Source organism: Canis lupus, chromosome 32 (assembly GCF_011100685.1).
Source record: "Canis lupus familiaris isolate Mischka breed German Shepherd chromosome 32, alternate assembly UU_Cfam_GSD_1.0, whole genome shotgun sequence".
NCBI classification, from domain to species: Eukaryota; Metazoa; Chordata; class Mammalia; order Carnivora; family Canidae; genus Canis; species Canis lupus.
Genome location: NC_049253.1, coordinates 22,400,122 through 22,688,479, shown reverse-complemented (window position 1 = coordinate 22,688,479; position 288,358 = coordinate 22,400,122). Strand labels below are relative to the sequence as shown.

The 288,358-nt window shown below is 36.0% G+C and overlaps 1 protein-coding gene and 1 pseudogene across 19 annotated transcripts; one reads left to right on the top strand and one right to left on the bottom strand.

Moving 5' to 3' along the window:
• The first annotated feature begins 55,832 nt into the window (after positions 1–55,832).
• Positions 55,833–273,498, top strand: PDLIM5 (PDZ and LIM domain 5). 19 transcript variants are annotated; one of them, XM_038582108.1, is made up of 18 exons: positions 55,833–55,962; positions 59,506–59,643; positions 135,806–135,957; positions 186,188–186,230; positions 191,476–191,492; positions 195,089–195,103; positions 197,706–197,723; positions 198,004–198,176; positions 198,543–198,579; positions 216,529–216,645; positions 218,672–218,809; positions 219,585–219,716; positions 223,021–223,208; positions 250,601–250,775; positions 263,016–263,196; positions 265,632–265,752; positions 268,612–268,727; positions 270,286–273,498. In XM_038582108.1, exons 2-18 carry the CDS (start codon positions 59,548–59,550, stop codon positions 270,373–270,375), a joined length of 1,809 nt encoding a protein of 602 aa, XP_038438036.1. In that variant the 5' UTR covers positions 55,833–55,962; positions 59,506–59,547; the 3' UTR covers positions 270,376–273,498. The 19 variants fall into 19 exon arrangements, with proteins under 19 accessions (XP_038438036.1, XP_038438032.1, XP_038438030.1 ...); XM_038582104.1 differs by lacking the exon at positions 191,476–191,492 and adding an exon at positions 188,157–188,248 and having other exon boundaries at positions 218,675–218,809; XM_038582102.1 differs by lacking the exon at positions 191,476–191,492 and adding an exon at positions 188,157–188,248.
• LOC119867217 lies at positions 164,144–180,798 on the bottom strand (annotated as a pseudogene).
• Positions 273,499–288,358: the final 14,860 nt, after the last annotated feature.

Sequence of the window (288,358 nt, the reverse complement as noted above, 5' to 3'; positions counted from 1 at the left end):
CTTATACAATATAAAGAAATATCATAATTGAATTTATAGAAATGCTGACTTAACATTGATATTAGAAAAAAAAGTTAGTTGAGAGTTAGCAGGCCTTAGTTCTAATGAAAGTTTCTCTCTAGTTTCATAAGATTGGACAGGTCACTTAACATTTCTGAATTTGTATCCTCTCCTGAAAAATAGAGCTTCCAATATACCACCTGCTTGTATCGATAGAATTGTTGTTAAAATCAAAGCACAAAAATTGATTTGCAAACTCTAAATGGAGCGTAATATAATATAAGGCATTAAGAAGAAAAGCAGTGCTACCATGCATTTTCACAAACATATGTCTTTAGGATGTTAAAAGCTGCTTAACTAGTAGAAAAAGATGAAATATAAATTCATTTTAATTAACAAGTTAAAAATGAAGAGAAGAAAGAATTCAAGGAAGGAAAATATAAACAGACCTAAAATACTAGAAATTGTTTAAATTATCACCTATTTACCTAGGACTTATTACCTAGGATTTATTCAGCAAATATATATGGAGCAGCAACTATTTCAAAACTCTAATGATTTGAAGTTTGTAGCCTGCTTGTCATAGTCACTAACAGAAGTCTTTTATGTACATAGTTAAAGAAACATATTACAACCATGTGGCTGCATGGAATCCAAAGTCTAACCCTTATAAAACTATAAAATGCTTTTGTTAAATGTGTTACCTTAGTTATTCAGCCCTGTAGCTTGCAATTGGTAACAAAATAACTATAAATCAGTATTCATCAGACTCCTGCACTTCCAGCTGTTTGGATCAGTGTGATGCTTATAGCTGGCATCACATGAAATCCCTTCGGTGTTACTAGTTTCATGCTATGCTTCATTATGAGACACTAAACCCTTCTATTCTTAAACTTAGGTTTGGAAAAAATTCCTCTATGATGTCTAAATTTCCAAATATTATCTATATGTCAACTAAGATTTAATTATCTCTGACTTGTCATATGTATACATATGCACACAAATGTGTGAACACATACACACAAGTAATATATTTCAACTCAATGACATTCATTATGACATTATGCTCAAAATAGCTGAATTATTTTGACTGAACTTAGTATACTTCTAAGGAATATAAAAATAGATACAGAGTTTAATTTGTTTCTCTGCCATTTGAAATGTAATGTCATAAAAATATTCAAGTGGTTATATTTTCTATAACTGTAAAGATGGAGCTGACATCTTCTGATCCTTACCTGGCATACCCAATATTACATGTAATATTTTGAATAGAAAAGGTAGAAATAAAATTTCTTCATATTTCAGCCACTAACTTTTTCCTTTAATGAAGATCTTTGTGTTCCTAAAAGTGAGGCTTGTTGAGGAGATATGCAGGTTTAGCTATCTCTGGTATGTCCCTTGCCATTTGTTCTACGACTATGGTGACTCATTCTGGTCATCTAGCTTAATGTTGGCAAATGGACATGATTACTCTTTTGGATAGAGCAGGGCTTTTGTAAAGAATATTCTCTTCAGTCATTGTCTTGGAATCAAAGAAGATGCAGCTGTTTTAAGTATTCCTTTAAGTAGATTTATTTTTTCAAGACACTGAATTATATTCTTTCGAGGAGTTTTCTCACTAAACAAAATCATGAACCCTCTTTCTATTTTTAAAACAAGGGTTATATTTCCAAGAAGGCAGTGTTCAATAACATTTTTTTAATCTAAGTTGAAGTAATAGCATATTCTCTAATTCTTTCAAAGTTAATAGCTTGATTTTTCCTTCAAAGTTAAACCTTTTGCAGAAAGTCTAATCAAAGAGAATGGCAGGGGATCCCTGGGTGGCGCAGTGGTTTAGCGCCTGCCTTTGGCCCAGGGTGCAATCCTGGAGACCCAGGATCGAGTCCCACATCAGGCTCCCAGTGCATGGAGCCTGCTTCTCCCTGTGTCTCTGCCTTTCTCTCTCTCTCTCTGTGACTATCATAAATAAATAAAAAATTAAAAAAAAAAGAGAATGGCAGCAAAAATTTTGAAAGGATTACCAAAATAGCAAAAGGATGATACAAACTCTACATGGTGAATTCTTTGTAGAATAAGGTAAGCGTGAATAAGACACTAGAAGGGCTACACATTTGCTAAATTAACGTATGCTACAAAGATAGTAATTTTTATTTCTTTCTGCCATATTTATAGGAAAAGTCACTCATTATTTTTCATATATTTTTATTTTGAAATGTGGAAAGTCTGCTAGTAGAATATTATTTAATGTTAAGAAGTTTACAGGCTGATAAAAATACCTTAAAAATTAAAATCACATGAAAAGCATTCTTTTTTAAGATTTTATTTATTTATTCATGAGAGACTAGAGAGAGGCAGAGAGAGAGGCAGAGGGAGAAGCAGGCTCCATGCAAAGAGTCCGATATTGGACTCAATCCCCGGACTCCAGGATCACGCCCTGAGCCGAAGGCAGATGCTCAACCACTGAGCCCCCCAGGCATCCCACATGAAAAGTATTTATTATATGAAGACTCCTTGAAAATATATACTAAATTCAAACAAAAATACTGAAGATTGTTATTGAAATAATTGTTAATATATATTGTTTTTCAAGAAGTGATCAATTTTCAGAACTTCTATTCTCACAGATTGTAAAATTAGTGCATGTTTATTGCAGAAAATTTAGCAAAAAAACAAAATAAAAATCTACCACAATATCTACCTCACCCTCAGAGATGATTAATATTTTGGCATTTCTTTCTAGTCCTTTTTAATATCTGTGTCCATGTGTGTGTCTATGTGTGTCTCTGTGTGTATATATATATACATACAAAAAAGGAAACATTTTGCATTTAGTTTTATTTCTTGCTTTCTTCACTGTATATTATACAGTGAGATTTTTTTTCCAGAATATTAAGGAGTGTCTAAACATGGTGAATAAATGCTCAATAATATCTCATGGAATTTTTGGTTACTGTACTTGTCTATAAAGAATTTTAAAGCTGGTTTTAACCCTGGAAACTTATGCTGAAATGAAATGAAGGAAGGAAGGAAGGAAGGAAGGAAGGAAGGAAGGAAGGAAGGAAATCTATAAAGGGAAGCTATTATGTTTGGAGGAGATGAATATCTTTCCACCCTAATGTTTCCCTCCAGGCAGCTTCTGCCGCACTTCCTTGAAACACGGTTTGAAAATCATTTAATATGCTATCCTTTATCAAACAAATACAAATTAGCCTCATAACCCACATAGCTGTGTTCAAACTGCAGTGTCAATCACGGATCTTCCATCAACAGCAATGCAAACGGCAGAACTTCCACCGGCATCAAAAATTGATGAGGAGGGAGGAGGGGCGGGATGGCGGAAGAGTAGGGTCCCCAAGTCACCTGTCCCCACCAAATTACCTAGATAACCTTCAAATCATCCTGAAAATCTACGAATTCGGCGTGAGATTTAAAGAGAGAACAGGTGGAATGCTACAGGGAGAAGAGTTCGCGCTTCTATCAAGGTAGGAAGACGGGGAAAAAGAAATAAAGACACAAAAGGCCTCCAAGGGGGAGGGGCCCCGCGAGGAGCCGGGCTGAGGCCGGGGCGAGTGTCCCCAGGACAGGAGAGCCCCGTCCCGGAGACGCAGGAGCTGCACCGACCATCCCGGGGGGAAAGGGGCTCGCAGGGAGCTGGAGCAGGACCCAGGAGGGCGGGGATGCCCTCGGGCTCCCGGGGACACTAACAGACACCTGCGCCCCGGGAGATGTGCCGAGCTCCCTAAGGGCTGCAGCGCGCACGGCGGGACCCGGAGCAGCTCGGGGGGCTCGGGGGCGGCTCCGCGGAGGGGGCTGCGGGGCGGGAGCAGCTGGGGGGGCTCGGGCGGCGGCTCCGCGGAGGGGGCTGCGGGGCGGGAGCAGCTCGGGGGGGCTCGGGGGCGGCTCCGCGGAGGGGGCTGCGGGGCGGGAGCGCGAATCCAGCAGCGCAAGCCCCGGAGCACAGGGCGCCCGTACACAGCCCAGGATCCGGCCTCCCTCGGGACAGGCAGAGGCCGGGAGGGCCCAGGACAGCAAGGACGCTCCTGCCCCAGCTGAGCAGATCAGCGGCCCCGCCCCGAGCCTCCAGGCCCTGCAGACGGAGAGCTCCGGAGCTACTGCGGGGGCTGACTCCAGGGCTCCAGAGCTGGCCCTGCCACTGCGGTTGTTCCTCTTGGGGCCTCACGGGGTGAACAACCCCCACTGAGCCCTGCACCAGGCAGGGGCACAGCAGCTCCCCCAAGTGCTAACACCTGAAAATCAGCACAACAGGCCGCACCCCCAGAAGACCAGCGAGACGGACAAGTTCCAGGGGGAAGTCAAGGGACTTAAAGTATACAGAATCAGAAGATACTCCCCTGTGTTTTGTTTTTTTTTTTCTTTTTGATTTCTGTTTGCTTCCCCCAACCTTTTTTTTTTCCTTTCTTTTTCTTTTTCTTTTTTTCTTCCTTTTTCCTTTTTTTTTCTCTTTTCTTTCCTTCTTTCTCTCCTCTCTTTTTCTCCTTTTCCCAATACAACTTGTTTTTGGCCACTCTGCACTGAGTAAAATGACTAGAAGGAAAACCTCACCTCAAAAGAAAGAATCAGAAACAGTCCTCTCTCCCACAGAGTTACAAAATCTGGATTACAAGTCAATGTCAGAAAGCCAATTCAGAAGCACTATTATACAGCTACTGGTGGCTCTAGAAAAAAGCATAAAGGACTCAGCAGACTTCATGACTGCAGAATTTAGATCCAATCAGGCAGAAATTAAAAATCAATTGAATGAGATGCAATCCAAACTAGAGGTCCTAATGACGAAGGTTAACGAGGTGGAAGAACGAGTGAGTGACATAGAAGACAAGTTGATGGCAAAGAGGGAAACCGAGGAAAAAAGAGACAAACAATTAAAAGACCATGAAGATAGATTAAGGGAAATAAACGACAGCCTGAGGAAGAAAAACCTACATTTAATTGGGGTTCCCGAGGGCACCGAAAGGACCAGAGGGCCAGAATATGTATTTGAACAAATCCTCGCTGAAAACTTTCCTAATCTGGGAAGGGAAACAGGCATTCAGATCCAGGAAATAGAGAGATCTCCCCCTAAAATCAATAAAAACCGTTCAACACCTCGATATTTAATAGTTAAGCTTGCAAATTCCAAAGATAAAGAGAAGATCCTTAAAGCAGCAAGAGACAAGAAATCCCTGACTTTTATGGGGAGGAGTATTAGGGTAACAGCAGACCTCTCCACAGAGACCTGGCAGGCCAGAAAGGGCTGGCAGGATATATTCAGGGTCCTAAATGAGAAGAACATGCAACCAAGAATACTTTATCCAGCAAGGCTCTCATTCAGAATGGAAGGAGAGATAAAGAGCTTCCAAGACAGGCAGGAACTGAAAGAATATGTGACCTCCAAACCAGCTCTGCAAGAAATTTTAAGGGGAACTCTTAAAACTCCCCTTTAAGAAGAAGTTCAGTGGAACAATCCACAAAAACAAGGACTGAATAGGTATCATGATGACACTAAACTCATATCTTTCAATAGTAACTCTGAACATGAACGGGCTTAATGACCCCATCAAAAGGCGCAGCGTTTCAGACTGGATAAAAAAGCAGGACCCATCTATTTGCTGTCTACAAGAGACTCATTTTAGACAGAAGGACACCTACAGCCTGAACATAAAAGGTTGGAGAACCATTTACCATTTGAATGGTCCTCAAAAGAAAGCAGGCGTAGCCATCCTTATATCAGATAAACTAAAATTTACCCCAAAGGCTGCAGTGAGACATGAAGAGGGACGCTGTATCATACTTAAAGGATCTATCCAACAAGAGGACTTAACAATCCTCAATATATATGCTCTGAATGTGGGAGCTGCCAAATATATCAATCAATTAATAACCAAAGTGAAGAAATACTTAGATAATAATACACTTATACTTGGTGACTTCAATCTAGCTCTTTCTATGCTGAGTGAAGTAAGTCAATCGGAGAAGGACAAACATCATATGTTCTCATTCATTTGGGGAATATAAATAATAGTGAAAGGGAATTTAAGGGAAGGGAGAGGAAATGTGTGGGAAATACAGAAAGGGAGACAGAACATAAAGACTCCTAATTCTGGGAAATGAACTAGAGGTGGTGGAAGGGGAGGAGGGCGGGGGGTGGGGTTGAATGGGTGATGGGCACTGAAGGGGGCACTTGACGGGATGAGCACTGGATGTTATTCTGTATGTTGGTAAATTGAACACCAATAAAAAATAAATTTATATAAAAAAATTGATGAGGAGCTAGCAAGCACCTAAGAATCAGAACCCAACCAGTATTTTTAACAAACATGCTTATATCCACTTATCGTTTAGTTTTAGTGATGTTGAATCTGCTATTTTAGTGCTAACATTATTGTTTCACAAATTGAACTGTTTTATCAAAAATGATGAATAGAGATAAAGGTATAGATTCTTTAGAACAGCATCTTGTTTATAGCTTACAAAGCCCCTTAAATAATTACAATTTTTTAAATTCCCTGATTTCAGCCATACCTGTATTCATTCTGTAATTAAGCATGTGCAAATGTAGAGCTCCCGGCTGGCTCAGTCAAAAGAGCATGCAACTCTTGATCTCAGGGTCGTGAGTTCAAGCCCCACGTTGATGTGAGATTACTTAAATAAATAACAACTTAAAAAAAAAGAATATGTAATTAAAAGGAGAAGGATATTAATATTAGCAGTAACAACTTAAAGTATATGAGTATGAGGCCTTTAATATTTCTGTCAAATGTTCATATACTTTTTTAAAAGATTTATTTATTTATTTGAGAGAGAGATTCAGCAGGGATGGGGGAGGAGCAGAGGGGGAGGGAAGGGAGGGAGAGAGTCTCAAGCAGACTCCCCACTGAGCACAGAGCCTTTTGTGGGGCTCAGTCTCATGACCTGAGATCATATAAGACCTGAGCCGAAATCAGGAGTCAGATGCTTAACTAATTGAGCCTCCCAGGAGCCCCTTAAACACCATTTTAAAAGAGTGTATTTGTGAAGATGCTAAAATATGATAAAATTCTATTTGAGGTAACTATCAGAGCAAAATGCTAAGAATAAATTTGCAGGGGCATCTGGGTGGCTTATTGGGTTGAGTGGCAGACTCTTGGTTTTGTCTCAGGTCATGATCTCAGGGTCATGGAGTCAGCCCCAGTGGGGCTCCATGCTCAACAGAGAGCCTTGAAATTCTCTCTCCCTTTCCCTTTGCCCCTCTCCTTCTCGTGCTCTCTCTGTAATAAAAAATAAATAAAATATTTTTTAAAAGAAAAGAATAACTTTGCAAGAACGACTCTATGAACCTGTTCATTTATATACTTATAAATGTATCTGATTTCTGTAATGCATTTCAAAGTAAGTTGTGAACATCAGAGTAATATTTTTTGGACGTTTTTCATTTATTTGTGTATTTTTCACATAAAAACTGTATATATTTAAGGTGTACAAAATGATGATTTGATGTACATGTAAAATGATTACTATAATCAAGTTAACATATCATCTCCCTCACATAGTTATCGTTTTCTGTGTGATGAGTTCACCTGAAATCTAACTCTCTCAGCATATTTTCAGTGTTTAATGTAGTATTATTAAGTATAGTCACCATGCCTGGACATTAATCTCTAGACTTATTTATCCCACATAACTGCAACTTTTTGTACCCTTTGGCCAACATCTCTCCATTGCCCAGACCTCTTTCCCTATCCCCCAGACATTGGTAACTACCATTCTACTCCACTTCTATGAGTTCAATTTTTTTCTTTTTTACTTTCCACATAAAAGTGAAATCATACAGCATCTGCCTTCTCTGTCCATTTCATTTAGCATAATATCCTTCAGGTTCATCCATAATTTCCCAAAAGACAGTAATTCATTCTTTCTCATGGTAGAATAATCTTCTGTTGTATTTATATATCACATCTTCTTTATCTATTCATCCACTGATGGACACTTGGGTTGTTTCCATATTTTGCTCTTGTGAATAGTGCTGCAATGAACATAAAAGAGTGCAGATATCTTTTTGAAATCCCGATTTCATTTCTTTTGGGTATATACCCAGAAGTGAGATTGCCAGATCATATACTAGTTATACTTTTAGTTTTCTGAGGAATTTTCATACTATTTTCCATAATGATTGCATTTACATTCCCACCAACAGTATACAGGGATTCCCTTTTCTCCACATTCTTGCCAGCAATTACTATCTCTTGTATTTTGATCACAGGCATACTAACATATGTGAGGTAATGTCTCATTGTGGTGTTGATTTACATTTCCCTACAGATTAGTGATGTTGAGTACTTTTCATATATCTCTTGGCCATTAGTATATCTTCTTTTCAGAAATGTCTATTCATGTCCTTTGCCCATTATTATTTGGGTTGTTTGTTTTCTTGCTATTGAGTTGAGTTCTTTATGTATTTTGGATATTAACTCTTTATCAGATATATGGCTTGCAAGTATTTTCTCCCATTCCTTAGATTTTCTCTTCACCCTGTTGATTGTTTTCTTTGTTTTGCAGAAGATATTTTTAGTTTGATACAATCTTACTTGTCTATTTTTGCCTTTGGTGACTATAACTTTGAGATCATATCTGAAATATCATTACCCAGACTAATGTTAAGAAGCTTTTCCCCCTATGTTTTCTTCTAATAGTTTCATGGTTTCAGGTCTTATATATATGTATTTAAGTCTTTTATTCCATTTTGGGTTGATTTTTGTATAAGGAGTGAGATAAGGGCCCAATTTAATTCTTCTGCATGTGGAAAACCAATTTTCCCCAAAGCATTTATTGAAGAGACTTGTCTTTTCCCCATTGTGTGTCCTTGGCATCTTTGTCAAAGATCAACTGACCATAGTAAATGAATTTATTTCTGGGCTTTCTCTTTTCCATTGATCTTATGTCTTATTTTATGCTAGTCACATGCTGTTTTTATTACTATAATTTTCTTATTTTTATTACTATATTTAATACTATATTATTATAGTAATATAAACTATAGTAATGTAATCCATTTGCTATAGTTATGCTATTTTGAAATTAGGAAGTGTGATGCCTTCAACTTTGTTTCTTTTGCTCATGATTGCTTTTGCTATTCATATCTTTTGTGGTTCTCTCTCTATTTTTTTTTTTCTATTTTCAAATTTTTACTTAAATTCCAGTTAGTTAACATGTAGAATAATATTAATTTCAAGAATGGAATTTAGTGACTTATCACTTGCATATTAACATCCAGTGCTCATCATAAGTGCTCTCCTTAATATCTGTCACCCATTTAACACATCCCCACTCCTCCAGCAACCTCAGTTTGTTCTCTATAGTTAAGACTCTGTTTTATGGTTTGCCTTTCCTCCCCTATGTTCAACTGCTTTGTTTCTTAAATCCTACATATGAGTGAAATCATAAGGTATTTGTCTTTCTTGGACTGACTTAGCTCCATCCATGTCATTGCAAATGGCAAGATTTCATTCTTTTTGATAGCTGAGTAATATTCCTGTGTGTGTGTGTGTGTGTGCGTGTGCGTGTGTGTGTACCACATCTTCTTTATCCATTCATCAGTTAATGGGCATTTGGACTCTCCATAATTTGGCTATTGTTGAAAATGCTGCTTTAAACATTGGGGCACATGTATCCCTTCAAATTATTATTTTGTATCCTTTGCATAATATCTAGGAGTGCAATGCTGGATTGTCGTTCTATTTTAACTTTTTGAGAAGCTCCATTATTGTTTTCCAGAGTGGCTGTATCAGTTTTCATTCCAATCAATGCAACCATTTGACTCTATGAATTTCCCTATTAATCTGGTTTTGCTTCATCCTATAAGTTTTGTAATGTTGTGTTTCTCTTTTCATTTGTCTCAAGATATTTTTGATTTCCCTTTTGATTTTTTTTGATCCGTTGGTTATTGAGAAGTGTGTTGCTTACTTTCCATATATTTATACATTTTTCACTTTTCTTCCTGCTATTGATTTCCAGTTTCATACCATTGTGGTCAGAAAAAAAATATTTGAAGGTGCCTAGGGGGCTCAGTCAGTTAAGCATCCCACTCTTGATTTCAGCTCAGGTAATGATCTCAGGGTTGTGAGATCAATCTGCATAATGGGCTCTGTGCTAGGTGTGGAGTCTACTTAAGATTCTCTTCCCCCTCTCCCTCTGTCCCTCCCCCTATTCTGTCTTTCCTTCTCTAAAAAAAAAAAGAAAAGAAAAGAAAAAATATTTGGTATTTCAATCTTTTAAAATTTGTTAAGACTTGTGGCCTAACATATAATATATAATCTATCCTACTGAATGTTACATGTGCACTTGAAAAGAATATGTACTCTGTTGCTGTTGAATGGAATGTTGTTTATGTGTCCATTAGGTTCCTTTGGTCTATAGTGGTGTTCAAATTTGGTATTTCCTCATGGATTTTCATACTAATATTTATGCAGTTCTTATGAAACACAATCAGCAGAGCAAAAGTTGCCAGATTATTTGCTATTTAGTTCAAGTGGTTGTAATGTGCTAATGAGTCCAATGATATTTAGAACTATTTAATGTATTAATCACTTTACACAAATTATCATATTTAATTTTTACAAAAACACTTAAAGATACATATCATTATTATCTCCAATTTTTAGGTGAGGAAACCTAAGCTTGAAAAGTTAAGATATTTATTCAATGTTACATAACTGCTAAATGGTAGAAATATATAGAAATATATTTTTAATTTTTTATTTATATCAATCTAATTAACATATAGTGTATTATTGGTTTCTGGGGTAGAATTTAATGATTCATTGGTTGCATGTAATACCCGGTGCTCATTACATCAAGTGCCCTCCTTAATGCCCATCACCCAGTTACCCCAACCCCCCCAGCAACCCTTAGTTTGTTCCTTATTGTTAAGGGTCTCTTATGGTTTGACTCTCTGTTTTTATCTTATTTTATTTTTCCCTTCCTCTATATTCATCTTTTTGTTTCTTAAATTTCACATATGAATGAAATCATATGTAATTGTCTTTCTCTGACTGACCTATTTTGCTTAGCATAATACCTTCTAGTTCCATCCATGTTATTGTAAATGGCAAGATCTCATTCCTTTTAATGGCTGAGTAATATTTCATTGTACATATATGCCACCTCTTCTTTATTCATTCATCTGTTGGTGGACAACAGATGGGGCTCCTTTCATAGTTTGGCTATTGTGGACATTGCTACTATAAACACTGGAGTGCATGTGCCCCTTCCAATCACTATTTTTGTATCCTTTGGATAAATACCTAGTAGTGCAATTGATGGGTCATAGTGTAGTTCTATTTTTGACTTTTTGAGAAACCTCCATACTATTTTCCAGGGTGGCTGCACCAATTTGCATTCTCAACAACAGTGTAAGAGGGTTCTCCTTTCTCCACATCCTTACCAACATCTGCTGTTTCCTGAGTTGTTAATTTTAGCCATTCTGACCAGTTTGAGGTGATATCTCACTGTGGTTTTGATTTTTTTTAAATTTATTCATGAGAGACACAGAGAGAAAGAGGCAGAGACAAAGGCAGAGGGAGAAGCAGGCTCCCCGCGGGAAGCCCAATGTGGAACTCGATCCTGGAACCCCGGTATCATGACTGAAACCAAAGGCATAGGCTCAACCACTAAGCCACCCAGGTGCCCCATTGTGGTTTTGATTTGTATTTCCCTGATGCCAAGATATGTTGAGTATTTTTTCATGTGGCTGTTATCCATTTGTATGTTTTCTTTGGAGAAATGTCTGTTCATATCTTTTGTCCGTTTCATGATTGGGTTTTTGGGTTTTCTGGGTATTTAGCTTGATAAATTCTTTATAGATTTTGATACTAGCCCTTTATGTGATATGTCATTTGTGAATATCCTCACCCATTCCATAGGTTGCTACTTAGTTTTGTTGATTGTTTCCTTTGCTGTGCAAAAGTTTTTTATCTTGATGAAGTCCCAATAGTTCATTTTTGCTTTTGTTTCCCTTGCCTTTGGATATGTGTCTAGCAAAAAGTTGCAGCAGCTGATGTCAAAGAGATTTCTGCCTGTGTCCTCTTCTAGAAGTTTGATGGATTCCTGTCTCACATTTAGGTCTTTCATCCATTTTGAATTTCTTTTTGTGAAAGCAGCATTTTCAAGGCATAAACTATTAATAAGCACGAAGATACTCTTTTGTGTTCAAATTACTTAAATCCATATGATATTGACATTGGTGATAATGGCTTCTATTGACCCCCTTGGTACCAAGGACTCTAGGTTTTCCTCATGTTTCTCGGGCATTCCATCTCAGTTTGTGTTGCAGGTTTATCCTGTTTAACTCACTCTTTTCATGTTGATCACCTTCATGGTGATGTTCAGGCCTCTTCTTTTCACCCACCCATAAACCCGATGGTTTCATGCATGTTCTGGGTTTTAATTACAATCCATTTGTTGATGACTTTCAAATCTTTGTCTGGAAACTGAATTTCTCTCTTGTGCTCTATATCACATATATAACTATTAATGTTTCCACCATCCATCAGTTGCCTTGGCAAAAATCGTAAGCACCATTTTTTATTCTCTCTCTCTTTCTCTTTAAATAATTAACAAGTTTTTTAGAATCTACTTTCTAAATCTCTCCCAAACTTGTTAACTTCTCTTTATCCTTTGGTTTAAATCTCTATCATTCTTTCTGGGATCATTGCAACAGCTTCTAAACTGTATTCCTCTTTTTTTTTTAATATTTTATTTATTTATTCCTGAGAGACACAGAGAGAAAGAGGCGGAGACACAGAGGCAGAGGCAGGTTCCATGCAGGGAGGCTGATGTGGGATTCAATCCCAGGACTCCAGGATCACACCCTGAGCTAACAGCAGATGCTCAAACGCCAAGCCACCCAGGCGTCCCTAAACTGTATTCCTAACAGTATTTTCCTGCTATGATCCATTTCCAAATGCAGACAGAGTAATTTTTATATTGTCCGCCCCCTGCCTTAAAAATCTACAATGACTACTCATGGCCTGTAGGATAGAGTTCAAAATCCTAAAAAGGGTGGGAATTGCCTTAAATACTTAACATTGTCAACCTTATCTCTTTTCTAGGTTCACATCATGCTCTCTGTAAATTTTAGGTCTTAAACATGCTGATACCTCCCACTGAAATACTTTTTTTTCCCCCCTTACATCCCTTTTCCTTCCTCTACTTCTGATCTTCAGCTCCCTATTCCAACATGGCCTTCAGTTCTTAGCTCAGATAATATTTTCTAAGGAAAAGGGCCCAGTACCAAAGATTAAGTTGTATGGCTCTTCTACATGCTTTCATAGCACCTTGTACTTACTCTCACCCTACAACTTGTACTTCTTTACCACACTATGTTATAATAATCTACATGCTTGGTTTTTATTCTATACAAGATATCAAACCCGTAAGAGTGAAGACTATGTCTTCTTTACTGTTACATCTCCAGTAAACGCCTGGCACATGGCACATACTTACTAAATATTTGTTACATGAATGAGTGAATGAATGAATGAATGAATAGCATAATCTAGAGACCAATTTGACCTTTCTACAATTTATAATTGAGGTGAATAGAACTTGTAGTCTTTCATTTAGAGGACAGTATTCTAAGCCAAGTAGAGTATGAATAGGATAATGGATTGCCTCTTTCTTAAGCAAATATAAGATATTAAAACAACAATTAACTAATCAGGCTCCATGAGGAAAAATAGCTCCTTGAATAAGAGATATAAGGATATACTAAGCTTCATTTATTTAGAGGTTTACAATTATTTAGAAGTTCCTATTTAGTAGGTAAGAGATAATAACTAGCCTTTGCCAATTCCTAAGTGTACATATTAATAGAAATTACAATTAATAGAAATTGAATAGCAAAGGAGAAGACAAAGTTAATAAAGACCCCACTCCTCATTCTTTAAATTCACACACAAGCCTAGAGCTTAAGACTTTTACTTAAACTCTAACTAATATAAGCCCTATCTGTCATTTCTGGTCATCACCTCTGTTCTATAAATAGGAAGAAACCAGGACATACCTCATCATTACCAAATGGTGACAGGATGGAGTGCTAAGGAATGGAGCTGACCAGGGACAGTCAAGTGTGTGGCGCCTGGGCTCAGTTAGAAAGGGTAAAATGTATTTTAAGATAACAAGCTTTTTGACCCAAGTCATCTCATTTATACAAGGAGAAAAATCACAAAAACATAAAAGAGAAACCAGATTTTTTAGCATTTCAAGAGAAGCGTTTTTTCCTCTCCACCCCCAGTTCAAATTATAGGGTAAATATTTTAAAAATCCAAGTGGGAAACTTTTATTTATTTATTTTTAAGAGAGCTTTACTTTTTATGTGCTTTGTTTGTTCTGTTATTCTTTGAACTTGTCTATGTTAAGAGGGTTCTCATGCAAGCAGTGTTCCCATTTTGATTTTGCTAACTGATGCTAAGTAACAATTTCAACACTTTAAAAAAAATTTAAATTCAGTTAGCTGGCATATAGTATATCATTAGTCTTAGATGTAGTGTTCAATAATTTATCAGTTGCATATAACACCCAGGGTTTATCACATCACATGCCCTCCTTAATCCCCATCATTCAGTTACTCCATCCCCACCCCCCACTTATCTCCTTTCCAGCAACCCTCAGTTGTTGTTTTTTTTTTTCTTATAGTTAAGAGTTTCTCATGGCTTTTCTCCCTCTCTGATGATTTCTCATTTAGTTTTTCCTCCCTTACCCTATGATTCTCTGCGCTGTTTCTTATATTCCACATATGAGTGAAACCATATGGTAAGTGTCTTTCTCACTCAACATAATGGCAAGGGAAACAAAAGCAAAAATGAACTATTGGGACTTTATCAATTTCAACACTTTTGGGGCCCTTGGCCATTGCACTTAGCACACTACATAGATAGAGAAGAAACAGAAAGATTTTATCTTATCTGTGGCCATATTTCTCATCAGCAATGAAAAGCATAGCATGCTTTTTAAAGAAAGTTCTATTTCAGCCACAATTTTCTCTTTGATCTTTCCTTAAATAATAATTTTGTTACTGGAACATGTGTTTATCTCTTATCCCCAAATATTGTCAATTGAAGCAAAGCTGAACATTTCTGTCTTTGAATTCCGTGCTTTTATTTAAGAATAGCTAGAAACAGGTCACTATTTTTTAGTTCCATCTATCATAAGCATAAAATTAGTTTATCTTTTTTAGTAATACTTTTTTTTTTAATTTTTATTTATTTATGATAGTCACACAGAGAGAGAGAGAGAGAGAGAGAGAGAGAGAGGCAGAGACATAGGTAGAAGGAGAAGCAGGCTCCATGCACCGGGAGCCCGACGTGGGATTCGATCCCGGGTCTCCAGGATCGCGCCCTGGGCCAAAGGCAGGCGCCAAACCGCTGCGCCACCCAGGGATCCCATCTTTTTTAGTAATACTTCTTAACAAAGTCAATACTTTTAAAAAACTGTTAAAATCAATACCTAAAACTTGCTGTCTTACAGCATTTGGAATTAAGCACTCAGAGCTTAATTTCAGGCTGTTTTGCTTGTTTTGTAGTAGTTGTATATTTAAATAAAACAGTACCTTTAACATCTTATAATTAAAGAGTAGAGTTCCTACCTTAAAAAAATTTCCTGAAATAGTCAATATCTCAAATTAGTCTGTAGCATTCCAAAATTTTTCCAGAAAATGTTGGTTTTTCCTATTTGTACATGTGTACAATAATTTTTTAAAAGGTAAGAAATTTAAGATAAAGTTTAAGTGAGGTCACTGTGCTAAATTTCTAAGGATCCCATAGCTCAGTCTACAGAGAAAAGTATTCTGAATATTCAAGAATTCATTGACTGTTTTAAGTTTCAGTTCTGGGTCTCCTACCCAAAGAAAAATACTACAATGCAATCTCTCTCTTCTCTTTTATTATTTATAAATTGCAAAGTAAATAGTTCTCCACTGCAGTGAGATATGCTTTTAGAGTGGAATAGTAGGTCAGGGCTACCCTATTTCTGGGATTAGTGTTTGTTCTTAGAATCTATTTGTGAAGTTTGCATATATTAGAATATCTGGTTAGCCTGAAGATTTCCAAGTTTATTTCTGGCCACTGAATTTATAGCATTCATTGAACATTTTCTGCTTTTCCTTCCCAAATCCTTCATCATGACTTAAAGAACAAATTCCTTGAGATCACAAATGATGACAGTAGAATTGATTAAATAGCTGCTCATTCTTAGTATTTAACAGATCTTCCATTTTAAATAACAGTGATCTACCTCTTTTATTTATTTTTATTTTAAAAAAAATTTATTTATTTATTCATGAGACACAGAGAGAGGCAGAGACACAAGCAGAGGGAGAAGCAGGCTCCATGCAGGAAGCCCGACATGGGACTTGATCCCAGGTCTCCAGGATCACGCCTGAGCCAAAGGCAGAGGCTCAACCCCTGAGCCACCCAGGTGCCCTGACCTACCTCTTTTTTTTTTTTTTTTTAAGATTTTATGTATTTATTTATTCATGACAGACACACACACACACACACAGAGGCAGACACAGGCAGAGGTAGAAACAGTCTCCACGCAGGGAGCCTGATGTGAGACTGGATCCTGGGTCTCCAGGATCACACCCCGGGTTGAAGGCGGCGCTAAACCACTGGGCCACCGGGGCTGCCCCCGACCTACCTCTTTTATAAATTAAAATGTTTAAAGCACTTAGTAGTATTTCTGACCTCTTTTTTCTTACTTTTTATTTTGAAAAAAATTCCGAATATATCAAAACGGTACAAGAATGGTATAATGACTCTCTCTCTCTCTCTGTCTCTCTCTCTCTCTTTTGAAGTATAGTTGACACAAAATGTTACATTATATATATATATATATATATCAGGTGTATGATATAGTAACTTGACAAGTCTATACATATGCTATGCTTATCACAAGTGTAGCCACCATCTGTCACCATAAAACACTATTATAACACCATTGACTATGTTCCTTACACTGTGCCTTTTATTTCATGACTTACTCATTCTGTAACTAGAAGCCTGTATTTCCCACTCTCTGTCACCTATTTTGCCCATTTCCCTACCCTCTTCCCTCTGACCACTAACAGTTTATTCTCTATTTATGGGTCTGTTTCTGCTTCCTGTTTGTTTATTATTATGTTTTGTTTTTTAGATTTCACTTATAAAAGAACTTATACAGTATTTGTCTTTTTCTGTCTGATTTATCTCACTCAGCATAATAGCCTCTAGCATGATAGCCTCAACATTGTTGATCTGATCCTTTTTTATGGCTGAGTAATATTCCATTATATATATATATATATATATATATATATATATATATATATCCTTTATCCATTCATCTGTTGACAGATTCCATTCCCACCAAGAGGGCATAAGGGTTCCTTTTTCTCCACACCCTCACCAACATTTGTTATTTATTGTGTTTTTTGTTTTAGCCATTCTGACAGGTATAAAAATGATATGTCATTGTGGTTTTGATACATTTCCTTGATGAATGGTGATGTTGAGCATCTTCTCATGTGTCCATTGGCCTTCTGTATGTCTTCTTTGGAAAAATGTCTATTCAGGCCCTCTGCTCATTTTAAAATTATTATTTGGGCTTTGGGGTATTAAGTTGTATATTTTGGATTTAATCACTTGTCAGATATATTATTTGCAAATATCTTCTCTAATTCAATAGGTTGCCTTTTTGTTTTGTTGAGGGTTTTCTTTGCTGCACAAAGGCTTTTTATTTTGGTGTGATTCCCATAGTTTATCTTTGTCTTTCTTTCCCTTGCCTGAGGAGACATACCTAGAAACATGTTGTGAAAGTTGATATAATGACTCATTTTTAAACATTCACCAGATTCTTAGCATTTTGCCAGATCCTATTCTCTTCATATCTCTCTCTCTCTCTCTCTCTCTCTCTATATATATATATATATATCTTAGTAGTAGTAAATTTATTGCTAGTAATTTATATATATACACTTAGTAGAGTGAACTTTTGCTGATTAGTATCTTTTGCTGACTCATTTTCTTAATAACCATAATATAATTATAAAATCTAGGAAACTTTACATTGATAAATTAATATTACCAAATATATAGTTCACATTTAGATACTGCCAATTGTCTCAGTATTATTCTTTCTAGCATTTAAAAAAAAATTAAGATCCAATCCAGGATTACACATATCATGAACTCTGTGTTTAAGAGAAAAAACTACATCCTACCTAAAATTAGATGATACAGGTAGTGTCATTGTATCTAAAGACCATTATCTCATCCCTGTGGTACCAACAAAGCAATATTAAAGTTATTAGTGGAAAATTTTTTTTTTACTTTATTAGTGGAAAATTTTAATCAAATTCTATATGCAGTGTCAATTATGCATCTATTTAAAATCCTGAAGATTTTAGAAAATATTCCATGGTTCTTGCTCTCAAATAACTCACAGTACAGATGGGGAGGCAGAGCTAATACCCAACTAACAACTGGCTAATAAGTAGCTGTTTTATCTGTTAGCTTTTGCTGCAAAACAAGCCATTCTTAAATATAGTGACTTAAGGCAACAATTATTTTTTTAGCTAGCAATTCTGTGAGTTGATAATATCAGCTAGCAATGTCAGTTGGCCAGATCTTCTGTTGGTTTCACCTGGGCTCAGTCATGCAATTGCATTATGTTGGTTGGGTTGGCTGGGGCTAGTGGTTCTAGGTGAGCTCCACTCATATGTTGGCAGCTGATACTGGCTGTTGGTTGGTACTGACCCTGAATTAGGAAAGAAGGATGGCTAAGGCATGTGACTTCATCAGGATAGTCTAAGCTCTATCACCTGGGTGGTCTCAGGATTCCCAGAAGCAGCAAGAGAAAGGCAAGCCCCAGAGTGCAACATTTTTCAAGTTTCTTTTTGCATTGCATTGCTTATTGTCTTTTGGCCCAATTATGTCAAGTGACCATGTCCAGAGTTATTATAGAAGAGTCTACCCACAGGCATAGATAGTCAGGGTCATCACAGCAGCAATCTATCCAATTTAAAACTTGACTAGAATAACATTGATGTGCAATATCATGGAAACTGTACCTTTAAAAAATACAAATAGTAAAGGATAGTCAATATATGCTATAGGAATTCTGCCCCAAATTTTGGCTACAATAGTGTAAGAAGAGCCTAAAGAAAAGAATGGCACATATAATGGCTCCTAAAGAATAGATAGGACTTGGATTTGTAAGGACAAATTTATGGACAGAGGATTAGGAATGGGTAAATGAGGGATATAACTTAAGAAAGGCATGAACTGACAAAAAACATGACATATATGGGATAATGAAGAAACTTAAGGTGAATAGATGGCCATTTGGAACAGTAGCAAACAAGATTAAATAGGTAAAATCAGCATGAATTATGAACGGAAGCATTTACAATATAGTCTTCCAAATATTTGAAAAGAGCTAAAATATCAGCAATCGCCCAGTTTATTTAGCTGTTCTCCAAATAGCTTCAAACATTTCCTGCGTATGACTACTCTGTGATTTGTTGATGTCATTAAATTCTGATGCCAGAATAGAGCACAGTATCTCATACGTGCCTGACCAGCACAGAGTATAGTATTAATCTGAATATCATACTTACATCAATGCAGTCAATGTCTACATTAGCTATTTTTCTTGTAATATCACGTGATCAGTTCATATTTATCCTATAAAACATACTAAGTTTCTTAGCAGTTCAAAATACATGAGAGCATTCAAAATAAAATATTTATACCTATTAAAATTTAAAAGAGTCATTCAAGACATGAGCCAACTCTGTTAAATCTTTGGGGATATTTCAAAATATGTAACAGTGTCCTTTTCAGGATTATCTGATGCCAGTACACAGTCCTGCAGTGTGTGGGTTCACAATCAAATGCAATATTTAGGAACATTTTATTATTTTACTTGCATGACAAGAATTTACTGAACATGGTTATAGAAATAATTCTGAAACATCTATCCCTGTTTTTGACATAAAACTATCTCTAGAGACCAAGAAATCTGAGATCAGGAGGTATAAGTTCACTGGGAAGACAGTATGCTCCCAACTAAATGTGGTATTATAATAATGATTAGTTCTGTGATGTCTTTTTAATTACCTGGAAAAGGAATGAAAATAATCAGTGATGGCTTATCATCCTTTCATCTTCTTATAAGAAAGGCAATAGGTAAATATGACAGGTTAAGAACAGCTGTAAATAAGGGACCCAGCTAAGTCAGGACACACTTCTCCCTCTCTGCCCTCCCGGGTCACACATACATATGGCAATTTTATTTAACATCATAATTCTTCTAGTATTAGGATTTTCTTCTCAAAAAGTTAGCTAAACACTAGAAGAATTAGGGTCATCTTCTTAAAAAATTAGCTAAACACTGAAAATTGTCTCATCTGAATGACAAGTGAGTCAAGCATGTAAGATCAGAGAATTGGTTTTCTAGCAAATAAAACATCAGTACCACAAATTTTATGTTTGTACATACACTCACCTATATTAAAACTTTCTTTAGTGGTAAGAACAATCTTGTACTTATTTTGTAAATAGTTGTATATAGGTGGATTCATAATAGATATTTAACAAGTATTTTTTTGTTAAATGTAAAAAACCTATGATTGCAACAAATAAAACCCACTAATATATGAAAGTATATAGAAGTGTGTGCCTTTCAAATAAGGTGATGAAGGTTTTGGAGATGAAGATTAGATTGGAGATATATATATTTTTTTTTTTTTTTTTTAAATGGTGCTCTGAATAGAAGGAAACGTCCCAGGAAAAGGTCTAAGGCCTTTGAGGTGTAAGAGAGGTGTAAGGCACCACTAGAGGGCAGTAGCCGCAAACATGCTACAACTAAAACTTCACCGAAGTATAACTCCCTGTACCTAGAGCTGTTTAATATTTCTTGTAGCTAATACTTGATAATTTTTTCCTTTCACAGAAGTATCTCATGTAGTTTCATTAACTCCAAAATACCAGTAATTTAGAGGTATAATACCTGAGAGTGTGAGATGGAATAAAACATTTAGAATCTGCTGTTTCTATTGTTTGTTGGTTGATGTTGGTCCAATAACTCAGAGGCAAGGTGATACCTTGGATCTGGGAGAAAAATCATTTTTAACACCAAGCACAATTCTTACAGGTAGTCTGTGACCAGTGGAATCCTGGTTATAACTGCTTCTTCCCAAGGCACACTTTGCCCTTTATCCTAGCATGTAGGCAGCTGCAATAAGACTGCCAAAAATAGCCCGTCACTCTACCTGAAATCCATTAAGACACTAGTTCCCAGCTTTTTCAAAGTGAGGACTCAAAAAAAGTTTCTCAGAATCCTATGTAATCATTCTTGAACTCATCATATCAAATATATGTATGTATCTCACATTAAAAAGATATATCAAAAAATAAAATAAAAATATATCAGTAACACATTTTAATGAATTAATTTTGTATTAGCCACAATAACATACATTTAAAGAATAACAGTACAGATATGCAAAATATATTATTTTAGTGAGTCAACAGTTTAGGCTTTTAATAAACTAAAAGGTTTTTAGTTTTTAGTAAAACCCATAGGGTACCCCTTGTCTACAGCAGAAGGTCTGGGGTCTGAAAGAAGGGAATCGTTGAATTTATGTATCATCTCACCAAACTTCCAGTTTTAAGATGGAAACATCATATTTTTCTGGTTAGATTAAAAAAAAAACTTACCAACTCTTAGAAATGAAAAATGTGTATCTTTCTGCATACAATTAAGAAATGTCACAGTTCCTGACGTTCATAAATTAACATATCTGACATAAGGTTGTATGTAGTTCCCTACACATGTTCTTCCCGTGAAGACTTACCAATGTTAAAATGTTTAGGATATCAGTGGAAATTTGGTTTCTCAAAGACATCAATTCCAAATACAGTTTGTCTGTATGACCTGAGCAACTTTCTTTGGTGTCCTACTGAGTACGTAACATGCATTCTTAGCACAAATGTCCTGAGAGTTTTGACATCATAGATAAAATATTTCCTGGCATGATTAAAAGAGTATCTGGCATCATGTAGCTCTACAGAAAGCCAAGATTCCATAGTTCATGTTAGCTGATGGCGAAACTCCACCACTCATGCCTGGGGAAAGTCAAAGTTCATCTTTTATGAAAGTAACTTGTTGTACACTCTGCGCCTCCTTCTCTTTGGAATTTATCAACTGAAGTACAATATTTTAATTGAATCAAATTAATAGATACACACACACATATATATATATCCTTCCTTGTTTAATCATTATCAGAGAAGATACCAAATATAATAAAGATGATATATAATGCTAAATTGAAGAAAACAAACTTACTCAAAAGGCAGCATTAAGAAGCCATCATATATCATGGAAGAAATTTTAATCGATTATATTTTTCTGTACCTCAAGTTTATTTTATTGTAGAGTAGAAGTGATTATTCTTACTCTTGTCAAATATTCTTACTCTTGTCTGTAGAAGAGGGGTCTATGAGTCAAGAGCCAACAGAGAGAGATGGAAGTTTTTCCATAACCTATACCAGTGATTCTTGCCTTTTTCAAAAGTCCTCTTTGGAACATCATAATACTACAATCTTTCACACGTCTTCGTAGTACTCAGTCACACAGTTCTGAGTCACATATGCTTTTGTGGGACCTTGGCAATAGGTAGGATGCTCTGGAATCACAGGTTAAGAAACACTAATCTGGGCTAACCTTCATTTTCTGCAGTCCAAAGAGATTAAGCAATCTGTACAAAATTACTAGGGTCACCTAGAACTAAAATACAAGTCTTCTCAATCTTTGTCTCCTTACAGTTCCACCATCTTAGAATTATACGTGAAAATACATAGTGTCATTGAAAGAAGAGTCCTCTGCTAATTCAAAGAACTATATTTTCAGGCAAATCTATCAGCTAAGTGCCAAGAGCACTACTATAGTTTATATCTGGAAACTCAGAAGGGTGCTCAGTTAATTTATAAATAGAATGGTTACAACTGGTTTGATGTCAATCTAAAGACATAAATAATGTTTAGCAGGTGTCAAACCAAGGCCTGATCCTATTTGATATTTTCATCAGTGACCTAGATAAGACACTGGCAACCTCGAGAGCCAAAATCTCTCAAAAGAATTTGCATTTTAGGAAGCTTGCTAGTGTCTCCTGCCCACAAATTACCATTCCTTCTCTTCCTCCATAATCAAGTTCCAGAAGCACAATTGATCCTACCTCTTAATAGATTACTTAACTAATTACTACCAAACTATGAGTAAATGAGTGACTAATAATACCAGCTCTTCCAAATGTCTTAGAGACATTTAATTAAAAAAAAAAAAAAAGTGTGGGGACGCCTAGGTGGCTCAGCAGTGGAGCGCCTGACATCGGCCTAGGTCGTGATCCCGGAGTCCCAAAATCCAGTATCGCATGGGGCTCTCTGCATGGAGCCTGCTTCTCTCTCCGCCTGTCTCTGCCTCTCTCTGTGTGTCTCTCTCATGAATGAATAAATAAAATCTTTAAAATAAAATAAAATAAAAATAAGAAAGTTTATTTGAAAAAATACTATTTAGTGGACAGAGATGAATCTCTGCGCTGCTTACTGATCAGAATGTTTCTTCTTGTCAAATATAACCTTAAATCCTCTAAATTCATTAATATTTTTGAAAACAATCTTAAGCTTTCAAAAATCACAGCTCTCTTTCTTGACATACCTGAACTAAACCTCTGAACCTTTCTCTATATGATTCTCCAGCAGCCACTAAGAATTGATCAATGAGAACTGGCCAGCCTGTGTAAGGAAATTTACTTTCCATCTCTGGTCTATGTGATGAGTGCATTCCTGTTTGGAGGTAAGGGATGGTATTCTATAACCTCACAAAGACACTCCTCCCGCATAACTTATCTTATACAAAAGTAAAGGTTATATTTCTTTTTTTGTTGTTGTTGTTTTGTTTTGTTTTTTGTTTCTTGGGGTTTTGTTTTTTTTTGTTTGTTTTGTTTTGTTTTGTTTTGTTTTGCTGTTATGTATAAACTGTGCTGAGGCTTGAAGAAAAAAAAAACCATAGCAGCAGCTTGGGTTTGTACCAAAGAGAAAGGAAATCATCTTTCAGGATCACTTAGATCTAAAAACTTCTTCTGGAAGTAACCAAAATGCCTGCAGTGGCATGAAATTATGTAAAGTGAAGTTTTAGCCATATGTGGTGTATCCTTAATGACTACACTACTACATTTTTTTTCAAATAAAATGACGCCAAGTGGGGGAAGAAAAACCACAGGCAAGGACCTACAAATGAGGCTACTTAGAAGCAGCCACAAGTATCTGACAGGTCAAGAAAGTAGACTGTCTCATACAGACTCCGCTGTTAAAAATACTCCAGTGATGTATTTTTATAGGCAGGCGAGGGAAAATATCTGTAAATAGCTTTAGGAAGTTTGGCCAAAAACCTAAGTTGCCAGTAAAAATATTAAATTGACCATCATTAGAAATATTTCAAATTTAGTCAGAACAGGCAAAAATATGAAGAAACTGAATTCTCACAATATTTAAATTTGTAGAATTATTTTGTTGGTTTTCTTGTGTATTTTTCCATTCTTTCTTCCACCATTTTCATATCCTGTGATTTTCTTCATCCCAAATTATATGTGTTAATCGTTGATCTAAATATTTTATTTTATTTTCTGTTCCAAAGTGGATTTTTTTAACCTTATTCCGGAAACTTTCCCTTCTGCGTTTCCAATCTTCACTGCCAGTCAATTCCTTTTTAAGGAAAAAATATTTAAATGGAATTTGGTGGGTTGGGAAGGAGCCCTTCACCTTTCTGACACCGGCAATCCACATCAATAAGATGTTTTGCATTCTGATATAGGCTTCCCTGAGTGCCAACTGTCGGCACTCGACCATGAACTATGACGTGGCAGCTAGGCTCTCTAATCCTAACTCAGGTTTGTGAAGTTTCACAATTTTTTCCCTTGAGAACAGCCAGTGCTCAGCTGGCACAACACCACCAAGCACAGATCTTTGAAGAGCGCTCTACTCAAGTCTATATAAGGAATATGGTACTTGGCCATGGCAGCTCTTCCTAATAAAAGGGCCACCGTGGTAGGGAGGAGGAGACTCTGCAATCTCTCTCTGATCACCTTCCCCCACATTGGTTTGAGAAAGAGCTAAAAAGAGACTTCAGTTGACATTTCAGAATGACCATCTGATTCATAATGACTTCTAACCTATTAAAAAAGATAAATATTTATGCCTGGGAAAACCCAAAAATTCACTGGGCAGTAACTTAACTTGTAAATTTTTAAATTGAAAAGCTTCTTAATCAAAGTCTGACATGCTTCAACTTCCCTGATGAATTTAGGAGAATCACTTTAGCCCTTCATTTATGCCTGATTCGGGAAGGAAGCAAGGAGCAGGAAGAGGAACAGGGCCACTGTTCAGAAGCAGGACCGAGTCTCAGCCTGAATCATCGTTCTAGTGTTTTTGATTTTTGGAAGCTACCTCATTATATTTTCCTTAGACACAGACAATATTCTCCTGTCTTAAAGTGTACATTTTTGTCTTAAAGTGTACATTTTTGTCCTCAGTAAAAGAATGCCTAATTCTCTGAAATGTGCCAGCTCTCTCTCACATTCCAGTTGTCCTTATGCCTCGGTGCTCACAGTTCTCCCCGTAACTACGACAGAGGGAATTGTAGCTAGCAATTTTAGAGACTACACTGAATTTTAATGTAAAATCACCCCTCAAAATTCTTCCAAAAGCCACCCATGTCATTTTTTCTGATGCTCTGCTACTGACAGCTACAAAAGAGGTTAGAGGTCACCATAGGCCCCCTTTCCTGTTTTCGTCACAGCTATTGGAGTTTCAAATTCTTACTGGGAATCTCAATGTAAACAAGAGTTTGCTGTGACTCTTCATAACATGTTCCTTGAAACCTTTGAGCCTCATAAACATCTCTAGGGTTATGTAGAGGTATGTAGAATGATCACAGCTGGATTTAATTTATTCTCTCCCCCCCCCCCCCCCCTTTTTTTTTTTTTGCCTAACTTAACAAGATTGAGGTTTGGGGATGTGGAAAATTCACCTTAGGATTTGAAAACGCTGCTCAACTAACAACTACTCAGTTGAAGAGGATTATTTTACGACTCACTGCCAATTATTTTGGAACACATTGGATAACTAAGAGTGAGCTATATTAGTCTTCAAAACAAGTAAGGAAAAATTACTGGTTTGCTTTTGGCAAAGTGTATTCATTCTATGCAGATGACAAGAGGGAAAACAGTGAGATTCTTCGGTGTGGCTTATGTTCTTTATATTTGCCTTTGGCAAGTATACCAAAGGTTAATAAAGCCCTTTGGAATTTTAATTTTCCAAACACTGTCACATAGAAACTTAAATGCTCTACCAGTTGATTAGAAAATGGTATTGCCGGGTGTGAACGCTGCTAGTTTCACACGCAAAATGTTTCTAGCAAACAATGATGGGAACTGAGCCAAGAAATGTCATTTCTCTCACTTCATACTTCCATAATAAGTCTCCATCCCCAAAAGCTTTCCCCTGCTCCATCCTCTGACTAATCCACCCACTCCAAATCTTTCCTGTTTACACTGTAAAAGAATGGTATTTAAAAAAAAACTTTACCCCTTAGCAAAAGTACCCAACAGAAAGCCTTGCACCCGGGATCTGTCATAAATGTCATTTTGAAAATCTTTTAAAATCGATATCCTTTTATGAATCTCATAGCTCATGAAAAGAAAGAACTTAAAACTAGACCCAACACCGACTCTCCACCATGGTAGTAGCAGTGTCAGAGAGCACTGGAGCCGGAGTGCAAGATGTAAACGCTCACAGATTTACCTGATTTCACACTCTGGTTATTCAGTCACTAAGGCTCTGAATCAGTATCAGCATTTCAGAAAGCTTAGTCCTGGCTTGGCAGAACCTTTGATTCTTCTTATTTTGTGAAATTGCTCCTGCCCTTGATTATTGAACTTTTAAGAGACTTCACTAGGTATCAACACAAATTTATTTCTGAAGCCTGAATAAAAAATAAACACAGCAGGTGACGATTTGTGGTCCTTTCCCTTCTGTCAACAAACTGCCCTCCACGAAGAAGTCCAGAAACATCTTTAAGCAACAGTACCTGCAGAAAGTCAATGTAGAGTTTATTTTACTGTCTTCTCACTGTCGGAATTTTAGAAACCATCATATCATTTTGAAAAAGTCTTCATGTAGCTCTTCATAAATTAAGAATTGTTTGTCTCTTTAGAGGCATGGCAATGATGCAATTAATTTTTTTTCATTTTCTCTCCACTGAGGCAGTGATTCTCATTCTGTGGTTTCAGCAAATGTTTAGAGAGATATTCAAATCCATCTTGTCCTGTTTTCTATCTCTAGCCACCCTAGCTCTGCAGGGTACTGCCGTCATTGCATTAAGCTGACCATGGCGAGCACAAACTCTGTTGTATCAGTTTTGGTTCCTATGAATTCACTCCAGCCATCACATTTGCAGGTTTTGTCTGTCAGTGTCCTGCCATTAGCCATTATAAAACCATAAAGTGCCTGTTGACTGCCCCCCCCCCCCCCCCCCCCCCCGTTATATTTTGCCTCCCTTCCCTTTGTGGTTACAAGAGCTTGCTGGTTCTCCTTACAGGCATCTCCTTGATGGTACACCGATTTCCATTCAGAGCAGTCCCTTTACCAGCCTTTGTAATTACCACTTGACTATGATGATCGTTTGCTCTTTTGGCTTCTCTTCCCCTTAATCATCCTAAGTGTTATTTGTTTTACAGTAATATACATTAAAAAAAAACAATTATAACAGTAGCCACAGTTAACAATAAATGTAAGGTATCATTATAGTACAACCTTATATAGTAATTAACATCAACCCACCTTTGTTCTTATTGTCTAACACCGAACACACCAGGAGTCAGGGCTTATAACGGGAGGTTTGGGCACCCAATCATAAGAAGAAAGAACATTTCTAGGGTCTGAAATGATTCACTCAATAACACAAATCAGTAATCATGTTGAGCCAGGAGGGAGTCCAGTCATGAGTCTGCTCAAAAAAATGGGAGGGCAAACACAAGTAGAACATAGCATCAAAGTCTGAGCTCAGGCTTCAGCAAAATCGAAGAGGAGAATAAAGCAAAAGTTGAACTACAGCACAGGAAAAAGATGGGATGAAGTGTAAGCAAACACCATGAGCCTACCCATATTGATACATTCTACTTTGTAGCTCTACTAGATCTTTATTTCACCACCACCCACTCATCCTGGACACTCAAATCCAAGAATTTTGTTTCCCCAACCTCCTATCTTCCTCTCTTTCTCCCCTCATTATGTTGATCCATCATCTTGTCTGTGTTTTTTTTTTTTTTTTTTTTTAACTTTCTATTTGCTTTACCCATCCTCCTGGCAAAACCTCTAATCCAGTTTTGCAAATCTGTAGCTCTTCTTGAGGGGAGGGAGAAGGATGGGAATCCTTGGTCCTCTAGAGCACGGTGGGAATTCTGGTCGTCATTGTACTTTAATAATGTCTTGAATAATTTCCTAATTTTTTCAAGTCTTATATATTAATTTATTTCCAATTTATCAGTTGGACTACAGAGTTTTTGGAGAAAAAGTAACGTGTCTTACTCTTCTTACTTTTCTTTGTAATCTGTTGACAAATAGCCACTCAACGTTTGTTGATCAAAGTAATCATAAAGTATGTTTGTGTTATGAATATGTCAATACATTTTAGAAGAGTTTTATTATATGTGCTACTGAATACTTAGGAGGAAAGACTTTTGGAGAGAGTGAAAAATTATGGGCTTATAGATGAAATTTTAAAAATCAAGTGTAGAAGAAAGGAAAATACAAAAAGCAATGATTTTTAAAAAGAATTTTATTTCAATGAATTTTTAAAAATATTTTATTTAGGGGATCCCTGGGTGGCTCAGCAATTTGGCGCCTGCCTTCGGTCCAGGCATGATCCTGGAGTCCTGGGATTGAGTCCCACATCAGGCTCCCTGCATGGAGCCTGCTTCTCTCTCTCTCTCTCTCTCTCTCTCTCTCTCTGTCTATCATGAATAAATAAATAAAATCTTTAAAAAATATATTTTCTTTAAATTCAATTTGCCAACATATAGTATAACACCCAATGCTCATCCTATCAAGTGCTTTCCTTAGTGCCCTTCACCCAGTCACCCCATTTCCCCCACCCACCTCCCCTCTGCAACCCTTTGTTTCCCAGAGTTAGGAGTCTGTCATGGTTTGCCTTCCTCTCTAATTTTTCCCACTTAGTTTCCTTCCTTTCTCTTACAGTCCCTTTCACTATTTCTTTTTTTTTTTAATGTTTTTTTTTTTTAATTTTTTTTATTTATTTATGATAGTCACAGAGAGAGAGAGAGAGGCAGAGACACAGGCAGAGGGAGAAGCAGGCTCCATGCACCGGGAGCCTGACGTGGGATTCAATCCCGGGTCTCCAGGATCGCACCCTGGGCCAAAGGCAGGCGCCAAACCGCTGCGCCACCCAGGGATCCCCCTTTCACTATTTCTTATATTCCATGTATGAGTAAAACCATAGATAATTGTGAATTTTGTATAATATAGTGCATTGTTGGGGGATTCCTACTATATGTCAGGTTTTCTTCTAGGTGCTTTGCATGGAATATCTCATTTATTCTTCACAACAATAATAGCAGTGTAAAATAGGAACTGTTATCATCCTTAATTTACTTACTAATCAAGAATCAGAAACACACAGCTGTCACTTTTCTAAAGTCACCTTGGGATTAAATTATGGAAACAATATTCTAATACAGGCATTTTGACACTTAACCCATGTTATAAAGTCCCCATTCTGCTACCATTTCAATTTCAATGCAGAGGACATTTAAATGGAGAAAGTGTAATCAACAACTCCAGTTATCATGCTTTTGTTGGTTAATTTTATGTGTCAACCTGACTGGGCCAAGGGCTGCCCAGATATTTGCTAAAACATTACTCTAGGTATTTCTGTGAGGATATTTTTAGATAAAGTTAACATTTAAATAGAATAAAGCAGGGCAGCCCTGGTGGCTCAGCGGTTTGGCGCCACCTTTGGCCCAGGGCCTGATCCTGGAGACCCAGGATGAAGTCCCACGTTGGGCTCCCTGCATGGAGCCTGCTTCTCCCTCTGTCTGTGTCTGTGCCTCTCTTTCTCTCTCTCTCTTTCTCTCTCTCTCTCTCTCTGCGTGTGTTTCTCATAAATAAAATCTTTAAAAAAATAAATAGAATAAAGCAGAATTCCCTCACTAAGGTGGATGGGCCCCATTGCATTCTGTGAAGACCTGAAAAGAACAAAAAAGCTGACCCTCCCCTAATAAGAAAATTCCTCCTGCCTGACTAGGAACATCAGCTCTTTCTGGGTCTTCCACCCATTGCCTCCAGATTGGAACTACACCATCTGCTCTTCTGAGTCCCTAGCTTACCAACTCACCCTACAGATCTTGGGACTTAAGTCTCCATAATAATGTGAGCCAATTCCTTATAATACACACACACACACACACACACACACACACACATACACACTACACACACATACTAACACACACACATCTCCTATTGGTTCTGTTTCTCTGGAGCATCTTGACTAATACAGTACTTCATCTATATGCTTCCAATGGGAACTGAGGTTATTTTTTGAGATCTTGGGTTTTCTCATGAGAAAATGAAACTGTTTCATTATTACTCCTTTAAATGTAAAGACATTATTTACATTATTTTATTTTGTAACTTAGTGCTTGAGATTAAAATTCTTAGATGTTCACATGAACAATGACTTTGAACCTCAATTTTCAAGTGATAACATACTTAAGCTCAGAAACAGATATTCACATCTCAGTTTAGTTATATACTAAACACTCTAGATATCCGATTTTAGTACTTACCTATTACAACTTAAGTCTAGTAAAATGTGAAATAACTTAGGATTTTTAGCTGTCAATTTGTAGCAGTACATTTTCAGAAAAAAAAAAGTTCTTTTTTTTTTTTTTACTATGTTTTACCTCTAAAATACTCAATCTATTTGTACCTTGACTTTGTTCTTATCTCAAATGGAAATACTGCATTCAATTTTTCCTTCATAAGCAAGTCTCAACTACTCCCACATACTTTGTGGATTTTATTTGTAGGTTTGGTTGTCACATGAGCTTTTGTAGCTTATTTCTCAAATTAGAAAACTTACACTTGGGAGATGCGCATTCATGCAGATAATTGATCAAATATATAATCTCACATTGAAATAGCATCTCCAATTTCAACAATCTGTGATTTAGTTCCTTAAAGTTATTTCAAGATAATCAGTTCCTCCAATTGATAAGCATGTTTTGACATGAATCTTATTTTTCATGGTTAGCAAACTAAAGTTCAATTAGGTAAAAGAGCAGTAATTTCCTTTATTTTATGGCCTCTTAAAAATTGCTATTCGAAAAAATAAAATTTGCTATTTGGAACATGAAGACTAGGTAAATGCCAATCAAAAAATTAAAATGGAACTCCCCAGGAATATAAACGGTTTATGGCTTTCTAAAGCTTTTATTTCTCTAATACAATATATTTATAAACTGGAAGCTTCATTAGCTCTGATTAATCTTGTCTTTGTATTTCTTAAATTAAATTAAAGTAAAGCCTGTCTTCTTAGATTTTGAAACCTTCCCTCCTAACACAAGGAGTTCAAAGCAAAGGAATTGCTTGACAGTATAAAGTGGATGTTAATACGAGAGTCAGACAGCAGAATTGTTTTAACATCTTAATGTCTGAAAAAGTAGAAAGAAAAAAAATCCTGTTTCTTTACTAAATAGCAATATTCTCAACAGTAGGTTGGACCAATCTGGATTTGTGAGTTTTTAAATCTTAGACTCACCTTTCTGAACTACCTTATAAAATTATAAGCACATATTACTGATTAACTGACAGTTAAATACAGACGAGATCTAGATTTTAAAACTGCAATTATTAAAATTAAAATGTCTCCTGCTTAACTGATTATTTATCTGAATGATTCCCTACTTATTTGGAAGGAGGGATATCTAAATAAATTACATTACGGGGGTAGCCTGGGTGGCTTGGCGGTTTAGCCCTGCCTTTGGCCCAGGGCCTGATCCTGGACACCCTGGATCAAGTCCCACATCAGGCTCCCTGCATGGAGCTTGCTTCTCCCTCTGCCTGTGTCTCTACCTCTCTCTCTCTCTCTGTATCTCATGAATAAATAAATAAAATCTTTTTAAAAAAATTACATTAGGGATGCCTGAATGGCTCAGCGGTTGAGCATCTGCCTGCAGCTCGACATGATCTGGGAGTTCCGGGATTGAGTCCTGCATCAGGCTCCTGCATGAAGCCTGTTTCTCTCTCTGCCTCTATCATGAATAAATAAATAGAAGCTTTAAAATAATAAATAAATAAATAAATAAATAAATAAATAAATAAATAAATAAATAAAAACATTAGACCCTTACTTAGTGTGGCTAATTATTTTGTACTGCAAAGGAATCCAAATTAAATAATTTTCAATTGTTACTGGTTGCTTTACTGTAATATTTCAGTCTCTCCAAATGGGAATCATAGGAAATTGTGGCTCAATGTTGAGGATACAGTCTTCATTGTGTTCTAATGTTCTTTCAGTCATAGATTTTCAAGATGTGATTCTTTTATAATTCATTCATATTCTCTCTCCCTTTCTTCCCCAATCTCCCCCAATGCCCCCAACCCCCTCCTCCACTTTCCCCATCCAACCCCCCAGCAAAAAAAGCTACATCCTGAATTTTCCCTTTTCTTCGGAGATATCTTTTCAAATCAGCATTTTCTTTCTGGTATGCTTGTTTACTTTACAACCTATGTAACTAAGCTGTTTTTCATTTGCAAGTCCCAAGTAATAGCTGGATAAAAACTCTATAGCAAAATTGTATTTATTTATGTATTTATTTATTTTTTTAGATTTTATTTATTTATTCATGAGACACAGAGAGAGAGAGACAGAGGCAGAGACACAGGCAGAGAGAGAAGCAGGCTCCATGCAGGGAGCCCAACGTGGGACTCGATGTGGGACTTGATCCCGGGACTCCAGGATCATGCCCTGGGCGGAAGGCAGGCGCTAAACTTCTGAGCCACCCAGGGATGATCTATAACAACATTTTAAAACATTTCTGTGCATGTATGACTGTGCTAAGGATACAACTATAATTTTTCTTCTAAGTTGCTTTGTGCGGTATTCAGTATAAATAGGAGAGCAATTTAAATAACTGCCCTAGTCCAGTACCTTGAAACTAGATGCCTCCTCAAGTCACAGAGGAATGGATCCAGGATAGGAAATGAAACTAGCATTTTACTGTGTGATGAATACAAACAGAATGATATACTTGATTATTAAAAAAGTGTGTTTCTTTCTTTTTTTTTTTTTTTTCTAATGTAGGAATAGAGGCCCAGACTCAGAGGTAATAGAGCTCAACCAGAGAGATAGTTGGGGGAAATATCAGAACAGCTTAACCATAATCTAGTTTGCAAAAATTCCCTAGGACTTTAATTTTAAAAACTAGGAAATTTGGCAGACAATGTGTAAGATCAGAGCCATTAGTAGTGTTATAATTTAAAGGTGAAGGTACAGAAAGTATTTACTCACTCTGGTTATCTCCTTTCTGACAAGATTAGGCGGGCCTTTGGGGCTTAAATGATCCTCTGCACTGAACTATAAGTCAGATTGCAAACCACAGGATGATGAATACATCTGAACTTTCCTCTTTATTTCAAAGTTGATAATACCTAGGCATTTTTATGGAAGGGAGATGTTTATTTATTTATTTTTGAGTCATCTAAAATGAGTTCTGTTATAATCTGTGTAAAGAATATTCTGGTATATCTTCAGGAAGAAATAATGAATAAAAAAAATTAAACTACAGTTACTTTCAGTGATGGCATATCTGAGTTACAACAGAACACTTTCTAAATTATTAAATAGATAACACCAACAACATACAGAAGTTGGAATAGTCGTATTTGCTACTCTTCTTTCTTACTGTGTCAGGCACAGAGCAAAGCATTCTGTAGATAGTATCTTATGTAAGCTTTACAAAAATCTCTAAGGAAGAATTAATATTCCAATCATACAGATGAGAAAACTATAACGCAGTCACATAGTTAGTACATGGTTGTTGAGGGACTTAAGCCTTGGTATGACTGACTTCCAGGTACTTTACCCAGCATAGCCTTAACACACTCCATGTTCTCAACATCAGTCTTGAGACACATACATAACAGAAAACACAAATCTTTGTGTCATTTGAAATATATCTCATTTGTTGGCAAGTGGCTGAAAAAGAATGAGGGAAGAGGGAAGGACAATATATTAAGGAAGTACTGGCCTATGTGCCAGACAAATGCCTTCAAGTCAGTGCCTTTAACATAATAGTTTTTGCATTTATTTTCTTGTTCACACGAAGTCAAAACAGGGATTCCTGATAAATAGAGAGCTTTCCTACAAGAAATAATGCAGCTCCTTCTCTTTTCAAGGCTTTGCCATTTTCTTATATGTTTATTTATTTATTCATTTTTATTCATGAGAAACACACAGAGAGAGGCAGAGACATAGGCAGAGGGAGAAGCAGACTCCCTGCAGGGGAGCCCAATGCTGGACTCGATCCCAAGACCCCAGGATCATGACCTGAGCCAAAGGCAGACACTCAAATAACTGAGCTGAGGTGTCCCAAAGCTTTGCCATTTTCAATATGTGACTTGTCAGGGCACCCGGATAAATGGAAAAGCACAGTCAGTTGTGGAGCTGGAGCTATATATGGTCCAGGCCTAGTAGTGGCATGTGTCTCTTCTCTTCATTTCCTATCAGCAAAAATTCAGTCACATTGTTACACGTAACTCCAAGGCAGGCTGAGAAATGGTCTAGGTATGTGACTGGAAAAAAGAAAAGAGAAACCAAGTTTGGTGTTCTGGCTTCCTGTCTAGACTTTAGCACCACAGAAGGATGAGTAGCAATCTGGTAGTGGTAAAGAAAAACTATTGACCTTTTGTATAGTTAAGCCACTATTATCTTTGTTTCCCTTTTCTTTACTTTTTCTTGTTAATGTTTTCCTCTTTTCCAGCCTTTAATTTTTGTTTTTAGGTTTGAGAGGGAGCCAGAACAGCTTAAAAATAACCAACTTGCCAACCTGGGATTGATACTCAGTGAAAATCTCTTTCAAAAATGAAGGTGAAATTGGGGTGTCTGGGTGGCTCAGTTGGCTGAGTGACTGACTCTAATTTCAGCTCAGGTCATGATCCCAAGGTCCTGGGATCAAGCCCCACATCAGGCTCATTGCTCAGTGAGGAGTCTGCTTCTCTCTCACTCTCTCTCTCTCTCTCTCCCCCCCCCCTTCTCCTCAAGCACGATCTCTCTCAAATAAATAAATAAATCTTTAAAAAAAATGAACATGAAATAAATACATAACACACATAGTAAGATGGTAGATTTAAACCCAAATCAGCAATCCTACTTCTTGATATTTACTCAAATGAAATAAAATATATGTCCACACAAAAACTTGTAAGCAAATTGGCACATTTTTTATATTTATATATTATAAGCAACTCAAATATCTATCAACTTGTGAATGGGTGAATAAAATACAGTATATCCATACAATAAAATGTAGCAATAAGCAACAAACTACTTATACATGGTAAGATGTGGATGAATTTCAAAAATATTATGCTAAGGGAAATAAGCCATCCACAGGAAACTATATGCTATGTAATTTCATTTATATGAAGTTCTAGAAAGGGCAAAACAGCAGCAACAGAAAGCAGTGGTTGTCAGAAGCTGAAGGGACAGGAAGAGAATTGACTACAAAGAGATAATAAAGGAACTTTTGGAAAGTGATCGAATCGTTCTATATTGTGTGTATGGTTACAAAACTGTATTTGTCAAGACTCATTGAATTGTACATTTAAAATTGTCACTCAATAAAGCTGGCATTAAAATTAATCAATAATTTGACAATCATATCTTTAAAAACAAGTTGACATTATAAATGAGCCAGTGAATACCCTTGAAATAAGACCTGACATAGGGAGAAGGGTAACTCATTGAGAGGATATCGAGGGGAGAAGATCAGTAGAATAACCTGTGTTCCAGAAATCCTGGGACTGAGCATATTAATAGAGGCCCTAATCCTCTCTCTATAGGAGTCTGTTAAAATGTCCCTGAGAGTTTTGGCTACTCTCTTACCTAAACAGAAAAAGTGACTTCATGACAGCAAGTATGCTAACTGATTTCATGGTGAAGGCATCAGGTAATATGGCAAGTTGGAATAGTCTTGTGTTTGCTACCTAGTTCCAAAGAGCAAACAAACAGGCCTCATTTAGCTAATTGAGGCCAACTGGTTTGGGTCTTAAGCAGTCACTGGATTAGAACAGATGACAAATGCTTTGAGATAGATGTGTATAAACCATTTTAGAGCCTGAGGCAGAACATATCATACTACAAGTGGAGCAGCATAAGGCATAGCTAGGGAAAGAAAGCAAACTTTAAACTAAGGAATAAGTTGATGTTAATGCCAGATGTAAAGTTAGAAGAGGGAGCTGAAGATGCACCTGTCCACTTCTAAGACTCATTAAAGGGTGTAGAAGCTGGATAGTTTTAAAACCTCTCTAAGCAGGTAAATGCAATTGATTTTTCTATCTGCTTACTCTATAATCTCTCACTTAACTGCTTGACTTTTATTAATGTATTATTGGCATATTAAAATTTTTTAAGTGAGAGTAATATATAAATTTATAAGATTTGAGCAAGCACAGAAATGTATAAAAAAGAAAACTGAAAACATCTTTTCCCAATGCCCATACCTATTGCCCTCTAGAAACATAATTAATGGTAAAGTGTCTTCATTTTTGTATAAATGTGATCTTTATGCTGTAACACCTAAGATTTTGAGATTTCTTTCTTTTTTTTTTAATATTTTATTTATTTATGAGAGAGAGAGTGTGGGCATGCAAACAAAGGGAGGGAGAGGGACAAGCAGATTCTGTACTGAGCGTGGAGCTCTATATGGGGCCTTAATCCCACCACCCTGAGATCATGACCTGAGCCGAAATCAAGAGTTGGCCATTCAACCAACTGAGCCACCCAGATGCTCCGAGGTTTATTTCTAATTCTTATACATATTTATATTACCCAGCATCACTCTGATTTTTTTCTTTAAAAGCTCTGCTTTCCTATTTGCCTTGACCCTCTCCATATCTCAGTAAGAGGCATCTCATTCATGAGCAAGCTCAAGGCAAACTGTTAGGGTCATTCTTGATTCCTTTATTTTTTCAAAATTATACTCCATAAACCATCAGCAAATATCTTCAGATCTGCTCTCAAAATATTTGCAGTGCTCCACAACTTCTTATCATATCTACTACTATCACACCTAGAGTAAAGCTACCATCTCTCTCCTAACTGCTCTCCTTGATTCCACTTCTACCTTTTAAAGTCTGTGTTCATGCAATTATGTCCTACCCCCACTAAAAACCCTCCAATGACTTTCTGGAGACTGGACTTAAATCCAGACTTCATGGCCTACAGAGCCTGATATTTGGCCTTTGGCTACTTCTCTAATCTCATATTGGACTTCTCTCCCTCTAGTTTTCTCCTTGCTGTTCTGAAAATAAATTTGATGCATTTCCTTCTGAAGATCTTTTTTGTTTGTTTTTTGCTTTTTATTCTATCTGAAATGTTTTTCTTCAAATATTTGTATGGCTCACTCTTTTATATCACTCAGCAATCTGCTTGAATGTCACCTCTACAAAAAGTTCTTGCCCTAAAATATCACTCCATCCTATCACAACATTAATCCCCTTATTGTACTTACTGGTCTTTCTAGCATTTACCACCACCTGAAAATAATGTATATACCTATTTTATTGTCTATCAGACACACAAATGTTTACTCCATGAGGGCATGGACTTAGTTTATTAATTATAATACTTACATCCCTAGAAGAGTGCCTATTATAGAATAAGCACTAAATAATATTTTTTGAATGAATGAATAAACCTTCAGCATGTCTAGCTATTTAGGTAGTTTAATTAGAAGCTGTCTACTTATTGAACTGTTATCATTGTGATTGCCAAGCACAGATCAATTGGAGATTTCTGTTGTTTTTTCTTTATGAGAGTTGGGCAGAGCTAACCAAAAATAAGTGTACTAAGTCCAGCACTAGTTTTTAATATATTATCAATAATGTAACACACTAGACTGGGTGATTAATTATGTGTTAGCATCTTTGCCTCAAAGTAGATAAAGAAGAAAATAGTGTTGGTGTTTGTATATTTCAGAGACTGTTCTATTCTTCTTATATATACAATCTCATTTCTCAGGAAATTTTGACAAATATCTCTCTGTGGAAGGTTAGGTCCATCAGTGTCAGTCACACATTCATTTGCTGCAGACGCCGTATTGGCTTTCACAACTCTCCAGAGCTGCAGGGTTCTATATTAAGCTAGTTCTTCAACACTGCCAAAGCTATGGACATCTTCAAAGGCCTTTTTTAAATTGCAGGGTGGAACTGTATTTTGAGGGTTTGTTTGTCTTCTTCATGATGTAGACAATGATCCTTCTAAACTTTGGACAGCATTGGTAATAGATAGTTTCATCTATTTATATGAGCAAGAACATGTGATATAACTAAGAAGGGAAAAGTTTAATCATTTTTTACATTCCCCAATTTAAACAAATGAGATACTAAATTCAAAAGCACTCTCAAGATCCTTCCTCTCTCCCAAGATATGTAACAGTTAAAGCCATTACTCTGGTCCTGTCATTCACGTGGCAAGATGATATCTAGTAATCGAGTAAAACAGCCAATTAAGGGAAAAGTTTAACTCTGTTCATTTGTTGCTAGTGAGATTAGATGTTTTTTTAGGGGGTGGTGGGTGCAAGGATAGAGGGAGAAGGAAAGAGAGAATCCCAAGTGGGCTCCATGCCCAGTGTGGAGCTAGATGTGGGCTATGTCTCACAACCCTGAGATCATGACCTTAGCCAAAATCAAGAGTTGGATGCTTAACTGACTGAGCTACCCAGTCATCCCAAAATATAGATCTTTTTAAGGTAAATTCAGTACTTAAGTCCAAACTATCTCCAAGGCTGCATTAACGAAAAGATGTCTTCACTGGATATTGCTTGCAGGTTTCACACACTCAAGTGGTCCTCACTTTAAAGAAAACAATATAGGGACGCCTGGGTGGCTCAGTGGTTGAGCATCTGACTTTGGCTTAGGGTATGATCCCGGAGTCTGGGACCAAGTCTTGCATGCTCCCTGCAGGGAGCCTGCTTTTTTTTTTTTTTTTTTTTTTAGAGATTTTATTTATTTATTCATGGGGGGGAGCAGGGAGCAGAGACATAAGCAGAGGAAGAAGCAGGCTCTATGCAGTGAGCCCAATGTGGGACTCAATCCAAGGACTCCAGGATCACACCCTGAGCCAAAGGCCGACGTTCAAACACTGAGCCACCCAGGTGCCCCAGCGAGCCTGCTTCTCTCTCTGCCTCTCAAGAATAAATAAATAAAATCTTAAAAAAAAAGAAAACAATATAAATCTCAAACATACTAGTAATTTAATCTAGTAATTAGATATTGATACGATATATAATATATTGACGTGCCTGGATAGGAAGGGACTAGGACAGGAAGAATGGACTTACTAAAAGCTGGGCTGTAAACTTTTGTCTAATGTTTACAATATAATGCAATCTGTCTGAAGTAGCAATGGTGATGGGTACCAATGGGAAGAAAGTGTGATGGGAGAATTTGTGGGGATTACTCACCATAAGCTTAAAAGTCAGTTTTTTTTAAAAAGACTATTTTCTGGATAAAGTTGTTATATTTGTGGAATTGTCAGCTGAGTCACATAAGAAAAAATCCATGTAATCAAGCTAGATTCTATCTTACTCATTCATTCCTCTTACTTAGTGTGAAGTCAGCTCAGATGTCCTCTTAAATCCATCCTTTTAATGGTAATGGCCTATGTAGACTGTTCTTTAAACTGAAACATGTTCTGGGATTTTGATGAAACTGTGTAAGAAAACTAGGGGCTTCCTCTTGAGCTTGGCACATGATAGGCACTCAATATATCCCATTTTCTTTGTCTTATATGTCATGTCTAATTTCTGAAGTGATGTTGCATTCAAGCTTGGATTCTTTTTATTTTTTTAAAGATTTAATTTATTTAGTTATTAAAGACACACACACACACACACACACACACAGAGAGAGAGAGAGAGAGAGAGGCAGAGATATAGGCAGATGGAGAAACAGGCTCCATGCAGGGATCCCAATGTGGTACTCAATCTCAGGACTCTGGGATCATATCCTGAGCCAGATGCTTCAACCGCTGAGCCACCCAGGCGCCCTTCAAGTTTGGATTCTATATCATATTGTCTTATAGGTGATAGAGAGAGCCATGAAATAAACAGAATACACAGAAAAGCTTTTATCCTTGAGTATCTCTGTTACCACATATACAGCTTTTATTAAGACCTTGCTTATGGAGTGCCTGGCTGACTTAGTTGGCAGAGCATATGACTCTTGATCTCAGGGTTGTGAGTTTGAGCCCCCTGCCAGGTGTGAAGACTACTTTTGAAGGAAATAAAAAGAAAAATTAGTCTATGCGTAGTGGAGTTTTAGAGTTAAAATGAAGATTCTTGAATGTTATTTTGAAGAACAGAAATATTCCATACTAACAACTCCTCAAACTTGGCCAATTAAATAGCTATTTTTCCACCATGTAACATATAACCTCTTTTTCAACAAGGTTCTATTGTTCTTCTTATCTCACAGTTTATAGAGATCAAGTAGTCAGTACACTTGAAATTCTAGGATAGGCCTCAAAAGAAGGAACCACGAATCAGTGTGAAGGAAAAAGGAAAGTTTGGGTTAGTTGATCCATTTTTTTTTTTTTTTTTTTTTTTTGCTGTTTATTAAAGGACATATGGATAAATGTGAAAAGGACTTCTTCCTCTATATGGGTAAATGTAGTTGTACTATAATTTTATAAACCAATGCCTATTGAGCTTTGAAAAAAATTCATTACTAAATCATATTCAACATAGAGATTTTTAAATTAAAATCAATACACATTTATTGAGCAACTACTATGTGGCAGATACCCTTTCTAAATTTTCTAAACTCCAGTGTCTTCATCTGTAAGTGCTATTAAAAACTGTAGCTCACAGGGTTATTAACAGAATATGCATCTAAAACACCTAACCTAGTGCATTGCACACAGTAGACACATAATAAAGAGGGTCATTATTGTTATTCTTCTTAAATGCCTTAAAATAGATTCCACAAACAAAAGGGATAAATGATATAAAAGTCCTAGATTTTATTGCAGGCTGTGATAGTTGTGATAGTTGTGATAAAGGGTCCCCTTAAGCTGGATATACAAAAACTTATGTGGTTACACTAAGAAACACATCCACTCACTTATTAAATATTTAATGAACACTTACAATGCGCCAATCACTGTGATAAGTGCTAGGGATATATTCGTGAACAAGATAAACAAATTCTGTCCTCCTGGTGCTTATGGCCTAGAAGGCAACAGTGATATTAAACAATAATCACTCAGATGCTCTGTAATTACTATATAGCAAGAGCTTTGAAGGAAAAGTCCAGGTGCTATAAAAGTCTAAATACAAGGTGATGGTGGTGGCATAATTTAGCCGGAATAGTCAGAGAAGGCTGCCCCAGGGAAATGACATTTAAGCTGAGATCTAGAGTCAATAAGACAGATTTGTAGAGGTAGTATTGATAGAACATAACAAAGTTATTCAAATGTATGAATAAAACCACAAAAAAGATCTCACTTCAGCTAAAGATGTTTTTACTTTAAAATAATAGAAGAACATTTTCTAGGGGTCCTTATAGTTTAAAACTATTATTATAAGGGATTACTAGGTTATTAATCTCAATATAAAAATTAAGAATATATTATTTAGCAAAACACACTTAAATGGATCCATCTGTTACAAATTCAGGTGTTTTGTGTATAAAAAGCTAGAATTACAAAATGGGTCTTACTAAACTCTGGGCTTCGGAGGTATGAGGTAAACAGAAGTGGATAAGGTTTTATTTGCTTTAGGGAGTTTTTTATTTGTTTGTATTTTTAGGCATCGTTAAGTGGAAAGAACATTGAATCTGACGTCAGGAGGTCTGGGTTCTATTTCTGACTCACTGGGGTTCTATTCACTCACTGGGGAGCCATAGGCAAGGCCTTTAAACTACAGCTTCCACTTTTGTAAAAGGAGGTATTGCTTACAAAAGCCCTGCATTACAGAAGCTTAGCAGAGGAGCTCTGTTAGCTCAGGAGATGGCCTGATGGTATGGATGGGGGTCAGAGAATTCTTGAAATTTTTTTTCTTTCACCTAAACATTTGTTTGCTCCTCTGTTCTGGCTTTATGACAGTACATGATCAAGTATCTCATTACCTTAAGATTGGAAGGAAAGAAAGAGAGAAAAGAAAAGATCAGCAGCTTTTGGTAACAGCAATGGAACAAATAACTAATAGGAGCAAAAGTTAACTTGAAAGTGAAAAGGAGGGACGCCTGGATGGCTCAGCGGTGGAGCCTCTGCCTTTGGCTCAGGGTGGCAGTGATCCTGGAGTCCTGCATCCGGCTCCCCAAGGGGAGCCTGCTTCTCCCTCTGCCTAGGTGTCTGCCTCTCTCTCTCTCTGTCTCTCACGAATAAATAAATACAATCTTGAAAAAGAAAGTGAAGAGAATAGTATGGGAAGTGGATATTTATCACCTCACTTACGTGAGTCTTTTTTCTTCTGACTGGTGCTTGGGGTCCTGTTGCTAGAAATACTGACACTGTGAGAACCAACCAGACCGTTCTTACTCACTCAATTTCTCCTTCCACATCTTGCCTTTCTCCCTAAGGGACTTTCTGTTTTCTCCCAACCCATTCTCCTTTCTTTTTTGGCTTCCTTGTCTCTTCACTTGTTTCCCCTGCCATTCTTTATCCTTGTTCCTTTCACTTTCTCTTTATTGCTTTATGCCAAAAGACACAATCATTAATTAAAACCCTTAATAACCAAAGCAAAAGTATATTTTAAGGGTGCCTGGCTGGCTCAGTTGGTGGAGCATGAGACTTGATCTCAGGGTTGTAAGTTCAAGCCCCACACTGGATGTAAAGATTACTAAAAAATAAAATATTTTTTGAAAATGTCTTTTAATAAAAGTCTTAAAAATTATAATCAGTTATTATAACTACATAGAACAAAGTAAATTTGTCGACAATAACATCACTGCTCATGTCAACCAGTCCTATCTGCAAGATTTCCATTTGCAATAGTTTAAGTACCACTTACATAGTGGTACTTAAACGTTTTTGAGGGAAAAAAAATGTGAAGAATAGGACGCATTGTATGTACATTCTGTGTATATACCACTTAGCTAAAAATATCATGCTCTGATATTGTCAGATAATCTTATTGTCATTTTGCAGGTGGGCTCTTCATACTTGTCAATCCATAATATAAATATATAGATAAGAAAATAAACACGGGTAAATAAATCTTAGGGGGAAAAACAGAAGATTGCCTTAGATTTTGTGTAATTAACCAGGGAATTTTTTAACTTGAAAACTAAAAAGTGAATTGTTTTTGGTGAAATTATTTATGCCCAATATTATTTTATATTTGTATAGAAGATAACCAAACATCATTATTTCTTATTTTTTTATTTTTGAAGGTTTTTATTCATTTACTTGAGAGAGTGAGAGAGAGAGCATGAGCAGGGTGGAGGTGCAGGGGGAGAGAGAGAAGCAGACTCCTTGCTGAGCAGGGAACCTGACATGGGGCTCCATCCCAGGACCCTGGGATCATGACGGAAGGCAGGTGCTTAACCAACTGAGCCACCCAGGTGCCCAAACATCATTCTTTACTGATACCTAAATGCTACAGCAAGGAAATTCCTCAGCATCCCCTCTATTTTGTCACTACATGGTCCACTAGCCAACCACTGCCTAGTCTACTACATGGTCTACTAGCCAACCTCTGCAATAGACCAGCAGAGGAGGAAACTGCTCTTCTCAAAAGCCAGAATAACAATGTGTTGGCAATTCATGAAATTAAAATGAAATGCTCTCCAATTTCATTCTTTTGGTTGGAACTGATTTTTAAGAATTCCTATCATTAGTAGGCTTGTTGGTCAAGCCCAATTATTATGGATTGGGTTGGGTTAGAATGGAAGTCACTCAGAACAAATGAAGTCATGAAACCTCTGACCCTGTGGACTTCTTACGACTCTTTTGTTACTTCATATGCAAGAGAGCTAATGAAACAGAAATTCTTTTTTTTAAAGATTTTTTTTTTATTTATTCATTCATGAGAGAGAGACACACACACACACACACACACAGACAGAGACAGAGCAGAGACATAGGCAGAGGGATAAGCAGGCTCCATGCAGGGAGCCTGACATGGGACTCGACCCCAGGACTCCAGGATCACACCCTGGACCGAAGGCAGGGGCTAAACCGCTGAGCCACCCAGGGATCCCTGAAACAGAAATTCTAATTAGATAATCCGAGAACTGGGATCCCTGGGTGGCGCAGCGGTTTGGCGCCTACCTTTGGCCCAGGGCGCTATCCTGGAGACCCGGGATCGAATCCCACATCAGGCTCCCGGTGCATGGAGCCTGCTTCTCCCTCTGCCTGTGTCTCTGCCTCTCTCTCTCTCTCTCTCTGTGACTATCATAAATAAATAAAAATTAAAAAAAAAATAAAGATGGATACATTTAAAAAAGAAAAAAAAGATAATCCGAGAACTCTCGAAATGGTTTCACATCTCAATTCCTTGCTAAAGAAAAAATAATACAGCAATAAATTGGTAGCATGTGCATGCACAAGAGAGAAACAAATCAGTTTTGTTAATTTTATAAACAATAGAATCAACAAGTCTGGAAAAGGAAGAAAACATTTTTTGCTGGTGTTCAGGTTGGAAATTTAAGCAAGAACTTTTATTCTTTAGGAAAGCATCCCATAGAGTTTAGGTAATAGGCTAGTCTCTCTTTTAACAATCTCAGAAAAAAAAGAAAAGAAACCGAGTCCTTTTTCTGAAATCTGCAAAAATGGAACAAAAAATTGAATTTTGTGTTTTGGCAGTATTCCAGTCTAAATGATCTGAGGGATGATAGATAGCATACCTAGGAGTCCATGCTTTCTAAGTAGATTTCTTCCAAAATGTCAGCAAGGGGCCTGGGAGTTTCTCTCAAAAAGGAAGACATTAATTTAAAAGCTACTTAGGAAGGTAAACTACAATCTTAGAAATTGGATTATCTTCATAGTGGAGTGTTTTAGTAATAGGGAAAAAATGAAATTAGGAGCTTTAACAAGGAAGACTTTGAAACTAAGCTCTGGTTAGTGTTCTCCACCTGCGGCCTGGGGACAGTGTGTTATGAGCATTCTATATCACCTACTGAAGTGATCACCCAATGATTATCTGGTTATCCCAACTAGGAGGAGGTTCTCCTTAACTTCTTCCACCTCTTTTTACTCTGATTCTACTGCAGATAAGCAAACTTCTAATTTAAATTTTATTTTCAATTGGGCTTTCCTCAAAGTAAAATGATCTGAATATTCCAGATTGCCGCACAAGTATCCTTTTTCTAATTTACAATAAACTTCTGGGTTTCTCATCAACTTCTAGTGAGCTTTATTTTTTGCACGAACGAGTCCCTGAGAGTCTGCCTCAGGGCAGACTCTGTAGTTGTACCAATAAAAATAAATTTCTGAATATATTTGGTTTTGATTGATAGAGACTTTATAAAGATTTATTTGCCCTAAGAATTTCTTTTTTTTTTAAAATTTTATTTATTTATTCATGAGAGACACGCAGAGAGAGAAAAAGGTAGAGACACAGGCAGAGGGAGAAGCAGACTCCATGCAGGAAGCCTGACATGGGACTCGATCCCAGGTCTCCCCGACCACGACCTGGGCTGAAGCCGGCACTAAACTGCTGAGCCACTCGGGCTGCCCGCTTTAAGAGTTTCAATCTGAAAAAGTCCTGCCTAGTGTTCTCTTTCTAACCAACTCTTCAAGTGCAGCATGACATAACTGAAAACCAGTCTGTTATCTAAACTGAGTAATAGTTTGTGAAATCTTGTCATACATAAAATGTTTCTGTTTAAAGCTATGTATAAAACTTTAAGGTTATATATTAATGATGGCAATTGTTGAGGCTTGATAATGGATACATTGGGAGTTCGTTATAATATTCTTTCTGTAATAACAAGTGTATGTTTGAGGGGCCTGGGTGGGTCAGTCAGTTAAGCATCTGCCTTGGGCTCAGGTCACATTGGTTAGGCCCCACATTGGGCTCCCTGCTCAGCAGGGGAGCCTGCTTCTCTCTTTGCTCCTCCCCCTCTTTTGCTCTTTTCTTTTTTTTTCTCTCTCTCTCAAATAAATAAAATCTTCCAAAAAAAGTGTATGTTTGAAATTTCTTGATAAAAAGTAAAGCAAAAAATATCAGGAGATTTCAAATCCATCTTCAAAGAACATTCTAAAATTGAGGTAATGTGATTTGTTCTCTGCCTGGATTTTCAGTGTTATTTGTCTCCACAACAAGCAAAACTTTAGCTCAAGTTACTCAGGCAATGCTATCAGGTGTCCACCAGCTCTGCCTCTTGCTGGGGGCTGTTTCTTTGCCAGGAGGCGCTATATTTGGATCTACATGTAACAGTTGATACTTTGGCTCAAGTTATAAGAACCAACTCATTTCTTTTCTAGGAGGGGTTAATACTTGTTTGTCCCTGCTTATCATATTGAAATATCTGTGAAATGGATAAGATCTTTACTTTCCTAGTGGTATTTCTGCCCTTTTGATTAAAAAACCTACTAAAAGTTCTCCTTGAACTCCAAGGCTGCTTGCTGTCTCCTTGTATGCACTAGGATCCCTCAGTCAAAAATTTTATGTTTTGGGGTCAGAAATATTTCAGTGTTACAGAGACTAAGTTCTGAAATGACAACACATTGATTTAACTGTTATATAAGTATATATTTAATAATATAAAATTTAAACTATTATACATTTAATAAATAGTACAACGTCAATAATATGAAATTCTATTAAATGTAAAAAAGTCTATAAGAATTTTGTCAAGGAATCTGACTAGATAAATACAAAGAAAACAAGAAATGTCTTCATTTTTTTCTCCTAAAGATTAAATCCTACATAGACTTATTGGCCTAATAAATTCCATTAAACAAAATGTTCAATTAATTTTTTTTTTTAAAGAGGAGAGTTGGGTTTTTTTTTTTTTTTTTAAATTTTTAATTTATTTATGATAGTCACAGAGAGAGAGAGAGAGAGAGAGAGAGGCAGAGACACAGGCAGAGGGAGAAGTAGGCTCCATGCACTGGGAGCCCGACGTGGGATTCGATCCCAGGTCTCCAGGATCGCGCCCTGGGCCAAAGGCAGGCGCCAAACCGCTGCGCCACCCAGGGATCCCTCAATTAATGTTAATTTGGAAAACTTGCCTCATTTACCTCACTGTGGTATTTGTTTTGGTCATATTTATCACAGCACTTTTTGTTACTTTAACTGTTGTGTTGAATGTATTTGTTTACAGATTTATCAAAATTATCTTTTAATGTCTAACTTTGATTAAAGCCACCCTATTAAAATTAAGGTGTATCTATATCAAGTAACCCGGGTTAAATTAAAAAATAAAATAAAATCTAGGACAAATTTGAATACTGTATTTTTCAGATTTAATTTGGATATTTGTATTTTTTTAAAGATTTTATTTACTAAAAAGAACAAAAGATTTTATTTTCTTATTAGACAGAGAGAGAGAGGGAGAGAAAGCATGAGCGGCAGGTGGGAGGGGACAGAGGAAGAGGGAGAAAGAAGCAGGTTCCCCACTGAACATGGAGCCTGATGCCGGGGGCTCTGTTCCAGGACCCTGAGATCATGACCTGAGCTGAAAGCAGTTGCTTAACTGCCTGAGTCACCCAAGTGTCCCTTGACTTTGTATTGATGAAACAACCATATATATGTTCTCAAATTTTCCTTCCTAGGAGAAATTCATAGAGAAAACCAAATATTCTGTGGAGATTATAATTTGATCTTTTCACTCTTCTTCACATATTAAAAAATAAGTTACTATAATCAGGAGGTCTCATTCTGTAGGGGAGGCTATGAATCTTAATAGAAATAACAGTTTCAGCTTAAAATATTAGAAGAAAATATTCTTTACTATCAGGTTTAGAGATTTATCTCTTAATCCTGAAATTTATTATGATCAATCTTTTTACCTTATTGTCATTTACCTAATATTCCTTGTCAGTTATATAAAACATGAAAATAGTCAAGGAAGTTTACATCTAGAATTAGAACCACATTGGGCTGAATCTGACTTGAATGAAAAGAAAACTTCAGAGATATAAACTTCCATAATATATTCTGTAAAAGCAGCCACATTTCAGTTATGTACGTGTACTCAATAGTCATGTTTCAAAACCTGGTTCTGCCTATAATAGACAGCTGTACAAATGTAAGTTATATTAACTCTGTTCTTTCATTTCCTTATCTGAAAATAAGAGTATGTAGCTCCTATGGTTGCTAGAAGAATGAAGTAAGTCAATACATATAAAGAATTCAGAAGATTATCCAGCTAGTAATGGCTATTTCCATTTGTTCCAAAGATATTTGTTACGTGTATATGCAAATTTCTATAACAATATATGTGTGTATAACAGTGTTGTGAATGTGCTAAAAATGTTGCTCCTGATTTTCACTTCATTATAAAAGTAAAATGTTTTTAGAAAATTTGAGTACAAAAAAGCAAATAGAAGCATAATAAAATTATATCAAATTTAACCATCCAGAGGCAACCATCCATAGGTATTTATAGCTAAACTTTCTCCATGAATTTTTAGATGTAAGTTTTAGTGTCTGAAGTAATAATATTTAAGTAGAAAGATGGATTTGTTATTTACACAGAGCACACTGCAGTTACTTTGTTAAAGCTTTTAAATTCTAGGAAGAAGCAGGCATCAAACTTTTGGCTAACGTATGGTTTAAGAATATTTTGTCATGTGAAATAATCAGATTATGAAAATATTGAAAAATTCCAGATTTCACATCTCATAGATTTTTAAAAATGCCTGCTTACTTTTTTCATTAGTTTACCGTTACACAACTGGCAGAAAGTGGCTTTGAGGAATTTCCCAGAATAGTTTTATTCTGAAATTAAATGCCAGTAGGTATATGCATATTATACAGATTGGCAGAATTTGATATGATGTGTAAACTGGATATTATTAGTGGAATTCAGTATAGTTTTTGTATATGTTATTTATACATATTTATGCCTTCATATTATTCCTTATCTTAAAAACAATTCTATGCTTTAATTAGATTCTTGATGAGTTGATTGGTCATTCTTATTACTACATCCCTTTACATTTTTGCCAGAAATGGCATGCTTTACTGCATTCCACTGTGACTGCACATGTGGATACCTTCCAATGAAAATATTAGTTTCCTTGCTTTTCCCAGAGTATGTAAACGGGTTTTAAAAACACTTAGCAGAGGTACTGTCTTTTGGGTGGAGAGATTTTGCTGTAAATAAAGCATGTTAAGATTAGATTTCCCCAAGGATCTTTCCAATCCAAAATACCACTTGTCTAAATAATCTTATTTGTACACTAGCATTGTTAATAATTGTGTCTTCATAGCTCCACTTTAATGGAGAGACACAAGGAAAGCATGAGAAATTCTAAACCCAGACAATGTGAAAGACTACCTAAAGGATCAGAAGAGATTACATCAGTAGTTTGGGACAAAACCATAAATTAAATAGAGTTTTAAAAAGCAATTAATGTAAAATTAATTTGGGGCTATTAAAAATTTAAATTATATAGCATATTATATAATTTATATTATCATGAAGTTAGTCAATTCATGTGGTTTTAAAAAAAGTCTGTGTTGTTTTATTCTTATTATAGGTGTGATAAATATTCTCTACAATTTGAAATGTAGAAAATTATAAAGTAAAAAATTAACAGTTTTGGGATCCCTGGGTGGCGCAGCGGTTTGGCGCCTGCCTTTGGCCCAGGGCGTGATCCTGGAGACCTGGGATCGAATCCCATGTCGGGCTCCCGGTGCATGGAGCCTGCTTCTCCCTCTGCCTATGTCTCTGCTCTCTCTCTCTCTCTCTCTGTGTGTGTGTGACTATCATAAATAAATAAAAATTTAAAAAAATAACAGTTTCATAATCCTACTTCCCAAAGATAACTCTGTTTACCCTATATGCATAGACAAAATCTAGATTTAAGATATATTTTGTGATTCAGAATAATCACCTTTGCTACTAGCTCTTTTAAAAATTGATTAAAAGTTGACAATATAGAGGCACTTGCTTCCAGATTTTAAGTGATGGTGGGTCACACCACAGTGTAATCTAATGGAAATGCTTCTAAAAATCCTAAAATGAGAAATCCTAAAATGAGGGATGGCTGGGTGGCTCAGCGGTTGAGCATCTGCCTTTGGCCCAGTGTGTGATCCTGGGATCTGAGATCGAGTCCCACATCAGGCTCCTTGCAGGGAGCCTACTTCTTCCTCAGCCTATGTCTCTGCCTCTCTCTCTTGCTGTGTCTCTCATGAATAAATAAATAAAAATCTTAAAAAAAAAAATCCTAAAATGACTAATTTAAAAAGTCATCAATTAAAAAAAATCTCAAAAGCAAAAATCACAATATTTTTACAAAAAGTGAATTTACTTTTAAAATCACATATCAACAGAGTTGATATTGATGCTCAATAAATAAGTGTGCATAACATTCTAATGATTTATGTGATGATATTACGACAAAAAGAATCACTAATTATTTACCAGTCAGGGTTCTGAGAGGAAACAGATGGTACTCTTGGTGGTGTATAATTGATATGCAAAGGCCTATTAGTATCAGGTGTAAAGCAAAGTGACCAATATTGAAAATGTTTTAATAAAGCAACACTGCACAGGGGTGTGGGCAGATCTTTCTAAACAGCTCTTACAGCATACATCTAAATCTTCTCTCTTCACAATGTCCTTAGTTCATTTAGCTCAAATGTACAAGATATCCTGATCATTCTGATTGAAAGCCGGCAGGTTTGTTTGTTGGTTTGTTCGTTTTCATTTGTCTCCTCTTGGTTTCCTCTTCTACTTTTTACATCAAGGCAAACTTCTTTAGAAACCAAGGAAAATGGATAAGCCTTCCCAGCCTGTGCCTCCCAGGCTGAGGAGATTAATTTCTTGGCATAACTAACTAATTGAGAAGTTGTGCCTCAGGTCTATTTCTCATTTTCTTGACTTTCTTCAGATAACATTTTTCTTCATATACCAAGCTTTTTCAATTATTGACCTACAGATTTCATTTCTATCTCCTCTCCAAAATCACATACTCTCTATTATTTGGATCACCAACCAGATGCCTCAAAGAAGTAACTTTGTGTAAAACATCAGACTAGCTAAACCTTGGTCTTATGAGGAATATTCTCCTTTCTGAAATCTGAAACTTGGAGCTTCCTGGTACTTTTTTCAGTGCTCTTACTCTTACTCTTTTTACTCATACCCCTCACTTGCTTTTTTTTTTCTTTTGCTTACTAGAAACTGCCAGGAAAATGTATCGTCCCTTCAAAAATTACTCCTCTTTCTTCATAGTAGTTATATTCAACTCCCAAAAGCCAGACTTATAATCTTGAAGCAATTTTAAAAAGTTTAAACTTTTCCACTTTTCCCTCTATCACATACTTACTCAATTACGAAGGCTTAATGGATCTGCTCAGAGAGCCTTTCCCATCCATTTACTTCTTTCCACTCTCTCTACGCTGCTTTATGCTTGCCCCTCTTCCTAGCATTCTCTCAATACTGGATTTTATTTTATTTTATTTTATTTTGGTGGAGGGCAGAGAAAGAGGGGGAGAGAGAGAGAGAGAGGGAGAGAGAGAGAGAGAGGGAAACTTAAGCAGGCTCCACGCCCAGTCTAGAGCCCAATGCGAGCTTCATCTCATGACCCAGAAATTGTGACCTGAGCCAAAATCAAGAATCCGATGCTTAACCAACTGAGCCACCGAGGCCCCCCACCATTCTGTATTATAAACATTAAATATTCATACCTGTGAGTGGTTTATTTGCCTTTCAGGATTAGGACTTAAAAAATAAATTGACTTAGAGTAATGTAGGAACTTTTTAAAGACTGGCACTTTACAGTTTATTGGGTGCAACTGTAAGAACTTGTCACAGCCATGCCATCTTGTAATTAAAAGTTTCTGTTATTTTTGAAGTACGGCAAGAGGATTCTGAGTCATACATTGGATAATAAAATGTAGAGCAAACATTTATTCACTTGGGTAAATACTGCTTAGATGGAATATTCTTTTTTTTTTTTTTAAAGATTGTACTTATTTATTCATGAGAGGCACACAGAGAGAGAGAGGCAGAGACATAGGCAGAGGGAGAAGCAGGCTCCATGCAGGGAGCCCAATGTAATACTTGATCCTGGATCCTGGGATCATGCCCTGAGCTTCTGAAGGTAGGGGTTCAACCGCTGAGCCACCCAGGCATTCCCATAGATGGAATATTCTTGAAAATTCTTCCTGCTAAATTAATCTTTTGGTCTATTTTTTTCTCTTGTATGTTCTCTCTTATGCATTGGTTATGACAAATTGAAATTTTAAATATAGTTTCCTTTGTGGTGAATTCCTTTGCTTAGCCCAGAAAGTTAACAAGGCTAAGGACACTGGTCTGATTTCCCAATGGATCAGTTATCATCATGCTAGTAGTCTGTAGTCACAGACTGTCCTTCAAATCACGGCCAACCATTTCATAGATGTTAGTCATGAACGAGACAGAAGAGTGGAGTCAGAATGGCTTGGGAGCAATTCATTCTCTCTCTTTTTTTAAAATTAATTAATTAATTAATTTATGATAGTCACAGAGAGAGAGGCAGAGACATAGGCAGAGGGAGAAGCAGACTCCATGCACCAGGAGCCTGATGTGGGATTCAATCCCGGGTCTTCAGGATTGCGCCCTGGGCCAAAGGCAGGCGCCAAACTGCTGCGCCACCCAGGGATCCCTGGGAGCAATTCATTCTCAAACAAGTTAAGGCATATGCTCTACCAGAAATGGTTCAGGAAGTTTGTCCCATTTCATATACAAGTAACATACATACTCATAATAATATACAAGTATTTAATTTCCATAATTTGTTGCAGATTGCATTTCTCTGGCTCTCAACAGCGTTAGCTGCTATAGTTTTCCATCTTCTTTCTCTGGTCTTTAAATTGGATGGCTTATTGAATTTACATCAATTTGTTTTTTTTACTATTACCCCACTTTAAACTGCGAGAGGAGGAGGAGGATTCAGAGGCAGGCTAGCAACTACAGGCTAACATTTGAACTTGCTAAGTAAGCAACACTCCTCTACTCTCCACTCTTCAAGATGTTTACCCTCTGGTGACATCTCCATATACTACCTGCAATTCTTGATGTCTTTATCAACCTTGTTGATTTTAACTGTATCAGCAGCAAACATGAAGAGGAGCAGAGATGGCACTCTTACAGGGCAACTCTTAGCCATTGCCCTATTGAAGTGTCGCAAACTATAATTTCTTGCAAACTCAAATTTCTGAACTATAAATGAGGATGACATTTGTCTACAGTTATTGTAAGGATTGCCACACTGTTTGGCACATGGGGTGTTTGTAAACGTCACTGTTATTATTTATTTAATTTTGAGGTGAAGTGTCAAACATGATAACATATTAAAGTGCTCCAGGGACGCCTGGCTAACTCAAGATTGTGGAGGGCAGGACCCTCTATCTTGGGTTGTGGGTTCCTGCCCACATTGGATGCAGAGATTACTTAAAAAAATAAAATCTTAAAAAAAAATAAAGTACTCCTTAAACCAGCTTTCACACTAGGAAACCTTTCCTTCCAACATAATCTTGAGGGGGAATGTTATGAGCACTATGGAGCAGTGCCATCCAATGAAAATACAGTGCTAGTCACATAGGTAACTTTAAGTATCTTAGTAAGCACATAAAAAAGAAAACAGATGGGGGATCCCTGGGTGGCTCTGCGGTTTGGGCCTGCCTTTGGCCCGGGGTGTGATCCTGGGGTCTCGGGATCGAGTCCCGCGTCGGGCTCCTGGTGTGGAGCCTGCTTCTCCGTCCTCCTGTGTCTCTGCCTCTCTCTTTCTCTCTCTACATCTATCATGAATAAATAAATAAATAAATCTTAAAAAAAAAAGAAAACGGATGAAGTTAATTTTAATATTATATTTTATTCAAATATAAAAATCTTATTCTAAAATGTAATCAATATAAAATTATTAATGAGGCATTTTTACATTAAAATTTTCAAACTAAGACTTTGAAATTCAGCGTGTTTTTTTTTGAACTATAGTATCTCAACTTGGGTACTAAGTTTTCAATGGTGAAGTGAAATGTAGTTCTACTCAAAGTTTTGTTGAACACAAATGTTACCCTGCTTCGGCTTGTAAATGTTAATTAAAATGATACAAAAAATTCAGTGCCTTAGTCACATATTTCAAATGTTCCATAGCCATATGTGGCTAGTGGCTACCATTTTGGTCAGGGCAGTATTGGACCTTCTCTAGAAGGCTGTTGTACATTTAGGAGATTCATGGAGTTCATTCTTGCTTTACATGACCCTTGGTTAAAAACTGTCCTTTTCACTTTCTAGAACCCAATTACTTGGGTTGCTCATTGGTTGAATGTCTGCTCTTGGCTAAGGTGGTGATCCTGGAGTCCTTGGGATCAAGTCCTGCATCAGGCTCCTGCTGCTCCCTCTGCCTGTGTCTCTGCCCCCCCCCCCCCCCCCCCGTGTCTCTCATGAATAAACAAAATCTTTAAAAAAAAGTCAACAGGGATCCCTGGGTGGCGCAGCGGTTTGGCGCCTGCCTTTGGCCCAGGGCGCGATCCTGGAGACCCGGGATCGAATCCCACATCGGGCTCCCGGTGCATGGAGCCTGCTTCTCCCTCTGCCTGTGTCTCTGCCTCTCTCTCTCTCTCTGTGACTATCATGAATAAATAAAAATTAAAAAAAAAATTTAAAAAAAGTCAACAGGTTACTTTCTGTATATTCACTGCACATTAAGTTTGCTTATGAATAAATTCCTTGGGATAAATCCAACAACTTTATAGAAACTGAAAAGTGGGCTACTGATTTGTCGGACTTCGAAAAAAAAAAAAATAATGAGGATATGCTGGTTAAACGGCTTTTGGCCCTTGCTCTCTATCCCTGTATTCTGGTATGATCACAGAATTTAGCTTCTAGATATTACGGGTTACCGGTTTCCACCTTCCTGACACGTAAACTTCAGGGTCTGCACCTTTTAGGGCATGTAAAGCTCTCTCCAAAAACCAGGCAGTAGCCGCTGAACTTGCATAGCTAGGGATTTATCCAAAGCCCCCTTCTATTTTTAGCCGGAACAACTGCTTGCCAACTCATTTCTGGAGAGAGAAAAGCATCCGTTACAAAACAGACACGCGGAGCGTACCTTTGCCAGGTACTGCTCGGAATCCCCTGACTACTCCCACCGAAACTCGGTAGCTCGATTGTTCTCCGGCGCCGGCTGCAGCGCGCCTCGGCACGCCCGCGCGCCCGACTCCGCCCGCCCCGGGCAGCCCTGCACCGCCGCTGCAGCCCTGCACCGCCGGGGCGGGGCCCGGAGCGCGGGGGGCGTGTCCCCGCCTGGGGGCGGGGCCGGGAGCGCGGGGGGGCGTGTCCTCCCTGGGGGCGGGGCCGGGGAGTGCGAGAGGGCGGAAGTCCCCGGGGGCGGTGGGGCCGGCGCGCGCACCCCGAGTCACTTGTCAGCGCTCGTCTGAGGCGGAGGCTGCGGAGGCTGCGGCGGCGCTGCGGGCTCGAGGTGAGTGGCCGCCGGGCGGGGATGCGGACCCGGAGGGAGGAGGGCGCGAAGCGGTCTCCCTGCGCCCGGGACGCGGGGGGCCGCGCGGCTGTGGAGGAGGAGGAGGGGGCGCGCCTCGCGCGGGGCCGGCTCCTCAGGTGCCTGCCGGAGCGGTTGAGGTGAGAGCCGCGTGGGAAGACGAGCTCCGGGGCAGGGCGGCGCGGGAGCGGCCGCAGGGCCAGAGCGCGAGCGCTGCGAGTTCCCGGAGCCCGGGTGGTCCGGCACGAGCGCGGCGGCGGCGGCGGCGGCGGCGGCGGGGACCCGCCGGGACCCCTGGGCGCACCCACGTCAAGCACGAACCTCGTGGCGTGTGGGGAGCGGGGCTCCACGCGAAAGGCGCGTTATTTTTATTTGTTTGCTTTCTCGCTCCTGAGACGTGTTTATTTCCCCTCAGATATTAAAAAATTGAGTACTCGTGTGGGCAGACTGCCGTGCGACCTGAAAGAAAGCTTTTTTAAAAAAAAAAAATCTGTGGTAATCTCCAGATTTGTTGATACTCGAGTACTTGTTGGGACTTCTGTTGAGGCTGTGCCTTCGGTGCGTTCGATGACAGAAGTGGATAAAGGAAGGGGGGAAAGAGGAGCGAAAATTCGTGGCCGCGTTGGGCAGGGCAGGGCAGGGCAGGGCAGGGCAGGTCCGGGGTGTGATCGCCAGCTCCCCTCCCAAGGCCGCCTTCCTGACCGTGAGGGCGTCGGACCTGCCCGCCGCGGAAACGGCCCGCTCCGGAGCCTTATTTGGCCAACGGGGCTAGGCGTGAACCTCTTCTGGAAAACTGCCTGGTCGACTCCTCTCCTAGTGTGCGCGCCCGTAGCTTGGGTTCTTCAGCTCCGTCTCCGTTTTCTCCCTCAGTTTGGGAAAAGAGAATCGCAAGATACTGCTTGTTCTTCAGACCGTTCCTGTCACTGTGAGTTGCCCTTTCCGCCTTCCCGCTCACCGAAGAGGCGAAGAAGCCGGGGGTGGGGGGTGGGGGGGTGGGGGGTGGTTAGAAGTGTGGGAATTACCAAGCTTCCTTCCCAAGTGAGAGAGCGAAGACATTGTTTAGACTTTGCCCCAAAGAAAATTCCCAAGCTGTGTAGAGAAGGTCCAACATTTCCTTCGTGTTCGAAAGCAGAATGGGCTGCTCGCTCTTTCCTGCCTGCTTAGTATTTCAGGAGGAGTTTTGGGCACTAATAACCAGACGGAGGAGATCTGGAAAAGGACAGCGAGGATATTACCATTGCTTGGGGATCAGAATGTTTTTTAAGGCAAGTGAAGCTAGCCGAGGGGGAATACTAGAAGTGAAATGACATGGTTCTGTAGTGCGGCTATGACCTTGCCAGGGCTAGCAATTCTAATAAACGAGGTAGGTCAGGAAGGGAGTTCCCAAGTAAAGGGAAGTTGTATGTACATGGTTTGATATATAAATTACATACATTCTCTTGTAGGGAATAATGGGGACGGAAGAAGTTGAGCCTAACTTCCACATTCTTCTCTTGATACAAGTTAAAGATTAAAAAAGGAGGGGGCAAGCTGCCTGTGAAATATCTGTCGGCTCTACACACTTCTGATATGTATCCTAGAATTCCAGTGTCAGGGCGGTCTTTATTAGTTCTATGAAAATCTTTTATTACGGCAGGAAAGCAATTAAATTATGTATGGCTCTTTAATTTTTCTACTTATTTGTTCATATGTATCTACCAGTTTGACTTCTGGAATGGCCAGTGGGTCTTTTAGGGCCCTGTGCATATTACATCAGTCCTGAATTTGTCCTGCCATGCCAGTGTAAAAGCTCATTTCTTTTCTGGTTAGATGCAGTGTAGATTTTTATTGGTTTAATTTTTCTTTAAGAGCCAGACTTGAAAGTTTTGCCTCATTTCCCCCTTATTAGAGGATGTAATCTGTTTGTTTTTATTATACACAGTAGTTCGATATGTACATTTGCCAATATTAATTTGGTGTAATGGGATCAAAGATTTGAATGGGTTAAAAAAATGGAAAAATGTTTTAATGTAAGTAATATAAGGTGATGATTTAGTCCAACAGCACAGATTGTCCAAGCAAGTGTGCCTTCAATGGTTTTAAGATTATTAAATTATACATCTGTTGTATTTTCAATATTTTTATTTTTTTAAGGTTTTATTTATTTATTCATGAGAGACACACACGGGGGCGGGGCGGGGGAGTGGGAGCAGAGACACAGGCAGAGGGAGAAGCAGGCTCCATGCAGGGAACCCATGTGGGACTCAATGTGGGACTCGATCCTGGGTCTCCAGGATCACACCCTGGGCTGAAGGCGGCGCTAAACTGCTAAGCCACCAGGGCTGCCCGTTAATATTTTTGAAGAGAGAAATGTTTCATAGCATTACATTTTAGAAAATATCCATTTCTTCCAATTTCTCCCACCACACATAAACATCACATCAACCAATACCAAACTCAAAGTCACACTTTTTTTTTTTTTTTAAGATTTTATTTATTTATTCATGAGAGACACAGAGAGAGAAGCAGGCTCCATGCAGGGAGCCTGACATGGGACTCGATCTGGGACTCCAGGATCAAGCCCTGGGCTGAAGGCAGGCGCTCAATTGCTGAGCCACCTAGGCGTCCCCACACTTCTTTTAATTATATAAAAGTCCAACCATGAGAGTCATTGTGGGTGTACTTACAGCAAAACAAAAAAGACAGCACTGAAGTGCTGCTTTTTTTCTAAAGCTCCAGTTCCCTTTCATGCATTAAGATTAACCTTAAATTCCTACCCTATTTAGTCAGTCTCATTCACTGGTTAATGCTTTTTCTTTACTTTGCCTGATGTGGTGTGTATGTAAAACAAGAAGCGGGTTCTCATTGAAATACTAGAATATTGCCTATCATTGCCTGTCTAAAGGAAAAGTAAATATTGCTCTAAGTGTGGAAAATATCATGTTCCTATAAGAGGAAATACAAGTTGTAATTTATGATTGGAGAGAATAGTTTTGTGCATTAAGAAACAACTTACTTTATAGAATTTTGTATGTGGAAAGCATGAATAAGAATCTATGGATTTGCAGTCCTTTTCATATGTGAGAGTAGCTTAGAATTTAAGGATTCTTGCCAGCTGCAGGCTAAAGAGTGCATGAGGTAGAAGGGAGGGGAAAAAAATTTTGAGTTAAGCCTGAAATAAAATCTTCTTTCTCCTCTGTATAATGAAGTGTTGTAAAGTACTTTAAGTTAAAGTTTGTATGCAGAAAGCCACAAATTGTACTGTAGCAAGTTGTAAAACTGATCAAGTGTCTAGAAATAGATTCTGATATGGAATTTTTAGACTATGGAAATTGGCGTCAGTTTAGAATTTGTATATTAGCTCATAGATTCCTTTTTCTGAAAAGACTGAAGTGAGAACTTAATATAGACTTAAACCTCTATATTTTCTCATCCCCCAAAACAGAATATTGAACATAATTTAGTTGAGTTTATATTAAATACATTTAAATATGTAATAGGATTTCAAATAAACATTTTTGTTAACCATCAAATTTTCTTTCACAGGTTCTTTCATTTTTTGGAATTGGACTTTGAGCTGGTAGAGCCATGAGCAACTACAGTGTGTCCTTGGTTGGCCCAGCTCCTTGGGGTTTCCGGCTGCAAGGTGGCAAGGATTTCAACATGCCTCTGACAATCTCTAGTGTAAGCAAACTTCACAGATTTTATTACAGATGTTCATTCAATGCTTAGTCTTGGAAACCTCAGGGCTGAGTTGTTGAATTCTCTGGATAACCTGTACTCATTACAATTGCTTATGGGATTTGATCTCAGCAAACTTAGTTATGTATAATAAAGGATGTGGAGGGGAGGGAATTTAGCAAGGATAACTGATTTCAGTTAAGCTTATTTTCAGTTTCCCTCATCTTATTACTGGGAAATGGAAAGTATTTGGAGGACAAACTTCAAATCTTTAAACTGTCACTAATTTGGGGAATTCTCTGGACTTCATATGTAATATTAAAAGATTGCCCTATGGGATTTTCATCGTTCCTTTCAACTCCAAAGGCTGTTAATTAAAAAAGTGTTGATCAATATCAAATAAAATGACTGTTTTTAGTGTTATTTCCTCAACTCCCTTTTGGTGAAGATGACAGTCAACAGTAAAATTGCCAAAGGCTACTTACCTTTGAAGAAGAATCTAGGGCTTGGATCTCCTGGATAATGGGCTTATAAATAATTGAGATTTGGTTGTTTACCTCATTACAGATTTAGTTTGAATGTATTCTGTGCATACAATTTAAGGATATGTTTTCATGGATGATGGTATTTTTTTGAGGCTTGACTATGTGTCAAGCACTGTTTTACTTTCTTCTTGCTATCAATTACTTGTATAATGTTACAGAGGGCTTTTTTATTTTTTCCACAGACAAATAAATATGAATATCCACTCCCCTTTTACATATATGGTAACATGTTATACACACTGTTTCATGTCTTTTGTTTTTCCTCAACAACTTACCACAGAGAACTTTCCCTAGAGGTTTTGTTTTTAAACAACTGTATAGAATTCTCTCTTAGGGAAGTAGCATTTATTTAGCCAGTCCTCCATGAAGGACTGGCATGTGTATTGTTTCCAGTATTGCTATTACAAACAGTGCTGTAGTAGATACCATATAAACATAATTTTTACACATATAGTTGACCCTTGAGCAACACAGATTTGGATTGTGGAGGTCCACTTACGTGGGGATTTTTTTCCGACAACTATATATGCAATTCTGTAAATGTATTTTCTCTTCCTTATGATTTTCTTTTTTTAAAAAAAGATTTATTTATTTATTTGAGAGAGAGAATTTGTGTGAGTGCAGGGGGTGGGGCAGAGGGAGAGGGAGAGAATCTCAAGCAGAGACTGCTAATTATGGAGTGCTGTGCACACCTTGCTCTCAAGTCCTTCAGATCATGACCTGAGCCAAAGTCAAGAGTTGGATGCTTAACCGACTGAGCCACCCAGGTACCCCCTTATGATTTTCTTTCTTTCTTTTTTTTTTTTTTTTTAATATTCATGAGAGATACAGAGAGAGAGGCAGAGACACAGGTGGAGGGAGAAGCAGGCTCCCTGCATGGAGCCTGATGTGGGACTCAGTCACAGAACTCCAGGATCACGCCCTGAGCAGAAGGCAGACGCTCAACTGCTGAGCCACCTAGGTGTCCCTCCTTTATGATTTTCTCAATATTTTCTTTTTTCTAGTTTACAGTATTGTAAAAATACAATATATACAAAATATGTTTTAATTGACTGTTTATGTTATCGGTAAGGCTTTCAATAAATAGTAGGCTACTAGTAAAGTTTTGAGTGAGTCAAAAGTTGTATGTGGATTTTCAACTGTATGGGAGGAGTCAGTGCCCCAAATCCCATGCTGTTCAAGGGCCAGCTGTGTATGTGTGTGTGTAGTGTATGTGTGTGTGTATACGTATATACATATGTATGTATATATGGACAAATACATATACAATTTTAGTAGGTTGTGCCAATTTATACTTTTGTGCAATGAACAAAAATACCTCCTATTCCACCCCCTGACAGCCTTGGCAGGAAACTTGGATTTTTGCCAGATGTTTTATGTGCATCATCTCATTTAATTCTCATGTCAACCTGTGAAATAGTGGTATTATGCCCATTGTACAAAACTGTTATGAGCTCACATGGCTGGTATGGAAGAGCTGGCTTTCAAGCAATTATGCTATCCTGCTTCCCTAATAATAAATTTTATCTATAGATTGTTTCTTTAATTAGATTGTTTCTCTAATCAGGTATTTAGGAGTCTGTTGTTTTGTTTATTTATGTGTATAAATATATGTACATATACTGCTTCTTACAATATACATACAACTTAATTTTAAAAGAAAAATGTTTGTAACACTCGAAAATTTCTGCTAAAATACTGCTAATCCCTGTTTACTAATGGAGATTTCCTTGTTTCTTGGCCATGGATTTTTAAAACAATTTATTTTATTTTTTAAAGGTTAATTTTAATTTAGCACCAACTTCTGTCTTGATTCCAGTTAATCAGAGTTTATAAGGAAATACATATATGTAATCCAGCCTCTAAGTTTTAGGACTTCATGGTTGGATGAGATTTTAAATGGAGAGCATCCATGTGAAAATATGTCTTATGATTTATTCCTGTTTGAGCAAGGCAATTTTTTTTTTCTCTTACTGAAGATCTCTTATGAGGGAAGGAATGATATTTGAATATGTCTTATTTTTATGTTCTATTAACATTTTTTATATTAAGTTTGAATATCTTTATAGATAATAGACTATAGAAAGTTATTGTTTAGTTTAAAATGCACCATTTTTGCTGGAAAAAAAAGTCAAACAAATTGACATCTAGTGAAACAAACTAAATAATCAGTTTGTTGTTTGGTAACAAATGCAAATATAATGTGTAAATTTTGTGATACCATGCCTTTAAAAAAGTTTTCTGTGCTTCAGTTCCCTGGCAGACAGTTTGAGGCCTAGCTCCATGTTGAGATGCTGATACAACAGAACACTGTGTACATACATATGTGCCCTCCCCTGGCACAGAAGAAATGCTTTCCTTGTGTAGACAGAGTGCTAATTAAAGGATTTTGAACATACTGATTAAAAGAGACTACGGTAACAAAGCTGCTGAGTTATTTCTGTTCTCTTACAAAAGTCTCTGCCATCTCCTGTGACCTTTTTGGGCCTTGTGCAGTGGGGCATGCAATTCATTCTGGACTGGAGAGGATGGGAAGGGGAGGGGAGGAGTGGAGGGAATGTTGGCTCAACTGTGCTGCTAGGCTGTTGGCTTTCATTGTAGTTACTTTTAACCCCTTGTGTGGTTCAGTTCAAACATGCCTAGTAGTAACATTGCCTAATAAAGATGCATGCCTAATAACTAATTTATATTGTTGTAGTAGGATTAGTAACATTATACCTCATCTTACTTAGTTCCCTAGTTGTATTTAGTTTGCCTTAATTACGTAAAATTATTGGGATGTATTTCTGTGGTCACTGGATTGTTTAATAGTGTCAAGAAGTAATTAAACCTTTTTTTTTCTTTTTAAAGATTTTATTTATTCAGAGAGATATATCACAAACAGGGGGGTGGGATAGATGGAGAGGCAGAGCTGGATGTGGATTCTGTCTCAGGAGCAGAAGGCAAATTCTTAGCCTATTGAGCCACCCATGTGCCTAAGAAGTAATTAAAACTTGACAGCATGCTTTAAAAACATATAATTTAGTGATTCTCTTATTATTTTAATAATATGTATGAAATTCTTAGGGTCTGGCACATGGTATTCTCTTAGTTATAATTACCATAATATTATTACATTGTAATATTATTAATATTATAAAATTAGAAAGAAAAAAAATTTAGTCTTGAAATATCAAATGCCCCATAATTGTGGGTAATGTAGTCTATTTTTTTTTTTTACTTAGAGTCTACTGGAATTGAAAACGGAAAAAAATCACAAGTTTGTGCTTAGCTAGGAACCTCCATGTTTATGTTTAGAGTTTAGAAGCATGCTCTGGTCATGTAATGCCATGTTGAACTCCACAGGGCTATTTATGTTCCCTATAACATTGGAACTCTGTGACAGGGAATGTTTTTGTGATAAGTAGGCCATTGGCTGGGACTTAAGCATTGTTTTCTTGAGATTTTGTTGTTACTAGCATGATAGCATGCTATTTTGTTCAAACAAGTGTATGAATATGCTGGATATGACTTTGTGCATTAAAATATGCAAACCATACAGGTTTTTTGCAAACTATACAATTTTAACATTTTGTACGGATTTGCCTATTATCTATAATGCATAATTTTTGCATTCTTTTTTAGGAGGTAGGTTTCTAAGATGAGATTGGTAATTCCTGCAAACTTTAAAAAAGATCCTCAGATTACTGTAACTATATAATCACATGTCATTCTCTTCAGTTTCCTATTCTTAAAATGTAGTGCTGGCTACAGGAGTTTATAGGCTGCCTTTTTATGACCCTGTATTTATGGAAATGCCTTGAAGCCATGGAATGTGGGGATGGGTTTCATTGGAGCAGTGTGGGTTATTGGTCTTTGCCAGTATATTTTATAAGAAGAAATAGGAGACTTCTTGCACAATTCAAGGCCATATTTTGGCAAGTTGACTTTCCTCATGATGGAAATACAGGAAGGATTATATATTTGTGAATAACATGTCTTAAGTATGGCATCCTAAAGTTGCAAAACTCTGCTGTGTGTTGTTTTCTGATTTATGATGTTAGAGTTTTTTCCCTAAAATGTCCTTATTTGGATTTCCTGAAGATGATCTCCTAATTCTCCACAAACACATCTAGATTGTTTCTTTAATAGTTAAAAATGAGGCCAGGTATTTTAATACAAATTAGTATTAATACAAAGAATGATTTTGATTCTCAAGAGTTAGAAGAGGATTCGTTGTTACCATCTCAGACAAGATTTTAGTTGGATTTGAAAGGAGAAAGAAACTTACTGTTTTCTGGAGTATGGAGTTTGACTTGGGAGTATAAGACAGAACAGAGAAAAGACAGCTGTGAAACATTTTGCCGAGAATTCATTCATGCAGCAGTTATAGGAGTGCTTCCTAGAAACCATTTAAGAAGATACAAAGTATTGGGGTGCACAAAGGTTGCAGAGAAAAGAAATAAGTACAGTACTATTACATGGTCGTAAGACCTGTCACAAGACATAAGACCTGTCACATCATATTTGATGAAATTATGAAGTTACAGTAAGTGTTTCTCAGTTTCAGTGGGCATATATCTTTTGTATTTGTGGGTTCAGCTTCCTACAGGAGAAATTAATTGAAATGATCCTTAAAGGAAATTTGAACACTTCAGAGTCAACAATTCTATGTGATGGTTTTCAGTGCAAAGTGAAGATGAAGACTTTCTTGCCATTGTGGACTCTGAGCAAAGGACTCTGAGCAAAGTTATGAATATAGTTGAGTGATTCTCCAGACAGGCCAGCTGCGGAGTTTACCTCCTAGAGGAGGATAGAAAGAGACTTTCAGTCCTCTCAAGCTGAAATGAGAGAACCATCCTACCTTGAATAAATGGGCCCATTGTTAATTTTAAGCTGTTGAGTATTTTCTTTTACATTCCCTTCCAACTACCCTGTCATTATGCCAAGTTGGAAAGTTAATGATTTAGTTTGTAAAACTATATAATGTATATTTCATATGTATGTTCATCTTCTGCTTTTAAAATATTAATTACCTTTTGTTTGGGGCACAGAGACCAATTTTTTCCTAAGTGGCGATTTTCTATCATTGTGGTCATAAGGGTAAGGAATTTCAAAATATTTCTGAAAATGTTTTTCTGGCTTATTATTAGTAAATAAATGAAAGATCTTATCAGTGTGTTTTGTTGTAAATTAGTAGTTTTAGAAAAGGGGAGCTTGATTTTTCAGAATTTAATTAATGTTGGGCATTTTGGAAAGTTATTTGTTAAAATAAGAGGGATTTTACTGGTCTGTAGGCCTTCTGTATCTGATAGAGGAAATAATATTGGAGATTGGGTGAAGTAAGAATAACACTTGATTTTATTTTTTAGAGAGAGAGAGAGTGTAAAAGCAGGGGGTGGGGGTGAGGCATTGAAGGGGCAGAGGGAGAAAGAAAATCTTAAGCAGGCTCCACACCACACCCAGCCCAGTGCAGAGCCAGATTCCGGGCTCGATCTCAGGACCCTGAGATCATGACCTGAGGCAGAATCGAGAGTTGGCCACTTAACTGACTGAGCCACCCAGGCACCCCAAGAATAACACTTTAAACCTAAGTAAAGGAGATTTTCACATAACTTTTTTATGTACTCATGAATTAGGTAGAACATTTACTTAAACTGAAGATATTGAAGACTGTAGACTTATTTTCAGTAATTTTTGAGAACTTTGAAGACAGAGCTTTTCTTTACGATAGTTTTTGGTTAACTATGCAGTTAACCAGTTGTCTTTGTCCAAAATATCTTCTTTTCAGTAGTTCTTACCCAGATTCTCATATACCATGAGACTAGCCATAGCCTTTCCCCCAGTTACAACCACATGGAGGAAAAACTCTGATAGGAATTAGTTAATCTAGAAGCAAATATTGGTCTGGACAAAAAAGGGGTGGTTTCTTTGGTGCCTTATAAGGGATAATTATGTTTCAGTTTTAGTTGGTGAGATTCTAGGTATTTTATTTAAATTTTGAGATACAGAAATATTAATATAAAATGTGACAGAACAAGACCCTGGCATGTGAATTATTAATATATGTATACATTTGCAAATAAATGACATGAAGGAATGAAAAGAGACAAAATCAGTTTTTTTTTTTTTAAAGATTTTATTTATTTGAGAGAGAGAGAGAGCAAGCACAAGGGGGCGAAGGGCAAAGGGAGAGGGAGAAGCAGGCTCCCCGCTGAGCAGGGAGTCCAATGTAGAGTTTGATCCCAGGACCCCTCCTGGGATCGCAGGATCGTGACCTGAGCTGAAGACAGACACTTAACTGATTGAGTCACCCAGCTGCCCTGAAAAAATGAGTTTAAGCAATTAATAAGTAGTGACCATGGTGACCATTAATTTAGGTATTCTAGGTGCAGAGCTACTCTGTAGCCTTCTTGGGAATGCAGGTTTGGTTTTGAAATTACAAAGTGGGAAAATCACTTTTCTAGCATGGGAACCCTGTTTTTATTAAGTTTTTTGGTTGTTTTTTTTTAGGTAATACTTATGAAAAGACAGAGCAGACAGTATTGAATGAGTGTTTAAGGATAGGTCTGGAAGAATTTTTTATAGTATTGTAAAATCATATGTTCACTTCCCTGTCTTTCCCCATGTTTTTTTTTTTTTTTTTCCCCTTGTTTTATGTTAAGTGGAATTATCTATTGTAAATAACTCATTTCTTTTACAGCTGATGTTGATGCTCATTTTCTATGATGATTACTGGAACAAAGTCCATCGACCTCTTTGGCGTTTAGTACTCCCAGCAGGACTAGATAGTTTTAACACATGACCTGATAGGCCTCCATGGAGGAGAGTAAAATGGACTGGGAAAGCTAACAGGAGGGAATTTAGATGGAAAGAGAAAAGAGGAAATTTTAAAAAGGCCACAGTGGGAGCACTTATTCCCTGGGTCACATTTGGTACCCAAGCATTCTTCTTAACCCTTCACTCTTTCCTCCTTTAAGGTTTGGTTAATTTATGCTTCTTTTTAGGTAATACATTCATATGTTTTGAAATTCCAAAGATACAATAACATATAAAGGAGAGCCTCCTGTTGTCCTGCTGTTCATTTCCTCTTCTGGAAGCAGCCAGGGTTAACAGTTTCTTGTGCATACTTTCAGAGATGATCTATATAGAAAAATGTATATATATGTGTATCCCTCCCGCCCCTCTTCAACACAAACATTATCCTTAAAAACTATACTTTTTTTTTGTGTTTTGTTTTCTTCATGTAATGACGAATGAGTAAGTATATCTTTATTCTTTTTGTGTCGCTGCACCATTTGGATTTATCATAATTTATTCAACTAGTTTTACTGGCACTGAAGTGTAGTTTTTGCATTTATATATATTGCATATACATGAACATATCTGCCAGATAAATTCCTAGAAATGGAATTGCTGAGTCAAAGAATTATATACATTTCTAATTTTAATTGATATTGCCAAATATCTCTGTAGAGATACTCCTACCCACAATATAAGAAAGCTGGTTTCCTTATACCCGTGCTAGCACACATTTCAACAGACTTTGATCTTTTCTAATCAGATGGGCCTATTTCCACTTTTCTCCTTTTTTATAGGGCTTAATCACAGGTAGTCTAATGGAGGATTTTCTGTTTTTAAGTGGTTCATTCTTTCCAATTTTGCATGAGAACATATGAAATAAAAATATACTGCTCTTCTATAAATAATACCATTAATTTCTAGGGATGATGTTCTTCGAATTTTTTTGTTCAGAGTTTTGATTAATAATTACCTCTATCATTTGTTTCTTAATTCTTTTTAAAAATTTATTTCCTGTCTTTAAGCAGATTTCCTCTCAATGTTAATATATTACTTCCAATTACACGTGAAAGATTTTGTTTGTTTTTTGTTGAACAGTGTTTGGCATATTGCCCTCTCATAGACTTTCAGAAAAATTTGAGCAAATCACATTGAATAGATTCAAGGTTGTTACTTTTGGAGTTTCTCCTGGAGCTTGATATATTGTGGGATTTCAAATCCCACTCTTTTCTAGCTCACTTTAAATGATATGACAAGGAGATTGACTATTATGAGCTGTTCATTATGGCTTTGGGACATAGTAAAATTCACCCCCAGGAGACTCACTGTGTTTTCTTATCAACCTTTATTAGCCAGCGGAGCTTAACTGAAGTATTAAGTGTTGTATAACATAGTGAGTGAGACATTGTGAAGGCATACTAATGTGTGGCACAGTGTATTTCTTCATTTTACCCTGGTTTGAGCAGCAGAGTGTGTGTGTTGGTTACCTTGGTGACAAAAAGAGTAAGGATACCAGCCATGTTTGTATTTTATGTGGTTAAGGGGGAATGTGACATTTCCTTTTAAATGTGATAGAGGGATGCCTAGCTCACTCATTCAGTAGAGCATGTGACTCTTGATCTTGGGGTTGTGGGTTTGAGCCCCATGTTGGGTATAGAGATTACTTAAAAATAAAATCTTAAAATACATATGATGAAAAGAGTTTGGAACTAGGTGAGAATCTGTACTATTTGTTGTTTGAATTCTGTGACTTGTTAAACATTTTTTTTTTTTTCCAGAATCCAAACATTGATTCAGTAATGGCTATTGTTCTTCACGATAAATGTCTTGAGTAAATTTTGATTTACTAAAATTTTATTTTGATGACATTAACAACTAAATACCATTTACCATTAGTTCTATCAGGGATTTAAGTGTGATTCGGTTCTCTTGAGGATCCAGTTATAAGCCTAGTATTTCACTAATGATTTCTGAGGTTTTAACTTTTATAGATGGTAAAATAAAAAAATTTAGTAGTGTGGTATAATGCTAGCCAGAGGACGTTGTGGATATGTTCTGAAAGTATTTATTTTCTTGAGGAAAGGTAGTGGAGGACAAATGTCCTTTAGAAAACAAATGCTTTATCCCTTAACCAGGAACCCTTAGAAATGATCTGGAGAAAGAATTTTGTGTGTATGTATATATATACACACACACACACACACACACACAAGTATTACTACATATGTAATTTTCATGATTCTGGACATTCTCTTGAAGTATTTCTATGCTACTACTCAATATTCTACAAATAGTTCTTCTGGTCTTTTTATAGTAGACATTTTGCTTAAGTGTACCTGTATCCATTCTGGAACTTTCTAGTTACTGGTATCCAATTCTCAGAGTGATACTTTTGATAAACTTTGTCAGTCTGCATATAAATGGGCCCAGTTAATACAACTTAATTTATGGTCCAAATTTAGGGTCCATTTTGAACCCTAAAGTCCTTGTTGATCTCTTAACTTTTTGTGCTTACTACCTTTGTTTATTCTTCCTTTTAATTCTGTACCCATCCTTCAAGGCACATTCATACCAACTGTTCTTTCAAATTTTGACTACTCTAACTTGCTTGGGTTTCCTTTCTTTCCTGTATTAAATAATAATAATAGTAATGTAAATATGCTAACATTTATCGAGCCCTTGTTATTGTCTAGGTTCTGCTCTAAACATTTTGCACATGTTCCATTATTTAATTCTCACTGATGATCCTCTGAGGAAGTATGATTTTAAAAGGGAGAGAGAGGGCAGCCCGGGTGGCTCAGCGGTTTAGCGCCACCTTCAGCCCAGGGCCTGATCCTGGAGACCCAGGATCGAGTCCCATGTCAGGCTCCCTGCATGTAGCCTGCTTCTCCCTCTGCCTGTGTCTCTGCCTCTCTCTCTCTCTCTCTGTGTGTCTCTCATAAATAAATAAATAAAATCTTAAAAAAAATAAAAGGGAGAGAGAAGTTAAATTACATGGCCAGAGTTACACAGCTAATAATTGATTAGGCTAATGATACGAAACAAGTTAAACTGAGTAGTAATAATGCTTTTAACCAGGATATTCTATTTTCTGGAAATAGATGACAGTTTTCACTACTAACAGCTAAGTTTGTGTATTTTTCTTTCCTTTCCTTTCTCCTTTTCTCTTTCCCCTTTCCTTTCTGTTTTTAAGTAATCTTTGCACCCAATTTGGGAACTCACAACCCCAGATAAAGAGTCACATGCTACACTGACATTGAGCCAGCCAGCTGCCCCTGTGTGTGTATTTCTTAAAGAGAGGATACATGCTATAGAATAAAAGACATGTATAGATGGAAATAACAGATTATTAAGAAAAAATATGACAAGTTCCCAAAGGAAGTATCAGAATCATCTAAGAGATTTTTAAAACGTAGGCTCCATGCTGTAGACATTGAATTCAGGATGTTTAGAGATACATGCTGTCTGGATATTTCTCATCTGCCATTTGTGTTCCATTTTGTAAACAAATATTTGGGAATCATATATGGCTTTGCTTTTTTAAAAAAACATTTTTATTATGGATCTTTTGTAACTTAGATCATTTCAGCAAAATACTAAGGCTTAATTCATGGGAACTGTCATTAAATAATGTGACAGATCTATTTTTCCCCAACCACCAATCCTTTCCCATTTTTCAGAGTTCAGTTACCATAGGTCAAATCCTTTTTGTAAATAAATGACAATCAGGGTTTAATTCTCTATATAATGTTGTTAAATATCTTTGTGACAAAGATTTAAAGGACTGTAGTTGGCATACTACTTAAAATATTTAAGACTTTATTAATTTATTTGAGAGAGAGAGAAAGAGTAAGTGTTTGCTCAGGAGAAGGGGCAGAGGGAGAAGCAGACTCCCCATTAAGCAGGAATCCTGACTTAGGGCTAGATCTCAGGACAAGGCCTGAGCCTAAGGCAGACGCTTAACTGACTGAACCACCCAGGTACCCCTACTACTTATGATATTTTAATACTGTAAAATTTAATAATGTTGAATTTATCAAAGACTTCTTTTGGAATCTTTGACGATACTTGATTTTACTTTATACCTCATTGCAAAACCAGATGGTAATATGTTAAAAAGAACTAATTTTTTTTTTTTAATCCCATGAACCAGAGAAAACTATAGATTTTTGGTCTTCATATTAGGTTTCATAGGAGTACAGTTAAGTACGCATAAGTAGATCATATACTTTGTGAAATTGTGAATCTCTCTCACCAGGGGAAAAAGAACCCCTCTACACTGTGGGTCAAGATGATGCTATAATTCCCAGTTTGTGTTCAATAGACTGATAATCATAATGATAATAGAAGACAAAGGGGAGGCTAGGTTGTAATTGCAATGAGGTTTCCTCTAGATTTGTTTTGTTAATATACATAATTGATAGAATTAACTGATGAAACATTTTGGTTTCTTTGTTTTTAATTCTAGTCAGGTTTTAAGTTTCTAGAAAATGTCCCGGAGGTTACAACATATAATAACCACCTGCCTCCCAAGGTATAGTCTTCTTGTGTGTCAGTCAGAATTTGTTTTCTGTAAATTTCTAACAGTTCTACTTCTGTCTTTTAGTGTCATGCACAGCAAAGGATAACCCTTTCTTACTTAGCCTTTAAGATAAGTGACTGAGTTGTATTTCCTTTTTAGTCTTGTAAATACTCTTAGGAAGCCATTTCTTCAAATGTTTCTCTCATGACAGTTTGCCTCTCTTTACACTCTTGGGCATATGCTTTTAATATGTGTGACTCTCAGAACTGAAGCTCAGATATATTAAGATCAATGCAAAAGTATAGTTATTATGTCAGGAAACTGATTTTTGTGCGACTGGATAGTTCAGGGTTTAGGTGCTACTCTGGGCAGTAGGCTTGATGGAACTGTGTTTCCTCTGTATACTTTTGTACTGTTGGAAATTTTTACAATATGTATATCTTTTGTTTAAAAAGAGAAAGTAGACTAAAACTGGCCTATACTTTGTACATGTGCAAATTCAGGCTTGTTTGGACATATCTAAAGGTTAGGAGAGCCTAAGAGGGGCAAGTGTTTGTTTATGGGTGTGTGCTGTTTGCATGAAAGATCAAGAAACCTCATGGGAAGGAATTCAGGAAACAGATAATTGAGTGTATTCATGCAAAGTCCCTGGAGATTTCATTATTATTTGTTACTGTTATATTTTATGAGAGATGGGTAAATTCTTGGTAGAGCAGGGTCTGTCCTCTTGGTATCCTTTTCTGGTGCTGCCCTTCTCCTGAATGACCTGTGCCAGAGCCCTGAAATGATAAGGTGAGTCAGCACATATTTATTGATCTCTTACTGTGTACTAGACCTTGAGCATATGGGGTGGTTCTCTATTTTCCGACATAAAGGTGCATGGAATATGATATGAAATATAGGTGCTTAGAAGTAGAAGAGGACATATATGTAATCAGATCTAGGAAAATAGCACTGTAATGTGCATTGACCATATAACCTGTGTCAGGATAGCAGGGAGCTTCTAGACTAGGATCTGTAGAATCCATGGAGGAGATGCGAAGTGGCAGTGGCAGGCAGAATTTGCCTATACCCACATCTGGGCATAGAGTCATTTGTTCATTATCATTATTGAGCACCTATGTGTGCTCAGTATTGGCCTAAGTACTAAAACTACAGAGCTAAACAAAAGAAAGTCCTTTGTGTTGTGGATCTAATATTCTAGTAAATGGGACTGATAGTTCAAAGTATATCAATAAATAAGCAGTGTAATTTAATAAGGTGATGTGCTAGGGAATAATTGGGGGAAGAGGATGAGTGTCTGGGGATAAGGTCTTTACCTTTAAATTGGGTCCTTAAGAAGAGCCCTTCTGACCGAGGAGGCAACATTTATTTAAGAGTAAGAAGCCAGTGATGGGAAGAGCCAGGAGAACAGCATTGCAGGCACAGAGAATGGTAAGTGCAAAAGCCTTCAGACAGGAAAGAGCTTGGTGTGTTCAAAGAATAGAAAGGCGGCCAGTGTGGCAATGATGCTATGAGCAAGAAAGGAAAGCAGAGTGAAATGAGGTAGATCTAGTGTCAGAACTCTGAGAGATGAGGTTCAAGTTACTGAGGAGGATAACATTGGGAATAATCATGAAACATTTCCTGGGGATTTAAGAGGGATTCCGATTCCTTTGGATTAGACCTGAGCTAGAGAGAGCGGGTCAATATTATTGTGATCCTTCTACAAACTGGTGTTTTTTTGTAAATTGGTTTTGGTAAAAGTTTCTGGGAAAGAATTCAAAACATTTTTTGAGCAAAGAAATAAGTATATAGCCTTCCAAAGTGGCTATTTGGAAGTAAAATATTCCTTTTAATATATGTTTGTTTTGAAAAGTTATTTATAGTTATAACATGATACATTATTATTTTTTCATTGTTCTTTGCACACTGGTTACATTTTTTTGGCTTTGTTTTGTGTTCTTTTAAATTTTATATGTAACTCTTAAGAAGTAGCTTGTTGCCCAGATGGCTTCTGTTTTCATTTCCTTGTGATGTTATGACCTTTTCTACTTTAATAAAGAAATACTGCATTACACTGAGGAGTTGTTTACAAATTATGTTGGTAACACTTTTGTTAGAGTATGCCTCAAAGATAAAGTGAGTGTTGGGATGTTTATTCTAGGTCTGATAGTTGAGCTGAAAAAGGTTTTAAAATGTATCTATTTTTAAAAAGAATGCTTTAAAAGCCTCTTGGTTGGTTAGCGCCCCCAATGCCAAAGGTTATGTTTTGTGACCTTTTTATTATCTTAACTGGAGGGAGTTTATAAGATTTAATGTTTTTCATTTCTGAATCTTTCATAGAGGTCACTTTGGTACTCCTAACATCTAATAGGAGAAGCTGCCCATTGATACTTTAGTAAACTCAGATTTTTATGCTTTAAACACATAGGTAATGGATAAAGATGTCATCACTATCATATAGGTGTAAGTCTACAGTAATAAATCATAAAGCCTTGGTAAATGTAACTTCATGCTTCATATTTAGGTCAGCTTTTTATTTTTTTTTTTTTTTTTTTTTCTCCACTAAATATTTATTACAGTGTTAACATCTCAAGTATGAAAGTTGCTGGCTATCGTGTAATTTCAAAATTTGTGTCCATTTTTACTCCACTGTGTTTTCTTTTTTTTTTTTTTTTTTTTTTTTTTTTTTTTTTTTTTTTTTTTAATTTTCTTTATTTATTTATTTTTTTTATTTTTTTATTTTTTTATTTTTTTATTTTTTATTGGTGTTCAATTTACTAACATACAGAATAACACCCAGTGCCCGTCACCCATTCACTCCCACCCCCCGCCCTCCTCCCCTTCCACCACCCCTAGTTCGTTTCCCAGAGTTAGCAGTCTTTATGTTCTGTCTCCCTTTCTGATATTTCCCACACATTTCTTCTCCCTTCCCTTATTTTCCCTTTCACTATTATTTATATTCCCCAAATGAATGAGAACATATAATGTTTGTCCTTCTCCGACTGACTTACTTCACTCAGCATAATACCCTCCAGTTCCATCCACGTTGAAGCAAATGGTGGGTATTTGTCATTTCTAATAGCTGAGTAATATTCCATTGTATACATAAACCACATCTTCTTTATCCATTCATCTTTCGTTGGACACCGAGGCTCCTTCCACAGTTTGGCTATCGTGGCCATTGCTGCTAGAAACATCGGGGTGCAGGTGTCCCAGCGTTTCATTGCATTTGTATCTTTGGGGTAAATCCCCAACAGTGCAATTGCTGGGTCGTAGGGCAGGTATATTTTTAACTGTTTGAGGAACCTCCACACAGTTTTCCACAGTGGCTGCACCAGTTCACATTCCCACCAACAGTGTAAGAGGGTTCCCTTTTCTCCACATCCTCTCCAACATTTGTTGTTTCCTGCCTTGTTAATTTTTCCCATTCTCACTGGTGTGAGGTGGTATCTCATTGTGGTTTTGATTTGTATTTCCCTGATGGCAAGTGATGCAGAGCATTTTCTCATGTGCATGTTGGCCATGTCTATGTCTTCTTCTGTGAGATTTCTGTTCATGTCTTTTGCCCATTTCATGATTGGATTGTTTGTTTCTTTGGTGTTGAGTTTAATAAGTTCTTTATAGATCTTGGAAACTAGCCCTTTATCTGATATGTCATTTGCAAATATCTTCTCCCATTCTGTAGGTTGTCTTTGAGTTTTGTTGACTGTATCCTTTGCTGTGCAAAAGCTTCTTATCTTGATGAAGTCCCAATAGTTCATTTTTGCTTTTGTTTCTTTTGCCTTCGTGGATGTATCTTGCAAGAAGTTACTATGGCCGAGTTCAAAAAGGGTGTTGCCTGTGTTCTTCTCTAGGATTTTGATGGAATCTTGTCTCACATTTAGATCTTTCATCCATTTTGAGTTTATCTTTGTGTATGGTGAAAGAGAGTGGTCTAGTTTCATTCTTCTGCATGTGGATGTCCAATTTTCCCAGCACCATTTATTGAAGAGACTGTCTTTCTTCCAATGGATAGTCTTTCCTCCTTTATCGAATATTAGTTGCCCATAAAGTTCAGGGTCCACTTCTGGATTCTCTATTCTGTTCCACTGATCTATGTGTCTGTTTTTGTGCCAGTACCACACTGTCTTGATGACCACAGCTTTGTAGTACAACCTGAAATCTGGCATTGTGATGCCCCCAGATATGGTTTTCTTTTTTAAAATTCCCCTGGCTATTCGGGGTCTTTTCTGATTCCACACAAATCTTAAAATAATTTGTTCTAACTCTCTGAAGAAAGTCCATGGTATTTTGATAGGGATTGCATTAAATGTGTATATTGCCCTGGGTAACATTGACATTTTCACAATATTAATTCTGCCAATCCATGAGCATGGAATATTTTTCCATCTCTTTGTGTCTTCCTCAATTTCTTTCAGAAGTGTTCTATAGTTTTGAGGGTATAGATCCTTTACATCTTTGGTGAGGTTTATTCCTAGGTATCTTATGCTTTTGGGTGCAATTGTAAATGGGATTGACTCCTTAATTTCTCTTTCTTCAGTCTCATTGTTAGTGTATAGAAATGCCACTGACTTCTGGGCATTGATTTTGTATCCTGCCACGCTACCGAATTGCTGTATGAGTTCTAGCAATCTTGGGGTGGAGACTTTTGGGTTTTCTATGTAGAGTATCATGTCATCGGCGAAGAGGGAGAGTTTGACTTCTTCTTTGCCAATTTGAATGCCTTTAATGTCTTTTTGTTGTCTGATTGCTGAGGCTAGGACTTCCAGTACTATGTTGAATAGCAGTGGTGAGAGTGGACATCCCTGTCTTGTTCCTGATCTTAGGGGAAAGGCTCCCAGTGCTTCCCCATTGAGAATGATATTTGCTGTGGGCTTTTCATAGATGGCTTTTAAGATGTCGAGGAATGTTCCCTCTATCCCTACACTCTGAAGAGTTTTGATCAGGAATGGATGCTGTATTTTGTCAAATGCTTTCTCTGCATCCAATGAGAGGATCATATGGTTCTTGGTTTTTCTCTTGCTGATATGATGAATCACATTGATTGTTTTACGGGTGTTGAACCAGCCTTGTGTCCCAGGGATAAATCCTACTTGGTCATGGTGAATAATTTTCTTAATGTACTGTTGGATCCTATTGGCCAGTATCTTGTTGAGAATTTTTGCATCCATGTTCATCAGGGATATTGGTCTGTAATTCTCCTTTTTGGCGGGGTCTTTGTCTGGCTTTGGAATTAAGGTGATGCTGGCTTCATAGAACGAATTTGGAAGTACTCCATCTCTTTCTATCTTTCCAAACAGCTTTAGGAGAATAGGTATGATTTCTTCTTTAAACGTTTGATAAAATTCTCCTGGGAAGCCATCTGGCCCTGGACTCTTGTGTCTTGGGAGGTTTTTGATGACTGCTTCAATTTCCTCCCTGGTTATTGGCCTGTTCAGGTTTTCTATTTCTTCCTGTTCCAGTTTTGGTAGTTTGTGGCTTTCCAGGAATGCGTCCATTTCTTCTAGATTGCCTAATTTATTGGCGTATAGCTGTTCATAATAGGTTTTTAAAATCGTTTGTATTTCCTTGGTGTTGGTAGTGATCTCTCCTTTCTCATTCATGATTTTATTAATTGGAGTCTTCTCTCTCTTCTTTTTAATAAGGCTGGCTAATGGTTTATCTATCTTATTAATTCTTTCAAAGAACCAACTCCTGGTTCTGTTGATCTGTTCCACAGTTCTTCTGGTCTCGATTTCGTTGAGTTCTGCTCGAATCTTTATTAGCTCCCTTCTTCTCTTGGGTGTAGGATCTATTTGCTGTTTTTTCTCTAGCTCCTTTATGTGTAAGGTTAGCTTTTGTATTTGAGTTCTTTCCAGTTTTTGAATGGATGCTTGTATTGCGATGTATTTCCCCCTTAGGACTGCTTTTGCTGCATCCCAAAGATTTTGAACGGTTGTATCTTCATTCTCATTAGTTTCCATGAATCTTTTTAATTCTTCCTTAATTTCCTGGTTGACCCTTTTATCTTTTAGCAGGATGGTCCTTAACCTCCATGTGTTTGAGGTCCTTCCAAACTTCTTGTTGTGATTTAGTTCTAATTTCAAGGCATTATGGTCCGAGAATATGCAGGGGACAATCCCAATCTTTTGGTATCGGTTCAGACCCGATTTGTGACCCAATATGTGGTCTATTCTGGAGAAAGTTCCATGTGCGCTTGAGAAGAATGTGTATTCAGTTGAGTTTGGATGTAAAGTTCTGTAGATATCTGTGAAATCCATCTGGTCCAGTGTATCATTTAAAGCTCTCGTTTCTTTGGAGATGTTTTGCTTAGAAGACCTATCGAGTATAGAAAGAGCTAGATTGAAGTCACCAAGTATAAGTGTATTATTATCTAAGTATTTCTTCACTTTGGTTAATAATTGATTTATATATTTGGCAGCTCCCACATTTGGAGCATATATATTGAGGATTGTTAAGTCCTCTTGTTGAATAGATCCTTTAAGTATGATATAGTGTCCCTCTTCATCTCTCACTACAGTCTTTGGGGTAAATTTTAGTTTATCTGATATAAGGATGGCTACCCCTGCTTTCTTTTGAGGACCATTCGAATGGTAAATGGTTCTCCAACCTTTTATTTTCAGGCTGTAGGTGTCCTTCTGTCTAAAATGAGTCTCTTGTAGACAGCAAATAGATGGGTCCTGCTTTTTTATCCAGTCTGAAACCCTGCGCCTTTTGATGGGGTCATTAAGCCCGTTCACATTCAGAGTTACTATTGAGAGATATGAGTTTAGTGTCATCATGATATCTATTCAGTCTTTGTCTTTGTGGACTGTTCCACTGAACTTCTTCTTAAAGGGGAATTTTAAGAGGCCCCCTTAAAATTTCTTGCAGAGCTGGTTTGGAGGTCACATATTCTTTTAGTTGCTGCCTGTCTTGGAAGCTCTTTATCTCTCCTTCCATTTTGAATGAGAGCCTTGCTGGATAAAGTATTCTTGGTTGCATGTTCTTTTCATTTAGGACCCTGAATATATCCTGCCAGCCCTTTCTGGCCTGCCAGGTCTCTGTGGAGAGGTCTGCTGTTACCCTAATACTCCTCCCCATAAAAGTCAGGGATTTCTTGTCTCTTGCTGCTTTAAGGATCTTCTCCTTATCTTTGGAATTTGCAAGCTTCACAATTAAATGTCGAGGTGTTGAACGGTTTTTATTGATTTTAGGGGGGGATCTCTCTATTTCCTGGATCTGAATGCCTGTTTCCCTTCCCAGATTAGGAAAGTTTTCAGCTAGAATTTGTTCAAATACATATTCTGGCCCTCTGTCCCTTTCGGCGCCCTCGGGAACCCCAATTAAACGTAGGTTTTTCTTCCTCAGGCTGTCGTTTATTTCCCTTAATCTATCTTCATGGTCTTTTAATTGTTTGTCTCTTTTTTCCTCAGTTTCCCTCTTTGCTGTCAACTTGTCTTCTAGGTCACTCACTCGTTCTTCCACCTCGTTAACCCTCGTCGTTAGGACTTCTAGTTTGGATTGCATCTCATTCAATTGGTTTTTAATTTCTGCCTGATTAGCTCTAAATTCTGCAGTCATGAAGTCTCTTGAGTCCTTTATACTTTTTTCTAGAGCCACCAGTAGCTGTATAATAGTGCTTCTGAATTGGCTTTCTGACATTGAATTGTAATCCAGATTTTGTAACTCTGTGGGAGAGAGGACTGTTTCTGATTCTTTCTTTTGAGGTGAGGTTTTCCTTCTAGTCATTTTGCTCAGTGCAGAGTGGCCAAAAGCAAGTTGTATTGGGAAAAAGAGAAAAAGAGAGGAGAGAAAGAAGGAAAGAAAAGAGAAAGAGAAAAAAAAGGGAAGAAAAAGAAAAAAAAAACGAAAAAAAAAAAAAAAAAAGAAGAAGAAAAAGAGAAAGAAAAAGAAAGGAGAAAAAAAGGGGGTGGGGGAAGGAAACAGATCAAAAAGCAAAACAAAACAAAAACAAAAACAAAAACAAACAAACAAAAAAAGAACCACCGGGGAGTATCTTCTGATTCTGTGTACTTTAAGTCCCTTGGCTTCTCCTGGAAGTTGTCCGTCTAGCTGGTGTTCTGGGGGAGGGGCCTGTTGTGCTGATTTTCAGGTGTTAGCAGTTGGGGGAGCTGCTGTGCCCCTGCCTGGTGCAGGGCTCGGTGGGGGTTGTTTACCCCGTGAGGCCGCAGGAGGAACAGCCCCAGTGGCGGGGCAGCTCTGGAAACCTGGATTCAGCTCCGGCAGGAACTCCGGAGCTCTCTGTCTGCAGGGCCTGGAGGCTCCGGGCGGGGCCGCTGATCTGCTCAGCTCCGGGCAGGAGCGTCCTCGCTGTCCTGGGCCCTCCCGGCCTCTGCCTGTCCCGGGGGAGGCCGGATCCTGGGCTGTGTCCCGGCGCCCTGTGTCCCGGCGCCTGCGCTGGTGGATTCGCGCTCCCGGGCCGCGCAACCCCCTCCGCGGAGCCGCCGCCCGAGCCCCTCCGAGCTGCTCCTGGAACCGCGCAGCCCCCTCCGCACGGAGCCTCTTCCTCTGCCCGAGCCCCTCCGAGCTGCTCCTGGAACCGCGCAGCCCCCTCCGCACGGAGCCTCTTCTTCTGCCCGAGCCCCTCCGAGCTGCTCCCGGGGCCGCGCAGCCCCCTCCGCGGAGCCGCCGCCCGAGCCCCTTCAGCTGCTCCGGGTCCCGCCGGGTCCCGCCGTGCGCGCTGCAGCCCTTAGGGAGCTCGGCGCACTCTCCTGGGCGCGCAGTTGCTCTGTTAGTGTCCCCGGGAGCCCGAGGGCCTCCTCGCCCTCCTGGTCCTGCTCCAACTCCCCACGAGCCCCTTTCCCCCGGGAAGGTCGGTGCAGCTCCTGCGTCTCCGGGACGGGGCTCTCCTGTCCTGGGGACACTCCCCCGGCCTCAGCCCGGCTCCTCGCGGGCCCCTCCCCCTCGGAGGCCTTTGTTCCTTTATTTCTTTTTCCCCGTCTTCCTACCTTGATAGAAGCGCGAACTCTTCTCACTGTAGCATTCCAGCTGGTCTCTCTTTAAATCTCAGGCCGAATTCATAGATTTTCAGGATAATTTGAAGGTTTTCTAGGTAGTTTGGTGGAGACAGGTGATTTGGAGACCCTACTCCTCCGCCATCTTGCTCCTCCCCCCCTAGGTCAGCTTTTTATAAATTCAGAGCAAGAAATGACTTTTCCTGTGAGTTTTGGGTTATATTTACAAAATAATGCTTTACAAGCAACTTAGGAATTATCAGTAGTACCTTAATGTGATGGAATAATACACTAGTCTGAAGCAAATTTTATTTATTTGTATATTTTTTAAAAGATTTATTTATTTTATAGAGAGCATGCATACTTGGTTGGGGAGAGGTAGAGGAAGAGGGAGTGAGAATCCCAAACAGATTCCATGTTACATACGGGGCTTGATCCCATGACCTTGAGATCATGACTTGAGCTGTAAGTAAGAGTTGGACGCTTAACCAACTGAACCACCCAGGGGCCTCTAAAACAAATTTTAGATATAGTTTTCTTGATTTTATCTTAATATTTAAAATAACCTAATAATAATTAATTTCTAGCTTTAAAAAACACGTTAGGCAATTTTCATTACATAATAATGAATGGTCAAACATCTGTGAATATTTTATTACCAAAGCTAATATACTAGTCTTGTATTTTTTTTATTGACCTTTTTTACGGTGTTTTTTTTTAGGGTTTATATTTTCTCCAACATATTTTAAGATTATATTTTTAGTGGACAGTATTCTGCATGCTGTTTATTGTAGTTACTGTGAGTACAAGCTCTGAAGCACAATGCCTGCATATGAGTCCTGGCTCTGAAATTTACCAGATATATATATTTGGGCAGATTATTTAACTGTATACTGTCGAATGGGGGTAAGGTATTTACATCTTAGCATTGTCAAATTGAATAAATTAATACATGTAACATGTCTGGCACATAGTAAATACTTAGTGAGAATTACCTGATAATAATAAACATTATCTTATAATGGAGTGTCTGGTTGGCTCAGTTGGTGGAACGTGCGACTTTTGATCTCGGGTTGTTAAGTTTGAGCTCCATGTTGGTGGTAGAGATTCTTTAAAAATAATAAAATCTTTAAAGAGAGGGAGGGTAAACCAGAAAACAGACTCTTACCTGTAGAGAACAAGCTGAGGGTTGCTGGAGGGAAGATGGGTGGGAGATGGCGATTGGTATTAAGGAGGACACTCGTGATGAGCATTGGGTGTTATATGTAAGTGATAAATCACTAAATTCTACTCCTAAAACTAATAGTACACTAGATATTAGCTAAGTAGAATTTATTTATTTATTTATTTATTTATTTATTTATTTATTTATTTATTTAACTTATTTATTTATGAAAGACACAGAGAGAGAGAGAGAGAGAGAGAGAGAGGCAGAGAGACACAGGAAGAGGGAGAAGCAGGCTCCATGCCAGGAACCCGACGCGGGACCCGACCCCGGGACCCCAGGATCACACCCCCGGGCCAAAGGCAGGTGCCAAACCGCGGAGCCACCCAGGGATCCCCAACTAAGTAGAATTTAAATAAGACCTAGAAGAATAAAAAAATATGGAAAAAAACAAAAAATAAAATTTTTAATAAAAAAGTTACCTTATAGTAATACCAGTAATATCTAGTTGAAGCAGTTTTGCCACTATTTTTGAAATAATATTTCTACATCTATCACTTTGATAATGTCACCTTCAAAATTCAATTTTGCTTTTCTTTTTTGAAGAAGTTTTATATTTTTTAGGTTTTTATATAGAATTTTTAAGAAACCCCTTTCTCCACACACACACATATGTACACCCTGTGGTTTGAATTATTTCTTAAAGTATCTTATAAAAGTTACATAATATTTGTTGAATGAATAGGTCATTTCCTTCTTCCATCTGTCAGATTTTCCATAAACTCTCAAAGAGATCTAAAAAGAGGGTAGATACTAGTAATACCTCCAATCAGGTATCCTTTCTATTGTGATTATAATTCACTATGGCTTTTTGTGTTTTTTTTTTTTTTATTTTTGGCTTTTTGTTTTTTAAAATTCTTTTTATTTGTTAAATTTATTTAATTTTATTAATTTATTTTTTAAAAAAGATTTATTAGAGAGAGCGGGAGAGAGAAAACACAAGCAGGGAGGAGGGGCAGAGGGAGAGGGAGAAGCAGACTCCTTGCCCAGCAGGGGCAGGAAGCCCAACTTGTAACTCTGTCCCACAATCCTGGGATTAAGGCTCCTGCAGAAGGCAGATGCTTAACTGACTGAACTACCCAGGAACTCTTCTTTTTTTAAATTCTTTTTTTAAAATTCTTCTAAAGTGTATTGCTGGTGAGAGGCAGCTGCTGTTGGGGACATTTTTTTTTTTCTCCAATGAGGGATAAATTTGATTATTAGAGAATATACAGGTGAAATGTAGACTAGACAAGCTAAGAAATGTGTCTGCCATTTGTACTATCTGTTTCCAGGAGTTTTTGCAATTTAGCAGCCTTTGTATGTAGAGCTCTGTGCTGTTTACCTTGCCATCTTACTTTTCTGGTCATAACCAACTGGACCTGGGATGGGTGCCTCTGCCAAATGTAGCCAGCCTGTCTGTAGAAGAAGTTAGGAGATCTGAATGTGATCATACTATTTACAAGCTCTATGCATTTTATGAAATATAAGATCTAACTACTATGAACTTTCACTGTACAAATGAATGTAAATCATTGCTGCTCATTCATTAGTTTGCTTATTACTTACTCCTTAAATATTTATTGAACATCTCCTGTCTGCCAGGCACTGTACTAGACACTGAAAATACAGCAGTGGGAAAAAAAATTAAAGTCTCTGCTCTCTCAGATCTGTATTTTAGAAGAGTAAAGAAGAGACAATAAACAAAAATAGTTGATAAATCATTTGGAGCAAGACAAAGGAGTCTAGGGAAAGGAAGTGGTTGTTGAATAGGGGTTATTAATTTATAGAAGGTGAATAAATAAGGCCTCACAGATGAGATGACACGTAACAGAGACTTGGATGAAGTGCTTTTGGGGAAGAGCCTTTTGGGCAGATTAAAGACCCTGAGATGAGTGTTGGCTTGGCATGTTTGAGGAGCAGCAAGACTTGAGTGGCTGGAAGGAGTGGCTGCAGGAGGGAGAGTAGTAGAAGATGATTGTAGAGAGTTGAGAGTAGTTATTTCCTGAGATTAATTGTATTAAAATCTATAGCAGTTTAGTTGATAGGACAGAAGCATTTTGTCTTGTTAAATAAGACCTTGTTAACATAGAGTTTTTGTTTGGGTTTGGAACACAGTACACAGTACTGTGATATGTAGTAAAAAATTTGTTCAGTAAGAAAGTCTGCCGATTGCAATGTTATTTTATTCAGGACTGATGTTAAGTTTTAATAGTATTTGAGGTTTAAAAGGTTGTAAATACTGATATTTGTATTCTTAGTATTGTTTAGTATTGTAGCAAGAGTAAAGGATTATAAATGAGAAGTGGGGTCAGATTACATATATATAGTTCAGTGATAATTTTTATGGAGTGAGGACTAATTGCCATCACCCTTAGAATAATATTCACTTTGAAAGGTAAAGTGAAACAAAAAGTTATTTTTGTCTTTATTCCACGATTTTGTCTTTACCCTTATTTTTCAGCTTCATAAAGGAGATTGAGAAATTTTAGTATCTTTTGGGTAATCATTAAAATAACAAGATTATTAAAGGCATATTAATATTGAAAATGATTCAGTCTATTTTGGGAAATATTTGAAATTGCCTTTTAAGTTTTACTTTCAGAAACATTTCCTGGGAAGTTTTGGTTTCATTACAGTGCATGATCATGAAGGGCGCCTAGCTGGCTCAATCTGTAGAGGATTGAGGGTCATGAGTTCAACCTCCATGTTGGGTGGGGAGCCTACTTAAAAACAAATATAAAATAATGGATGATCATGAAAATGTTTCATTTATACCCGACAAGAGTGACCTTTTTAAAGTCTGCTAACTTCTCAGGTAAATTGGTGACCATAGTCTAGTTGTCTTGGGTTTTGTTCTAGTCAACGAGATTGTAATTTTAAGTAAAAATAGCTAAATATTTTCTTTGAGGGAACAGTTTCCCCAAAGAGTTTTCTTTTTTATTATCATCATTAAACCTTCATTCTTTAGCTAGACAGTTATCTAAGTTATCCCAATTAAAAGTTTCATAATAAAAAAAATTTCATAATCAGCCATATGATCTTTGCATCAGTGAAACCCTACTCTTTTATTTATTTGGCAAGAAACATTAGAAACTTTCTCAGTAAAGGGACTGTTTTGTAAAGGACAAATTTATTCTAATGGAGAACTACTTTATAAATTCAATCTAATGGTAAAACTCTGATGTAATACAGATGATTCCCTTCTCTACAATTGGTAAAAATTTTAAAACTTATTTTTCAATGATTTTGTGAAACAAGTATTTTCTTCAGTAGAATTTGGAAGTTGATTTATTAGGTTGCTTAGATGAGGTTTTTGTGCTTATTTCATTTGTGATGATGTAGGTTTTTGTAAGTGCAGCATCCTTGAGTTTCTTGGTCAAATTTGGCTTCCACCAGAAATGATGATGATTATTTGCATTGAGTTTAATTTTTTTCATCTTATAAAGTCATAATCTTTTAAAAAGGAAAATAAAAACTAAAAACCAGTAGGAGAAAGTAAAATGATAGTGACCAGGGTTGGAGGGAGAGGGAAATGAGTTTTTTAATGGGTATAAAGTTTCAGTTTTGCAATTTGAAAAAATTCTGAACCCTGTTGCACAACACTGTGAATGTATTTGCCACTACTGAACTATCACTTAAAAATGATTAAGATGATTTTTTAAAAAGGAGAAAAAATAGCAGTATATTGAACTGCTGGATTTTTAAAAATTCATTACATAAATGGCACATGCAGTACTGTAGAAATTGATGTGACTTTCATTTGATCAGAAAAATGATTTGTTTATAAACTTGTTATTTCTTATAGGTATTATAAATGCATATTTTTTAAAAAGACTTTTTTCCCTTGAAGTTGCCAGAGAAATTTTAATAGCATTTAGACAGGAATGAGTAGACAGCAGATTATTACAGGCTTTTACTTGAAATTGTGGAAACTAAAATTTAACTTTAGGGATTGGTGTAGTTATGGTAACGTGATTTCTTAACTAAACTAAAGATTTACCAGGAAATAGCCTGTATTTAAAGACAGTGAAATGTTTGTCAGATTTGGCAAACTACCTCTTAGTTCAGTAATTCTGAGGCATTATAATGTGCCTTCTCATTAAAAGCAATACATCCCACAAAAACATGATATATATTGCTCCTAGGTATTTAAACTGTTAGGTAGTTCTTAAAGTTGTACATAATATCTAAACTAAAAGCAAAGTGTCATAAATATGCCTACATATTTCTCGGTATGAAGTATGAATGTACTTGACAATAGTATTAACAGGTTAACACTCTGAAGATTGGTTCTTCACATATTGGTGATCAACATGTGTACATAGCATACACATACATGAGGAAGCCAGTGTTGTGTTTTACTTTGGAATCAGCTTCCCTGTTTTCCTTTATAGTTTTGTAACACATTATTTCTAATTGGATAGTATTTGCAGATCCTCTATTTTGAATGTTTTAACTTGGGTGGGTAAGAGTCACTATTTTTCAGGTAACCCAATTCTCTCTTCCCATTCTTTTTAATATAAGTAAGTGAATTTTGGCACACAGTCTAGCCTGGAGATGCACTCTGTAAACTTACTGAACATTTCTTAATTTGTGTGTTTAAACATTCTTAAAGCATTAAAAGTGGTCTGTGTTATTTGAGAGATACTTCCTTTTTTGTAATTGGCCTTTTTTTTTTTTTTTTTTTTAAGATTTATTTATTCATTCAGAGAGAGCGAGAGAGAGGCAGAGACACAGGCAGAGAGAGAGCAGGCTCCATGCAGGAAGCCCGATGTGGGACTCCATCCCGGGTCTCCAGGATCACACCCAGGGCTGTAGGCGGCGCTAAACGGCTGCGCCACCGGGGCTGCCCTGTAATTGGCCTTTTTGACTTTTTCATGTTTATAGGGTATTTTTAAGTTGGAATTTGAAGGAAAAGAGTGAAGCTATGACTTTTAGTTTTCATTTTAAAATGGTTTTTAAAAGTGGCCTGGAATAGATGAAATATAGTGAAAAAAAAAAAAAACCCTAAGGTTTGGCTTGTGGTTACATATATTTGTAAAATTTTACTTTAGTATAGCTGTCTATGGACTTCCTTAAAATCACTGAAAAGTTATTAATCAAATGAATCTGTCTTGTCAGAACTTCATTTTGTGATAAGTATACATTATTCCACTTTTGATAGCAAGTCAGCAAATAAGTTAAAGATTACTGTGCCCAGTAGAATATGGTTTAGTGTAGTATTACATCTATACGAGGTCATAGTGAACTCAGTCTGGCTGGAAGTGTTAGGCTATGAGCAGGACTATTAGGCCAGTGGTTGAAATTCATTGTATCATTGATTTCTAGAGACACTGGTGTCTTTAATTTTGTAAAATACACCCAAACCACTAACTATTTCAGTACACTTTTTTTTTTTTCATTTTTCTTAATCAATTTCTTTCTCATTATTGATTGTTGAGAATGACCCTTTAAGGAAGTTTGATAGGGGATCTTTGTATATGGATTCTTTTCAAGACAAACCATGATGAGAAGCTAAATCATTCTTAAATTATTCCATTTTATATTAGATATGGATAACATAGATGAAATATTGTCATATCTTGTGATGCTTTTCACATACAACCTTTTTATCTAATCTTATTCATTGTCATCATTTTAGGCTATTTGTCTTTGCTTTGATTCTGATTTTTTAGTCTTGGCAGAAATATTCTGGCAGAAGTTGTTGTAAGAAGCTATTTTTTAAGCTTCTGAATAAAAGTTTCCACTGCCTTTCACCAACTTTTGAATTTTTCTTGTTTCTGTAGAAAATGCCACTAGGAGAAGGGGAAAGAAGGGAAAAAGTTAACAGTTTGAGAGGAGGCTAGAGCTAAAGTAGGTTTATAGTAGGTAACTAAATTAGCAGCTATGTTTTTATTGATTTCTTTAAAAACATTTATTTATTTATTTATTTAAAAAACTTTTTAAGAATATTTTTATTTATTACCATGATGATTTTTTAGATAAATGTGGGCCATAGAGCATATATATTAGTGTTAAGTAATACTAATTAACTATTAGTAGTTAATAGTATTATTAGTAATAGTAAGATCCTGGATAATTCACATATCAATTTTCGCTGTTTTGATGTCCATCCCCACCAAACATAAGTTTCAATAAACATTGCTTTGAATTACCAGCTTCTTCTATTAAAATCTCCTATTAACTCCCTGATTTGAGGAACTAAATGAATTAGGGCCTAATTAGGAAAACATCTAGAGTGTTTTAAATAGGAAATTTGAGTACAAGGAATTTGTAAACAGGTTTTAGTTGAGAAGAGAAGCCCAACAGGGTCTAACAGGGTATTTTAGGAATGAGCAACCACAGGAGATTGCCATCTTTAGGACCAAGCGAGATAATGCAAAGATGTGGTGTTACCAGTGCGAGAGTGTGGGCCTTGTGTGGTAGGAGTAAAAAACACAGAGAGCATAATTCAGAGCTGGGACCATGAAGCCATGGGCACTGACTAACCAGAGGTGGAACCACAGAGAAGATGTAGAAAGGGGACAAATATCAAGGCTTCTCTCCTAACCCTCAGGCTCTGACATTGCCTGTCTTATTGGTGAGACCAGTTCAGAAGCCAGAGCAAAGAGCAAGGGAGCCTGGGGAATGTACTTTCTTACTGTAGAGAGAGGGGCAAAGAAGGGTAGGGGATTGATCTGAGAGCAAATTGACAAAAAGACCAGCATAGACAATACAAAAATGCTGATTTTTTTTTACCTTGGAAACAGCTAATATCAGTGCTTTCATGTTCTAAGACACTCCTTGACTCATGGCTCAGTATCCTTATATAAGGTAGAAATAATTACGATATTTATTGTTTCAGTTTCCAGGAACCCTTTATATTTAGTGGCATTAAACTATAACTACATTTGCTGCATATATTTCTGCCAGTTTTTCTTCATTTTTGTTGTTTATATGTTTTTGACACACAGAAATTTATCGTTTTCATTTGTTCACATTTTTAATGTTTTTATTGTACTTAACAATACAAGTTAAGTATTTGGCAACATATAGTGTTTGCCAACATACAGTGTAACACCCAAAACTCATTCCATCAAGTGCCCTCCTCAGTGCTGTTCACATTTTTTTCTTTTTTTTTGGTCCATGTGTCTTTAAAGATTAGAAAGTCAGTTCCCTTAAAAAAAAAAAAAAAAGAGTCCGTTCCCTTGAGATTCATTTTTTTTTAATTTTTAAAATTTTAAATTTTTTGTGTATTTTTTTATTGGAGTTCCATATGCCAACATATAGTATAACACCCAGTGCTCATCCCGCCAAGTGCCCCCCTCAGTGCTCATCACCCAGTCACCCCATCCTCCCGCCCACCTCCCTTTCCACCATCCCCCTTGTTCGTTTCCCAGAGTTAGGAGTCTCTCATGTTCTGTCACCCTCTGTGATATTTCCCACTCCATTTCTCTCCTTTCCCCTTTAATCCCTTTCACTATTTTTTATATTCCCCGAATGAATGAAACCATATAATGTTTCTCCTTCTCCGATTGACTTCCTTCACTCAGCATACTACCCTCCAGTTCCATCCACATTGAAGCAAATGGTGGGTATTCGTCATTTGGCGGTCCAATTTTCCCAACACCAACGCTTATTGAAGAGACTTTCTTTTTTCCAGTGGATAGTCTTTCCTGCTTTGTTGTATATTAGTTGACTATAGAGTTGAGGGCCCATTTCTGGATTCTCTATTCTGTTCCATTGATCTATGTGTCTGTTTTTGTGCCAGTACCACGCTATCTTGATGATCACAGCTTTGTAGTACAGCTTGAAATCTGGCATTGTGATGCCCCTGGCTCTGGTTTTCTTTTTCAATATTCCCCTGGCTATTCAGAGTCTTTTCTGATTCCACACAAATCTTAGGATTATTTGTTCCAACTCTCTGAAGAAAGTCCATTTTATTTTGATAGGGATTGCATTGAATGTATAAATTGCCCTGAGTAGCATTGACATTTTCACAATATTAATTCTTCTAATCCATGAGCATGGAATATTTTTCCATCTCTTTGTATCTTCCTCAATTTCTTTTCCATCTCTTTGTATCTTCCTCAATTTCTTTGTATCTTCCTCAATTTCTTTTAGAAGTGTTCTGTAGTTTTAGGGTATAGATCCTTTACCTCTTGGGTTAGGTTTATTCCTAGGTATTTTATGCTTTTGGGTGCAATTGTAAATGGGATTGATTCCTTAATTTCTCTTTCTTCAGTCTCATTGTTAGTGTATAGAAATGCCACTGATTTCTGGGTGTTGATTTTGTATTCTGCCACATTGCTGAATTGCTGTATGAGTTCTAGCAATCTTGGGGTAGAGTCTTTGGGGTTTGCTATGTACAGTATCAAGTCATCTGTGAAGAGGGAGCGTTTGACTTTTTCTTTGCCAATTTGAATGCCTTTTATTTCTTTTTGTTGTCTGATTGCTGAGGCTAGGACTTCTAGTACTATGTTGAATAGCAGTGGTGAGAGTGGACAACCCTGTCTTGTTCCTGATCTTAGGGGAAAGGCTCCTAGTGTTTCCCCATTTGGAATGATATTTGCTGTGGGTTTTTCATAGATGGCTTTTAAGATGCTGAGGAATGTTCCCTCTATCCCTACCCTCTGAAGAGTTTTGATCAGGAATGGATGCTATATTTTGTCCACTGCTTTCTCTGCATCCTTTGAGAGGATCATATGGTTCTTGTTTTTTCTCTTGCTGATATGATCTATCACGTTGATTGTTTTATGAGTGTTGAACCAGCCTTTCATCCCAGGGATAAATCCCACTTGGCCATGGTGAATAATCTTCTTAATGTACTGTTGGATCCCGTTGGCTAGTATCTTGTTGATAATTTTTGCATCTGTGTTCATCAGAGATATTGGTCTATAATTCTCCTTTTTGGTGGAGTCTTTGTCTGGTTTTGGAATTAAGGTGATGCTGGTCTCATAAAGTGAGTTTGGAAATATTCTGTCCCTTTCTATCTTTTGGAACATCTTTAGTAGAATAGGCATTGTTTCTTCTTCAAACGTTTGATAGAGTTCCCCTGGGAAGCCATCTGGCCCTGGACTTTTGTGTTTTGGGAGGTTTTTGATGACTGCTTCAGTTTCCTCCAGGTTATTGGCCTGTTCAGGTTTTCTATTTTTTCCTGTTCCAGTTTTGGTAGTTTGTGGTTTTCCAGAAATGCATCCATTTCTTCTAGATTGCCTAATTTATTGGTGTATAGTTGCTCATAATACGTTTTTAAATCATTTGTATTTCCTTGGTATTGGTTGTGATCTCTCCTCTTTCATTCATGACTTTATTAATTTGAGTCTTTTTTCTTTTTAATAAGGCTGGCTAATGGTTTATCTATCTTATTAATTCTTTCAAAGAACCAACTCCTGGTTTTGTTCTACAGTTCTTCTGGTCTCTATTTCATTGAGTTCTGCTCGAATCTTTATTAACTCTATTCTTCTGCTTGGTGTAGGTTTTATTCTTTCTCCAGTTCCTTTAGGTGTGAGGTTAGCTTGTGTATTTGATTTTTTTCCAGTTTTTTGAGGGATGCTTGTATTGCAATGTATTTCGCTCTTAGGACTGCTTTTGCTGTATCCCAAAGATTTTGAATGGCTGTATCTTCATTTTCATTAGTTTCCATGAATCTTTTTAATTCTTCTCTGATTTCCTGGTTGACCCACATTCATCTTTTAGCAGGATGCTCTTAAACCTCCATGTGTTTGAGTTTCTTCCAAATTTCTTCTTGTGATTGAGTACTAGTTTCAAACCATTATGGTTGAAAATATGCAGGGGACAATCCCAATCTTTTGTTATCAGTTAAGACCTGACTTGTGACCCAGTATGTGGTCTACTCTGGAGAAAGTTCCATGTGCACTTGAGAAGAATATGTATTCAGTTGCGTTTGGATGTAAAGTTCTGCAAATATCTGTGAAATCCATCTGGTCCAGTGTATCATTTAAAGCTCTCATTTCTTTGGAGATGTGCTTATATCTGTCATTTGTAGAAAGCGCTGTGTTAAAGTCTCCTAGTGTAAGTGTATTATCTAAGTATGTCTTCACTTTGGTTATTGAGTGATTTATATACTTGGCAGCTCCCACATTTGGGGCATAAAATTCATGATTGTTAGGTCCTCTTGTTGGATAGATTCTTTAAGTATGATATACTGTCCCTATTCATCTCTTACTACAGTCTTTGGGATAAATGTTAATTTATCTGATATGGCGATTGCTACCCCAGCTTTCTTTTGAGGACCGTTTGAATGGTAAATGGTTCTCCAACCTTTCATTATCAGGCTGTAGGTCTAAAATGAGTCTCTTGTAGACAGCAAATAGATGGGTCTTGCTTTTTTATTCCGTCTGAAACCCTATGTCTTTTGATGGGATCATTTAGCCCATTCACGTTCAGAGTTACTATTGAAAGATATGAATTTAGTGTCCTCAAAATACCTATTCAGTCCCTGTTTTTGTGGATTATTTCTTTGGGCTTTCCCTCCCTCTCTCCCTCCCTCCCTCCCTCCCTCCCTCCCTTCCTTCCTTCCTTCCTTCCTTCCTTCCTTCCTTCCTTCCTTCCTTCCTTCCTTCCTTTTTAAAGATTTATTTATTTATTTATGATAAACATAGGCAGAGACACAGGAGGGGAGAGAAGCAGGCTCCATGCCAGGAGCCCGACGTGGGACTCGATCCCAGGACTCCAGGATCGCGCCCTGGGCCAAAGGCAGGCACCAAACCGCTGAGCCACCCAGGGATCCCCGGGCTTCCTCTTTCTTTTACAGGGTCCTGCTTAATATTTCTTGCAGAGCTGGTTTGGTGGTCACATATTCTTTCAGTTTCTGCCTATCTTGGAAGCTCTTTATCTCTCCTATTCTGAATGAGAGCCTTGCTGGATAAAGTATTCTTGGCTGCATGTTCTTCACATTTAGGACCCTGAATATATCCTGCCAGCCGTTTCTGGCCTGCCAGGTCTCTGTGGAGAGGTCTGCTGTTAATCCAATAGTTCTCCTCATATAAGTTAGGGATCTCTTGTCTCTTGCTGCTTTAAGGATTTTCTCTTTCTCTTTGGAATTTGCAAGTTTCACTATTAAATGTCGAGGTGTTGAATGGTTTTTATTGATTTTTTGGTTGGGGGGGGGTGAACCTCTCCATCTCCTGGATCTGAATGCTTGTTTCCCTCCTGAAATTAGGGAAGTTCTCAGCTATGATTTGTTCAAATATGGTTTATGGCCCTCTGTCCCTCTCGGTGCTCTCTGGAACCCCAATTATACATAGATTTTTCCTTCTGAGGCTATCATTTATTTCCCTTAACCTTTCCTCATGGTCTTTTAATTGTTTTTCTCTTTTTTCCTCAGGTTCCTTCCTTGCCATCATCTTGTCTTCTATGTCACTCACTCTTTCTTCTACCTCATTAACCCTCATCGTTAGGACCTCTAGTTTAGATTGCATCTCATTTAATTGATTTTTAATTTTGGCCTGATTATATCTAAATTCCACAGTCATGAAGTCTCTTGAATCCTTTATGCTTTTTTCCAGAGCTATCAGTAGCTTTATAATCATGCTTCTGAATTGGCTTTCTGACATCGAATTATAATCCAAATTCTATAACTCTGTGGCAGAGAGTACTGTTTCTGATTCTTTCTTTTGTGGTGAGGTCCTCTTTCTAGACAATTTGCTCAGTGCAGAGTGGCTGTATGAGTGGTTTGAGTCCAGAATATCAACTATGACCTAAGTAAATTTTACCCTAGATGATTCTTGTTAGAAGTGAAAACCCTTTTCTCTGTAGCATTCCAGCTGTTCTCTCTTTAAATCTCAGGTTGAATTCATAGGTTTTCAGGATGGTTTCAGTTATCTAGGTAAGTTGGTGGAGCCAGGTGAGTTGAGGACCCCTACTCCTCCACCATCTTGCCCTGCCCCCACCCTTGAGATTCTCAGTAATGATTTTATCCTGTCATTTGCTTTGTATAAGTTTTCAACAGTTTTAACTCTAATCCATCTGGAACTATTTTTAGTGTGGAGTGATGTATTTTAATGCCAATTAAGATAGTTTATTCCTTTTTTTAAAGATTTATTATTTATGAGAGAGAGAGTGGAAGTGTGTGAGGCAGGGGTGGAGAAGGAACAGATGGAGAGGGAGAGAATCCCAAGCAGACCTCCCCACCAAGCGCAGTGGCAGATGAAGGGCTCAATCTCACAACCCTGAGATCTTGATCTGAGCCAAAACCAAGAATTAGATGCTATATTGACTGAGCTACCCAGGTGCCCTGTAGTTTATTCCTTTTTAAAGATTATCTGTGCCTTGAGGGTCTTGCTCTTTTCTTTTAATTTTTTTTTAATTGCCTTATCTATGCTGGATTTCTTTAAATTTGGTAGATATTGACCTATAGTAATATTCCAAATTCTATTTGAAGTATTGTTCTTGCTAATTCCTTGATTTATTGACTAAACCATATTTCTGTTTTTTTTTTTTTTTTTTTTTTTAAGATTTCATTCATTTATTCATGAGAGACACAGAGAGAAAGAGGCAGAGACATAGGTAGAGGGAGAAGCAGGCTCCATGCAGGCAGCATGATGTGGGGCTCGATCCCAGGTCTCCAGGATCAGGCCCTGGGCTGAAGGTGGCGCTAAACCGCTGAGCCACCCGGGGCTGCCCAATCTATTTCTGTTTTTAAACATTCGAAGTGACTGTCCAAAGACATTTAACCTCCTATTATTTATTTTCTTGAGATTTTATTTTTAAGTAGTCTCTACATCAAATGTGGGATTTGAACTTTCATTACCAAGATCAAATGTTACCTGCTCTACAGACTGAGCCAGCCAGGTGCACTTCAACTCCTTTTTTTTTTTTTTTTTTTAAATTAAAGTCTCAGATGACATGTTGTGATTTAGGTTAATGTTAAGACTGTTTAATATTAACTAACAAATACCTGTAAATTTAATATTGATGCGTGTGCCTCTATTAATTGCTTTTTTTATGTGCAGGTCCACAAATGGCTATCACGGTTTTTATTTTTTAGTTTAATTGTGGGGGGTAGGATGACTGTGTCGGGTCATGAGTGTCTAATGTGTTTTGAACTTGGCCTTTTAAATCAGTTACCATCATTATATTAATCTGCTAATCATGGTGTGGAACACTATCTAAATTTAGTAGGGAAGTAAAAGTGTGTCAAAAGAAAGGAAAGGTTGATAACTTATTAACTCCTTTTCTCTTGATGAGTTTATTGACTTGTGATGAAGGTGTTGGAACTCTGAAAATAAGTAGAGAGGGCATCACTTTTTATTGTATCTGCCTATGAAGTATGTGCTATTATGACATATTTGTGAAGTGTATGTTACTACAACATATTTGTGTAGTAACAGAATGGTAACTTAGCATTTTTTAAAAAATTGAATTGTAAGGAAGGGTGGTTGAGGAAAGATGTATTTATTTATTTATTTTTAATTTAATTTTTTTTTAAAGCTTTTATTTTATTTTATTTTATTTTTTAAAAGATTTTATTTACTTATACATGATAGTCACACAGAGAGAGACAGAGAGGCAGAGACACAGGCAGAGGGAGGAGCAGGCTCCATGCAGGGAGCCCGAAGTGGGATTCGATCCCAGGTCTCCAGGATCGCGCCCTGGGCCAAAGGCAGATGCCAAACCGCTGCGCCACCCAGGGATCCCGGAAAGATGTATTTAAAATGCATTATTTATCAGAAAAGATTCTGAAAACTAGCCCATCATTTTTAGTTTGGGAGTAAGAGAGTTATTTTCAGTTTTCACTTCCTTTCTAGTTACAATTTTAAATTTCGGTGTAACATAATAATTTAAAACATTAATACAAATTAAAATTTTTCAGTGTGGAAGTTTTCAACATAGAAGTAGAATAATGAGCCCAATGTATTGATCCCTGAGGTTCAACTATGTAGTCATTTTCATTTTATCTGTACTTTCATTGGCTTCTGCCTTTACTTCTGGATTCTTTTGAAGCAAATTCTAGCTATTATATTATTTCATCCAAATATTCTAGAATGTATCTCAAAAAGTAAGAATTCTTTTTTTTTTTTTTAATTAAAAAATGTTTTTTAAAGTAATCTCTATACCCAACATAGGGCTCAAACTCACAACCCTGAGATCCAAGAATCATATGTTCCACCAAGGCAGGCACTGTAGTAAGAACTCTTTTTGAGAACCTAACTACCTTTATCACCCCTGAAATGTTGACAATAATTTCCTAATATCAGCTATTCAAAGTTCCTATTTTCCTGATTGTCATCCGTAAGTATGTATTTGTGTTATAAGAATAATTATTTTTAACAATCTGTTTGAATAAGGGTCCAGGTAAAGTCCATTGTTTAGGTTTAGAATTGGTTTAGAAATTTCTCAAATCCATTTTAATCTATAGCTTCTTTTATAGTTTGTTTTTTATTACAATTTTTTATTGCAGTAATTATGCTATTTGTGTCATATAAACATTTTTTTTGAGGGATAAATTTATTATAGAAAAATAGTGTTGGGTCAACAGAAGTGCTTTTCGGATTAGTCTTTTCTTTTTTTTAAGATTTTATTTATTCACTTTATTCACGACAGGAAAAGAAAGAGAGAGAGGCAGAGACACAGGCAGAGGGAGAAGCAGGCTCCATGCAAGGAGACCAATGTGGGACTCAATCCCCCCAGGATCACACCCGAGTTGAAGGCAGATGCTCAACCGTTGAGCCACCCAGGCATCCCTAGATTAGTCTTTTGTTTAACATGTTCATGATTTTTGTCATATTCTCAACTTGTTATTTGTTTACTGTTTTCATACCTCTTGCCCTTTTTTTTTTTTTTTTTTTTTTTTTTTGAGAGAGAGAGGGAATGAGAGAGAAAGCATGAGGAGGGGTAGGGGCAGAGGGAGAAGCAGACTGCCTACTGAGCAGGGAGCCTGATGTGGGGCTTGATCCAGGGACTCTGGGAATATGACCTCAGCTGAAGGCAGACACTTAATTGAGCCACCCAAATGCCCCTCTTGCCATGTTTTGAAACCAGAATTCATACTTTATTCTCATTCTGGTCATGCACATTTATGGAACCATGGTTTTGATTTCTTCATTATATTTTAAAATACCAATTAAGATGGATATAATAACTATTAAGATAAAAACTCTTCATGTGTGTACCATCTAAAATCATCTTTAACACCACACATTAGGAAGCACTGCTTTAAGATTAATGCCTCTTCACCTTATTCCCTATATTTACCTCCTGTGTTGAAATCTAATCAGTGACCCCAAGAGGGACCAATTTGAAACCTTAGATACATTTCCTGCATGTCTCCCAAAACAAGGTACATTCTGTACGAAGTATGGTTTTATTAGCAAGCTGCTAGTGAGGTATGTTACCAATCTGAGATTATGGTCCAGCCAGCTCAGCATTTCTGTCTTCAGGTTCAAATTCCATTATGTGTGACATGTAATTTTACAGAGGAAGGAAAAAAAAGCAGGAAACTGCTTCTGGATTATAGTAAAATCCTTTGTTTCTTGTTGATATATGGAGTTAAGTGATGGCTGAAAACATTTTTCTTTTTGTTATTTTTCTTTTGGGGAAAGTTTAATTTGAAGAGTATAAATTAAGAAAACTTCTTCTGATAATTTAGGTTCTAAAAATTTGTGGAGAAAGCACAGCAAAATAACTTGTTTGAATATATGAACTTCAGGGAAAAAAGTCACTAATTTACTTTGTGTGGATCAATATATTTACTAGGTTTTATATCTAAGGATTATCTTGTTTATATATCAAAATAAATATGCTGTGAATAACTTACAAAGCTCTTTGACACATTTTTCATCATACCTCATGTTATCCTACAGGGAGTTAGTGTCCTCATTTTACAAACGAGGACACTGAGGGAAGCCAGAGAAATTGTGTGACTTGCCTAGAGACACATACCTAGTTGGAAAAGATACTGAGAACTAGGTAGAGATCTGTCTTATACCATAGTGAAAAAAGCAGTGATTTGAAATCAGATGTTCTGGGTCTAGTGCTATTTATTAGCTAGGGTGTATCCACTTAGATAATTTATTTCAAATCACTAAGTAACAAACATTCTCCTTGTAAATTGGGATAAGTTGCTACAGAACTTTCTTGAGAATGAAATTAGATAATATGTAAGTGAAAGCAATATAAAATTGAAAAATTACAATATAAAATTTTTGCAAGTTCATATTAATGTTTTAATCATCTTAGTAATAAAATATTTAATAAATACTTAGAAATAAGTATTCATTGCCTTTTAAAAAAGTTTTTGTAGAAGTCTAAGTAATAAGACAAGTCATTCCTGTATATTTTCTAACACAGGGTCTCTTTTCTTTTCTTTTTTTTTTTTTTTTTAAGATTTTATTGATTTATTCATGAGAGACCCAGAAAGAGAGGCAGAGACTTAGGCTGAGGGAGAAGCCTAAGGGAGCCTGACATGGGACTTGATCCCAGGACTCCAGGATCATGCCCTGGGCTGAAGGCAGGTGTTAAACCGCTGAGCCACCTAGGCTGCCCTATAATTGGGAAATTCAATGTACATTTCATTCATTTGGTGATTTTGCTCTGGGGATACAAAAATGAATAAGATATATTTCCTTTTCTTGAAAAGATCATAGTCATGTGAGGGATATTGACTTAAAAACAAGTGAATCAGCAGAGTGTGGGGATATTTTTTTAGAGGATGGAAGAGTGAAAGTTTTGGGGAGAAATCGTTTACAATTGGGTAATGTCATATATAGGACAAGACTCATATTCCTAATATTTGCCTAGGCATGGGGAGGTTATGCCCATATTGGAGCTCTTGGACAATTAGTTGTCATGAGTGGTTTTGTAAAGCCTCACATGATTCATCAGATGACTAGATGAAGGAAGTGTAACTGAGGGCAAGGAGACATTCCCCTACCAGATGTATCTCTACTCTTAAGAGGAGGGAGGTGTCATGAAGGAAATGAGTGGAAGGAAAAGAAATTAATGTTTTGAGAACAGAGTCACAAGGTGAATACCTGCCTAATGGACATCTGTTATTTGATAGAAGAACCAGAAGAAAGTACAAATCTCTATTTTTGTCTTTTTGACACTAGCCAAATTGTATTTCTCTCCTGTTCATCTACTGTTTCCAAGTTTGTTTCTCTTAGGCTTACCCATTTAGTTATGTTAGCACTCTATGATTCTGAATACAATGTCTCTCCCTTTGGTTATATATTATTGTGCTAGTGCTATGTTGTCAAGTGATGTGATAAAGTACTCAATAAATAAAAGCATTTGTTTCATACACTGTATGACTAATGTAATATATATATATGTATATATGTTATATAGTTGAGAAATTATGTGGTTGAAGTGAGTGAACTAGTGTAGATACCTTATGCTTAAGGAATAGTGTCACCTCTAATGGCTTTTCTGTCTGTTAAGAACATAAATTATGTGATACTTGTGTGGTGAAAGGCCAGTAGGTTATGAATCTGCACTCGGATTCAATAGGAAGTATCATAGGCTTCCTTAGGCTCAGGAAGGCAGAACTGGGAATCAGTGTGCTATTGAGATCCTTTAGATTCAACCTCTCAGATAAATCCTGTACATCTAAGTTCTGCCACTTTGGTAGTAGTTATATTTCTTCTACTCCAAGAAATAGAACTGTAGGTTACTATCTGTAGATACCTAGGTTAGTATTAGCATTTCTTTTCTTAAAATAGTCTACATTTTTTTTTGTATTTGGAAATATAACCAAGTAATAAAGGATACTATTAGGTAAGAATCAGTTAGCTTTTGATAAATTAGATGAGGTTTTATATGTGGCCTCTAAATAAAAACACTAAAGTATAGTGTTAAGGCTCTAGGAGATCAGAGAAAGATCTTTAATGAGTAGATTATGCTGATATATTAGACCTCATTATAAGCTCTCTAGACCAAAACCTCACTCTAGATGAAAATTCTGTGATGACTTTTATTAATAAGAAATTTTGGGGTGATAGTCATTGCAGTTTGCTTCTCCATTGCTTTTCATCCTCTCTTTACTACAAGTACCCTGTTTTCTTTAGGGTGGCACTGTGCCCAGCTAAGTGATTTGTCTTTGTAGACTCATTGCAATGCAGTGTAAGAGGATGTCTGCTAGATTATATTTGTTTCCCTGAGTCAGGTGCTTCTATTCCCTATTGATTACCTTCTCCTTGGCAGGAAGCTTAACATAGTGCTTGGACTTTCTACCATTTGTGACAATTAAAAAGTAGGTGAAATCTATATATATATGGGTAGCTGAGGAGAAAGAATGAAAGAACCTGGGGCAGTGATACCATTGTGGAGCTGCCTTGGATTGTCCACCTTTGCCTTTCCCTTTACATGAAGAAAATAATTTCTTTTTTATTAAAACCACTGTAGAGGGGCGTCTGGGTGGCTGAGTCAGTTAAACATCTGCCTTTGGCTCAGGTCATGGTCTCTGGGTCCTGGAATCCAGCACTATATTGGGCTCCCTGCTCAGTGGGGAGTCTGTGCTCACCCCCCCCCCCCACTGTGTGCTCTCTCTCTCCATCTCTCTCTCTTTCTCACAAATAAATAAAATCTTAAAAAAAATAAAACCACCCAAGGATTTTCTGGTATGTGCAGCTGATTATAATCCTAACTTCACTACATAAGAAACATTTTGCCTCACACCAGAGCCTTCCTTACTGAAAGCTGTTAGTACCTACCAGTATACATTTTGTTAATGAACTTCAGCCTTTGTAGAACTTGACCAGCTGGGATGGAGAGGTGATCAGAAAACAGCATAATTTCAATGTAATTTGAATATGATTTATCATCAAGAATCATGTGGCTCCCTTCCTGAACAGTAAGTTGAAGAAAACTGTGGATCCAGATAAATTCTTGCAGTTTGTTTTCTGTGTATTGCTTGCAGCTTTCTTACTTCTTGCAGCCTGGCCATTCATTCTTTAAAACATATAGCCAGTAAAACATGACATGTGGCACATATCCAAAAAGTCAGTTTCTCCTTGCTGATTTTAGCCTGCCTGTGCTCCCTTAAAAAATTCATTAGGAATGGAAACTCTGTCCTGTTTACTGCAAATGTTCAAGAATTGCTTTATTGACTGTGCTTAATGTGGGGGTCATTCTTATAGTGGGGTGGGAGTATTAGGCTTTCTTTTGGTTGCTTTGCGGATGGGCTGTGTATGCTTCACTAAAAAACTTAATGTGGTGTAGGGGACTCTCTGAAACAGTGTTTCTTGGTCTACCTGTATCAGAATTATTTGGCACTCTCAATTAAAAGACACATTCCAGTGCCTCACTCAATACTTAAGTGAATTAGAATCTCTACGGTAGAAAGTGGATTTTCTGTTTTTAATTGGTGACACAAGTGATGCAAGAACACATATACTTGAGAAATAGAACTTTTGAGCCTTCTTAGATTCCTCGAGCCTTCCTAGATTCCTCCACTCTTCTGCATAAGTTCTTCAAGTTGGGTGGTTTGTATTAAGATGCTGAATTAACTTGTTCTTTTTGGTGAGTGCATCCTTCACTACAGGCGTTTGTTGTTGATGCAGATACATTTTAGCTTGCTGAATGGTGGTTCTGTGTGTGAAATCAACTTTTAGATTGTTTAATGTTTGATAAAAGTACATTGTCTTGGAGTAATTGACATTCTTGGAACTTTTTTTTTTTAACCTTCAAATAGTCAGGGAGCTGTTTTTCCATTAATGGTGCTTATCTGACTTGCAAAGATTCATACTCATTCAGGTTTTCAGAAATTTCTGTTATCTTCATTTTATTGGGGAAAGCTTTTTTCTTTCCTTTTTTAGTCATTCTTTCCTGAAGTCCTTTAGAAATGGAAATATAATTTCCTCCCCCTTGTCCTTTCTGTACCACCCCCCTCCCCAGAGGAAGAAATGTTTATTTTGCCATTTAAGCATGGGAAATATAGTTTTTAAAATACAAAAAAAAAAAAAATTAAGTGCTATCCTTAAATTAACTTCCTTTTTACCTTTAAGTAGTTTTGAAAAATGTAGTGTCACTTCTAAATCATATCTTTGCATACTCTCAGCAGTCTTAAATATCTCTCGTTATTTTTTTGGTACAAAAATTTCACTTCCAAGTGAAATACACAAGCAAACAAACCTTTTTATAACCCTAATCTATACATCTTTGAAATAGAATACTTACACATTTTAAAGTATTCATACTTTTGGAGTCAGTTTTTCAGCAATGCCAGTGTCAATTTAGTTAGTACTTGTTTTTGAGGCCTCCTAGTTGAGCATGTGTCACCACTTCCTTTATTGGGCTGTTTTAGTTGTCATAAAATGCCTTGCCCTTTACTAAAACAAATGCCATAAAGCATTTGCCTTAAGGGCATTATTTCTCTATGAGTTAAGGTGGAGTAAAAGTACAAAGGAAGTGAAGTAAACAGTACAGCTCATCTCCTTTTATGGAAAAGTAATTTTGTAAGAAGAATTAGTTTGTGTACCACCCATTGAGCGGCATCTCAGAAGATGTCCCGTTTGGAATGGTCATAAAGGTGTGTTTTCTTCTGTTGATGAAATACAAGTAGCCCTCGAAGATTTGGCAGTCCTTCACACTCAGTATGTGGACTCTTTCGTCATTAGAGAATAGAATAGACGATTGAGACAAGTTATGCTAGCAGCTGTGAACCAGGCATAAGTTAGTCTGGGACGCTTTGTCCCTGGTTCTAGAACTTTACAGTCTGAGAATATTTGATCATCTTAAATTACACTACATGCAGTTGCTGTGAATGCATGCACATGTATATTATACATACTTCAGGTAGATACTTATATATGGGTGATAAATATCATAAATGAGGAAGTCATTCTAGAGTTTGACTATCAGGTAGTTAAGATTTGTTGCTTTTGTGGCTTTGGTCATAATCTAATCCTTCCTAATTAGATGTAGAATTCGAGAATACTGACTAGTATCATCTTTTAAAACAAATACATATTTTTATCTAAAAATTAAGGTTTAATGCTTGTAAAATATTCAAATAATATAAAAGTACACAAAATTTAAAGTACAATTTCTTCAACCTCTTCCAGCCTCCCTTCTCAGATGTAATCTTTCCAGCTTTTTTACTCATCATTTCTATGCTCTGATGTGTACCACTGTCCTCTACATATACATGTTATTCTGAACTTTCCTTTTCTTCTTTATACATATATTATGGTCATCTTTCTGAGTCAGTATGTTTAGGGATTTATTATCAATGTACAAAATTGATGTTATTGGCTTTATAATTATTCTTTATATCTAGAGGGTTTTTTAAAAATTAATGTCTGTAAAGTATAAAGTATAAAATAAAAAAATGAATGCTTATTTTTTTTTGACCGATACATACCTTTATATGGCTGTTTTTTTTTTTTTTAATTTCATTTATTAATTCGTGAGAGACACACAGAGAGAGAGGCAGAGACACAGGCAGAGGGAGAGGCAGGCTCCATGCAGGGAGCCCGATGTGGGACTGGATCCAGGAACTCCAGGATCATGCCCTGAACCAAAGGTAGAGACGCTCAACTGCTGAGCCACCCAGGCATCCCTTATGTGGCACTTAATAACAAAAAAATCAAATATAAAGTGTGGGTAGTTTTATTAATGAATGTTATATATGCAAATTTTAATAAAATCAATAAACAATTTGAAAATTACTAAACATCTCTTAAGTGACTAAATTATTATAAACTTTATGAATATTTTATATATACTTGATTCTGTGTAAAATAATATTCAAATTATTTTAGATTATATTTTAAATCTTTGAAACCTTGACATTTGCAATTATGCTTTAAAATTAGTTTTTCTCAAAATAACCTCGACAAAAAGAATATTTATTTAAAGATTTTTAAGTAAAATAGCTCCAATTATAATCTCATAGGCTGTATTTATTCATAGTACGTAAACTTTTTTTTTTTTTAAAGAGAGGCAGGTAAGGGCAGAGAGAGAAAGAGAATCTTAGGCAGGTTCGATGCCCAGCATGGAGCTGACACAGGGCTCCATTCCACCACCCTGAGATCATGACCAGAGCTGAAATCGAGTCAGATGCTTACTGACTGAGTTATATATGTGCCCCCTTAAAATACAACAGTGGATAAAGTATTGCTGAGATAACTCAAAGGAATAAATGGTCAAAATTAATTTATTTTGCATATTGCATGTTTTATCTTTCTAAAATTTCTCTTTAATTTGATATTTATAATTTTCCATAGGTTGATATTAAAATAAGTTAGTGTTTCTAATAATTATGCAAATGGTAAGTGGCAGGAGACACTAATTTAGGATTTAAAAAATGTGGCTAGTCAGCTAATCATGATTCAAGAAGGTAAATGATTCTTTAGACTACTGTTTTAATAAATAGCAATGTTGCAGTGTTAAGTAATTCAATAAAGTAATTTGAGTTCTACCCAGAAGAAGGTAGGAGTGGGTTCTCAATATACATTTCAGTTCTATGACTCTTTTTTACTATATGTGAATATGGATTTTTTACTACAATATTAAATTACTGTGTGCCATTGCTTTATCCATCAGAAGTTTTTTATTCTCCATTTCTGTTACAAAGCACCATTTATCTATTCCCAGTGGGAATTTTTACATGCTGGTGTGAACCTTGTCTGTGTTGACTAACAGAGATCCTTAATATTTTGATGTCTGTGTTGACTAACAGAGATCCCCACTCAGGGATCCCCTGCAGCAGGCTCTTGACTTATTTGTGTATTTGATTAAATAATTTTCCTTGCATGACTTATGAACTCTGATATTGATTATTTTTATCTGCTTTTTAAGAGTTAATATGATCATGTTATAGAAACTTTTACTGTTGCTAGTTCATATTTAAATTTTGGAATAATTTCCTTTTCTTCTTGGACTGAAAACAAATTGAATATTGAATAATCTCTTTGGAATGTATCTTCAGTGTCTGGCTGACTTGCTGAATACATCGCTTGCATATTATATTGCTTTTTTTTATGCCTTCAGAAGTTTTCAAGTGACAGCTAAGGTTCATAACCTTTACAACTGAGACATGTAAACTGTGCCTTATTTTTTTTTTATAGCATCAGTGAGATGAATCCATTTCACATCTTCTCTATCTCATTTAAGTTAGAGGTTTCTTGTGCCAGAATCATATGAAGGAAGGAATATCATTTTTATAATATGATGGAAATCTTTAATCTCCTTTTAAAATAATTACATAATTGTCAGTAATGATACACTTTTTTTCAGCTAAGTTCCAGAAGAGCTACTTAGTTTAAGAATTACTTTTTTCTAATTTGACATTGGTTAAGAGATAATAGAGCCAAATTAAATTTATAAAGCAGAAACTTAGGTGTGTATATTCTAACTTGAAAAAATGATTTATTTATGATTTGTTATTAAAAATAACCAATGTCAGAGTTCAGAAGTTATGCAAGGAAAATTGTTTAATCAAATACCTGAATAACTCAAGAGCTCAGAAGACGGTAAAGTTTGTTTCAAGGTGCAAATGCTAAATGCCAATTAAATCAGTGCTGCAAACATTCATGTACAAGTTTTTGCATGTAAGTATGTTTTTACTGCTTTGGGCAAGTATCTGTGAATAGAATTAGTGGATAATATGGTAATTTTAATTTTACGGTAAACATTTGAGGATCTGGTGAGACTGTTTTCCAAAGTGGTTGTATCATTTTAATTCCCATCAGCAGTGTTTTGTTTTTGTTTGTTTTTAAAATAATAAATTTATTTTTTATTGGTGTTCAATTTGCCAACATACAGAATAACACCCAGTGCTCATCTGGTCAAGTGCCCACCTCAGCAGTGTTAACAAGGGTTCTGCTTTCTTCACATTCTTGCAACACTTGTTATTGTTGGAGTCATCGTAGTGAATATGAAGTAGTATTGTTGTTTTGGTTTGCATTTTCCTGATGGCTACTCATATTGAGCATCATTTTATATGATTATTAGATACTTGTATTTCTTCTTTGGAGGAATGTCTCTTCAGATCCTTTACTAATTTTTATTTATTTATTTATTTTGAGATTTTATTTATTCATGAGAGATAACACAGAGGCAGAGACACAGGCAGAGGGAGAAGCAGGCCCCATGCAGGAAGCCGGATGTGGGACTTGATCCCAGGACGCCAGGATCACATCCTGAGCCAAAGGCAGATGTTCAACCACTGAGCCACCCAGGTGCCCCAAAAGTTTTTAATTTTGATGAAGTTCAGTGTAATCTGTTTTTCCCTTTTATTGCTTATGTTTTACGTGTCACATCTAAAAAGGTTTTGCCAAACTCAAAGTCTTCAAGATTTACTCCCATGTTTTCTTGTAAGAGCTTTATAGTTGTAGCTAGTACATTTAAATTTATTCATTTTGGTTAATTTTTGTGCATAGTGTGAGGAAAAGGACCAATTTCCTTCTTTTTTATGTGGCTATCCAGCTGTAGAAAACCACCCTTCACTTTAATTTCCCTTATGCCTAATGAAAGACATTGAGCATCTTCCTCAGTCAAAATTTTTTTCCAACTTTACTGAGGAATAATTGACATAATATTTATAAGACATGCATCATATATTAAGTATTCACATATATATTGTGAAAGGATCACCACAATAAAATTAGTTAACTTCACATAATTATTTTTGTGCAAGTGTGGTAAAAACATTTAAGATCTATTTTCTTAGCAAATTTTAAGTATACAATATAGTATTGTTAACTGTAGTCATTATGGAGTATTTAGATCCCTAGAACCTATTCATCTTACAGTTGGATTGAGCATCTTGCCATTTTGCTGTGTATTTTCTTTAGTGATGTGTTGTTTTCTGCTTTTTTATTTAGTATTACATGGACTCAAATTTGAGTCTATATAACTGTCTAGGAAATTTTAAAAACTTAGAATCTTTTGAATGTTAATTGAAATTATTAAGTAAAAGTATAATGTGCTTTGTTGGTAAAAATGGGAATGACTATTCTGTTGCCAGTAATTGAGTTCTTATGGAAATGTTACTGAATTGATGAATATGTAAGAGGACATTTTTATGAAAATCAGTACAAGCTGTTTTCTAAGTAAAGTCTGGGGAAATAGTTTATTTTTGCAACCTGAACAGTACTAATGCAGCACGTTGAATTACTCTGGGGCTGCTTTGGCCAGTACACTGATAACCAGAACATGTCTGGACTGATAGCTTGCCAGATGCACATTTGACCTAATGAAGGAGAAACGAGCCACTCATTGCCAATTTCAGGTTCCATTTGGCTTAGTCCTAAAAACTAGAGCAAAAATAGATATCAGCCTACAAATTCAATTCCAGAAAAATCAGATTTATCTAAAATTATATGCCTTGGGGTACATGGGTGACTCAGTTAAGCGTCTGCTTTCAGCTCAGGTCATGATCTCAGGTCCTGGGATAGAGTCCTGCTTTGGGCTCTCTCCTCAGCAGGAAGTCAGCTTCCCTTCTCCTCTGTGTACACTTTTTCTGTTTCAGATAAATAAATAAAATCTTGCAAAAAATAAAATTAAATGTCTCCTTATAATGTAGTTCCTCATTAAATTTTCGTTGGTGGTAGTAAATATAAAGGCATTACGTATGAGTCTTTCTGATTTCAGAAGATTTATTTCCAGCAGGTGTGACACTTTCAAGCTCACACCAAATGAGTAATTGTGACTTAAGAATTGTGTAAGACAGGGGTGCCTGGGTGGCTTAGTGGTTGAGCATCTGCCTTTGGCTCAGGTCGTAATCCTGGGATCCTGGGGTCGAGTCCCACATCAGGCTACCTACATGGAGCCTGCTTCTCCCTCTGCCTATGTCTCTGCCTCTCTCTCTTGTGTCTCTCATGAATAAATAAATAAAATCTTAAAAAAAAAATTGCGTAAGACTATACATTGGTTTAGGTTTCTTTTTTCCCCCAAAGACTGCTTTATGTATGATTCCTTATCATATGCATTATTTCTCTCAAAGAAAGCCATTGTGCTTAGATTAAATGAATTAACACTTTCTTGTGATATTTTCGTATTTTTAATAATACTGCTGAGAATTATGAGGGCGTGTATTAACAGTAATTTATTTACTGCCAAATCTTTCTGCTTAGTATTTTAAAATTGAGAAGATAATTGATATTTTTATACTACTAGTAATTACCTTTTATTTAAAGAAGTGAAAATAATAATTCAGATACTATCAGTATTCTAATAGAGGTAAAAAAAAAGTAGAGGAACAACTTCTATGCAAGGAGCTGTGTACAACATGATATGATCATGATAGAAATATAGTTACCAGTTTATGAAGCAAAATTCATTTTGGAAAGATAAGTTGACTGTGCTCATCTCTAATGTTCCAATTAGAAAATATCTTAATGAATTATTTTGGAGTTTAGGCCTAAAGTTTATTTGTAATGTGGCTTGTCTATATATCATCACAAAGATTTATATAGAGATCATGAAAGAGCTTAATTTAATAAAATGGGAATCTGTTTTGTGTTAACTGTTGCAACATTAGAACAATGTATATCTAGTGTGCTATTCTCCAGTTTCAAATCATAAGGTTTTTTTGTTTGTTTTCAAGATTTTTATTTATTTGAAACAGCATGAGAAGGGGGATGGTCAAAGGGAAAAACAGACTCCCCACTGAGCAAGGAGCCTGATCTGGGACTCTGGGGTCATGACCTGAGCCAAAGGGAGACACTTAACTTACTGAGCCACCCAGGTACCCTCAAAACATAGTAAGGTTTTGGACCACTGTTAGCCATCAGCACTTATTTCTTTGAGATTGCCAGATTGCAGTTTAGCCTCATGCTGGGAGGGAGATATAACTTGGTCAGTTAGCCTGAGAGGAATAACTACATTGTTATATCTGTTATTTGAGAATCCTTCTTGGAGAACTAAGAGTTATTTTGCTATTGCTTAGCTAAACCTGGATGTTCAGCCAGTAATCCAAATGAAGAGTGACCTGGGCTTTGAGGTCAGGCCTAAGCCTTGAAAAACCAAATGTGTGCTTTATTTATTTTTTTTCAAATGTGTGCTTTAAAAAGCAGGCTCATTTGGATTGTACCTGCAGAAAGATATTAGCATTACATTTATTTCTTACTCAAATTCAGTGGCTAAATTTAAAATTAGGGCACCTCCAGGAATCCTTTGCTCATGGCTAAATATGAAAATGAAATACGTGTAACAGAGATGCTTTTGTGTTTTCATCTATTTCCTTGACTTTTATATGTATTTTGCTATTGTAGATGTATTCCTAGCTCAGGATCTTCATATTACTGATCTTTGGAAATTCTCTCTGTTTGGCTAACACTTAGACTTTCTGAGTCACCTGGTTGACTCCTAGACTCGGTAAGATCCCTGTATTTTTTACACATTGTACCTTGCATTAACAAAAGGTAGTATATTTAATTATACTAATAATTATATTTAAGTACTGTCTGTCCACTTTCTAGACTGACAGAAGCAGAGCCCACATTTTTCTTGTTCACTGTGTATTGCCTATTTCTCATTGCCTTCTTGGCATTTAAAAGATAGGCACAGAATGAATGAGTATATGCATGCATCCAATATAAGAAGAGGAAGGGAAAACTAGAGTAAGAAGGAAGATATCTGATTAATATGTAACATTTTGAGGTTTCTTTCCTTTTTCAACTCTGTTTGGAAGTAGATTTTTCAATCCATAATGTGTGACTCTTCACAAAGTGATTATGTTTTTGATTAAAGATATTTTCACTTCATTATGTGACTTCATAATTATAACTGACATTTTATTCTCCTTTAGCAGACAACTCAAATGATAGGTATGAGCTGTTAATGGTATAAATATAGGGAGAAGAAACTTTCCCTATACTTGTTTTTTTTTTTCTAAAACAACTTATTGAAACTTAAAAAAAAGAAAATAATTCATCCATTTCTCCAACCCCCTTCCCCACCTCTGACGATCACCAAACTATCCTCTATATATGAGCTTGCTTGTTTTGTTTGTTTGTTTTTTGTTCATTTGTTTTTTCATTTTAGATTCCACATATAAGAGAGCTCATATATATGGTATTTCTTTTTCTGTGTCCGACTTTTTATTTCATTTAACATAATACCCTGCAGGTTCCATCTTGCTGTTGCAAATGGCAAGATTTCTTTCTTTATTATGGCTGAATAATAGTACATTTTACAACTGATCCTTGAACAAGGCAAGTTTGAAGTACACAGGTCCATTTATATGTGGATTTTTTTTTAAAGATTTTATTTATTTATTCATGAGAGACACAGAGAGAGAGAGAGGCAGAGATACAGGCAGAGGGAGAAGCAGGCCCCACGCAGAGAGGCCATACGGAACTCGATCCCGGGACTCCAGCATCGCGCCCTGGGCCGAAGGCAGGCGCTAAACTGCTGAGCCACCCAGGGATCCCCCTATATGTGGATTTTTTACAGTACACTACTGTAGATGTATTTTCTCTTATGGTTTTCTTAATATTTTATTTTCTCTAGCTTAGTTTGTTGGACAAATACAGTATGTAACACATATGGCATACAAAATATATGTTAATCCACTTTATTATCAGCAAGACTTTTGATCAGTAGTAGGCTTATTAATAGTTAAGGTTTTCGAGAATCAAAAGTTAATTGTAGATTTTCAGCTGTGCAGGGGGCCAGCATTCCTAACCCTAGTATTGTTCAAGGGTCAACTTGAACAACTGGTATATATATATTTGTATATAAGTATATAATACAATTTCTTGTCCATTCACTCATTGACCAACACTTAGGTTTTTTCTATATCTTGGCTATTGTAAATAATGCTTCAGTGAACATGGGGTACATATATCTTTTAGAGTTAGTGTTTTTGTCTTTTTCAGATAAATATTCAGAAGTGGAATTGGTGTATCATATGGTAGTTTTATTTTTAATTTTTTAAAGAACCTTCATGCTGTTTTCCACAGTGGCTTCACGAGTTTACATTTCCACTAATGGTCAGTGCATGAGGGTTCCTTTTTTCTCCACATCCTTGTTAACACTTTTTATCTTTTTGTTAATAGCCATTCTAAACAGGTGTGAGGTGATAATCTCATTGTAGTTTTGTGTTTTGTACAAATCTCATTGTAGATTTGTATTTTCCTATGATTAATGATGTTGAACATCTTTTCATGTACCTGCTGGCCATCTGTATGTATTCTTTGGAAAACGGCCATTCAGATCATCTGCTATGATTTTAATTGGAATTTTTTTTTTTTTTTTGCTGTTTAGTTGTAGGAGTTCTTTATATATTAGCACCTTATATGATTTGCAAATATTTTCTCCCACTTATTAGGTTACCTTTTATTTTATTAATAGTTTCCTTTGCTATACAGAAGCTCTTTAGTATGGTATAGTCTCATTTTTGCTTCTGTTGCTTTTGGTGTTAATTTTAAAATTATCACTAAGGCCTGTGTTAAGGAGTTTATTGCCTATGTTTTTCTCTAGGAGTTTTATGGTTTTAAGTCACATATTCAAGTCCTTAATTCATTTTGAGTAGTCAAATTTTATTCTTGTAGGTGGCTATCCAGTATTCCCAATACTGTTTATTGAGGAGACTGCCCTCTTTTCCCATTGTGTAATTTTTGGCTCCTTTGTCATAAGTTAATTGGCCATATATATGTGGGTTTATTTTTGGACTCTCTGTTCTGTTCCATTAACTTATGTGTCTGTTTTTAATGCCAGTAACCATACTGTTTTAATTACTGTAGCTTTGTAATATAGTTGGAAATCAGGGAGTATGATGCCTCCAGCTTTATTCTTCTTTATAAGGATTGCTTTGGTTATTTATTTTTTGTGTATGTGGTTCCATACAAATTTAGGATTAGTTTTTTCGGATGATTTCTTTGAAAAATGTCATTAGAATTTTTGTAGGGATTGCATTGAATTGATATTTGTTGATATCAGAATATCTTTCCATTTATGTTTTCTTTTTCAATTTCTTTCATCAGTGTCTTATAGTTTTCATCTTACAGGTCTTTCACCAATACTTGGTTAAATTTATTCCTATATGTATTTTATTCATTTTGGTATTATTTGGTATTATACATTTGGTATTAAACATATTTGGTATAAATGGAATTACTTTCTTTATATCTCTTTCTGGTTCATTATTTGTGTATAGAAGTGCATCAGATATTTGTGCATTGATTTTGTATTCTGCAACTTTACAGAATTCTTGTATTCTAACACTTTTTTTGATGGTATCTCTAATATTTTCTAATATATAATGTCATCTGTAAATAGTGATGGTTTGATTGCTTTCATTCCAATTTGGATGCCGTTTATCTATCTCGCCTAATTGGTCCGGTTAGGACTTCCAATACTATGTTGAATAAAAGTGATGAGAATGGGCATCCTTGTGTTCTGATTTTAGAGGAAAGGTTTTCAGCTTTTTATCATTGAGTGTAATGTTAGCGGTAGGCTTGTGATAGATGGCTCTTATTACGTTGAGGTATGTTTCCTCCATACTTTTTTGAGAGTTGTCATAAATGGATGTTCAGTTTCGTCAAATGCTTTTTCTGCATCTATTGTTATGATCCTGTGATTTTTGCTCTACATTTTGTTAATGTAGTATATCACACTGATTTGCAAATATTGAACTAACCTTGCATTCCTGGAATAAATCTTTACTTGATCATGGTGTATGATCCTTTTAATATGTTGTGTTTGGCTTTCTAATATTTTGCTGAGGATTTTTGCATCTGTGTTCATCGGGTATATTAGCCTATACGTTTTTTTTCTTGTGGCATCTTTGTTTGGTTTTGGTATCCGGGTAATGCCAGCCTCATGAAATGGGTTGGGAAGTGTTCCCTACTCTTTAATTTTTTGGGGAAGCATTTGAAAAAGATTGGTATCACTTTTTTTTTTTTTAACGTTTGGTAGATTTTTTTATCAGTGAAGCTATCTGGTTTTGGATTTTATTTGTTTGGAGGTTTTGGATTATTGATTTGATCTCCTTACTGGTAATTGGTTTATTCAGATTTCCTATTTCATCATGATTCAGTCTTGGTAGGTTGTATGTTTTTAGGAATTTACCATTTTTTCTAGCTTATGCAATTAGCTGGCATATGATTGTCCATAGTAGTCTCTTATGATCCTTTGTTTTCTCTGTGGTATCTTTTAACATGTCCTTTTTCATTTCTGATTTTATTTGAGCCCATAGGTTTTCATTGCAAATTATTTTATGGAATTCTTTAGGGCTAGGTATTGTGTTCTATTTTTAGTAGGTAAAGGATTCTACTCATGAGAACTTGGATACTTTAAAAATAATTTGAGATACGATTGTTTAAACCAGATTTCACCAGAATTTACTTTGTGTTGATAGATATTTCAGAAAAACTGAAATCTTCTCTGTAGAAGACGTATATGGTCAAGAGGCATATAAATAATTATCTGTTTCTACTGCTGTGGTAGCTATTTATTCAATTATTGGACTTGAAATAGGAAATTGAGGAAAAAAAGGAATCCTTTATATTTTCCTCTTTCTTGAGAGTAAACAAACTTTAATTCATTTTGTTTATCTATTGAATACATTTATAAGTTCAAGTAAGAAACAATGTAATAAACATGTATGGTAATCTCTATGTTATCTTACATGTTGTGCTCATTTTCAAATGAGTAACCTTTTACCTGTGTCTCTTGTGTGCCCAGCTTCAGTATCAGTGACCATAGTTAATAATTTTTTGAGTATCCTTTCAGAAATTTTTTATGCATAAGAGTCAGATGTGAACTTATGCTTATTTTTCCCCTTTCTTACACAAATGGCAGCATTTTGTGCATACTCTTTTGTGTCTTGCTTTTTCTTTTTTAACTTAATCAGTGCTTATATTTAGACCTTGCCTTGTCATTACTTAGAAGTTTTGTTGTTGTTTTCTTTTTTTAGCTTTATTGAGGTATAATCGTCAATTCCTCAATTTTTTTTTAACAATTGCCAAGAATTTTATTGTTTAGATCTCTCATACTGACAGAGCTACATACAATGAGTTCTGGTATTATGTTTGTTTTGAATATGTGAATTTGTGCCAATACAATTGATATTTCAGGGAACAATTTGAATATGGATTTTGTATTTGCTTATGTGTGATTTAGTCTGAGAGAAAAACCAGGAGAACATAGAATACTGAACCCAGCTGAACTGAACTGCTTAGGGGGAATACACAAAACACACATACCTCAAACATCTGCTTAGTTCACTGAATGTGTTATGAGCCACTTCTATCCACGTCTGATGTTATAACTTGCTTTTCGATTTCAGACAACTCTCCTTCCATTATGTCACAATAACCAGCTTTTATGGCAGCTATAGCCCATTTCTAGCAAACTTCTGGTCTTTTTCAAGGTAAAGTCCCAGAGTGTTGTGTCTTTAATTCTATTTTTCCCTTAAGCCATATTTTCTCCATAAACTGTATTTTTTCCATGAGGTTCTCATGGCATAATGTTGCATAGCACAGAGATTTTTAGGGACACATATGTTGTATTGCAGCAGAATTGCTTGTACATGATTTTACCCATGTGTGAAGATATTTGTAGGATAATTCCTGGAAGTAGATTTGCTGCATCAAAAATACATATACTTTTGTTATTTTAATATATATTGCAAATTACCCACCAATAATGTATGAAGGTGTCTGTTTCCCTACACTCTGGCAACATGCAGTTATCCTATTTATAGTTTAGTTTTTTGATATGTGAAAAATAATCTTACTGTTTACATACTTTTCAGAACTATATGTATTTCCTTTGTGGGGCAAACTTTTAATATAAAAACTTTGTATATAGTAGAGAATCTAAAAATGATACTTCTTTGACAGTGGTCACTATTCATACCTAAATAACTCAAAGTATAATTTTTTTTTCTGAATAAGTTACTGTGCCTCACAGCAAAAGCAGCTTCTTTCAGAGCATCTAAAACCTTGTAAGAGTGTTTGCATAGTTGTGAATTTTATTGATATCTGTGAATTCTTTCATTAATTTTTAATCAAAAGGACATGTGTAAACACAGTAAACATTTTAATGTTTTAATAGATCTTCCAAACTAGGGGATCAATACTCATAATACCCACCCTCAGGAAATTTTACATAAATTCTGCTTACTTTTTTTTTTTTTACACTGGGGAATTGAAGGCTGTGTAAAGAAAGGAAGGAGAATATAAGAAATATACAAAGATAAAAAGGCAGAAGAGATGTTTTGAGTATTCAGACATTTATATGCCAGAAGATAAGCTATAGCAATTGAAATATTTGCTTTTAAAAAATTTTATTTACTTCTACTAACTTTTATTTATTTATTTTTAAATATTTTAATTTATTTATTCATGAGAGACACACACACACACACAGAGGCAGAAGCAGACTCCATGCAGGGACCCCGACATGGGACTCGATCCTGGGTCTCCAGGTCACGCCCTGGGTCGAAGGTGGCACTAAACTGCTGAGCCACCTGGGCTGCCCTACTTCTATGAATTTTTAAAATATGAAGTATAAGGAAGAAAATTTTAAAAGTTGTCCATAAGTGGGACGCCTAGGTGGCTTAGTGGTTGAGTATCTGCGTTTGGCCCAGGGCATGATCCTGGAGACCCAGGATCGAGTCCCACATTGGGCGTCCTGTATAGAGCCTGCTTCTCCTTTTGCCTATGTCTCTGCCTCTCTCTCTGTGTCTCTTAATAAATAAATAAAATCTTAAAAAAAAAAGAAAAGTTGTCCATAATTGCATTGTCTTATTCCTTCTGGTAATTCCTGTTGATATTTAGAAAAAAAATTTTTTTTCTGAATTAAAAAATATTTTAAAATTTATTTTAGAGAGTGAGAGAGAGCCAGCCAGCATGTGCACACAAGTGGGAGGAGAGGCAGAGGGAAAAGGAGAAAGAGAATTCTAAATAGATTCCCTGCTAAACAGGGAGCCTGATGTGGGTGGGCCTCAATCCCACAATCCATGAGATCATGACCTGAGCAGAAATCATGGGTCAGAACCTTAACCAACTGAGCTGTCCAGGTGCCCATATTTTTCTGAATTTCTAAAAGTTTTTTTTAGCTCTTTCAAATATGATCTTTAGGGCACAGAAAGAAGTCTTTGATGTTCTAATACGGTGTTTTTCAAAGTGTTGTCAGTTTCTGATACTGTATGTTAGAAATTGAGAATAAGTATTTAGTTTTTTTTTTTTTTGAAGTATTTAGAAATTCTTATATCAGTTTGGCCCAATAATTTCAAGTCTCTTGATTCTTTTTTTTAAAATTTTTATTTATTTATGATAGTCACACACACACACACACACACACACACACACAGAGGTAGAGACATAGACATAGGCAGAGGGAGAGGCAGGCTCCATGCACTGGGAGCCCGACGTGGGATTCGATCCCGGGTCTCCAGGATTGGCCCTGGGCCAAAGGCAGGCGCTAAACCGCTGTGCCACCCAGGGATCCCAAGTCTCTTGATTCTAATAAAATTGGGGGCTTGTCTTTTATATACTTTTAAAATTAATTTTTCTGATAATATTTTTGTTGTATTTTTGTTAGCAGCATTTGTCTGAAACAGATTGGAGATTTAAAAAGATTAGTTCTTTTTTTTTTAAGATTTTATTTATTTATTCATGAGCGACACAGAGAGAAAGAAAGAGAGAGAGAGAGAGAGAGGCAGAGACCCACAGGCAGAGAGAGATACAGGCTCCATGCAGGGACCCCGATGTGGGACTTGATCCCAGGTCTCCAGGATCACGCCCTGGACCAAAGGCGGTGCCAAACCACTGAGCTCCCCAGGCTGCCTAAAAAGATTAGTTCTTTACAGATACTTTGAGCAGCTGTGCTCTTTGTTATTTCATCGATCAGTCCTATTTGAGCTGGTCATATTCTTCCCTACACAGTCTTCCCAGAGAGGGCTTCTATCCTTATTCATCAAGAGTGTACCAGGGGGGAAAAAAAAAAAAAAAAGAGTGTACCAGGGAAGATCCTCCCACCAAATTAAAAATGTTGGGAGGAAAGAGGATAATACCCCATCTTGGAAGGTAGAAACTGGGGAGGGTGACCCTCTTTACTCCCCAGATGAGCCTAGGAGTCGTATTTTGGAGTAAGACTAATTCATTAGGAGAAATACAGGGATTTTAAAATGAAGAAAGGGGATTTAGGGGGTTTTGTCCTCTGCCACTTTCCTTTTCTTCCTTTAGTTCTTTTTCCCTTTTTGTCCTTCCTCCTCTCTCTTCTCCTTCTGTTTTTCTCTCTTTTTCTTTTTAGTCTGGATGGTTAGAAAGTTTGACTAAGGAATTTTTAAAAAATTAATGTGATACTTGGTATCTTTGTTTCTCCTGGAAGGTAGACAAGATTGAGAGAGTTAATTAGGGTGGCAATTGAGAGTTGAGCTTTAGAGGAGAGTGATTTCCCTCCTGTTTTATCCAGTCTTGTTTATCTAAGGAGGAGGAACAGATAGATGGGATTTAAGGAATAAACTGTTCAGGAATAAAACGTGTATTTGGCTGGAGAGTGCAGTATGTTATCTCAGGGGAGAGAGTGGCAGATGATGTGCCAGTGGGAGGGCAGCCCAGCTTGTGGTCACAAGATGGACTTTGGAATCATACTACCTATGTTCTAGTCTCATTGCTGTAACCTCCTATCTCTGACCTTAGACTAGTAACTGAAGCTGTCTGTGTCTTAATTTTCTCACTGATAAATTGGGATTGCTAGTACTTTGCAGTGTTTCCATGAGGTTAAATGAGTTAATACATGTAAAACATCTAATTCCAATCTTGTGTTTGGTTTTTCCTCCTCTATTATTAGCATCAAGCCTGTACTGGTAGCAGGTTGAAGTTCTTTGTATGAAAATTCCTTAACCGGATTCCTTAACCTCTTTTAGACCAATAAAAGTTCAGATTGAGTAATAGGGGTATTTTTCACTGACCTCTCCCAAAAATAATAGTTTCAGAATAGCCTTTTATTATGTAGGAGGAAGATGTTTTTGGTGGTGCACCTTTACATTGGCACAAAAATAGCAGTAACATTGTCCAGGTCATAAGTGAGTTCATTTTAGAAATCTGCCAGGTTTTTACTTGTAGGTGTTTATACCTGTCACTTTTGTTACCAATTAAACTACCCAATCTTTGATAATAGTCCTATTTTAAAAGGCTGAGACATCTAATTACCTGTACCAACTTAGATACCTGAGACTAGCTTTTTTATCTATCAAACATATAAGAAAAGTCATTTGAGCATCCAACTCTAGACCAAATGAGTTCTACACTATTCATATTCTCACTTTGTTTTGCTGGTTTATGATAACTCGATGTAACATTAAGTTACTTAACAAGTTTTATATAATAAATGCAGAATGCTAGAGAAATTATGTTTATTTAGCTCACACAACATCTTTTATTCCAATTTGGGGTGATTACTATTACATCTTTATGGGACAAGTTAGATATCCTATGTAGAGGTGATTTACAGTACCGTGAATAATCAGAATTCTGTGTGGCCCGAGAGTCCTCCTCCTCTCTTCTTTCTTACATTTACCAGTATCATCACAGTTTAACAGAAAGTTTAGTACTGTCTCTTGAAGCTAAGTTTATTATTTATTTAACAATAAAAATCTAGGTTCTCTGGACTCTAGCTAGATGGAAACTTCTATTTCATTTTATGGCATTTGCCTCAGTAAAAAGATGTTTGCAGTCTAACTGAAATGACTATGATGTGTAATGAAAATCAGAACTTCATGGTTATATTCTCATGGAGAAGGAGCATTTACTGTGTGTAACTAAAATTGTATAACGGTGTTCTTGTGTCTGGGGGTTTACTCAGCAATAAATTATTGAGTACTTTACTCTTTTTCATTTTCAGATTCATATATCCTCTATATACCCATGGCATGTGGCTGTCTGCCTTCTGCTTAGACATTTACCCAGAAATAGTAATCTTATTACTTCGCAAGAAAACCATTTTGTTTCTGGAATGTTCTGAATGTTTTTAAGCCCTTAACTGTGCTGAGAAAAGAAATCTTTCTTTGTGGAACTTGTACCCATTCATCTTAGTTTCTGCCCAGAAGATTATTAGAATTCTGGGTCCTCACTAAGACTTTCTAAATCAGCATCTCTTGTAATCAGTCTCCATAGTCTCTGTACTTCTAAAAAGTATCCAAAGAGATTGTGATCAGCCAAGTGTGGGAATCACTGCTAGTAAAACAGTAATTCTGGTCTACTATTGTATACTCAGTCTTTCCAGCACCATCCGTTTTTATTTAGTAGTTGCTTGTATGATATAACTTCTGGGTCTTTTACTATTCTAATTGTGGTTGTTTTTCTGGTACTAAATTATACAGTATTCCTGATATGGACTAAACATATAGAATAGAATACAATGGAAATAACACTTCCCTTAATGTGCTTTTTTTTTTTAATGTAGCCTAAGACTAAAAAAGAAAAAAAAAAAGTAGCCTAAGACTATATTACTACTTAAAAATAATTTAAAAGCCCAAAGACTGCCACACTGTTAACTTATAGAGATGACATAGCCTTCTAAAACCACCCTGACTTTATTTTTATAAGTAAAAAAAATTTTTAAGTTTTCTTTAAGTAATTTCTATAGTTATTGTAGGGCTAGAACTCATAACCTTTTTTTTTAAATTTTTTTTATTTATTTATGATAGTCACAGAGAGAGAGAGAGAGAGAGGCAGAGACACAGTCAGAGGGAGAAGCAGGCTCCATGCACCGAGAGCCCGATGTGGGATTCAGTCCCGGGTCTCCAGGATCGCGCCCTGGGCCAAAGGCAGGCGCCAAACCGCTGCGCCACCCAGGGATCCCTGGAACTCATAACCTTGAGATCAAGAGTTGCATGCTCTTTTGACTAGGCCAGCCAAGCACCTCACCCTGATTTTACTTTTGTGGACTCCTTGTCAAACCTTCTAAATTCCATTGAATTTGAATTTCTCCTTGAATTTTTTGCTTTTGAATCTAAATACTGGGTTGTAGATTTATTCCGGAATATTATGTGTATCTTCAAGTCAGTGAAAAGCTTCTAAATCCTTTTCCCACGGCCCAAAATACCATTCTTTTTTATACACTGTTTTTTTGGTATACCTCTTAAGTCTGTAAAAAGTTGTTGGAAACAAATATTGAATCAGTTGCAAGAAGTGGAACTTGTGTTAATGCTTTTTATGATTGCAGAATAATTATCAAGTGAAAATTAAGAGATTTTGTGCATTTCATGAAATGCCTAAATACAGTTTCAGATTTGGGAGCAAAGAAAATATACTGAAAAATCCATTTTAATTGGGGCTGGATAATGTCTACTAATTTTTTGTTTTTGTTTTTGTTTTCTTTTACATTGCTTCAAGGAGAAAAGTTTTTTGCTTTTACCAAATCATTTTGGTAGAGCAATAAGCCTAAGGTCCCTCCTCTTCTTGTTTCTTTCCTTTTTTTTTTTTTTTTAAGATTTTATTTATTTGAGAGAGAGGAAGACAGAGCGCGTGAGCAGGGAAGGGCAGAAGGAGAGGGAGGAAGAAACTGAAGCAGACTCCTCACTGAGTATAGAGCCCAGCTTGGGGCTCAGTCCCACCACTGCAAGATCATGACCTGAGCCAAAACCAAGAGTTAGACACTTAACCCAACTGAGCCACCTAGGTGCCCTTGAAAAAATCTTTACTCCTAAAGCTTGCTATAGCTCTTCAGAGAATTCTCAGTAAAAATTTATGTTTCTATTACCTTGGTTTTGTGCTAGAACAATTTTTAGTCCATGAGGTATTGCTGTGATTGAAGAATCTGTTGTAAGGAATGTTTCTTACCTCAGTGTTTCTGACCTATTAGGTATTACATGTGAGCACACTGGTCTCTAGTTTTTGTTTCTGTTGAACAGTGTAGCTGGAGAACTCATGGACTAGTTAGAGGGTTTTGTTCCTGAAAAGAAGTTTTCCAACTGAAATAATATTCTAATATTGTTTGGAAGTTGAGGAAATGGCCAGCAGAGAATAATAATGAAGCTAACTTAGTTAATAATAGTAATAATAACTAAGCTAACCAGGTGATTACCAGATAGATTTTCTTGGAAATATATTCTTAATGTTTAACATTTTGAATAGATATTTGCATATTTTGAAGTAATGTTAATATAAAATATTAACCTTTGTTATTTGTTATCTGATCTTTGTTATTTTACATGTAGAAATGGAAGGTTTTGTAAAAGGTAGTGTTATAAATGTTATCTGCTAATTACACATACTTTTAACAATCAAAAAAGATAACTTCATGTTATCTTCCATTCCTGCCCCACCATATACACACGTACCAACACAGAGAGTCTGTCTGTCTGTCTGTCTCTCTCTCTCACACACACACATACACACATACAGACACTACATCATGCACTGGTATATATCATGTATTCATTAACTGTTTCCTGAAAGAATTGAACCTGTGTCAACTACTCTAACATAATTCAAAAGATTTTGAAGTACATTGGTCTCTCATTCAATAGTGTCCAACATTTGGTAGTGATAATTTTTGATGCATACAAGAAAAGCTCTATGTATATCCTAGATTTACCTGTGATTTTTGCTAAGAAATTTGTGTCTTCTCTAACAATAATGGCTTTAGTCTTATCGCTATATTTGAATGATTCTGAAGGGAATCATTATTCTGGGCCCTTATTCTGAAGGGAAGAGGTGGTTTCATTTATCAAAGTGAGAAACAAGGTGAAGATGAAACAGCAGACAAATATGCTTCAAGCATATGCTACCAGGCATACAAAAATCTTGGCCCCCTCCATTCCTTCACTTCTACCCCTGCAGACTTTATACAACTGGGAGCAGTAACATTGCTTAATAAACTTTCCCTAACTGCTGTCAGCAGCCTATCCCCTGCCAAATCCAGTGTTACCCAAAGCTCAGAAACATATGGTGCACCAACTGCACCAAAACAATAATCATTCAGTGTAGCTCCAGTCTCTTTTACTCTTAGTTTAAAAAAGGAAAAAAATACTGGCATTGATGTAAGAACATTTCCTTTTCATTTCTAGCTCTCTCTGTGATCATGTGTGTGCTTTCTGTGGAGGAAGTGAAACATCTAAAGTAAATCAGTGTTTTGTGACTTAGAGACCAGAGTGTTAGACATGATCTACCAACATTTGGTGCTATCTTGATGAGAGCCAACTGTTCAAGCCATTTTATTGGTCTAGAAAAATAGACCTGGGACTGCAGGAGAAGGCACCAGAGACCTAGTAGGGGTATTGGTGGTAGTTTTGACCTAAACAAAGAGCTGGAAAGGAAAGGAACCTTAGGGTTTTGTTTTTTTTTTTTTCTCTCAACAAATTCTAAGCAGAGTGAATAAAATAATCCTAAATATGGAAACATTAACTTCTTTCGTCTATCTCTTGATGGATCTTGGTTCTAGAAGCCTACAGAGTACAAAGGAAGCTGAGGCCACATTTCCTAATACAGGAATGGAGTGAAGACTTTCCCATGTTCTTTATAGGATGAGAGAAAGTGCACAGTAGAGAAGCACTGAAAGGGAATCAGGGGGTGACAAGCCTGGATTTCCTGGAAACAATAAAGCATCTAGTAGTTACAGTTGTATATGTAAGCAATCTGTTCTAAGCTATGATATTTTTAAGGAGACCATAGTAGTTGAGTGGAAGCAACTTGTAAATTTAGATTCTTTACAAGTTATTTATTGTCACATACAATGCCCCCCCCCCCTTTTTTTTAATGCCTTTGGCAACCCAGCCAGCCTGGGCTTAGTTTCCTTGTCACTTTCTCCCTAGAATATAAATACCTTTAACTACTTGTCATTCCCTGGAAATGGTAGTGCTTTCATATCATTAGGTCTTTCATGTGGTTTTTGTTTTTGCTTTTAGCACATACATCTCTCCCATTTTGTTTCTGTAAATTTCAACTCATGTTTTAACTTATATTTAACTCAAATTTTAAAATCACAACTCATATTTGTGATTATTTCTGAGAAACCTTCATGTCATCAAGATATATTAGTCATTCCAGTAATTTATGTTGATAACTTTCTTTTTAAGAAATGGGGAGAGAGAGAGAGAGGGATAGATGGGGGCAGAGGGGCAGAGGGAGAGAATTTTAATCAGGCTGCATGTCTAGCATGGAGCCCAAAATAGTGCTTGATCTTACAACCCCAAGATCATGACCTGAGCCGAAATCAAGAGTCAGATGTTTAACTGACAGCTACCCAGGCTCCCCTATGTTGATAACTTTTATACATTTCTTTATTAGACTGTAATGTCCCAGAGTATCCTTTACTTCTGATTGTCCCTTTGCCTAGAATGCATTCCCTCTAGATCTCTGCATGGCTCTCTTCCTTCCTTCTGGTTTCTGTTCAAATGTCACTACCCCAGGAAGTCTTCTCTGACTACCTTATCATGACAGACAGAGCATCTCTACTTTCTGTCCCCTTTCTCTGTTGTATTTTCCTAATATAATACTTATTTTTGACATTTTATTTATCTGCATATATATTTGTTGATTGTCTCTTTCCCCCTGACTGAATTTAAGTTCTATGAGGCCAAGGACCTCATTTTGTTCATTGTTGTATCCCCATGCCTAGAACAACTTGGCACAAAATAAGACGCTTGGCAAGTATTTGTTAAAAGATGGAATAAATGAATACTTGGCTTCCCCATTTGCCTTATAATTCATTCTTATAGTTATTAGCATCTGGTTCATATGTAATCACTCAGTAAATGTATGATAAATGAATGTATAATTCAACATTAAATGCTGAAGGGCTCAGCTCTTAACCAGTAGAAAGGAGATTCTTGTTCTTTAGAATTAAATATTCTAGAATTAAATATATAATCGTATTAATATTCATTCTAAAAGAAAAAATCATGTGGGATCTGAAAATGAAGATAAGCTAGATTCTCTTCTCTCCTAATTAGCTCTGAAACCTAGCCTTTGGAGTTTCTTTTTTTTTGCCTTTAGAATTTCTAAGGTTGTTACAGTTTCAGGTTTTTGAAAGGTAGTTATGTTTGCCATTTTAATGTGTTGTAATAGAGAAATAATAGTATATATGAAGCAATTAGAAATAATACAAAAATTATTTTAATGCCAAATCGAGTAATGGATACTAATCGTAATGACTGTTTAGACTAATGAGAGATGGTAGCCTGTGTCAATATTTATTATGGTTTAGAGTTGAAAGAGACCCTAGGACATTTGGTCCAGCTGTTCCATATAGCTGAGTGGAATGAGGCTGGAGATATGAATGGTTTGCCCAAGGTCACAGGATTTATTCGTGGTAGAGTTAAAGTTACCCTCAGGTTTCTTTTGTAATACTAAGAGTTGTAAGAGTATGGATAACACATATTCATGCATAGTTTGCAGAATTATAAATAGTTGCAAATTTTCTTGCTGGCATTCTAGTGTCATGGATCAAAAATTTAAATGTACATACCTTTTTAGGAACAATTCCTAAAGAAAAAGTCAGATCTTTATGTCAAAATAAATTGATAATATTATTCATCGTTTTATGTTTAACATAAAAGCAAAGAAAATTGGAAATAAAATAAATTACTAAACAATAGTCTGTTGGCTAAATGCCATTTATTTCCAGTATGATAACTCATTAAATGTTTATTGTGTGTTATTTTTATTTTTTATTTTTATTTTTTTAAATATTTATTTATTTATTTATTTAGAGAGAGAGTGAGGCAGAGACACAGGCAGAGGAAGAAGCAGGCTCCATGCAGGAAGCCCGATGTGGGACTCGATCCCAGGTCTCCAGGATCACACCCCAGGCTGCAGGCAGCGCTAAACCGCTGTGCCACTGGGGCTGCCCTATTGTGTGTTATTTTTAAGTCCTGTATGATAGATTTAAAGAGACATTAAAGATACAGTCATTGCCTAGAAGAAAATCCTTCTGGTCTGCAGACCAGCAAACTGTTGGTTACAGATTGAGATGAAATAAGGACGGAAATGAACAATAAGTATTTAGAAACTTTTGTAGTTTGACAGTAATTTTATAGTTTGTCTATTGAATCTGATAAGAAATTTGGTTTTATATTTTGCATGGTTTCTTTACATTTTGTTTTCCAGTAATATGTTTTTATTATAGATTACAGAAAAATTGGTATAAGGCAGATTGAGGGAAAACGTTTTCCTCAAAGATAGTGTCTTTCACCACAGATCATTTGAGGAGTACCACTTTATGGAAAGTTACATACACATGTGACAAGTTAAATAGTAGATGAGGGGTAGAGCTATTCCAGTTCTTTATACCTTTCTCTGAATTTAGTATCAAATGCAGTGCCTTAATGGAATAGGCCCTTATTAAATAATTAGTGATTTACATTATGAAGATTATAGGAATTTTAAAAAAGTGAGTCCTTGCTTTAATACTTACCTGCCATTAGCATGTGAAGTCATAATTTTGTACCACATTAAGTAAATATTAACTCTACTTTGAATTCTTTTTCTTTCTGCTTTGAATTCTTAAGTTTTCATGATGCTAATGCATTTTGTTTTGTTTTGAAACATCTTTAGCTTGTGGGTTTTGAAGGGCTGGTGAATTTTTTCCCTCTCATAAAAGTATGCTACCACTGGTAGTTTAGGAACCACACTTTGAGAAACACTGTTCTAAGATTTCATTAAATAATTCATTCTTAACATTTTTTTTTGTCATAGATGCCTTTGAGAATTTGGGGAAAGCTATGAACTTACTTAATGGAAAATACATGTATAGTTGTATACAATTTGCATATAATTTTAGGGAAATCATCTCATACTAGTAAGGAGGGAAGGTTGAATTTCAGCGTTAATCTGTTCTTAGGTAAACTAGAGTTGACCAATTCATTTTTAACCTTTATAGTTACCTGTGACATTTATTACCATTTTCCTTATTATTAAAAAGTGGACTATATAGAAACACAAATTTCTCTGTAATTAACAAATTTGTTTGATTTAGAGATGTTTGTATGTGTGTTTTTTTTTTAAATTAAACCACCATACTTTCACATTATTGGTAGAATTAATTATATTCACACATTAACTACAAAGCACATTAAATATCTGGGCTTAAACATGTATGGATTAGCTATAAAATAAAACTGTTATGTGGTGTTTTAATAGTGAATTACAATTTAAGGAGGCATGTTTCTATTTTATTAGGATGCTGATAAAGAAGAATAAAGACAAAGACGTTGTTTCAGTAAAGGAGGACTCATCATGGAAAAGAGATTTAGAGTCTAGAACAAACAACTTTTGTTTTTTTTTTTTTTAGATTTTATTATTTATTTGAGAGAGACAGAGATAGCTAGTGAGAAAGCACAAGCAGGGAGGACAGGGTGAAGCAGGCTTCCTGCTGAGCAGGTTGCCCAATTCGGGGCTCCATCCCAGGACCCCAAACCACAACCTGAGTCGAAGGCAGACACTTAACTGACTGAGCCATCCAGGTGCCCCTAGAACAAACAGTATTAACAAGCCTTGTGTTTGAACTAGGTAGCTCAGAGGCTACATAAGGAAAGAGAAGGCATAATCACCCTCTTATTTTGCTTTGGTTTTGTGAGGCATAATGACACATACTTTGAGGTATTCTCTTCATTGCTACCATATAAGGTGTATTCTCAGACTTTTGGGTAAAATTGATTACAGTTTGAACCATAGTTAAAATAAGGCCCATAGTTAAAGTAACCACTACTCACATTGGTCAGGAGTTTACATATTTACTCACGGAGAGACATCAGTGATTGTTTTATGTTACCATTCTAATATACAAAAGCCAGATCATTTTTTTCCCCACAGGAAAGAGTATTAAAATGAATCCAAAGTAGCCTCAAATTTTAAAGGGGCATACATGTTCACATTAAACATCCAAGACAGAGATTAGCTTTTTTATATGTAGTTGAGTAGTATCTACAGGCTGATTGAAGTGCCAACACTATCTAAGAATAGATAATTCATGACAAAACAACTTTAAAGTTTTGAGTGTAATATTATAAGGCAGATTAACAAGTACTGGAGTGATGGTAAATATATTAGGATTTGATAAAAAGACTTAAAGGATACGTTTGAGAAAAATTTAGTACTTTTCAAATATTCTTTACTTCTCACTTTAATGGTTAAAAACTCTGCTACTTTTGTTTATTTGTGATATTTGGTTGATGATTAAGTAATACTCATTGTCAGGAAAACAAGTTCTGTGAGTTCCCTATTTTGGGATAATTCTCATACATTCTTATGTTTTTTTGAGGGGTAGCAGTGCAAAAGCCACATCCGTGGTATTCTGGGAAGTATGTGAGAGATAAATACCTGGAGACTTGCAACCAGAGACTCGTAAGCCTGGATTTAAATGTTTTAACCTACAATAGGTACTAGAAAGTATGTTTTTAAAGCAAAATTAAAGATTGCCCAATACTTAGGAGTTTTTCAAAATAAGACTTTCCTTAGTGCTTTTCTCTGCTTCCAGAAAATCCTATTGGTTAGATTGATACAATTTTATTAGTATATTTATCCAAATTTTGGTAAATCACTGTTAGAAAAATAGCATCTTTTATTTTCCCATGGTTTAGTTCCCAGGGTTTTTGGACATGGGAAATTTCTGGTAGTGTTTCTTTCTATAGCTGTCATATTTATATATTCCTTTTTTACATTTAATAAGTCTGAGGGCATTCTTGTCATACCCATGGTGTTAGGGTCATACATTTCCAAGCATTCCATATTTGTTGAAAATATGCAGAGGTTGAAAACTTGCATGTTGGTTGTGGTGCATGATATAGGTACCTGTCTCCTACTTGTTGCCCATAAAATATAACAGGATAATTACCAAAGTAATTTTTTGAACCAGCATAAGTTGTTCATAATAAACATCTGATTATTGAAATGGTGTTATCTATTTTATAAAGTGATCTCTGTAATATACTTGGTCATATATATCTTCAGTAAATCATTGCTATTGTTGACATCTATTTTCTGAGGTTTGTAACTGCTGGCTTATTTCCAAGGAAAGGCTCATGTAGGTTTTTGTATGTATATTGGGAATTCCCAGTGATTTGGAAGGATATGTTTCATTAGAGAATTCTAAGACAGTGTTGCAGTCACTGCTGTGGTTAGACATTTTGCCTCTTTTTGAGAAAGCTTAGGGCAATATAGTAGCTATATTAAATGCTCTTTTTTTTTTTTTTAAAGAGATAGAGAGGGTGAGGTGAGGCAGAGGAAGGTGGAGAGAGAGAGAGAGAGAGAGAGAGAGAGAGAGAATCCTAACCAGCTCCATGCCCAGTGCAGAGCCCAAAGCAGGGCTCAGTTTTAAAACTCTGAGATCATGACTTGACCGAAATCAAGAATTGGCCACATAACCAACTAAGCCACCCCAGTGCCCCTAAATGCTCATTTTTAAGAGAAATCTTAGGCAGTTAAATTTATTTAAATGATATCCACCATATTGGATTTTAATTTTTAAAAGTGAGAGCTCTATAATGATTTCATTGATTTTGGTTTTTTGCTATGCGTTCTGTGATTATTTTGTTTCTGTGATATGCTTGCTTTCAAGAGGTAATAGCTACAGGAAAAGGTTAGTTTAACAGGTGTATCTCTAACTTCTGACGAATCCCAAATAGCATACTTCTTTGTAGGTTAAGATAAGTGTTCTATTTAGTGCATTTTTTGAGATTTTTGTTTAAGTGGCATGCTCTGAGATACTTATATTTTTAATGCAATTTTATAAAGATGTAGTGCTACTTTTCTCTCATGTTAAAAAGTTTTAAGAAGAGGGGTGCTTGGTGGCTCAGTTGATTAAGTGTCTGACTTCAATTCAGAGTCCTGGGATTGAGCCCTATGTCAGGCTGCTTGTCCCTCTGTCCCTCCCCACACTTGTGCATGTGCTCCCTCTCTCAAATAAAATGTATATATATATATTTTAAAAAAATTTTAAGAAGAAATGCTTTGGAACCACACATTTGCATGGAGGCTAAGCATTTGGGAGAAGTTTAGTTATAAATTTTATTTGAGTACAATAAAGTTAATGACATGTTTAATGATGCACATTAGTATTACTGTGAGTTAATTGGCTCTAAATCATAGTTATTAATAGTTTAGGTTATTTTATTCAACTCAAAGTATAAAATCTCCCATAATTAATTCTTATTTTGATGTTCTGTTCATTTTAAATATTATCTTATGCATGTGCCCCTGGATGTACAATAGACTCAGAGATAAGGCCTAGATATAGTTTACCAAACCTCAGATACTTCATGGCCCTTTCTTCTCTCATAATCGTGGTTTCCTATTCTACTCTCTGTGCCAGTGCCCTTTTTCGTTCCTTTTGCTGTGTGTTTTCTCTCCTTCCTGTCATTTGTTAACCCCCATTCCAAGGCTTCTTCCCCAATATTATCTTATTGATTCTTATTCTTTGTCCTCTTGGTACAATGGCAACACCTGACCTGGGAAGCGGTCATGTGAGATCACCATCCTCTGAGAATGGAGTTTGGAAAATTCAGAATTTGATAGTGGTAAGCAGAGAAAGAGAACATGGCAAGCTGGTTCTGATCCTGTGATGTATCTAGCTCTCTTGCTGTATAAAGGAAAACTTTAGGCTTAGAGAAGCTAAAGGAATAGAGTGAATGAAGAAAGGATATTTTGTCTTTACTTATGGAGGGAAAGAGAAGCCAGAAGGTCTGACTGATCAGTTTGAAAAGCTGTCTTCTCTGCCCTGTATGTCCTTGAAACAGGCGTCCAGCCTATGTAAATTGGTGGCATGGTATAATAATGATAATAGTGAACATTTATCTTGCATTGTGCGGTATGTACTATGCTAGTGTTTTATTATCTGCTTGAATGTTCTGTGAGGCAGGTGGAATTGTAGTCTTCATTTTAATGAGAGATAAACGAAGCTTACAGAGGTCTAATAAATTCATGTCACATAACCAATAAATGGCCGAACATGAATATGAACTCATGTTTGCCTGATAACAAAGCCTGTGCTCTATACTGTGTTCTTATTTGCTGTATGGACATAGGCAGTCCCTTTGAAGCTCCCTTTTTCTACTGTAACATGGACTAAAACTACCTGATAATGGCTAAGAAAGATAAAGGGTATCTCATAGTTGCTTGTTTACTATTGTTGCTCAGTAAATAGTCCTAATTACTTTTTCTGGGTCATTTGTTTCTCAGGATAGAAAAATACATGAGAAGAGCTTCTCCTCTAAAATGAGTGAAGATACTTTACCTAGTATTTCCTGGTTAAAGTAAGATGGAGGATGCCCAGGCTGGTGGTGCCTTTCATCTTTTCCCATAACTATACACTATACACACACACACACACACACACACACACACACACAGTCTACCCATCTGCTTACTGAAGACTGGACTTCCTTTTCAAGAGAAAACTTCCTGTCATCTGTAATTGCAGATAAAGGGTTAAAATGAATCCATAGAGATTTTAGTCCAAGTATAGGTGATTGATTGTAGAGCCTGTTTCATCTTGATTAATAGGGAGGCTCAGTAGAGATACCATTCTCTTGAAGAGGATATAGTTGTCCTGATTTACCTTCATTTCTGCATCTGTAAACAGAAGCTCAGAAGTAGTTCCAACATGTACAGCCACGTATGCTTGCATCTTGAGACCGCAAAGCAGTGTTTTATTTTTTTATTTTTATTTTTATTTTTTGAAAGTAGTGTTTTTAAAGAAACATTATAGCTACAATTAAGTTTGAGGAATATTGGACAACAGTAATAAAAAGTACATCTCAGGATCAAAGGGGAAGCATTTGCTTGTGATTAGTTTGATTTATGCTGAGCTTGATACAGGAGCCTCCCACTACTGCTTTCTTCTTACACATTGTACATTTATGAAATACACATACACTTATGACTGTCATATAATATGTACAAGATTTACTGATGACAGAAAGATTACTCTTTCAAATGAATGCAAGCTATTCAGACTTGGAAAAACAAAGAAAAAATGAACTGTGCAAATAATGAGTGACCTTGTAGTTTTTCCTTAGCTGCTAACAATTCATAATAATGTGACATCCTCCCCAATTTAAGGGGGAAGAAAAACATTTATCTTTCTAATGAGTGGATGGCTTGAGGAGGCGGTTCTGGGGTAAATGAAGCTCATAGGATTTAACAAGTCTTAAATTTGTTTCTGTGCATTGGGCCTTTCCCACTATACATATTATACATACAGCATTAGTTCAGGCTCTTCATGGTCTTTAAATTGTGTGAATAGAAAAACCTAAGTATCACATACTAAAGATGGTTAGAGATTTAGAAAAGATGTTAATATTAAAAACGCAAGATGATTAATATTACTGTCCTCAAAAAACTATAGACAAAAAGGAATTTGTTTGACAGTTTAAATAATATGAAAGATTGGATAGATGGTGATGGACATTTGTTTCCATTTCTTTTTTTTTTTTTTTTTAAGACTTTATTTATTCACAAGAGACACAGAGAGAGGCAGAGACACAAGCAGAGGGAGAAGTAGGCTCCATGCAGGGAGCCCGACGTGGGACTCGATCCTGGGTCTCCAGGATCACGGCCTGGGCTGAAGGCGGTGCCAAACCACTGAGCCACCCGGGCTGCCCTCCATTTCTGATCATTGAGAAAAAGTTGTGATTAATAAATACAATTAAGCTCTTTATTTATTTATGATAGAGAGAGAGAACGAGCTAGGGGCAGAGTGGGGCAGGGGGATAGAGAGAGAATCTTAAACAGGTCCATGGTCCAGAATTGAAATCAAGAGTTCGATGCTGAACTGACTGAGCCACCCAGCTGCCCCATAATCAAGTTCTTCCTAACACTTGTTAGATAAAGATATCAAGAAGATTGTGATATTTCTTTGAAGATCCTGGGAAAGATATATCACTAACTATTATCCAAAATGAATTTACTTTGTTCTATTAGAAATGTGGTTTGAGTTTTGACCTTACTTAGATCAGTTCAGCCTAATTCATCAAAGATTCTCATATTCAGATTAGATCCATTTTTCTCTTTGGTGAATTAAATATATTCTACTAGAATTTAGCATAGTAAACTGATGTGTGATATATTGATTTCTTATTTACTATAGTTTAAATAGATATTTTTCTAATACCTACAATATTCAAGGCTCTTGGAGAAGAACAAATTCTAAAACATGATCTCTGACTGTAACAAGTTATAGATGATTCATAATTCAGGCTTTAGCTTTTTTCTAAATTGTAGGAAGCAAGAAGATATTTGAAGTTTTTTCACCCTCTTTTATAAATAGTTGACATGATTGGGACTCTCCAGTATGAAGTGGTAATAAGGCCACCATTATGGAAATGTGAAGATTGAGGAAAAGGGGAGGAATATGAAGAGTTTGATGGTAGGGAGGTCTTTAGGAAACTCTTGTAGGTAGTAGGCAAAGTCAAGGTGACAGATGTTCAGAGTTTGGACAAGCATGGGAAAGGAATGGAAGGATAGGCACAATTTGGTAATTTCCCTAGATGGTAGAAGCAGAATTCACAGGGGCTATAGGGTTTCTATGCTCCACCATTTAAAAATAAGGGTGGCAGTTAGAGTAAAAGCATTCCAAAAGGGATAGATACTTCTAAGAAGTTGGATTTGAACATCTTGAGATCATGGGATTTTAGAATCTAGTAGGCAGCTGGAACATAGGAGTAAGAAAAGTTTTACCTAGTTGTGACATTGGATTTGATCAGATTGTTTTCTTTCTACATTGTTCATTATCTTTATATTACTACTGGTTGAGAGTATTTAAATTGCTTTTGTTGAGTACATTTAGAGGAAATGTGCATAGGTTTCAGTGTTTCTATTTTAAGGCTACCTTATGTGAGAAATTGTGAGGTAATTCAGCTGTGTTCTATTTCTGGTTGTCTCTGTCTATCTATCTATCTCTATTTATTTTAGTGCTTGACTTCCTTTCTTGGCTAAAATAAAACCTAGGATAAATTATTTGATAGCTTCTCTCATTATCAGGATTCAAATTTCAATTCATTTGCTCAGTTTGGAAGGGAATAGATTTTCCTTTGCTCAACCAATGAAATCGTTCAAACTTAACTCTTCTTTTAGGATTAGATCTATACCTTTGTGCAGATAGCTCATAGGTAAACTTTTATTTTTTAAAGATTTATTTATTTGAGAGAGAAAGCGAGCAGGGGGAGGGGCAGAGGGAGACTCTCAAACAGACTCCCCACTGAGAATGGACCCTGGCAGGGGGCTCAATCCCAGGACCTGGGGATCAGGACCTGAGCTGAAACCAAAGAGTTGAATGCTCAACTGACTGAGCTACACAGGTACCCCAGATAGATAAACTTTTAAAACTGGAAGGGACCTTTAAGATAATTTAGTATAGCCTGTACATTTCTCAGGTTAATAATCTGAAGTCAAGGAAATAATAGTTAATGTCTATTGAGCTCTTATCTCACATAATCATTATAACAACCTTATAAATAAGTCCCATTTATAAAACCCAGCACTGCTGGATTTTAGGAACAGTTCTCTGTAAATATCCTTCACAATTTTAACAGTTTAATTTGGTGCATTTGGGAAGGACAGTTCATATTCTGCTATTAAGTGGTTTCTTTATATTTAAAGTCATAAAAAGAAATACTGCTTATTAAAAGACAGTTCACCTATTACTTAATGTAGTAAAACTGTATCCCCTAATGTAGTTATACTGTTTTTAAAGACTTTTTCCCTACCCCCCACAGCTTTCATATTTTAATAAATATTTCTGCCTTTATAGTATTTTAAAATATGCTTAATAAAGTTTTATCTTATTTTTTCTTCATCCTGTGATTCTGAAATCTAGTCCATTTAATTTTTGTTGAATTTTGGAACTACTTTGTCAATCATATGATATATAATAAAAGGTGTATATATGAGTACATGTATGCATATATGATATAACTATATTGATAAGTTTGCCATGAGTTAAATTTTGATTTGTTTTGTTACTCTGGAAATTTTGTTTAGTGTCAACATTCTAATTTTTTTACTCTTAAATCTCTTGGCAGCAGCTGAGAGGATTATTTCTATTAGTGTAAAGATGAAAACAAAATCATGATACACTATGTATGTGATAGAGAATACTTCATTTGAACGTTTTAGAATCTTTTTTAACACTTCATGTCTGTGAGGTTTTATATAGCTTTGTTCAAGTATTTTTTCTTACTAATTTCAAGAATTTAGTCACTTGATAGTTGTGTTTTAAAATGGAATAAATTTCTAATTATGTAAAATTTTAGTTTTTCCTAATATCACAATTTATTTTATTTAATTAATTTATTTTTTAATGAAGTAAGCTCCATACCCAGCATGGGGCTCGAACTCACAACCCTGAGATCAAGAGTTGCATGCTCTACCGACTGAGCCAGCTAGGTGCCCCCCCCCCAATTTCATAATTTAAAACAAACCATTGCCACTATTAAATAATAAATACATGGGATGCCTGGATGGCTCAGTGGTTGAGTATCTGTCTTTGGCTCAGGGTGTGATCCTGGAGTTCTGGGATCAAGTCCCAGGTTGGGCTCCCTGCATGGAGCCTGCTTCTCCCTCTGCCTGTGTGTCTGCTTCTCTCTCTGTGTCTCTCATGAATAAATAAATGAAATCTTTAAATAATAATAATAATAATAATAATGATAATAATAAATATGTGGCATTCATTCTTTCAGTATATATTCCATGAAGGTCTGTAGTATGCTAGGCACACTTGTAGCATTAGGATAAAGTGGAGAGGAACACAGACATGGGCCCTTTCTCAATGAATCTAACCTTCACTACTATTTTCTTGATTTTAGATCCAGATACTTGTTCTCATATACTAATATTGGTCTGCCTCGATCATTATTTTTAAGGAGAGGGTTTGACAGCTGATGATAATCAAAACCTAACCTAAGTGAACATATGCTATTTTATTTATTGCTTTGCTTCCAAGTTGTGAATTCCAGTACTTGGTTCTTGTTTAGTTTGCTGAGGGATATAATCAGGAAGTAATTTTAGCACAATGTTCTCTAAAATATTTAGGGTTTTTTTTTCATTTTTTTAAAGATTTTTTTATTTATTCATGAGAGACGAGAGAGAGAGAGAGAGAGAGAGAGAGAGAGAGAGGCAGAGACACAGGCAGAGGGAGAAGCGAAGCAGGCTCCCTGTGGGGAGCCTGATGTGGGACTCGATCCCAGGACTCCAGGATCACGCCCTGGGCCGAAGGCAGACACCCAACTGCTGAGCCACTCAGGCATCCCTTTTTTTTTCATTTTTTTAAAAAATTGTGGTAATCATAAAAGTTAATCATTTTAACCACTTTTAAGTGTACAATTCACTTGCAATAAGTATAGTTACAGTGTTGTACAACCATCACTGCTGTCCACTTCCAGAATTTTTTCATCATTCCAAAGAGAAACAGTATAAAATCTTTTAGTTTTAAGTATTTGAGGAATATTGGTTATTTTCTTTCTTTCTTTTTTTTTTGGGTGAAATCTCACCTGTGTTCCAACAATCCAATATTCAGTGTTACCTACTTGTACTTACTGAATTCCTAGCTTATCATTTGAATTAGAATGGTTTCTTTTGATTTGTACTTTTTCCGTGTTTCTAGGTATGTGTTAAAATTACATCATCTTTCATTTTACTGTTATTTTATATTTGCTTTTTTTGGAGCAATGAAATAGATACACATGAACTTTTAAGGAGATCAAACTAAGTTACGTGAACACATAGAAAAGTTTTTAGAGAAGAGAAGAAAGATTGGAGATTGTGATACACAAAAAAGTCTGACAGTCTCAGACACAACTGTCTTCCTTTCTCTCCTACTAAATGTCTTGAGCAGGAAGCACATCTAATGTAAAATATGTTTGGGCCTGTGATCTAAAGGAATTCAGGACCCCAAACACTTGGTAGAAATTGGACTTAACAGGAAGGATTGTTCAATAGATCCTCTGTAATATTCTTTGTGCTAAAACAAAAATACAGTTGTTTAAAGAATTTTACAGATGCTAAAATGTAATTTCCTTGGTTACTTCTCTTCCTCATTCATAACAATCTCACGCTACTGTTACACAACAAAAAAATGGAGAAATTACCAGGGAACTTTTTCAGAAAATTCTTTTAGTTTTTAAGAGAGCAAATAAGAATTTAAGGAAATAAACATGAAAGTCACTTGCATTTTGACTTTACTTGTTAAACCAAGATGACTTTTTATTATTTTGTCTAAAAGTATATTATACACTTTTGATACAGCAGAAGCATAATTTTCATCTGTGTTTGTTATTCTCTGTTTTTTAAAGAGTGACACTCCTAATGAAATGTATTTATTACAGCTGAAAGATGGCGGCAAAGCATCCCAGGCAAATGTAAGAATAGGCGATGTGGTTCTCAGCATTGATGGAATAAGCGCACATGGAATGACTCATCTTGAAGCCCAGAACAAGATTAAGGGTTGTACAGGCTCTTTGAATATGACTCTGCAAAGGTAATTTGCATTTTGTTTGCCTCTGAGAGAGAAACAATGCTGAGGAGTGTGTTTTTATGTATCTGATTTGTCTTGTTAATTAAGAAGTTTCTACTACCATTGTTTCAGGTAGATAAATAAAAAATGAAATGGCTTTTAAATGGAGTAATTGAGCACTATATGAAAAACTGGTGAAACCTTTGGATTATTTCCGCATAAAAAGACATGCATTCATGTACTCATACAAATTATATATATAATTTTAGAAAAATCTAAGAATTCCTGAGATGTCTCAATACAGTGCAGGCTAAAAATTCTTATAATAGGGTAAAACTCTTGGCTTTAATATTCTGGGTAGTATATTAGAGGGTATTCTTTTAAGATACATTTTGGCTTTTCTTAGTATGTCTTTTGCCCTTTTTTTTCCTGGATTGAAAAATGTAATTTTAATATACTCATTTGAAACACAGATTTTCTGAATTTACTGTTTTTGTTTTTTAAAGTTACTCTAGCCTCAGTTATAGCATAGCTAATCATCTCATTGACTATACTGTATCAGGCATTTTGAGCATTTCAGCATTTCACTTGCCGTGAAATCATTTGGATTATTGCTTGCTAAAAATACTGATAGAAATCAAAAGTTATCTGAAAGGACCAAGAAGTATATTTTAGTAAGTTCCCTATGATTATTATGAATTATAATGTTATAATTACTGCAGTATCTTGGACCAAGGGGGGAAGGGAGGTGAAAGGGAGTGGGGAGAGGGTGTCTCACTGATAGCTCTCAACCTTTAAGGTTTATAGGGCAAGTATCTATCATTTAACAGTATGGAAGGCTTTAAATAAGTCTTGTTTTTGATGATTACAAAAGTGTTCTATTTCTATAAAATTTGGAAAACACCATTCCCCCCCCCCCCCCAAAATATCTTGGAGGCTTCTGTAAGTTATTGTGTATTTTGTTAATTTTTAAGAGGGGGATAACATATGTAGTACCAAATGTATTTGGCTATGGAACCTTTTTTTTTTTTCTTGGAGCCTCTCCTGGGACTATTTAAAAGATATATACAGGGTAAGCTATATGTACTTGTCTGGAAGAGTGTCAATTTGGTCTTAAAATGGAGTAGGAGAAAGTTTTATGAACTTAGACTTACAGAATTACTTTGATGTAAGCAGCCCCTCCCATCCCTCCCCCTTTTTTTTGTGTGGGAGAAATTCCTGTCAGTGAGACTGTTTGTTCAAAGGTTATTTGTATTTAAATTTTGATAGCTGTTAGATGTACATTTTAATGCATATAAAGTAGTCAATAAGAAAAAAAATAACCTTACTAAAAAGTTCTGTTTTTTTAAATGTCCATTATGTTCTAAGTACTGAGACATTTAACACAAAATTATTTTTACTAACTAAATGAAAAGTAGTCATTTTTATTTATAGTCGTTTTTACTAAATATGAATTTTGAAAGGGTACCATGAAGTCAAGAAGCGTAATTTGAGATATTAACAAAATAAAATAAATATAGATGATGATGATGGGCTGTTTCTCAAATTCTAAAGTTGAGAGTTTATTTAAAGTATAAGCTCTTTTCCTGGGTTGTGTATCATTTCTTTCATATCAGCATACCTATTTTCACATTGTGCTGCACATGTTATGACCCAGGACCCAGTATCTTATTTTCTTTTGAAAATACTTCTGGGTCCCATAAGAACAGATGAAAACCAGATGTTACCTTGTTTGCATGCATTTCCAATTTAAGTAATCTTTTACTCACCTTCATAAAGATTCTTTTAAGCTACCTGACTATGGGATTTAACAAACGAAGTCATTTTATATATTTGGAGATACTGCTTAATCTTCAGTATTTCTGAATATAGATATTCAGGGCCCAAAACATGAGAACAAATTTTAGAGTTGTTATTATTGTTGTTATTCATTGTAATTCTCAACTTTTGAATACTTCTTGTGTTAAATAATGTCAACCTGAAAAGAGATTTGTGTTTATTTATTTTAATTTCTTTTAAAAGATTTTATTTATTCATGAGAGACACAAGAGAGAGAGGCAGAGACATAGGCCAAGGGAAAAGCAGGCTCCCCATGGGGAGACCAATGTGGGACTCGATCCCAGGACCCCAGGATCACGACCTGAGCCAAAGGCAGATGCTCAACTACTGAGCCACCCAGGTGCCCCTGAGATTTGTATTTAAAAGAATTTATGGTATAACATTGACAGTCACTACTGGGGCACCTAGGTGGCTTAGTCCATTAAGCATCCGATTCTTGATTTCAGCTCAGGTCATGATCTTAAGGTCATGAGATCAGACCCCTCATCTTATTCCAGTCCTGTATTGTAGTCTGCTGTGTGTGGAGCCTGCTTAAGATTCTGTCCTTCCCTTTACCTCTTGTCTCCCCTGCTTGCTCACGCATTCTCTCTCTCTCTCAAAACAAACAAAACAAAACAAAACAAAACAAAAAACCCAAAACATTAACAGTACTATTGAAGAAATATTTTTTGCCTTTCAAGGAAAGAACAAAATTGTGAAGAGTTAGCTTCAATCTTTCCCTATACTAAGTCCCTTCTTTTCCTAAGTTGTAATATCAAAGCAAATATTTTTTTCCACTGATTTCTAAATTTGACAACAGCATCCTTAATTGATTTCCTGTCTCCTTACCCTCTTTATTCCATCTGTTACCAACCAGACTGTTTTGTATTCTCCTTCCAAACTGAATGACCTACAACAGTACTTGTGCTATGTAACTCTTTTCTTCATAAACATGTACTTTTCTTTGTGAATATGTAGTACTTTCCTTTACAGACTTGTCATAGTCCAGTTTCCTTAGAAACAGAACCTGAGGTAGAAATCATGTACAAGTAATATATCAAGAGAGGTCTTTGAAATGTTACAATGAAGTGGGTGAAGGAGGATTAAGAAGAAGCAACTGAGATGAGCAAGGATGTGGTTTCAGGGGTTATCTAGCCTCAGCTTGATCCAGGAGGTAACTTGGGGACAAAATTGTGCCATAGAGTCTGTCTTGCCTTGAGGCAAGGGAACAAGGCTTTTTCCCCCTCTCTCTTGGATATGTTAGTCATTGGCCACCAGTTTTCCTGGAAATGGATGTGTGTGGGTGTGTGTGCGTGTGCATGCAGGGTGGGGGGTAGGAAATGGTTTCTCTTGTTTACACAGAAAGTTGCTGGTGTGAACCGTTAGCATTTCATAAGTTGGCTGTACCAAACTGGTAGAAGGGTTCCAGGGCACTCAGACTGGGTACAGCATGTGCTATGAGATTCCATCCAGACTTGAGTCCATTTGCTCAGAGGATTAGGTTCTTTGTGATCTAGACTCAAATTGTCTTCCCCAGATCAGACTACTCACAGTGAGTAACATCATTTTGCTTAAGATAGGTTTCTTACTGTCCCTCACCTGCCTGGCTGTCCTCTTATAAAATTCACTTCATCTGACATGCCAGCTTACCTCTTCACTGCTGACCCATGCCTCTATATCCACAAAGCCCATGTTGAGCCTCTGTATCCACAAAGCCCATGTTGAACCTCATCATCTACCCATAGTCCTTTCTTACTTTTGCAATACATTCATTTTTTTTTCTTCTCTGAACTCGTATGACAAGTTTATACCATTTGATTCAGCATTTAATTATATGCTAGGTGTATAACCAGGAATAACAAGGCACATTCCATGAATCATACAAATAAACCTAATTAGTTAATAGTCATACTTAATATTGTCTATGTATTTAAGTAATTACTCCATGTATATTAGTTCTGCTTCTCCAGCTAGAATACTTGAAAGCAAAGACCATGTTTTTTGTACCATCTGTATTTAACAACATCTTGCATAGTTTTGTGTTCTTAATGTTTGATTAATCTTTGATAGATACCAGAATTAATTCCTAAACTTGGAATCATTTATTTATTCCATAAGTAATTTTTGAGCCTTTACTATATGCCAAGTACTGTTAGAGATGCTGGAGACATGCAGTGAGCAAAACAGACCAAAATCTCTGCCTCACAGCACTGACCTTTTAGTGAGCAGAGATAGACAATAAAGAAGTAAGTAAAAGCATATATTATATCACATGATGGTTAAGTGTTACTGGGGAAAAATAGAGCATGTAAGGGAGATAGGGAGTGCAAGGGTGGGGAATTGCAAGTTAAAATAGAGTGGTTAGGAAAGCTTCAGTAAGAAAGTTATTGGATGTGTAAGTCATGTGTGTCCTAGGCAAAGGGAAGAAATGGTACAGCGGCCTTGTCAGGGAGTCTAGTATGCCAGAAGCAGAGGGAATGAAGGCAGTGTCTGTGAGGGTAAGAGGTGGGATCGGAGAGGCAGCAGGAAGTGGCTTGAGATGGGCCTTGTGGGTCACTGTAATGTTTGTAACCAAATTTAAGTTTTCCTGGACCTAAAAAAATTGTGAGAAAGACTTAAAGAGTTGTAGCTGCCTGGCCAGATCTACAGCAGGTTCTGGGAGAGAAACAACTTCATTATTGAAAGGTTGGGCTAGAAGGAGGAGCAGACCAAGCTTCTCCTCAAAAAGGACTGCCTTTTCCTTCTGGCACTGTCAGAAACACCAGATGGTTGCCACCTTTGCAAAGGTTTGCTCACTTCCACCCAAGAATCTCCAGGGGGAGAATATAAGAGAAAAGTCATTTTTGTTTTTAAAATGAAAGTTGCCAGCAATTTTGCTTTGTGAATATTTTTTGTACTAAGTATTAATGATATGTATCAATTCATTAAATAAATATATAATATATACTCTTACTTGATTTCTTTGGACCTAACCTCAATTTCTGAAAATAGGATTTAGATAAGAAAAAGCAAGATAAAGATAGTTGCTTATGATTAAGGTTGCTTTGTAGCTTTTTTTCTATCTAGTCTAATTTGAAGGCATTTAATAAAGCAAATATATTATCTCTTTGTGATATTTTTAAAAAATAAGAGTTGATTCACTGTGTTTTGGTTATCTGAATATGAAGTGTGGAAAATTTCATTTTAATTTGTCTTTTATTCTTAGAAAAGGATTGGAAGTTTTTTTTTTTATTGCCCTCCTGCAACTGGAACTGATTCTGAGTACAACTAGACAATGAAAAATTCTATTTGAAATTATTTTTCCTCTTGGGGAAGTTAGGCAAATAGCAGTTTGTTTTTTTTTTTTCATTTTTAAGTATCAAGTACATTTTGCCTATACTTTTATGCAACTCAAAGTGGATCATTTTAAAAATTCTATTTCAGCCAACAAAACATTACTTCCTGAAGCTTCCATGTCAAATAACTGTTAACTAACTTCTGGTACTTAATTTTCTTGACTATAAAATGAGGTCATGGGTGATTTCTAAGTTCCCTTAAATTCTGATTCTTGTTCTGATTTTTCAGTTGTAAATGGATATGTTTCCTAGAGCTTGCTGTTAGATCAAACTAACTTAGGTTTGCTTATTTTGGCTGAGAGAATCAGGAAATTGGATTTTCTTCATTGGACTTATCTTAAACTGTGCCAGGTTAACAAAGTGACTTGTACTATTCTGTTGACTTAAAGGTGAAAGGTAGGTCAGATAGATATTCAAACAACATTTAATTATAAAAAGTATTATCTTTGTCCTTACTTTATATTTTTAAATTAATCCTCTCAGAATCACAGAGAATATATATATGTATAGCTTTTTAAATCTTCCTTGTTTTTTATATTACTGGTAGTGACAGATCTATGATTTGTTTTGTTTTTTTTTTTTTGCTCCTTAGGCTTCATTTAGTGTATAGCTTATTATGATTGGAAGTGAAAGATCTAGAAGGATTGAGTTTTGAAAAATACTGATGTACGCTGTTTCTGCCTCCCCCATCTTCCTCATCTTTCAAACAACAAAGAAAATTGTCAGAGGTCCAGTAACTACTACTAGTGAATGACAGATTGGAATAATTTAATAGGCTAACTGAATTATAAGAAAAAAGGAAAAAGTAGTTGCTCTACCAGATCGAAGCTATTAGCCATCTTTTGTTTCATTTTAACAGATTGCTTAACATTTTATTACTGTTAGCTTTATGGGTTCCTCTCTGCTCTTTCAATAATAGCATAGAGGCAGGATTTTAGAAAAAAAATTTTTAGTCAAAATTTTCAGTTCTTGGGGCAGCCCTGGTGGCGCAGCAGTTTAGCGCCGCCTGCAGCCCAGCGCCTGATCCTGGAGACCCGGGATGGAGTCCCATGTCAGACTCCCTAAACGGAGCCTGTTTCTCCCTTTGCCTGTGTCTCTGCCTCTCTCTCTCTCTCTGTCTCTCTCTCTCTCTGTCTGAATAAACAAAATATTAATTTTTTTTTTCAGTTCTCTATTGGGATATTTGAATTTCTGTGAATTAGAAGACATTTAATTGGATTATTTTTTAATTAGAGCTGCACAGGGACGCCTGGGTGGCTTGGCGGTTAAGTGCCTGCCTTCTGCCCAGGGTGGGATCCTGGAGTCCTGGGATCGAGTCCCATGTCAGGCTCCCTGCATGGAGCCTGCTTCTCTCTTGCCTATGTCTCTGCCTCTCTCTGTGTGTCTCTCATGAATAAATAAATAAAATCTTAAAAAAATTTTTCACTATGAAAAAGAATTGGAGGGATGCCTGGGTGGCTCAGCAGTTAAATGTCTGCCTTCTGCCCAAGGCCTGATCCTGGAGTCCCAGGATCAAGTCCCACATCGGGCTCCCTGCATAGAGCTGGCTTCTTTCTCTGTTTCTCTGCCTCTCTCTCTCTCTCTCTGTCTCATGAATAAATAAATCTTAAAAAAAAAAAAAGGAAAAATTTTAATATGTAGAATTGTTTGTATTTGCAGATTTTTTTTTTTAAAGGTCATAAACAGAAGAGAAAGGGGAATGGTAATAACACTGGCTTTGAAATTAGGCAGACTTGGGGCAAACCTTAGTTTTACCACTTTCAAGGTATGTAATCTTAGGCAAGTTAATGTGCATGAATTTCAGTTAGCCATTTGTTATGGGCATAATAATAACTGCCTTCTGGGGACTTTTATAAAGGTTAAATGAATTAGCATATGTAAAGAACTAAGGGCACAGTAGAGGTAAGTTTTCTTTCTTCCTCCTCCTTTCCTCATGATATAGTATCTATCCTATAGATACTTCTTGGAGACCATATTTATTTTGTTTCTTAGCAACTAAATGGGTGTGACTGGAGGGAAATGGAGAAAATGAGAGGGCAGTCTGGTAGGTAGTTCTGTGAGAAAGAAAGATAATCTTACAAGTTAGAAGAAAGCCTTTTTTAGTCAAGTGAGTGATTTTTGATCTTACAGTTATGATTAAAACTTTTTAAAACAGTGCAGTATAGGGGATCCCTGGGTGGCTCAGCGGTTTAGCGCCTGCCTTTGGCCCAGGGCACGATCCTGGAGTCCTGGGATCGAGTCCCACATCAGGCTCCCGGCATGGAGCCTGCTTCTCCCTCTGCCTGTGTCTCTGCCTCTCTCTCTCTCTCTGTGTCTATCATGAATAAATAAATAAATCTTTAAAAAAAAAAAACACAGTGCAGTATATACAAACATGCTTACTGCCAGCTGACAACTGCTTCGGTTCAAAATTATTGCCTTAACCAATAATTGATGGCAGCAAAGAGAAACCAGTGCACACCTAGTTTTATTTATTCTGCTAATTCCTCTTATTCTCCTTAGAGGAGCAGTGTAGATATAATTCTTTTCACTGTGACTTAAGTCGGAAAGACACAAAAACTGAATTTTTAAAATCCCTCTCTTCCATCCAAACTCAGGATACTCTGTAATTTCCTGAGTAACATTAAAATCAAGTTAAATTACTAACTTTTGGACCATTTTTTAACGTTACTTTTAGAAATCATTTTTTATAACTTTTTGTTAACACAAATGTTAATTAAGTTCAGATGAAAAATCTCATAATGTTCCAGATTTTAAAAATTTGGACTTTTCCTCCAGGTTTGCATTATGAGGTGCAGCCATAAAGTGTAGATATAAAGAGAGTGACTTATGATTTTTGCTGTTAAGGAATTTGTATCTATTCATTGGTATAAGAAGAAACAGGAAGTGGTACAGAACTATAGGCATCCCATTCAAAGCTGAAACTTGGGCTAGACTTTCAAGATAGGAGGGTGTGTCAGCTAGAGGAATACTCTCTGAGGTAGTTTGAAGGCAGCCACTCCTCAGGCATCTATTGAGATGAGCATGTTGACCAGTTGGAAATAAGAGATACAAATAAAAGGAAAAGTAGATGAGAATAGTGCTTTGCAGTGTCCTAGACACAAAATTAAAAAATTTGACCCCAAAAGTGACATTTTCAGAGTAATATTTAGTGAGACTGCTTGGAAGAAGGTGGAGACACACAGACAGGGAGACTGGTCAGGCAAGTATTGCAGTAACTTGGCTACATGAAGGCTTGAAATGTAAAACAGGACAAATGAGAGAAATTAGAACTTAGAGAGTCATTTTAAAAGTCACAGTAGTGGTGTAATATGAGGAAAGAGGGAAGAGCTGCTTATGGTCCAGATTGTTAGTCTGCTGGACCCATGCTTTGTTCTCCTTTCACCTTCCCCCTGCTCTTCAGTTTACTGGAGCCTATGTTCTGCTTCTGTCACATCACTCACTGAAAGTACTTCACACTTGGATGTCTCACAGATTCCGCACACTTTTTAACATAGTCAGAACTGATCTTACACCAATTTGAATTGCCTGCTGCACTGATCTTGGCGTAAGGCCCACCATCAACCCTGTTACCAGGATCAGAAAGACTCATTCCTTGCCTGAACCTCCCACATGCTTCTCAGTCACCTATTGAATCACATTTGTGAATATCTCAAGACAAACTGTGAATAGTGTAGAGTAAATTAGCATGGCCCCAGGGTATGGTGGTGGCAGAGGCATAGCACCTAGTCTTAAGGCCTAGATCTTAGATGGAAATGTTTAAGATCCATTTGTTTAGCATAGACTAATGGAACACTTGCTGTGCTGATCTCGAGGATAAAAAGGAAGCCCTCATACCTGCCCTCAAGGAGCGCACTGTGTGGGGATCTGGTTTCTAACCTTAAATAAGGACTTTTTTTAAATATATATTTTTTAAGATTTTATTTATTTATTCATGAGACACACACACACACACGGAGAGAGAGAGAGGGAGAGAGAGAGGCAGAGACACAGGCAGAGGGAGAAGTAGACTCCTTGCAGGGAGCCCGATATGGACTCAATCCTGGGATTCCACGATCATGCCCTGAGCAGAAGGCAGACACTCCACTGCTGAGCCACCCAGGTGTCCCAGGACTTTTAGTTTTAATGTCAGATATTTTATGGGCGATGTTTCCTCTGTCACATTATGAAATAATTATATACTTAGTAACTGAAGATTTTGTATTACATTACAGTTTTAAATGAAAAGATTTTCTATATATATGTACAAGAATGTACATTTATTTAAAAATCAAAATATATACAAGACTTAGGCCAACTTTAAGTTTAGTGCTTAGTTACACTGATGAATTCATGTCTCACTTGTGAAGACTTACACCTGGGTGCCAGTTACCTCCATCTGCTTCGAGTGTGATTCATAGACTGGAAACCAGTGGCCAAAACAAAACGTTTTTAGCTATCTAAAAGTAGAGCTAGAGTCCTGAGCAGAGACATCCAGGGAGTGTGAGGGGAGATAGCATGAGGATGGGGAGGGAAACAGAGACAGAAAGACATGCACAGTAGAACAGTTGATGGAGCAGAGTAACCTGAAAAGATTCTCCTGGTCACATGAGCTTATTAGCAGATGAGGATAATGATTCTACCACATTGGATCCTACCAAATTAAGCTTCATTATCATTTTAAGAAAGAAATTAGCTTGATTTCAGAGTTTTAAAGTGAGAAATTTTCATACAATATTTCTTTGTATGAAAAGAAATTGCTAAGATATTATGTGTATACTGATTAAGTGGCAAGAAGATCACACCCAACTCTTGAAGGACAGAGATGAAATTCTGTTTATTACATACTCCAGTACCTAACCACAGTGTGGCGACTTAGAAGATACTCAAAAAATATTTATTGCCTTTCATTGTAGAGAATGCTGCTTTTAAAGTTACAGTAATTTTTGCTACTTTCGCCTGATAAATTTAGGAATAATTCTTAAGCTGTTAGTGAGATAGAGTGACAATCTGGTCATTCTTGTATATTTAATGGCAGCAGTCTCCTTGGGGTTCCAAATAAACATTTTTGTCCATAGCATCAAGGGCTTTTGAAAGGATTGAAATTCAAGTCATTCCCAACTGTTTCCAGTGGCTGTTGTTGCTATTAAGGTCTCAAAGACTGAAATAGCTTGGGCTGTATGTGAGTTGAAAAGTAAACCAGAGTGATTGTGCAAAACACATATGTGGCAGATTACTTATACTGTCAAACTTTGCACCCTAGTTTTTCTTTAATGTATTTTAAAGCTTGCATTTTCACAGTAAACCAGCTTTATACACAGGTTCTTTTTTTTTTTTTTTGTTCATTGTTTTTTTTTTGAGAGAGAGAGTTAGGAGAAAAGGTGGGCGGGGGGCACAGAGAGAAGGAGAGAGAGAATCTTAAGTAGGCTCCATGCCCAGGGTAGAGCCCACTGCAGGGCTCTATCTCACAAGCCTGAGATCATGTCCTGAGCCGAAATCAAGAGTTGAATGCTTAAGTAACTAAGGCACCCAGGTACCCTGATCCACAGGTTTTTAAATGTTACTAGTCCTAATAATTTTTTTAAACCATCCACGATCTCTTATTAACACTCTTTCTGTGCAACTTAAATGCATAAGAAGAATAGTCCTTCATTCATCTATTTTTGTGTATGTATGAATTTTAATTTCTCAAGTAATACAGCAAGAGTTTATTTTTGTCTTATACTAAAAATCCATAGATGATAATCCTGAATTCAGTAACCTCTCTTACAATTGAGTCTGCCTTATTTGACTTTTTTGGCTGAAGTTGAATAGCAGTCTTTTCCTGTGTAATTCATACTGTTACAATGAATATGAGGGACTTTCCAGATTCTTTTGTTTTACTGGAATTATGTTATATAGACTCTGCTTTGAAATAGTGGATTATTTATTATTCCAGAATGTTTTTGTTATCCTGAGAATATGTCTGGTTACCAAATTATTCTGAAAACTAAGAACAGTATTTTTGTATTTGAAAGATAAGCTAGTTAATTACCTCTTTCAAAATAGAATTTTAATTTCTTTGACACACTGAAATATACAGTCATCACTTTCCCAGATTTTTCCGATTCTATAATATTCATGTAGATTTCATTTTCATATGAGAAGCCTGTTTGCTCTGAGTGAGCCTAAGAATTACCTCCAGGGATCAAAGCAAATTGCTACTTTATTGAAACTTGGGTGTGCTGTTTTTTATTTTTTTGCATGTAATTTCTATTGCTATATAATATTTACAGTTGAAGTTATTTTAGTATTACACAGAAGATAGTTTCTTTCTTATCTGTTCCTTAAAAGAAGCTTAATAGGTTATAACAATTTTCATGTTTCCAAGAACTTTAGATAATAGTTTTTTTTTTCAAGGTTGCTAGGGAAGCAGTTTCAGTCTTGTTTCTTAGCACGCAGTGGGAATTTGGTAAGTAAAATATATTAAAGAAGCTAGCATTTTATTCTGTTTATTTATTTTTAAAGATTTTTATTTATTTGCGAGAGAGAGCAGGAGCAGGGGGAGGAGGAGGAGTAGTGACAGAGGGAAAAAAAAGAAGCCGACTCCCTACTGAGCAGGGAGTTCAAGGTGGTGCTCTGATCCCAGGACCCTGAGATCATGACCTGACCCAAGTCAGATGCTTAACATGAGTCACCCAGGCTCCCCTAAAGAAGCTGACATTTTAAATTCTTAACTTTACAAGTTACTGAGCTAGGAGCTTAATATATTTTAGTCATTTAATCTTCATAGCAATTATTGTGACAGATATTATCACCCCACTATATAGAGAGGTTAAGCTCTGTACTTCAAATTCATACAATTTATATGTAAATAAACCAGAATTCAAGCTCAGGTCTGTTTCCCTCCTAATATGATTGTTCTACAATATCACACTGTCCCTTTAAATAAAGGAATTAAGAAAATATTCTTACTATATAGTTATTATAATACCTGTTGTCTAAATGTGCATTTTATTCTCCCAAATACACCACAATAAGAATTTTTGAGTTTGCTTCATATGAGGCAGAGAAAGAGGCATTTATGGAGACATTTGTTTGATATTCCAGTAATTTCAAATTCCATGGAAAATATTAACAAGAAGTCAGTGCTCTAAAAAATTTGCTTTTTTAGAAGCTCACAAAATATTCTGGCAGTAATATTACCTCATTCATTCCTTTAGCAGCTCCAACATATGCATTCTCTGGATTTATTAAAGCAGCTTTAATAATATCTCTATCTGTAAAATAGTTTTTCAGTTAAATTAAAATGCATGGCCAAGTTCATGTATAGAGAACAGACTTCCTAGATTTGTAGCATTTTAGAGTGATGCAGCTCCAGCTGTCAACCATAAAACTCTTAGTCCACATTTACCATTTATCTCTATGAATGCTTCGGGGTTTCTTTTTGATCGGTTTTCAAAATACCTGCAGTGACAACTCTGTGACAGCGGTGACACTGGGATTACAGTTGTGTAGCAGAGGAAAAAAAGGAGACAGATATTAGCCCATGGGCTCAGCTTAATCACTCCATGTGCCTGTTTACCCTGCTCTACTCTGTTCTTCCATCTGTTTGGTGCTTTGATTACAGTGTTTTTTTAGGTGTCCTATCAGTATCTTATGCTGTGTGTGAGAAATACGCTCGATTTAGTAATAAATTGGTTTTACCAAATGCCATCACTTTTTTTTTTAATGCTATCACTTTTAAAGTAGCCAGCATGCTTCCTGTTTTCTCTAACTTTTTCTACTACTTCCTTCAAGGTGTTCATTTTCCTGCATTTCTTTCCTTCTTTAAAGCCTTAAAATCCCTCCTTTTCTCTCTAAAGTGTCAAAATCACTAATTACATGCTCTGGAGGTTGAGTGAACCATATGTATATTAAAGAAATAGGAAAAACATTGTTAGTTTCAGTGGACATAGAGACCTTAAAAATATTGAGGTATAGCCCCTTTCATCCCCAACACACACACACACACACACACACACGCACAAGTGCATGAATGATGATGGCAGAAAGGAACAGAGTAGCATTGTTCAGTCACTACAAGTTTGAATTTCTGAAAATGAAGGAATTTTTAGATTTAGAGCAGTGAGAAAGTTTGCTGGGATCCTAGAGACAAGAGATCTTACCTGAGAGTAATTCCATGATTAACATACAGGGCAAGTTACAGGTCAGTGCCAAAAGAGTGGGAGAGGATTAGAAGGTTAAAGGGTTCAGATTATTATAAGAATCTCAGCTGCCATAAGTAAAATTTTGAATTTTGGTTCTTGGTTAATGGGAAATTATTGAAGAATTGTTTTGAAATACAATAATAATAGATTTAATAATAGTAATAATAATAGTATTTTTTGAGCAGGTACTCTATGTTAGGCATTCTTTTAAATGCTTCACATATAATTTATTTAATCCTTTGGAGAATTTTGTGAGGTATGGATGTTATTATTATTCTCCTCTTAAAGATAAGGAAATGGAGGAAAACAATGCCTGGGGTCACCTGCCAGGATTACAGACTATTCTGGCATGTTGATGGGGAAGGAAGGGAGACCAGTTGGGAGATTATTTCACAAGAGTGGGTGGGAAGGAATGGAGGCCTGGGTGTGAAGAGAGTTTGGGGGAGGAGTGAGAGCCTTGATGGTGAGGGCTGGAAGTTCCAAACTGGTTGAGGAACTTTCTGAGGAGCAGCTGTCCTGATCCATGTCTCGCTGCCTCCTTTCTGTTGTTTATCTTCCATTTTAAACTTTGTTCCTTTTGCTTAGTTTTTCTTTCTTCTCCTCTCAAGTTAGTAAAACTGATGTACTCATTCTTTTAATGACTATTTGTTAGGTTTTTAGTTGGAGTGAGTCTTCATTAATTCCTGTACAGTTTACAGGGGAAAAAAAAAAAAAAAGACATAGTCCCGGCCATAAAGGGACATTTGATGCAGTGTGACAGGTAAGATAAATACAGAACCTGTAATTCAAGTTAGTGTGAGCAGAACGATAAAAACTTCTGGGAGAGCCAGTTTCATTTGACTGTATACTTCATCTTCCATTTTTAGTTCTAGAGCCATTCGAGATAACATTTATCAGAGCTGGTGAGGTCTACAGCTCCCTGGTTTCCTTAAATATCAGAGCTGGGCCCCTTGTGGAGCTCATATACATTCTATATTTAAGGGTATAGAACACTTAATGTTCCCTAAAACATACACATGTGTTCCCCTTCCAAATTTTCCAACATTTTGGTTTTAAGAGGGAAAAAATCTCATTAGTGAATATAAAATCTCATTTACATCTGCTACTGGACTATAAGTTCCTAAGGGCAAAGGCCTCACCGGTCTTGTTTATAGAAGTGTGTTCTCGTCTTTCCCATAGACTTGCTCATGGTTTGTGCTAAAACATTTGTTGAACTGAATACTGCATATGAGGGTGAAAATTTCCTAAAAATGTTTTTACTGTAAGAATTAGGAGATGAAAGCAAACAATAGTGCAGAAATGAGTGAGACTAATGAGTGCAAGTTTGTGATTCTAAATAAAACTATACTGAGTTGTAGCCACAGAATGGCAAGAACAGTTTTATGTAGCAGCCCCCCATGGTATATTCCTCTCTGGGGAGCTATAACTTTAATGTGTACATTTTTAGATCTTGATTATAAATCCAGCCCCCTTCTTTTGTCCGCTACCAGTTAGGGAGTGAGGTAATTCATTCTCCTTTTTACTGCTTCTGCCCATAGTGAGAATAGAACATCCACATACATCTTTTCTGCCTACTTGGAATGGGAGCTGATGGAGCATACAAATTCTGTCCATTTGGTTCAACTCCTCTCCTGGAAGTTAGAGTTGGTGCCTGATTGCTCTAGCTTGATACTCATTGGGCCACATTACGAATGAGTTACATAAACTGTGCCATTACAGGGTCATAGTCTCCAAGTTCCAGTTCTTCACCTTCTGTCCTCATACGTGGCAGGTGCCCTGGTGAGGGGAGAGACCTGCCATTCTCTCTTACTTCCTGTTTTATCTCCTGTTTTGGTAAATGAATAGAGTCAGAGATGGAATTTAAAATGAGAGTCTCCTCTTTGCTTGAACACAAATTAGAAACCCTGCATTTTGGGCCTTAAAGGGAGCTTGTATTTAGAAAGTGTTTATATTTATTTCTCATTTGCCTACCAGTATTTGGTAGGCAGTAGTCCTGTAGAGAAGGAGGTGGGAGGTTTCAATGATATATCTAACCTTTTGGGTAAGAGGAGGTTTGGCGGTGCACCTGGTCAGTATACATGTACTGCTTAAGTGGCTCATTCCTTGGATTAGAAAAATTCATTGTGCTTTGTAGCTACACCCTGACTGAAGCAGTGTTTGGTCATTGAGTCTTTTTCCTTTTTTTTTTTTTTTGTTAAACCATTCACCCTATTTTTATAATTCTAACTATTTCCAATGATCTGAGAAACCTATTTAATCTATTTAAAAGGTTAGTAATGAATGATACTTTCCCAAGGCTATTAGTATATTTAGCTTTAACCTAAAATAGTGAAGTGAGAAGAGCATTAAAAAGAAAATCATTTGTCCTTCCTAGAAACAAAGCTTAATGGTTACAGTTGCTAATTTTTAAGATAAATTTAGTAGAGTACAAAGTATATTTTAGTAATTCATTTCACAGTGAAGAAAGAAATATGTGACATTTTCTAATTTTCTACCCTGGAAAAATGCAAAAGTGGATGTCTGCACGTAGAATGTGTAGAATGGCTGCCCCTCATATATATTAATTCACTAATAGTAATTGCTAATATTTATTGTATACTTATATTAAAGATCAGGGGTACTTTGAATACACTAGAAGTCTGTAATCAAGATGGTGGAGGGCTATACTCTCTTTGGAAGCTCTGGGGGAAAATTCTTCCTTGCTGCTTTCATCTTCAAGTGGCTGTCAGTGTTCCTGATGGCTGCCTTACTTCCATCTCTGCCTTCATCATCACCTTACCTCCTCCTTTGTATGTCTATGTCTTCTTCTCTTCTGTCTCTTACAAGGAGATCTGTCACTGGATTGAGGGGTCTGTTCAGGTAATCTAAGATGTCTCCTCTCAAGATCTTTAACTTATTTTATCTGCAAGACCCCTTTTCCAAATAGGTAACATTCACAGGTTCTGGGTATTAGGACATGGATATATCTTTTTGGGGACCACCATTCAACAGACTACGGGTACATACTTTTATTTTTTATTTTATTTTTTTTAAGATTTTATTTATTCATGAGAGACACACAGAGAGAGAAAGAGAGAGACAGAGGCAGAGACACAGGCAGAGGGAGGAGCTGGCCCCATTCAGGGAACCCTATGTGAGACTTGATCCCTGGACTCCAGGATCACGCCCTGGGCCAAAGGCAGGCGCTAAACCGCTGAGCCACCCAGGGATCCCCTAGGTGCATACTATTAGTATCACCATTTCTCAGGGAGATATTGAGTGAGTAGTGAATTTGTTTTGACTATGAGCTGTCTTCTTTACCATCACACTGTGATGCCATACTGATCTATTCTGCTCAGTTTGTAGATGATCTGTTTTGAGGCATTGCCTGTATGATATCTAGTCCTTTATTTAATTAGGAATGATTTCACACCTGGTACATTTTTTCTCCTTGTTGCTTAGTGTCTGTTTGGGAAATGTATGCATAAGACTCATTGAAGAATTTTCTCGATGCAAAGACTGGAGTTACCTTGCTGTGGTTACTCCAGCAGGAGAAAAGGCAACTCACTACTTTGACAGCAGCAAAAACTTGTTTTTCTGGTTTAGTGAGACCAATCTGAAACATCAGAGTTCTAATTCTGACTTCATCACTTACTAGCTCTAGGATTATGAGCATTGTTACTTTAGTTTTTAGAACTTCAGTTTATTTACCCATAAATTAGGAATCCCTATTTTATAGAGTAGTTACCTTAGTTGAAAAAGTTAAACCTGGGCATTTAATAAGTAGTTTGCTCAAATTAAGCATGCAGATATTTTAGAAAATGTAATTCCAATGTCTTTGAATTTCTTCATGCTTATTTAAGGCCTCTTTAATTAGTAATAAAAGTTACATTTTTTAAAACAGTTTATATCACAAATGATGGCGCTTGCTCTTTTAAATTAAAAAAATTTTAATACATCAGTATCCTTTATTATCCATGTACATATATGGTATCATTTTAAAAACTCAAGTAATATTTGTTTTGCCTTTTTGTGGTATCTTCCTCAGCACAGTTTGGTTTTGTTGTTTATGCATTTTTTTAAAGGATCATTCTTCTTACCCAGTGCCTGACACACATACCAAAAAGGGAAAAATTGTAAGAAAGAATGTTGCTTAGATCACATCATCCAATTATTGCACTTTCAGCATTCTGTGAGTGATGGCTCCTTCCTAAGGGGACATTCTTGTTAAGGTTGGGGGTCATTGTTTCTTTTTAAGAGCACTATTACTCCAATTCTGAATAATATTTTCTAGACAGGAAACATGACCATCTTTCATTTCGTCGTCCTTTTTAGTAGATGTTTGTTGAGAATACTGGATGCTGGATAAAACAAATTGCCCCAGTAATTCTTATTATTGTTTATTTTTCCACAGTTGTGTAAGCCTATTTGATAAGGTCATGGTGGTCAGATAGATAGATTTTTCATCTGTTTCTTGATGAAAGGATTGCTTGTGTGTGTTTTTTTTTTTAAGATTTTATGTATTTATTCATGAGAGACACAGAGAGAGAGAGAGAGAGAGAGGCAGAGGCACTGGCAGAGGGAGAAGCAGGCTCCATGCAGGGAGCCCGACGCGGGACTCGATCCCAGGACTTCAGGATCCCGCCCTGGGTCAAAGGCAGGTGCTAAACCGCTGAGCCACCCAGGGATCCCTTGTGTTGTCAATATTGTCTTGTCTTCCTAAGTTACTGACAAGTGAAAAAATTTCAAAGCATATGTTTTAGAAAACAGTATTTTTTAAAAAATATGTCTTATTTCTTGGAATTTTATAAAAACTCTAAAACTATAGTCTTAAAGTAATCTCTTAAATGGAACTGTTGATAACGTAATGCAAAAGCCTAGGAAATTGTAAGCCCAACTGAGTTGGAAATACTTGTTTTCTATTTCTGTGTAGATAATTTGGCTGATGGATGCAAAATTTGTTTTCACCATTAGCATTTATTATGCTTGCTTCAGGAGGAGTATATTGTCATAGAACTGAATATAGTGATGGATTTTTAACAATATCTTGACCCAGATGATACTGTATTACTAATACTGCCCCTGTTATTAATTTCCTCCTGAAGTAGAAAATTGTTTGTTTCTACCATACCTATCTAAACACCCACCCTCATACACATCCATGTGCACACACCCACATTTCTATTCAAAGCAGCATTGTTTCACGTTGAAAGTAACCATATAGAAAAAGAGGATACATGTCACTTAGAGAAATATATGTAAATACTATTTTTCCTCTTTGCATTTACTTTTTAAATTCATACTATATGAAAGCATTTGGAAATCTTTGGAATTTACTCTAAAGAGGTTCCAGACATGTTCATTTTGCTAATGTTCTTACTTTTTAGAGAAATACATTAAAGTGTTTAATTGTTAATCTGATATTAAATATTAACACATTTTCTGTTATCAGAAGATGTTTTAAAACATATGGAGGTGTTACTGATTTTATAACATCCCATCTATAATTTTTTTTCCCATCTATAATTTGAAGTAGCTTTTTTTTTTTTAATTTTTTTTTTATTTATTTATGATAGTCACAGAGAGAGAGAGAGAGAGAGAGGCAGAGACATAGGCAGAGGGAGAAGCAGGCTCCATGCACCGGGAGCCTGATGTGGGATTCGATCCCGGGTCTCCAGGATCGCGCCCTGGGCCAAAGGCAGGCACCAAAACGCTGCACCACCCAGGGATCCCGAAGTAGCTTTTTTTTTTTTTTTTATTGGAGTTCGATTTGCCAACATATAGTGTAACACCCAGTGTTCATCCCGTCAAGTGCCCCCCTCAGTGCCTGTCACCCAGTCACCCCATCCCCCCGCCCACCTCCCTTTTCCACTACCCCTGTTCATTTCACAGAGTTAGGAGTCTCTCATGTTCTGTCACCCTCTCTGATATTTTCCAATCATAATTTGAAGTAGCTTTTAAAATCTAAAACTACACTTAATCTTTAAGAGGCATTGAAAACAGGGATATCAAAATTTTATTTAATTTTATTTTTTATTTTTATTTTTTTGGGGGATATCAAAATTTTAGACTTTAATGTTTTAGTATATATAATGCTTAGAGTTTTTACTTAATATATCCAATGCTAGCATTCCTTTTGGAAACAGGGGCATTCCTTTTTCAAAACTAAATATTTAATGGATTTAAGATATTAGAAATTTCATCTGGTTAATATTGTGGTTATATCTCAGTATCGTAACGTCTAGGTTTACAGTTACTGTTAGTGATTTTTAGACGTAAGGGAAAAAGCATTTATCTAAAGTTAGTGGTAAAACTTCAGTTACCTCTAAAACCTCAGGGCATGGCTAATTCTGAATAACTGGATTTTCTAGATAAATTGACATTAAATACCTCAATTCTTTAAAAACATTTCATAAAAGTCTTTAAAAGTTTAATTCTTCGTGTATTAGTTTCCTAATGCTATGTAACAAAATACTGCAAGTTTAGTGGCAGAAAAAAAAATCCCCACAAATTTATTATCTTACAGTTATAGAGGTCAAAAGACCAAAATGGGTCTCAGTGAGCTAAAATTAAGGTGTTGACAGGCTGTGTTTTCTTTCTGGAAGCTTTAGGAGAGAATCTGTCCTTTTGCCTTTTCCAGCTTCTAGAGGCTGCTTGCTTTCTTTGGCTCCCATTCTTTTCATCTTCAAAGGCATTAAAGGCTACGGAGTCTCTCACATCATATCATTTTGATGCTGACTCTTTGGCCTCCCCCTTCCACAGGTAAGGATCCCTCGTTGTTACATTGGGCCTACTGGATAATCTAGGATAATCTTCCCATTTTAAAGTCATCTGATTAGCAGTTTTAATTCCAGTTAAAAAAATTAGCAGTTTTAATTAGCAGTTTTAATTAAAGTTTAAGGAAACTTTAATTCTTCACTGCCATGTTATTTAACATTATTTACAGGTTCTCAAGATTAGGACAGGGACATTGTGGGAAAGCCATTATTCTGCCTACCATCTTGCCTTCTTAAAGTGTTGAATTATGTGTACCGAATTGACTGTAACTGTGAGGATTGCATGAGGTATGAAGCCTGAATGATTTATTTTATCATCTGTTTCTCCGAAGTGACATTGAAGTCTCTTCCAGGCTTCACGTCAGCTTGGTTGATGGGTCTTCTTTGTGGCTCACTAGTACTGTTTGTAGGGGACCTCACTTCTAGCAACAGAAAAAATTTCTATGCTGGAGTCATTGGGGACCACTATTGGGAGGATATAAATGGGTGTTTGACACCCCTTCTCAGTCCTGGGAAGTACAGTGCTATTCAATAATCTTTTAGTTGTTCACTTTCTATAAAAAAAATTTCTGTTCCCATCCTTATCATTATGTTTCTCACCATTACCATATATAGTATGTCAAACTTCTGGCCACTTAGAGTGCCATTTTTTTGAGATGTCTAATTTTTGTCAGATTCTAGTTGTGTCCTGGTCTTTTCTGTCTTCTGTACCATTTGTTCTTTTGCATTTTGTATGTGGGTACAAGAGTACTTTCTTTCTTTCTTTTTAAAGATCAAGAAATGAAAGTTGAATAACTTACACAAGCATGAACATCAATGGGTGTATCAGTGTTTGAACCCAGATTTGTATTCCAGGAGAGCCCATGTTTACCACTCGACTGAATTCCTAGCCAACATTCAGTCCAAACTCTGAACTTTACTTTTGAAATCCATTTGTCACAAAATTTTAAGTAAGAGGTCTTTGCAATTAGAAGGTCATTGCAATTATGTTATATTGAACATAAATTTATTTATTACTGGGAGGATAGGAGTAAGATGGAATGATATTTTCACTCTGCCTTACCCTTTGGAAGACAAAAACAGGGGTCTGAGAGATAGTGCCTATGTTTTAGTAGATCATTAGGAAGAGTTTGTATACACCCAGTTTTCAATTTAGGAGGAGTAAGGAACTGGGCTGTTTTTGTGACATTCTTTTAAGGGAAGATAAGAGAGGAAAGAAAGGGGTGAACTGAAAGACATCAGATATAAAGTGCCTGTTTACTCTCTGTGAGTCACTCACATTCTGCTTCAAAAACATGTTAGGAATTCATCTAATCTTCCTCAGGGCACACCCACTTCCCTCTAAGCCTAGTATAGTTCACAGATAAATTGGTCTTTCTCATTTCACCACTTTTGCTGTGCAGTCACCTTGCCCAGGGGTGATTTGATGTTCTATGGCTGGCCAGACTTTTCTTATTTTGTCTCACTGTCTTCCTTATATAAATGAGTACCTGACTTACAAATATATTACCTAGTCCTAAACTTTTCCTTTTCTTGATAATATTTCATGGCTTGAAAAAGACATCTAAGGCACTAAGTACATAATGATGGTCACTTTGTTTTTTAATTCATATTTTGCTTTAATTCTCTAAGTTTCCTACATTCTTGGTTTCCACAAATGATCATTTCTAGAAAAGATCCGTTTTATGCATATTTGCTCTAACCTAAAGGTTAAGACATTGTATGCAATGTATATAATTGACCTTCATTTGCATGGTGGTACTTTGAAACAGTAGAATGCTTGCAAGCTTTATTCTTCTGTACAGTGAGGAGATTTTTACAGAGTATATGATTACTTATTAAATGACCTTTGTGTTCTTTCTTTATCTCTATTTTAATATATGCATTCTCATTTTCTAGTTAGAGTGCCAGTTTATAATTATTTCTGGAAAAGGCCATGGATGGACATGAGCTCTGACAATAGGAACTTATATCTATATGTATTTATATTTCTTTAGTTTTGAATTTTTCTTTTTGTGGAGAAGAATGCATAAAAAGTATTCTGTAGAAATCAGGATTCATAATTGGAGACTATTCTAGAAACAGGGATTTGCATGCTTCACCTGTATTGTCAACATTTTCATAAAGATCAAGAAATCTTTTATGCCTCATTGATGAAACCATAAGGATGATTGAAGTCACTTAAAGGGATTTAGCATATCTAGATAGTCTAAAATATTTAAATGAAGGAAAAGGGTTTTGAAAATCTACACACACACACACACATATATATATAATTATTATATATATAATAATTTGGAGCTGGGAAATGCAGTTAAATTCTGAAAAAAATCTTGGCTATAGCAAATGATTACTGTCTGAATCTCCTGGTTAGATGCATTTTTCTGTTTAGCTGAAGGAGACTACCTGGTACAATGGAAAGCACGTGGGCTTCAGTATCAGACAGAACTGAGTGTATATCCTGGTAACATTTTATTTCTGTATTAGAATGTGTATTATTTAACATTTCTGAAAATTCTTTTTGGGTAACATTTATTACAAGGTGCCAAAGATGCAGTTTATATGTGGCACCATGGTATAATGAAAAAAGTCTTGATTTGGGTGTTAGTCTAAGATTCAGGTCTCTTCTATTTACTAGCCATTGGGAGGGCATTAGGCAAAATTCTTTTCTTCTTTTTTTTTTTTAAATTAAATTTTGTTTATTTTTTGAATGAGTTATATATTCATATTGCTTGAAATCTAAATTTTGCAATGAAAATTCTTTTTCCTCCCTCCTGTCTCTCGTCAGCTAATTCTCTTTCATATATTGAGACATTATGCTGCTATATTTTTACAGAGGTATATTATGCACGTAAGAGCAAGATATATGTACATATTTGTCTCTTTTTCCTACAAATGGTAGATACTGTGCATACTGTCTTGTATCTTTCCGTTTTAACTTAACATTTTAAAATTTAGCTTATCTTGAGGATCTTTTTTTCTTTTTCTTTTTTTTTAAGATTGTTTTTATTTATTCATGTGACACACACACACACACACAGAGGCAGAGACACAGGCAGAGGGAGAAGCAGGCTCCAGGCAAGGAGCCTGATGTGAGACTTGAACCCTGGGAATCTGGGATCATGCCCTGAGCCTAAGGCAGAAGCTCAACCGCTGAGCCACCCAGGCATCCCTTGAGGATCTTTCTATATCAGTAATAACAACTTGCTCATTTTAAAAATAGGTACATAACATTCCATTACACTAATATACCAAAATATATTGAACCCATTTCCTATGGATGGTCAGTTAGTGTGCTCTTAACAATGTTATAATGGTTTACTTTAAATATGCTTCATTTTATACATGTGAGAGTAGATCTGTGGGATAAATATCCAGAAATGGAATTGATAGTATCAGGGGTATGTCCATTCTTCATCTTTAGAGGGGAGCAAACCTTCTGATGTCAGAGGGCTGTTTGGATAAAGTGTTGTGTGTACACTCAATTAACATTGTTTCTCTTTTGTTCCTCCTGTAGCACATATGGATATTGGAGGGCATGGGTCAGCAGAATGCATCTTGAGTCCAGCTTTTGAGTCCAGCTGTTATGAATATCAGCATTATTGTTGTTTCTTTTAATTTGCCTGTGCCCATAAAGATAGAATGAGCCATTTGGATGTCGTTACGTGGATACCCTTCTCTAGAAGTAGTTTGTGGTTTGGAAATGAAGACATTTCCAAAATATCTTTCTTTTTCTTCAAAAAGTCTAATTCTTCACAATTACTTTGTGTCTTTGACATGTCATCAAGTTAGGCCAAGATTGAAAACACTATCTTTGATTTAAAAAACAAAACAAAACACTAGCAGAGTGGAAAATAGGCACTTTTTTTGTCATCCTACTCTTCTGTCTCACAGTGTAAGTTTTCATGAAGAGTAAGAGATAGTCCTTGATGAGCATAAGAATTTAAACTGACCTTTATTTATTCCAGTGCTTGCAAGTTTTCATTGGGCTTCTTATGTTTCGGACATATGACCATGTCAGAAAAATCTTGAAAGTTTTTCTTTAAAAATTTTCTTTTAGTTTGAACTGAATTTTAAACACTTAGACCCACTGGCATTCATAATAGTCTCGAGAGTTTTGTATTTTATCTGTATGGTAGATCAGTTCTTGAATAAACTTTTCTTATAATATTCGTTCTTATAATATTGCCACTGGATGCATGGGAAGATGGTGAAAATGAGGACAAGAACCATGTACTAGAACATCTGTCACATAATTAATAATAGCTTAATCGGGGCACCTGGGTGGCTCAGTTGGTTAAGCGTCCGACTCTTGATTTCAGCTCAGGTCATGATCTCAGAGTCCTTAGTTCAAGCCCCATGTAAGGTCTATGCTGAGCAGGGCACCTGCTTGAGATTCTTACCCTGTGCTCCCCCCTCACCCCCGCTTACATGTGCTCTAGTAAATAAATAAATCTTTAAAAAATAATAGCTAAATCATTGTCCTGATTTATTTTTATCAACTCATATAATACTCATAGCATCTTCCCTGTGAAGTAAATGATGTTATTCATCATTTATACAGCAAAGTAAAAAACAATCTTTTCTTTCACAAAAGAAAGATTAGATAGCTTGCCTGAAGTCACCCCTTTAGTAAAACCGCAGCTCTTTATTTTGAACCTGGCCTGGCTCTAGAGTCCATAATTTCTATGGTACCGTACCCTTAGTTTGACACATGCCTCTTTAGTGTGGTATTTTGATGCTCTTAGGGACTATTGAAATCTAAATGACAGGCAGCCTGGGTGGCTCAGCGGTTTAGCGCCGCCTTCAGCCCAGGGTGATCCTGGAAACCTGGGATTGAGTCCCGCATCGGGCTCCCAGCATGGAACCTGCTTCTCCCTCTGCCTGTGTCTCTGTCTCTCTCTCTCTCTCACTCTCTCTCTCTGTGTCTCTCATGAATAAATAAATAAAATATTTAAAAAAAAAGAAATGAGCTCTAAATGACTTGTCAGTTTAGTTCCCTTTTACTGCCTATTTCTGACTGCCCCTTCCTTCACACCATACAAACATAAACACACATACCTTGCATAAATGCCCTATGGTCAAACTGCTATTGTAGTATTAAATTTAAATGTAGATTAAATTTAGTATAAATGTAGTATTAATTAATTAAATTTTAAGTAAATTTAGTATTTTGATTCACTTTTGTGTTTTCTGGTTCTTTTCTCTGAAGTCTGTGCCTGTTTTTTGCCACCTTGCTCTTTTTCTTTTATCACTGCCAACAGAGCTTATTACCCTCTAGTATTGCTCTATTTCATTTTGGAATCTTTTTCATCCTTGTCACCTGTTACTTATCAGCATTGCATAGAAGCTGTAAAGCTATTAAAGCACCCTTCTCTTTTGGTAAATTAAGAGTCACTTTTCTCAGCTATGTTTTATTTGCTCTGGTTGTCAGAGGTGGCTTCTTTATTATTGAAGAAGGGCTTTTTGCCAGCTACTTTTTACTCATGCATTTTTAAACATTTAGTAAGCATCCCTGGGCCAAGTTCTATACAACTCCTAGGAAAACTGAGATTGGTAAATTGTAGCATGATCTGAAGGCTTGGAGTCTGCAGAGGTCTTATCCATATCATGACTCTAAAACTTTTCAGTAAATCTTCAGAATCCTACATCTTTGGTGAAATGATAATGATATAAACACCTTGTATTTGTATAAGGGTTTGCAGAATATAAAGCTTCTATTCATATGCTTCTCTGCTGGAATCAGTGATAAAATATCCCTCATATACACAATACACACATACTAAATATATGAAAATTATACAGTGTAATATTACATAATTATATAATAATTCAACAGAATTATTACCTGAATACAGTTTCTTACTTTATTTCAGAAGGTTTGATTCAAGACCTCTTTGTGATTTTAAATATCATTCTTATTCTAAGCTATGATTGCATATAAATTATTTTTCTATATAAAATACATTGTATTTTCATTTATTTGGAATCAAAATTAAAACATTTCAGAAAGGCTTATGCATTATCTATTTAGTAGAAACATTTCAATTCTAATTTGTGAAAACTTTGAATCATGGAAGATGAGAAATTTAAAAGACCTGTTAATAAGCCTTTAACATGTGCAATTGTCCTTGCAAAATTATTTTGAGCTCTGTCTGCTGTCACACACTGAAAGATGTAAGGAAACAATGTGGCTTTGGCTAGAGCTTATCACTTCTCAGAATAACTTTGGGGTATTATCTTTAGTGGTGTTTTAGCTTAGTTGGCCCACTTCAAAATATCCATCACAGAGATACCACAGATTGACTTAAACTTTGATGACTTGCAGTTCCATAATTGTCTAATTTTGGAACTATAAAAGTTTGGAATTCTGTAACTCTCATTTTCAAATTCTATAGTATCCAACAGTAGTTCTCTGTTCTTGAGGGGTAAATGAGAATAGTTCTGATATTTGTAATTAATGATTTTTTAATGCATACTTTTTAAAAATTATATTAAATCAGGCAATGGTCTGACAATAAAAAGGCTGCTTATGGAATACTGTTATGTTCAACTTTACTTACAGGATGTTAAATCCTTAGAACTAAGGTATCCCCCAGAAAAAGATTAATGGAAACATCGATTGCTTTTCAGACTTGATAGTTGCTGCTTCAAAAGGTGTTTTACACAAACACTAAATTAAAAACAACAACAACAACAACAACAAAAAACCCTGAGAACACAATGAATTGCTTTTATTTTGGTATGCATCAACATCTCAGCATTTAGTGGTCCTGAACAGTAAAGTAGAAAACCACAGCAATTTGCCAGGAAGTCAAGCCCACCAATTTCGGGGATCTGCTATGCACACCAAGTTCTTTCTCGATCCCTGTTGAGGACCATGAGATGCAGCGGCACCAAAACCAAAGTATGCACCGAATCCAAGGTTCTTTTTGTTCCAGTTATCAGATTCCAACCTAGACCCAAATGGATTGTAAGATGACCACATGAGAACCCTGTTTTAAACTTCTTCAATTGTTAAAAGCAAAAGCAATTACAGGAAAAGAAAACAATTCATTCAGAGGGATCGTGTGGTGTGCTTACAAGTGTCTTCTGTGGCCTTTCTCCAAGTTTTACCACCGAGCACTTTGAGAAATGGCAGGTCTGAGTACCCCTGGTGACTTCTTTTCACTTTATCAAAACCTGAGCTAAAAAATGGCATCAGCTGACAATGACAGCAGAGGGTGGCAGGGCTGAGGACCCAATATTCATTCCCAGGCTGGTGGAGAATGAAGAGTAAATGTGGTTCCAAACTAAACGAGGGAAGTCAGACTTTTTCCAACCTTACCTAATGGCTTCTGGACAAAGCAAGGAAGTATTGGGTGGTGATGGTGCAAAAAAGGGACTTGAGGAGGAAGGAAAAAGCAACACCTCTCTATTAAAGTGGGAAAGAAGATATGGGGAAAGCCCTGAATTCCTCACCAAAGGCCAATTTCAGAGGGTAACAGAGGGGGTTACAATCTATGCTTCAGCCGAGGGTGGTCATGGGAAGTGGAGAAAGGATGATGGCTTGGAGGGGGGAGGGCATCATTTAAGACTTAAAAAATGAAACCGGGGGTGCAGCTGGAGCACCCCTGCACACCCAGCAGTAGTCCCACAGGCTGCAACCTGAAACCTTGATGCCTATTCTAGCAAGCCACCCCAAGCTGGAGGGCTGTTTCAGGGACAAAGGGGTGGGGGGAGGGAGAGAGGGAGGGAGCCAGCAGGAGGAGAAGGGAAGAAGGCAGAGACCCCAGGCCATGTAATCACCAGCAAGGTGATTGTGTGATGTGTCTTTTCACAGTTGAGTTAGATGTGCCCCACCCATTATGATGGGAATCTATTTAAATATACTTTCTTGATCCCAGAAGTTGAACTATGTGGACAGTGGTTACACTTGACAGGAATGATTTGTTATAGCACAACTTATATATTTCAAATGGACAAAAAATTACTATCATTTACAGTATCTTAAGATAGATGGCCTTTGAATGGGAGCTTCCTTTCCAGTACTTTTGAGGTCTACAAGACATGTCTAGAAAATGTACTACTGTGGAAAATGACTGCTTAAATCAAATTGGTGGGGGGAAGGGGAGGGCCTGTGGTTTCTCTTTGATTAATTGCTGTAACACTGTCCTTCGGGCCACCGAGGGAGTTTCATGTTTCCTTTAGACATCATTAGGTGCCAGAGCTCTTGCAGGACAACTTTGATGGTATATGAATTCTGCCATTTTGCTAGCACTGATATGGCTCTCGGGGTCCATCACTCCATTAGAACTATTAATTCCATTTATATTAATTTTTGTTACAAATCTTACAAAGGGGGGGTGCTTCTAGGTATTTAGGTCCAAATTCTATTTTAAGGTTGTATATTCGGTTTTCATAAATTGTTCTTGGAGGCCCAGTTATCATCCCTGTCTATCATGTGAGTGTCATGTCTTCGTCATCTTCTAGACCCCAGCTAACTGTGCCATCTCCTACTACTTTCTGGCCTTCCAGTTCTTTGAATAGTTGAAAATTGCGAGGGACTTTTACTCCTGAGCCCGTGGTGGCTGCTATCTTGTGTCACTGTCTATTGTAATTAATGATTTTTTAAATGTATCTTATTAAAAATTATCCATCATAATGTTTTGAGTACTTACTTGCACAAACATTTTTAGAAAGAAACTTATAAAAATAGTGTATAACCTTTCTTGGGAATACACTCTACCTGAGCTGTGAGGTTGAGGTCCTTATTGGAATAAAATTAAATAGATACAGAAAGAACTAAGAGAATAAGAAATGCAAAACAAACAAACAAAAAAAACCCAGATAAAAATAATAAAAGCTTGAACTTGACATGCTAATTTAAAAATTCAGATGAAAGTAAACACTCCAGAAGAGTTTAGAAAATTTTGAAGAATAAAGCCAATGGATCACACCCTACTTGCTTTACAATGTAAAGCATGTATCCTATGTATCACAATGTAAAGTTAAGGGCAGTGTAACATGGGTGGTTTGAGACTGCAAAATCATTTTAGTGTTTCTGCTAGAAAAGATCATTTTCATCTCAGTTTTCAAGCTAGTTTGTGTCCAGCTCAGTTTAATCCAGCACTTTTTTGTTTTTCAGTGAAACTATTTAATTTATTAACATTTATTTATTAAACTTAGGCTTCCTTTATTTTGTTTTTTATACCAACTATTCTGCCAAATGCTACAGATAGAAAAATTAGTACTCTGGATAAAGACTGTGAATTTACTGTTTGCAAGGAGCCTCATAAATTACTTGTTCCAAAGGTGGATCCTAATGAATTTATGTGTAGTCAATCAAAGGGCAATATCCCTGAGGTCCTCCAAAATTAAGGCCCTGAAACTTTATTGAATTTAAGAAGCTTGAAGCAGAGTACAGGGTTCTATACCCAGAGATTTTGACTTTAGAGTCCAGTCTTTGTCACTCTACAGCCCATAAGTTCAACCACTGGCCCTTAGTGCCTGTTTATTCCATCTCCCCAGATAAATGTTAAGAAATCTTATTCAGTTATGTGGTATTTCCTACAAAACTCAGAGCAGAGTCATACCACACAAGAGATGCTAAAATATACATAAAGGAGTAAATATACATGAGGAGTTAAATCCGGACAACATTAACAGTTACTGAACTAGCCCCTGTGTCCACTATACAGCCCATAAAAGATACAAGTGATAGCAACTGATGTCAGCATGAAACAAAAGTTCCTGTGTCGCTTAGTATAAATTGTTCTCTTAGAGGAAATTGGGAGAGTAGAAGAACTTCCCTTTCTTTACACTTTAGGAAATATGTCATTCATTCTCTGTAGAAGGACTGGTTAACTTTTTTCCATTCTGTGAACTAATTATTTCTTACATGTTAAATAGGCAAAGATGTTGCTTAGTTAGAGTGAGATTTTGACTCTGCCTGATGATTATAATGCCAGGCTAATTATTGTTCTGAGGAGCTACCTAATGCCCAATAAGAGTGTGCTTCTCTACCTGAGATGACCTGTGGATATGGACATGTGTTTTATTGCAATTATAAAACATACTTTGATGATTATTTTTTGTGTATCATCACAATTACCTGTTCTCAGAATCTGAGGAGCCTAATCTCCTTTATAAGTCTTATATTTCATTTAGTGACAACTGTTCTTGAAGGTGTAATATATACTCTAGTATAATTTTAAAATATCCACAAGTTGTCAGGTTGAGTGGCTGAGAGATTTGTTTAAAGAAATGTGGGCAGGGACGCCTGGGTGGCTCAGTGGTTTGGTGCCTCCCTTTGGCCCAGGGCGTGATCCTGGAGTCTTGGGATCGAGTCCCAAATCAGGCTCCCTGCATGGAGCCTGCTTCTCTCTCTGCCTTTGTCTCTGCCCCTCTCTCTCTCTCTTTCTCTCTTTCTCTGTCTCTCATGAATAAATAAATAAAATCTTAAAAAAAATGTGGGCAACACTTTTATGATTGGACAAAAAAGGGAGAAAATGAAAATATTGTGTGAAAGATGTTTTAAAAGCTTGAATTATGAAATGGATTATATCTGAGACTTAGAGTCTGCTTAATTTAATTTTATTTTTTTTAAAGATTTTATTTATTTATTCATGAGAGAGAGAGGGAGAGAGAGAGGCAGAGACACAGACAGACAGAGGGCAAAGCAGGCTCCATGCAGGGAGCTCAACATGGGACTGGATCCTGGGTCTCCAGGAAAATGCCCTGGGCTGAAGGTGGTGCTAAACTGCTGAGCCCCCTGGGCTGCCCAAGTCTGCATAATTTTAAAAACAAAATAAGAACAGACTAAATTCTAACTCTTTAAATATTGTCTAAACAGGAGTCACTTAAAGAGATAGTAAAATTAATTTAGTAGTATGCGTTCTGTGATCTCAGTAGAGCATTTATAGACTAATTGAATGAAAATGGATATAAATATCTCTTAAATATAAGAAAATTTACTTAGGCAAAATCTCATTTTAATATATAATATTATATATAGATATATATATAACTTTATATATCAGAATATGAAAGGAAAAAACAAAGAAAGACTAGAATCTTAGAGAAAGATCTTTTCCTCTTAAATTTTGCTTCATAAAATAGTGATATTTGATATTGACTAAAAAAAAGATTGGTATTATACCATGGAAATGGAGAAAAAGGCACTCTGGGAACATCAGGCCACATCTATGACGTAGTCATAGAGCTTGGAAAGGGTAGGGCAAGATTGGGTCACTTTAGGTCACCTGCTTTGATTAGTATACCTGGAGCAGACGGAGAGGAGCTAGAAATGTAGCGAGTGTATGTATGTTGTTGGTAGATATGTACATTTTTGTAGGCTTCCTTTATTTTGTTTTTTGTAAAGATTTTATTTTTAAGTAGTCTCCATAGTCAGTGTGGGGCTGGAACTTACATCCCCAAGATCAAGAGTTACATGCTGTACCAACTGAGTCAACCAGGTGACCCTGTTTTGTTTTTCAGTAAATCATTTTCTTATGTGATATTTGAAATTATTAGCCATGCATTCTTTTAATATGTATCACTAATGTTACTGCCTTATTTTGAATCACCAAATGTACTTCTTAGGTTAATTTTATTTTATCAAAATATTTTATGCAAATAGTAAAGGAAATATAAAGGCTTATATACAGAAAACTGAGCAGTTCCATTTTTAACCCTTCCTTTACTTGATCAGAGCAACAATTATTTCTCATGGTATTTACCTTTGTAATTTCTAAATAATAATCATCTTCTAACTCTTGAATCTTCGGTCTTAGTTATATTTACTGACTTATGGTAGGTGAGACTTTTACTTTACAGCTCTACTGCTCTTGCCAGCTTGTCAATATCATCATTTTGGAAAGATTATTTAACAATATATTTTTAAAAACCATTTTCAGTCTTTAAATTCTTACAGCAATATAAATATTCTGTGTGAGCCAAAGTTTGGGAGAATTCTGTATATTGGGATTCAGTAAGAGAGTCGACAGACACCCATAGAGAGCACTTGCTGGTAAAGTGGGCCCTAAAGGCCTGTGTGAGCCACTGCCCCTCTCCCTGCATGGATTTGCTAAGCACACTGCATCAGGGAACCTGGAGCACTTCTCTCCTTGCCAAATTACACAGCTCTTCATGTGTTGTGTTTTTATCTGCATGTTTGAAATCCAATTCTTCTATATAGAAGGAAATTAAGCATTTCAAACTATATATAGACATAGCACTGGGGGATGAATGGCCTAAGTAAGCTTGTGGGAAATGTGAAAGTATTTTTGAAAATATATTTCTTTAAAAAAAAATCTCTTCTTTCACATTCCTCAAATATTTACTTATATTGTGCCACAGTACAGGTTTTCTGCACAGATAATGTCTTTGTAATCACTTTGTCTTTGCTAGGAATGAAACACTCATCTTCCTTTTGTTATTGGCCTTATTATCTTTCTGTCATCTTTATACAGTTTTTATCATTTTATTATTTAAACCAGTTAATTGTTTTTCTTTGTGTTCCTTTTCCAGAGTATATGCTGTAATTCTTTTAGAGGCCATCTTCCATCAATAGATTACAAATTCATTTGAATTTAAGTGGCTTTCAAATTAATGCTGTTTTCCTTTTGTCTATTACCTTTTATTTCAAGTACTTTTCTGCCTAAGGAAATATTTAGTGGCTACTGTCTGTTTGTAAAACAATTACACATATAATGAAGACCATTGGGAAGATACAGAAAATAAGAAACTCATGCCATCTAGGGAAAACAAGCATCCTCATATATGTTCTTCTGTCTGACTGTATATATACACAGATTATACATCCTTCCAATGTATACTTCAGGAAGCAGAGTTGAACTAGTGATACCTGCTGTCATGAAACTGCTACACCAGCTAATAAAGGGGATAGTCCGCATAATCATATAATTATTTAATTATAATTTTGACAAATGCATATGGTATAAGAGTACAAACAGTTTTTTTTTTTTTTTAAGATTGTATTTATTTATTCATGAGAGTCAGAGAGTGAAGCAGAGACATAGGCTGAGGAAGAAGCAGGCTCCCTGTGGGGAGCCAGATCTGGGACTTGATCTCAGGACCTGGCATCATGACCTGAGCCAAAGGCAGACCCTCAACCACTGAGCCACCCAGATGCCCCAAGAATACAAACTTTTAAGGAAGGGGAATAGCATTATCAAGTTTGTGAGCGGATTTCATCTATTTAAAAAATTGACAAAACAAAAATTGGTTTCTAAATTTTTTTTTTAATTTTTATTTATTTATGATAGTCACAGAGAGAGAGAGAGGCGCAGAGACACAGGCAGAGGGAGAAGCAGGCTCCATGCACCGGGAGCCCGATGTGGGATTCGATCCCGGGTCTCCAGGATCGCGCCCTGGGCCAAAGGCAGGCACCAAACCGCTGCGCCACCCAGGGATCCCCAAAAATTGGTTTCAAATGTTATTTTTCTTTAGATGATATAGAATTGTGGTCTAGTAGAATTGAACACTAATGTGAAGAATCCTGTTTTTAACTTTAGTATGTAAACTTTTCCATTTGACTTTACTTCAGCTACTACTAAAGTGCGAAATTAGTGACATAAACTGCTTATAATGAATTTGTCTATGATAGTACCATATGATGGTTACAATGTTAAGTAGATTAAGAAAAAAAAAGATGTAAGTCTTGGTTTCAAATAAAATTCATGCTTTTAATTTCCTTGATATTATGCTCTCTCTTCATAAAGCAGATGAGTAGAAAATATACCCATTTATCAAATGAAAAAATGGAGGCATAGGAAAGACTCAGATTTCAAGTATGGTAGAAAGGACAATGAAGTGGTAGTCAACCTTTTCTTTCTGAACTTCATTTTTCCTGTTTATATATAAAGAAGATTCATCTTTATCAAATTCTATCATAAGTGTACTATGGTTGGTGGTATCACATGGCCAGTGAAATGCATTCAGAGTTTTCTGCCTATACTTGTACTTCAACAAGAGAAGCTGTGCTTTTGTTTTGTATATCGGGCCTTGAAATACATTCAAGTATAACACCAGGGGTTATAATACTGACCTACTTTGGGAATAAAAATTTGGGCTTTCAGCATGGATTCATTGCTTTACTTTTATTCTAGGTGAGGTCATAAATCACTGCTCTATTATGTTTTTCTGTAAAATGAAGTGTCAGGGTCTCTTTTTTTTCTAGTATAATAATGTAATGAGAATTAAGTTATGTAAGTGTATATTTATCTTGAAGAGTGTTTTTAATAAAACCATGTGTTTGGTTTCTGCAAGTGGTTATGATGAAATTTTTTGTCTAAAGCATTTCAGCTGTAGCAATATTTGAGTCTATGTGTAGATAGTTATGCTTAGTATTTTTGGTAAACTAAAAATTTTATATTATACAGTGAGGAATTTTGAATAGACTAGTAGGAAATTGTGATAGTTTAACATAAACCAGGTTATTATTTATCTATCAGGAAACCTAAAGAATAAAAAAGATTTTATTAATGATTTTAATGTTGATAATATATAAAGCCAGTTTAGATGATCTTTTAAGATCTATGTAATTTTTTGGTTTCTCAAGACTTTACTAAGGATTTTGTCCAATTTCAGGCACCATCCTGGTTTTCTTAGTGTCTAGTTTTATCAAACATAGACTACAGCAAATCTTTAGGTTATAGCAAACATTTTTCGTGATTCTGAAATGGTAAACTATAATTATCTGAACCTGACCTTCTATCTAGTGCTATTTTTACAAGACTGCTTTACTTCTACAAATATTCCTTCTAAATAACTTTTTTTTAATAGCCATACTCATCAATATTCCAGCACATTTTAACTGCTAGTCTCTTCAGAACTCACAGAAGACACATAATTCAGCAAGAAGAACAGTGAGTCATGTCACATCTTGTTTTCATAGGAACAGCAAAGCATAAGCATATGTCAGTGTTTGCTCTGGGGTAGGTTTCCCTAGAAAACAGATCAGTGAGATGCTAAATTGCAATTTTATGTGATAGACAGCTGAAAACAAGGCCATGTGTGAAAGTAGTCGAACTCTTAGATGTTGTGCATGTCAAAACGGGAACAAAAATTATAATGCAAGTTTAATTTCCTTATGTGATTCTCAACATTAATTGAGGTATGCAGCTCACCCACAGCCTTGGGTGTGGCCCATGAACATAGCTGCTAATTCTGATGTATAATTTTTATATTTTATTGCCATATATGACTGGGTTTTTAGATTGTAACCACTGATGAAAATGAGAGAGGAAATGTGTTGGCTATACCATGACATACATGTTTTTGGCTTTGACTATTTGTGTCATAACTTTTTTTTGTTTATAGAACTTCAGTACTTGGCAATACTTTTGGAGAAAGTTTTAATATGCTGGATTTCTTCTTGGGATTGGGAACAGAGCTTGTTCTCTGGACAGCCTGTGATATAGTTTCTTATCTACATAGACTTCCTTGCCAGTGACTGTGATGGTTTCAGAGGCATCCAAGGGCCACACTTATCCCCCAGATGTTACCTCTGAGGGCAAGTACACAATACCATGGTGAGCCTACCTGTTGCCTTTGTACCTTGGGTTCAGTAAAATGCCTGAGGGTAATTTAGAAGAAGAGAGTCATTGACTTTCCCTTGGTAATTCGATGACTTTCTCCTTCAATTAACTTTTCAGAAGCAAATGTAGCCCACCTAGCCTAGGATTGTTGCTAGTTGAAAGAACTGTTTTATTTTTTTTTTTTAAGATTTTATTTATTTATTCATGAGAGACACAGAGAGAGAGAGAGAGGCAGAGACATAGAGAGAGAAGCAAACTCCATTCAGGGAGCCTGATGTGTGACTGGATTCTGGGACTCCAGGGCTACACCCTGGGCCAAAGGCAGATGCTTAACCACTGAGCCAAAGAAGTGTTTAGAAGAAAAGAAGACTTTAGTTTCACTCTGGGGACTTAGGGATGAATGATTTGGAATGGGGTTATCTATCCCATTTCCCATTATCCCTAGTACATCCTCATTCTTATGGTAGCCAAGAACTGACATTTTCTGAAATTAGACTGGTGAGGTGGCTTTCAGAAAACAATATTGTGTGTAATGTTAAATTCTTCTCTCATAAAAGCCTGGAGCCTGGAAGAAGATGATAGTTGTCATTTATGTTCAGTTTTCATGTCATAAGAAATATTAAATACCATAACTGACACTATAATAGTGTCCATGTGGCAAGCATTGCTCTAAACACCTTACAGGCATTTTTTCATTGAGTTTTCATAATTACCCTTGATAAGAGAGATAAGTATTGTTACTGTTCTTATTTTACAAGTGAGGAAATAGAGAGCTTAAGTAACATACGCTTACTTTGTAATTTAATGTGTTTAGCCTAGCTTTTAACTTACTAGTAAGTTAAACAACTAGTAAATGGAGGAACTAGGATTAGAATCTAGGCGATCTGCTCTTAACTCTGGGAGGTACTGGACATTCTAAAGACTACACTATTTATCAAAGTGACCACACTATCTTAGATGAATTTTATTTTATTTATTTTATTTTATTTTTTTATTTCTTTATGATAGTCACACAGAGAGAGAGAGAGAGAGGCAGAGACATAGGCAGAGGGAGAAGCAGGCTCCATGCACTGGGAGCCTGACGTGGGACTCCATCCCGGGTCTCCAGGATCGTGCCCTGGGCCAAAGGCAGGCGCCAAACCACTGTGCCACCCAGGGATCCCTTAGATGAATTTTAAAATCTTTGAGGCCAGTGTTAGTGTTGGATTTATTTGCCAGTCTTTTCTGTGTCTCTTCCACCTTGTCATAGGTAATAATACATTCCCTAGGAGAAATAAAAGAATTAGCTAATATAGCCAGTCAATTTGGCCTTCTCCTAGGAAAGAACCCTGAAACAATGATACAGCTCCTGTGTGAACATCACCAAACAGCCCATTCCAGTTAGACAGCTCTAATTAAGTGAAAGTCCTTTTAATTAAAATCTCACTGTTGGTGTTCAGTTAGAACATTTTAGAAAAGCAGCCCAAAGAGTTAAATATCAGAATAGTTATGGAAGAAAAGAATCATTGTTATCTTAAAAGGAATCAGGAACTGTGATGCCAAAGCTATATAAGTAGTTTTCCATTTATTGTAAATAGTTTGCATTTTTTTAAGATCACAATATTGAGTACATTGTGTGTTTTTCTATTGACTGATTTCTGATCCTTTATGAGGTCCCAGGTCCTTCTGTGAATCTAATAAAAAGAGGAAGTAAATATAGGAATCACCAATTCCTGTTCTTTAGAGATCTTTCAGCACCAACATAAGAGAGATATCAGATGAGACAATGTGTTTTTCTTTCACTAAAGAGCCTAATATATTTCACATTATTTGTCTTATGACTTAGGTATTAGTGTTTGGCTTTTCTAAGTTTTCACACATTTTCAAATAGGGAAAATCTCCACCAATTTATAGTAAGTACTTGCTAGAGGATGTCATTGTTGGAAAGTTACATATAGTAACCTATGGTTAGCATTTCTGTTCTTCTCAGTGATTATAAATTTGTCAAAAGCAAATTTAGTGAGATTGAACTCTACAGACATACCCTAGCCAAAGCCTGTGTTAATTATTGTTATTGTTATGTCTGTTCATTTTGTTCCTTTGAGGATATAATTGGATGCAGTGTTTTTCAAAAGTTAAAACTAGTTTAATATTGTTTCATGAATGGGCTGTTTCAGTTCTGTGAACCACTATTTGTGTGATAGCCATTGTGTTTATTATATCACCTGCCAACCTTCCAGACCTTTCTGTGCTCTCTGCCTTTGAGTAAAGATTAGTGTTTCTCAAACTGAAGTTTATTATGCATTTAGTTTTTTGAGTCAGGACCAGCATTTCCCCTCCCTACTTTTTTTGTTTTTTTAAATGAAACAGACTAGAACAGAATATATTTTAACAAATTGCACATGAAAATATGTTTTATTGGTTCATATTTGTACTAGGTAGGTCATGATATAAAATATATTTCTGACTGTGTATTGTGATTAAATGGTTTACAGTGGTGGTCTACACCACTTCTACTCACTTGGCAGTCCCTGGACACTGGTGTCAGTTTTAACTATTTGCTCCTGGTCTACAATAAGGTAAGTGCTGAAACTGAGAATAAGCATTTAGAAATTTTTGAAGCAATTTGACATTTGATCAGTGGATTTGTCCCATGGAAAGCTGTAGATCAATTTGGGTATTGCTGAACTTACATTATGAGTCAACTATGTTGTGAGTTGTGTGCTGTTATGAAGCAGTATTCAAGGGTCATGTTCTAATATATTAGATTCAAACAGTGGTGGAGGGAATTCTCTCAGGACAATAAGCTTGCCTTTTGGTAAAATAGGTAAAATGTGTTGTTAATTTGCTACAGTTTTGGATTTTCTTCCTTCCATATCAGAGGTATTAGGATAGAGAATATAATTTGTAAGATTTTATATCATCCCTTTGTTAAAAGTAATACTTTAACATTGGGAATTCTAATGTAGCCTAAATTTCACAACAAAGTCCATTATATAATTAATCAGAAATAGAAGCAATACTGTTTTACCTTACAGACAAAATTCAGTATCTATAAACAAAACTAAAGTTTCTTAATAAATGTTAGTAAATTGAACACCAATAAAAAATAAATTAAAAAAAAAGTTTCTTAATAAAGGAAAAATTGAATGCATTTCAGCCCTTTCTATGTGATAGTCTATTGTGGTAGTTATATGCTAATCACAAATAATAAAAGAATGAACAAATTCATTTATTCATTTTATTTATTTATTTATTTGTTTACTTACTTATGATTTTATTTATTTATTTGTGAGAGACAGAGAGAGAGAGAGGCAGAGACATACATAGGCAGAGAGAGAAGCAGGCTCCCTGTGGGGGGCCTGATGCGGAACTTGATCCCAGGACCCCAGGATCACAACCTGAGCCTAAGATAGACACTCAACCACTGAACCACCCAGGTGCCCCTATTTTATTTTTAAGTAGGCTCCACACCCAGCCTGGAACTTAGTGTGGGGCTTGAACTCATGACCCTGAGATCAAGACCTGCGCTGAGATCAAGAGTTGGATGCTTAACTAACTGAGCCACTCAGGCACTCCAAAATGAACAAATATTTTAATGTTTTCTGGCTTTAAATTTTCCTTTTTTGATTTAGATATTATATTGAATACTTTGACCTAATTTAACGAGATTCAATGATGATGATATTGGACAGGATTCTACAGTGAACTGATAAGTGTGAAATTAGAGTCTCATCTTAATTGAATAAGGATAGACTGATTTATCTATGGCTAAAATAGTCGCATTTGATCATTAATTTTTAAATTCCTGGACTCTGAGTAACTACCTCCAGATTTTTAAAAGACCTAAACATATCCCAAATTATTTTTTGAGGGTTAAATAAGTGGAAAAACATAAGTTGAGACTATAAAGAATGAAAAGTTTTCATTCCTGTGCTCTCCACAGACAGCAGACTGACTTTGTTTTCCTAATAAGGCTGCGCTAAATACTGGAATGCTTGTCCTTTTGAATTTTATTGAAATACCTAAAAATACCCACTTTACAAAAAAAGTTTGTAATTTAATGTGTTTAGCCTAGACAAAAATAGAAAAAGAGATGTATCTGGAAAAAGTTACTGGCAAAATTGTGCCTCTGATATTAGTATAGGACAGAGAGCATATAAATGTGAACTTCAAAAAACATTCTCTTACACTTTGGATGTATGAAGAACAAATTAGGTATTTTGCTATCTTCTATTTGTGTTTTATCTCAATATATTTAAGATTTTAGGCAAGTTTCAGTCCCTCTTCCCCTTCTTTTATGGTTAGTAAGTAGGCTTATATGGTTCAAACATATATACAGGGTAATTTATTGCTCAACACTGTATTTAGATTTAATCTTCTTTAATTTCAGATGTGGATTTAACTTTCTTACAAAAATGAAGTGCTGTGATTAAGGATACTTGTTCCTCTCACTTAGAGTATAAGACCAGGTTCTTATATTGGCATAAAGTAGCTTATGTGCTCTAGCTCCCACTTCTCTCTCTGGGCTGTGCCTCTCACTGACCTCCCAGCTTTCCTAGCTCCTGTGCCTCACTGGCACATTCTTACCTTAGAGACTTTACACTTGCTATTTGGTTGACCTTGATTTCTCTACTTCAGGTCTCTGCTCAGATTTCATCTTAATAGAGAGGTCTTCTCTGACTCTTTTATATAAGATAACATATCCCTTTCCTGTCTTGCTTTACTAGACTCTGTTTTGCTTATTACCATGTGATATACTTGTTTTTAGTCTGCTTCCCCTCAAAGTAGGTAGTTTGTTTCATTCATTACTCTTGCCCCACTGCCCTACAACAACTTGGTGTGTTAGGGGCTCAGTGAGTATTTGTAGAATTTTTTTTAAGGTTTTATTTATTTATTCATCAGAGACAGAGAGAGAGAGCGAGAGCGAGAGAGAGAGAGAGAGAGAGAGAGACACGCAGAGACATAGGCAGAGGGAGAAGCAGGTTCCACGCAGGGGGCCAGATGCGGGACTTGAGCCTGGATCCTGGGATCATGACCTGGGCCAAAGGCAGGTGCTAAACCACTGAGCCACCCAGCTGTCCCTGTAGAAGTAATTAATAAATTAATGAAATTAAGGAAATTATAACGCAGGTATTGCCCTTGAACTTGAAGTGACATTGGGTATAAGACATATTGGTCAGGAATGAGAAGGTGCTTGGTTAAAATAACTTATGGTAATATATAAGGCCATACTAATAACAAATCTGGTGGTTAATGGGAACTGGATTCTGTCCATAACATAAAGGTGCGTGTGTGTGTGTGTGTGTGTGTGTGTGTGTGTATTTGTTTATAAAAAAATAAAGCTGATTCAAAAAGAATTGAACACTATCAAAAATGTATTATTAGGTGACTTAGGTATGTATGTGGGTATATTTATGGATGTAGGTATATATTTAGTTACCCAGTATATATGAATATCTAGCCAAAACCTAATTAAAAGGAACCATCATGATTATTTCTATAATCTTACATGCTCAGCATGCACTAGTGTGTCACAGGGCACAAATCAAACCTGTAGCCTGATTCATTCTGGATTATTGGTAGTATATCACCCTTGATAACTATAATGGGGACTATGATACCTGTTCCTTTATTTTCTCAAGATTGTGAAGAGGAAACAGAAACATGTAATTCATAACATACACACAGGAATGTCTTGTGATGTGGTATCTTGGGATCTACGTGGCCACTAACTTCAGAAGCTGGTTGCAATTTTAAGTAAAACACTCAGTTTAGCACCATAGATGATAATCATTATGGAACCTGCTGGAAAATGAAGTTATTTTAGAATTCTTATTGCTATGGGGAAGATACTCTGCTTATCTAGAAAAAAATATGGAAGAATAGATTAAAGGCTCCATAATACCGAGGTTTAGAGCTGCTTATAGAGAATATCGAAAACTTGCATTCAGTTCTCAGTTCTGCCTTTTTCAAATTCTAAATTGTGGTCAAATAATTTAACTCATTTGAGCTTCTCTTCCTGTATTAAAATGAGAACAGTATTACTCTCTCAAGAAAAATAGGTGATATAATTTATATAATGGGCCAAGTGAAATGATTGGCATATACTCAACAAGTGATATTTTTTCATCCATTTCTAGTTTGTTGTTTTCTCTTGAAACTTATCCTGGTAGATAATTTGGTTTGATTATAACAGTATATAATAAGAAAAATAATTTCTATAACTCAAGGGTCAGATCTTCTGTATAAGGAGTAGGAAAGTAGTCTCTATCACTGCTGACTCTGTGTCAGTCACAAAGGTGTATGACATTCGTGATCTCATTTTATCCTCAAAACAATTCCTCAAGGAAAGATTATTATCCTTGTTGTATCAACAAAGAAACTGTAGAGTTAGCTAATTTATTTTTTTGGTAACCTAGACTTGCAACCTTCATTTACCTATTTCTCCTATTTCTCAAAGAATTCCTCTCTATTAACAAAGAGCTTGGTAAGAGAAATGAAAGATAGGTTCTCTCAGTCTTTTTAGGGCTCTAAGCTTTTCCTAAAGGGAAGAAAAAAGTAAGTAAATTTATGAATTGTGCCTGCTTTTATACTACTTTTCTCCTACTCTCCATCATCTGGTGCTTATCATAAGAGTTTTCCTGAAGCATTAGTTTTATATGCATGGCTATAAGTCTCTGAAAATCCAGTTATGCATATAGTTTGTCATTGATGCCTACTTTCCTAATATGAATGAATGTTAACCACATTTGTTATTTAAGAGTATCTTAATAGTATCATTGAAAGAGCCAGAAAGATGTAGATGTATCAATGGAACTCCTGAATTTTCACAAGTAGATTATTTACTTTACAAATCCTATTATTTTTATATTAGCAATCAAGGACTATGTTGATAAAAATATTTTTTTTCTTACTGATTGGAGCTAGAAGAAAGTATATATTAAATAGAAGTGATTAGCATTGTGCCCAAAGAAAGCTATAAACCAGTAGGTTTTCAGAGAATGCAACTCTGTCATTAATTGCTTGTTTATATCAATGTTGAAAGTATTACTGTCCATTCCTAATATGAAATAAAGTATAGAGTTTTGTGGACAAGAATGAGAAAGAAGGAATTTACCCCTTTCTGCTTCTCTCACAGAATGCATAGTTCATCCTTGTTAGTTAACTCTCTTAGAATTAAAAAAATACATATTATTAATAGTTCATTCACAATATATAGCAGAAAATGAGAGAGGTTTTTATTAACCCTTATCATGTATTAGCAAATAAACTGAAGTACTGAGTAGTGGAGTTAAAAATAGTGCCTAAAATATCATCTTAATCCAATAACATTAACCCCGTCTCTTCACCAAGCTTCATCAATGCCATGTGGTGTGAATTTTATTTGAGCTGGTGATTTGGAAGTTTAGGTTGGGTCATTCAGTTGCAAGTAATACCAAAGTTCGAGATAGAGGGGTTAAAAGGAATTGACAAGTAGTGCCCAGCAACCACAGAAAGATTGATGAGGTGCTAAGCTCTCATATTTTTATTCATGTCAGTGTCTGAAGAAATTGTAACTAAGATTTTTTTATTATGCAGAATAATTGTGAGGCTTACAGTCCAAAAGAGCCATGTTCATATAGGATTATTTCCAGAAGGTTTGTTATAATGAAAACCATAAAATGATCTAAACCAGAGGTTGACCAGATTTAGCCCCCATCCTGTTCTTATGAATAAAGTTCTATTGGAACGTAGGCATGCCCACTTATTTACACTTGTCATTCTTCTTGTTCTAATGATAGAACCTTTAAGCATTAAATTGAGAGCCTATGACCCACAAAAACTAAAGTATTGACCGTCTGGCCCCTTACAGTAAAGTTTAACATTTCTTAATAGTGGGGCATATAAAATAGATTCCTTATTTAAAATTTCTACTGAAATAGTATTTTCCCTGTAAAAGAATTTTACCTATAATAAGAATACATTAGCCTGGACTTTGAAGTTCCTTTTATTTAAACTTGAACATATCTAAAATATTACACAATTTCTTTAACAGTCTTTTTGATAGAAGTTCTTTTATAAATACTAGTTAGAAAAATACGTTTTTTTCCCCTTCAGTGTTCTGAGGTTATTTTGAGTATGGACATGAGGCAGAATGGACAGATGAAAAATGTTTAAAAATGTTTTTATGGTAATAAATGTTAAGTAGAAAAAATAAATTTCTTCCATTAGAATCAGGTAGAATAATGTGAAATTTTGCATTTATCACTATATGAAACTGTCTTATTTATTGACTTATTATCTACCTCCTTCATTAGAATGTAGATTTGAGGCAGGAACCTTCTTTGCCTTGTTTGCTACTATATTCCCCTGGCTGGAACAGTGCCTGCGCCTCAATAAATATTGATTAATGGACAGATGAAAGGATAATCTCAAGTGAAAGATGACATGTAACATATAAAACTGTCACCAAAACTAGTTATTCAAATTGATCAGTATTCAGTTTACATTTCTGAAGATCTTAATAGCATCAAATTTGTGAACTTCAACCATAAAAATTAAAGCAGCATAGCATGAGAAGAAGAAATATTTGTTAATCTCTTGGTTCCTGCTGGGTGAGATGGATATATTAGAGGGAGAAAAATGGGGACATTGGCATTAAACTTGGCATTAGGAGTCCAAATTATTTAACATTTCTGAGCTTTATTTCTGAAATTAAGTATTGTATTGTATATAAGGCCTTAATTCAATGTTGAGCTCCTAGTAAGACCCCGGTAAATGGTAATGTAATGTAATGCTGATGCTATCATTATTTGTATAATGGGAAATATTTTATCACTTTAAATTTAGCTTAATGTTTCCTTGTCTATTCTCCCCCCACCTCTGAACTCCTGCCGTGCCCCCAAATAGTGTGCCATGCAGGTCAGGCAAGCTCAGTAGAAGTCTTTTCCTTCTTTCCTCCCTGTCTTGGTCTCTCCTCCTCCTGCCCTCTGTTCTTCTGTGGCTTGATTTAGAATTGGTTGAGTTTCTTCTCAAACCTCATCAACTGCTATGACCATCTGAGAAGGATCTTAGAACAAAAGCCCTTCATCCTTACGTGTGGAATCAGAGCCTCTCCCAGTCTCAAGCCAAGCCCAAGCAGAGGGGGTCCCAGCCACTCAGATGGACTAGAGCAATCCCCTTGCTTCTCTTTTCTTACCTTCTTTTTCTCATTGTTCAAAGTATGTCCAGCTTTGGGTTCTTTTTCCCTTTTGATAGGAATAAAAGATACTATGTTAGTCCCCATGGTAAGATAAAGAAGATGCAGAGCGGGAGAGAAATTGAGAGTGAGACTGTATGTATGAGTGCATGTGTATGTGGTGAACACAATATTTTATAAGCCAAAAGGTGTTATGATATAACTTTTTTGTACTTTTATTTATAGAAAATTTAATCCTTACAGATTCTCAAGTCTTTTAGAAAAAATCATAAATACATTGCCCTAAGTGGTTTAAATGTTTAAGGTTTGAATTTACAGTAGACTGACTGGAACTACAATAAAATATGGAGGAATTGTTTAAGGAGACATCCCTCTGCACAGTTGAGTGCTCACTTTTTTCCCCTCTGGAGTTGCTTTGTTATTGCAAATTGACAACTTTGCAATTAAAGTGATTAATGATGTACCCTAGTGTTTACGGGTCTTGAGGTCAGTGAGTCCAAAGATGGCCATGTTGTGGGAAACTTAGATAGAGCTCATCTCACAGAAAAGGAACTTAAAAATCCTTCTGTTTTCTGTATGATTGTTTATGAGTTAGGTATATTAGATATGGTTGAAGGAGTCATTAAGACATTATGAGTAATGTGAATAATCTTTATCAGTCTAGTTCTGTTGCTTAATTCCTCATTCTTAAATACCAATGTGAGCATTCGTTGGCTACTTTTTAAGCTGAAAGCACATTATTTTATAAAGCAGTATTATAAAAATCCATTAATTCATTATATAACTTAAATATAATACCATTCATTGGGTGTTCATAAGATGCAGTTTTGTTTGATTCCTTTGAATCTAATTCCTGATAGAGCTATTGCTTATTTATAGCATTATTTTTCCTATACATCATTATAACCAGGGCATCACAATTTTAGTCTCTAATAAAATCCATTATAACATAGAGGTCTTTGAACTGTTTAGCCAGAAGTTTTGAAACTGGTTGCAGTGTACCCAGGATTTTTATTTTGGATGCTGCTCTTAGAAAAATCAATCACCTTTCAAAATAGATTGTTGTAGCCACACTGATGGCTTTGTTCTTTGAATTCCATGAGCCTGAGGATAGTATTGGGCCAATGCATCAGTCTCTCACCATCATGGCTTACTCCTGTACAGTGGCTTCACACTAAGAGAACAGAGAACAATAAGCAAATTGTTGAGCCCATGGCACTAAGCCATTGCCAGGATCTCTGCTGGTTTGAAACACACACTACACAAAAGTGACTTGTGGTGATCACTGCAGTTGAAAGGGAGATATAAAAAATAAAAAAAAATAAAAAAAAAAAGAAAGGGAGATATATTATCCCATTGTGTATTTCCCAGGATTTAAAGGGGAAAATGTAGATGTAATTTTTAATAACTTTACATTAGTTTTAAAAACTGCTTATCTATTTAAAAATCTTTTAAAAATGATTCACTTTTAAGTAATTTCTGACATTTCTAAAGTAAGGGTGTAAATGCTGGGTATAATGTGTTTACTTTTTTTGAAAGATGACTGTAAAAATCTTAATTCTGAGAAATAGTTTTTATTATTCAGTAATTCAAAATATTATTCAAATACTTGTTAGGATTTTCTCCTATGGGAATATAGGAAACACGTATTTCAGCTTGGTGAGGGAAATGAGATTTTCCTTTCTAAAACATTGATTATGCTCATAATCTTTGAGTATCTTACTTATTAAACACAGTTGAAGAAATCAATAGTTTGATAAAGAAACTATTTGATATAACGAAAAGTTTCGAAGATTGTATGGATTAAAATATTTATTTTCTTTCATTTCAGCCACTTGTAGGAGACTTAAGTAAACATTTCAGATTTACAGAGGTTTACTTTCTTTACTGTTTCTTTAAAATAGCATTTTCTGGAGGGTTTTTCCCCCTAACTCCAGTTTTAAGAAAAAAGGTTTCCTAAATAAATAAGTATTCTAAATAGATGAGTATGTCATACTTCAAAGGGGTATGGACAACAATCTGCAGTTTTTTTCTTTAGGCATTTAAAGGCTCTAAGAAGTTCTGTGATTAACATGCTTATTTTTGTTTGTTTTTGTTTTTTGTTTTTTGTTTTTTGTTTTTTGTTTTGCAGGCATCAACTTTAATAGGGGCTGACCTGTTTGGGGGGCTGGGAGTGTCCCCTGATCCCCTTTCTGTTCTTGTTGGGAGGGACGTGTCACTGGGATTATCTGAAACCAAGATGAAAAAAAAAAAAAAAAAATGAAACCAAGATGAACCATCAACTAGGGAGCTGCGACCACCCTCCACAGCCTCTGCCCCGCAGCAGTTAACATGCTTATATAACTTTTAAGTTTCCCAGATATCTTTGGTAACAGAACCTCTTTTTTTGTTTTGTTCTTTGAAAAGTAGTTTTCCATGAAATATACTTTGAGAAATAGTCTTACTTGCCATAAAAAAACACATGTACATTTTATAAAACAGAAAACACACAAAAGAGAAAAAGCAAATACTATTTGTAGAGAGCCTTTACTAAAATGTTAGTCTATTTCCATCTGCTTTTTTTCATGCATTGACCATGCTGGATATGCTTTTTTATCTCTTTTCTTTTCAACTGAATATCATAAAGTAAGCATGTTATCATGCAGTTCAGGATTCTTTCAAAAAATGATTTTACTCATTGGATGTTTCACCATATGGTTATATTGCAATTAACCATTTCCTCATTGTTTATTTAATTGGTTGTTTCCAATTTTTCAATATTATAAGTTACACTGTAGTTAATAAATATACATAAAGTCCTTTCCACATATCAGATTATTTCCTTATGATATATTCCCAGAAGTTGATCATTATCTCAAAGGGCACAGGGCTTTCTTCAGGGCTTTTTACAAATACATGGCAAATTATTTTTCAAGAGAGTTGTGTTAATATATAGTTTTTCCAGCAATGTGTAGTCTCTCAAACATTATGTATTAACATTAAAAAAAATCTCTACACACGAGAGCAAAAGGTGGAAAGGTGGTATATCTTTTTATTTTGTTATTTTATAATAGTAAAAATTGGATTTTTAAAGCTGTTTATTAATTTTGCTGTTCATTAATTTTATAGATTTCATTTGTCATGTATTTTAATTTTTCAAACCACAATAGTTTTAGTGTCCTAAGAGTATGTAATTATACTTAAATATACACTTAAATAAAAAATACATTTAAATATAAGTACACTTAAATATTGATCTTTTAAAATGTAACTAATGCATGTTATAGGTACATATATACTGTGTGTGTTAAAATGTTTTTCCAAATATTTTTAATGACAGCAGTTTGACTTCTCTTCACTCCAAAAAGCAAAACGACACTCTAAAATGAGGGCCATTTTAAGTACAATGGTTAAAAAATTACATGGCTTAAATGAATACCTGCATGTCGTGTGACAGAGTAACTTTAAAGGAAATCTAAGTTTTAATGATTTTATGACTCATTTGGTGGTTATTTAAATAATTAAGCTCAAGGAACTAATTTTTATTGCATCTAGTGTCAACTACTTTGTTTGACATTTCATTATAAGTAAGTATTTTTTCCTTACAAAATGATGTTTGTGTTTTTAATGTGTAGTGGACCCAATTCTGGAATTTTGAAGATGTGTTATCCATTTTTTTTTCTGTCATACTTCAGGTAGTTGCACTTGTGAAATTTTATCAGAAGGCAAGCAGGGCTAACAGATTCAGGTTTCAGGTTGTAAGTTCATTTGTGAATTCAAGATTTCAAAGCAGTATTTTTGCAGACTTTCAATACATAAAGTATTTTAGGACTCATTATTATTCTGTGCTTTCTCAACAAAAAAAGAGGTTGGATTCCAAAATTAAGTAAACTAACCATTCTGAGGTTCTTGTTATTGTTGCTAACGTTGGTTAAGAACGTGTTAACACCCTGAAAAAACTAAAGGATTGTTTTCATAGACATAGGATATATGCATTCTATTCTGTTTGGAAACTTGGTGACTGTTGAACATCCAGTTCTTTTTATAAATTGTTTATATGTTTCTAGAAGAGTTCCATACACCTTTAAGTGTCCAAATGAAAAAAAGAAACCATCCTATTATGGCAGACTTCCAATAATGTCTTGGGTGGTTTTAATAAGTAGATCCTCTGTGATTACATCTCATTGTGAAATTTCAATGAAAGGAAGATTCCACTGTTCTGTACTTGAACTTGTTTCCTTTGCTTATTATAATAATCCTAAAAGCTAAAGGAGAATTTGTCTATTTGAGAGTACACATGGAAAGTTACACAGCTTTGCAGAATATAATTCTATATTGTAGTAACCGAATGTTAGCATCCATTGTGGCCTCTCACTAGGTTAGTCAATTACTCAGTCAGTGCTTGCCCTAACTAATCAAATTAGTTGTTATTGGAAAATTTGGTTGCTGTTAAAAATGTTGATTAGAGTTCATTATTAAGTTATTCTCAGAGATCAAATATCCTATGCTACCTTCTTCCTTCCATTGGCGATCTGTTATCTAAGTAAAACAGTCTCATGGTTTGAACCTTTAAATTGTTACACTTATTATTTACCTACTAGGTTACATTTCTTAAATTTTGCACTTGATGTCTTATCTGCAGCCTTGTGTTATAGGAGGAGTCACATTGCTTCTGGCATAATTAAACATAATATGTACCTTAATACTGGGTAGTCTTTAAATTATTAGAAGCTTTCCCAATCATTTAGTTACTATCCTTGGCTGCAGCTAGTATATTATAAAATAAAGAACTGTCAGCCAGCTATATCCTAGTAATTTACTTACTCTAAACTTTGAAATACGTCAAGTAAAAAATGGGGATAAGGGTAGTTGCTATTTTGGTTATTTGTCATGGTTATATGCAATAATTGCTTCAAATAAATTATTGTCACTATTAGTCCATGCTAACCAAAGGGACAGTGATAATACAAAAAAGCATATATTGAAAATACTTAATTTGAATTTGGAAATGGTTCTGTATTCATGGAATTTTGCCCTTCTTCCCTTGTTCTCTCCTTTGCCACACTCATTACTGATGACCTATTACATGCAGGCAACAGTACTGATACAAAGAGACAAATGGAAGATGGTTATTTCGTTCACTGAAAATATAGCCTAAAGAAGAATTTACAGTTGAGTTTTACCATAACAAATATATTACCTGGCATAAGCATTTAAGAACATAAATTCCAAATAAATACTCATTTGGTGACTCAGTTCAACCAGAATTTATTCAGTATCTTCATACAGTATCTTACAGTGTGTAAGGGTATAGGTACTTGTAGCATTTGAGTTACATGAATTAATTAGTAGATGATGAATAGTCAAGACTATGAATTATGAAACTATAAATTCTGATTATTTAATATATTAAGGTATATACTAATAATTCCATTAATAAGATATTTACAAAAATTTATATTTTTTTCTCTTTTTCTTTATTTTTTTTTCCCTTTAGGGCATCTGCCACACCCAAGCCTGAGCCAGTTCCCGTTCAAAAGGTGTGTTTCTTATCTGGTATCACTAGGTACCACTTGATAGTCCCTCCTGAATCACTGCCATTTCCATTCTTATCTTAGGACATACTGACAATTAATAGTTTCAATACAGTTTTCCTTATGATTCTTTTCTTTTAAAGATTGGTGGTGGTGCAGGGGGGAGATGGAAATCAACACATACATAATTAACATCTGTAATTATACCAGTGTTATTAAAACATGATTTCCAGTGCCATTTAGTATCTAACTAATGTCCTTTTTTTTTTTTTTTTTACATTCACATTCAAATTGCCTATCTTTATTCACATATTTTACAGAGAATAAATAAGTGGTTACTAAAAATGAGTACCTCAAGTCTTTGGTAACATTTTATTAGTGATAGTAATAAGTTTTTAATTACATTTTCAGAATATCCTGGATTCAGTTATTGGCAACTATGTTTTTTCTCTCATATACATCCTCAAATTGTCCCAAACCGTTTTTCATATACACCTGGCTTATACTTTGGGGGATTTTCTCCTTAATTTTGTTTGTGCCTTTCCAGTGAATTACTTATATTGATTTGCTGAGACATTAAGTTACTTTGTCTCCCTCAATTAGCTTTATTATTTCTACAAGATTAATTTAGATCACTTATTTTTTGTTTTTAATTAAACATAATAGGGCCACCATTGTAAGTTTTTAAAAGAATTTTTCTTTTGGAATGGTAGGATGAGTAGGAATTTGTTCTTGAATGTCACAGAAGCTTAACTTGTTTTTGTTTTTTAAACTTCACACTTTCTTTGGGATAGAGACTTGCAAACATAAATTATGTTAATTTTAGGAAGAATTGACTTTTCTTAGTTAAATTTTCTTTGACAAATGGAAATAAAGAAACCTCTAAGATCGTTTTTTTTTTTTTTTCCTTATGTAACTATTAACTATTTATCTTGGAAAAGGGAAAGAATTTTATTCCATCTCCAAATAATATCTCAAAACATTCCAGAGAAACAGGTGGATTGTTGAGATTTTTACTTTTAAGTTGTATCTTCATTCAAAATAATTCATTAGAATGTGCACATTTCTGAGTTAGATGAAAATGATTTTATTCTCTCTGTTTTAAATTTTTTTAAATGGAAGACTTGGAAATGTGCTGTTTTTTCCTCATGATTTAAATAATTGTACTCTGTAGAGTAAGCTGTTTGAAAGATGAAATTGTAATCAAGACTGGATATTTTAAAATAAATGTTTTTGTTAATGATATTTTGTTTATTGTGGGGTATTTAAAATTTTTTCCTTTTGGAAAATTAAAGTGTCTGTTGACACTTATGATGGCATTTAGGCTTTTTGATAGTTTTCCTATTCTAGTTACTAAATATTTTGAAACTTTTTTTATTTTTATTAAAAAAAAATACGCTCATTGTTTGCATCTGTGGTATGCATGTTGGAACCAGTTGGCATGCATGTTATACTCATTTTTTTTTTAATCTAGAAACAAGTAAAGTTTGGGCTGCTAACATGATTGTGTTTGTCTTTTTAAAAACTAGCTGTGTGTTCTTTTCAATGAATCTATTTTGCATGTATTTGGTGTGTTTTGTGTATGTTTATTTTTATTTTACATAGGGAGAACCTAAAGAAGTAGTTAAACCTGTGCCCATTACATCTCCTGCTGTGTCCAAAGTCACATCCACATCCAACATGGCCTACAATAAGGCACCACGACCCTTTGGTTCTGTGTCTTCACCAAAAGTTACATCCATCCCATCACCATCGTCCGCCTTCACCCCAGCCCATGCGACCATTTCATCACATGCTTCCCCTCCACCCGTGGCTGCTGTCACTCCTCCCTCATTTGCTGCATCTGGACTGCATGCTAATGCCAATCTTAGTGCTGACCAGCATTCATCTGCACTGAGCGCTGGTAAACCTGCAGTTAATGTCCCACGGCAGCCCGCAGTCACCAGCGTGTGTTCCGAGACTGCTCAGGAGCTAGCAGAGGGGCAGAGAAGAGGATCCCAGGGTGACAGTAAACAGCAAAATGGGTAGGTGGCCAAGGGTGCTTTCTGCTCTTCTAAAAACTCTTCTTTCAGGCGATTTCCAGGAAATCATTTACATCCCCCCCAAATCAGCTGTTCTTTGAAGGAAGGGAGATGAAGTTTTTATTTGCTTCATTAACATGTAGCTTTATATTATATACATACAGCACTTGCTGCAAGGCAATTATAGGTTAATCAAAACCTAAGTATGTATTTTGACATGTTATGAACCGTGTAACATACTCTGTACCTCTTTCTCCAAGTCCTGGCATAACATGGAGCAGCTGGCAGTTATAATGCAAGGCAGATCTTGAATCTTTCTTTCTCATTTTTTCCATCCTTTTATTAGTCACCAAAAGTTTAAACAGAGTTGTGTCAGCTTATGTATCTCACCCTAAGAAGAGAGGAAATGAGGAGCTTGTAAGAAGCTTTTTTTCTAGGAAGTAGTCTTAAGACAGAAAGCAAATTTAGTTTTGACTCATGTCTATGTATGATGCACTAGCTTAGGTCAGATAGCCAGCAACATTCTTTTCAGATAAGCTTAAGCTAGAATTTAGTCTGTAAAAGCAAACAGTAATGACAGAACAACAGCATCAAGGGATGCTTCACAAACAGAAGCACAGACATTGTAAAAGTTTTTCTAAAATAGATGGATTTACAGAAGTGGACACTGAATATACGATGCCAGTGGAAGTTTTGGAAAATCTGTTCCTTATGATTTTTTTCTTTTTTGAGGCATTTAAAAAAATTGAAGTGCATTTTCAGCAGCTTCCATTTATACATGGTCATTTTACTCTGTTTGGAATTCAGTGACTATACTTGAAGCCAAAGTCATTTTTATGATATGATTTTGATCAGATTTATTGTTACAAAAATGTACTTTAAAAGGAAAACAAAGGGAAATCATCTGCATATATGATGGTTTTAGTAATGCCAGTTCCCAGGAAAATATAATTAAAATAATTGCGTGGATAGGTCCTTTCTGAGATAATCCCTTCCGAATTTTAATTCATGTAATGAAGGGCCTGTGCTTTCTGTAGCAATGCTGCCATGGCAACTTTGGGGCTTTGAAAAAGACGGTGGCAGGGCTCCAGGCTGCTGCTGAGAGAAAGAGCAGGAGGTCTGGAAGAACCGCTACTGGTCCGAACATATGGTTTTTGTGGTTGTGGGTGGCTTTTTAAAGTTTTGACATATGTATTGAGGAAAATTAGTGTCCTTCAAAGAATGTTATTTCTTCTTTTATTTGTGGAAGAGAAATAGTATGTAGTGTTGAGATGTGTTTGGTTGTATTTTTTTATATGTCTATTTTAAGATAATAGATTTTAAAGAAATCAAAGTAGATATTCTGAAAAGAAAGATGCTGCCTGTCAACTTGTTGATCCCATAGAAAACTACAAGCAGAAGTTTATTATGTTTATTAAACTCCAGTTTCAGTATTAAAAAGTCCACTGGAAAAAGTGTCTGAACAAACATATTTCTCCTTACTAACATTTCTTGAAATTTTATAAGATAATCATTGTCTTTTTTTTTTAAAGAAAAAAAAATCCATCTACTTTACTGATTCATATAAGGTAGTCTTTTTTTTTTTTTTAAGATTTTATTTCTTTATTTGAGACAGAGAGAGAGAGAGAGAGAGAGAGAGAGAGGCAGGCAGAGACACAGGCAGAGGGAGAAGCAGGCTCCATGCAGGATGCAGGGAGCCGGATGTGGGACTTGATCCCCGGATTCCAGGACCACGCCCTGAGCCCAAGGCACCAGGACCACGCCCTGAGCCCAAGGCACGCACTAAACCGCTGCGCCACCCAGGGATCCCCGATAGTCTTCTTAATAGAAACTTATAGAGGTAAAAGTAAATTCAGGTTATGGAAAAGTATTACATTTAAAACATGAAAATATGAATATAAATCTTAAATTTGTGTTTTATAAGTACAACTTTGACTAAACTTAAAATGATTTAAAGCTTATTGTTTTCAAATTGAAACTGTAGGCAGTGGTGTAGTAATAGGGCCTCAATGATGGTTTTTTAATCAGTGGACATGTGATTACTGGGCATGTGCCTGTATCCAGACCTGTGCAAGAGTGAGGAGAAAAGGGATTATTACATTTTTGCATCATTAACAAGAAAGTTATGGCTTCACATTTGTAAACTGGGTATAGATTGCTTTCAAATGTTGTCCAGATGTTAGGACAATGAAAACTTGATTACTCTGAAAACAAAATGTGGTGCCTTTGAAATTCTAAGATGAATTTGCAGTTGCCATTTCTCTTACTACATTAAAGAAATCAAAAATAAATCACACACTTTACTAGTTAATAATGTGTCATTTTGAAGAGTAGATGTTTTGTGGTATTGATGAATTCATTTCCTTCATCAGGTATCAAACTGTTTTCTGAAATCATTGTCAGACTATTTACTAATTACGTGATTAGTACATTTTTCATATTTTTATAATATTACAAAAGATCTACAACAAAACTCTTTCAAAGTTGAGAGTTGTTACTTTTTATTAATTATATTTTTATTTTAAAAATAACATATGCCAGTAACTAAAAATTAAGATTTCAAGAGGGTATAAAGCTAAATTCTTAAGTTGTTTTTTTCCTCAAAGCAGCAAGATTATTAGTCTTTACGTGATTTAAAGTAACTGGCTAATTTGCCAAATTGATAGGTGTCTCACCCAAATTTATACAGGATTAATAAACATAAGACACAGTAAGTGTTTATTCATTATGCATTACTACTGAGAGATTTTAACTCATTATAAGGTATGATGAAATCTATAATTATGTTGATAGTTTTAGAATATTTCTTAAAGATACAACGTAAGTGTATCTTGTTTCTTATGAAAAATAATGAACAAGGCACTTTATGAAATTTTTAATCTTTCTTCTGCATATACAAATTCTTGATCTTAACTTGCTGTTTTCCTTACTCCTCTCCCTCTTTACTCTACTTAGAACAAAATGGGACTTTATATTCCAAACCAGAAGGAAAGCTATTTTGCATCAAGTAGTTTAAATAATTTACCTTTTCCCTTTCTATATGCCCTTGCATTATAATATGCCACTGCTTTCAAGAGGTAAGTCTTTCATGTATCCTTTATTAATTTAAATTTTGTTGGACTGCAATTTCTTCTAACAGTTCCAATATGTTCTTTTGAAGAACCTGGCCTTGGGAGATAGAAAATATGATGATATGGTAGTAATATTTTTAAATGCTTTTCTCTTTACAGAAAACACAAGTGACAAAGTTAGTATCCACATTACTGGAGAGGAAATATGGTGATTTATATATGAGTAAACAGCATGAATGTGTCTCATTTTTGCAAAATTAAGTTATATTTTGCAAAGCAGCTGTCATTTATAAAAACATTTATTAGTGTTTTCACTAAGTTTGGTTTGCATTGCTATGTTGTAATGAATTGCTTTATGGTAATAAATAATAGTATTTAACTTTTGTCATAAAGTACATGTGGGGTTTGCTGTGTAGTGGTTTATAAGACATAATGCTTGGGGAAATGCAATTTGTGTCAGTCGAGACTATTAGGAGACAAAGAGAAAGATACAAAAGAAAGCATAAACATATATGGCACTAGTAAATAACATATGAAACTGAATTGTTTTCCAAATCCATATAACAAACTGGTGTTTCCCAGGTAAAGTCTCTGAAGAACCGTTTTTATTTTTTTAAACAATGTTGCTAGAAGTTTTAGACCTCTACATGTACAGTTGTGTGTCACTGGATGATAATATACATACCTCTGAAATTAGTTAAGAGAGATAGTTACTGACTTATTAAATGTCATAGGTAGTTGGCATAGACATTGGGAAGCACTGTGGTATACCTTTAAAACCTTGCTTTTGTGTCTGTTTTTGTGTGTGTGTGTGTGTGTGTGTGTGCGTGTGTGTCTTGATGGTACACTGACTGGTGATTAACAGCCTTAAAAATAGTTAAAAATTACATTAGATAAGAAATTAATTTTGTGTTATGATCAGTATGAGCATGTGCTGCAATTTATCATCACAATGTAGGTTAGAATTGGAAATATGGATGGAATATTTAACTGTTTTAGACACACCTGAGAACTAATGATCAGGTATTAGAACAATTTTATTTTAGGCTGGGTGTGGTCCCACTAATTGAATAGTTCCATGTTATATACATGTAGGAATATAGCACCCAAGTATACTAGTGAAAGATCTCCAAGCCCTAATTTATTGTTTAAATTCTTTTTTTAAAATATTTTATTTATTTATTCATGACAGAAAGAGAGAGAGGCAGAGACACAGGCAGAGGGAGAAGCAGGCTCCACACAAAGAGCCCGATGTGGGATTCAATCCTGGGACTCCGGGATCATACCCTGAGCCGAAGGCAGACGCTCAACCGCTGAGCCACCCAGGCGTCCCTGTTTAAATTCTTATACACAAAGATTTTGGCTAGTTACTAGATTCCAGTGTAACAAACAATTTGGCTTGTAAAGAGGAAAAATTGGGCCTTGGAAAAATAAATTTAAGCATTTTAAGTTAAATATATATATATTTTTTAATTCAAGGTTCAGATACATTAATTATTACTATCCATTGTCCTAGGTGTTTCTAAATGCATTATGTGATTTAATTCTCATTTGAACTTTGAAGTGAGAGGTTACTTAATTTTCTCATGTATCTTGTAAGTGTTTAAGATTCAAGCTTAGATTTTTTGAAGCCAGTTTGACATGCCTTCCTCTGCATCACCTGACTGTGACCCTGGCTTTTTTCTGTTACTTTGAATTTGCATTTATTTTTAAATGGGTTGAGGCAATATGAATGAATAATGTGCATAATCTACAGTTGGGTTTGATAGTAATTTTTTTTTATAAGTTAGGGGATCTAACCTAACAACAAATCTGTATTTGTATGGTTTTCAGAGTGCTTTCAAATATATTAAATGTATGCCCTTACCAGAAGTCTGAAAGAAAAAGAAATTGTAGTCCATTTCACTGTTCAGGAAAGAGAGGCTTCTGTAGATTGCCTGGGCACCTTGTCCTGGGCATAGGGCATGTGGGCAGCATAGCCAGGGTATGAGGCCAGGTCTTCTCATTGTCACATTGGCACAAATGCCTTCGCAGTGTATGATGTGCCATTCTACTTGGGCACATTTTCTGAAATGCTTGAAAGTATTTGTTCCATATATACAAATTGACATCTTTAGGTTGAAACCAATCAGATATCCACTTGTTGCCACTCATTACACTGTAGAATGTTTCCCTTCCATCTTCATGTTGATTCAAAACTTTTCCCTTAGACTTAAAAATGCTTAAATATGTATCTAAAATTCTGTTTAGGTTAGGTTATTTTGAAAAATTCTCTGCTATTTAAAATAACAATGAAGCAGAAAGCTTTGCATTGTGATTAGAGCAGAGTAAGTATCAGTAAATATTGAAGCAGAAAGCTTTGCATTGTGATTAGAGCAGAGTAAGTATCAGTAAATATTGAGATCAACTTACTCCTGCATCCCTCCCCGCCGTTCAGTGAAACTCGGCTCTCTGTAGAGTTTATGAAACTGACTTTGATATATAGGTAGGAAATACGGCTACAATGATACTGAGTAAGTATCAGTAAATATTGAGATCAACTTACTCCTGCATCCCTCCCCCCATTCAGTGAAACTCAGCTCTCTGTAGAGTTTATGAAACTGACTTTGATATATAGGTAGGAAATACGGCTACAATGAACAGTCTCAGCATTAAAACGGTAGGCAGTTTTTGTCACTGTGTTTATAATGAATTACTAGTTACTCTGACTAAACTTCATTTCAGGATTGATTCAGCAGTGTGTTGGCAAACTATGTAGTTTATACTTCAGTCATCTCTATCATAATGGTATATAAATACATTTGTTTTTAATGATTGAACAGTTAACAGGCTGTGTCAATGAATTTATATTTGAGATTTCCTTCTTCAGGTCGTATTATTCATGTAGTGCCTTTACTATATCACATCAGACATGCCTTTTTGGGTAATAATTAGGTCACTGATAATACAAAAGCATGAGTTCCTACAAATCAGCACTAAACTTACTGGGATTTGCTTGTGAATAAGAGTAGTAATGATGGACAGAGGAGAACATGAAAACTGAGTGGTAGCCCATTATTTATGATCCACTGTACTTCCTATATTCTCCATTATAATCACATTTTTAAAAAAATGAGAACAAAATCAAATAATATGTTATTTCTTTATAATATTTGATTCAGGATAATTTTTTTGGCTTTTTAGGTTTTTATCTTAATCTTAGTTAATACACAATGTTACGTTAATTTCAGGTATACAAATAGTGATTTGGAGAGTTATATTTTTATTTTAAGGATTCAGGATAATTTTTTATGAGATTATATTTGCTATTAATATATACTTCATATATTACAGTCTATTCTCCTCTGATTTTAAGCGATTCTAAAATGTTCTGTTTCTACACATTACATCTAACAATTATTTTATTCTCTGCCTTTTATTAGAAACATATAGGAATTTGGATACATACTAAAATAAATTTATATAAACCTAGAGATATTTTTAAATAGTGGATCTTTTTCTGTTAACAGTATAACAGAATTCTGACTAACATTTGTTCATTTTTGTTTGTTTATGTTTATTTTGAAGCATGACGTTTGTGTAATATCTTCATGTGAATTCATTGTTTTGAATTTCATTATTTCATTTTTTGTTTTCTTCTTTTTTCTCTTCCTTTTCTCTTCTCCCCCTCTTTTTTTTTTTTTTTGCCTCATATTTGTCCATTTTCCATTATCCTGGGAACATCAATGTCTTCTCTATTACATATTTTTTGTGTGTATTATTCCTCCTTCAGTAACCCTGGCACCGTGTAAGTACCTAATCAGTGCTTCCTTTTGTAATTTTCATCATTGTCTCTCTGTAACTTTCCATCTTGCTTTCAATTTAATACCACCAGCAAACCTGGTTAGTGTCTTCTTCATGCAAGAATTTTCAAATATGTTAAGGAACCTAGGAAACATGTTTTTCATGGTAGGGAACGTCATATAAATCAGTGGGTGTATTTTCCACTTCTGCAGTAGAAAAAAAATTAGTAAGCCGAACCTTCAAGAAGATAGATGAGTATTGTAGACAGGGTATACTTGAGTTAGAGACATAGTTTGGGCCTCTCTTGGTTAGTATTCTTTTTTTTAATTTGAATAAAGTTGCTAATTGTGAATACCTATATTTTGAAATAAAGTATTTGCTTTTGATAGTTAAATTTATGTTCTAGCTCAAATATATTTTTTAAATGAAAACCATTGATATTACTCTCTTTTTAAATCATAGTCATCAGAGTTTAGAGTGTCAGAGCCAAAAAGCTAAGGTAAAAGTTTAGAAATTTCATATCACTTACCACAAAGCCTTTAAGCTGTGATGACTATCACAGAGTCTAAGGTGTACTGTGCTTTTTTGCAAGAATGTCATGGCTAAAAAGCATTCTTAAGTGGTGTCATTTTATTATTCCTAGTATACTTATTCTTAGCTTGCCACCACTGTTTTGTATTTTTACAGACCACACCTTTTATAGAAAATACAATAGTCTTATAGTTGAAATTGGCACCATTTAATTGTAAGCCAGATTCACTAATTATAGAGAAATTTAAACTTAAAGTTTGGTAGTTAAATATGAAGTTTTTCAAGTAATTGCATAAGATAAAGAGTTGTCTGTGTAGGAAATTATGTCTTCTAAGTGTAATGTGTTTATGAAGTAGTCTACGTATTCTAATATTTAAAATTCTCTTAAAAAGGGTTAAGTTTTTAGTAAAAGTAATTAGTAAAGTAATTAATAGTAAAATATTAGATATTTTACTTCTGTAATATTAAATTTTTACCATAAACTATAAATATCTTATGTATAAATATTATTTATTCTGTTCCTTATTTATTTTTAAGGATTTATTTTTTTGAGAAAAAAGAGTGCTCATGCACATGCATGGGGACAGGACAGAGGGAGAGAATCTCAAGCTGATTCCCTGCTGAGGATGGAGCCCCAGTGTGACTCAGTCTCACAACCCATAAGATTGTGACCTGAGCCTGAATCAAAACCAAGAGTCAGACACTTAACCATTGAGCCACTGAGATGCCCCTTATTCTGTTCTTTATATATGCGGATGACCCATAGTCTTAGAAAATGCATTACAAATAATGTTTTTAGTGATCATTAAAAAAACACATTATGTGATCATTACTATGCATTAGATACTTTGGGGAAAACACTTAACATATGTTATAAATCTTATTTATTCCTCAAAACAATTCTTTAAAGTAGATGCAATCCTCTTTTCTCAGATGGGTAAAATTGAGATTTGGAGTAGTTAAATGACTTGCATGAAACACACACTAAGTAAAGGATGTCATGCTTGAAACTACTACATGTCTGTTTTTTAAAGCCAGGGTTAATATTAATCCTATCATGTTCTTCACTGGGCAAAAACTCTTCTAGTATACTGAGACAGTTTTGGTAGTGTAGCTTATTAAAATGACAACAGTCCAGTGGCATTCTGATAGTGCTGTGATTTTCTAGCAATGAGTTACACCCAGGAGATGTTGCCACCCACATCTGATACTCTGAGCACTTTCTCTGCTTGGATCTTATGGCAATAGTATGCTGGTCCAGAGTTAGGCTCCTTTTTCTCTCCCGGAATTAGACTCATAGCTTCCAAAAGTTTGCATTTGTCTTGTTTTGGGGAGAGGTGGGAGAGAACTGAGTATTTGTTATGGTCAGTAGATCTTAGGCTGAAGTGTTAATATACATTATAAATTCCTTAATATTTCTTTGTTAACAGAAAAATGAACTCTTAGCAAACTCAGAGTTCAAATCCTTTTCACATAAATTATTTCATTTAATGCTTAGAACAATGCCACTTTGTGTGTGGTACTCTCATTTTATAAATGAAAAAACAGGCTCAGTGAAGTTGACTTGTCCAAAATCACGGATCTGTGAAATCATTGAGCCAGGATTTATATCTTGGTGTTTTGATAAACATTTTATTGGTTTCTCATATACCACAGTTCTTATTTCCTACACAGTTGACCCTGTGACCCTAACTTTATTTAGGATGAGGGGTATCTATACACATGAATGAGAAAACCATAGAAAGTAACAGTTCTGACCTTTTTCAAAATTGCATTTGAAATTGCTGACTTAGCCTGTACTAAACCATCCTTAGTTCCTGAGTGTAGTGAAGATAGGTTTTTTCTAATTTTGTGAAAGACGATACATTTTGACAACATACCGATATTTAATAGTGGTTGTGAATATAGTCCATACCTGTATTTTGTTAGGCATAAGATAGAAGAACAATACAAGTAATTTCAAAAAATTTTTAAACCCCTGTGAGTTTTTCAATTCTCATTATTTTCCGTCTTACTCTTTTCCTTTTTTTTATGGTGGAATCTCTCTTCTGCTGCCTTCTTCTGTCAATTAAAAGGAAAACCCCACCCAAACGGTAAACTTTCTCTTGAATAGATACTTATATGTACTATTATTTTATGTAAGCATATAAATACTTTTTTTTTTTTTACTAGTTTAAGAGAAAGCAAGTCTACTCTATTACAGAAGGATGCCTTTTTAAGAAAATTGAGACTAAGTTCACTTTCTTGGACAAGCAAAAGATATAAAAAAGAACATTGATATTAAGTGTATATATTATAAGTAATTTGGCAGAGGATATTTTATCCTTAATATAATATAAAATTTTTTAATTCTTTCCTTCCTTTTAATCCTAGCCCACCGAGAAAACACATTGTGGAGCGCAATACAGAGTTTTATCACATACCAACTCATAGTGATGCCAGCAAGAAGAGACTGATGGAGGACACTGAAGATTGGCGTCCAAGGACTGGAACGACTCAGTCTCGCTCTTTCCGGATCCTTGCCCAGATCACTGGGACTGAACATCGTAAGTGAATACCTAAGGATTTTAAGAATGTTCTTTGCCATAGAGAATAGCAATTAGACAGATGGGCAGTTATTGGAAAACAGTAATTTTCCTGAGTCAGTTTGCTCTTAAATTATGCCATGCATAATGTGGGTAATGTAAATAAGAAGCTAGCCCAGGAGAGTTGTATTGAAAAGTGTAGCAGTAGAAGCAGCAGCAGCAGTAGTACTTATTATAGTATGTAGCCAGTGACTGCAAGATATGGAATGTTTTTTAGTGGCTCTGTGCAGCTTGACCATATGGTATTAATTGGTACAGGTAATTACCTAAGTGATTTTTCAAGTTAAAAAAGTAAACTAATATTGGATATTGCTTATTATATTTCAGTGAAAGAATCGGACACTGAAAATACTAAGAAGGCAAAGTAAGTTGTCCATTTTTTTGGTACATTGAATGCTTTCCTTTCATGAATGGTCTCGGTTTGTTTTTTCACATTTTCAAGTGTAATGGTATGGCTTTTTGTTTTTGTAACTAGAAGCTAAGCATTTAACTTTGGTATCTTTTGTAGGACTTAACTGTGGGACTTAAAAAACGTACAGATTTTTATATTAATAGATATTATCTACATTTCACATAAGGTTAATTTTCTTTTGTAATTGAAATAAGTGGGCAGAAGAGTATATATGGGGATGCTTTTGCTAACACTACAGATCTCTGTGAATGAGTTTGTGTTGTCTTGTAGTAATTTTATTTTGGGCACAGAAATGGATGTTCCAGGAGGGCTCTATGGATTAATTTCTGTATTTTTAAAAATGTTCCACCCGTGAAATCTTTGCTATTAAGTACAATAGCTCAGTGAAATTAAGCTGTTCTAAAGCATGCTTTCTGCATGATGTACTAAGTGTAGAAACTTTCTCTTTCTTATGACTCTTCTATCACTTCTCTCTTCTTTTCTTTTCTTTTCTTTTTTTTTATTTCCACAGGGAAAAGATACCCCTTCACGTCTTTAGTCCCAAATACACAAAATTACGTGACTGGCACCATGAAGTTTCAGCACGTGCTCTTAACGTACAGTGATTTATGAGTCTTGCCCCCCAAGCAACCAGCATATACCTTTTCATTCACCTTTTCTTTTTTCCAACCTCATAGCAAAATCTGTATTAAATTTGCCTTACAAAAAAATAGAACCTTTTCTATACTTTTCTAACCATTTTCTGCTGTCATGAAAAAGAGGAAGATGAAATTGTTTTGTGCTAGTCAGTAGCTCACAAATATTAAATAAGAGAGCAAATTAAGAGACTCCAGTCTATTCAGTGGTTTTATATCTGTATCCTTTGTTATTAGGGTACTGATGTTGGAAAAGGAATTCTTTTTGTAAGTTGAATTTGGTTGGTTATGTGAAGCAGAGGTAGATGAGCAAATAATACCCTTGTCTAATTTGGAAAATATATCCTTTATGTTATTACATTTTGCAAGATTACTTTTAAATTCATTATTACATAATGTTCAAAGGGGGTTGTAAATTACCTTAAATAAACAAATATGAGGAGGCAAGATAAAACAGAGAAGACTTTATTAGAATAGAGTTTTTTGTAGATTTGGGTATTTTTTAAAGCAGGAACCATTTCAAGATGGCTATGAAGAGAAGGAGGCCCAGATTTGGCTTCTAAAAAGGAAAGAAGACAACTCTTCCCCTATTTGCGGTGGGGAAATTGAGTGTTCTTTTATTTGGTTAGCTTCAAAAATCCTATTTTCTATTGAAGGAAATCCTTCAAAACTGGTGGATGCTTTTAGGGTATAAACAACTTCAAGGCATTAACTAGTAAGAAATGGAAAAGATAATTTTGCTTTGTTTTTAAATGAACATAAAATAAATTATAAATGATTCTTTATGTGACATCAGAAATATACTGATATAAACTATTGTGTGTGGCTGCTGTTCCTAGGAAACTATATTTTGGGCAATATATGCAAGCTAATAATTTGACCAGATATGCTTTCTGTTTGTAATATAATGTATTATATATTAGTTCTAAATTCAATAAGTGCATTTTGAAGTTTGGAAAGTACTGTAATAAAGTTGCCTTTAACTTAGCTTTGTAATTGTTTTCTGTTTCTCTGAAGCTAGTAACAGTGTCATCCAAGACTTGTTACACTATCACTTGTGTAAAATAAATAATTCTCTTGACATTTCATTTGGAAAACATTTTTAATTTTGCAAGGCTACTAAAATGAGTGTAGAGTATGACAAAGCCTGTATATTTTTTTCCTGAATTATGTTATTTAACATAATATCTTATGTGAGTAACGTAAAAGATCAGACAGACTGTGGCACAACGTAGCGTTAGTCTTTGTGGAAAATGATTACTGAGGGATTTTGCCTATATTTGAGGCATTTTTTTTTTTATTTAAGGCATTTTAAAAAAGATTTTATCTTATTTTAATTTTTTTATAAGTAAGCTCTACACCGAGTGTGAAGTTCAAACTCACAACCCTGAGATCAAGAGTCACATGTTCTACTGACTGAGCCACCCAGGAGCCCCAGTTTGAGGCATTTTTATTTTTCCAGGTTTTTTACACTTTGATGTCACTATAGACTAGGACAACTGCCTGATAATTTGGAGAAACATTAATTTCAGTTAGTGATTGATTACTATTTAAAACTTTTTACACAAAATCTATTTAAAAATAATTCTAGGATTTATCTATGCTCATTTCCACTATACTTCATAATACAGTAAAATCTTTCTTTTACTGTATCAGATACTGCTTGTGGTTTTATGATCTTGACATCAATCCATTATTAACTGGCCTCTGTAAGAAAATACACTTTCTTAGACCAGGCTTTCCCATACCTGATAAATCTCATTTATCTCAAAAGATGATATTTGAAAGTGCATGGAATCAAATTCTCATGAAAATAAATGGTAGGTTAGAGTAAACAAGATATTTCCCACCAACCACCAAATTTCTAGAGTAACTACGGAGTGGAGAGAGAGAGCTACTAAAATGAGAATTTTAGGTAAATAAAAGAATTTCTCCCTAATAAAGACCAGTGAACATGTATAGAACTTTATAACTTAAAATAAGTACAGTTAAAAATAAGAATATAATACCTCCCTGATTAAAAATAAAGTATTTAATGTCTCATTGAAAGTGTACACTGAGATAAGTAGAATGATCCATATTTGAGTATGAGTATAAATGTTCAGCCTGAATCACAAAAGACATTCCATTTGACCCTATCAGAGGTTGAATTCTTACGTTCATTTAATCTTCTGGGACATCTTATATTCCTAGCTTAAAAGCTAGCCAAATATTGTAAAAGCTCCTTGCAAAAATATTATTATAAGTCTAGTGACCTAATTTATAGCTTATTTTTGTTTGTCTCTCTTATACAGACTTCTTTATTATAGGCTTGTTTTTAATGCAGAATTGAAAGTTAAGAATTTTCAACATTTTTACAAGGTTTTACCAGTTAGAAGATGGAAAGTCTCTCACAAAGTGAATATTTTTGTTACTTTGAAAAATATATTATTTGTGGAAACAGAAACACACTCATTTTGTCCATCCTTATACCCTTTAGGAAGAGAAGACTCATATAAAAATATGGTAGAGAGCCTATTTAATAAAAATTGTGATATTAAAAAAAATTGTGATATTAAGATAGTAACTGTCCCTTCTTTTATTCTGATTTATTCAGAGTTGTGGGTGAATTGATTTCCCCCGATGAAAAATTTAATAATTTTTGCATTTCTGATGTGTATTTAAAATCATCTAAATCACAAATACTCATGTATTGCCTGAGTTATTCTTTCACATGAAATAATTACTTAAATACCAGGTACAAATATGTACTAGGGGTTAAACAATGAGTAACAGATAAATATATAAACAAGGTGATTTGAGATAATTGTGTTACTAAGATAATAAATTAGTATAAAGGACATTTGGCTTAGACATGGAGGGATTACTTAAGTTGTGTGGACCTCTGAGGAGATGATCTTAATGCCATCACCTGAGAGAGGAAAGAGTCAGCCATGAGATGACTTGGGGTTACTGCTCAAGGCAGAAGAAACAAGTGTGGAAACCCTGAAGTAAAAAGGAGTGTGGCAAGTATACAGACCAGAAAGGGTAGTGTAGCCAAAGTATGGTATGTGACAGGAAGCATGCTGTAAAAATGTAATACATATACCCATAACTCATATTCCCCATATTATCCATAGCATTTTGAATGGGAAGTTGTCTTATATTTAACCACTTTCAAGAAAAATTTAACAATGAAGAACCAAAGAGGTTTATCAAAGTTTTATCAAAGCTAAATAAAGTACATTCACCTACTTAGTGTTGCTCTTGGCATAGTTACCAGTTCAATGCTTTTCCCACTAGACCCATTGAAGACTTAGGAAAAGGAAGCATTATTAGGGAGTATACGTTGGTATGTTGGTATGTTGGTAATGCATTTGTAGGGATCAGAATGCCCTGTAAAACAACATAAAGACATTTAAAAATAACACTTAAAATGTATAGAAACTAGACATATGATGCCTTATTCATAATTTAGTGAAGGCTTTGACAATTCAGTTCTGTCTATAAAAACATCAAGAATTCTTTGAACTCATTCCTTTTTGTTTATCCTATTGAAGAAAATTACTTAAAGCAAGTAAATATTTCCTTGCTCGTTCTCTCCAAAATAGACATCATTACTACAGAATAAGTAAGCAAGGAATGATAAATTTTTTTAAAAGATTTTATTTATTCACAGGATACACAGAGGGGCAGAGACATAGGCAGAGGGAGAAGCAGGTTTCCTGTGGGGAGCCTGATGTGGAACTCAGTCCCAGGATCCCAGGATCACAACACAACCTGAACCAAAGGCAGAGATGCTCAACCACTGAGCCACCCAGTTGCCCCAGCAAGGAATGATAAATTCTGAGTTTGAGACTCAGATTTGTAACTCTAAAGTTTCTGCCCCTGACTTTCCCACTTTTTAAAGATAGGAATTTAGACTTAGTGGTGGACACTGTGAAGCCCCTCCAAATACCACCTCAGTAGAGTACTGATGCCTGTTGCTATGTTTGTGTATGTGTATGTGTGCGTGAGTGTGTGCATGCGCGCGCATGTAGGGGGCACATAGCCTTCACAGGTCAGTCCCTCCACATGTCACCTCAACAGCAGATGCCCTTTACTCCAAAGCCACAGCTTTGTGGAGGCTGTGCATATGCAGTGAGCTGACTGGAGGGGTATGGGGTTGAAATGAAAAGCCTAGTCATTTCAGCCTAGGTAGGGACAACCTGGGAGGGTCATTCTAGCTTTTGTTGATCTGGCTTGAACCTCAGTTGCATGAATTCTTCTTGTTTCTTCATCTTCCCTTCATTCTCTCGGTCTTTGTCACCTCTGATCCCGTCTTCTTGAATTTTCAGCCCAGATTCTAAACAGCGTTTAGGGAAACCATTAAAATGAAAGATGAGGTTAGGGCAACCTACAAGGTGTATGGAGGTCAAAAAGAAGATACATGACTTATTTTTGCCTTAAGTAAAGGATGTTTATTTGGTGATTACATCAGAAGCATTCTAGGAGTAATGAGTTGGTAAAGCAATTTAGAAATCAAATACAGTCAAGATTATATGAATGAATCAGTGAAAAGCTTCAAAGTGGAAAATTAGGATGAACTCTGAGTAGATGTAATAAACTCTTGTAAATCACAAGCACTACTTAATATTATTATGATTTTGTATGTTAACACTTTTCCATATGCAGCATTTTAGAATAAAATATATTAGCCATTTAACCAGTCACTTAATACATTTTGTTTGAACACATCTACTGTTTTCTTCACATCCATAAAAGTTTACTTTCTATTTCCTCCTGGGGGAGATGTTGCTGCTGAGTAGCTTTTGGAAACATGTAGGCCAGGAGGATACCTGTATGTCTTGTAATGCTCTGAATCACTTCACAGAATGAAGTATGATCCTGCTCCAAATGCCCATGGTGTTCTAGTGAGAATGACTGGGCTGAAGGCAAATCCTCCCTCTTCCACGATTTTCTTATTCCTTTCTACAATTCCAACCATGTAGACTCACCCACAGTGTGCACCTCCATCTTCCACAGTGGCAATAATCTTACGTCTGAAGTAATATACTATATAATTTCTACTACTTCTTACCTAATTTGTATCATAGATATTTGTCTATATGTCATAAATTTTCAACTAGAGTATGGGCTCTTTGAAGACAAGAGTCTTAATATAATATAAATTAGAAGGAAAAGGCATTCTAACAGGCATAGTATTTCTTTCTGGATGCAGCTGTAACTGTAAATAAAGATCTATACATTCAATATATAAATGGGCATTTAATATAAATATATATATAAATACAATAAATACTTAAGTATACAGTATAAAAACATACGAATGGGCGCCTGTGTGGCTCAGTTGGTTAAGCATCTGCCTTTGGCTCAGGTCATGATCTCAGGGTCCCACATTGGGCTCTCTGCTCAGCGGGAGTCTGTTTCTCCCTCGCTCTCTCTGTGCTCATTCTCCCCCTCCCTCTCTCACTCTTGCTGTCTCTCAAATAAATAAATAAATAAGTCTTTAAGAAAAAGTAACATACAAGTGTAATTTGAAAGTAGATGTTAGGACTCTAAGATTCATCACTGGTGAACTGATTCTTCAGTTAGAAATACACTGTATTAGTCAGCTCAGGCTTCCACCTACATACCAAAACTAGGTAACTAGATAAATGACAAATTTATTTTCTAATAGTTCTAGAAGTTAGAAGTTCCAGACTAACGTGCTGTCAGGATAGCTTTCTGATAGGTCTTTTCTATCTGGCTTGCAGATGACCACCTTCTTAATGTGTCCTCACATGGCCTTTCCCCTATGGACACACAGAGAGAGCTCTGGTATCTCCCCTTTTTATAAGAATATCAGTCTTCTTAGATTAGGGTCTCTCTGTTATGACCTCATTTAACTTGAATTAACTTCTTATAAGCCTGTATCAAAATACTGTCACACTGGAGGGTTAGGTTTTCAACATATGAATTTTGAGGGGAAGCCATTCAGTCCATAATATATACCAGCGGCCTTTCTGTACTAATATCAGTTTGACAGAGTAGTATCTAAAAGTTATTCTTAAGGAGAGTCACTGACTTGGACTCAGTTAGAAGGATTGTTCATATTCTCTGTTGTGGTACCTCTTTTTCTCTTTTGGATAACAGGTGTTTGTCTCCATGGCCTATATCCCTAACTAGAGTATAAGTTCTTTGAACACAAGAATTTTGGTATCCTCATATTTGGCACTAGTTAGCACTAACTAATGGTTTCTAATTGCTTATCAATGAATATTTCTCCAGTTTCTTAATTGTTGAATTTTAGGGAAATTGTTAACAGCATAGTAAACAACTTTTAATTGAATATAAATTCAATAGAAGTCAAATTTTTATAAAAAGACATTAATATTTGTACAGTAGATAAAGTGGAACCATATCTAAATTGCTTTAAAGGAGAATTGTTGTGCTTTGGCAACCTAATTGGCAAAAGTGGTGATGCTTTCTTCCTGGTATTATCTGCTTGTTAAATGGCTGTGGAAGACACTTCTTCAAATTAAATGAAAAATTTGTTTCTTAATCCATCTTCCTTTGTGTTTTTGATCTGTTTCAACATGAATAGCTCAGTGACTCCTGTGATAATACACTACCTGACTAATTTTAGAAATGGGTATATGAAATGCTTAGATCTTTGATTAGAAAAACCAGTAGAAGGATGCCTGGGTCCCTTAGTGATTGAGTGTCTGCCTTAGGCTCAGGGAGTGATCCTGGGGTCCTGGGACCCAGTACTGCATCAGGTTCCCCACAGGGAGCCTGCTTCTCCCCCTGCCTATGTCTTTGCCTCTCCCTGTGTGTCTCTCACAAATGAATAAATAAAATCTTAAAAAAAAAAGAAAAACCAATGGAATAATTTTATCATTCCTAAGGAAATGAAGAAGTTTGAAGAGTCTAGTCTACAACATTTGACTGAAAAGAAGCAATAGCTACATTATTAACACATATTAATAATGAAAAAGCTCATAATAGTATGTGATTTACCAGAGTAGAGAATTATGGGAGGCTATAGGAAATTTCATTGAAAGATAACTTAAAAAAAAAAAAAAAACCTATATACCTAAAATACATCATTGTGTCAGGCACCATACAATTTATCTTAAGTTAAAAGGTGATTTCTTGATCTCACCATTTCATTTTCTACTACATAGTAAAATATTTATTTAATAAGCAGTTTTAAAATTTTCACGCTTAAATAGGTCCATATGAATAAGTAAAAAGCATTTTAGTTAGCAAAAAAATATATAAAATTATCATGATCAAAACACAGTTTTATCAATCTTCTTTCTCTCTTGTTCAAGTAATGATAGGTTCTTATTTTTCATATATTACGGTTAAGAATAATGTATGATATGGATTTCTAATTTTCAAAGACTTAAAATGCTCCTGAAGGGAGGAGTAACTGCCTCTCTCTTTGGTAGGAAAACAGTTCAAACTCTAGTCACCTGTTACATTACACAAAACTATAAGAGTAGTAGGGGGAAAAAGTTCTCTATGTGTAAGCTGTCTCATGGCACTAAGCAATGTCCACATACTTTCTAGCTGAAGGTTGTCAAAACAGATTTTAAGATACTTCTTGAATAGAAACCTATCAACTTTGTGCATTCATTGAAAATTTAGAAAGCAGAAATTTCATAAATATTTCTAAACATACTCTTGTTATAGCAAGTTTTTAAAATATTTTAGTTTATTCACAGATGTTCCTGTAACCCACATAAAATAGTTTAATGAAGAAACAGTTTGCTGACCTGAGCCATGTCTTCTTTCAATTGCTATTTTTCAAATATGCTAGACTCTTGTTTATCCTTTTATAGACATGTGCCATTTTAATAAATTACCTAAAACTATTATTCTTCATAAGCTATGCAAAGAAATCAGGAATCATTCCTCAGTCTCATATTCCCACATATTTTTATGAAGTGTAAAAAGAAGGGAATTTGCTCAGAAATACACGACAGAAAGGCTTTCACAACAGAGTCTAATTTTAAAAAATAAAAATAACATCCAGATAGAATCTTAGCTGACACCATCATTACTGCAAAGTATGTGCATCAACCTAGAAAAAAGTCCGTAAGTCAAAAAAAATGGGTATGTAACCAAGCACTGGTTTTTGTCTATTGAAAATACGCAACATTTGTAATTTATTTTCATTTTCTGCTGGCGGAGTATAGTGTCCTATACAAATACTGGTTTGGTGACCACTGTATAATGTAAAGATCGCCATCTATTGATCATAAGTAATTACTACATTTCAGTTCCTTGTGAGAATAGTACTTTAAAATCATTGAAGCAAAAAACATAATTCCTATCTACTCTCTGTATTTTCACACAGATTGTTCATTACTGTGGTTAACTATGGAAATACTTGTTTACTTTGCCCAAATTAATCTGGGAAAACTGCGTATAAGTATTTTTTAAAAATAAAAATCAGTTTTTGTAATATGCAAAAATTGACTTTCATAGTCCATATGCTCATTGTCAAAAGGTATAAACAAGCAAACAAAAGTTACCGGAACCCAGAGATAAATACTGAAGAAGTTTTGGATGGTTTACATTCTGGAGGAAATTAAAGTCCCAGATAGAAAGGGATCCTAGATGAGCTCTCAGTAGTCTTATTTTCCTCAGTGATTTGTAACCCAAGTATTTAGAGAACTTACAGATGAGATTTGGTAAGTAACACTATATGCATTTAAAAAAAAAAATCCTGGAGAATGACAAAGAAAATAGAAGACTTGGAATAGGTAAACCTAGTACTGTTTTTCAAAGAAGAAAAAAAACTTCTAAACTGTAAACTAGTTTGAACTTAAGGTTACCTGGAAAAGAATCTAGAAGGTATTTTTAAAGCCTTGCTTGGTGAGAAAAGAACAGAATTGCCAAGACCTAGGAGTAAGTTCTCAAGAAACAAATCACACCCAGCTTAACACATTTTTGGTAAATTGGGGGAAATGTTAATTTTAAGAAGTCATCAAAGAAAGACTCTTAATATCCCATTGAATTTAATAATGAAATGAGGTTATGATTATCAAATTTTTAGATTAATAATAAGTTGAATTTAACCAAAGGATATTGTTTTAAAGGATCAATTAGTGACTTGGATGAGGACTTCTATAGTTTGCTTCCTAAATTTGTGGCTTTCCTGAAGTGGGGCGGTATGGTATATATGTTTCATAAGCAGAACATCCTTCAAACATATATTAGGAGTCTAGAAAAATGGACCAAATGTAGTAGGGAAAATAAAAAAAAATTAATATGGTTATGTGTAGTTTGGGTCAAATAATTTTAGTGTTCTGGAACATATTTGGTGGTAGTGGTGTGGATAAAGTTAGCAAAAATAAATATAAAAAAATTAGAGATTTTAGAAAAAAGTAAGACAATATAAGTTAGCCATGTCATATGACTCTTGAAATTATAAGGCAAGCAATAGTTTGATTCTAAACTTGTAAAATCTCACCTAGCATATTATAATTAATCCTTGACATTAATATCTGACAATTATGTAGGTAATCCCAAGAAAATCAACTCAAAAATCATAGAACAGTTACGCTGTCTGGGTCAGAGGCATTTATATGAGTAATTGATTTCAGCTGGTAACAGGGGATAGTAGTTCCTTAACCGAAATCAATAGCTATGTTTTCTTTTTCCCCATTCTCCCTTAGTCTCCAGGTTTTAGTGATCCCTGCTCATGTTTATTGTATATGCATATAATAAATAAACCCAGGAAGTGCTTATGAAGTACAATGTGCTACTTGTAGATGTTGTTGTAGATGTTGTTGATGCTTGCTTTATAACAGAGGCAAGGTTCTGTCATGGATTTACAGTCTAGTGGAGCAGACATTCAATAAAAAAGCAAATAATATAGTTTTATGCTATGAGGTTATTCTATAAAGAAATAATATAGGACAATATAAGTATAATGAGGGGAGAGGAGGAATGAAGTCATTAGACATCAGTTAGGGGAAAAGAAGATCTTTGAGCTGTAGCATGAATGACCTGAAGGAGTTAACTATGCAATAACGCAGAAGATAGGCTCTCTAGGCAGAGGGAATAGCAAGTGCAAAGGTCCTGAGATAGGATTCACCTTGCTATGTTTAACGAACTGAAAGAATCCACTATGACTGAAGCATAGTAAATGAAGAAGAGAGTAATAAAAGATTATGTGAAGTAGTTAGGAGCCAGATCATTTTTTGCCTTGTAAGTTGTGTTAAGAGATTTAGATTCTTATCCCAATTAATTAGAAAACCCAATACAGGATTTTAATCATGAGAGTAACATCTGATATATATATTTTAAAAGATCTCTCTGAATATTATGTAAAATTGATTGTGGGGAAGAAATAATGAACACAGGAGATTAGTTATGTGTATTCCCTTAGCTTAGGCAAGAGATAAGAAGTTAAGCCAAGGAGGTACTGATGCAGAGGGAAGTAATTGGATGGGTTTGTTTTAGAGGAACTGCTGACAGTAGTCTAGAAATATTGAGGGGTAGGGGTTGATGGATAAGGAAATTCTCTGCTAAGAATCCATGAATTTGGTAAGAGTTAATTCAGTTGGTAAGAGTCAGTCAAATTGGTAAAGGTCAGTTCAGCAAAAAGTTATTAGAACCAAGATGTAGAGGGTGAATGAGTTACAAAAAAAGGAGATGCTTAACATCCAGATTTTAGAGGTACTGATGAACAAGTAAAAGTTATGAATTCTGGAGTGCATGGCTAAGATGTTCCAGGCCTGAAACTTTTTAGCCTTGGAGGAATTATCATTGAAGTGAAGAAGTCAAAGAATTTAGCAGTTAGATTATTCAGTGATTCAACATGCCAACACTGAAGTCATCAAGAACAACTGTTGGAATGTGGGTGAAGAAGAAGACAGTGACTTGGGGCCTGAAGTGCAAATAGTGGGTGAGGTAAAGGGAAGAAAAAGAGATAAGTGTATAATGGTATAACCTGAGGAATGAGCCTTGAGAGATTTGGGATTTTGAATGATCTAAGATGACTGATGTTAGAAGCAATATTGAGGAAGGCATTATCTCTGTACCAAGTGTATAAATGTACAAGGTATGAGAGAAAAGGAACTTCTTTTTGAAGGGACTGCACAGAAGATGCAGAACAATAGAAGATACAATAGACTAACAAGATTTATGCAGGCTGAGAAGGATGGGTAAATTGATCAGATTAGGAGATATATAAAATACTAAAGAAACAAGAATCCAGGAGTGGATGACCCAAAGGGTTTGCACTTCTGATTGTGGCAGGTAAATGTATGGAGAGTATGATTAGTTTGATCCTCATGCTCTGTTAGAGGAAATTGGGCACTAGAATGTAAGCTCCACAGAGGCAGGAAATTAAAGTGGACAGTAGAATATGTGAGGATGCTTGGCATGAAGTGGAATCCAGATGTCATCATTGATTGAATGAGTAAATGCAGCAATTGAATGGGAGAACTCAGGATAATGTGTGATCCAGAAGATTTAGCTAGAGAGTGTGTGACCCTTCACTTTTGTTCCCTAATGTTGGTAGCATACTCAGTGGAGCATAAGATGCCTTGGTGGGATTCTCAAGACACCTTACTTCTCTAAGGACTCACAGTGTGTGGCTGTTGCATAGTAGGCATTCAGTCAGATTCATGTGTATTTTCAAACAGGTAGCAGATTGATGCAGTGTTGCTTATTAAATATTACATCTTTTTTATTCTGAATCTACTAATACCTTTATCATTTATAATTTTTCATATGTTAGGAGTACATTAATGCTGCAAAATGGCAGGTTTCTGCCCCATAGAGGAAGCTGTTTCTAGCTATTTGAAATCAATAATGGGAACTATCAAGAAGTTGATGATGCAGAGTGAGAGGGGCTACGATTAGTGATTAGTACCTAACTGTTACTGAAGGATGTAGGGGATTTATCAGGGGATTGTTCCAGATTATTTTAAAATTGGTGTTACCTTTAAAATCTTTATATTATATTGGGTTTTTAGAATATATATTTTATATGCTCAATCTTATCTTCAGATCGTATAGAAAAATTTCTCTAGAGGCTCATTTGGTTACACACGCATCTGCCTTCAGCTCAGGTCATGATCTCAGGGTCCTGGGATCAAGCCCCTCATTGGGCTCCCTGCTCAGCAGGGAATTTGCTTCTCCCTCTCCTTTTGCACCCACCCCTTCCCACCTGTGTGCGCTCATGCTCTTTCTCTCTTTCTTTCTCTCTTTCTCTGTCTCAAATAAATTTTTTAAAAAGAAAAATTTCTTTGAAAAGATCAAGGAGTACTGTAGAGTTAACCTAAGGAGTTCATATAATACTAAGGGGATTATTCAATAATAGTCCATTAGAGAAAGCAACAGTAGAGAAATATGTAAGAGTTAAGGCAGAATGTGAAAGGTATAAATAAAATAGACTATATATATATATTGATAAAGAGCAGACTCTTCCCCTAACACAAGTAATAAGTTCCATTTGCATCAGAGATCTCTCTTATTCTTTCTCTCTTTTCCTTTAGTAAAGTGGAAACCACCAAGAAAAATAATGAGTCAGTCTTTTATCTTTGCTCTCACAAAAAGTAAATATAATTTTGGGTGGTATTTTCATGTTTGGTCATTTACTTAATAAGCTTCCCCATGTGTACAAAAGCAAGGATGCCCCTACTTGCTAAAATTTAAGTTCTCTATAAAGTGCCATCCATAATGTAGAATTATTAGCAGGCTTAAATAATCTTTTTAGGTTGCTGCAAGACAAAAGCTAATGAAATCAATTAATAAATTTAGCTTGTGACTAAGAGTGCCAGAAATTTCCAGCTGAAGTTTAGTTGATTTAATTTTCCAGAAGGGTAATCTCAGTTACAGGTGAATACACTCACCATTTTTATTGTCAAGAAGCCAGTGGAAGATACTCAGTTTTCCAAACTACTGGTCTCCTTGACTAAAATGAGTAGCTTTGCCAGTGAACCCTGAAAGCACAGAAGGCAGGCGTGATCCTCGTATATTCAATTTTCTGCTTAGCAGTATTATTCTGTGAATATTTGCTTTGTGGAAGAGAGAAAATTCAAAGGACAATTGTCATTTTACTCCTTTACCTGGTATAAAATACATATTTTAATATATTGAATTTCTCCTCTCATTGCCATGTGGGGATATAATAAGTCACTCTCCTTGGTTATTTTGTGATATTTATAAAGAAAGTGAGGAGGCAATGAAGTTTTTAGTTGGAAATTTGAAGGTTTTTTTTGCTGCAAAAGAAAGTTTCTGCATTCATTCGCAGTTACTTTAAAGATTAGCCTTTGTGACAAATTTACATAGTTTACATATAATCTCAATATGGATGAGCCAGATTAGCATTTTGAAATTGTGTTACTAATGGAGAACTTCCACATCCCACAATCAGGAATAGCCAGTAAAATGGTGCTAAAAACGCACAAGTGTGTAGAATTAAGGCATAGAAGACGGGAGAAAAGGAGTGGTCAGTTAGGTCTTATACCAAGACTAAGTAAAATGAGGGATGTACTCAAAAAGACAAACAGTATGATTCCACCTATATGAGATATTAAGGAAGTAAAATTCATCGAATAGAAAGTAGGATGGGGTTGCCAGGGAGTGGGCAATGGGGAAAAAGAGGAGTTGCTTAATGGGTGCAGTTTAAGATTTGCAAGATAAGAAAGTTTCGGAGGTCTGTTTCACAGCAGTGAATATACCTAATACTACTAAACCGTACACTTAAAAGTGGTTAAGATGGCAAGTTTTATATGTGTTTTTTACCACAATAAAAAGAAAATGAGGACTGCAAATCATCACTTGAATTTAGCCGCAAAGAGATCACTAGTGACTTTAGCAGGAATATGGTTTCATCAAAGTTGAAAGATGAGGCCCTCTTGAGCTGGCTGGCTGAAGAGCGACAGGCAGGTAAGGAAACACAGTATTTCTAGAGTAAAACTATTATTCCCTTTGGCTGTTAGTGGGGATAGGAAAATAGAAAGGGAAGGCAGTTTTTGTTTTGTTTTATATTTTTGGTGTTTTTTTTTTTTTTTTTAAGAGAAACTATACTATAGTATTTTTTAATGAGAACCCAGAGCACGCAACGGAGAAGGAGAAGTAGAAAACGCAAAGGAGATAGATCAGTTGAGGCCCCAGAGGAAAAGGGAGGAGAGGCAGCCCACAGCATAAGAATCTTGCTTTTTTTTTTTTTTTTTTTTTTTTTGACAGTTGTCAGGCCTGAGGCATAGAAAAGAGAGTTCCATTCCCTGTTCCTATAGGATGGCAAATTGTTAGATGAGCAACCTCACACCTGCTTTGCCTGGACAGATTGCTAGCGTGGATCCCCGTTGGAAAGCGTAGAAAGACATAATTGCTGAGAAAGATAATACACAAATAGCTCTTTGTTCATTTTTTCCTGAGAAAAGCAGGCCAAAAGGCTGCAAGCTCAACTCTCCAGACATATCTGGGAAGGATAAAGTCTTCATACCTCTCTCTGGTAAGAAATAAACACTGACTTAAGTTAACAGAGAAAGCACAAAGTTTGGCTGCTGCAGAGGTGCTATTAATTAGAGCTTCTTACAATCCTAAAAGGAATAAATATTAGGGAATTACAGAATTAGATTAGATATTGATATCTGTTCTGTATTAAATGAAATAGTTTAAAATTTTCTTAAGTCTAGTATTTTTAGAGGTTGGCTAATAAGCAAAGGGATAGGTAATCAGTGTGTGTAACACACGGGAAACATGCCAAATGCATTTGTTTGGAAACGTGGAAATCTGGCTTTAGGAGGTATTTTATGAGTTATATGAACTTTATTTCCAAGTGGCACTCATTTTTCTAATCAACATAGTGCATGGAGGTATTGGAAGACTGAACTCCAGCTTATTCCCTTTTCCTACCTGTCCTTATAATATGTTTAGTATGTAGACATTAATAATTCTGTATAACTAAATTTTCTTTTTTTCTAGAATATTGATAACTATGTTGTTAAAGACATTTTTAAAGGTATTTTTGGAGGTCTAGTAATTTCTTAGAGGTTGATGATGTGTCCCTTCTTGCTTAGGCAGTAATATAGAACCTGTTTAACCTGAATTGCTATAGTCTGTAGAAGGTACAAATATTTTCTAAGAAATATATGTATATTGTGAGTGACTTCTGTATTTGAAAACAATGTTTCATTCATGCATTTATCCAACAAATATTTATTATTCACTTTATGGTAAGCACTTTGTTACACCTCATTTGTACCAGTAAATGTCATGGTCCCTGACCTCCTGGAGCTTCTAATTTAGTTGAGGGAGTCCAGCTTTAAACAACTAACCACACAAACTATTTGATTACATTAATGACAAATAAGTTTTGTGAAGAAAAGGTGCAGAGACTTTGAAAGAATATGATATGTGCAGCCTAGGGTGATTTGGGGAATTGTGGGGAGGCCTCCCGTTTAAACTGAAGGCAGGGACACCTCAGGGTGGCTCAGTGGTTGAGTGTCTGCCTTTGGCTCAGGTTGTGATCCTGGGATCCTGGGATCGAGTCCCACATTGGGCTCTCTGTAGGAAGCCTGCTTCTCCCTCTGCCTATGTCTCTGCCTCAAGGGCAGAAGGACACTTAGAATTAGCCCAATGAAGGTGTTTGGTAGAGATGTAGGCATACAAAATGAGAGAAGCAGACTATGCAGAGGTCTTGAGATGGGAAGAAACTTGGCCTGTTCAGGAAGAGATGGAAAACCAGATGGACTGAGCAAGCCAGAGAGAAAGAAGAGTTCCATAAGAAAAAGCTGGAGAGTAGGGAACCCAGGACCACAGTTGTCCTTAAAGCAGTGCTGGAAGTCTCAACAACAAGATCAGATTTGTATTAAAGTTTACTCTGGTGGCTGTGTGGAGAGGTTTTTCTCAAGACAGGGGTCAGCAAACTTTTTTTGTAAGGATCTAGATAGTAAATATGTTAGGTTTTGTGAGCCATAAGACCTGTCACAACTACTCATCTCTATGTGTAGTCTGAAAATAGCCATAAGACTTGTGTAAATGAACAAACCTGGTTGTGTTCCAAAAAGCTTGATTTAAAAGTTATTAACACTTTATGGCTGAAATTTGAATTTCATATAATTTTCATGTGTCATGAAATATTATTCTTCTTTTCATTGTTAAGAAAACCATTTAAAACCGCTCTTAGTTCATAGGCCATACAAAACCAAATGGTGGGCTAAATTTGACCTGATGGTTAGGGTTTGCTGACCCCTGTTATAGGACTTACAGTTCTTATTCTTTTAACATTTTCTACTCTACCTCTTAAATGATATCTTAATTCTACCATGACAGTTTTCTTAAGTTGTCTGCCTTTTTTTTTTTTTTTTTCAATACTCTGGTAAAGGTCTGATCGGTGCTAAATAAGAAATGGGAATATGACTTCTACTTTTCTATTTCTTTATCTTAGTGTTACATTGTCTATTCTGAAAATCAGTATAACATGACTGATATATTTTATTTTTATCTGCAGAGTTTTTTTTTTTTTTTAATAGCGGGCAATTTTGTATTTCTCCTATTTACTTTTTCTTCCCAAAGTGTTATACTTGGTGCTTTCTTCTTTCAAAACTCACACTAAAGTTTTCAAATTTTTTTCACCTAGTGATAGTTCTAAAATTTAATTCTGGCATTCAGAAGAAAAAATAGTACAGACATCAGAGAAACAAAGTAAAAAGTAAAGCAACACAATTGCATGTAAACATTTGTTGTGGGACTGGATAAAATACTTTGTTTACATCAAGATAAACAACATCCATATTATTTCAGATCCGCAAACACAGCATTCTGACTTGAAAGGAGATTTTTAGTTGCTTTCTGGCAGATCACTATTCAGACAGCTGCCCCACAAGATGTTGGAAAGCATTATGTAGTGGAAATAACACAGGTAGACCAGGCTCAAATTCCATCTGACTCTTACTAGGTGTATGATATTGGACAGGTGAATTAATTTCTTAGAGCCTAACTTCCTGTAGCATGCAAAATACATAGTCCTTTGTATTGGACTATGCATGTGGAAATTTTCATCCACCTTTCTTCCCTCACATGAAGGTAGCCATGTTACAAAATTGGGGGAGGGGATAGCTTATATTTGGTGGTAGTGAGGGTATTGGTTTTGGTTTTAACCTTACTGTAATTATGAAGTAAAAAAACAACAAGAAAAAACCCCCAAAAAACTAGAGTATTTCCCAAAAGTAAACAGTGTACACCTAAAAGGGAGTATAGATGATAAATGTCTGTACTTTTCATTAATATTTCCTTTGCCTTGTTTATTTTGCCTCTGAAAACTTAGGTTTGACAGTTCTCTGGAAGACCTACCTAAGAGTGGACCTCACCCACCTGCAACTTCTCAGGTTTTACATTTTGGTAGCCAAGTAGCCACACTTTCTAAAGTAACTACGTGTTCTAGGTAGAGTTTTTTCCTTCTTGGTATGTCGAAATTGTAATGCCAGTGGTGAAATTAAATACTAAAACTGTTTGACTAAAAAGGAACAAATGATCATAGATTAAGAACTGACATCATTAATATGTAGACAAGAAACTTTGGCACTCAGCTGTGGAACACCGCTTTACACTGCTTTTATATATTTCTGTCTCTCTCTCTTTTTGTTCAGATTCAGAGTTCTAATATAACGTCAGGAAATCCATGCCTTCTCTTTATTCACTGTGATTTGGAAAATCATCTTTCTTGAGTTTGTTGTAAGTCTACTTTACTGAGTTGGAGCATTCACCCCAAAAAAAGGAGTGATAGAGATCATGCATTCCAAGTCCCTACATGTATTCTAAAAATATTCAGGTTACTTAAAAGATTTTGCAGGACTCCGCTGATGCTACATCCTTTTATGCTATTATTTGTGATACAATATAAGTTAATAAATTCACACAGTTTCCTTTTCTTTTTATAGGAGAAAGATAATTTAGCTGATTTATTTTTAGCTGACTTTTTTATAGTCTTAAGTTTCTATTTATTATTCACCATTATTTCCTCAAATAGTAGCCATTGCTTGAAAGGTGCAGAGTAATTGAGGAATTCAAAGTTGAATCCTTGGTAACTTTATTCTTCCATATTGCATGACACTCATATTGCCCTGCTCTGCCACTGATAGCATCTTTCTTTTCTCTTTCCAGCCCTATTCTTTCTTTTCTAGCCATTCACAATGGTTACTAAAACATAGCCATACAGTTCAATTAAATTTTAGGCTTGCAAAAAAAACTATACTTATTTCTGTATGAGTTTTAAAAATGGCTTGCCACTGTTTCTTTAATATGCTTTCTAATGGTTTGTAAAATTATAGCCAAAGGAACTAGAAATAACAATTTATCAAATTCTTCTGAGAAGGAGAAAAGACTTATGTTCATACTCACAATTTCAGACATCCGAGTTCTCATTAACCTGGGTTGATTTTGGCACATAATTACTTTGTGTTGGAGGTGACCACCGTCACAAATTATGAAAAAAAAAAATGGTCCTAGAATGGTAAGGATGTTTATTAATAACTTGTATGCATAAATGAGAAGAAACTATAGGTTTTATGCTGTACATTTTAGACTTTATTTTAACTTAATAAAAAAATTTCTCAAATTCAAGTTGGTAATTAACTTGAAAATCCTTACACTCCTAATGATGGAATGTTAATTCCTGTCCAGGTGTTTGACCTTTTCTAAAAGACCAAAGGAAAATATTTATTATTTTAAGTCATAAGAGTTCTGAAAATAGAATTTCATTTTTTGAGCATTTTTTGAGTCTTTATAGAGCTAACTGAAAATAGAAGTGTAGAATATCAGCAGAGAGGGTGTTTTAGTTACAGTCAGTTTAATTGCTGTTTATTTTAAAGGTGCTTTCCTTTCCCACATACATTTATTCTCAATATTTTAAAGTTATTTCTTGTTCTTTTTAATATGTATTGCTGCTTCTGCATAGGCAGTTGGTTGTACCTGCTTCTCCTGAAAGCACAAGTTTCATTAAAATGTCAGGCTCTGGATGTATATATCATCTCTAAGGTAAAGCTCTTTATGTAGATGGAGTCTTTTTAGAAAAATCGACATAACCTTCCTTTCTCTGATTACAGAAATTCAAACTTCATGTTTAGATTTATTTTCTACTTAGATGCAGACAAATCAATCTTCACATGTGTGTTACATGTTATTGATTTAACTTTAAATAGGATTAGAGACTGAAGTTAAATACATTCAAAAGCCATTATGTCTCAAAAATCAGTTTTATGGAGGATTATATATCAAATTTCAATCTCTGAGAGAAATCTTAGCAACAGTAAATAAACGACCTGAACTCTTATTATACTTCTGTATCATACCTTTATAATGTCTAAATATTAATATAAGATGGTTACTATCTTATCTGTATTATGCTGCCTCTTCTCACTTTGCTTTTTGTTCCTTTCCTCTTTTTTTCTTTCCCTTTGTATCAATTTAAGCAGCTCCACAAGAAATGTGGTGACAAGTTCTTTGGAAGGTTTTCGAAACTTTTCTACCTTCTGTTCTGCTAGATATAGTGCTGCAGTTCTTAGCAGTGCAGCTGCTACTGTGTCTGCTGTTCTTGCTGCGAAAACCAGGTAGAACTTTACGTACAATGTGTGTCTTGTGTGATTCCAACACTTTTCACTGCCTTACAAGTCCCCTCAAGGCAAGCATAACCATGTGAAAGAGTCACAGATCTATATGAGATCCTGATTGTGCTGTGGACATTTTACCTAAGTTGTTGACATATCCCACAATATTTATTACTGGTTTTTCTTTAAATCATCCTTTCATCTGTTTCCATTACTACCATTTATCCATGATACTTCTCGGTTACATGGATTATTGCCTGTTGTGTACTTATTGAGTTTTGGGGTTTATCATTTTTAGTTTTTATATCTGAAACAGAATCAACTATCAATAGATATTTTAAGTTCCTATTGGTATTTTCTTCTCTCACAAACTGATTGTATTTGAGGGTAATCTAAAGTCTAACTATATCCCTACCCAAAAAAGAATAATAACTTTTTATTTTTGTGAGATTTTGTTTTTATATAATTTTTGGTAGTCTTTATAAAGCTTTATATACTTTCTAAAATATTGTCTTGACCAATTTTGGTGAAAATTTAGTCATTCTATATTAGTGAGTAAAATAATGAGTCATTATACATTAATGAGTAAATAATAGAATACTCAGATCTTCTTTTATTCTCTTTCTACTGCTTTGTTCTTCCTGCCTGTCTATAAAGTCTCTGTCTCATCTATCTCTGTCTCTTTCTGGAAATGTTTCAAATCATAGACTGTAAAAACAACTTTCTGCTATTGGTCATGTGATTTTTCGATTTAAAAATCTTTCTAAATGCTCACCAGGCTCTCCAGTCCTGATAAATATCACTTACTCCTGGATGCACTTTGCATCAGTCCTGTTTCCAAGCCTTTAGCTTTTTCGTACCTCCAGTCCTCGAGGAAGTCAACTGGCTCTATCCATGTTAAAAAAATAAGGTACTGTGGGAGCAGATACCATAGTGGTGTTTTGCTGTAAATGATACTGCTTTCTGTGACACCTCACCACCATATTAACAACCCAGATGAGAAAGTCCTAGAGTGGATTTGTGTTCAGTTTTAAATTAACTGTAAATTCCATGCAATGCTAATACTCAAGCATGTTATTTTATATGATCATTAATTCCCCCTTTTAACTCTTTGTGATATCTTTTATTAGCACACTTGATGTTTAATATGAAATTATGAGTAATTGTGCAAGTACTTAAATTATAGTATAACTGTTTCATTGCATGGATGGTAGCTATACTAGAAGAGTCAAATATTTAGTAAGATATACCATTATACCTTCTGAAAAATGAAAAAGAATAATAAAATAATTTGTTTTGATTGGCTACTACTATCTTATAGTTCTCAAATATGAGGGTTTTACCTGGGCAAACAACTTAATTTTCGCCATATGTGGGAAATTTTGAAACAAAATTAATTTTTCTCCTAAAGTTAACAAATATGCCAAAAATTATTAGGCATAATATAAAAATAAAAATATCCCAACTGTTCATGAAAGGTATAATCTTAATGAAATAACTGTTTAAAGTCATTTCTGGTGGTGCCTGGGTGACTCAGTGGTTGAACGTGTCTGCCTTCAGCTCACGACGTGATCCTGGGATCCTTGGATTGAGTCCCACATCGGGCTCCCTGCGTGGAGCCTGCTTCTCCTTCTACCTCTGTCTCTCTTTCTCTGTGTCTCTCATGAATAAATAAATGAAATCTTTAAAAAAAGATAAAAAAATAAAATTATTTCTGATGGAACATAAAATTAATGGCAGAGTGTATAACTATGACTATAATTAGTGAAAGCCTGATATGACATAGGCTATCTCTTGATCACGTGTTTATCTTCTATCCACTGTTATGGAACTTTTCAATATACTTAAGTTATAATTCTGAGTAATTTTTAAAGGAAATGTTTAAACAGAAAAAGAGATCAGTGTACATTTTTCTCTAAGGAAAAAACATTCAAAATCATTTTATAAAAAAATCATTTTATATTTGTGGAATTGTGAGTGTTAATTGAGCAGAAATCTTTCATCATCAGAGCGAAGTCTATACAGAGACAGGTTACTGACCACATTTGGAAAAAAAAAATCTCTTTGAGGACCTAATGCAATACTTACATCTTCTCTCCAGTATCTATTTCATTTTTTAAAAAACTTTAAATGGCCAGTGGTGTGTTTTGATGGATATCAAATGGAGATAGGATAGGAACAAATGTAAATAGGATGGAGAAAAATACTAGTTGTGTGAGACTACCCCATCTCTGTTAGTGGCACGCTCTTATTATATTCCAGTAAGCTATTTTGTACTCAGTATTTAATAAAAAAAGGAGCAACATTAAAATTCTCACAAACCTTGCTTGATTGGAGAATTTTAATGTTTGTCATTTATCATTGTAAAACCAGGGACAATTTTACATTTTTGTACATAACCCTTACATGCAGAGCAGTCTGTCTTTAAGTAGAGATAAATTACTCTGAAAAAAAAAAATGAATCCTAGAGAGTGTTTCCTTCAAATCAAATGTTTAAATAAACTTCTTGTTTAAAAAAAAAGCATGCATGCTGTTGTGGACTGATTGACCTTATGCATGGACCTGCTTATAGAATAGATATTAGTAGCCATTATCGTTACTTTTATTAATAGCAGTAGGCCCAAACTAAATATATTTTGGTATTTGGGAAAGGGAAATGATTTTCAACAGGGTAAGTGAATTGGCATTCTGGAAAGCAGGGATGCTGGATTTTCTGAGGAGACCTTGCTAAACCCAAGTGATAAGGGTACCAAAAAGAGTAGTTGGGACAATGTCAAATATTTTATCTCTGATCTTTGTTTTTGTAAGACAGTAAGCTTTAAAATTATATTATAGTGTAATACCAAACTTGTTTCTTTCCATTTATTATATTTAGCATTTTGAATTTTGGTACAGAATGTCTAAGTTAAAGAATTTTGCTTAGGGGGACACTTGGGTGGCTCAGTGATTGAGCATCTGCATTTGGCTCAGGTCGTGATCCTGGGGTCCTGGGATTGAGTTCCTCATTGGGCTCCCCACAGGGAGTCTGCTTCTCCCTCTGCCTATGTCTCTGCCTCTCTCTGTGTATCTCCCATGAATAAATAAATAAAATCTTAAGAAAAAAATTGAAATTTCTTTTCATTGAAATAATCTCAGCCTAACCAGTATATTATTAAGGGCCATTTATTTTACTGGTCATTAATTAGTAACCTGTCTTTTCTGATCTACTCCTCCAGCTGTTGGTCTCAGTTATTGAAGGACTTGTGTTTCTGTGCCTGGAATTATTTAAGCAAGGAGCACTTTGATTTCTGTTCAAAAGTTAGCAGGATGTATTATTCTTATTGTTGTTATAACAATTATTATTATTATGCTTTACCTGAGAGAAATTGCTATAGTAATTATATCATTCCAAAGTGCAGATTTTATTATTTGAGCCAACTAAAATTATTTTTTTTAAATGACAACATGTGACAAATGACAGGATGTAATAATAAAAAGCTTTGTGATCTTCTAAATCAAACTGGAATCAGCACAGATAAGGTCTCCTGTTAAGCAAGTAGAGTAACTCTGAGTGAGGACAATGGCAGTCTTGTCTCTTGTTTTCCTGTACTGTGAACACAGAACACTAGATGTTCTATTAAGCTGGGGATGTTGTCTCTTACTTAACCATTATGTGGCCAATGCATAGCACAATGTCTACCATGTAGTAGTTGCTCAAATATTCGTTTAATGAATGAGTGACTGAGAGTATGTGAGTGAAAAGACTGGTAAGATGTCAGGAAAATTTAGTTGACAAAATACCAGAAAGTGAAAAAGAAAGGGAAAAAATATCTCTATCATTTCATAGAGATTATCAGGGATTCTCTAATAATTAGTTGTTTAAATGATTTTTCTGAAACATTGAAATAGACAAGAATAGGAAGAAGAAATTAGCTTATTATTTGAAAGGGTTGGCTGCATTGTTCCAATAGCCTAATTTCTCATGATAGACCTTTTAAAGACAATTTTCAAAGTACTAGACAAATATAATCTCCTTTCCTTTCTGTTTTTGTTTTTGTTTGTTCATTTCAAAAAGACAGTCCTTCAGTTGTGGTTTTCAAGTTTTACTTTTTTAAAAATGTTTAATTAATATCTTTGTTTTCCTTTAGAGATTTAATAGATTGAGGAAAGAGAGGATCATTGCTAAGTTAGGTTATTACCACTTCACCAAAAATGTTTCCTTTTTTTCTTTCTAGCCACACCCAGGAGACTTCTCAGCAGTTGGCACCATCAGTAGCTTCAGCACGGAGCATGCCTGAGAGGCGGGAGAACCCAGCCACCACCAGACCAGGGGTGGCTGGTCTCACAACTGCTGCCGCCTTCAAGCCCCCAGGATCTCCCAACGTTATCAAGTCACCAAGCTGGCAACAGCCAAACCAAGCAGGTATGCCAAGGCAATCTCTTGCTTTTTGTTTTTCTTAAGTGTACTTATGAAAATGTCTTCAAGGATGTTTGATAGAATTCACTGGTGAAACCCATTCTCTAAGTAAGCTTTAAAAAGGTCTGCAAGAAAAAAATAAAATAAAAAATAAAAAGGTCTGCAAGGAACAGCTATAGCTATTTTTCTCTGAAGTATCTCATAAGCATTCTGTGTGTGTATGTTTGATACAATTGCCATTTGCTATTCATAATTAAAGAATTGGGAATTTCTTTGTTTCCCAGATCATTCAAGAAGCATGTGTGAATTGTAAACTTGGGGTCTTATTAATGAACTATATTGTTGGAAGATTAGCCTTGGAAATACATTTTAGTTTTGATAATATATACAAAATAACAACAGAAGCATTTATTGTCATCAATTACTGAAGAAAGAATCTTTGGCTTCTTATCCTCTGAAAATTTATGAGGCAGAAGTAGAAGAAGGTTACAGTACCAGAAAGAACATATTTATTCTGTTTTGTTTTATTTAAGTATAATTGACATAAAATATTAGTTTCAGCTCTATAACATAGTATTTTGACAATTCTGTACATTATACTATGCTCACCACATCAAATGTAGTTGCCATCTGTCACCATACAACATTATTATATTATTGACTATATATTCCCTATGCTGTACTTTTCATCCTTGTGACTTACTTATTTTATAACTGGAAGTTTATACCTCTTAATCCCTTTTACCTATTTTACCCATTCCACTGGCCCTTTACCCTCTGGCAACCACCACTTAGTTCTCTGTACTTAACGATTCTGTTTGTTTTACTTATTTGTTTATTCATCTGTGTGGTTTTTTAGATTCCACATATAAATTAAATCATCTGGTATTTGTCTTTCTCTGACTTATTTTACTTAGCCTAATACCCTCTAGGTCCATCCATGTTGTCCACCAAAGGAATGATCTCATTCTTTGTTATGGCTGAGTAATATTCCATTGTATATTTATACCACAACTTCTTTATCCATTCATCTGTCAGTGGACAATTGGGTTGCTTCACTATCTTAGCTATTTGTAAATAATGCTACAATAAATATAGGGATTGCATATATTTTGTTGTATTAGTATTTCTGGGTTTTTTATTTGGGTAAATACCCAGTAGTGGAATTACTAGATCCTATTACATTTCCAATTTTAAGTTTTTGAGGAATTTCTATACTCTTTTCCACAGCAGTTACACCAAATTATATTCCCACTACGATTCCCACTAATAGTGCACAAGAGTTCCCTTTTCTCCACATCCTTGCCAACACTTATTATTTCGTCTTTTAATTTTAGCCATTCTGACAGGTAGAAGTTGATATCTCATTGTGGTTTTGATTTGCATTTGCCTGATAATTAGTGATGTTGAGCATCTTTTCATGTGTCTGTTGGCCATTGATATGTCTTCCTTGGAAAAATGTTTATTTTTTTTATCCTCTGCCCATTTTTTAATCAGATGATTTGGGGGTTTTGGATGTTGCCTTAATCCTGTTCACCTATTTCACCCATCCTGCCACCTCCTAGTCTGGCAACCACCAATATAAGTTCTTTATATTTTGGATATTAACCTCTTACCAGATATATCATTTGCAAGTATCTTCTCCCATTCAGTAGGGAGAATTTTTGTTAACAAATTCTTTCTTTGATTTTGCAGTAGTCCCAATAGTTTATTTTTGCTTTTGTTTTCCTTGCCTGAGAAAACATATTTAGGAATATGTTACTAAGGCCAATGTCAAATAGATTACTGCATACGTTTTTTAAGGAGTTTTATTATGGTTTCAGATTTCAAAGCTGGCCTTAAATTCATTTTTAGCTTATTTTTGTGTGTGATGTAAGAAAGTGGTCCCATTTCATTATTTTGCATTTAATTGTCCAGTTTTTCCAGGAACATTTATTGAAGAGACTATCTTTTTTCCCTGTTGGAATGTTCTTGCCTTCTCTGTCATAGATTAATTGACCATGTAAGCATGGATTTATTTCTGGGTTCTGTATCCTGTTCTATTGATCTATGTTTCTGTGTTTGTGCCAGTAGCATACTGTTTTAAGTACTGTAGCTTTGTTGCATAGTTTGAAATCTGGGACTGTGATACCTCCAGCTTTGTTCTTTTTTCTCAAGATTGCTCGGTCTATTCAGGGTCTTTTATGGTTCCATACAAATTTTAGGATTGTTTGTTCTAGTTTTGTGAAAAATGCTATTGGCATTTTAATAGGGATTGCATTGAATCTGTTGATTGCTTTGGGTAGTAGGGATATTTTAACAATATTCTTCCAATCCATGAGCATGGAATACCTTTCCACTTATTTGTGCCATCTTCAATTTCTTTCATCAATGTTTTATAATTTTTCAGAGTATGGGTCTTTCACCTCCTTTGTTTTTTCCTAGGTATTTTATTATTTTTGGTGCAATTGTAAATGGGATTATTTTCTTTATTTCTCTTTCTGGTAGTTTGTTAGTGTATAAAAATGCAACAGATTTTTGTGCATTGCTTTTGTATACTGCAACTTACCTAAATTTATTAGTTCTGAGAGCTTTTTGGTGGAGTCGTTAGGGTTTTCTACATATACTATCATGTCATCTACAGATAGTGAGTTTTACTTCTTCCTTACCTATTTGGATGCCTTTTATGTCTTTTTTGTTGTCTAATTGCTGTGATCAGGACTATGTACTGTGTTGAATCAAAGTGACCAGGGTGGACATTCTTGCCTTGTTCTTGATCTTAGGGAAAAAGCTGTCAGCTTTTCATCATTGAATATGATGTTAGCTGTGGGTTTGTCATATGTAGCCTTTATTATGTTGAGGTATGTTCCCTATAAACCTACTTTGTTGAGAGTTTTTATCATGAACAGATGTTGAATTTTGTTAGATGCTTTTCCTGCATCTAATGAGATGATCCTATATGGTTTTTATCCCTCATTTTGTAATAGAGAATATTTGAATAGTAAGATGAAACAACTTGGGCTCAATATGGAAACCTGAGTTTTCATTCACTTCTACAGATAAATAGCTTTAGGTACAGTCACTTAACTTTTGACCCTCTGTCTTCTGATCTGTAAAATAAAGACAGATTAATTGATCCTCCTGTTTCTCCCAACATGAAATAAGGTGATGGTTATAGGACTAAAGGACTTCTCTTAACAAGAAGATGGGACTGTATACTTAAGTGTTTCCAGTCTCATCCTCAACTTTCATCTCTTCTCACTCTTTACACTCTCTGATCTGTCATCCAGAGACCTTGTACAGCCTCGCCACTGGTAATTTAGAGTCCTCTCTGTCCTGAACTCCATATCCTCAACACCGTTGACCTACTTGCTGTTTTCCAAGTGGCACCCCAACTACAGCATGTCCAAAAATACTATTACATATCTCTGGGAATGGTACATCCATCCAGTCACCAAATCTCCAGTGTAAGCTTGAGAACCTCCCACCTCTACCCTTATGTTCTCACCGTAACTAATATCTAATGATTTCACTTCTGTGCATTTCTCAAGTTTCTTTTCTCTGTGGTCAGAGCCATTGCCTTGGTTCAGGCCTTTGTCATTATAAACAACTTCTAAGTAATTTTCACTGTCTCCTCACCCCCTATCAATCTGTCCTACTCACTGCAGCAAGTATCTTTCTAAAACTCTTAATTTGCCCATTTGACTCTCCTGCTACAGATGCTTAACTGTATTTCTCCATTCCCTAACTTCTCATTGAAGTCTGTTTTCACTCTGGCTCTCACTAACTTCTCAATGTCATCTCCCACTGATTCCAAATTGTAATCTGTGGCATAGCCTTATTAAAGCATCTTAAGTTACTGAGACATGCCATGTTACTTGGCTTTAGAATGTTCTGGTCCTTCTTCATAGAATGCGCCTTTTTTTTTTTTTTTTCACCTTGACCACTATAGAATTCTAGTCTTTTCCCATCAGTGTTGGGATATTGATTGAATACACGAGGGACTACTTTTAAATATATGTATATATATTATATTTAAATATATATGTAATATATATTTATTTCAAGAATTGCTTTAAGGATTGATCATTTATTAGTATTTAAGAATTTTTATAGTTGTTAGAATGGATATTTAGTTAATTTAATTTAGGAATCCATCTTTTGCTTTGCATTATCCATAGTATTTAAATATAATAGACACTAAACAATTTTATTATTAATGTTATCTTTAGAAAAATACTAATTATTTACAGTTAAAATTATTTCATAGTGTCATTTTGAATAGTTTTGAATTACCATTATGTGTTACTAATTTTACAGAGAAACTAAAATATTTTGTTGGGAGTCAAGAGATAAGCCATTGCATATGACCTAGACTATTTTAAAGACTACTTTATCACTTTAGAAAATTTAAAATATTTTTTTATTTTTTAAAGATTTTATTTATTCATAGAGACACAGAGAGAGAAGAGAGAGAGAGAGAGAGAGAGGCAGAGACACAGGCAGAGGGGGAAGCAGCTCCATGCAGGGAGCCTGATGTGGGACTTGATCCTGGACCCTGGGATCACGCCCTGGGCCAGAGGCAGGCGCTCAACTGCTGAACCACCCAGGCATCCCAACTTAAAATATTTAGATTAATATCTTGAGCTTCTGAAATTTCTGGACTGTTAACTTAGCAAGACCTGTTTTCTTGGGAGAAAATGTCAACGGATCAGCCCCCTAGGTTTTTAGTTGTTTTCCATTTACTTGAAGCTTATGTATGATGGTGGAGATTGGCTCTAATTATTCTGTATGTGCATATAGACTATAGAAAGTAACTTTAAGAAAAATCTCCTTGGTGTAGTAATTGAAAAGGAATAGGAGAATGTTTTTTAAAAGTGAGGGAAAAACTATCTGAGGTAGAAACTGATGGGAGGACATTAAGGATGTGCGCTGCAGAGGGCAGAAAGTCTATGTATTGCTTTTGGAAATTCAGAAACTATGGTCAAAATACCACTCTTAAAATGAGAAGAAAAAAATGGAGGCAGAATTCCTGGAGAATACAGTACAGCAAAATTACCACAAGAGGGCAACAGAATCCTGTCTTCTTTAAATGTATTTTGTTATTATCAAAGCAGTCAACACAACTATAATCATGATTCATATGGTTAATATTTAAAATATTATACTTTTTACAGAAAATATAAGTGAATTTAATTTGAACAAAACTATAAGAGTATAAACCATTGCACATTATATGACATTATAAAGCATTAATATCATAAAAAATGTTTTACCATTGTGAATCATTGTTGAATTACATCATCATGCTTAGCTCAAATTAGAAAATATTTGCAAGGGCACCTGGGTGGCTCAGTTGGTTAAGTGTCTGCCTTTGGCTCAAGTCATGATACCAGGGTCCTGAGCTCAAGCCTTACACTGGGCTCTGTTCTGCCGAAAGTCTGCTTCTCCCTCTCCCTCTGCTTGCCACTCTGCCTACTTGTGCACATGTGCCCTTTCTCTCTCTCTCTCTCTCTCTCTCTCTCTCTCTCCCGCCCCCCCCCGTCAAATAAATAAAATCTTTAAAAAAAGAAAAAGATATTTGCAGAACTTCTGTTTATTTTGCTCTAGGTGTGCTACAAACGCATTTAGTGTGTATTATATAATGTAAAAGTTACTTATTTTACACCATTTTGTAAGAATTGTAAAATAAATAGAAAATCCCCAGCCATGGGAAATATTTTGTTCTACTCTACCTTTAGTGTACCGTATTTAAAAACAAAATGAAACAAAAACATCTCAGAATCTACTCTTCCACTTTGATATGTAGTTTTAAGAGTTTTCTAATGCAAATAAAAAGATTTTTTGATTTAGAAGGGGATGGCTGTCTCATTACGAGTTTTTAGGCTCTTCACAATTCACCTGTGAAACTACAGTGCCAGAGCAGGAGAGGTAAAAACTAGAAAGGCCAGTTGCTGGCTAGCCAACTCCAATAAAGTATTGAGTTCTCCCACACCAAGAACTTCAGGTTTCTTTCCTTTGATACTTCACAGCTGTGTTCTAATGTAGGTGAAAAAAGACACCCCCACCAACATCATCAAAGAGTGACTATTATCAGTGATGTCATTTTAAAATAATTCCTAAAGTTGGGTGAGAAGGATGAGATAAAAATTACTAAGTTGCAGTCTGTAACCTATTCAGTTGATCCTGAAATCAATTGAATGGATTGTAGCCAGTATTTTCATTTAAAAAAATGAAATAAGGGCAGCCCGGGTGGCTCAGCGGTTTAGCGCTGCCTTCAGCCCAGGGCATGACCCTGGAGACCTGGAATCGAGTCCCACATCGGGCTCCTGCTTGGAGCCTGCTTTTCCCTCTGCCTGTGTCTCTGCCTCTGTGTGTGTGTGTGTGTGTGTGTGTGTGTGTGTGTGTCTCATGAATGAATGAATGAATGAATGAATGAATGAATGAATAAAAATAAAAGAGAAGATATAAGAATATTTTACTATATTAAGTATTTTAACATAGTAAGAGTATGTAGGTATCATGCTACGAAAATGTGGTTTTAATTTATACATGTATGTATGTAAGTACAATCACACATATTTGGAATCAGCAGGTAAACAAGTATTTTGTGTCATAGTATTTCTTACTATGTTTTAGTAGTTAAGAAAAGATTTGGAAGTCATTTTTTCAAATAAGTATTTTAGACATACTTTTGTCTATTGGGATGACTAATATGGTTTTGAAATGATAGCCACCACGCCCCCCTCCCCCCGCCCACAAAAATAACCCCTGCATTGAAAGGCTGATTGAAATTTTAAGACCTACTAGTGTATTCTGAATCTGTCATGGGTTTCCATTACCTCCACTGAAGTTCTGACTTTGAATCTTAGAACATTTCATTTGTGGTGTTACATAGCTTATGTTACCCAGAAGTCTTTCAAGAATATAGTAATGCTACCAGTTGATAAAGAAGAACTAGGTGTGCATGTTAACAGCATCATCATTTAGATTGGATTATCTTTTTCTCAGGCATGTAGTTTAACATGCACCAGCACACATACATACACAAGTTTATCAGTGGCTAGCAAAGACCTATGTTATAATGCAAGATTGAAAAGTTCATAGTCTGCATGAAAGTATTAAGATACAAAAGAAGCAATAATCCAAGCTTGAATTTTGTGTAAGTTAGCAATACTATGTTCTATTTGCGCTGTGCCTTTAGTACTTTAATAATTCAGATATAGTAGTTCTTTTAGAAATGTTGACGTGGGGGCACCTGGGTGGGCTCAGTAGGTTAAGCATCTGCCTTTGGCTCAGATCATGATCCCAGGGTTCTGAGATAGAGCCTCACATTGGGCTCCCTGCTCAGCGGGGAGCCTGCTTCTCCCTCTCCCTCTGCCTGCTGTTCCCTCTGCTTGTGTTTCTCCCTCTCTGTCAAATAACTATAAATAATCAAACCTTAAAAAAAGTGTTGACTTGATCTAGAAAGATACATAAAAGGTGATACTTTTGTTAGTTTCGTTAGTTTTCAGAATTGGGTATTTGTACTTCTTAAAACATTTTAATTCACTATATTTGTATGTCTAATAGATGTTTTATTGCTTGAATTCTTCATGTTGTATATAATTAATAAGTAGCTAGATATTTTCAAAACCAACTTAAATTTTATGGTATGTTACAAATATGTTCCTATGTTTACATTTATGTTTATGATCTAATTTATTGTGTAATGTTTTCCCTAGATTTTCTTTAGGTTAAAGATTCCAGATTGGGTAAATTTAGTTCATTTGATGCAGATATAAAATATTTCTATTTTGGGACTCCTAGATGGCTCAATGATCAAGCATCTGCCTTTGGTTCAGGGTGTGGTCCTGGAGTCCTGGGATCGAGTCCCATATCAGGCTCCTTGCATGGAGCCTGCTTCTCCCTCTGCCTATGCCTCTGCCTCTCTCTCTCTCTCTCTCTCTCTCTCTCTCTCTCTCTCTGTGTGTGTCTCTCATGAATAAATAAATAAAATATTTTTAAAAATCTCTATTTTACCAAAAATAGTCAGATGTTCTTCACAAACTCAGTCTTAAAAGTTATGAAGAGCCATTAGATGTTGGAAGCACATCAGTTTTCCAACTTGTTTAATTATATACAAAATGAGAATGACTAATTAATTAGAATATAAGCAGTGCTTTGCTAGACCAGGCCTATTGTTCATCCAACTAGCTTTGCTGACAGTGGGTGGCTATGAAGAATAGTAGTACCTGCCCTTTTGGCATGAATTTCAGAAGGCCAGAGATGTTCCCTAAAGGGAGCATTTGAACCTTTAATTTCTTTATCTGTTAAAATAAGGGTCTGAAGAAGTCCCCTGTAACATTGTTGTTATGTATGTATATATATAAGTAGGTCTGCATGCATACATGCCTAGGATGTAACATTTTGAAGTGTGTGGCACATAGATGATACTCAAGGAAGGTTAAGTTAAGTTTATACCTATTTATTTTAGTGACAGCATTAATAACTTACACAGCTAACATCCAGCAGAACAGTTCTCATGTGACTTCTCTGATTGAAAATGTTTTGGGTTCTCTGCTTCCCACACATTAAATGTTTGGCTTCTTAGCAGAGGTGAAGGTCCCTTTATTACCTTGTACCAACCTTCTTCTCCAGCCTATTTTGTAATACAGTTTTTCATGTTCTCTGCAGTCCTGTCACACTAAAGTTCAAGAGTCCATACCATTCCTTGGGCACACACCTCTGTGCTTTGTAAAGCTACCCCTTTTATTTGAAATGCTTTTCCACTCTTCCACCCCTGAAAAATTTCTATTCACTCTTCAAGACCAAATGTTATCTCCTTGGTGAACCTTTCTCGAGCCCTCGAATAATTGCTATCCTTTCTCTGTGTCCCTACAAAATGTTGATGATGGCTTTATTATAGCATTCATCATATTCATTGTAATTGTTTACATATGTGTCTTTTACTGCTGTTTTTAGATCCCCTTAAGGACTACGACTGAGTCTTACTAATCTTTTGTTTTACACTACCTAAATAATACCTGGCACAGATTATAGGCCTTCAGTAAATGACAAAGCCTGAGTAAGTGAGTGGGTGGATAGGTCAGTTTGTTGTATTTTGGATATCTTCTTCATATGATTTGAGGGATTCACAAGACATTGTTCTTTCCTCCTGCCAGACTTGAAATTCCCACAAAAGTCATTGAATAAACATAGATGTGCTGTCTGCTAAAGGCTGACATTTAAAAACTACACACATTGCTTAAGGGAGCAGAGAATTCCACTCTTCTTGAAGCATTAAACTGCCATAAGATTTAAAAGTTGTGAACATCAGCAGTACTATGACCAGTACTATATTATTTATCTCTAGTAATTAAAAAAGTTTGTAATAGATCTGAAGCCCTATGGTAGGAATTTATTTCTTTAAAAATATGGGAATATATGGCCTATAAAGAACCAAGCAGTGGAATGCAGAGGAAATATTAGGGATAGCCACTCATTTTGTCAATGTGGACATATTAATGTGGATGCAAATTAAAGCACCAGTAAATAACAGAAATCAGCAAAGAAAGTGCAAAGACTTAAGGCAGATTACAAATCCAGGTCAGAAGACAGGAAGGTCTGGATCAATGGAAAGAAAAAGACCAATAAAGTTCCAATGATACAATCTTGAGAGAGAATATTTGTTTATATTAGGGTTTATAGTGGAGTCATATTTTATGCAGGAATAAAGTGTTAATACTTAGGCCTACAGTAAAATCATATGTAGCTAATGTCCTTTGAATACTTTTAGGAAGAAGCCAAGTTGGAAAGGGAACAAGATGGCAAAAGCTCTCAGAGAACTTGGCTTCTTGGAGGGAGAACAAGTCATTCAGTATGTTCAGGACTATATAGTAGCCAGAAAGAAATTACATGGGTTAATGGAGGCCTGGTCAGAAAGAAGGGCTTTGAAAGTAAGAATGTGGATTGATGCAGAAAGGAAGCCTTTGACAGATTTGTAAACTTGAAAGTGACAATCAGGTTTGCATTATTAAAAGATCATTATAGCGTTAGTGTATTTAAAAGATCATTATGACCTCAGCATAAAGATTAAGATTGGAGTCCTGGAGACTAAATTAAGAGGTCATTGAGGAAATTCAGGATAGTGATGATGATAATGAATATTGCTATGGAACAATGGCATGGGAATGGAGAGAATTCCAAGGACAAGAGAATGCAGCTTCACACTTTAACCTGACTGGGAGGCAAGTTCTAACCAATGCTTTTCCAGGGAGCTTTATTCCCTAGAAAGCATTTATTTATCCATTGTTAAAACACTAGTAGGGATCATATTTGGCTTCCAGAAACTATACTTGGTTTTGAGTAAGTCCTATTATGGAATAGATTGGTTGAATATGTCTAGAGTTTTTTTAATGTAATGTGTCTAGTTACAAAATATAAATCTGAGTGGGTTGCTTCTTGCATTATATTTGAGAAATAAGTTAAAATTTACTTTTATAACATAACATACTTTTATAGTCTATTTGTACAGTATTTCCATAGGCAAGAACATTAATTTCCCCTAAATCATCATCTTCTAAATGTTGACTCTTTTTCAGTTCTTTATAGTTGCAATTATGAGATTGGTAGCTTTGACATTAGCATTCCTTGCCTTTGCAAGAAGGACTTGTGTTACATGTTGTCATGGAAATAAACATTATGAGATGGTGGAAAAGGGTTTTCTTATAAGACAGAAGAAGAAAAATTCTATTGAGTCCCACCAGTCAAAAATTAAAAATTAAATTAAATACTCATGTTGTATATATGTGTATAGAAAATTCAGAAAGCTTTAAATCCATAGATATGCTTAAATTTTTTTCATTAATTATAGGATTTTCTTCTTTCCCACTTTCAAAATAGGTAGCTTTTAAGAGCATTTGTGATGATTCTTAATTATATTATGTTAAGTAATAAATAACTTAGAATTTCTTACTCAGAAAATCATTTAGCTATATAATATTCGCTAATATTGTAATCACCATTTTCTGTAGAAAACTGACTATTTCATAAAGCCATTGAAAATAAAAAACTCTGTTGTGTTTTCTCTTATAGTAAGTAGTATTGTCTAGTTGTGCTGGGATTTTGCCTTTTGCTGTTTTCATTAGCAGCTCTTACAGCTTGTTGGAATAATGCCACTTTGGTGCTTTTATTGTTTGTACACACAAGTCCCTGTTTATTCTTATGTCCCCTGATATTGGCAAGAAATTATTGAATTTCTTTTTTTTTTTTTACTTTTCTTATTAAATATATCAATGGAGGCAGACATGCTATTGATGAAAGAAATGGTGTTTAGTTGATGGTGACATAATACGCTAGCAGTATTTTATCATTTAGTATTAGGTATTTATAATCTGATACTCCTATTGAACAAATGTGTCATATTATATGTATATAATCCTTTTACTAGTGAATTTCTTTTTATATTTTTGAAACAGTTTTAATATATGTAGGTAAGGCAAGACCTCATAATTTACAGTGAGATTTATAAAAATTGCTAATTCTTCTTAAAAACATGAATTATGTTTTGAAGAACACAGTGCAAGGAAGCTGTAAATAGAAAAGTTAGGATCATTTGAAGCCTTTTTAGGGCCACAGTAAATTTCTTTTGGTCAAATGAAAAAGGGAAAAAAACACACCTTTTAAAAATGAATATTTAGTTAATTTTAGCTTCCGTTGAATCCTTTCTTGGAGAATAATCACCATCCCCATTTGGGTATTTAGAACTCAGAAATATAATGAGTAATCTTGAAGGAAGCAAAAAAACCTTGCTTAACAGTAAAATTGTGGGTATCATTGATTAGTAATAATAGAACTTTTTAAATATCTTTTTACTCAGGGTGTACAATAAGGCAATGTCATTAAAATTTTAAATGGGCATCATTTTACAAATGAGGTAAGAGAACCTGAGAGAAGTCAAAGGAGTTGTTCAGAACTGAGTTAAATTCAGCTATTTTGACTAAGTAGTACATTTTCTTGTATCACAAGATAATATCAATGACTATATTTAAAGAGGACTAAATCCACTCTGTAGAAAAGGGTCTGGCTTTGAACAGGGTGGATAAACCAGGGAGTGGCAACTACTACGGTCTGCTTTAAATAACATTTTCTTTGCATCTAAACTCCATTTTTAAAATTTTAGCTAAGATTCTAGTCAACATGACCTTTATTGTGCCCTGCCTCTGCTGCATTTTAGCAATAAAGAAAAGCTTATTTATTCATTATGGACAGAGCTTTGGAGAGATCTGATTTTTTTTTTTCCCCCAGAAAGACTCAGATGTATTTATAAGATCTGATTAGATCAAAGATTGAATGATGTGCATCTCAGTTATAAGTGGATATAAATTTTATCTTTTATTTGAAGTCTAAAGAAGATAGGGGTGAAAAAGGAAATTACAGTTTCTACAACCATCCCAAATTTCATTGTAGGCTTTACGTTACAGTAATAAATCGAGATAACTAGATTTGCTTAGCTAAGATGGATAGATTTATTGGTTCCATTTTAAAATTTTTATATGAATAAGTAAACTGCTACCAGTTGCATATGTTTCATCTCTTCTAATAATGTTTTACTGCCATCTGCTCCCTGCATTTTGACATCATTAAACTAAATAGTCCACTTGCCATAAAGGCCGGACTGGAGCTGTCCATTGTCAAAACTGAAGTGTGAAGCATGTAAATATGCTTGTCTTTTTATATAACAAGTAGATTTTGGTTTGCAATCATGATTCTAAGGAAAAAATAAGACAACTATTAATTACCTTATTTTTCTTTTTTCCTAAACTGGAATTTATTTGTGTTGGAAGCTTTCCCATGCTGATACAGGAGCATAGTTATGAAAGCTCTTCTTTCTCCCCATTTTTCTTTCATTCTGAGATTAAAATATTAAATCTTCTCTGAGTGAAGATACCTGGACTTATTCCTATATGATTTTCATAAAGTTTTTATTTATTAATTGATGCATATGGTTTAAACCAGGAATTGGCAAACTATGGCCCTTGGTCACATCTGGCCCTCCACCTGTTTTTGTAAATAAAGTTTTATTGGATCACTGACATTGTCATTTCTTTACATTTGTTACTTGATGTCTGTGGCTCCACTACTACTGCAATGGCAGAGTCGAGTAATTGCCACATACACTGTATGTCCCACAAAACCTAAAATAATTACTCTCTGGCCATTTACAGAAAAAAAATTGCCAAATCTAGGTATAACCACAGGAATAAGAAAAATTTTGCTTGATAATTCTTTACAGTAGATGCAGACTTTTCTCAGAGTCCAGAGCACTCTTGACAGCAGTAATCTGAAGGCACTCTGTTGCCTATTTGTTTGTGAACATCACCTGTGAGAAGATAAACTCTTCGGGCCAGGTATCTTATTCTTTCATACCAAGAGTTCCTGTATCTAAAACATTGTATGTGTTCTCTAAGTAGTTGTTGAACTAATTGATAATTTATTTTTTTAATCATGTAAGATCTTATGTCAGAGTGTAGTAACAATTGACATTTACGAAGCATTTCTTATACATTCAAGAAAACATTTTACTTATACCACCTCATTTAAGCCTCCCACACTTTGAGGTAGTTGCTGTTTTACAGGTGAGGAAATGTAAAACATTTCTGCATTCATGGAGCTAGGAATTAGCAGAACAAGGAGCCCAAGTGTTATCTTAAAATTATCATTATGTTAGATCTATTGCTTCCTCCAGCATAAAATAGCTGAGCAGTGTTCTCTGCTTTTAAAAGATGAGAAATTCAAACATAATTTTGGGTAATGATAATAAACTGTTATCTATTTCAGAGATCTAATGGCTTTAACTGAGAGAGCTATCTTAGAGAATTAGTGGTAGTAGTAAGAGAAATGTAAGGAGTATTCCAAGTTTTCAATTTTCCAGTAAATTGTATTCATCATGTGAGACATTGTTGATATTGTTTGACATGAGAAACACTCCTTAAATTTTATTCCCCTTTCTGCTTCAGTTTGTGATTTTGCAGGGTTTTTTTTATGTACATTAAAAGAATTCTATTTATATGAGCAACTCAAACCTGAGGCAACTTTCTCTTTTATTTCTGAGACTAGGCTGCTTTCTCACTTATATAAATAGATGAAAATTTGTGGGAAAATGGTAAAAGCCAAGCCCATTTGGATTTTGTGTTACTTTGGAAATAAGATATGTCAAAACTCTAGGTGTAAGGTGAGTATAATTAATTTTAATATATGTCCTTTACAGTTCTCTCATCAAAATAAAAGCAAAATTTTACAAATTTAATATTTTAAATAAATTCTTAGTTTAGATTCTGTATGAGTTCAGCAGTGATCCTCTTTAGTATTCCTGAGGTTGTAAATGATGCCTCAGATTTTTCATTTTTTAAAAATAATTTATCTGCATTTTTCTTTTTTGTTTCTTTTTATTATTCCTCTCCTCTCCTCCTTTCTTCCCCCTGCCTTTTCTTTAACATGAAACACATTGACCACCCACAGAGCAGGTTTTGTCTTCCCATTGTAAAATTAGAAATTGTAACAGTGATACTAGATTATTTAGAAAATTCTATGTATAACTGATAAAATGTTGATTTCTAATTGAATGATGGCAAAGCCAGAATATTTTAAGATCTCATATCTTTATCTGCAAGGTACACACTAGCTTTCTTTTGCTTGTAACTGATCATATGGAAGTTTTCTGTGTAAGGTCAGCTAGTCAGGAGAAAAAGGCAAGCACATATATCCCAAATTTTAATGATGTGTGATGCAACAAATTAAGAAAGAGAACTGAACCTAATCCAAGTCCCCATGCTCACTTTTAATTAAGACACTCTATATCCAGTTTAATCTGGGTTCTTAGAGTTGAAAGGCTGGTTGCTAATGGAAGAAACTAACCTCCTGAAGTTGTGGAAATATTTGATACTTAGCCTTGGGCACACCTGTTCCAATTCTTTATGGCATACATACCAGCATTCTCCACTGCTTAGAGAACTGATAATAGTTTAATCTGTGTATTTTGCTTTTAATCATTGAATAAAAAAATCGTTGATTCCATTTAATAAATTTTGCAGAAACCTGTCTAGAATGTACTTTCCTCTGATCCTAGATCTTGGCTTAACTTTAAACCTTTTCTATTTGTACTGGTTATGATTTCATCCCTGGATAATGAAGAGGAGACTGTTGGTTATGCTTTCAACACAAGGAGCTTGACAGACAAAATGCATGGATTCTATGCTTCTCTTGGCCACCATCTGTTCAAGATGATTGGTGAAGGGGCAGAGAAGAAAGCACTTGCTACACACGATAATATGCAAGTGTGTTGCCATCACTGCTACCCGATTTAGTATGTGTAAAATTTCTACCATACCTTTGTGAACAAATTCTCTGAGATGTAGAATTACAATACTTTATCTCCTCAGGGGTGCCAGAATGTCACTTTGATGTAGCCCAGTTATTTATATGAGTACAACATTAGCCTTGGTGTTTATAACTGGAACACCCCTTGCATCTGAGCCAGTTGTTTTTCACACCATAAACCTCACATATGACTTCTGTCTTGTTGAAGCTGTAAACATTTGTCTTTTTTCTCTTGGGGAGGGAACATTAGTATTCTTGATATAAGCCTATTTCTGACTTAATAAGAATGAACTATTAACAGGGTTTAGAAAAATATTTTATGCTTATTCCTAGATTTATTGGCATAACTTTCTCTGTTGCTTTATCTTAATTCAAATGTAGTAGTTGAAAGATTCACAGCAATGTAGAGTTTGTACAACAAAAAATGAATTTAACCTTCAAATGCTCAAGCCTATTTGTCATTAGCAAAAGTACTAGATCTATAATTTTATTTTTCTTTCTGAAGCATTTATATACATCCTCTTAAATGTATATCTCTCAAAACATGAAGAACCTAGCCTTTTATTCATATGTTTATTTCAAGAACTTTGTAGCCATTAATTATAATGGCTGAAAAGTATGGGCAGCTAGATTTAAGGAAAGTTAGATCTCTATAGGAAACTCATCTTTTATAGAATATGTGAAGGGCTTTAAAGTGATAATATAAGCTGTTAGGCACAGCAGGGCAAATAAAAAACAGTACTTTCATACATTGTTCCTAAATTGATCCTGGCAGGCTCGTTAAGGAAATAAAAGTAGCAGAAATTAATAATCTCAAGTTATCACTATCCTGTCCTTCTAAACTAATCCAGAATGAGAACTTCCAGGTTTAGACCACATTTGCAGAGATCTGCCTTCATAGTTTCATAGGTCATCACTGACTGGCAAAGAATTTGACACTGTGGGCACATAATAAATATTTGATGAATGAATGCATAAGGACATAGATTTTGGAGTCAGATACAAAAGTTTTTGGGGGACGCATGAGTGGCTCAGTGGTTGAGTGTCTGCCTTCGGCTCAAGGTATGATCCCAGAGTCCTAGGATCAAGTCCCGCATTGGGTTCCATGCAGGGAGCCTGCTTCTCCCTCTGCCTATGTCTCTGCCTCTCTCTCTCTCTCTCTCTCTCTCTTTGTGTCTCTCATGAATAAATGAGTACAATCTTTTTTTTAAAAAAAAAATGGTTTTGAAACCTAAATTTTCCACTTTCCTCCTTTGGCTTACATCATGCACTCTTCTGGTTTTTCTCCTACTTCTCTGTGTTCCCGAAGTACTTAGATTATTTGCTTTACCCTATGAACTCTTCTGTTTTCATTCTCACTTTCCCTGAACAATCTCATTAACTCCCACAGCCTCAAATGTCATCAATATGCTAATGACTCTTGAATCAATTCTTGCAGCCTTGATCTTTTTTCAGAGTTCCTATATACAATAGACGGTCTGTACTTAGATGAACCACAAGCACCTTCCACTCAAAAAAAAAAAAAAAAAAAAAAAAAAGGAGAGGCAGAAAAGCTATGAGCTCTGTGAAGGCAAGGGTTATTCATGTTTTGTTACCTGCTGTGTACTCATGCATAATATAGTGCCTGCCACGTTGTTAGGTTCTCAGTATATACTTGACTAAATGAAGATCTATAATTACACTCATTATCTTTCCATCATTCTGGCACTGTTTAGTGATCCATAACTTTCTTTAAACTTCATGAGGGCAGAAATTTTGTTTCTGTTATTCAGGGTGGTAAAGCCTAGCAAATTATTTGGTATGTAGTAGTTGTTCAAAAAACATTTTGCTCATTTTGTTGCTCTACATGTCCTTGGTCAAGTCACTTATCCTCTCTGAGCTTTATATTCTTGATCTATTAAATAGTAATATTAATGCCTTATAACCTTGTAAAGATCAAACAATTCAGTTGCCCAATGTGGGACTTGATCCTGGGACTCCAGGATCACAGCCTGGGCTAAAGGCAGTACTAAACCGCTGAGCCATCTGGGCTACCCTCTTTAACTTATTACTATAGAAAAAAGTTCAAATACACACACACATATATAACTAGAGACTTGGTTTCTTCTATAGATATGTTGAAAATGGTGGGGAGATGAAAGGGATTATAGGCTAAAAGCAATTTAAGAGGCATATAACCAAATGTAGCAAGTGGACCTTACTTGGATCCTGATTAATATTGGGCTGGAGTGTATGCAGTAGGCAGAATAATGCCCTCCCCGAAGATGGTCATGTCCTTATACCTAGAATCTATGAATATGTTATATTACATGTCTCAGGTGAGCTAGGGATGAAGATGGAATTCTGAATGCTCTCAGCTGACCTTAAAATGGGGATATTATCCTGTCTTATCCTGGGGAGCCCAGCATAATCACAAGGATCTTTAGAACTAGAAAATGGAAGAGAGGAGTGATAAAGTAATGCAGAACGTGTTGCTGGCTTTGAGGTGGCAGAAGAGGGCTATGAACCACAGAATTTGGGAGCCTCTAGAAGCTGGAAAAGGCAAGGAAAGGAGTTTTCCCTAGAGCCTCCAGAAAGAGATTGCCCTGCCAACACCTTGACTTTGGCCCAGCAATAGCCGTGTAGGAGAACTGTAAAGCAGTACACTTGTGTTGTTTTTACATAGCAACAATAGAATACTAATACAGGCGTTAATCATGAAAAATGGAAAATTGGTTATTTGATCATGTTTAGGAAAATTCCTTTATTTTAGGTGTGATAATGGAGATATAGTTAGGTTTTTTTTTTTTTTTTTTTTTTAGTTTTTTTTTAGTTAGGTTTTTAAAAAAGAATGTTCTTTTAGAAATGATACTGAAATATTAAGGATTAAGTGACCTTGAATTTGCTTCAGAATGGTTGGGAAGTGGCAGGGAGTGAATGGCATGTAAATAAAACATATCAGCTATAAACTGATAAATTGTTAAAACTTGCTTCTTTTTCTTTATTAAATTTTACTGGTTTTTAAAATAATTGTTTCCTTAGCATCCTCTAAAGATGGTTAATGCTAATGATTTTTTGGTTTTTGTTTTTAAATTTTCGGAATCATTGTGAGCTCATGGGGCTAAACATATTTGAAGTATTTTAGTCCATGGTTATTATCCTTATTAACGCTCAAACCATCTCATCTACTTCTTCGAAGTCCATTTGATACAGCCATAGTAGTCTTTGATAGCTTTCTTCCTTTTCTTTTTTTTTTTCTTTCTTCCTTTTCTAATATGATAAGATATTCTAGACTTCCCCTGTTTATTTTCTGTCCTAATCCTAGAATTAGTGGTTCTTTAAGAAGTCTGGTTCCTTTTAATGGGAAGTTGATAATTTTGGTACTGGAGTCAATTCATTCTCTGAATAAAGATATATTAAGCAATATGCCAGGGATGGTTCTAGGTGCTGGAGATATTTCAGTGAACAAAACAGTGTCCCTGGCCTCAACGTGTGGAGAGATAGAGAATAGAAAAAATAGAAAGAATAGAAAATTTGCTAGATGGGGATGAGCACTGTGGAAAAAGATAAACCAGTGAAGGACTATAGGGAATGCTGGTTTGTGGTAGGGGGTTGCTATTTCATATAGGATGGTGAGAGAAAGCAACATTAATAAAATAGCCTTTAAGAAGACAATCTGGGGGATCCCTGGGTGGCGCAGCGGTTTAGCGCCTGCCTTTGGCCCAGGGCGCGATCCTGGAGACCCGGGATCGAATCCCACATCGGGCTCCCGGTGCATGGAGCCTGCTTCTCCCTCTGCCTGTGTCTCTGCCTCTCTTTCTCTCTCTCTGTATGACTATCATAAATAAATAAAAATTAAAAAAAAGACAATCTGAAGGAAATGAGAAAGAAAACCATGCAAATAACTAGGAATAGTATTTCCAGGAGGAGGGAAGAGGAAGTACAAAGGCACTGAATCAGAAGCATACTGGCCATTTAGAGAAGTGGTGAAGAAGCCAGTGAGCCTTTCATGTAATGGGCAAAGGGAAAGTGGCAGATCAGGTCAAAGAGGTAGTAGGAATCAGATTCTAGAGGATCATTAGTTAGAAGGGAGCTGTTGGAGGGTTTTGAGCATGGGTTTGACTTAGGTTTTTCCAGCCTCTGTATTGTTGACAAGAGTAGAAGCAAGATCTCTAGGCAGTCACTGTAGTAAGTCAAGCAAGGGATGTTGGTGGCTTAGACTAAGGATAGATGTACTATGGAGATGGTAAGAAATCATTAGGTTACATATTTCTCATATTGTTGTGAGCAGTTCATCTTCTAACACCAAACTTGCTCTTTTACTGAATGATATATTCATCAATTCAAAAGCACAACGTCTTAATCTACCTTAGAAGATACTAGCTAGCTACATCTGTTGTTACTTTAGTTTCTATTTTGGGTTATCATCCCACCCCAGCCCCAACTGGCTTAAGTTAAGTTTCCAAGTAAGGTTTAACATGATGTAGTGTTTTTTTCATCTATTACATATCAGTAATAAGAATATTTGGGACACCTGGGTGGCTCAGTGGTTGAGCGTTTGCCTGTGGCTTGAGGCATGATCCTAGAGTCCTGGGATTGAGTCCCACATCGGGCTCCCTGGAAGGAGCCTGCTTCTCCCTCTGCCTATGTCTCTGCCTCTCTCTGTCTGTCTCTCATGAATAAATACATAAAATCTTTAAAAAAAAAAAAAAGGAATATTTTATTGGTAGTTGAAAAATTTGACTTGAACCAAAAGAATTAACCAATCATCCCACCCCAGCCCCAACTGGCTTAAGTTAAGTTTCCAAGTAAGGTTTGACATGATGTAGTGTTTTTTTCACCTATTACATATCAGTAATAATAATGTTTGGGACACCTGGGTGGCTCAGCGGTTTGGCGCCTGCGTTTGGCCCAGGACGTGATCCTGGAGTCCTGGGATCTAGTCCCACGTCGGGCGCCCTGCATGGAGCCTGCTTCTCCCTCTGCCTGTGTGTGTCTCTGCCTCTCTCTCTCTGGGTCTCTCATGAATAAATAAATAAAATCTTAAAAAAAAAAAAAGAATTAACCAATCAATTTCATGCCTATTTAATTTAAGTACAGTCTGGCCAGGTGTTTAATGTATACATTATAATTTTCACTATTTTTTTATGTATTGGTTTAGAATTAATAGCCTTTTTTGAGCAGGGATAGAAAGCAAAAATATCAAATAACCCACTTTATTTTTAATACAGTTAGAAAACATCTGATTTCAGATAATTCACACACTGTACTACCAACTGTTGTATTGGTCTTAATCTCTTGTTTTCTCTCCAAAAACTATTTGTATAAACAAGCTGAGCTATTTTTGAAACACAGTAAATAGATAATTTTGAATCCCTTATGTATTTTATAATATTATATAGTATGTAATTATAATATTATACATGTTACACATATTATTATAATTATCTAAAATTGCCTAAAACTTGTGTTAACTAATTTGCTGAACAACACAAACCTGAATCACCTGTTTGGGAAATAATGCAGCTAAGATCTTTCTAGGGTGAAGAATTTTCATTATATCTTTTCCAAATATTACAAAGATTTTCCTAACAACAGGAGGTAGGTATCCTACCTAAATTAATGACTCAATTTTTAAAAATTGTTCATCTCCAATTTATAGTCTGTAGTCCAAAAGAGGTGACTTTATTTCCTTGTTGTAAGTTAAATTCATGTTTAGTAAGTCAGGGATCTGTTTGCTTTTTAAAAATGTATTGTTTCTTAGATTTCTCCATTGTTTGGAAAACTAGCAACTTAGCATATTTGACAGCTTTCCATCCTATATACTGAAAAAGTATTCTAGTGTGCTGCTAGTTTTATATACTAATTTATGTTTATTTAATAATATTCTTTATAATCCTGTAGTGCTGAGAAACAAAAACATGGAATAGGTATGAATGTATGTCATTCTAAACCTTTAGTTGATTCATAAATAACCATTCTAAAGTTAATAAGATATTCTCACTAATACTATTGGTTTAGAGAGTAGCTAGTAGCTTTAAATTTCTGGATGCATTTTGTAGTGCTGTATTTTATACAAAAGAATAAAAATTAACTTTCCAACATGGTCCCTGTGGGGTAGAGATTAGCCACAAAGAAGCCAAATTTAATGACAGTTGCTTAAGATTAAAGTTAAAAAGGCAAACTTGAGTCAAGAACTAACTTCTTCCTAATGTTCTCATTGTGACACTACTGACTCATTCATTCATTATTCAGTTTGAGTAAGTCACTTAAATTTTTTGTGACTTAGATTCATAGATTATGAAATGGGGCTAATTTAATGATCCTATTTAATAGCTCTAGTAGAACTTAAAAGAAATAGTTGTTTTTATTCCAAATAAGTAGATTGTCATCTTTAAACTACTAACTCTGAAGCGATGTATATTTTTTTTTCTACATAAAAGTGGTTTTTATGACAGGTTCAATAAATGCGAAGTATTTTGGTCTCTGTACCACCCATGGAAGATTGTTTTTCTCTGCACAGTAGTGCAGTTCTCTACAGAATTATTGAGGAAATGGGGCTCATTTTGTGGTGCCTTCCCTGTCTCAAGACCTCACCTTCTTACACCTCCCTCTCCCCATTAAGCCAAGTGAGCAGAGGCCAGGGCTTGGCACTTGATGGCTCAAAAGTTGCCCATTTCTGATCTAAAGTAGTGAAAAATCCAATCTGAAGAAATGAAACATCACTTTATTCATACAGGAAGTAACTATGCCTTGGAAATGTTCAGGACTTAATAATTAGCAAAGCTTGTGTAGCTTTGTGTGCGGGCCAATGTACTAGCAACACAGCAACAAAACAGAGGTGTGAGAATTTCAGTCTTATCCAAAGTGGTTAAAATAGGGCAGTAACAGAAAACAAGGCTTTTATTTCCAAGCAAGGAATGGCAGTGAGCTTAGAGCTTAATTATATGTGTTTAAGACACAGTCACATGTTTCATGTTTAAGAATGGTTTCTCATGTTAAATAAGTTAGTTCCCTATGTACCTTCTCCTTGAGGCATGGGCCAGATGGATTATGTCCCATTTTACAATGACTGATGGAGAATTACTACACTCTTTTATTGCTAAAAATGTCTCAGTGACTCAGTACTTTAGGGCTTATGCATAGATAATGTGATAAAATAAAGGCATATGGTAGATGAAAGGGTTTCACTCTCTTTGAGGTCTGATTTTCAGATTTTTCAATTGGTAACTTTCCCATGGTTTGAAATCCTGAACCTAATCCACATTTTAAAAATATCTATCTCAATATTTTTTCTAAAAAGGCAAAATGAAAGTGATTTGGAACCTTCAATATTTGCTTGATTAAATATTATTTTTTTGCCTTCTATTTATGAGGCAATTTTCTGATAGTGGGTAGAAAAATTATAGTTTTTCCTCTTTGTTTAAGATTTTATTGTTGACTTAGGAAGGAAAAAGTATTATAAAATACTAATAAATTATACAGGCAGGGATGTTGCAGATGTTAAGAGAAGACTTCTAGCTGGGATTCTCTGGGAATATTGGGCAGCGGGGTGGAGGGGGACTCAGGAAATGGAACTTCCATGAGCCTTGTAGACTGAGAAAACTATGAGTAAGACTGAAGAAAGAGACATTTCACTGGTTGATGGTCATAGAAGCAGGGTCTTGCCTGGCATGATGAGGGGACAGTGAGTAACGTATAGCATAGTGCCTAAGAGGACTGACTCTGGAGCCAAACTGCCTGGGTTCAGGATTGACCTTTATTTGCTACATGGCCTTGGGCCAGTTTCTTAATTATTCTTTGCCTCAAATAGAATTTTTAAAATTATGCTAATCTTGCCTGAACTCATGGAGCTGTTTTAAGATTTGACAAGAGTGCCTTCAAATAGTGATGGTTCAAATTAAATATTAAATAAGTATAATAGGTATGATGACAGACAGGGATGTGAGTGGGCATAGATGATAAGGTTGTAAAGAAGATTGGAGTGAGTTCCTTGAAGGACTGGACTAACAAGACTGAATAAGCAAGAAACCATGATGAAAGTAGTATATTTGGAAAAATAGTCTAGCAGAGAAGGTTGAAAAGAGATTGGCAGCAGAGAGTCTGGTTAGGAGATTTGTGATTGTCCAGACTTGAGGGATTCAATACTGGGACTCACATGATAGCCCAGGGGTTTGGATTGAAAAGAAGGGACAGACCTTGGGAGCATTTACAAACACTTGTTAAGGTCTGAGGACTGTCAGGCACACAGGAGACAGAGGGGTGTGCCTGAGTAAATGGGGAATTCAAACATACAGGAAGGACTTCTTAGGAAGAGCTGGTAATGGGTGTAAAAAGATCAAACCCATTTTGAATGTCTTGAATTTAAAGACAAGAACAGGATTTGGCATTGAAAATGCTTATCTGTTGATCTAAGGGAAGTAGGGTCTGGATATAGAAATGGAAGACCCACAGAAGAGCAAATTGTGCAAGTGAATGAGGTAACAAGGAAGAGCATGTATACAGTAATTTTCTTTCCCATTTCTATAATATAAAGTGTGAATCTAAGGGAATGAAAACATGTTCTATCCCAGTTGAGTCACTTGAAACAAGGGCAATAGTAAAGCTTGCTGTCCTATAAAGTGCCATTTCACAGCTCAAGTGCCAGATGCAGATGTGCTAAGTATTATTTAAGCTGGGTTTCTGGGGATCCCTGGGTGGCGCAGCGGTTTGGTGCCTGCCTTTGGCCCAGGGCGCGATCCTGGAGACCCGGGATCGAATCCCACATCGGGCTCCCGGTGCATGGAGCCTGCTTCTCCCTCTGCCTGTGTCTCTGCCTCTCTCTCTCTCTGTAACTATCATAAATAAAAAAAAAAAATAAATAAATAAATAAAAAAAATTAAAAAAAAATAAAAGCTGGGTTTCTGGATCTGTAATTGCACATCATTGCAAACAAGCTTTATTCTGGTAAGGGAGAGTAATCCTTTCAGTTATCCTAATTAACCATCTAATTCTAACCACACCTGTAGTATGAATCCTGTCAATACAGATACATGCAGTTAATTTATATTATTATTTATTATAAACAAAAGTTGTCCTTTCTTAAGATTTTTTTTTTGTGAGGGATCCTTTTATTATTTTTTTATTTTTTATTTTTTTAATGTTAATTTATTTTATTTTTTTTAATTTATTTTTTATTGGTGTTCAATTTACTAACATACAGAATAACCCCCAGTGCCCGTCACCCATTCACTCCCACCCCCTGCCCTCCTCCCCTTCTACCACCCCTAGTTCGTTTCCCAGAGTTAGCAGTCTTTACGTTCTGTCTCCCTTTCTGATATTTCCCACACATTTCTTCTCCCTTCCCTTATATTCCCTTTCACTATTATTTATATTCCCCAAATGAATGAGAACATATAATGTTTGTCCTTCTCCGACTGACTTACTTCACTCAGCATAATACCCTCCAGTTCCATCCACGTTGAAGCAAATGGTGGGTATTTGTCATTTCTAATAGCTGAGTAATATTCCATTGTATACATAGACCACATCTTCTTTATCCATTCATCTTTCGTTGGACACCGAGGCTCCTTCCACAGTTTGGCTATCGTGGCCATTGCTGCTATAAACATCGGGGTGCAGGTGTCCCAGCGTTTCATTGCATTTGTATCTTTGGGGTAAATCCCCAACAGTGCAATTGCTGGGTCGTAGGGCAGGTATATTTTTAACTCTTTGAGGAACCTCCACACAGTTTTCCAGAGTGGCTGCACCAGTTCACATTCCCACCAACAGTGTAAGAGGGTTCCCTTTTCTCCGCATCCTCTCCAACATTTGTTGTTTCCTGCCTTGTTAATTTGCCCCATTCTCACTGGTGTGAGGTGGTATCTCATTGTGGTTTTGATTTGTATTTCCCTGATGGCAAGTGATGCAGAGCATTTTCTCATATGCATGTTGGCCATGTCTATGTCTTCCTCTCTGAGATTTCTCTTCATGTCTTTTGCCCATTTCATGATTGGATTGTTTGTTTCTTTGGTGTTGAGTTTAATAAGTTCTTTATAGATCTTGGAAACTAGCCCTTTATCTGATAAATAAATAAAATCTTTCATAAAAAATAAAAAATAAAAAATAAATCTTTCTTAAGATTTTATTTATTTATTCATGTGAGACACAGAGAGAGAGGGGTAGAGACACAGGCAGAGGGAGAAGCAGGCTCCATGCAGGGAGCCCGACGTGGGACTCGATCCCGGGACTCCAGAATCACACCCTGCACCGAAGGCAGGTGCTAAACTGCTGAGCCACCCAGGGATCCCCTGTCCTTTCTTTTCTACTGCATTGTAATTGCCTGTGGGTAAGGAGCAGGCTGCCTGTTCATTTCATTCCCTCACAGATATCGCATTCATTCATTTATGTATTGATTCCAGTTCATTAATTTATTCATTTGTTCCTTCATTCTAGATACTGTATTAGTTGCTAGGGTGAGGAATAAGGCATAGTTCCTGCTCTTAGGGAGCTTAATTATTTAGTTGGGGAAGAAAAGACATAGATATATGAAGTAGAAACAATAATAAAGTCATTCACAGAAAATTATGGTAACGTGAAAGAGAAACATTCAATCTGGATTATGTGGCATAGGCAGTGGGGGAGAGGTACTTCAGGGAAGATTTTTGGAGCAGTTGATTTCTGGGCTAAATCTTAAATGATATATGGTGGTTACTAGGTACACAGAAGAGGAGAGAAATGATAGTGAAGACAGCCTGTGCTTATTAGACTCACAGGAAAATGTGAAGCCTTTGATATTGCTGCAGCATGAAAACAGAGGCAGAGAGTGATGAGAGGTGAGGCTGTAGAGCAGGCATAAAGCCCTGGAGGGATCTGGATGCAGTGCTTAGAAGCATGGAATACAGTCAGTGGTCAGAAATGAGGGGGATCCTTGATGTGGCCTATACAGCATTGTGATCTGATAAGATTTCAGTTCTGGGTGGCAGTTGGGAAGAGCCTTTAAGAAAGACAAGACGGGGATACATGGGTGGCTTAGTGGTTGAGCGACTTCATTTGGCTCAGGGTGTGATCCCGGAATCCCAGGATCAAGTCCCACATCAGGCTCCCTGCATGGAGCCTGCTTCTCCCTCTGTCTGTGTCTGCCTCTCTATTCTCTCTGTCCCTCGTGAATAAATAAATAAAATCTTAGGGGATTCCTGGGTGAGGCTCAGTGGTTTGGCGCCTGCCTTTGGCCCAGGGTGCAATCCTGGAGTCCCGGGATCGAGTCCCACATTAGGCTCCCGGCATGGAACCTGCTTCTCCCTCTGCCTGTGTCTCTGCCTCTCTCTCTCTCTCTCTCTCTCTGTCATGAATAAATAAATAAGTAAATCTTATACATAAATAAATAAATAAATAAATAAATAAATAAATAAATAAATAAATAAATAAAATCTTTAAAAAAGAAAAGATACAAGACATTTTGGCAATTAGCAAGACAGTTAGGACCTCAATCAGGACAGTATTGTAGGAGTAGAGATGAGTGGGCAAAATCAAGAAGTATTTGTTATATAAAATCAGCAGTACTCAATATAGCGGAAAGGTCCTAGGATGGTTTTTAGGTAGTTACCATATACTACTGGGTAATTAGAAAATACAGGGAGAGAGAGGATACAGTGAGTTCATTTTTATTTTTGTTATCTTCAACACATTAAGATTTTTAATACTCCTCTGATGTATTTGGAATTAAATCTATTGATGGTTAGCAGAGATGTCTAGATGACTAGAACTACCTCGCTGTCAATATTCACCTTAACTGTATCTCCTCTTGGAAGCAGGGGCGACTTCTACTTTTCCTACAATAAATACCCTGTGTATTCATAGCTCTTTAAATGCATTCATCTGTCATAACTCTTTCACTGTGTTGTAATCCTTGATTTTCTTTTCTGTTTATTTCTGTAGTCACAGTCCAGTGTTTGATACATAACCTCTCCATATATGTGAGCAAATAAATCAGTAGATTTTGTTTGGCTATTATTTCTAATAACCAACGTATTATTTGGTTATTAGAAAAAGTCTATATTTGGCTTATTCCCCATCTAATTCTTCTATGTCTTAACTCCTAGTGCTTTCCCCTGGAAGAATCTCAAACAGTGCAGCTTCCTCAGGAGCGGTAACACCAGCCAACTCAGCTGGGGGACAGCCCCAGCCAGGTGACCAGGATACTTTAGTGCAAAGAGCTGAGCACATTCCAGCAGGGAAACGAACTCCAATGTGTGCCCATTGTAACCAGGTCATCAGGTTGGTTATTCATTTTTGAAATTTTTTTGAAAGTACTTAATACCAATGTTGATTTTTTTTAGTATTCTGAAAGATTTGAAATTTTATTAGTGAGATTATTCTTAGTATATTTCTATGTAATAGTTATTGAAGTAGATAAATTGGAATATATATATTAGAATCTATCACAATGAAAAGTAATTCTGGACTCGGTGAAAATAAAACTAAAAATACCAATTTTCTGAGTTATTAATTCTTACTAGAACTAAGAAAAATAATTATTAATGTGGCCTTTCAGAGAATAATAAAATTTAAGACTTAGAGGGACCCTGAAGATCATTTATCTGAACTTTAATCTTTTACAAATTGTAAAAGTGAGGACTTTTCATTTAGATGAAAAATAGTGATATAAAATAAAGAACTTTGAGCCCTAGAGAAAAGAAGATTGGATTTTTGAATACCAAAGCACTGAAAGATATAATTACCTTCAGATATATTCATAAATACTTTTAATTTTAGATTAGGTCATAACCTGCTTCTTTAAAATATCTTTTATCCAAATCTGTTTTATTGTCTCTTAAGTTCTAAGAGGGGAAAAAAGGCCAGAGATCTTAAGTGAGTGCTCTATATTGACTCTTAATAAACCTCTGAGCATTTCTTAATAAGTGGTTTTTAAAATATTAGGAGGTATAGATAAGAATGTTGATTGCAGGGATTCCACCAACTGAACCTTATTGCCTCCTCTGTGAGTTGCCGTGTTGGCAACTCACAATGATAGTTTGAAATGATTGCTTAGGCGCTCTTCTTACTTTTATTAATTTATCCTGTTTTGAAATAGTTGAAACAGTGGCTTCTTTAAAGTTGAATAAGATTAAGGCTTACTTGCATTTCCCCTACTCTATTATGTAGTTATTACTTAGGATAATGTTTCTACTTAATACTTAAAATGAAGCCCAAAAAGCCTCAGTACTTTATTTAAAAAAACAAATATAAATACTCTTTTCTCTGACCTACTATTAAATAATAAATGTGTCAAGGATACAGCACACAGTACATGATTAAAAATAAAACAGCTTATTTATTTTAAATGTTCATTTGTGGGATGCCTGGATGGCTCAGTGGTTGAGCGTCTCCCTTGGCTTGGGTCATGATCCCGGGGTCCTGGGATCGAGTCCCACATCGGGCTCCCTATGCAGAGTTTTCTTCTCCCTCTGCCTGTGTCTCTGCCTACCTCTCTCTGTGTCTCTCATGAATAAATAAATAAAATCAAAAATTAATAAATAAATGTTCATTTATAACATTTCAAAAATATAGTAAAACAGAAAGCAAAAATAAAAATTCATACATAATTCTACCTTCCAAGATAACCACTAAGAATATCTGAGTTCACACCTTTAAACCCATGCAGGGATCCCTGGGTGGCGCAGTGGTTTGGCGCCTGCCTTTGGCCCAGGGCGCGATCCTGGAGACCCGGGATCGAATCCCACGTCGGGCTCCCGGTGCATGGAGCCTGCTTCTCCCTCGGCCTATGTCTCTGCCTCTCTCTCTCTCTCTCTCTCTGATGACTATCATAAATAAATAAAAATTAAAAAAAATAAAATAAAATAAAACCCATGCATATAAGGACTGATGTTATTTTACAGAAATGGAATTATATATTATATTATATATCAGTAGATTTTGTATAATTATATATTATATGTTATATATATTATATATAAAAACATATTATTATTTATATATTATAGATATAAAGTATATTATAAAATATAACAGTATTTTGTAAGCTTTATTTTTCACTTAAATGTGTTGTCCACAGTGAATACCCATTTAATAAGAATTAGCCAGTAGCAGTGGTAGTAGTAAGAAAATTAGTAGAAGTTTTCTAAGTCTAGACAGTAACCAATATACAGAAGGCATTTGTGAATGTTTTACCTGAACAGATCATGCGTGACTCTAGACCCAAGTAGTCAAACCATAATATCAGTTTGGTTAAAGTCACTTTCCTAACAGTGGTACTATAAAGTTACTACCTTACAGAAATACATACATAATGAACTCTAGAGTGGTACTGCTTTGTTCTAATAATTAAAAGTATGTTTTTAATTAACTGTACTTAGTAGTTTTTTAGGACTAATATTAGTAAGGTGGTTAGGGATACTATATTCTGGATAAAAACACCAATAATGGAGACAAGAGTCACTGCTGTTTGTACGCTGTTGTAAGCAGTTACTGGATAGGCTAACAAACTGTCAAATCCTATCAGTTGTTGGTTCATATTGTCCGATTATCAAATTCTGTGATATCCTATAATCAAAAGTACCAATGCATGTGAAAACTTAGTATGGAGAAAATACAAAGATCTAACCAAGAATTTACATTCCCACCCCTCCCAACCTGCCTTGGTTTCAGTTTTAATGCTAGGCCAGGATATAATTTTAATGTGCAATCTTTCTGTGATGTGAAATAAATATATATTATGTTAATAAGATAAGTGGCCATCACTTATTGTTCCCTCATCTGTTAAATTTTGTATTGCTCTGGATTATCCCAGCGCTGTTATCAGTTAGGCATTAAAGCTTCATTTACTGGGGAAGTTAATAGGAACAGGGATTAGTTCATGTCAAGATCATATAACAGTAATTAACATAGCACATTTGCTTGGTGTTCAAATGCTAACCTAGCTTGAATATACTGTGGTCAGTTCAGAGACCTAGTCAAAGCATAATTCTTGTTCTTGGCCTCAGTGTCAGTATCACTTACCCAAGCAAAGACTCGTTAGATCAAGTGACATTCTCTTAGACACCTGTTTCAAAAACAAGCTGAAGTTCCAGACTTGATATCTTGAATACAGAGTATTGTAACCTGATGAGTTTTGGGAAGTTTAGGATTGTTTTATATTTCTTATTTTCTACAGTATAATTTATATTATTTGTTTATAATTTGTATTGTTTTTTAATATCTTTTCTAAACATCTTGAATTTTAAGAAACATTTTTAAGTAAAAGCAAACTAAGGTAAATTTTATCTTATTTTAATTTTTTTTAGCAAAGTTAATTGTTTTTGGAAAACCTCAGAAAAATTACAGAATGTTAGTACTGAACTAGTTATCTCTTATAGAACATATATACCTTAAAACCCCATAGAACATTTTATTTGGATGTAATGCTTAACATTTTTTGGTTTATTTGAACTTTGAAAAGAGTTATGAATGTTGTACCTAAATAGACATTACTTTGATTAGTTAATGGCCTTTTACACTTGGATAAGAAATTCTGCTGAGGCTTTGATTAAGTTTGCCCTGGAATATTTGCAATCCATTTATGATAGAAGTACCATTTCTTTGATTCTTATACTCGTGAATTGATTGACAGTTGGGTGCTGGTATATTAAGGAAACAGAAAATCGGTTAATGTAGCCAAAACCACATTTTAGTTTTTCTGATAGAAGGAGTTTATGAAAACTCTATAGTTTATTTCTTGACTATTATATTTGGTGGCATTAAAATCTGTTCACTACTTGTATTACCTGGAGTTGACTAAACCATTCACTTTTAGCTTATCATCTTTGTGAAAGAAGTATAGGATTTATAGTGCTTGAATTTCTTCTTAGTTATGAAATGCTTAAAAGAAATAGCCACAGTGCTATTGTTCTGTATTTGCCTGCAATATAGCACCAGAACAATCACGTTAAGGCAACCCATTGTTTAATCCAGTGAGAGAGAGGTTTTTAACATTACTGGTCTGATTCTTGCTCAGTGATTTTCAAACTTTCCTCATACCAAGCCATCTCAGTCACCCCAAGGAGAGGTCAGCAGGGGTTTTTGCTTGTTTCACTGTGCATTTCAATCTCTTAGTGGTCCCTTATTAATAGATTTTATTCATTCTCCCTTTTGGTTAAAATTTCACTTGAAAATAGAAAGTTTCCTGGTTGTAATGCATTAGCCCCTGAATTTAAGGAAATAGCCAAAGATAAGACCAAGTTTTATGAGCAAGACAATATAGACCAAGATTTCAGATTTACTATAGTGAAAAATTGGTATGAACATGGATGTTCAGCATCTAATACTATGGTGCCATTAAGATCCTGGTTTTGGATGATAATAATTGTTTAATTTTAATGTGTTCCTAGCATATGTCAAGTATTGGCTAAGAATTTTACTGAATTCCCATTTAATTCTTTATAAGCTTGTGAGACAGTTACTAAAATTGCCTCAATTTTGTAGAAGAGAAAACTGAGGCACAGAGAAGTCACATATTTGCCTGAAGTTATATGGTTGATAAATGGTAAGACCTAAATTTGAGCTCTGATCTAACTTTGAATTTTATTCATGTTTTAACTGTTATTTAGGAAAATGTTTGTAGTATTTTATAAAGACTAAAAAAGAAATATATTCTTAAGTATGATTCTAATTTTGTATAAATAAAATATACTTCAAGGTATGTTAATATATGAATATATAACTGTTATGAATACATATACATATAGTCATATATGTTACTGTATTAAATCAAGAGAAAAACAGCTTAAGCAGATCTGCCATAACTGGAGTGCAGCAGTGTACTTCTTCATAGTGTTTTAGTATATAAGTGAGACAGAAGGGAGTAAATAATAGATTGAATAATTAAAAATTCAAAAAAATAAAAATAAAAAATAAAAAATAAATAAATAAATAAATAAATAAATAAAATAAAAAAAATAATAAAAAATCTTACCTCCCCATCAGAATGACTTTGTACCACATACATGCATTCTTAGACTCATGGATGACCCAGGGTTCACTTTTCCAGTTTCTTATCTAATGTAGAAATGTAGTCATTCTATAAGTAACACTCATTAAGTATTTTGTGTACCATCCCCTTTCAGCACCAGTGATACAGAAGTAAAGACATAGTCCCTTCCCTTAAGGAAGTTACTGTTACAGACCAGATTGTATCCCCACCAAATTCACATGTTGAAATCATAACCCCTAATATCTCAGAATGTGATTATCTTTGGAGATAGGGTCTTTTAGGAGGTAAAATGAGGTCATTACAGTGGGCCGAAATCCAGTATGATTGGTGTTCTTATAAGAAGAGATTTGAACACAGAGAGATATATGGGGGAAGACCATGCGAAGACATGTGGAGAATATGGCCATCTATAAGCCAAGGAGAAAGACCTTAGAAAAGAGGAACCCTGCCAACACCTTGATTGTCTGTCTAACACTAGTTGAATAAATCTGGGCTCAAATTTAGGTTGTGCCATTTATTATCTGTGTGACTTCTAACTTCCCAAATTTGAAAAAATAAATTTGAGTTGTTTTAAGCCACCCAATTTGTGTTACTTTAAGGCGGTCCTATTACAGTTCTATTTTAGTAAAAAAATGCAAACAAGCAAATCAACAACCATATTGGTGTGGTATTAAGTTTAATAGAGAAACACATCCAGAATCCTTTTGGTACAAAGAGGAGTGGTGAGGATTATCTAGCTTCCACAGCCAATTTCTTTTATTTGAAAGGAATGACAAGCAATAAGATTCAGTAGTCTGCTTATAAAATCAATAGTGTTATACAAGAAATATCTATTGAAAACTTGTGAAGTGTTAGCTGTTGTTAGTGTAGTAATCATATTAGAATATATAAGCATATCAAGCCACTACATTGTACATCTTAAGTTTACACAATGTTATATGTCATTTATGTCCCAATTTTAAAAAATAAATATTAAAAAAATTAAAGCTCATATGCAAGTTTCCATACTGGCACTAGAGTATATAAAAATTAAGAAACAGTTCCTGTTTTCATATATTTTATCATCTGATAGAAAAGCCAAAGCCCTGGCACCGATAGCCATAATGTAGTAATATAAGCATTGTGAGAGGTACATCATACCGTTACAGTAATACAAGAAATATATGTGTACTGCCTTTATATCCATAGTAAGGAGTCCTGAATCATAGTACCTAGGAAAATCATGAGATATCTATAGTGTTCTAAATTGTCACAGTTGTAAAATTGAAAAATTAATCTTGCCTCAGGAAAATATATTAACAATGGAAATCTCTCTTGGTGGTTTCATTATCTCTATATATGGTCCTTCTGATATCCAGGTCTCTTGATTCTCTGACATTTTCTACTTTAGCGATTCCTCTAGTTAACTTAAGCCACCAATTTTCATTCGTGTCCTAGACCTTGCCATTAACTACATTTCCTTCACAATCTTGTTTCTAAGCACCTCACTCTACTTCAAGAACCACTGCCTTTATCTCCACTCTCTCCCTACTACCTCAATTCCATCAATCCTTTACTCCCTACCTATCTCCCAGCAATCTCAAATTCATTGATCCAAATACCTTTTCACTGTCCTTTGGGTCCCAATATCGTTACTTCCCTTCTTATCTAGTCTGAATTCCTTAGTCAGTTATTAGTCAGTATCCTTTATATACCCTCAGTTTCTTTGTTCATCTCATTTCATCATATTCACTTAACTGAAACCACTAGTTTGGATAAATCTATTGATTTACTCTGTGCCTACACCTGAAGGTGGATGTGACTGGAAGAAAACCCGCAACCATACTAATCAGTGTCACTTTAAATTCATGACTATTAATTTCAGATGTATTCTTAATAATGACAAAAATCTGCTGTATTTTTCTAGTGTGTTTACTTTTCCACTTTCCCAGAAAGCCACTTATATCTTCTTTTTTCTCTTTAAGCCTCTAATAACTTATTTCCCATTTTCAGTGTCAGCTGATGACCTTGATTCCTCTTTCATTCTTTTATGTAGGAAATGTGACAGAAATGTAGGCCATAGAGAAAAAGATAACAGAATGGCATTCATAATTCCTAATTTATCAGCAATTACATTAAATGTAAATAGATTAAAAACACTCCAGTTAAAAGAATTGTAGAATAGGGATGCCTGGCTCAGGGTTGAGCGTCTGCCTTCGGCTCAGGGCATGATCCCGGGGTCCAGAGATCGAGTCCCACATTGGGCTCCCTGCAAGGAGTCTGCTTTTCCCTCTGCCTGTGTCTCTGCCCCCTCTCTCTCTCTGAATATTAAAAAAAAAAAAAAAAAAAGAATTGTAGAGTAGATAAAATCATGATCTGGCTATATGCTGCCTATAACAGACACACTTCAGGTTAAAAGACACAAATAAATTTAAAATAAAAGTGTACAGGAAGATACATTATGCAAACATTGTAACCAAATGAGAGCTGGAGTAACTGTATGTACTACTATTAGGTAAAATAGGCATTAAGAAAAAAGGTGTTGACAGAGAAATTCAGGACATTTTATAATGATAAAAAGTTCAATCCATCAAGAAGGTACAATTATAAATATGTATTCATCTAATAGTAAAGCCCCAACATACATGAAGCAAAAACTGTCAGAATAGAAGGGAATGATGATAAACAATTTAACAATAATAGTTAGAAACTTTGGTATCCCAGTTTCAATAATGTATATAACAACTGCACAGAAAGTCAACAAGAAGCCTTGAGCCACACTATGTACTAGACTCAACAGACCTCTATAGAATGTTCCAGCTGACAACAGGAGGGTAGAAATTCTTTGCAAGCCCACATAGAACATTCTCCAGGATAGACCACATGTTAACCCATAAAACAAATTTCAATACTTGTAAAAGGACTGATGTCATACAGAGTATATTCTCTGACCAGAATAGAGTGAAATTAGAAATGTATAACAGGAGAAAATTTGGGAAATTCATAAATACGTGGAAATAAATGCACTTCTAAACAACAATCTCTTGATTAACTCAATGTCAACTTAGGGAACTTACATTACATCTGCATAATCCTTTTTGCCATATAAAATAAACTAGTCATAAGAGTGATGTCCCATCGTATTCATAGGTTCCACCCACACTCTAAAGAAGGAGATCATACATGTCATGTATACCAGAAGGCGGGTATCTTGGGGGCCATATTAGAATTCTACCTAACATACCATCCCTTCTCCAGTCTTCCTCTCCTCTTCAGCTCTCTTCTCTCAGTTGCCCAGACCTCACATGATCTATCAGCACATCCTTTTGACTTTGACTTCTAAAGGTACCCAGAATCTGAACCTTTCTTACTGTTTATACTACTGTTAATGCCCTGATCCAAGCCACTATCCTTTCTCACCTGGGATAATAAATTTGTTTTCTAATTAACCTTTTTGCTTTTGCCCTTGCCCTTTACCGGTCTGTTCTCAACACAGTAACTAGAGTAAATCCTGATTAAACATAAATCAGATCATGTCACTCTTTTGCTGAAACCCCATAATGATTCCCCTTTGGGTAGAAGCCAGAATCCTTACAATGGCCTAAAGACCCTACACAGTCACCCCCACCCCACCACCATCTCATTATCTCTGGCTGTTTCTCGGACTCCTCAGGTGCCTTTATCAGGCCCTTTGCATTTACTGTTTACCTTGCCTGGATTCTCTTCCCCTGGATATTTGCATAGCTCACCTTTGTCTCCTTCAGGTCAAATATCAGGGTATCCCTGGCCACCCTGCTTAAATTCTACTCCCCCTACCACCTGACACAGTCTCTCTATCTTCCCTCCCTTAAATTTGTTGTTTTTTGTTTGTCCCTCATGCTAGAACATAAGTTCTATGTGAGCAAGGCCTTTCGTGGCTTTGTTTCCTGCCGTATTGTCTATACCTAGAGCAGTGTCTGGCATATATCATTGTATTTAGTAAATATTCAGTTCTTTTTTCTTTTTTTTAATAATAAATTTGTTATTAGTGTTCCTTTTCCTGTTCCTTTTGACATCTTTTTCTGCCTTTGTTACTTCCTTTTTTTTTTTCTCTCTCTCTCTCTTTGGCATGAGTCTCACAGAAGATAAACAGAGTAGAAGTTTCATAAGTAGAGTAACTTTTCTCTTTTTTTTTTTTTTCTTCAAAGTAGAGTAACTTTTCTCTCTCAGCCAATCAGTGCTTTAACTCTTGTTGTCCCCTCTTTTGTCAACCAAGGAGTACTTGGGAAGAATATAGTAAGAGGTAGAAGCAGACTTAATTCCACGTTGCAGTTACCCATGCCTGTTGTTCCAGTTCACAAATGGAAAACCAGTCCTACCTGGAACAGGAAGAACTTCTACAGTATTAATCCTGTGTTAATGATTTTGTTAAATCAGTCTCTGCTAAGACAGAGAAGAGAGTACTTTGTTATATGTCAGAGATTTCATTACTTAATCTATACATAACTTCAAGGCTGTTATGGGAAAGATGCTCTTTCAACTGGACCAGGGAATATCCAGCTAGGCCACTACCTGCACTGAGCATGTTTAAGAAAGGAGATCTGGCAGGAGCAAGGGTCATTTTCAGTTCAGTTTTTAAAGGTGCAGAGGGAGTTTCTTTACTGTTAAGACATTTCAGTATTCAAATTTGATAAGGAACTAAGGAAATATCTTGAAGTTATTCCTTTAATGGATGATTCAATTAAATTTAATCAATTTGTTGTAGTAGACACTATTCTAGAAACCTTTTAAAACACTTTTAAGAATACATGAAATATAAGAAAATCTCCTAAATTCCAAAATAGGCAAATGAAGAATGAAAATCATGAATGGGACCATTAAAAATGAAGACTGGACAAAAATTTGCCATCAAGCCTGGACAAAACCTATCGTAATGACCTACATGCTTGCCTGGGGTTAGACTAAATTTGGCTTTAAGCCTTCTAATGGTCAACGAAAAAAGAAAGTGAATTTTTAAACTTACTATTAAATGAGTAAAAGAACTATTGCTCAGAAGAAGCGAAACTGTTCTTGTTACAAGAACCTGAAAGGACTTTCTCCAAGGAGTCCATGTGAAAATGACCCTGTGTGATCTAACAAGTAGCACTCTCAATAGCAACTTAGAGAAAAAGCGAGGGCGACTATTACAGAGCTGTTTCCTATGACACGTGTCAGCACAGACTGATGGTATCATGTGGAGCACTGGTTGTTAAGGGACTAATTCTGTGGACTATGTTGGGCCCGGTATGCTGTAAGTTGCAGATCCTCCTTCTCAGCTAGTCTGACTTCATTTCAACACATATTTTAGAAAATCTAGAAAATGGATTATATGTTCATCAATCAGTTGTTCCTAAATGTTTTTTTTTTTCCTCAGATGAATTCTGTTAAATATTTGGTGGCACTGATGGCCATGTTCCAGGAGTAAACTTTTTTTACTCCCAAGTGGATACCATACTTTTGTGGAGTGCACAGTGTGAGGTTGGATTGACTTCTTTTGCAATCTGGAAAGCTAAATAAGGGTACTGGCCTCAAGGGACCATCCAGCCTATGGAAGAGCTGAAGATGTGCCCTAATAAAAAAATTCAACCTAACAAATTCTTTGGACTCTGCTTTAGTGTTCAAACAAGTGGTAACAGAGTTCTATCACACCCTATCTTGTGGTCAGAGTAAATTTAACCTGGCAGATTTTTCAAGCTTATTTAACTAGATGCCCAATTGGTAGAAAAGCTTTGCACAGTCATAAAACTTTATCTAACTTTGGGCATTGTGACGCCTTGGTTTATTTTTAAATCTACTTGCCAAATACATATGGAGAAAATGAGGGGGAAGAACTCACTGAGTATTGGACTGTTATTTATAATCCAGCTAAAAATTGAGGGACAACCTACCCAAAGTTTGGTGACAGAATAAATGATCTGTAGCCCTTTTCTTCTGGCAGGAAACAGTTAACAAAGACGTTCCTTGTTAGTGATAACAAAACAAAACTTATGATGCCCTAAAGCTGGAAAAAATAATAATAAACTACTTGTCTCAAATGCTGAGAATTGCATGCTCTAGCCAATAAAACTTGGCATGTTATTAATAAAAAAACAAAAACAAAAAAACAAGTTAACCCAAAATGAGGCTAGAAAATACTCTCTTATACCTCACAGAACACATTTTTATCATTCATCAAGAGCCTTCTTACTTTTTTGACTTGCAGAATTAGGTGCTGGTTCTGAGTAAAGATCAGTGTATATCCAAAGAATTTCCCAATGGGAAATAGTTACAGAATACTAAAGTTTATGTTATTGTCAAAGACAAAAAAATGCTTCGATTTTGTGATGCTCATTACTCTGACTTTTCCTATTAATAATCTGCCTAGAAGTCAGGTATCCTTGCTTACTGACAATTACTCTGTGGTCACTCGGTGATGATAATTGATGGTAATGAGATGAAAAGCAGAATATCAGTTGACTACACCAGCACTAGAAATCAGGAAATTCAGCTTCTGACCTTCACTCAGTCAGTGATTTTATGATATTTGTCATATCTTTTGAACATTTTGTATCTCAGCTTCTCCATCTGTTAAACTGAGTTTGTAATAACTGCCCTGGTCTATCTCACAGGAATGTTGCATGGACAAATTGGATAAGTGTAAAAGTGCCTTGGAGGTAAAGCCACTCTGTGAATAAAAATTAGTGTGATGGAGCTACTGAAAAGTATGTTGCAGAGGTTAGAATGGTTCGTTTCTGCAGGCTTCATGAGTAGATAAGGCTTCATAATGGATTCCTGTCAAGCAAACCAAACCCATCTTATCAGTTCATGACTGTATAATATTTAATGGAAAAAATCTCTTTACAAACATTTGTTACCTTGATACAAATGTGCATTAAAAATCATTCATGTTTTAATTAAATAAAACCTTTCTAAGTAGCTTCAAAGCAGTCTCTTAATATCCAGTTGACAGTTTCCATAGTCTATTTGGAGGGGTTATAAACATTTGATATGCTTAATAGAGTTAAGAAATAAGTAACGAAACAAAGTGTGGGGAATAGAAATTGCGGTGTTTCCTCAGGTAATAATTATTACCATTTTTAAGACTCTGGCATTACCAAATTAAGATTTCTCTTTTGTTTATTTTATAGAAATGTCAAATTCTTGTCTCTGCCTAAACCATATATTTTTTTCTGGTTACTTCATTTTCTGTTAGAGTTAACATCCTCATTCTCACTCATAATCATAATACACAGAGCCACTCATTGCAGCTCAAAAAACATAACCACCAAATCTCTTGAAGATGGAAAAAAGTGGGGGAAAAGGCCTTTTTCGAAAGAATTCCTTAAGTGCTTTTTAATGCTCCCTCTTTTTCTCTTCACATAAATACTCAGAGATTTGCTATGTAAATTTACAGCACCCATGTTTTCAACCCTTGAGAAGGATAATTGAGCAAGTATTTAATTGTTTGGACATTCCTAAAAGAGGTTCTATTCAAGCTAACTTTAGAAACTTTTATTCCTAAGCCAACTTGATCTCTTTCTTTCTTCTGGCAGGGGACCATTCCTAGTGGCACTGGGGAAATCTTGGCATCCAGAAGAATTTAACTGTTCTCACTGCAAAAATACAATGGCCTACATTGGATTTGTAGAGGAAAAGGGAGCCCTGTATTGTGAGCTGTGCTATGAGAAATTCTTTGCTCCTGAATGTGGTCGATGCCAAAGGAAGATCCTTGGAGTAAGTTATCAGAAACCTGTTTATTCTGAGTGAACTTTAAAGCATAATAATTTTTTTGTTTTGAAACCCTTCCATCAGTTTTCCTTTTTATTTTCTTCTTGCTTGATCCCCTCTCTGTTTTCATCACTGTTTATTATTGTAAAGTAAAACTAAATAGACCTCTGTAGAAGTGTATCAGACTCAAGGAGTTAAGTTGTCTTTGGTTTTGTCTTACTGAGTGCTCGCTTGTCTAGTGAAAGTCTAGCCACTGTGGGGAAAAAATAATTTACTGTGGGTGTGCTACCTCAACAGGACCCTGTTTGCTCAGGAATGAAGAGGTCGCACAGGACCACACACATCAGAGTTCTCAGAACTGACACCTTCACTGTTTTAAATTAAATTCCATAGCTTTTATAAGAGCAGCATTTCCCCGTTTGTCAGGGTTCAAGCACAGGGCACAGATCTCGTGAAATACATAAAACATGAAGCTTATAAATGATATATTTTTCTTAAATGCATATAATGTTTAAAAATATAACCTATTATTTTATGAGCATATACATGTGATAGAAAAATAAGCATCTTTTTTTTCTTTTCAAAAAAGGAGTAATTTAGGAGTCAGATATATAATAAATAATGAATGAATGAATTTCCTGCTCTAGAATACCCTATTTGCAATTTACAAATAAAGGGTCCATCATTTCCTATGGGTGACCAGGAGTTGGAATTTTATTTTAGAAGCATCCAAGGTGCCTGATGTCATATGAAGCTCATACAGCTAATACAAAGGATAGAAATGGCATTGCTGAATTCTAATATTCTCTCTATAAAAATATAATAATGAAATTTTAATTCATATCTTGAGAGAAAAGCTAGTAGAATTTTGAATACATAGAATTTCAGATTATATCTTTAAATGGGTCTAAATCTTTGAGAACATTTAAATTGTAAATATAATACATGAAATACTTCTATATTATTAATTTGTACAATATATTGGGAACAAAAGAATAGAATGATATAGGCTGTAACTTCCCAAATGACAAGTAATAAGTTGAATATATATTAATATTCTTTTAGTATATAAATATATTCTATAAATTTTAGAATAATAACACAAAGTCAGGTAGCAGTCTTTGAACCAGATGAGGTTCTAGGAAATGGAAATCTTACCCTCATTGCCTTAGAGATGGGTCAGAAATTCACCACAGAGACAGATTCTCTGGATTGTGTTTTAGTTATTTGATTTCCTATTAAAGAAGGAATAGTAATCTGTCTCAAGGATAGAAAGGGAAATAAATGCCAAAAACCTTGAGAAATGATTTGGTTCAGTGTAATTTGTTGTACATGTTCATGGTGATCTTTTTTGGAGCTAAACCATCATTTCTCCTCAGTATCCTTCAGTGTGAATTTTGGTATGGCATTTTCTAAGGCTAATAATTTACTGTATAATTTTAACAATTTTTTATTATGAAAAATATTTCAGTCTATAGCAGTTAGAAAATACCAGAAAATGTAAAAAAGAAAATTTAAATGGCCTATATATTTACGAATCCTAGGCAATTCTTATTACCTTAGGATATATTTTCTTCCCGTTTGCTCTTTGTAAGTAATTCATTTACAAAGCTGTAACCATACTTTATGTGTAGCATCCTCTTTTTTGTGATAAATATTATGGAAATAGTACATTCCCATTTTGTTAACTATTCTTCAAAAATAATGTTAAACGGACTCTATCTCTTTCAATTCAAAGAAATGATTCCTTGCAAAACCAGTTTCTCAAGACTTCTTTTACTAATTAAAATCTGGCCCAAGTCTTCGATATTGCTATTTTTAACCCTAGTGCCATTGTTGACTAGAATCCACACTTTATAATTCAAATTTTAGACACTCATTTGAGTATGTGCTTAGCGTAGTCATAGCTGATTTCCAGAATCCTAAACATGTGCTAAACTGATTGGATTACACTGATTATGTTATTGCTTCCATAATGCACCAAAGCATAGGTTTGTTTTAATTTTTAAATGTTTTGCCCTTCCTCCGTGACATTTTCTTTTTTTTCCTCCATGACATTTTCAAGATAATACTTGAAACCTTTGTAAGTTAATGTTCCCTGACACCCTTTTGAAAGAAAGCAGAATGTTTCTTAGCAAGCACTTAGGAAATGCTTATTACTTTATTCATCACATGTGTAATGTTTAAAAAACACAATTATCATTCTTTAAGTTTATTGATGTGTATTTATGGGAAACACACGTATTATATAGTGTATCAGTTTAGATGATTTGTGAGTGTGTCCTTAAGTATCATCTGTTACTTAGAGGAAAAGCTCATAGTAAAGACAAAAGCATGTATCTACTTTGGGCCGGTTTAAAAGGGCTATGTTGGTACAACTAGTAAAATAAGCATTTTTGTATTGTCATCTTTCTTTACATCCAAATACCTTTCTCTAACAGGAAGTCATCAATGCTTTGAAACAAACTTGGCACGTTTCCTGTTTTGTGTGTGTGGCCTGTGGAAAACCCATTCGTAATAATGTTTTTCATTTGGAGGATGGTGAACCATACTGTGAGACTGGTAAGATCCTAAAGCCACTAGTTCTTAAGTTTTGAATAAAGATAAAACTTTAGCCCTTATATTACTATAAAGCTGAAAGGAAATACTGGGCAAAATAGATTTCCTAACTATTTTTAAGGGACATTTAAAGCTACTCTAAATATATAGCAAAAAATTATGTAAAATTTTTATGTGACTTCATCAAAACAGATATTCTCGACTTCTTTAAGAGAAATGAGCATATAAGCACGACCTAGTAGGAAATATCTTACTTATGGATATGAATGCTACCAAGTTGTGTAGCTTAAAGCCACCTCTTACACTGTAACAGTGAATTTTGAGTGGTTATAAACATTAGAAATGATCAACTTTAAAAAAAAAAAGAAAAAGAAATTATCAACTTTTGAATGTGATACTGATTTGCTCTTTAAGGCAACTGTCTTGACAATAAATTGGAAGTCCTTTGTTTCTGTTACTGAATGGGAGGGTAACCTTGACTTGGATTGTTCTCTAGTAAAATTATTTTTAATAAACTGGGCTCTAAGGACCAGTCTACTACATTTATCTTAATTACCTGAGCTCTGAACACTTCTTTTCTTTCCCAGAGACTATATAAAGTGAACTTCATAACATTTATTAACATTACTCTTACTTACATACATATGTTTCAAAAAATAAAATATTTTCCCTTTGTCATGCCTACATTCACTACCACAGCACTTCCATATGGAGTTTTATTGTTGATCTACCTTGAAATTCCAAGTGTGGTGCTGGAGGAAAGGAATACAGCACACTATTAAAGGAGCAGTCACCTTCTGATTTGAGGCTAGTCAACATCACTTCACCCTTTATTGCTCACTCAATTCCTTTTAGCTCCTAGCTAAGACCAGTCCAGATCTATGCCAGACTATTAACCAGAAAGCTCTATGAAAATTCCAGTGAACTTATCCCATCTATGGGCTATTTTGGGACAAGATGGCTACAAAGCACCTACCTTGATTCAATCAGAGTATTTCACATTTTGTAATTTCACCTAATTCTTCTGAAGAAAGAGCTTGTTTGTTTTAAAATTAAGCTGTGCAACTGTCTAACATTTGCATTTTGACTAACTGGCAGATGGTCCCTATCTAGTAAATACATATAAAACTATCTAGCTTTAATATCATATTTAGTGTAGTCTAAGAAGTCAGATTCTTTAAACTCAAATATTGCTTACAGAAAAGGAAAAATATTATTGTAGATTTATTTAAATGTCACTTCTAATCAACTTCATCTATTTTTGTTGTATTTCTTTAACTTCCTATATTTATTACTCAGCCTTTCCCATCTCAAATGCCCCACTATCCATTATCCCAAACCCCAGTGTATATTTATTCATTCATTTCTCTCCACCTCAATAGTCACAACTAAATCCAACTCACTCTTTGCTGAATGGCTCGAATCACCAACTAAAATGGTCCATCTTCTTTTCCCCGACCCTCAAATAGCAGCTATGATAATATTTTGTTTCAATGTGACTCAGATTATGCTTGATACCTCTCAGCTTCCACTTGAGTACTATTCTCCTTACTAGGCCTGCTTTGCCAACCTTATCTTCTACCACCTTACCTTCTGTCACTGGATTCTAGTTATACCTGGCCCTTTTGCTTTTCTAAACACACTAAGATCCCTCCCGCCTCAGGGCTTTTGTACTTGCTGTTTCTACTGATATGCTCTTCCTCAGCTTTTCTGTGGTGATATTTGCCTTTTTTTAGTCAAATCTCAGAACAACTGTTACCTCCTTAGAGAAGCATTTCCTAACTCACCTGTTTAATGGAGTGTTTGTTACATACTTACACCCAACTATTCTGTATCACATGACTGTTTTCTTCATGGTTCTTGTCACAATTTGAAATTATTTATTATGACTTATTTTAAAAATACAATAAATGACAACACTTGCTCCCAATGAGAATGTAAGCACCGTAAAGAGAGTAGGCACATCTGTCTTCACCACTGTATCCCCCATCAGTGCCTGGCACATATTAGGACTCTATGTATATATGTTGAGCAAGTGGTGCTGAGAAATATTGAAGATTTTTAAGAAAGATAAATCAAGTTGGAAATGAAAATCTTTCTATTGTGGAATAAACACAAGTAGTAAGAATAGCTACATAAAAGAAAATTGTTAATAAGTTCTAATTTAGTAATAATAAAGAAACTTCTCATTAAAACTGCTTTCTTTAGAGGGAAATTCTATTAGTATTTTACAACTGTAATCTCTGTCAAGTAAATGGTGTGCTCTGGCTAAGGATTTTCAGCCTGAAGTCATAAAATTGAAAGGAAATGGCAGCAAAAGAATAGTGGCTTAATACCATTATGATAGAGTCCAGCTAGAAACTTAGTCATGGCACTTACTCATGGAAGTTTCTTGTGACTTTTTTTCTTCCCTACCAAGTCAGATACTCTATGAAATGTGCTAATATCAGATATTTCTTCTTGACTTAACGTTCTTTAGTCTTAACTGTTGCTAGTTTTTGGAAGTTTTCTTGTCTTTTGCTAAAACAGTCATGTCTATTGATAACTTCTCAGGGAACAGAGTTGTTCTTGATACATATTTGGACATTTAAGCAGCTGGAGATAAGTGAGGAGTATTATGTGGAAAAATGGAATAAAGGACGTTAAGTTATGTAAATAATATTTACCCCAAAGGTAAACTGAAACATGCTACACATATACCTCAAGCCAAACATGCCTTCTGAACATTTTCCAGTTACTATAACTTTATCTTCATCTTCTCATTTAATTCCAATTTTGTTGGTGCTTTCTAGGAACTATTATTCTAAAGCTTTCTCATGTTTAAATTATGTCTCCCCACCCCCCATCCCCGCCCCAATACAGATTATTATGCCCTTTTTGGTACCATATGCCATGGATGTGAATTTCCCATAGAAGCTGGCGACATGTTCCTGGAAGCTCTGGGCTATACCTGGCATGACACTTGCTTTGTATGCTCAGTAAGTTAACTCTTATTTCCAAATTAGAAGAGCACAATATGGCCAGTTTTAGCCTAAGCACTAAATGGAAATAACAGTTCTTGTGTCTTTCAATCCTTCACACCTAAAAGTATTTTTATGGTGATTTTGAAAATTGTTCATTAAAATTTTTGGCATTTTTTGAATTATTTGGCACAAAATAAGATGCTTACCCCTTTAGAGAAAATCCTGTTTTCAATAAATTTGTGTTTTGTAAGGAGAAACTATGTATTTCTTTTTTTTTCTTTTTAAGATTTTATTTATTCATGAGAGACACAGAGAGAGAGAGAGAGAGAGAGAGAGAGGCAGAGACACAGGCAGAAAGGCAGGCTCCATGCAGGGAGCCCAATGTGGGACTCAGTCCCTGGTCTCCAGGATCGCACTCTGGGCTGAAGGCGGTGCTAAACCACTGAGCCACCCAGGCTGCCCAAACTATGTATTTCTTAAAATAGTAAGAGTCCTTTACATTTCTTAAAAATTCTATTTTATTGGAGTATTTTTAGTAATTTTTTGAAACATTGGGTGCCTGAAGTAGAAATAAACAATTCTAAAAATCTATTGTTGAATTAAGAATGGAAGCAGACTACATGTTGATTTCACTTCCTTAGCAGTAATACATGAATTTTTTTTGAGACTATAATAAACATGTAGTGATTTACCTATGTTGTTTGATATTTTAATATTTTTGGTTTTATTTTTAACAGTGAGGATAGTTGAAGAGATTCACATTTACCCTAAGACTTTTTTTAATTGAGAAAGTATATATCCAATAAAGATATTTTGTTCAGATATTTGAATTTTTAAATTAGATTTAATATATCTAATAATTTTCAATACATGTTGTATGAAGGGGAAAAAGTAACATTAATTGAAATCAAATTATTTCCCCAAGCATTAGCTGATTAACCATTAAATTCATCTTGTTTATGTCATCCACCTCTTAGACTTCATGATATCTATAAAATGCAACAACTTTTAGGGTTTTACCTTCTCCTGTTCTCTGGTAGAGCTGCTGTATTATGCTATTATATTTAAGAAAGGCAATAGGAAAGACAAGACATAAATGCGGTTAATAAACAGACTATATAATCATCCAATAGCCAGATTAAAATTAAGAATTAAAAAGAATTCTCAGGTATGCTATGCCTATGTGTTTGGGGGCTTGGGAATGTTTGGTACAGCAATTGAATGGTATTTTCGTTGTGAGTACTTTGATTTCCTACAACAGGAGGCAAATTTAAAGCATCAATAGGCGAGAGAAGTTACATTTAATGTGACCTCTTCATGTGTCTATTTTTTTTATTAGGGCCTAGTAAAAAAAATAATGATCAATGATTTAAATAAATTAGAATGCATTCTAGGAAAAAGTCATTCTTTAATGCTTTTGAAAATTACATGAAGTATCAGTAATCATTAAATGTCAGTGTCTAATACAGCCAACTAAAGTGCTTTGTCTTATCCATCAAGTGAAAAATCATTTTCCTTTTTCAGGCATATTTGATAAAATAATGATATTCTTTAAATAATGCTTCTTTTTCAGGTATGTTGTGAAAGTTTGGAAGGTCAGACATTTTTCTCCAAGAAGGACAAGCCGCTTTGCAAGAAACATGCTCATTCTGTGAATTTTTGAAAGTCAGCAGTTCAGGGGAGGAGAAGAAATTTGAAGAGAAAGAGGAGAATTAGAATTACCAATTAATTTTTAGATTTAATATTTATAGGAATTTTGAAAAATAATAGTGGCCCTGAAGGGATAAATTCCAGCTTTAAAAACCAAGTCAATGAAGAAATATTTGGCTTCATAAAGTAAAGAGACAGTTTGGCATTTATGATTACTTTTTTCCTGTATTTTCTGCTCATAAAATAACTTTTATAAAAACCAATTTCCTGGTTGACTATTAAATTCATCATAGAATAAATTAGTGAAGAATTAAATTTTAGAATAAAAGCCTCTAACATCTATGCTGAGTTAATTATACTTTCTTTCCTTGTTAGGTAGTTCTGAGTAAATCTGTCAAAGACAATGAAAATTGCCCCTACACTCTATCAATGAATAAAATGTATTTTTAATAGTGCTTATCTTTAAAATAGGAAGTAGTTTAAACAGAATTTTATCAGTAGTAGGTGTCTGTTTTTAAAAAACTGTATGTACTTTTTTTGTCTTACACCTGACCATTCCAGTCAGGAAAGACCAATGAGATTTTCCATCAAAATGTGCCATGCCAAAAAAAGATGTTATATATTTCTCTCATTTGCCCCACCAAAAAGCCACCACATAGCTTATGTTTCAAATTTTTGCCTTTTATTACAATACAACCGTTTCTATTCATTGTATATGTTGTATCACTTGTATTAGTCAAACTCCCATTTTTTCCCCTTCCCTCATACTTAAGAGAGTAAGTAGAAAAGAATGTATTTGAGAATCAGAGTAAATCAGAGGACTGTATCCAAAATTTTTAAAAATTTCCCCCCTTTTCAGACCTTGAAGCCATTAGATCAGTTTCAAATTTGTACTACTGACTGATAAAGGCTGAGAACTCTCCTTGCAGAATAATTTTTTCTTTAATTCTACATTAGAAAAGTAAAACTTGGGGATATGATAAAATCTAAGGGTTTTTTTCCTTATAGTAATTCTCTCTGAATAATAAATGAACCACTTCCAAATGTGATCACAAAGCTTAGAAAGCTTTTATTCCCAGAGGTTGGTAGTATAGGAGGGGAACGTGGTCAGTTACTCAGACTGGCTCGTTATTTATTTTCTTTATTTGGAGAAAAATTATATAGATAATACATGAAGGCAGAGCAAAAATTGAGGTGAAATTATGAATCCTATTGATATTTACCCAGTGAGAAAACAGATTATGACATTAGATAGTTTTTCTCTATTTCCAAAATGGACAGAAGCCCATTATACCACTAAGGTAAAATATCAGTTCGTCTGGGGCAAGGTGCTTTTAAAGTTGAGACAGAACTCCAAGTCCTTCCTGCCCCGTAGCTCACTAACGACTTCATTTCCATTGTGTGCATGTTTGTTATAGAGGGAGGCTTTAGGCTCTAATATTTGTTTAACCTCCCTAAGAACTTTTCAAGGCATCTGTCCTGAAAGCTGTTAATTTATAGTCTAGGAGATTTATATTATATGCAGATAATAATTTAACTGGGAATAAAAGCATGAGAAGGGTGACATGAAGTGGCTTCACCAGTAGCAACTCCAAACTACCTCCTCACCCTGCATTTGTAGGGAGGCAGGAAGTTTTATTTTTGAAATAAAGTGCTGGAACTGAATTGTGCATTATTTCTCATTGCTGCTGAAACCACCTGTAGAGTTCATGCTGGCTGATGTGCATTGTCACATATCTTAGTGTCGGTCTCCTGCTTTACACAGTATAAAGTAAATTGGTGGTTTTGTTTGGATGTAATAGAGATTTTTTTTGGTTGTTTAGTTTTACCTTTATAGATTCTATGCCAAGATAGTATTTGAAAAGTCAGTTGCATTTGGGTATTTCCTTTCAAGAATTTTATTTGACCTGGATTTCTTATTAAGTTATCTTACATTAAGTAAGGATATCATTTTTATTAGACTTTTCTTTGTGTACATTATTCATGGAGCATAATGTTGCATTCCTCTAAATTTTATCCCTAAAAAGATAACATTGCTTCCTAATTTATCATTTTGTCTTTGTGCTTTGTCCTTCGTCTTTGTGGCAAAGCTTTATATCTGTTGCTAAAACAGTTAATCCTATGAAGTAAATATTGATTATAACCCAGAAGAATCTCTGTATTTTCCAGTAGGGAATGCCATATTTAATGCACCAGCATTTAATAACAAGCAGAGCACTTTATTCTTCTGGTGAGCTCCCTGAATATTTATTTTTCTGATTATAAATATTCCATATCAGTAGCATTTTTTTAATTGTTACCTCTTTACTGTAGAGCATTTACTTTTAGTTTTTCTTGATGTATATTTTGGAATGCTGTACTTAGTATAAGACAGATTTAAATTACAGTATATGACTCTTAAACATCCCGTACTTGTATTTCCCAGATTCAAAATACTAATGATAGATTCCAGTTTATAACATTTTTCTAGACTTACAAAGGCTAAATGTTGCCTGCTAGAAAGGCAGCCTAGAGAGGTCCCTGCTGCTTATGTTTATAGTAGCGTACATATTTCTTGTTGATTCAGGTTACATTTAGAGTCTAAAGCCTAGTCATTTGGTCACAGTATTAAGACAAATAGAAATAAGAATTTGAATCTTCAAAATATTAGTGTAGCCTATGATTAAAAATTATCTACAACAAAAATGTTTTCATGGTGCCATTTTCAAGGGGTAGTATAATAGGACCACTTCTATAGAAAATAATTCCTTCCTCTCTCTTGTTAGTACGAATCTAGTGTTATATTAACATTTTTGTGATGTTTAGAGCTTTTTAAATAATCTCTACTGAAAAAAAGAGTCTTTTCAAACATAAGGGAAGGGAAAACTGAATAATTTCACACAAATCTAATGCAGCTTCAGTTTGTCATCCTTTTCCTCCAGATGTTTTAAGGTTATTGGGTTTGGATTCTCAGAGTATCATTTGCCTTATCTGTTCATCTCTATTTTCTGTTTCTTCACATTATTACGTTTGTATACATCTGTACTGTTTTGCTTTTGGATACATTTTCTAATTAAAAACCGTATGAGAAATGTAATCAGTATAGTAATACCTTAATGTGCACATAATAAATAAATGGCTGCAGTGATACAAACAAGTTCTCCTGGGTTTTCTTTTTTGGATGGCAAGTGGTTTCCAATGAAGGCATCATGGGAATAAAATAGTGTTACAGGATAGGAAAAGAAGTAATGATTCTCAGGAGAATCCCTCTTTTATGATATTTGCCTATCAAAATATCCCAGAAACAAAACATTTGAAAAGAGTGTCACATTTATTCTACTTTAATCTATTTTCATGCTCTGCATGTAGCATGTATACAATACATCTTTGTAAATTAATACATAAATAAGCCCCATTGTTTTAGAAAATATTTGTTGCTGAAACTGCTTGTTGGAATAACCTGTCATATCAAGAGCTGTATTATATCATATATCATACTAAAACAACTTAAGTCACCATCTACATTTTCATGCTTTAATCAACCAGGGTTCATTACTTCATAGTTAACTCATCCTGATCTCATTAGTTAACTTTTCTATAACTAGGTAGGCTCATCTATTCCTCATTTGTTTATTGGTTTGGATAAGACTTTTTTCCAACTGTATAAAGAGGAATGTTTCTGTTGCAGGCTGTATATTGGAAATAAAAGACAAATTCAAGTCTATTTGCTCACAGTATATTAAACTCCAGAAGCCAAACTTATAAGGGCATCAAGTCTGCATTTGACATTTTAATAGCTGCTGTTTGGTTTCTATCAATCACGTCATTGCACATTAAAATGCACCAACAAAATAAGAGATCTGTCATTCCTTCGTTAAGAAACAGTAATCCAGTGCAAGATTTATAGGCTTAAGACTCAACAGTGTGTGTTCACAATAAATCCCCATTCAGTGCTCAAACCAGAAACAAGCCTCCCTGTCGTTCAGTGTTTTCTGGTCAAAATGTCCCCAATATAAGATTATCAAAGGTTTTCTTACAGAACTACATATAAAATCCTTTTTGCCAGCAAAAGCTTAATTTAGGTTGGCGGTTTCCCTTTTTGCGTACTCTCAGACAAGATCTTGATTATATCAGAAACACATAGGTACTGATGTATTATTAGCGGGCCTGGTGTTAATTAGGGAGAATTACCAGAAATAGTTTGCTTCGTGGGAATTTATTATAGAATCACACTTGACTGATGGCAGAATAGGAGTTGCTGAGAGAGAGCAGCTCCCACTCATAACCACTAATTAATAGGGTGCCAAAATTCCGCAGAGAAGGTTTCATCCCACGTGTGGGAGCCTCACGGGGAACATGGTGCCTTTGCAGTATTTAAAATTTAAAAGAGGAAAGGGGCTAGGACGCATGGCTACCCAACAGAAATCTCAGACTGATACAGTTTTGTGTTGTACTTATGAATGAGAGCATTTAACTCGGGAAGCCCCAAGCCCAAAAGTTTGTGAAAGAATCCCTTTCCCTCCAAAAGTCAGAAGTAGCCTGTATATTTATTACACTAAAGAGATACGCAAAGGCATTTTTTCGAAAGATTTTATTTATTTATTCATGAGAGACACAGAGAGAGAGAGAGAGAGAGAGAGGCAGAAACACAGGCAGAGGGAGCAGCAGGCTCCATGCAGGGAGCCCAACGTGGGACTCGATCCCGGGACTCCAGGATCAGGCACTGGGCCGAAGGCGACGCTAAACCACTGGGCCACCCAGGGATCCGCCCTGCAAAGCATTTTTAACGTGACAAGTGTCTGATTCACTCAACTGTTCATTTTCTGAGAATTTAGAACAAACCATTTGTCTACAATATTATATTACTGAACTTTTACTCTCTATTCTATGATTTAGAAGCTGTCTGAGTAGGTGGCAAGATTACATCAATGATTAATAAGAAAGGTGTGGCTTCCACACCTTGATTGAACCCAGGGTTGAGGAAAAGCAAGGTGTGTTTAGTGATTGGCACTAATGGCAGAGCACTGGGGGAGCGCTATGAATAAAAGTTGGCCAAAGAGGCAATTCTTTTCCCTGTGCCTTGTAATGGCGTGTAATCACACACAATAAAGCTTGGAGCCATTGCTTAAAGTGGAAGAATAAAGCATTTCCATGTCACAAAACCACTGATGACTACCTCAGGGAGAAAAATAAAACCATTTATAATTCACAGAGAGTATAATTTTTCAATTTCTCTTCAGGCAATATATATGTTCTCAGGAAAATGACTTCTGCGCCAGGTCCATGGATTGACTGACATGGTCTCTAATGCATCTGTGTTTCAAAGGACAAAGTTTCTGTTCAATAACTGGGCTCCAAATTAGTTTTTCATCATGTCCTAATTGTCACATTTGCTCTCTAGTTCAAATATACCTAGGTTTGGTTTTTTTCTTCTTTTTCCCTCCTTTTTCCCTTTGCTTGTAAAGCACACACAGCTGGTGCTATTCTGAGCACTTACCCAAAAATACCAGTGTTTGTTTAAAGCAATTTAGTAGACTATAGTATCTTCAGAGGCTATCTTTTGAATTTTTTTCTCCCAAGTGTATCACTGATAGGCCAAACTTCCTTTGGTAAATAGGAAAGTAACTTGAACTCTTAGGACTTATCATACCAATATTAGTTTTGTGTAAATAGAAGTCTTTGCTTAGGTGACCATTTATTGATGTCATCTGACCCCAGACATTTTCTCTATTCCTATTTGCTTGCGAATCCTGACAATCTCAAGCCTCTTTATGTGAATGAAATGGAGGCAAATTCTTGGAGGTGACCAAGCATGAACCTTGAAATATAAGTTAAAGTAATTCTAGCTTTCTCAGTTGAAACTTACCATTTATTCTGCTCTGTGAAATTATTACACTATTGCTTAATATTTTGCTGGTACCATTATAAGTGCTGTAGAAAAAAAGGAACTTAATAAGTTGAGAGGCACCAAAGTGAACCCAGGACTTCTTCCCAATAAAAGATATAAATCGATTATGTGGATCTATAAGTTTGCTTGTGTCTGAATATCCAGCAAGTTCTAAATGATCTTTAACAATATCAACATAGTATAGGTGGTGAGAATATAAATTAGGGCTTGGGGGGAAAGTTTTTGATTAGATAAATTAGGGCTTGGGGGGAAAGTGTTTGATTAGACTCTGGTGGATCAGTCTCGGTCCGGTCCAATCGGGAGGACGAAATCACACCTAACTTAGCAGGAGAGGTTTAAAGAATGATTAAGCTATGATAGGAGAATAACCATGAGAATGTAAAGAGAAGTCAGGATAACCTAAGATTGAGAGAGAGGACCCAAGGAAGAACAACCTCTACATGAGTGCCGTCTCCCGTGTCTGGAGGTCAGACTTTGTTGGAGCAAAGTGTGGTTGCCACCCACTGAATGACAGAGAAGTTCTCTGGTTGCTGAGGCCAGCCAGAGCTGTTCTTCAGTTGCCAGGAACAAGGAAACAACCCTCAAGAATGCAAGTGAACCAAGGTTAGATTACCAAGGTTAGGTGGATGGGTGTGTACAGGGAGTTGGAGTGTTGCTGTGACCTAAAATACACAATATCCACATCAAGAGGGCTGCAGCAAGGTGGTCACCAGCCCAGGCCAGGGATGAGAAGTCACCAGTGGACTGTGTGTTCTAGAAGCACAGCTGGGGCCAAGCTCCACCAACAACAAGCCCCCCCCCCCGCCCCAAGGCACCATGGATGAACCATGCAGCTGGAGCAAGTAAAAGCAAAATGTAGCACTGGGACCAGGAAGAGAAGCTCCTGACTTCTGGCTTCTGCACTATTCCTTTGCTTCCCTTGGCTGGCTGACAGTTGACAGAGTTTCATATGGCTCACTATAAGGGAGAAATGGTTTAAGAGTCCAGTTCACTATCACAGAACAGATTCTGAAGGATGAATTTGGAAGTGAAGATCAATACATTGGTAATAGGCACATCTGGGTACAAAATGAAAACTTGATATTCTTAACTAAATTCAAACCTCCTTTATCTAGAACCTGAATTGCCAGTATTCTTGGTGAACTGGAAACCCAAAGAAATTATTCTAACTTCATCCTTTATTGTCAAAAATCCTCTGATAATTCAATATGCAAAGTAAATGTAATGTACCATCGATTGTGTTTTTCAAGGCCTTACACCTAAACATCTAGTATAATGGAAGTTCTGAATATTTAAGAGATTTATCAGATGTTTACTAAGCTATAACCAAAGGGGTTTTTTTCCACTATGGTTAAAATGAGTAAGACATTCTTAATTGAAAGTTTGAATTAATTGGGATTACTGTGAACAGGAGTTTTTTGATATAAACCTTAAACCCTATCATGTAGAAAAATAGATTATTTTCATATTCAGTAATGAAAAGCAAAGAGATTAATGATTTCCCCTTCACAGTAAACTGTGAGAGATCAAGCCCAGTGGATCTATAATAACTTATATTTCTGATACCGTCTTTGCACTTTGTGTGGTGTATTACATGCCACGCTAGGGCACACTAATTCACTGTGAGATTCTAATATTTGGAGAAACTGAGAGTCAAGTGCTTTTAAGATTTTATTTATTTATTCATGAGAGACACAGAGAGAGGCAGAGACATAGGCAGAGGCAGACACAGGCTTCTTGCAGGAACCCCAATGTGGAATTCGATCCCAGGACCCAGGATCATGACCCGAGCCAAAGGCAGACACTCAAACACTGAGCCACCCAGGCATCCCAAGAGTCCAGTGTTTTTAACCCAAATACTAGAGATGAGAAAATGAAAACTCAGAGATAGGATTCTCTAAAAGCATAGTTATTAAGTGGCAAAGCTCACACTTGGACTTTTTGCTAGATTAGAGAGAGCATTTACTATGTCATTCCACATTATCTTAGAGTCCTTCTTATTAATAAGGGACAATTATCATATGGTCAGTTAGTAAAGACAAGTTTAGAAAGGACTGATTTTTGATAGAATGTGCACAACTTAAAAGCCGTATCTGTCTGACCTGCACCGTTGCCTGCTGCACAGACGTCAGTATTTGCGAGGTCTACAGTGGGACCGTGTGCCTCTCGCAGGCATTTGTAAATCCTCTCTGCAACGCACCATTTACTGTTCTTTGTGCTTTTGTTACATTGGAAAGAAGCACCAGGGTAATCAAAGTCAGTTTAAGGTGTAGATAACCAAAACCGTGGTACCAAATAAGTGAGAAGGCCGTAGGAAATGTGGTGAAAGTGACTTCTGCCCACAAAGGTCACAGCAGTGCCTATTTATAAGATGTTGGAAAGCAAGCAAGGATGGCCGGCACCCAGTTCCTCGCCGTGTGATGCAGTTAGTTCCAGGCTGTGAGTGGGAAGAGCGGAGGATGGAAAAGGTGAGGCCTTGGTGAGAAACTGCACACATGTCCAATTACTCTGACAAGGTTGCCTAAGATTCTTTTTTCACTCCATTGAAACAAAATCTCTCTGCTGCTCGGTAATGGCAGGCACCACTGCTAAGTCCACTAAAGCGTAGCTGGAAAATCCAGCTGCCCTCACATCTGTTTTGCATGACCTTTCAATCATCAGCAAATACTTCTGCCACTAGGGATGGAAGTCTGGGTAGGATATGGCTCTATGACTTTCTAAGCTATCACTATGGAAAACATATTGAAGCCAAGTTCACGCATGCCACGTACCATGCCCAGAAATTATAGACTTGTCTGGGTGGTGTTAAGGTTTTGACCTATCAAGAGTGCTCACACCTGCTTCTTACATTCAAGTTGTTAATCCTTTGTTCAGAAAATGAGACATATTATGAAATATGTGAATAGGTTTTTATGGCTTAAGACTTAAGTGGTTAGGCTCTTAACCTGGTTCAAACTAGAATAATGTTGGTGAAATAGCGTGTTTTAGACTTTCAGCGATTACATTCATTCTATGTCAGAAACCTGTGTGACTTGACTTTCAGATTCTTTGAGAACCACGACTTGGTTACAGTGCTTGCTTGACTTCCGGGCTGTAATGAAGTGTTCTGAAAATAAAAAACAGGGGGAGAAATCACTAAGGAACCTCTCAAAAGGATTATAATAAAGTTCACTCTCACACAAATGATGATGGGAAACCAATGGAAAATGTGTGAGTACAGTTTATCTCAAGACCAACTTAAGCTGTTGCCAAAGTAGAGCATTAACGGCTATAATGAATTATATATAAATACACATGTCGTGTGCTTAAAGAGAGCAGACTGCTTAGGTGGACCCCGGGCATTGGTTTTGACAGACCTGTGTGAGGGTGAGTCTCCACTGAACTTACAGTGGAGTTATACAGGCAGGCTAATCATTTGGGTCACCTCCAAATCAGTGGTGTTGCATTTTCTGTTATTTTTATTCAACATTTAATGCAGAGGGAAGACTGACCCTGTTGTTGGCAGGCAAAGAGGAGGTGTCAGACCCCTGGGAGCAGAGATCCACTCCTAAAATGCTCTGGCCACGTAGCTCTCCCTCATACTTGTCCACTCAGCATTTAAGCTGAGGAGTCTTGCCATGAAGAATAAAAATAATTTTAACCAAGTATTTCCCAAATATATATTTGGCCATGACCCCCTTTATTTTATTTTATTTTTTTAATTTTTATTTATTTATGATAGTCACAGAGAGAGAGAGAGAGGCAGAGACACAGGCAGAGGGAGAAGCAGGCTCCATGCACCGGGAGCCCGACGTGGGATTCGATCCCGGGCATGACCCCCTTTATTTAAAGAAAATCTATGGATATTTTATTCTATATAATACAAGCTGGGAAATACTGGTTTACCCTTTCTCCTTTTTTCATGGTAAATGTCTTGAATTGTGCTTGTCTTCACATTTTAGACCCATGGTTCTCAAACTTTAGTGAGCATCAGAATCTTCTGGAGGGCTATTGAAACTAGATTGTTGAGCCCCACCCCCCACAGTTTCTGAATTAGTTGGCCCCTGATTTAGGGGCAGAGTGAAGAACGTGCATTTCTACCACGTTCCAAGGCGAAGCTGATCCTGCTGGTCCGGAGATCACCTTTAGGGAAGCACCTGTCATGGATCTAGACCAGTGCTTCTCACTTTAATATGCAAATGAGCTCAGGACCTTGAGATTGTGACTTGGTAGGACCCGGATGGGGCCAATAAACGTGCATTTCTGGTAAGCTTCTGGTAGATGCCACTGATGCTGTGGGTTCACCAACCACACTTGGAGGAGAGATGGTGAGCCTTCAGGGACCACACGTAGAAACCAACATCTCTCTTCTTCTTGGGTCTAAAATCAGAGACTAGTGCTTCAGTTTCTGAAAGTTAGATACATTAAAAAAAAAATCTACTTGGGGAATTTTACAGGTTTCTTTCATCCTTCTCTCTTTCCAGGATTTCTCTGGCACTTGTGGAAAGTAGCGAAGATAAGGCACCCCCACAGCCCTGGCTGGTGCCCGAGCTAGAGCACCCAACACCAGCAATAGATGTGCAGCCCTACAAGTTGAGTAACTAAATCTCAGATGGTAAATTTGTGTTTTTCTCCCCCATCATTCCAGATTAGGAGTGTTAGTTTTCCCGAACTTTAAAAATCAACTCTGATGTGGGGTGGGGGGCACACAGCTGCAGTAAGTCGGAGAATTGGTGCAGTGACTCAGGAGTCGGGGATTTGGGTGTTTAGTCAGGCTGATCGCTAATTATTTCTCTGACCCTGGAAACGGCACTTCACCAATCCTGACCAGACCTTCCTTCTCTATAAAAACTGGATCAGTGGTTTGTACACTTTGTTTTGGTAACTCTTTTGAAACATCTTCAGAACCTCACACTACAACAGGCACAAGTTAAGCCTTGGGCACTTTAATTTTTTAGCAGAAATATTTCTAACTTGCAAAACCATCACCGAAACTCTGGATTCCTCGGGTTCTCAGGAACGAGATTTGTAAATCACTTAGCTGGAAGGCTGCCGAAATTTCTTCCAGTCTGACATGAAACCATCTGTGGGGTTTGTGGGTCTGCGTTGATTGATGAGCATCCACTCACATTCCCTGCAATGACTTTGGCTTCTCCTAAACAATAGTTTGGTTTTTGTTTTGTGTTTAATCATAATTCATTTCTTCAGTGCTTTCCGCCCTAAAAGTAACAAGCAAGTTTGAGGTTGTTTTCTTTTTTTTTTGGGGGGGGGGTGTCTTTTCCTTTTTTTCTTTCTTTTTTTTTTTTTTTAGTGTTCTTCAAACTATTGAAAACGACTTCGGTCTGGGAGGGGGAAGGGAAGAGGAAAGGTTGTCTGCAGCCACACAGGGAGGTCTGGGGGTTGCTTTGTTTTCTTAGCTGTGCTGTGCAAATGAACTGAAGGTTTAGCACTTAGGTGCTGTTTGAAGATCTAATACAACAGAGGCTGGAGTAGGGAGCCCAGGAACGCCATTGCCCGCCTTGCCCAAGGCCCCTCGGTACAGCTGTTCTGAGAGCTGCAAAGCTAAAATTTGTTGCCATGGCTTCGACCTAAACAAACCCGTGCCTGTTCTGGTATGTAGATTATGTTCTCCAAGGACAGCCCTGCTCGCTCATTTTGTGTCCATCTGTGGGACGTACAGGTTTCCATCACTACTCCACCGCCTGCCATTCTAAAGCTCAGTTTGTTACATGATACGGTGCCTTTTCACTTAACAGACACCTTGGTGTTGGAATCGGCCTATTCCTACAGCTTTTCCCCAGCTATACTGGAACCTCTGTCCTCAGGGACTTCGCCGTGGGACCACCTTGCAGGTGTTAATACTTTTCCCTCTAAACCAGCTTGGATGGCTGCCAACGAGAACGCTGCTCTCAACAGAGTAATGGAGATTCCAGGATACCTCTAGGTTAGTTTGGAGGCAAGAGAGCACAGGATCCCCCTCTCCTATTCCGTCCTTCTCTTTTTATTTCCCATCTCCTCTTGCCCTCCCCCCCCCCACATTCTGGGAGATGACTCTTCCTTTGGTTTATTCGAGTAGGATGATATCTGGCCCTCTTTTAGGCTTCCCTCCACTTCAGAGGACTCAGAAGCAATTTTAAAGACCCAGGAGGTCTCCTAAGAAATAGTAAAATAACATTACTTCTAATGCCATGCAGCATAATAGGGAGTAAGAAAATACATGTATTCTTATATCAGTAGAAAGTAGAACAAGCAAGTAAAAGTTCTAGTACTCGCAAAAAGCACAGATAATTTTAATTAGAATGACCTCCTGGGTGTGTGCCCATGTGCACACATACACACACGCTCTGCATATTAGTAACAACAGTGATACCAAGTTGTTTTCCTGGAAGCTAAGAGAAAGGTGCCACGTGGTCTGCATTCTAAGTTTTAAAAGCTGCAGAGAAGTGTCACTGTGGAAAACCTCCCTGGCCCTGGATCCTTGAAGGAATTTGTTGTATTGATGCTCACGTGAAAGAGGAGTTAAAGCCCACGTCTTTACACTCTGAACAGGTAGGAAAGAGCATCGTTTGTATGAAGTCATATTTTATGTAAGTTCTTTCTAAAATATTAAATCTCATCCCGGACAACATTTCTGCAAGGGAGTTGAAAGGATATGGTCCACCTATGTTTGCTGTCTCCTCCACTCTTTCATATGTTCATTTATTGAACAAATATGCATCAGAGTGCCTAGAATTTACCATGCTTGCTGGAGATTCAGCACAGGTCTCTACCGTCCTCAAGTCCTCAAGCTTACATTCCAGTAAGGAGAGACACAATTAACAAGGTAGAAATTGAATCTAGAGAATACTGGATGGTACATGGAGTGTAATACAGTGGGTGTGGGTGAACCAGACAGGAAGGGGAGGAGGGAAGGAGCCAGGTAGGTACTGGGGAGAAGGCTGTCCCAGGGAAAGGAAAAAGCCTAGTATGTTCAGACAACAGGGAAATGCCAGTATGGCTGGAGTAGTGAGGGACAGAGATTAGAGGGGTAAAAGAGGATAGAAAAGGCCCCAGAGGTCCTGGTAGGCCTTTTTAAGGACTTTGGCTTTAATGGTAAATAGTTAAGTCCTTCAAGTCAGTGCATGTAAGTCCCTGTCTGTCTCTCTGCCTCTCTCAATCCCCACTTCAGAGGCAGGTCTTCGGCATCTGGTGGACCACATTCCACTGTGGGAATGAACGAAGGCCTGAGTGTGTCTATAGCGTTTCTCACCACCTTTGCTTTTCCTGTGATTTGTTCACAGGGCAGGGCTTCCTGCACACTCTATTTTTGGCTTGTAAGAAAAATTATGTAGCTCTGATCTTGATGAAATCTCACAAGTCTGGACTCCCTCTAATTTCCGTAACATAAAATTTAGAAGTCTCCAATTTTTCTTTCTTTGTTTCTTACGGTTTCTGGATCTAGGGGAAGCTCCTTCTCTCAGGACCTGCCACGTGATGAGCTCCCTCGAAGCCTACAGAAGATTTCATTCTCATCACAGTATTTACTCATTCTGGACTCAGGGTGCGTTTTGGGCACTTGCCAATTTGCATGGCCAGTTCTTATGGCTTCAGAAGCCACAGGAACAATTAACAGGTGATCATTTATCGTTAATCCCAAGTAAGAAAAGCCTACTACTGTTGTGTTCGCCATTCCCACTGGCCCCGACTGATGATTCATCAGAATCATCCGCCAAACCCTTCTCTCTAACTCTGTTTCCAGATCACCGCCTCTATGTGACATCATGGGAACTTAGTGCAAATAAATCTCCAGAGAAACCCATGCCGGACAGATATTGAAATGGATTGCCGCGGGACAGCATTAGTTATCTCCTTAGAGAGGGGGTTTATCACTAAGGCAAGGCTTTGACAAAAAACACTCCTGGGGCTTCCACTTCCACGGACCGTGGTGTATCTACAGCATTTTGCCATCGAGTCTGGACAGAGCCCAGAACAAAATTAGAGCAGGATCTTATTAGCAGTCTGGGACCAGGGCCATGATCTGGGGTACAAGAGGAAGCGGCTGTGATCATCTGTTCTAGTTAGTATTATCGATGCTGTTGTTGTTATTTAACCATCAGAGTAGAAGAGTTTCCCGGTTGTGGCTATTGAAATCGTTCCATCTGGGTATCTAAAAAGCAACCATTAAAACTATACCTTGTGGGATGCCTGGGTGGCTCAGTGGTTGAGCATCTGCCTTGGGCTCAGGTCGTGATCCTGGGGTCCTGGGATCGAGTCCCACATCAGGCTCCCCAGGGGAAGCCTGCTTCTCCCTCTGCCTGTGTTTCTGCCTCTCTGTGTATGTCTCTCATGAATAAATAAATAAAATCTTTAAAATATATACACATACTTTTCATCTGAGTTGGAATCATCCTGTGTGGAAGTTTTGTATCGCTGCTGGGGGGACATCTATGGCTTCTTTTATGGCATGGTACTCAAAACTAATTGAAAATTGAAACCTATGCAATTTCTGAGCATGTTCTCTTTTCAAATAATATCACCCTTCCCAACTAAGGTTAGAATTTGAAAACAGAAATTGATCATTTTCAATACATTCTCTGAGATCCAGAATGAGACAAGAAACAAGAGGGAAAGAAAGAAAGAGTTAATTCCTGGTGATAGCAAAAACAAATGTTTACAGAGGCTGAGGCCGAGCAGTCCCTTCAGACCAAGCTGATCTGGAAGGGCTGCATCGGGGAGCTGGATGCACATGGGGCCTGGAAGCTTCTGCAGAATCTAGGAGAGCAACCTGTGGAGAAAAAGGCAGTGGGGGAGGACAGACCTGTGTCCAAAGATATTCCCAGCCTAGAAGGAATACGGAGCAAGGTGGGGGCGGGGGTTGGGGGTGGGGGACCAACCATTTAACAACCCAGAAGGTAGGAATTTGTGACCATATTTTAAAGCCAGGGAAGTGGAGATACAAAATAGTTAAGGAGCTGTCACCAGGTAGCAAGTGACAGAATCAGAATTTGTATCAAGGTCTCTGTCTTCAAAGCCTGTGTTCCTATGCCCTCATCTCTAAAGCAGGAGCATTGGACTCAATTACTGATTCCAAGAACATGATAAAATAAGCCCAGGCCATTTGACAGAATCCTGACTATCAGAATTTTTATCCTTTCACTCAAACTGGAAGGTAGATACACCTGCCAGTTGGAATCGTTCTGTGGCCACCAAGTTGTAAAAATGTTATATGTTGCCAACTATAAAAATTCTAAAGATGATATGCTCAAAGTCAGAATTCTATCTTGACTCAAAGATTTCACAGTTTTGGGGCGCCTGGGTGGCCGACTCCTGATTTCGGCCCAGGTCATGATCTCAGGATCCTGAGATCCACCCCTAGACTGGCTCTGCACTCAGCAGGGGGTCTGCTTCTCCCTCCTCCTCTGCCCGTCACCCGCTCCCACCCCCCCACCCCCGTATCTAAAATAAATAAATAAAATCTTAAAACAACAACAACAACAAGATTTGCAGCCTTTGCCCTTCTGGTTGGCCCTGCACTACTGGAGTTGAGTGGCTGCGGCCCCTTTCACTACGTGAACTTCCCTGTTGCCTCCTGGGCATAGCAGAGCCCTCCCTCCTCTTGTCACCTGCTGACCGGGCCAACAGTCCAGGACCACACCCCTGATTTTAAAACGAAGAGGTACAGAGGGTTCTCAGTCGGAGAACAACGTGATGAGAGAAGAATTTTAAGAGGCAAGAAAAAGGACAAAGTAATACATTAAATTTGGTGCATATGATGCTTTTTGCAATTGGTAGTAATCCTGACCAGTCACTAGCTTCCATTCATCTCTTCCCATTAAACAAACTATTCCGGGGAGCAGAGTCATATTTGGGAGCTAAAAGAGGCAATAAGTATGCAATATTAGTGTTGGGGTGTACTTTAGCAACTGAGTCCAAACCTTGTGTTACAGTTGGGAACAGGAAGGCCCATCTAGGAAAAGCAATTTACCCAAGGTTGCAGGGCATAGAGCTGTTCTCTGGTGAATACACGTGAGATTATTCATTTGCTGGTAAGGGTATGAAGTGACATCAAGTATCGGGTTTTGAGTAAAGGTCCTGATGGAAGTATGCATTGCTTAGTAGAGCTTGAATTTTTTTGGAAGTTCTTTTCCATCTATTTTCCATTCAAGAAACATGAAAGCCTTATAAACCTCCTCAGTGGATTTCTCTGTGGTGGGCCGTGCCTCTCCGTGCAAACCTGTTTGCCCTGAGACGGTGTCTGAGAATTTGTGGAAGGTTTTAGCACCACCGCCCCCCACCCCTACAATTCTTTGACAGAGAAGTCAGCTTAGTCTATATGAGAGCAAACCAATGGCCTAGAAAATAGAAAATACAGTCACTTTTGGGTTCTGAAACTTTTGGATTTTATGTCAGCTTTAACATTTCCAAAAAAAGCAAAATTAAGAGGGTGCCTATTTTTAAGTTTTCCGCAGATTGACAACTATCATTTGCTATGGAAATCATTACATAAAAGAAGAACACTTCGACATCAAAGAAGTTAAAAGGAAAAAAAAAAAAAAAGAAGTTAAAAGGACGTGATCTCAAAATAACTGACCATTTTTCCTGAGTAAAGATGGTGCCAGTGTAGCTCTGACATAATACACGCATTTGTTTTTACATAAATGTTACATATATACATTTGCCTGATCCTGTTCTGAACAAATGAAGATTTTAAAATGAAGATTTTAAAATAGCCTGGTATTTGGGAACATTTGTTCTAACAGCACCCAACTACAAGCTGATGTATTTTTGTTGCCACCGCGACTCAATTTTGATTATTGCTTTGTTTTCGTGCTAAACCATCTGCCAAGTTTTTTCACCTGAAAGAGGCTACAGGAGCCATCCTCACAGCATATTTCTATGCTTGTAGAAATCAACCTGTAGATATGTAAGTCTGAGCTTTGCCTTTTTTGAGTACATTCCCAAAACCTTGGAGAAAAGGCTCTGTCTGCCCTGGGTTCTCGACTTCAGAGTTCTGTCTGTGGTTGTGGTTTGATTCCTTTTAATATAAGCAGCACAGTGGAGGTGAATTTTGCTTGCTGGTGGTCAGGGGTAAGGCAATTACGAAGTCTGACATTATTCTTGGAATGATTTTAAGCAAAATATCATAGTTCATCAAAACCTGTCTGCAAAACGCCAACAAGTTCATAGTCATTTATGTACAGAAGGAAAAAATTATGGCTGCCAGACCACCTTCATGTGGGAGATTTGGCCATAAATTTTAAATATCCATTGTGAGAATTATATTATGTGTAAGGAAATCAGCATCCTGCAGTTTTACAAGTGAGCCTAGAAGGGAATAATGCACAAAGAAAGATTTAACAAGAAATGTAAGCAGAGCAAGCAAAGAAGAATCTCTGAAAATCTGGCACCTCCCACAAGGTTTTGGGGAAAGGTTACACTTCCTAAAGACTTTTTTTTATTTTTTTATTTTTAAGACAAAATGGTGGCAGAGGATCCTGAATGTTTTAAACACTTAAAATTGCTACCAGTTTTGAACACTTCCTCTGTGCTTAGGCGTCTCCTGTGGACTGTCTAACAGAGGCATCAGGACAGCCCCACGAGATACAGATACTGATAATAAAGCTGAGGTTTATTGAGAGACTGGTGACTTGCCCGAGATCTCAGCCTGGCAGGCTAGTCCTGTACCTGGCCCTTGTGTCCAACCCCAAAAAAGGCACCAAGTAAGGGTGGACAAATTAGAGAAAGGGGCCTTCCTTGGGAAAAGAATCATAAAAAGGTACCCTCTCTGTCTATATAGCCGCCAAGGGGGAAATTCAGCCAAACCTTCTAGGAGCGTAGATGTCATCCTTGTCAAGAAAGCGGTGCCTCTTCTTCCGAGCAGACGCAGCCCCGTGCCAGGCAGCTTTGGTGAGCGGTGGGCCCAGTTCTAACTCCAGTGCTTGCTTAACTGCCCCCAACCCCATGGCTTTGATGCATTACAAGAACTGCCCTGGGCCGGGGCAGAGAGGCCCTAGGTGTCAAACCCGGACACTGTGACTCTGGAGGCACACGGTCAGCTGCGATTGTCACTCCTCTCTAACCCCCAGTTCAGGGGCGCCTGGGGGGCTCAGCCGGTTAAGCACCTGCCTTCGCTCAGGTCATGATCTCAGGA

Coding starts and splice junctions, on each gene's coding strand:
- PDLIM5 (XM_038582102.1), top strand. CDS start 59,548: ATGAGCAACTACAGTGTGTCCTTGGTTGGCCCAGCTCCTTGGGGTTTC. Junction 219,717..223,020: donor ATCCATGTTAAAAAAATAAG/GTACTGTGGGAG, acceptor TTTTCTTTCTAG/CCACACCCAGGAGACTTCTC. Junction 223,209..250,600: donor GCAACAGCCAAACCAAGCAG/GTATGCCAAGGC, acceptor CTTAACTCCTAG/TGCTTTCCCCTGGAAGAATC.